The 288,358-nt window shown below is 42.9% G+C and overlaps 1 pseudogene; it reads left to right on the top strand.

The window, feature by feature from the left end:
• The first annotated feature begins 281,054 nt into the window (after positions 1-281,054).
• LOC126425927 (5S ribosomal RNA) lies at positions 281,055-281,172 on the top strand (annotated as a pseudogene).
• Positions 281,173-288,358: the final 7,186 nt, after the last annotated feature.

The raw sequence follows: 288,358 nt of genomic DNA, 5'->3' as shown, positions 1-288,358 counted from the left end.
ACACCCCCCTTTAAGTATGAGGTGTGTGTTGAAGCAGGCGACGTTAGAACAGATACAAGAAAGTTCCTGAAGCTTTTCTAACACACTCACGACTTGTGAAACTCTGAAAGATCCCTTATCTGCATTTCTTCGTTCGAATACCGTGACCTGTAAACAGTAACTGCCGCTAGCCCTGATGTAGCCTCTTGCAGTTTTTTTCTCAGACAGCCCTGCGGGTACCAAAAGCTGTGGAAAAAGCTCCTCGCCGGCCGCGGTGGTCTAGCGGTTCTAGGCGCTCAGTCCGGAACCGCGCGGCTGCTACGGTCGCAGGTTCGAATCCTGCCTCGGGCATGGATGTGTGTGATGTCCTTAGGTTAGTTAGGTTTAACTAGTTCTAGGGGACTAATGGCCTCAGAAGTTGAGTCTCATAGTGCTCAGAGCCATTTGAACCATTTTTTGAAAAGCTCCTCACCGGTGGTATCCAACAGGCAAGGGTTGCATCCTCAAAGTCTCCCCTACTTACACAATGAATGGATATCATTTAGTTCAAATATGATGGACGTAATTATGATAAAAGTTTAAACTGATTGCAAGTCAGACATGACATCACTGACGCTCTTTTTTTACACAAAAAATGTTCAAATGTGTGAGAGTTTCTAAAGGAGCAAATTGCTGAGGTGCTCGGTCCATTGACGTACACATTACTTAAAGTAGCTTAAACTAACTTACTCTAGGAACGACACACACACACACCCATGCCGGAGAGAGGGCTTCGGTCCGGAAACTCGCGGCTGCTACGGTCGCAGGTTCGGAAGCTGCCACGGGCATGGGTGTGTGTTATATCCTTAGGTTAGTTAGGTTTAAGTAGTTCTAAGTCTAGGGGAGTGATGACCTCAGATGGTTCAAAAAATGGCTCTGAGCACTATGGAACTTAACATCTGTGGTCATCAGTCCCCTAGAACTTAGAACTACTTAAACCTAACTAACCTAAGGACATCACACACATCCATGCCCAAGGCAGGATTCGAACCTGCGACCGTAGCGTCACGCGGTTCTTGACTGAAGCGCCTAGAACCGCACGGCCACACCGGCCGGCCGACCTCAGATGTTAAGTCCCATAGTGCTTAGAGCTATTTGAATCATTTAGACGGTGAGAGGACTCTAACCTGCGGCGGGAGGGGCCGCGCAACCCGTGACATGGCGCCAGAAACCAAGCGGCCATTCCGCACGGCTTCTTCACGCAGCCACGTCGCTAGATACTAGGCATAACGTTGCAAAGGTGCATGAAATGGATCGAGCACGTAAGATCGGTAGTCGGGAAGCGAGTGGTCGACATCGCGTTCTTGGGAGAATTCTAGGAGAGTGTGGGTCACACTCGAGATGGTACCTCACTGTTGTCTGGGGCATCTCCAGACACTTATTCGTGTGTCATCGAGGTTGTTTGAAGCGGGACTCATCACTGAAAGTTCTACTCCACTGAATGACTCTCCATGCCGATGGCGTGTCTAGAAACGCTCCGGGGGCGGTGGGATACCAAATTCATATCGCCCTCCATACGGACCTGGAACTAGGAACGATGGTCCGGAGTGCCATTTCATTTCATAGCAGGGTCCCTTTGGTTGTTGTCCGCGGCACCCTTACAGCAGAGTGGTCTGTCGACGATATTATACGCCGCGTTTTCTTGCCCTTCATGGCAAGCCACCCAGGGCTTACATTTCAGAGACATTGTGCTCGCACGCACACTGCGACAGCTTCTACCGTTTGTCTTTTTTACTTGTCAAACCCCACTCGGCCGGCAAGGTCGAAGGATCGCTGCCCAACTGAGAACATTTGGAGCATTATGAGCAGGATTCTCCAAGCAGCTCGGGATTGGACAGAATTTGGCACGATATCTCTCAGAAGAGCATCCAACAGCTCTTTCAATCAACGCCAAGCCCAGCAACTGCGTGCATACGGGCATGATGTGGACCAACCCGCTATTAGCTTGCTCAATCCGAGAAGCCCTTTGTTTTGAATAAATCACCCAGTTTTCTGAAATAGTAATCTTTTTTCTTTGTACATGTGCATCACATCTACTGATTTCCTTTCCATTGGGATAATTCCTTCGTGGTATATCGCTTTATTCTTTTTCTTTTCTTATTTTACTTGGACTGTATATAAATGTCTGATTTCTTTTACAGTTTTGACATGTGTTGAAGCACAATTTTTGCAGAATTCTACTTGATAAAGGCCACACGGACGAAACTGAAGCATCGGATGTTATGAATAATCTAAAAAGGATAAATTGTTATTGACTATGTAGAGGAGACGTTGAGTTGCAGACAGACACAACGAAGAGACTCGCACACATTTTAGCTTTTGACCAAAACATGTGCATTCACACAAGCACAACTCACGCACACGTCACCACTCTCTTTAGTCACAGACAGTAGAACACCCTTTGGCCAGAAGCTGATATGTGGGGCCTATAGCAAACTTTTCGTAATGCCTGTCTGCGACTCAGCGTCTGTTGTGTATGGTAAGCAGCAGTCTATCCTTTTCATTATATTGTCCTTATTCCAACCCGGAATTTCCATTGTTACCCTCACGAATAAACAGTTTCATAGTAAAGCGAACATGACGTCCTTCAGAAAAATTATATGCGGCTTTGGAACATGTTCACGAAATTTTAATTCTGTTCTTAGGTCTTTATGAGCCAGTAAGCCCCTGATTCTTTAAAGAGTCGAACTCCTATGTACAAAACACTACTTAATAAAAAAAGGTGATGTGTTAAATATTTGAGTTTAACCACGTAATCGAATAGCTTCAGGAGAGAATTGAAATCATGATTAGAGTTTGTTGGAAGCTGCTAAATGCTCTCATTATGACTCACTGAATGAAAACAGTCTGGGTAATTTGCGCTCTATTCCAGGCCAAATCTAGTTTCTGGGCACTCCAACATTTATGACGTCATATCTCCTGAGCTATGTGCCACACAACGATATAATTTTGCAGGTGCATTCCGTGGTCTACCTGGGTGCTGTCTGCACGTGAACTGCGAACAGCGTTACTAGTAGGGTAGTAATAAACTAAGATATCAGTTTGAATGCGTGAGCAGCGAAAATTTAGTAAACGATAAACTTTTCCCTTCTCGTCATTTTGTGGTGAGGCATCGGCGAGAAAACGTTTCGTATGTGTTTGAAATTATATTTAAAGTTTCTTGGAAGACGCCAAGCACTCTCTTCCTCAAATACTGGATCAATGAAGTACGGTATTTGTGCGCTGTCACTTATGCCGCCTCAAGACACACAGTTTTCTAATTGTAATATTGTTCCTATTGTGATAAACTGTTAACATAGGATTTATACCTCTTGTCAAGTAGACTATGACAGTACCTTAGGTTTTTAAATTTGGTCAACAGTTACTGAAAATGAAATCATTGTTGTCCCTGGAAGCCGATATCAACTTCCTGGAAGTAACTTGTAAAGTATTACTAAATCTCTTCAGTAATTAGAGTACAATGTCAGCCACGTCATTCGAGCCGGTCGCATCCGCGCTGAGCGCTCTCCGCGTTAGTAACCTTGACTCCGTAAGCAGTTAGCGATCTCATCCGCACCGCTTTAATTTATTTAGTGAATTGCGTACTGTGTGCAAATTTCAGGCACGCGCGATCTCACGAATACTCCGAGGCAAAGTTCACGTGGTTCTGTCTGAAGTTCCGCATACGTAACAGGTCGTCAGGGACTTTCTCGTTAGCATCTCTGCTCGCGAATAGGACGGAACTAACGCTGGGGCCTTGAACGCACGCTCTGCGACCACATATCTGCCGTCACACAGCGAAGCGGATGGCGCTGTACCGGTTGATCCCGGAACAGCGGCTTTGATCTCACAACACAGTTTCGACAGACGTAAGCGATGCGGATATATTTCAGTTCGAGGCAGAGCATATGAAGCATGGAGGAAATAAACTGGCCACATACAAATGTTTTAACAAGTTTGCGGGGCACTGTCGATGACTAGCTATTGCAGTACACTGGCCTGTCGTACGAAATTATTTCTGCCTCTAACCGGCCTCTAGTGACGCTGTTTCCGGGCACGCAGTTATTCTACTCTGCCCGGGAAAACTAAAGCAAGCGCAGTGTTTCGGAACAATTCCACATACGTACCGGGTGAGCAAAAAGTCAGTAAAAATTTGAAAACTTAATAAACCACGGAATAATGTAAATAGAGAGGTAAAAATTGAGACACATGCTTGGAATGACATGGGGTTTTATTAGAACCAACCATATTGCTAGACGCGTGAAATATCTCTTGCGCGCGTCGTTTGGTGATGATCGTGTGCTCAGCCACCGCTTTCGTCATGCTTGGCCTCCCAGGTCCCCATACCTCAGTCCGTGCGATTATTGGCTTTGGGGTTACCTGAAGTCGCAAGTGTATCGTGATCGACCGACATCTCTAGGGATGGTGAAAGACAACATCCGACGCCAATGCTTCACCATAACTCCCGACATGCTTTACAGTGCTGTTCACAACATTATTCTTCGACTACAGCTATTTTTGCGGAACGATGCTGGACATATTGAGCATTTCCTGTAAAGAACATCATCTTTGCTTTGTCTTACTTTGTTATGCTAATTATTGCTATTCTGATCAGATGAAGCGCCATTTGTAGAACATTATTTGAACTTTTGTATTTTTTTGGTTCTAATAAAACCCCATGTCATTCCAAGCATGTGTGTCCATTTGTACCTCTCTATCTACATTATTCAGTGATTTATTCAGTTTTCAAATTTATACTGACTTTTTGTTCACCTGTATCTGTTTAAAAAAAACACCGAGTTACACGCGCCGAACTCATATAACGAGAAAAAGTATTTCTCCATTCGTAAGCACGTCATTCTGTGACTTGTTTTCTTTATTGCTGAGCGCTGAAAGTCAAACTTCAAGTATTTCAGTTTTCGATGTAGGTTAAGTCGTGGTACGATGATTATTAATATATAAAATTGTCCACAGAGCACTTTGGTGGACTTTTACTACAAACAGTGCAGTAAGGAGAAGTCGGCATATAATTTTCTGCTTTTGCACAACTTTGGTTCTGCAGCTGAACGAACAATGATTGGTTTAGTTGGCTAGTTGATTTGCGGTAGGGGACCAAACAGCGAGGTCATCGATCCCATCGGATTATGGAAGAATGGGGAAGGAAGTCGGCCGTGCCCTTTCAAAGGAACCATCCCGGAATTTGCCTCAAGCGGTTTAGGGAAATTAAGGAGAACCTAAATCAGGATGGCCGGCCGCTGGTTTGAACCTTCGTCCTCCATAATGCGAGTCCAGTGTGCTAACCAATGCGCCTCCTTGCTCGGTAATATTTGGTTTGGAACAAACTTTGCCAACTCCTTTTGTATCTTTCGCGGTTTCCGTATTTCTACCAGCATGACTTAACCTCTATAATAGGAATTTTGTAGTTCTGTGTATAGTCTGTTATTAATCAACAAACATATTGTTTTGCGGGTAGTATATGATGACTATCAGTAATAGTAACACTTTATTTACGTGGTAGCTGCCACTTACAAACTTTGATATCTTCAGATTATCTCTTTGCGATGTATTTTAACGCACGAAATTTACTTTAGGTACTACGTAAAACTACTATTTAGAGTTGTTCGAACTAGAACTCGCTATGACGGCAGCAGAACGTATAACTTATAAATAGCACTTCTTGTCACTGATAACAGGAATAAGGGTAAAAATAACTTGTTTCGTCGTGTAAACGGCTCGTTAATTCCATTTCAAGGCGAACATTGCAAACGAGAGAGCGTAAGATGACATGACATATCATATATGTTTTCTAATTTGATCTAATTCAGCTCGATTAGAGTTTCTGTGGCGCTCGCGTATCGGCTTCACAATGCTATGACGCACACAGAATTTCTTTGCTGACTCTCTCCAGTATCTTTGGTCTGCTAAAGAACCAGGACAGATTAAGAATTGAAAATAATTTTACGTAGTTCTCTCTCTCTCTCTTTTATCTATTTAGTCGGTTCCGACGCTCCGTGACCTCATGAACCAAGCCACACGAATTTCTTCTGCTCTTTCTCCCGTAGTCTTTCTAGGTTGGAACACATCAATTCTGTGATGCCATCGAACCACTCATCTTGTGAAGTCCCCCTCTTCTAGTTCCTTCGATCTTCCACAGCATTTGTGTTTTTCCAGTAAAACATCTTCTGATAATGTATCCGAAGTAGATCAGACTTTCCAGGGTGCATTCTGGTTTTATTTGCTCTGATAGTGATCTGTTCGTTCTCCTTGCAATCCATGAGATTTTAAGACGTTTCCTCCAACACCACAATTAAGAGGAGTCCATTCTTCGCCGTTCCGCCTTTCTACCGGTCCAGATCCCACATCCATACAACACAACCGGAAAGACCATAGCCCTTACAATACGGACCTATGTTGCTAACATTACATCGCTACTCCTTGTCAAAGATTGATATTGCCTTTCTACTGAGCAGCAAGCGTCTCCTGATTACGTGGCTGCAGTCACCATGAGCAGAAATCTGGGAACCGAGATAATTGAACGTAGACACTACCTCCACTGTTTCTTACCCTATATGCCATGAAATGATAGGTGTAGTTGCCATAATTTTCGACTTTTAGCAGTCAGCCGAAGACCAGGTTTTTCATTTTCTTCCCTTAAATTCAGCAAGAGAGTCTTTAACTCTTCTTAACTTTTTGCGAAGAGTATAGTATCATTTGCGTATCTACGTTGTTTATATTTATCCCAGCTACCTTAATTCCGGTTTCTTCTTCACCTAGCCCAGCATTCCTCATAACTTGCTCTGTATACAGATTGAATAAGTAAGGTGAATCATGATCCATTTACTAGATGTCCATACATTATTCTCGCCGTGGCTTCTTGGTCAAACTCCGTATGAGGTGAATGAGGTGAATTAGGTGATTTGGTGCTCCCATAGTCTTGAGTACTTCCCACGATTTATTGTGATCGAGCAGTAGAAGGCTTGTTCAAAATGTTCAAATGTGTGTGAAATCTTATGGGACTTAACTGCAAGGTCATCAGTACCTAAGCTTACACACTACTTCACCTAAATAATCCTAAGGACAAACACACACACCCATGCGCGAGGGAGGACTCGAACCTCCGCCGGGACCAGCCTCACAGTCCATGACTGCAGCGCCTTAGACCCGTCGAAGGCTTTGGCATAATTAATAGAGCAGAAATACACGTCTTTCTGGAATTCTCATGCCTTTTCCATAATCTGCCGCATGTTGGCAATTTGATCTCTGGTTCCTCTTCCCTTACGATGTGCCGGCCGATGTGGCCGAGCGGTTCTAGGCGCTACAGTCTGGAACCGCCCGACCACTGCGGTCGCAGGTTCGAATCCTGCCTTGGGCATGGATGTGTGTGATGTCCTTAGGTTAGTTAGGTTTAAGTAGTTCTAAGTTCTGGGGGACTGATGGCCTTAGACGTTACGTCCCATAGTGCTCAGAGCCATTTGAACCATTTGAACCTTACATGGCCAGCTCGTTCTTCCGTAGTTCTCGCTTTACGGAAGAACAAACTGGATTTAGTAAAGGAAGAGGAACCACAGATGAAGTTGCCACCATTCGGTGGATTATGGAAAAGACAAGAGAATTCCAGAAAGAAGTGTATCTCTGTTCTGATTATACCAAAGCCTTTGACTACATCGACGACAGTAAATTGTGGGATGTACTTATTTCTACTACCTGTAAAGCAGGTAGAAGAAATAGGAGGATGCCAGTATCACTTCTTACACATCGGCGGATATGTAAATGTTCAAATCTGCACTTTTCTGTGACAGGTAGAACAGCCACCAGAGTGCGTTAGTGGTGTTCACGTTTATTGTTGTTACCAGGACTGGCAGAGAGTTAAGGGACGTGAACGGCGTAAGATGTTGAGTGATCACTGTGAAGGACACGGAGTTGCGGCGTACTCGTAAGAGTAGGAAATAACGTCATCACCACCTTCGAAAGAAGACTCTTGGAGACCAGCTTGTAGAACCGTTCAGTATCGAGTTTTGTGGCGCATTCAGATTTAACAGTGGCCCGATGTTGGACAGTATGGGAAGTTGAGAGCAGGCATACTCGTCGCCATGATTCCAGTCAACAACGCCTGACGACCACAAGAGAGGATACATAAAATATATTCGCAACTGCGACTTTGGACAACCATTAGTTATTGAACGGAATGAAATTTTCGCTCTGCAGCGGAGTGTGCGCTGATATGAAACTTCCTGGAAGATTAAAACTATGTGCTCGACCGAGTCTCTCAGACTGAATTAAAGCAATGAGGACGGGGCATGAGTCGTGCTTGGGTAGATCAGTTGGTAGAGCACTTTCTCGCAAATGGCAAAGGTCCCGAGTACGAGTCTCGGTCCGGCACACAGTTTTAATCTGCCAGGAAGTTTAATATCAGCTCACACTCCGCTGCAGAGTGAAAATTTCACTCTGGAAACGTCTCCTAGGCTGTGGCTAAGCAATGGCTCCACAATATCCTTTCTTCCAGGAGTGCTAGATCTGCAAGGTATGGAGGAGAGCTTCTGCGAAGTTTGGAATGTAGGAGGCGAGGCACTGGCGGAATTAAAGCTGTCAGGACGTGGCGTGAGTCGTGCTTGGGTAGCTCAGTTGGTAGAGCACTTGCCCGAAAAAGGCAATGGTCCCGAGTTCGAGTCTCGGTCCGGCACACAGTTTTAATCTGCCAGGAAGTTTCAGTTTTAAAACGGTTTGTTAACGAAAATTTCTGCCGGACCGGAATTCGAACTCTTATGGCGAGCTGTCGCCTTACCATTTGGATATCCATGCACGACAGACCATTAGACCAAAAATTTCGTATGTCGTCAACCATGCGTCTACGGTCTACACCCATACATCTATGACGTATATTCCCGTACCGGTGAGTCATTTTACTTGAAAGTCGTCTACCCGGTGTCGGCGGATCGCATAGTAATTCGGAATAACGCAGGTGCTGCAATACAGTATTTATCAGCCGACCCAGGGCAAGCTACTTTCAAGTAAAATGCCTTCTCACCCCCCGCCGTGACTCGTGCATGGATACCAAGATGGTGACGTGACCGCTTGCGACAAGCGAGTAATCCGGATTCAAGTTCCGTCCGTCAGAAATTTTCATTGTCTTCATTCCAGTCTACAACTAACGGTTTTCCATATTCGCAATTGCAAATACATTGAATGTATTTGTTACGGTTGTAGTCACCGCAGTTCTTCTTCCTTTGTACGTGCATGCACGTTTAAAGGAAGTTTGCATCATAATTCGGAATAACACAGGCACTAAAATAATTTTTTTTCGTATCGTACGTGGGAGGGTCGCCATATGGTGCTCCAGCTTTGTTATTCCGCACCATTGGTTGGAAACTAGCAGCAGCCAGACTATGGAATTACTGCCCCCTGTGTTAGCTGTACATTTGGAATAGTGCCGCGACCGGGAAGCATGCACTGCTGATGAATGGACTTGGGTTATGTTCACTGATGAATCGGGGTTCTGTACAAAAATTGCGAGTGATTAGCTAGCAGCTGGCTCCATAATGGTGTGAGCTATGTTTACATGGAATGAACTGGGTCTCCTGGTCCAGGTGAATCTATCATTGGTTGCAAATGGTTACGTTCGGTTAATTGGAGATTGTTTGCAGTCATTCATGGACGTTATTTTCCCAAACCGTTAGCGACTGGTTTGAAGAAAATTCTGGATATTTCGAGCGAATAATTTGGCTACCCACATCGTCCGATATGAACCCGTCGAACATCTGTGACAGATAATCGAGAGCTCAATTCGTACACAAAATCCTGCACCGGCACCAATTTCGCGGTTGTGGACGGCTATAGAGCCAACGTGGCTCAATATTTCTCCAGCGGGCTTCCAGCGACTTGTTGAGTTCACCCCACGTCGAGCTGCTGTACTACGCTGGACAAAAGGCGGTCCGACACGGTTGTAGGATTTATCCCACGACTGGTGTCACCACAGAGAAATAGGTTTTATTCACTTTCCATTCGCGCGTGGGTTACGGAAGAATAACTGATTAAATGACTCTGTACAGCTGTAATTAATGTAATCGTTTCTTTTTTGTCCAGCAATATGTATTTTAGTATCCTGTTATTAGTTTTAGAAATGTTGTAGTAGCTTTTCGCGGTGTAATTGCCATCAGTGCTCATACATATACCGGTTCAGTTGTTCAGTCTTTGTGTGAAGCTCTGCTTCTCCCTATAACGTTTCATTTGAGAATTAATAACCCAGTAATTTTCTCATTCTACGAATGACGATATTTCTATTCGGCTCTTGATATATCGTGTGTGGCTCCCATAACTTAATTATCTGTGTTTTGTTACGAGCCGAATTTGCTATTTTTTTACTTTCTGTGCTGCTGTGTTTCTTCTTTTTATAGATAGCAACCGTTATGTGTTTTATGTTGACTCGTTTTAGATCGAGCTAAGTGCAGTTCATGGAGAAATGTTACGTGTGCAATTCTCTGCTCCATGTGATCGCAACGGGTCGACTTTCTAGAACTTCAGATTCTCGTGAAATCACTGAAAGCCTCATGGTCGCAGGAACGAGTAAGTACTGTAAAGAGTGAACTGTAAGACACAGCTGCTGACTACCACGGCGGAGAAAGATTGCATGGACTTACACGCGCATTTAGATGCACTGAAGAATAAAGTTAATATGTGGCATCAAAAATTTTGTGTAATACTATTATGTGACTGGCGATCGTTGAATACTTCCCAGTGTAATCTCATACGATCGGGAGACTGGTATATGGAAGAAGTAGAAGAAAAGTAAATGATGGTGGTGGTGGTTATGATGCTCATGATGATAAGCCTGTGCTGAGAGCCAGCAGCTATACATGGTGGTACCTGGTAATTTGATGACATTTAAACACTTTTTCGTTTGATGCTACCTCGTCCTACTCAATATCAACTGTGCACGATCTCACACAGCTCTTTGCTGATGCAATGTGTAAAACTGTAGGCCTACCGGTAACTGTAACTCTACTGATGTCCAAAACTAAAGCAACAAACGGAAGTTATGCACCCTTTAGTTTATTTTGCCATCTTTAGTTTATTTTGCCAAAAAATAGTATAAATAGACGATAGTAAAGCAAAAACAGTGTAAAGTATATAAAAAGTAAATAACTGCAAGTTGCATAACGGTAGAAAAAAATAGTCTTGGTTTTTTCGAATTTAGCTGTTTTGAACACACATTCCGACAACTGGTTAATGTGCTCACTATTGGCTGTAACTACATCTGGCACCAATACAGGCCCGACAACGACGGGTTATGGTCTGAATGATGTCATCAATGTTATTTTGTGGCAATAACTCCCATTCTTCCTGCAGAGCTGCTGGCAAGTCTTGGAGAGTGGTTGGTGGATGCTGACGTGATGCAAGCCGTCTCCTTTGTGCATCCCAGATGTGTTTTATGGGATTCAAATCGGTAGAGCTAAGAGGCCACGCCATGCGTGCAATATCTTCCATTTGCAAGAAAACATCAACCACCTGTGCTCTGTGAGGTCGAGCATTACCATCCATCAATACGAAGTCTGTGCCCACAACACGCAACAACCGCACATGATGTCTCAAGACTTCGTCGCAATACCTGACAGCAGTTATACCTTGCATGTTCACCCGTACAATTTCATGATGAGGGATTCGAGTGGTCAACATAGTCCCAGGCTACACCATTAGATACCCCCTCGATATCGCTCCATTTAGACAATGTTTATGTCCCGAAATCGTGTTCCATGTTTCCTCCAGATGCGAATCTGTTGAAAATCACTCTCCGGACCAAATTGGGGCCCATTCGTGAAAGGAACATTGGCCCACTGTTCGGCCACTTACCGAGTGGCTGCCACATATGAACAGCATTTCAGGGCACGTTTTCCATCAGGATAACGCTCGCCCACATACCACTTTTGTAACCCAATACGCTCTACCACATCTATCTCCAATCGAGCACATACTCTTTAGACGCTCCCTCTGGTGAAGACACGTCAGATCTCCGATAGTAAAGGCCACTCCGCCGGAGCCTTCTGTACACAGCTTGCCTCGATACAACACGTCCAGTGAATGCTGAGAGATCAGATGCCAATTGCCATGTAGTACTATGGTGGTACCATCGTGCACTTACACCCAAATAATGAACTTCTCTTTCTGAAGTCACACGTAGTCAACCCTCCCCTCGGGATACAGTTTCTGCCTCTATGAACTGTCACCACATCCGAGATTCAACAGAACGATTCGTAGTAAGCGATGGGGCCACATCAGTTTGCAACTGTCCAGCTACCATTCTTCCTATGGCCCTCCTCTGCAAAGAGTATAGTAGGCGTCTTCTCTGTGCCATACTGCACCCTCTGTGACTGTATACACACCGCTTTTGGATGTGAGGCTAAGTGGCACACACAGTCCCGCTTGATAGATGCCCTAACGTCATTGTAGGCGTCTGTGTCCTTAGACTGGAATGCCAAATTTCATGCAGAACACGATCTTACGGACATATTTTGACAGTTTGTATCATTCTATTTTTATTTAGACACAGCACGGGCAAATAACGCTTTATTGGTTTAATTTTTGACACCAGAGCATTATGTCGCATCTATTTCACGCATACAACCCCTTATTAGCAGCAGTTGAGGATACCGGCATACTGGACGCCGTATTTTCAAGTGCAAGAATTGAAGATGGCAAAGAAACAGAAGTAGTAACTACCGAAACAATAACTGATTTATGGTAACATAATATGTGAAATACACTGACAGAAAAAGAATCACAACACCAAGCAGGAGCTATGCTACGTTAACGTAAGTTGGTAAGCATGTTTCTACATCTAAAGTTGTTGTTTGTTCAAATTTCACACCAATCGCATAACAGTGGCGATAGTAGCGTCCCTATGAGGATGCAAATCATATTTGCCTTAAACACATGCTGCAACAGTTGTAAGCGTTAGTTGCCTTTGAGATTGGACGTGGCGAGACAATAGTAGTCAAGAATGCCTTTAAGGTAACAAAGACGCCACTATCAACACTTCACTGACTATGAACGAGATCGTATAACAGGACTACTATAAGCTGGATGTTCCTTCTGCGGTATTGCTGAATGACTTGACAGGAATTTAGCCACTGTACGTTCTTGCTGGAAGCGGTGGTCACGACTGTCTACAGTCGCAAGAAGACCGGGCTCTGGAGGGTCAGGTGGCACTACCGAGAGAGAAGACCATCGTTTTCGGCGTATGGCTCTCGCGCCGGCCGGGGTGGCCGAGCGGTTCTAGGCGCTACAGTCTGGAACGGCGCGACCGCTACGGTCGCAGGTTCCAATCCTGCGTCGGGCATGGGTGTGTGTGATATCCTTAGGTTACTTAGGTTTAAGTAGTTCTAAGTGCTAGGGGACTGATGACCTCAGAAGTTAAGTCCTATAGTGCTCAGAGCCATTTGAACCATTTTTTATGGCTCTCGCGCATCATACTGCACCTGCAGCAGCAATATGAGCAGCATTTGTCGCCATAGTGTCACAACAAACAGCTAGAGATCTGTTATTTCAAGGACAGGTCCCATCCAGACGCCCTGTAGCGTGCATTCCACTGACCCCAAACCACCACCATTTTCGACTCCATTGGTGTCAAGCGAGAGCTCATTGGATGGCGGTGTGTACGTCTGTTGTATTTTCTGATGAAAGCTAGTTGTGCCTCGGTTAATGTGATAGCAGTGTGTTGGTCAGGAGCAGGCCACTTGAGGGCCAGCAAACAAGCCGTCTGGGTGCTAGACACACTGGACTTATTTCTGGAGTTATGGTCTGGGCAGCGGTTTTGTACAACAGCAGGAGCACTTTCGTGGTTATCCCACGCACCTTGACTGAAAAACTGAATGTCAATCTAGTGATTCGAACTGTCGTGCTGCCGCATATGAACAGCTTTCCAGGGCACGTTTTCCATCAGGATAACGCTCGCCCACATACCACTTTTGTAACCCAATACGCTCTACAAGGTATCGATATACTGCCTTGGACTGCTGTATCACCACCTCTATCTCCAATCGAGCACATACTGGACATCACTGGACGACAACTCCAGTGTTATCCAGAAACAGCATTTACCGTCCCTGTACTGACCGAGCAAGTGCGACAGGCTTGGGACTGCATCCCACAAACTGACGTCCGGCGCTGTACAACTGTGCAAGCATGATGGCAGACTTGAATTAGACAGTGTGGCAGTCACACTGGTTATTAATATACCAGCATTTCACATTTAGAATGGCGAACCCCGCGCTTATTTTACACTTTGATTTTGGAATTTTAATCACGTAAATATGTTAGACAAATACATTACAAAAATTCGTTGCTATACATTAGTTATTTTTTTGGTTTTGTGGTTTTCTGCGTCAGTGGATAATAGTAATAAAGTGACACATACAAATATAGACGATCTCGTGGATGAAATTTAAAAATGTTAGAAAGTAATAAAGTAAAGAGATATCAGAATGTGTTCAACGGAAAAGACGAATTACTAGCTTGAGAAATTTCGATACAGCCATAGAATAGACTAAGCAATAAACATTGCAGATAAGTGTCTTTTTTTCTAAATTACGTCGCCAGAACGTCGACCATTTTGATGCAGAGGCATGATTGTATCTCCGTTGTCCTAGTTTCACTTATTGGACACACATATTACAAACGAAAGATTCAGTTATCCGTTTTTATTATATCAGAATATGGCGAATAATTTGAAATGTGCTTCTAGATTCAATTTTCAACACCCAAACCACTTTAAATGCTTTCACCTTATTAAGCTTCGCTGTCAAATCAATATTGTGCACTTCATGCACCGAGATAAATGTACAACATTACTCGCACGCATACCTAAAATATTATAATGAGTAACTTACTTCTGAAGGAGGCGGTGTCCAGTAAATTATATTAGCAGAATTTTCTGATTGATAAAACAGAAGATAATCAGACAGAAAGCTAAATAAAGCAAAATCTCTCGGAATGAAAAGTAATCGATAGCATATTTCTCACAAGATCTTCATTTGTAAAAAGTAAGAGGCTTCAAAATAAGGAAAAAAAAATTAAACGACGTAGACAGGTGTTTTGTATTTCAAACATTTACTGTCAATATTCCCATGGAGTTCACTTCAGAATATGGGACTACGCCATACACATTACACGTGCCCACAGCGTATCAGATCCCGCGAAACGGTAATTATTCTGCATTCATGAATAACAGATGTCTGTATTATCCCTTCAAAGCAAGGCTTCAGATTGAAATAATGGTCATAGGTTCCATCCAATATTTAAATTGCCATCTCCTTTAAATGAAACATTTTCCGTTTATGGATCTCGAGTAATATCCTGCCTAGTGCTAATTAAGCGGGAATGAAAATAAACTGCCAAACGTTGACTCTGGCTTAATTGGCTGTGAAACCGTTTGCTCTGCGACGGAGGCAAAGAAAGAAACCATCAAGGTCCATAAACCGCTCCTGTCGATGTGCCATATGGATAGCGAAACCTCGTCCTCACCTATCTCCGTGTATCATATGTGTGCTTTTGTGTGAGACAACGTCTCTCCTAGCCCATATACATATTTTTAACCATTTTCTACTGATTGTAAAATCCGCGGTGTACTCATCGACTGGACATCAGTGACCGACCGAGAGCCGTTTTAAATTTTGCCTAAAGACGTACTGGACTATACTAGAGCAGCTGCACTCTGCCAGGGTACAGATCTGCCGCCCAATTTAAACAGATTAAGTACCTTGTCATTCCTCAGAAGAATAGTTACGTTCAGTTCACTTCGATTTCATAATTTTCCGTCATGTGAAGGAAAATTGCATGAAGATATCTCTGCTCATATAAATCACTATTTATACGGCATAAATTTCAACCACAAACGAATCATCGCAGATGCCCTAACTTCGAACGCAAATACTGCAGTTCTGAGAAATTTGGGAAGTTTAGAAAGAATTATTATTATTTCTTTTCATACAGCTGAATTTATTAATGTTATTTCTACACTGTTTGAAGGAGTATACTGGAGCACATTTGTATGTGGAACCGGAATATGATTTTATAAACGATGTATGTCTTTGATAGGCTTTATATCGCAGTGTTGGAGTAAGAGAGCGCTTGACACACAGTTGTAGGTAGCTATTTCTTGTTTAAAGGATTTAAAGGTCAGTGTCTGGACATCAACTTTCCTAAAGCACTACGATGCAATTTTTTAAAAATCGTCTCTCCATAACTGGAATATTTCCGAGAGCTGATCAGCAAGAAACATTTTAAACTTACTAATGTTACTGCAAGTAGCTGAAAGTATAATTTACTTGTCTAGCATTCATGACGTTAGTGGTTCGTTTCTCGTTAGCAGCAAAATGTTACTTACTTTTATTTAAATTCAACGTTTATTAATTAATCTATACTCAATCATATCTTTAATAAAAATAACATTTTCATATTTTTAATTACTATTCATATGGAAACAAATTTATGAGTAAAAAAGGCGAAACGCTATATTGAGAAATGACAGAATTATATGCGGATATAATATTGTAGATCAGAGACTTTTTATATTGTTGTCCTGAATATTAATCTTTGCTCCTGTGTTTATATAACATCACTGACTCTTTTATCGTTGTTCCTATGTTTATATAATATCATTGACTATTTTGTCGTTATAGTTACGTAAATAAACACTGTATTAATGATCAGCTTCCACTTCCTTACATTCTGAACGAGGTGGCGTCATTTTCTGGTACCGAAACAAGAAAACAGGAAGCTCGTCGGCTAACACTGGACGATACACTGCCGCATTTTTGCCAACGACTGAGGACGGAGCCGCTACAACATTAAAAAGATAAGATGCAATTGTGCTCTGCAGAGCAGGCGCACTACACGGAAGACTGACGCTGCCCACTGCTCTTGCAGTTGGGAAGAAAACAGTCACGATCCGTGGAGTCTGCTGTTGCCGTTAGAAAAACACTAGGGAGTGTCTTCCCTAGCGCATTTAATTTAATATTGTTCAAGTGTTACATGCTGTAGGCACTAGCATCTCTGGAAAGCACAGAGCTGCTTCACGTAGTCGACCTTTGCTTGCTCGAAACAATGAAATATTTTGACAGCGCTCGTAGCGTATTGTTTCGAAACTAACAACAATACCCCTTGAAGAGTAACAATGTTTCCAAAAAAAAAAAAATTATCTCGTCAGGAAAGTCTCACTACGCATCTAGTATTTGTGACTGAAGAGCTGTCAGATGAGACATCGTTAGAGGATATTAAATATCGCAAGGAACCCTTGGAAGATCAGTTATCATTTTCCTCGGAACTTGACGATACTTTACACATTCATCTCTCAGACTGGGAGTATAACACAGACTTGGTGCTCTGCGGCGAGTACCTCAAGGAGGCGAAACACACAATATTAAATGCCCAAGAGGGTATCAAGAGAAAGTTGTCTGCTTCTACCGTGACACTAGGCGAATTCTTCAGGCAAGATAAGGAGATCACAACCGCATTACAGAAAATATCCCACTTAGACTATTTATGAGTACTGCGATCCATTTGAGTTTAACGTCATGAAAGTCCTAAAATGCGACCTTCACAGAATGCAATAGACATTTCCGAGCTCTGAAGTCCTCGGCTGAGGGTGTAAATGTTTATCACAAGGTTCCCATGGCAAAAATTTTCTTTCCTCGCATGCATTTGCCGGCGTTGGATAATCAACGTCAAGAGGGAAAAACCATCCGAAGGAGACGTACTAAGTTCAATGGAATTTTTAGGAGAAGAAGTCTATGGTGCGCTCACTGCGCAAAAGGTACGTAAGAACACGCCATTCACAAGGACATCTGGTCCATCCGCTACATTAACTCTTGCCGCAGCCACTCTCATCGTCAGCTCCCAGCAAAGTCGCTCGAAACACCACACGTATTGTGAAGCCTTACTGCGATTAGTGCGAGCATAGCGTTCATTGGGTCCAAGACTGCAAGACGGTAAAGGATACTCTAGAGCGCCTCAAGATACTAAAATTGAGAAATTTGTGTTTTCTTTGTCTACTCGAGGCAACACTGTCAGATACTGTTCGAGCCGAAGTGGCCGTGCGGTTAAAGGCGCTGCAGTCTGGTACCGCAAGACCGCTACGGCCGCAGGTTCGAATCCTGCCTCGGGCATGGATGTTTGTGATGTCCTTAGGTTAGTTAGGTTTAACTAGTTCTAAGTTCTAGAGGACTAATGACCTCAGCAGTTGAGTCCCGTAGTGCTCAGAGCCATTTGGTACTATTCGAAGAAAGAAATAGATGCCTGCTCTTATTGCAAAGGGAGTTATCGCCGATCAATTTGTGATGATTAGAGTCAACCTAATCCATCCCACAAACGGTTTGATTCTCTCAGCGTCCCTGTTAATATTTCAATGGGCAATTTCGTCTCAATAAGTTCAAGTTTCACGCACCTTCAGACGGCATGCGTGTCTGTAGTAGGGCGCACAGGTGAAAGCCGATTCATAGGTTGTATTTTGGATGTAAGCAGCCAAACCACCTTCATTTGACGAAATCTGATCGATAATCTAAACCTACAGGTTACTGGTACTCGGCCTCCGTCAGCGGATGCGTTCGAATCGTGTTTGACGTTCATGCCTTGCAGATTCGTGCGTTCTAATGTAAGCAGCGCGTGCAAGAACGCTCATGCTAGTCACAATGCTTTGGAGGGCTTGCATAGCTTCTCGAAATATCCGGCTGTCGAGATAAGCTAAAATATCAAACCTTTATGGTTGGCGAATTCCATTGAAGGGAAAGACGGCGCGGATCACTACTGGGAAATTGTATAGGACGCAGCTCCATTATACATTTCTCCTTCTCTAGCACTGTTGCCCTCTAAACTCAGACGGATACTCAGTGGATGTCGCCCGTGTTGTTTGGCTAAACATACAGCCGTTAATCTAATTAATTTAACTGTTGAAGAATCGAATGATGACACTATATGTAACTTTCGGGAATTAGAATCTGTCGGACTCATCACGGCTTCCAACGTACAAGCTTGCAGACCAATGGGGAGCAGTTCGCCTTCCTTGAAAATCCGCTGTCGTTCTACATAAAAACTTTCACAGTGCTAAGAGGCGTTTCGTTACCTTACGGAAACGATTATGCACAAATTATGACCTAAGACGCTTTTACGACACACTAAAAACAACTACAAAGAGTTGTCTCCTACAGAAGACTCTGCAAAATCACTCATGTGCCTCATGGATTGGTCAAGCGAGAAAGACAGGGGAGCACAAAACGGTGAATAGTGTTTGATTGTTCCTCACACGAACAAGGTGCATCCTCTGTTATGAAATCGTGCCTAACTTGTTGCTTGGAGTGATTGAGGTCCTTCAAGATTCCACAGCGATGCCTCATAGACATTTCCGACATTGTTCAAGCTCTTTTAGATCTCTCTACACCCTGACGATAGAGATCTTACTATATCCCCCCTCCCCCTTACAAAGGATAATTTATCGTGTCACGTCTTCCTGCATGAATTGAGTCGGAAAGCAGCTTCGTCTCAGTATACTACAAGCTGTCTTCGCTAATGAAGAAAATGAAACTGACATTGTCGAAGTGGGCCACTCGTTTGCAACGATTCTCTATAGATTAGATTAGATTAGATTAATACTAGTTCCATGGATCATGAATACGATATTTCGTAATGATGTGGAACGAGTCGAATTTTCCAATACATGACATAATTAGGTTAATTTAACAACATACTTAAGTTAATATAACAACTCTATTTTTTTGTGTTTTTTTGTTTTTCTTTATTTTTTATTTTTATTTTTTATTTTTTTAATAGTTTTGTTTTTTTTCTTTTTTTTCTTAATTTATATCTAAAAATTCCTCTATGGAGTAGAAGGAGTTGTCATTCAGAAATTCTTTTAATTTCTTCTTAAATACTTGTTGGTTATCTGTCAGACTTTTGATACTATTTGGTGACCAAAGACTTTAGTGCCAGTATAATTCACCCCTTTCTGTGCCAAAGTTAGATTTAATCTTGAATAGTGAAGATCGTCCTTTCTCCTAGTATTGTAGTTATGCACACTGCTATTACTTTTGAATTGGGTTTGGTTGTTAATAACAAATTTCATAAGAGAGTATATATACTGAGAAGCTACTGTGAATATCCCTAGATCCTTAAATAAATGTCTGCAGGATGATCTTGGGTGGACTCCAGCTATTATTCTGATTACACGCTTTTGTGCAATAAATACTTTATTCCTCAGTGATGAATTACCCCAAAATATGATGCCATATGAAAGCAATGAGTGAAAGTAGGCGTAGTAAGCTAATTTACTAAGATGTTTATCACCAAAATTTGCAATGACCCTTATTGCATAAGTAGCTGAACTCAAACGTTTCAGCAGATCATCAATGTGTTTCTTCCAATTTAATCTCTCATCAATGGACATACCTAAAAATTTGGAATATTCTACCTTAGCTATATGCTTCTGGTTAAGGTCTATATTTATTAATGGCATCATACCATTCACTGTACGGAACTGTATGTACTGTGTCTTATCAAAATTCAGTGAGAGTCCGTTTACAAGGAACCACTTAGTAATTTTCTGAAAGACAGTATTGACAATTTCATCAGTTTGAAAGGTACAAGGAAGAGAGATCCTCACTAGAGTCACAATCCTAGGGATGACGTCCAACTCGGAAGAAGACACATTCTCAGTTAGTCAGCGACATCTCGCAAAGAAATATTCAGAAATAATTGCAACAAAAAGAAATTTCCTGTGGACAACAGGAGATCTTTGTGACTCTCTGAGATCAATAACTCCGGTATCCACTGTCGGAAAAATTCGTTTTCAAGACATACGGCTGCTCCGTTGTAACTCTTTGACAGATAGAGTGATGGCGGAACTTCGAAAACGTTTCTGTGCAGCAGATTTAAAACGTTTCATTTCTTTTTGCACGCTTCACAACTTATCGGTTAGAAGGAGCACATGGATGTCGAACCTTCCTGAGCCATCAGATATGACTATTCCAAGATGGATTCGAATGACAGAGAGCGATATTCACATTTCCTGTGATGCATCTGAGAGAGCATATTTCGCCGTCTTACTGATCTCTTCTACCGATAACATTTCCGAATTAATGTGTAATAAAAGTAGTTTAGCCCCATTGAAGAAAATAACACTGCCTCGGTTTGAACAGCTAGCAGCGCTGACAGGGGCCAAATTAATGGAGTATTACTGCAAGGTCACAACCTCTGACCTTGGCAGAGTCACACTTTGAAGTGACTTCGTTGTAATTTGGATGGCTGAAGAGTGATCGCGGCACTTGGAAAACGTTTGTGTGCAACAGAGTTAAAACGTTTCATTTCTTTTGCCCTAATTTTTGTGGTGTCACCGCCAGACACCACACTTGCTAGGTGGTAGCTTAAATCGGCCGCGGTCCATTTAGTACATGTCGGACCCGCGTGTCGCCACTGTGTAATCGCAGACCTAGCGCCACCACCAAGGCAGGTCTCGTGATACGAGAGAGCACTCGCCCCAGTTGTACGAGAACCTAGCTACCGACCAGATGTACGAAGCCTTTCTCTCTCATTAGCCGAGAGACAGAATAGCCATCAGCTAAGTTAATGGCTACGAACTAGCAAGGCGCCATTAGCCATACAGTGATTGTACTTAAAGTCTCCTGTGTATCGTCAAGATCGATGTACCACAATGATTGAGTAAAGTTAAGTATTAAACCTGCTCCGTACTTTTCTTCCTAACATTAATTACGTATCCTGTTCCAGTACTTCACGCCCGTCTGCGTTAGTCTAGCTTGCCTTTTCAGCCATCTCAACTTCACGGTGTCGGCCCAGCTACCGACACAACAATTTTTATTCTGATAATTCATAATGTAAAGATGTGTAAAAGAAGGAAACTGTATATTAATGACCGAGAAGCTACGATTTTGACACATGTACAAAGACTGCATTTAACATGCTGAAACATCCAGAAGCTGTAAAAGTGGTGAATGCCAAACCATTGAAAATAAATGAAATAGTGCTGTTCTTTTGTCTTCTTCTTGTACTACCACATTTTGACGTGTAGAGCTCGAACTGAGCGGAGGTAAGTGTCGTAATTTTAACTATATTCGTTCGAGAAAGGTCATTTAAATCAATCTCTTGTGTCGGCTCCGCTATTAATTCTAGCCGTTATCTTGTCTATTATTCATTTATGCTGCTGTCTCCTCATGTCAGAGGCAAAAATACACAAAGTTGGTGGCTGATTGTTCAGACACGGAGCATCGGATATAATTGTGTCCTTCCGTTAGTTACGTTTTAATTAAGCTCGCAAAACCACCTGAGAGATATATTCCGATAATTTTACGGCTGTATGTAATATTTTGCAATAAAAAATGCGCGGGCCTGATCTGTTTCCGTTTCCGAGCAATGGCGTCCGCCACCTTACTCAGGGGCCTAATACCACGCCGATCTGCAGATAAAAATAAAGACAATGGAGTTCAGTAACGCAAATTGTCGTATTAAAGTAGGGAACTTTTCTGTGAGGCACCACACTGGGCACATTTTAGTAATATTATCCATCACCACTATTAATTTGTAACCTACCCACAGATAAATAATATGTCTAATAACCTCCCAACAGTAAAAAATATAAATATATAATTCACATTCAGCGTAACCTTCCAACAGATACACTCCAAAACCTCCCAACAGTAAAATTTCGTAACCTACCAATAATACAATGTAACCAACCTCTCAATAAAATAGTCGCTCACCTACAACCCTTCAATAATGACTGCGAATTCCAACTGGTGAATTTTGGACGTCAGCAGCGCCGCGTCACGGCCCCGAAAGATCACTCCGAATAAATTGAAATCTCTTACCTCAATAAGGTCGCCGCATAACGCGTATATATCTGCTCCTATAAGAAACCTTTGTGGCACAGCCCAGTGCAATGCCAGCCAACAGATCCGTCATGCATCAAAAGAAACAACTGATTTTTCTTTACAATAATCAGGATGACCATGGATAGGAAAAATTAGTAAGTTCTTTAAATTGAGATGAATGGTTATCAAAAGTTAATTTTTTATAAGAAAGATTATTATTAAGAGATTTTTTATAAACATTTACATGGGGCGTGACATAACAAGGCTGCTTTTACCTTATATTATATCGATCACGCTCCGCCATCGCTCCCCACGACCGGCCCAGCCAACACATACACCAGACTGCTACCTACTACTTACTCCTACTGCTACACAGTTCCTACTGCATACAACACTACTCTTTGGTCTGAGATTCTCTTAAGTTCCTCCACGTCTCGGCAGTTCTATTGTTCTAAATTGCCTCAGGTGTAAACTGTTCAATTTTTGTCGCTCCTTTAGCTAACGCCTCATCTGGCTTTCATCCCGAGACTGGGGGGAAACGCTTCAGAGTGGCAGAAATACAAACATCATCATACCATACCGACACGGTAGAGTCAGTGTCAAAGTAAAGACAACCCAGAGGACTTCCACACCTCAGATTGTGCGGATACTAAACATCCGGTTACCAAAACATCCTCATTTAGCGGCGAATTATCATTATGCATCTGTTGCACCTAAAATTTTATTGATAAATTTCCTCAGACTTTACTCATTAAGGCTCAACAATCTCTGATAGACACAAACGAATTCAGCTCTTACTGGAAACTGTTAGGAGCCACAATTTACTTCCTTCGCTTCAAAAGATAGCCAATTCAGAAATGTACGCTATGTCTCAAATAACTGTAAGAGTAAGCGGCGCCGTGCTCTGTAGCGAGAGGGAGAAGCCGTGGAGAACATAGCCAGCGGACGGAGAGCAGGTAGCCGGCGTGGACTGAGGATCGCATGTGGGTCAGCGAGTGTACGACCCGGCTTTCCGGCTTACGCGAAAGAGAAGGCCACTTGCCGATGTTGGGCAACACGCGGCGAACGGCCTCGGCGATCCTGTCGGACGCGACGTGCGCGCCAGGTGGTCATCAGAGGGAAAGCGCTGCAGGCCACGCGTGTCTTACCACTCGCTAACCGCCGTTCACTTTGCCACACATCCGGCAGGTAGTGTAGCTGTTCACGGCCTCCCAGTATTTGTTGATAGCAATTCGAACCCGTGTACGAGGGGAAATAGGTTTCTCAACAATTTTGTAGACAAAACACTAGCTACACTCCAGTCACCGGAAGGAGATACGGTCTTTAAACATGTCAAGGCTTGTGACCACAGAGCTGCCGTCGAGAGCCGAGTGTGGCCGCGTTCATTGTCAGTATAAATCGTTAGTGTAAGGGATGAGCGGTATTGCTGAAGGAACCGGTTTTCGGTTACATTCTTTCTTTCTACGTCAGTTTAACCTGAATCTCAAAACCGTTCTAAATAACCGGTTTCTGAAATAACAGATTTTCAGCTTTTTATTCCTACTATTTCGTGTAGCAAACTTAGAAATCAAATAAGGATAGAAGAATTTTGACTCTCTCGGTTCCCAGATACGTAGAATCAAAATATTAACTTAAAAGTCAAATAAAAGAAAACTTAGTCCGTGTACTGTTCCCCGCTTTTCTTGGAAAGTGATAAGCAGTTGAACACTACAAAAAAATCACTAATATTCTCCTACTGTTTCTAATTTTTTGAAACTCTGCTCAAAAGTCCTGCTATAATCGAGGATCATGCTACTATCTAGGCATTACGAATAGGCACTGCTGAAGGATGAAAACTGAGGTTGAACAGCTCTGTTTCTCCTTTTAATTTGTCAGTTTTCAAGGGCTACAGGTAGATAAAGTCATATTATGTAGAAACAGGCAGCAGGTTAGCTACTTTCTATTTTTATCGTAAACTATGAATGACTTGTTATTTTCGTGTTATTACTGTTACCATAATTTCCTTCCTCTTTTATTACTTAATAGTAATGGTAGACCAATCTTCTAAGCAAATGAAGCAGTGCACTTTATTGCTACGTCTCTTTGTAAAAATGTTTCCACATTATGGTTGGTGCCACCCTGCAATACAAAGGATATCTGCCGATAATAACGAGAAACTGCAATATACACCACGTAGATGCAATTCTTGCACATCGCACGTACACGCGTTTTTGTGGTATCCGGTTGTTGGTTCACTGGTTAATTCAGTGAGAATATAGTCTTTAATCTATGTATTCCTTTTTGTCCCTGGTCACCATAACATTTCCTTTGCCTACTCTTGTTTTTATGGCATTGTTCCGTTCGTTATTGCTTTAGCATCTTAGATATTATGTTCTGTTATTGGAGATTATAGTGGATTCCTGTTCTCATTATCTGTGCTATTTCTGCAGCTACTAACTCTCTTGTAAAGGTTTCATTAAAATTTGGAGTTCTCAGACATACTTGTTCCTTTACAACGTGTTCAGATTCTGTTATGAGGTCCTCTGTTTTGAGTGATATGTGTGTGCTGCTGTTGTAGTTCAAATGGCTCCAAGCACTATGGGACTTAACATCTCAGGTTCAAATGGTTCAAATGGCTCTGAGCACTATGGGACATAACATCTGAGGTCATCAGTCCCCTAGACTTAGAACTACTAAAATCTAACTAACCTAAGGACATCACACACATCCATGCCCGAGACAGAATTCGAACCTGCGACCGTAGCAGCAGCACGGCTCCGGACAGAAGCGCCTAGAAACCGCTCGGGTCACAGCGGCCGGCACTGATGTTGTGTTTGGTTCTTTTTCCAGTAGGCGTTTTTCTTGTTTGGTGAAATTTATGGTAGTTAGGTTAGGCTATTGATTCTGCCTAGGAATTTATATTTTTGATTCTCATGCTTGCAGTGATTGCGCTTATGTTGTTTATGATTCTGTTGAGTTTTCTGTTTTGTTTCTGTTGTTTTTCTTGCATTACTTTCTGTGTGTGTGCATTTTCTCTCTTTATTTCCTCAAAGTGAGCTGATACTGCGAATTTATTGGCCTATTCTAAACGTGTTTCGTGAACAGTGCTAAGAGACTGTTTTGTAGCATACAATTCTTTAGTTTCATGTTTTAACCACATAACCTTTGCTTCTTTTTCACTTTACTTGGTGCAGATAATATGCTATACACCGTGCTTTTTATATGTTCTGAAGTTCCTTCATGAGCTACATAATTTTTATTAAATTGTATGCTGAGCGTTGTCTGCTGAGCTTTCATTAAGATGTTCTTGTATTTATTATAGAGCTTGCTCGGGATCCCTGGCTGAGCGACAAAATATTTGTCGTTTAGTCTTTCAGATATTATATTTGTCCTGTTTACAGTAAAAGTTATTAGATATAAGGTCTGCCTGTCATGCAAAACACATATCTCATGTATGCCAAACATGTTTCAGCACCTGTTGCAACGGCACGATTAAAGTGTTCCTCCTGGAGAAAACAGATCATTCACCTTCCTGTGAAATTCTTCTTCTGAAGCAGCTAACACGCGTATCCTTGTGAAGAATGAACAATAAATCTCGACTGGAAAAACTATAGTGGAACTAGTCACACTATCCGTGTTTAGAGGGTGCAACAAATGTTTTCTGTATCAGGTTAACTGAGCTATTTAACCATAGATAATCTGTGAGTGGGAACTTTAATGAACTGTTATTTGTTTGATACTTAAACTTGTTAATCCGATGTTAAAATTTCGACAGTTAAACACAATTATTCTGCTCATTATAGCCAATTTTTGGTAATTAACTGAACCCATTACCAAAATGATCACAAGTCAGGTTTGTCTGTGACAGGATGCTCACTCAAATATTACACAAATAGAACCCTTGGAGCGTTGAGTTCTCAGTACCGACTTGCACAACATTCCTCGCGGATTTTAGTCAGTTCCGAAGTCACAGCTACGGTCGCAGGTTCGAATCCTGCCTCGGGCATGGATGTTTGTGCTGTCCTTAGGTCAGTTAGGTTTAAGTAGTTCTAGGTTCTAGGGGACTGATGACCACAGATGTTAAGTCCCATAGTGCTCAGAGCCATTTGAACCAAACAGAAGTCACAATGTACACATAAAAATTGAAATTTCGCGTGTTCGTCTTTCTCACATGTTCGCGCTGACTTCGCACACTACGGTGAAGCTTTCCGCTATATTCCACAAAGTTATTACACTTATTCTGAGATCCTTATAGATTCATCCGAACAAGATAAAGGCTGAGCTCCGAACTTCGCTTAGACATCCCAAAACAGCTTTTCGCTCCCAAAACGCGAGAACGTACTGTCCTCTGAGTGGCTGATGTACATCATAGCCAATGCGGTGTCTTTTATATTTGACCAGCCACAACTATATAGTTGCTTTGAACAATTTATTGTGTAAACAAAATTAGAAAATCGTCAAGTACCAAAATAACTCCATTCTGTAAATAACTGAACTATCGTTAATGTTTCCTAGTTTTCCCAGTACCATAAAATGTCTAATTGCACTTTACAAATTTCCCCTGGGAGTACGTTCACTCTCTTTGCACAGCCACAGTTCTCACACTAACACGTGCTCAGTTAATGATCGTTAGTCATGTGTTATATTACTTCACATTCACAGTTTCATTCACGTTAATAACTAAACATATTAAATAAGAGATAATTAATGAAAGTAGTAGTACTCACAAAAGATAAAGTTCCGTTTTCAAAATACTTATTTAGAGATGCTGAAACCTTAGGACACTAGTGTACACCACTTGCAGCTACTACTGGACCAGTGTCCTCATCTGTCATGCAAGAAGCATGCATCTGTCTGCTCACTACCGTCCGACTTACCTTGCCTGTTATTATACTGAAGAAGCATCCTAGCTGAATGATCTGCGTGACGAACTGCCGTCCTAAGGGGCCCGGGTTCGATTCCCGGCTGGGTCGGGGATTTTCTTCGCTCAGGGACTGGGTGTTGTCTTGTCTTCATCATCATGTCATCCCCATCCGGTGCGCAGGTCGTCCAATGTGGCGTCGAACGTAATAAGACCTGCACCAAGGCGGCCGGACTTGCCCCGTAAGGGGAGTCTCGGCCAACGATGCCAAACGCTCATTTCATATTTTTTTTCAGGGGATGACTAGAGTAGCGCTGTCGAAACAGCCATTGTTGTTCCTTGCGCGTAGTTATGATGGTGGTGCAAGCAGAGCGCCAGAGAGCGGCGCTGGCTGAATCAATCATGTTTGTTCCAAAGAGCGACGGACCAGAGCTTTCGAGTAACTCCAGCTGCATTCGGATAACGCCGGCAGCATTTGGCTGTTGTTGCGGGTAGCAGAGTCAGTATTGTTGCTGGCGCCAAATGTTTCTTCCGTTTTACTGTCGAGAAAATGCTATCAGCGGGAGTTTTGACAGCAGCTTTTCTAATTCGGCGTCCTTAATGGGGCCAGTAAAGCAACCGTCATCACCACTGATTAATTTTGGACAAGTTACGTGATGAGGTTGCTGCAGAATTACAGATTGTAAGTACAGAATACATTTCATTAGACTCTAATTTGTTTCATTGTGTTTTAAAACGAGATACGATGATAAAGCTGAAGTAATAAAGCTGAGGATCACATGAAAATCATGTTTTATTATGTGAGAAGAAGTTTCCAAAACCATTTCATTTGGACAGCTTTATTCGAATGTCGGTTAAAGCTTCAGCCTGTCTCATAAGCGCCTTTCATAGAACGCTCGATGTCTACTGTATTTAGCCCATGGACATTCATGCATCTTTGAAGGTCGATGACAGTGTTGTGGAGAACATGTACATTTCACAGCATCGTCAACAAATTGTGGTGAGTTTCTACTGGCTTCCAAAGTATGTTCCCCTTAGCGATCGTTATTCCAAAGGCACTTTCCATTGCACCGTGGTGTGGAAAGCGTTTGTTGAAGTTTTCATCCCATGGACCTAAAACCCATCTACTGTAAGACTTGACAAAATGCCTGAACTGTGGATATCTCTCATCTTCAGAGAATACAAAATCAACAAAATGTTTACCTTGGTAGTGGAGAGTCTGGTGGTGCATGTAACCTCCCCACAAAAATTAATAAATAAATAATAATAATAATAATATGATTCTATTTTTTGTGTAACCTCCCTACAAAAAATTGTATATTTAATAATAATGATTATGATTCTAATTTTAGTATAACCTCAGAACAAAATTGGTTCCCATTTATAACCTCCCTACAGAAATTCATTCACATTTAACCTCCACACAAAATTTGTTTCTCATTTAACGCAAGCTCGAAACAGAAAAATTCCTAAACCTCGTAATAAAAAATAAATTCAGTAACCTGGTAAATTTTGGACGACAGCAGTGCTGCGACATGGCCCTGTAAGGTCATTCTGAATAAAAAATCAAAAATTCTTACCTCAATAAAGTCGCCAACTATCTGCTCTTGCAATAACCTATTTCTGGCACAGCTCTGTGCAATGCTGGCCGATAGATTTTTCATTTATGAAAGGAAGCAACTGATTTTTCTTTTGCAACGATCGGAATGATCATGGATTGGAGAAATTAGTAAGTTCTTTAAATTGAAATGAATGCTTGTTGGAAATTACTTTATATGACAAAGATTATTATTAGGACATTTTTATAAGATTTACATGGGAGTTCACATAACATCACTAGATATGCGCGAGGCTGCTTTTTACCTTATACAATAATACTCAGGCTCCGGCATCGCTGCACCACGACCGGCCCAGCCAACACGATACACCAGACCAGAGCAGAGCAGACTCCACACAAGCGCAGTCTAGCGCAGACTAGCACAGACTAGCGCAGACTAGCAACAACTTACCGCTACAGCTACACAGTTCGTACTGCAGTCAACACTGCTCTCTGGTCAGCGACTCTCTTATACCTTGCATATCGCAGGCAGCGCATGAGCAATACATCGAAATTACATCTGCTCGGACCTCTTACATAAAATTACATCCACTCAGACCTCTTACATAACATTACATCTGCTCAGACCTCTTACATAACCCTCCACTGAGGGGGCAAAAATTTGGCAGCGATGGTGAGTCAATTGGACTTGCCATGAGTAACAATTTTTTCTTAATTAACTAAGTTTACAGTCACAGAGTATATACATATATATAAGTGCAGATCATAAAATGAAATAGAGTGCACATGCACTGAGTACGGAACATATCAAGAAATCACAAAAGTATACGCAATGAGTACAAAACATATTAACAAATGACATAAAGTGCATACGCACTGTAGTACAGAACATATCTAGCAATGACAAAATGTATACGCAATGAGTACAAAACATATTAACAAATGATATAAAGTGCATATTCACTGTAGTACAAAACATATCTAGCAATGACAAAATGTATACGCAATGAGAACAAAACATATTAACAAATGACATAAAGTGCACACGCACTGTACATATTTTTACTATTTTACAAGAACTAGGATAGGAAAGGGAAGGATTGCATCATGGTTGTAGCACAGTAGGTTGCACGTAGCTGCACTGAAAGTCCATATCTTTCTACAGAAGCACAATATCAAGTGAGACAATCTGAAGTTCTCTTCCCTAAAGTATTAATCAGTGTAGCCAAGACACTGAAATGTCGTACTAATATTCAATGTTATCATTTTGGTAGTACATTAGGTACACCAAACAGTGGGACCATAATAACATCTCCATTGTTCAAGGTGGTGGACAGCATGATGTGTCAACACCACACTCTTTCACCAACGTAGAATTAGTGCAAAAACCAAATATAGTGCTCCATGGTCATAAGGATGGACAGGACAAACGGATATTGCAGTAATTTCTGGTAATTAGGTCAGAAGGTGAAGGACATTAAGTCTTATGCTAGTCATCATTGAGAATTACACTAGTCTATCAACCGATTTGAGTAATCGGTGGCACTCATTGCCTAGTTACTAAACATTTCTGTACTATGTATGAAGTATTACAGAATATTATTCATAAGTCATCTGATTACAGTGAACATTGGCACTCACTGGCCAGTTACTAAACATTTTTATGCATTGTTCAGAAGTCATCATTCATAACAAGAGTTAATTAATGGCATAGCATTAACATAATTCATCTAGTTATAGTAATCATTGGCACTCATTGGCCAGTTAAAAACCCTCAGAAGTCATCATTCAAAACATGAGTTAATTAATGGCATAGCATTAACATAATTATAGTAATCATTGGCACTCATTGGCCAGTTACAAAGCATTAGAAGTCATCATTCAAAACAGGAGCTAATGAGTGTAACATCAAGCTACTGGTATTCATATATAATAGCATGTAAGTTATATAAGACAAATTAAAAATATAAGAAACAGTGGCATTCATTGGCCAGTTACAAAGTATTCATATAGATTTATAAAACATTATTCAGTATTATTCAGAAGTCATCATTCAAAATGAGATTAAATTATTGGCATAGCATTTATAGAGTATAACAAAAATATTATTTACAGAAATTATTGGCATAGTATTTATACATTGTTACAAAACATCATTCAGTATTACTCAGATCTCATCATTCAAGTGACATAGGACATATTTAAAATGTAACACACTGTAACTATTACTCAAGGTCTGTGATTAGGAAACATCATTCAGTATTACTCAGAACTCTCTTAAACTGGTAGCATTATTTGGGACTGGTAATACATTTTTTTTTTTTTTTTGTGCTAGCAATGCATTGCGTTGGGATCGATAATTAATTGCTGGGGCATGAAAATATTTGCTTTTGACTTATTGCTGCAAATAAGCATTAGTAACGTCATTTGTCATAAGTCAGCTGTAGCAAGGTTATGAAACAAGTAGAGTATATGTGATCACATTCATGAATGACACACACAAATGGGTAAAAAAAATGCAAGTACTACAACAGGTTTAATAACTAACTGCTTATAGCACATTAATTTCATGAATAGCTTCTCCTGGAAAAAAAAATACAAAATGGATTATTAAGCTGAAAGAAGAAAAGCATATTATGCTGAAAAGTAGTGAACTTCGAACTAACAAGTAATGAAAGGTGTACTCAATATGTATGTACTCTAGCTGTCCTTTCCAAAATATTCAGTCATTATACCATGCGACATAAGACATACTGTCAAAACGAACTGCAACAAATACTTAAATAACTACATAGAATTTCTTAACTAACAGTAAATATATAAACTTTATCATTATTCTTATCTGCAAAGGAAAACCTAAAAGTGGTGCGTTAAGTGGCCATATAAAATTCATCACTATCATCACCTGCAAAGAAAAACTTTATTATTCATATTATCATAACTTCATTACTATCATCACCTGCAAAGAAAAACTTCATTATTCATATTAACATATTCTTCATATAACTATTCATCACCATTCGTTATCATCTGCAAAAAAGACACATCATTATTCATATCACCATTTACCTCGTACAACTATTCATAGTATAGAGTTTCTTATTTCTAGCATATTTCATCACTAAAACTAAGGTGTGTAGTTCTGTCTGACAGCCTGCATCAATCGCCTAATATTCTGAAAGAAAAATAATTAGTTAAGAGTGCTATCATACGATGTGTATAGTATATTCTTGTTAACGCTTGTTAATTCAGATCCATTTACTCTTCATGACGAGATATTGCATCTTCTTTCGTTCATTCCGAAGGTGAAATTCCCATTTCATAGTAATCCACTGTGGTTTGTTTAATTTATTTCTTTTACACGTTATTGCTTTCTGAAAATGATGAATAAGGATTAATATCTCGCATTTAAATCATATACCCATTAAATAAAAACTTGTTTCTAGTGATATAATTAAGCATACAGCATAGCATGACAGAAAACGTATTATGTCAAAAACATAGACAGTGTTCAGGTGCAAAAATGTACACAGAGTATCATAATGTAGTAGCAAAAAAAATGTAAAATAGTCACGATGTTGAGATATCATAAGGCAAAATGTCAAAGTCAACTGGTGTTTGTTATATCTTAAAGATTTCGTTGTGCATACAAACAAAACAGGAAAAACAATCATATATACACGAAAAATGGAAAATGTGCATGGTCTGATGTGTAACGACAAGAAAAGCGACCTGCTAACTTTACCTTGCCGGGCACTTGCCAAGAAAAAAATACGATAATCATCAGTAAGTAGTCAGATAAATATAATTGCATAAGTGGTCATATAAAAATCAGGAAATGGCATTACAGTGTGATAAATCATAAAGTATGTTCATTCAATAAAGGGTTTAATATTGGAGACATAGTGATTGCCTTTACGTTTTCTGGTTCTCAGAGTTTCGACGTGTACTACATTGGGGTGAGGAATGCTGCGAATTCGATATGAACCTGCGTATAGAAGCTCAAATTTACTACATCTACTCTTTCCTCTGTTGGATAAATAGTGTGTACGTACTAATATCTTCTGTCCAATGTGAAGGTCACGGCGTGTACAAACCTGTTTTTGTTGTATTCTCCGGCGCTCTGCGGCACGTTTGATGTTGTTGAGTGCAATGTCAATTATTTCATGGTGGCGTAGCCGACGAGATGTAGGAAAGGATACTAATTCTTTAATTTTGTTAGGTGGTTCAACATTTTTCAATATAACAGTCGGAGATAGCATAGTAGATTCATTTGGTATGGAATTAATTACATCCTGGAATGAGAGTATGTGTGTGTCCCAAACAATATGTCTTTTATGGCAGTATATTCTACACAGTTTACCAATTTCTTTCATTAGTCGTTCACAAGGGTTCGAAGAAACGTGATACTTGGATATATAAATCGGAGAAATATTTCTTGTTTGTAACATACGTGTCCATATATCAGATCGAAACTGTGATCCATTGTCGGAAATTACTTTCAATACATGCCCTACATGAAATAGAGAATGTTTTACAAATGCTTTCGAAACAGTAGTAGCTTTGCGTAACGGAGTGAAGGTAACAAATTTCGAAGTGAGTTCAACAGCGACAAAGATGTAGCAAAAACCTCTATTAGTTCTGGGAATCGGACCAAAAATGTCTACAGCGGCCATGTGTCTCAATTTAACAGGTACAATGGGCTGTAATGGAGGAATATGTGAAGTCGTATCTGACTTAGCTTTCTGGCAGATTTTACATGACGCTAAAACTCGTCGAATACGTTTCTCCATGTTGGCAAAATAACAGTTCTGCTTCAGTATAAGAAAACATTTTCTGGCTCCGTAATGTTCGCAACTTCAATGAGTATACCAAATTAATTTGTTAAAAAGCTCGTCAGGAGTGCATAGTAACCAGTTGTTGCTGTCAGGGTGAGAGCGGCGAAACAGAATGTTATTGCGTACAGTGTAATGGTTCCTGATGGTAACATTATTCCTATCTTGCCAAAGGTGTTTAATTTCTTTCCATACGTTATCTTTACTCTGCTCTTGTGCTATGTCTCGTAATGACGACGAAATGAAATTTTCAAATGCAACTTGTTGAATATACATGACGCTGAAATTTGCTTTGCAGAAGTTGGTTGCGATGTCTTGCTGATTGTTGCTGAGAGAACGGGATAGTGCGTCTGCTACAATATTTTGTGTGCCGGGAATGTGAACAATTGTAAAATTAAATTCCTGTAAATAAAGTTTCCATCTGCTCAACCTGTCATGTGTAAATTTTGCTGAAGTTAAAAACTGGATAGCTCTATGATCTGTGTAAACGGTAGTGTGTCTTCCATAAAGAATATGCCTAAATCTCGTAAATGCCCATACAACACATAATGTTTCAAGTTCTGTAACAGAATAATTGCATTCAGCAGGTGACAGAATGCGACTCGCAAAGGCGATGTTTTTAATTACTGTACAACAGTCTTCTTCAATTTCCTGAAAAATGTGTACGCCTAAAGCGGTGTTAGAACTGTTGGTGGCAATGGAAAAATTTCTAGTAAGATCTGGCTGTGATAAAAGTGGTGCATTCAACAAAGCTTGTTTTAGATTGACAAATTCAGAATGTGCTTGGCTATCCCAGGACCAAATAGTGTTTTTACCCGTCAATTGACATAATCTAGGGGTGTCTAAAGCAGAGTAATGAACAAATTTACGAAAAAAGTTAATTAAACCCAAAAAGCTGCGTAGTTGTTTCTTCGTCGTAGGAACAGTAATGTCACGTAAAGCTTGAAGTTTTTCCGGGTCAGGCGCAATGCCTTCTGCTGATATTACATGTCCAAGAAATTTTATAGAAGTCTTGCCAAAGTGCGATTTACTGAGATTAACTGTGAGTCTTTGTGCACGAAAAGTTCGTAACAGTTGTTCAAGGATCAGATTGTGTTCAGACCAGTTAGCTTCTGCAATAAGAAGTCGTCTACATACGTTGTGATTCTGTCCTTAAGTTCTGTCGGAAGTATACTATTCAAACCGCGAATAAAAGCTGCTGAAGAAATAGTTAAACCGAACGGTAATTTGCAAAATTGATAACAGTCACCAAAACAGAGAAAAGCCGTGTACTTTCTGCAGTTCGCATGGAGCTGAATTTGCCAAAATCCCGATTTCAAATCTAATGTGGAATAAATAGCAGTACCACGAAATTTCTGTAGAAGTTCTTCTAGTGTCTGTGGGCGATCTGTTTCATTAATAATAATGTCGTTGATGTGACGCGAATCAAGTACGAGACGAAGTGAACCATCCTTTTTCTTAACAATATGGAGTGGGTTTATGTACGGACTAACTGCCAGTTCAATAATTCCTTGCTCAAGCATAGCTTGCAATTCTTTCTTAACTTGTTCTCTGTGAATATACGGAATGGGATAATGTTTGGCTTTAAACGTGTCGTGCTGTTTAACTTGAAATTCATACATAAAACCGGACATAGTACCAGGGACGTTGTCAAAAACTGGAGCTTGCTGTAAAAGAATTTTGCGTAGTTGCGTGCGTTCGTCGTCTGTATTGGCACTGCTCTGTTTAACTTTATCAGAAATCATTTGCATAACGTCATAGTCGGCTTCGTCTGGAGTATTATAGTTGTGTACGTACGTATCTGTGAACAATGTGGAATGACAGTCGGTGTTACGTGATGCGGAAATGACCTCTATACGATTAATTGTTTGTTCTTCTGCAGATAAAGAGTGCTGAAATTCTAAAGCCAGTTGTACATTTTCATCCTTTAACATTAAATAGGAATTTTGAAAGTCAATAATTGTGTCGTGTTGTACCAGAAAATTCGTACCTAAAATAACGTCTGTTGTCAATAAAGGAACAATCCAAAAATTTGAGTGAAATGTATGACCTGCAATACAAAATGATAAATGTGTCTGTAATTTTACATTTACTCCTTTACCAGATACTGCTCCTTTTACTTTAGTTTTGCCTAATGGTAACGTAGGATAGGTATTCTTTTTGTTATATTCGTTGAATGTTTCCTCATTTACAACTGACATAGGTGATCCAGAATCGATTACTGCTGAAAATTTGGATGATCCAATCTTTACTTCAATGACAGGATGTGAAATGGTTTTTTGAATAACTGGTTTTTCCTGCAAAAGAGTGTCTCGGATGTCGTCAAAAGTAATAACATTTTCGTGAACAAGATTCTGCGTGTCAAAAGTATTGCTTGCGTTGCTGGAAGATGCAACCTGTACTGTACCTAGTCAAATTCTATCTGACGTGCTGTTATTTGCGGGAGGATGCTGTGGCATCTCGACTATTTGTACTGTTCTGCTATTTCGTCCTGACGTATTACGTTCGGGATGATACCGACTGTCTGGTTCATTCACGATAATCTGTTGTTGCGGATGATTTTGCTGCTGGTAAGACCGACTGATATTAAACGTACGCTGAAATATCTGTGCTCATTACTTTCACGACTGTCATGATAGTCATTTCTATACGGTGCATTGCGATATGAGTTGAAATGGTGTGTTTTCTGTACGTAGTTATTTCTTTGTTGCTGTGCGTTACTATTTGGGGAAGCCGATGCTATACGTGTAGGCGGCGAAACATTAAAGCTTGGTTGACCTTGCACATTACATTGTTGGTTTGGTAAGCTAACCGGTTGGTTTTGTTGCTGTTGTTGAGAAAAACCTCTATTGTTACCAAAATGTGGTAGCTGTTGCTGATGATTTTGACGATACTGATAATTAAAATTTTGTCTGTTATTAAAATTACGGCGGTAGTTGTAATTTCGGGAGTGTCTAAAGAAAACTGTCACTTTCGGTAAAACTTGTCATATCAGGTTTTCATTATTCATTCCTAATTCTAGATAGATCGATAGTTGAAGAGCTGTTTTGACAGATATAAAGGATAGTAGAAGAGAAGGCAACAGTGCAGAAAACTAAAGATGAAATAGCACTACTACGGCTCGGTGCCCTGTGCACGCTACGGCACATATTCATCGAACTGTAATGAATCCCCTGAGGTCACTCACGCGTTGCAAATAAATTTTACTTTCTGCGTTACAGCCAATACCGGTGAAAATTCAAAAGCAAATTGTTGTATCCAGTCCAATTCTAGTTTCTGCATTACAGGCCAAGCTGATGAAAATACAAAAGCAAATTGTCGTATCCAGTCCAAAGCGTGAATCTGTGGTCTGTCATTATTAAGCACTTTAAATTTCCTAACAGATAGAAAGTGTTTGTAATAAAAATTATCTTCTCTGTATGTCTGAGCAGGTTCAGGATTGCATGATAATCTATTTGTCTGTGACTGTTCTGAATCTAACTCACGTACTCTCTGTAAATTACCTAAATTATACATGCTGTGTGAGTGTGATAAATGTTCGGAATGTGGCGTATGCTGTCGCGTGTTAGAGGCTGAAAATTTTTCGTCTCTGACACTTCTTGCTGTAAAGTTGACAATTTTCTACGTAATGTATTATTGGACGAACCTATCTCACTGATCGTCTGCTGTAAATTTTGGAATTCGGATGTTTGATTAAACGAAACAGATGACGTATAGTCTGATTTGGTGTCATTATTACTTTCGATAACGTCAATACGACTGGCCAATTCATCATATTTTTCAGTCAGTGCTTTTACCTGATCATCGTTTTTATTATCACAAGCATTAATTTGTTTTTGTGCTTTACGTGTGGTTTCGTTCAATTTTTTAACGTCTGCTTTGATGGCATCGGGATCCTGTATTAGTTCCAACTTTTCAAGTCTGTTAGTCATTATCTGAAAGTCTAATGTGTGTGTGTCTGTTTTTAAGACGAAGATTTCATCATGCAATTCGGTGTTCAACTGTTTGACACTATTAATTTCGTCAGATACTGTAGCAATATTGTTGTCTATGTATGTTTTTGCTTTCGTAAACAATTTGCGCTTATCTTCCTGTCTCTGTGCAGTAATTGTTTCCATGACTTGTCGCTTTACTTTATTCTGTTCCTGTATAGATTTACGGGTACGCGTTTCAGTGGTTTGTAGGTGGTGATTAAAACGTCCGTCAATTTGGCTGTTCTGCTGGTCAAATTTCGCGTCTACTTTCGCATCCAGTGTGCGTGAAAGTTCTGCTGACATTAATTTAAACTCGTCCCGTAACTGTGTTCCGTTTTCAGAGCATTGTTTAGCGACTACACTAATTTCATCTCTAAGTAATTTCGTTGTAGCTGCTTGCGTATTCCTTAATTCTTGAGCCACAGATATAATTTCTTCACTACTGCTCCTTGCACAAACCTTAATTTCCTCGCGTAAATGTTCTTTAGTATCATGGCATTGCACGGCAAGAATAATAATCTTTGTCATATAAAGTAATTTCCAACAAGCATTCATTTCAATTTAAAGAACTTACTAATTTCTCCAATCCATGATCATTTCGATTGTTGCAAAGGAAAAATCAGTTGCTTCCTTTCATAAATGACAAATCTATCGGCCAGCATTGCACAGAGCTGTGCCGGAAAAAGTTATTGTAAGAGCAGATAGTTGGCGACTTTATTGAGGTAAGAATTTTTGCTTTTTTATTCAGAATGATCTTACAGGGCCAGTATCAGACAGCACCTGAAGAACACTGCGAGTCACGCAGTTGAAATATCGTGCAGGAAAGATGCGAATAACCGGCAGAAACCCGATAAATCAACATGTTTTAAAACTGTTTGAGGAGGATTGCAGATATGCCAGCTTCCACCATGTTCGCTGTTCACACAGTTAAGCGAGCCTGCCTCCTGACGCGCCGCCCCTTGGACGCGAAGTAGCGCTGGGGCAACTACTCGATGTTTTGCTCTGCTCTGTTCCGTTGCGCCTCTGCACTATATTGTGGGATACAAGGCGCCACGCCTCATTTTGCACCTTTACCAGTATCGTTTCTTTATTCAGAAGTGTAAAATGTGAACACATTTTCGTGTTAATAACTAATCTAAAACTAGGCCTGATGACAGTTTTTGTTCGTTTCTTGATATTACCTTGATTTTACATTATTTGGTTTTGCAGGACCATTTACGTCTTGTCCTGTACAGACAGCTTGTAACCTGCAACCAAACGACGTTAATGCAATATTTTTGGCGAGTTAATGCGTTTAATCGTAATTTTGTTGAGGCAAGACAAAAAAAAAAAAAAGAAATGGCTCTGAGCACTATGGGACTTAACATCTGAGGTCATCAGTCTCCGAGAACTTAGAAGTACTTAAACCTAACCAACCGAAGGACATCACACACATCCATGCCCGAGGCGACCGTAGCGGTCGCGCGGTTCCAGTCTGAAGCGCCTAGAACCGCTCGGCCACAATAGCCGGCGTGGCAAGACATTCCGCGCATATGCACTGTGCAACCAGAACATCACGACCACCTACCCAATCGCCGGTGTGCTCCACTTTGCCGCGTATAACAGCGCTGGCGCGTCGTGGCGTGGAAGTAATGAGGTCTTGGTAGGTTGCTCGAGGGAACAACCATCACATCTGTACACACAAGTCCCCTGATTCCCGTAAATTCCGGAAGGGGGGCGATGAGCTGTGAGTCACGTTCAGTCACATCCCAGATGTGTTAGACCGAGTTCAGATCTGGTGAGCTGAGGGGCAGCCCATCAATTGGAACTCGCCATTGCGTTCCTCGAACCACTCTGTCACACTTCTGGTCTCCTGACATGGCGCAATACCTTGTTAGAAATTCCAGTGCCATCGGTAAGCATGAAGGGCTGAACAGCCAGTGTCGATACTCCTTGCTCATCGTGGTGGCTTGCACGAGCTCCAGTGGACCCATGGATGAACAGAGCACAATGGAGCTGCCGCCAGCTTGTGTTCGTCCCGCAGTACAGGTGTCAACCAGCTGTTCCCCTGGAAGACAACGGATTCGCGCCCTCTCATCGGTATGATGAAGATGGTATCGGGATTCATCAGACCATGCAACGCTCCGCCACTGCGCCAACGTCCAGTGCCGATGGTCACGTGCCCATTGCAGTCGTAGCTGCTGACGTTGTGGTGTTAGGGAAGTTGCCACATGGCAGTCCTGACGCCGTCTACGAGAACTTTTCGCTTCCTGTGTTACGAGATAAATATTGTAGTTAGTAATTAATTGCTTTTGCTGTATATTATGTAGTATTTACGCGAATTAGTGTCAGACAGACTTGATAAATTGAAGGTTTCAGTTTTTATTTGCGTCTAGCTAGGAAAAGCGAAGTTTCTATTTAGGACAGTTTCGCGGGTACGCAAACGTTTGTTTACATTCTTAGCTGACGTTAAATACGAGAGATAATCAATTAAGTCAGTATACAACAGAGTCATTTAGACTCGATACATTGAAGGTAGCAAATTTTATTCGTTTTTGATTAGTGAAAGTGATACTGACATTGAATTCTAACCTCGCTTGTATACGTCTGACTAGCGCAACCTGCGAGGGTAAACATTTAAGCAAACGTAAAATACGTGGTAAATTAGTGTTACGATACAGTATCTGAGTAAGTCAGCGTTATAATACAACTTCCGAGCCTTTCTTACATACGGCTTAGTTAGCAGAAAGCTAAAACTCACTTCGCCGTTTGCTTAAATTCCTTAGCTTGTTGTGGGCTTCAGTGATCGAGTACTGTAAGCCCATCGGTTCCTATAGAGTAGAGTTCGTACTTGTGCTTTACAGTCTGAACTCTTATTGTTAGCTAAGGGTTTTGTTTTGTACCTGCATCCGTCAGTGTACATCACCCAGTATTACGTTTATTACTGTCATTTAGACTCGATACATTGAAAACAGCAGTTTTTATAGTTTTACTAGGTCATTTTCGCGTGTACGTAAACGTTTGTTTACATTATAAATACAAGGCATAATCAGTAGGTGTAGCTTACCGTAGGTTACTTTTTACTTCTTTAATAATATTCACTAGACAGCCCCTAGCAGTTTACCATAGGTGACTGTTTTTTTTCCCTTCAGTATTCACTAGAGAGACCCTAGCAGCAAAATAAGCACCACATCTAGCTTCTATCATACATTTTTATTGTTTTTCATTGTTGAATGTCCTTTCTGCCAACTGCAGTGTAGCTGTTAACCTTGTGTGGCAGTAGATTTCCTTAAGTTGCTTATAGTAAATCACGTATTAGCTAGATGGCTAGGGACTGTGTCTGTTGTGTGCAGATGCAGGAGGAGTTGGTCACAGTCCAAATGCAGCTGGAAGCTGTGTTGGCCACAGTCAACAGGCTCCAGAGTGCCACCTTGAGTTGCAGTGAGGATGGGGTGCCTGGGGCAGCTTCTGCTTTACTAGATGTGCAGGGGGGATGTCGCAGCTGTCATTGAGCCGACCTCAAGTGCGACTGAGCTGGCCGACTCACTCTCACTTCACTCTGTGTGGTGGACTGTGTCGAAGTCTCGAGCCTGTAGGCGAAGGCTGCATGGGGGACGCAGGCTCCTGTCAAATCCCATGCACTTTGGTAATATATTCAGTGCGCTATCTGATACTGTGGAGGAGTCTGAGTTGGGTCAGAATGCACTCTCTGCCATGATAGTGGCCGCAGCTTCAGCAAGGTCCGGACGGGCACGTGGGGAAAGAGGTTTGTTAGTTATGGGTAGCTCCAATGGCAGGTGGGTCATGAAGACCCTCAGGAACATAGCGGCTCGGGCGGGGAAGAAGTACATCGTTCACTCGGTGTGCTTGCCGGGGGTCCTAGACTGGGATGTGGAAGAGACTTTTCCGGCGGCTATCTAGCGTGCGGGATGCAGTCAGCTGCAAATTGTTGCACATGTCGACACCAACGATGCCAGTCGTCGGGGTTCCGAGGAAACCCTTGGGTCCTTTCGACAGATAGCTAAATTGGCGAAGGCGACCTCCGTCTCTCGAAGAGTAGAAGCCAAGCTGACGATTTGCAGCATCGTACTCAGGATAGACCGGGGTCCTCTACTTTGGAGTGGAGAATCTAAACCAGAGGCTACGTCAACTCTGTGACGAAAATGGTTGTAGATTCCTCGACCTACGCTATGGGGTGGAAGGCTGTAAGACGCCCCTCGATAGATCAGTACGCACAGGAAGCAGCTACATGGGTAGCACAGTACTTGTGGCGTGCACATAGGGTTTTTTTGGATTAGGTTCCTCGTCACGGGAAACAAACCGTTGGCCTGAAAACTTATCAGTTCATAACTCAATATCTTCTCTTGCTGACAGTACGGGTAATGTAACGGATAATGATAAACAGAGGGCGGAAATTCTAAACCTAACTTTCAAAAAATCGTTTACGGTAGAAGACTGCAGCACCATTCCCCCTTTCATTTATCGATCTCGGGCGCTAATGACCGTAGTAGTTTTGCGCCATAAAGCCATAAAAAAAATATCGATCAAACGCAAGGGTGGCTGACATCTGGGATTGTAAAACAGTTAAGATCCTAAGACGCCAAGAAGGCATCTGGCCCAGACGGTAACCCCTTAATTGTTCAAGTGCCTCTGAGCACTATGGGACTTAACATCTGAGGTCATCAGTCCCCCTAGAACTTACAACTACTTAAACCTCACTAATCCAAGGACATCACACACATCCATGTCCGAGGCAGGATTCAAACCTGCGACCGTAGCGGTCGCGCGGTTCCAGACTATTCCCTTAGAGCACTTGCCCGCGAAAGGCAAAGGTCCCGAGTTCGAGTCTCGGTCGGGCACACAGTTTTAATCTGCCAGGAAGTTTCATATCAGCGCACACTCCGCTGCAGAGTGAATATCTCATTGTGGAAACATCCCCCAGGCTGTGGCTAAGCCATGTCTCCGCTATATCCTTTCTTTCAGGAGTGCTAGTTCTGCAAGGTTCGCAGGAGAGCTTCTGTAAAGTTTGGAAGGTAGGAGACGAGATACTGGCAGAAGTAAAGCTGTGAGTACCGGGCGTGAGTCGTGCTTCGGTAGCTCAGATGGTAGAGCACTTGCCCGCGAAAGGCAAAGGTCCCGAGTTCGAGTCTCGGTCGGGCACACAGTTTTAATCTGCCAGGAAGTTTCTTATTCCCTTAATATTTTATGTTGACTGTGCTACAAATATAGCACCATAATTATCCATCATCTAGCAGAGATAATTGGAACAGCCTATTCACAGGGCTGGGAGAAGGCCCAGGTCATAGCAATCTATAAAAAGGGTAGAAATTCGGATGCACATTATGAGTAACTTAGCCTGTGGGGACAGTCGCCTCTCCCCCCCCCCCCCCCTCACCCCTCCCACAAGATGTGCATGCTGATACTCAGTAAGGGCGCTAATAGTCATGCTGTTCGATTTAGTGCCTAAAATCCAACATCATTAAGTGAATTCACAGATTACAATAAATACTACCGCAGCTCAAGTATACAGCGCAAATCGAAGAGCAGTTGCATAGTAACACGCCGCGTCAGATGGCTCCTGAATAATGCAAACTGCGTCGTTCCATTTGTGTTTGTTCATCAGTGTCTAAGCGCTGTATTTCGGTCTCCCTGGCACAACGGCTGATATTTTCCCCCGTGGGCTCAGCAAAACTGCTCAGGAGGTACCAGCCACCTCTCAGCCTAACGTCCTCCCACACCGACATTGTGGGCGCTACCGTTCTGTTTACTTTGCTGGGTCAACACGACAAAAATGTCAGCGTACTTTATACCGGATACGTGCAAAATACATTCTAGGCCAGCTCTGTTTAACATACCTTGTACAAACAGCCTCTTTAAATTCCATGTGTTTAAGTGGACAACGTTGACTGCAACCATCCGACGTACTTCTATTAAACAAGCATAAAATAAAATGTTTCATGTTTGCGGTTTAGTATGCGCCCACGCTGAGACATTTATCTGGGAGCTGAAAGCAGGGTACAGTTGCACAGATGAGGACAGATTGCTATAAATATCAATGAATTTTGTTTAGTGACATTAACGTAACAAACACTCTGAAACTAATTCTTTCTGCTGACAAAATGAAAAAAAAATTGAAATTAAGTCTATATTACTATTCACGTTTTGGCCATACTGGACCACGCGATGTACAAACTGAGGTATTTTCAGAGTTTCCTTTAAGCCTTTCTTAGTGCCCATATAACATTTTTTCTATCACGATGGGTTGGTTGGTTGGTTTGGGGAAGGAGACCAGACAGCGTGGTCATCGGTCTCATCGGAATAGGGAAGGATGGGGAAGGAAGTCCGCCGTGCCCTTTCAGAGGAACCATCCCGGCATTTGCCTGGAGTGATTTAGGGAAATCTCGGAAAACCTGAATCAGGATGGCAGGACGCGGGATTGAACCGTGTCCTTCCGAATGCGAGTCCAGTGTCTAACCACTGCGCCACCTCGCTCGGTATCACGATGGGTTCTTTTCCACTGGTTACATGAAGTTTTTCCAGTCTACTTCGGTCATCTCTCGAGTAGTGAATTTAGTCCCTCAATATTCTCTTACCTTGTGTATCAAAATGTTTTACTCTTCGTTTCTTCTGGTCTTCTTTTACTGAACTGATCAATTTTATTCAGTTCAATTGTGTGTGAAATCTGATGGGACTTAACTGCTAAGGTCATCAGTCCCTAAGCTTGCACACTACTTAACCTAAATTATCCTAAGGACAAACACACACACCCATACCCGAGGGAGGCCTCGAACCTCCGCCAGGACCAGCGGCACAGTCAATGACCGCAGCGCCTAAGACCGCTCGGCTAATCCCGCGCGGCACATTTTATTATTCAGCTTTTGCTTTACTGCGAGTTTCGTAGAATTACATGACCTGTCTAGTTAATCTGGTTGGCTCTATTCTTTTACTACGACCATAAAATTTTATCCTTTTTATCGTATTCGGTCCGCCCCGGTAGCTGAGTGGTCAGCGTGACAGACTGTCAATCCTAAGGGCCCGGGTTCGATTCCCGGCAGGGTCGGAAATTTTCTCCGCTCAGGGACTGGGTGTTGTGTTGTTCTAATCATCATCATTTCATCCCCATCGACACGCAAGTCGCCGAAGTGGCGTCAAATCGAAAGACCTGCACCAGGCGAACGGTCTACCCGACGGGAGGCCCTAGCCACACGACATTTCCATTTTTCCATCGTATTCGAATACTTACACTTTACAGTTTCATTACTTGCTCTTAGTCTCTGTGTTCCGCCTTTGGTATAATTTGGACTTAACATCTTTCTGATGACTTTTCGTTCACTCTTTTGCACTGTTGTTTCAAACGAGTCTCTCGATTTAGTGTATTTTGAGAAGCACAGTTTGTTATAAATGACTTGTGAGCCGGAAGGCTGTTCCAATTTACTGACAAAAAGTTTACAAACCATTCTTTTCGGGTTGAGAACGGAGAGAAACTTTCTCGATTTGTCCATATGCAGTTTTTAGAATTCAGGGTGCCATGTTGGACATGTTTTTTTGTTTTTTCAAACGACATTTGGGGAGAAAAATCTTTCTCCTGTTTCTTTAAAAAATTGTTTGGTTTTTTTGCTGTTTGAACGTCCTGAGATAGACTTCCTAGATCATCTACAAAATCTGAACATTCTCTCCAAATACTGCTTCTTCTAATTTGATTGGATCGTCAATTTCAAGCTCCGATTTTAGTTTCCGCCACTTTTGGAGCACCCTTTCTCAGTCGCTGTTGAAAATTAGAGGAGAAAGCCCGTCACCTTGTCGGACTTCAAAATGTGCCGAAATTTCTCCATGAAATTTTGCCTTAGAGTTTGTACCATTCAGTGTTTCATGAATAACTGCAGTGGTTTCGCGGTCCAGACTTCGTTATTTCAGAATTTGGAAGTGAAACTTAAGGTCAAATGAGCTGTAAGCATTTATAAAATATGAGAAGGTACAGACTACTGTCTTATTATAAATATTCTGAAGGCAGAGAATAAGTTTCAGAACTAAAAATCATTCAGGCCAAGCTCTATTTTGTGTGAAAATTACTCGATGCTCGCCAGATTTGCATTCAAGTCGTTGTTGTGCTATATTGAATGGTCTTTGAGGTAGAATTTTGTATGGACCAAGATGAAGGGACATCACTCCGTAATTATTACTGCCTGCCTTTCTGTCTGTGTATCCAACTCTTAAAATCCCTTTTTCGCAGGAACGGGTAGAGGTGTCAAGGTGAAATTTGTGTCGCTTACTGAGGTCTACGATCCCTTGGCGGTGTATAACATTTTACCAAGTAAGTCAATGCGTATTTCGATAAACGGAAACTCGCTTATCACAATCTTTAACGTTCTTTCCGTTGAACTAGAATCTTTAAATTTGGCAAGTAATAAGGTTTCACTGTTCAAGTATAGGAAAAATTTGGAATTTGTTATATTATGATTATATGACATAAAAAAAATTTTTTTTTTCATTACAAACTTATACTGCATTCGTGATGTGTCAAATATCTCAGGAACTACTGTTGGGATTTTGATATGGTTTTCAGTAATAGGTAACGTGATTCACAAGGAAAGTTTGGGTATATAATTGACATAATCGCTCTAGTAGGCTTAGCTACGATGAAGTGAAGTCTCCTGCCGCAGTGAAAACTATGCCTTTGTCATCTAGCTGTGATAGGCGGACGGCCACCCTACAGCCGCGCCTGCACCGGCGCTAGCATCGTAGATCCTACTTTCTCTGTACAAACATTCCCTGATTGTCTATGCCTGCAGCACGCACACCATCTGTAATGTTTCAAACCAAACTGGTAATTGCTCCACGACTGCACTTCCATTGTTTGGGAAAAGTTTCCGATATCCTTATAAAATATCCGTTGAAGCATTCCACACAACAATTCGACGTTTGCGTAACAATAGCCCTATGGCCAATTGTACAATTCTCTTCTCTGGCGACCGTCAAATATAACCAGTAACCGCAACAGGCATGGGTGCATTCGAAGTCACCGCATTTCCAATTGCCAGTTAGCATAGGATGTTAATATAACACCAAAGTTAATAAAATTAATAAAAATTACACTATCCAATCCGAAATTACACAAAAAATTTAAACCTAAAACATGGAATTAAAACTTTATGGAAAGTCTTGGAATTTCCGGGACCAGCATCTTGCCAGTATCGATACTCATAACAGGCAAAAATTGTCGAGATTTTCCAGTCCTCGGATGCATTAACTATACACAATTGGCAGGTGGGCCAACAACTACACCACCTGGGCACAGAGGTTTTGCAGGATTCCACGGATTATCCTAGCACGCCTCCCTCTTCAGTCAAAATTTCCATTCACGCCCCAGACCACATGGTATTCCCTCTCAACTCGGAAAGCAGCCTGGTGAGCCGGCTTCGAGATTTGGCACAAATTTACATTCCACTATTCAGTCGTCATATATACATAATGTCTGAGACTTGTAAAGCTCTTTGCGATACTATGGTTCCATTCGGTTATGAAGTTTGTACGGAACCATCAGAGTGTGAGTATTACTCGCACTTGGCTCCTTTTTTCTGTGTATCAGTGCAGCTGCATCAGTACTGTGTATCAATGCAGCCAAAATTTTCTCATTTTGATAAATTCTGTGCATGATCAAAGTGAATTCTGTTAAAGTTTTTGAGGCAGCTGAATTCAGGACTTCCTCAAAAATTCCGTCTGCGCCAGGTGCTTTGTTATTTTTTAACCTTTCAATTTGACTATCAGTTTCCTCTGCATTTAGTGCTTGTGAATTAGGATTGATTTTTATGGAAGTTTCTGGTGGAAATATTTCTGTGAGCTCTGGTCCATTTATAAGTTGTATAAAATACTCGAAAAGTGCATTGTAGCCTTCTTGGTTGTTAACTGCTAACTGTTCGTTTTCCTTCTTGAAACAGTGATTTTGATGCTGGTGCTCATTCGCCTTTGTCTTAAAGCTTTTGTAGAGAGTCTTAGTGTTGTTTTTTGGAAGTCTTCTTTGCTGTGTCGTCCGAACAAGACGCAGGCAGGACAAAAGCACCACAGGCGCAGAGATTCGAACTGGTGCCATTGCTACAGAGACTAGCAACTTGCACGAGTTCCACCAGCGCACCACCGGGCAGCGCTGAGGATGAAGATATGGACTTCGCCTTCGCCGACTGCCGCCTGAGTACAATCCGCCAAACACAGGACGACAACGGACAGAAGACTTCTCGGAAGATAGAAGAGCAGCTCTAGCACGTTTGGTTATAGGTCATCATCCAGGGCTGACTTAAACAGGCAACGTCGTCTAGTGAACTCTTAGAAGTAAACAGACAATTGTTGAAAATTGCATTTGCTATGTACTGCGAAGTTTGCCTACAATTATTTGCACTTAGCCATTAGGGGCCTTCTATGTGTTACATTACACGCAGTGTTGCCGACTTGATCATTCAACAGGTCACAAAGCTAAGTAAAACTTTTTAACTCATTTGTGTGACTTTATTACTGATTTGTTGGAGTGTTGCAGAACCTTCGTTCTCCTATCCTTGCACCTGACCCTGGAGCATAGCTGTGTAATGGTGGCAGGGAGAAATTGTCTTAGGGGTGTACTGCACCAGAAGCCGTTTCACGAACTCACACATTTCACCACTACAGCAGTAGCGACGAGGCGTCTACAAAACTGGCGACGTGGGCTTACCAAATTTTTCAATGTCACGGAGTTGACTGTTCTCATATTGTATTTTTGCTTGTTTAATTACTTTTAAGGCTTCTTTTTCAATTGCCAGGAACATATCATATTAAATTTTAAATTGTCACTACTTAATACACTACTGGCCATTAAAATTACTACACCAAGAAGGAATGCAGGCGATAAACGGGTATTCATTGGACAAATATATTATACTAGAACTGGCATGTGATAACATTTTCACGCTATTTGGGGGCACAGATCCTGAGAAACCAGCAACCCGAACAACCACCTCTGGCCGTAATAACGGCCTTGATACGCCTAGGCATTGAGTCACACAGAGCTTGAATGGCGTGTCAGGTACAGCTGCCCATACAGCTTCAACAAGGCACCACAGTTCATCAAGAGTAGTGACTAGCGTATGATGACGAGCCAGTTGCTTGGCCACCATTGACCAGACGTTTTTCAATTGGTGAGAGATCTGGAGAATGTGCTGGCCAGGGCAGCAGTCGAACATTTTCTGTATCCAGAAAGGCCCGTACAGGACCTGCAACATGCGGTCGTGCATTATCCTGCTGCAATGTAGGGTTTCTCAGGGATCGAATGAAGGGTAGAGCCACGGGTCGTAACACATCTGAAATGTATCGTCCACTGTACAAAGTGCCGTCAATGCGAACAAGAGGTGACCAAGACGTGTAACCAATGGCACTCCCTACCATCAAACCGGGTGACACGCTAGTATGGCGATGACGAATACACGCTTCCAATGTGCGTTCACCGCGATGTCGCCAAACACGGATGCGACCATCATGATGCTGTAAACAGAACCTGGATTCATACGAAAAAATGACGTTTTGCCATTCGTGCACCCAGGTTCGGCGTTGAGTACACCATCGCAGGCGCTCCTGTATGTGATGCAGCGTCAAGGGTAACCGCATCTATGGTCTCCGAGCTGATAGTCCATGCTGCTGCAAACGTCGTCGAACTGTTCATGCAGATGGTTGTTGTCCTGCTAACGTCCCCCATCTGTTGACTCAGGGATCGAGACGTGGCTGCACGATTCGTTACAGCCATTTAGTTAAGATGCCTGTCATCCTGACTGCTAGTGATACGAGGCCGTTGGGATTCAGCACAGCGTTCCATATTGTGCTAACAGTCATTGGATCTCGAACAACGCGAGCAGCAATGTCGCGATACGATAAACCGCAATCGCGATAGGCTACAATCCGACCTTTACCAAAGTCGGAAACGTGATGGTACGCATTTCTCTTCCTTACACGAGGCATCACAACAACGTTTCACCAGGCAACACCGGTCAACTGCTGTTTGTGTATGAGAAATCGGTTGGAAACTTTCCTCATGTCAGCACGTTGTAGATGTCGTCATCGGCGCCAACCTTGTGGGAATGCTCTTGAAAGCTAATCATTTGCATATCACAGGATCTTCTTCCTGTCGGTTAAATTTCGCGTCTGTAGCACGTCATCTTCGTGGTGTAGAAATTTTAATGGCTAGTGGTGTACTTTCAGTGCCTTGTGTCGAGACTTTCCTCTTGTTCACAATTATCATCCCATCAAGGTTGTTTTTTCTGCCTATCTAGAGTTTTGGTTTGGACGGTTCTGTCAGTTTGTTATCGAGTTGTTGCCAAATTTGTGCTTGCGTTTTGTCTAGTTCATTTGTTCATAGGAATGGTTGGTTTTTGCTATTATCAACTGTGGGTGGTACTGATATCCTTTTGATGAAATTTTGGTGCATGAAATTTAGTTTCATTAGGGTTAGGTCAATACTTGTTGCTTTGCTTACTTGAACATCTGAAATCTCCTTATGATCTGGCAGCAAAACTGCGATAGTATCGATCTGGAATTCGCTTATATTCATGGTGAATGATCACCACGGGCTTTTTTTAAACTTTTTCTGAAACTATATTGATTGAGATCGATACTTCTTCAAAGTTCTACCACCTTCTTTCCGTTTTGATTGGTCCATCTGTGTGCAGAAAAATCACCGATTGGCTTCCCGCATTAGCTCTCATACTTTAACGCGACAGGTTTCTTACTTGCCACTCTGAGACCAAGGCACAAATTTAGCAATGACTCACCTCATACCCAAGCCTTCTCTTTAACTTCGCTCCAGAATTTAATAAGTTAACGCAGATATGCATTCAGTCGTCCACTGTCTGTCTTCAGCCACAAACTAAAAGAGTTTTGGTGAGATTTTCGTCTGTCCCCGACAGTTAACGGACGTACAGAATAAGGTTCGCGACCACCCTACATGACGTATCTTTCTAAACAAGAAAAGCATTCGTAAATTTGATTTTTCCTGCATAGCGTCATCGTTGGAAACTTTTGAAAATCACAGAAGTTCCTGCAGCGTTTTTCCCGAGCAAGACGCAAAACTTCACAAGGAAAAAGCAAAGAGGAGACAGCAAAGCGATGAAAAAATAGGCTACTGGCAACGGCATAGCGGTACTGATACCTCATACAGTTGCTTGTCACACGCCAAGCGAGAAAATATGTACTCCAAAAGTGCCGCCCAGGACAGTACAGTACTGATCTGCAAACTTTTGGACACAAGTACCTGGAATACCGGATCCTGTGCTTCTGTAATTTGAATTAAAAGTAATGAAAGCCCGTCTAGTTGTCAGAGTGCTTCGGCTGTGCAGAACGAAAAATAATTGTGATGTATCTGTACGATGGGCAGCCGTCTGAGGAGGAGGAGGAGGAGGAAAGCACGGGGATTAGGCAGGCGAAAGCTACACATAGAGACCTACCTAAAAAAAATTACGTGGTGTAAGTGATTTCTGGCTTATGTCGTCTGCTGTTAAGGACTACGACGTATAATGGAGACTCAAGATTAATGACAGAAAATGAGGGTAGCGTATTCCAAGAGATAGTGAAAGTTATCTAAATGCATCTTCTTTACACGGAATAGGTTCTCGGATATGTGTGTGGCTCGAAGACTTTAAAAGCAATTGAACCCAGTACAATTTCTTGAATGGCAAGTGTTTATCGGAGACAAAGGTGTGGTCATGAGTGCTGAAACACGTACGCAGCGATGGCGAGCCATGACAATCTCTGACCAGAGAGTAGTAGCGCGTGCGAGTTGCGAGAGAGTAGTTGCATGTAGTCTGTCGGCAGTAGTAGTCTTGTACAGTTGCCGGTAGAGTCGCGAGTGGGACGCAGTCCGCGGGCGTCGACATGGGTCTCTGGTCAAGATGCTGAATTAGGTATATTGTTAAACAAAGTAATGAAGCTGCATTGCGCACATCAGATAATGTAATGTATATTTATTGTAATTAATTTTCAAGAAGTGCCCCAATAATAATTTTGTTTTCAAAGCATTTTTAACAAAAGAGCTATTTAATTGAAAAAATATTTCCCTTGTTTTTCCTCAAACAAAAGTTTCAGTTAAATTCAAAGAATATGTGCGATGCATTTCCTCCAAGCTATGGCGAAGAATAAGAGCAGAATTTAGACATGCAGTTTTACTGAGGTAAGAATTCGGATTATTGCACAGGGCCAAAAGATAGACTTTTCGGTCTAATTGAGTTTTCATTGTCACTCAGATTTCATTATCATTGAATTGTCTTACATTTTTGTGGGGAACTGACTTTGCAACATTTTTTATGTCTTTCATTATTTTTGTGGGGAGCTCACATTTGGGTCAGATTGCGATTCTCACATTTAATTGTCATTGTCAGTAGAATTCATTGTGGGGAGGTTACACTTGGCTCCCATTTATTATTTTTTATTTAAATGTTTCTGTGGGGACGATATTGCTTCGTGGCTCCATTTTTATTTAACTTTGCTATAAACAATTTTCGGTGGGGAGGTTACAGTGCCTCAGGGAAGAATGATAGGTCCGCTCTTATTCTCCAGGTACATAAATAATCTGGTGGGGAGGGTGAGCAGCAATCTGCGACTATTTGCTGACAACGCCGTAGTATGTGGTACACTTTCGTCTTCCACTGACTGGAGGAAGATAAAAGGATGATTTGGGTAGAATTTCTCTTTGGTGTAAGGAATAGCAGCTTGGTCTAAATGAGGCATAATGTAAATTAATGTAGATAATTAATAAAAATTATCGTGTAATTTTCGAGTACTGTATTACTTGTGTGCTGCCAATACCAGTCCTATCAGTTAAATACCTGTGCGTAACGATGCAAAGCGACATGACATACGAGGTGCGACAATGAAGTAATGAGACTGATTTTCTTTGCAAGATGTGACAATCCTTCAGGTTTGCGTAGGCACAATATCTTTGACCTTGGTCTATAAGCTGTTTCTAGCACATTGATGCAGCTGCTCAGTCATGAGTTCTGCTGTAATAGGTTAATACGTGTTTGTCTCTCTCGTCACGGAAGTGGATCCGCATAATATTGCGCAAGGGTATGCCATTTCTTTTTGCGTTAAATTGGCTAAAAACGCGACGAAAACTTACGGTAAGCTTCAGAAGGCTTCTGGAGAAGAGGTTATGTCCAGTTTTTCGTTGGCAGAAAATGTTTAGTGAAGGCAGAACGAATGTTGAAGATGAAGACTGCAGTGGACGACCATCAAGCTCACGGACGGATGTCAACTTGGCCAGGGTGCGTGAACTCACAAGATCTGATCAAAGATTATCCGTGAAAATGATTGCAGAAGAACTGAACATTAATCGAGAAACGGTTCGTCTAATAATAACTGAAGATCCTTGTATGAGAAAGGTTTGTGCAAAAATGGTCACCAAAAATCTCACGCCACAACAGCGAGAAACACGGAAAAATGTGGCAGCCCATCTGTTAGAGTATACGGAAATCAATTCAGAATTGTTGAGCCGATGAAACTTGTTTTTTTTTTTTTTTCAGTACGATCCAGAGACAAAACGCCAAAGTTAGCAATAGTGCTCAAAGGGATCACCCAGACAAAAAAAAAAAAATCTCGCATGTCAAAGTCAAAAGTGAAATGCATGCTTGTGAGCTTCTTTGGTTGCAAGGGAATTGTTCATAAAGAGTGGTTGCCTCCTGGACAAACTTACTACAAAGAAATTTTAGAAAGACTTCGTAAAAGAATTCTTCGTGCCCATGCCAACATTGCTGATAATTGGATTCTGCATCACGATAATGCGCCATCCCATACTGCTCTGTCAGTACAGCAATTTTTAACCTCAAAACAAATTTCAATACTACCACAGCCACCTTATTTACCAGATATCGCTCCGTGCGACTTTTTTCTATTTCCAAGAGTCAAAACGGCGGTCAAGTGACACCATTTTCAAACAACACAAGATGTCCAGAAATGTGTGACGAGGGTCTTGAAGAATATTACAGAAGATGAGTTCCAACATCAGTGGCAGAAGCGCTGGAAAAAGTGTGTGCAATCAGAAGGGAACTACTTTGAAGGAGACAATAATGAACTTGACTGAAACGGTAAGCAACTATTTTTTCACATCAATCTCATTACTTTATTGACGCACCTCGTATAAACAGCATGTGAGGTCCGTTGTAGCGTAGGTGAATGGTCGACTTTGCTTTCTATGGAGAACTGTATGAAAATGTAGGTCATATGTAAAAGAGGCCGCTTGCAGAACACTTGTACGACTTATTCTTGAGATTAGGTTAAAGGTAGATATCGGGACACTTCAGAGGAGAGCTGCTAGATTTGTTATCGGTAATGTTGCGGAAATGCCCCGCGGACCCAAACGGAAATGTCTGTAAGGAAGATGGCGTTCTTTTCGTGAAACGCTGTTGAGACAGTAGAAAAGAGCGGCTTTTGACAAACTGCAGAACGATCCTAATGCCACCGACGTACACTATTAGATCAAACGTAGACGGACAGTATTAGTGGACATTAATATGAAGTGTGTCAACACTTCGCCTTTGTAACGGCTTGAACTCATCTGAGGACACTTCTAACGAGTTGTGTGAATCTCTTTGGAGGAATATCTGGCGATTCTTCCTCAAGTGCCAAAACCAGAGAAGTTAGTGATGTTGGACGCTGAAGTCTGGAGCGTTGTCGACACAGTGTTTCACGCCAAATGTGTTCCATTGGGTTACGGTAGGGACTCTGGGCAGGCCAGCCGGTTTCAAGAATGTTACTGCCCACAGATCGTTGCCTCACAGATGCTGCTCTATTACAGAGTACAGTGTGGTGCTGATACAAGCCGTCATAATCTCCGAAATATTTCTTTAATTTACGGAGCACACGCTGCAGCAAAATGTGTTCAAAGCCGCCCGCAATTAGCATTTTCTTAAGCGCAATAAGCGCAGCACACTAAACACGAAAAACACTCTTGTACCGTAACACCACCTCCTGTATACTTCACTGTTGGCACTACAAATGATGGCAGGTAACGTTCTACAGTCATTTGCCGAACCCACCATTAACATTGGATTGCCACAAGATTTTGTAGCGTGATTCATCGCTCCAAATCACTCGTTTTCAGGCATCAACTGTCCAGTGACGTCATTCCTTACACCACCTCGAGAGTCTGTTCGTACTGACTTCAGAAACATGTGCTTGTAAAGAACTGCTCGACCATTTTACCCCATACTTTATAACGCCCTACGCACAATCATTGTGCTAGCTGGGCTGCTTGCAGCACGATAGATTCATTCTGATGATTTCATGCAATTTGTTACAGCTACTCCTGCGCAATGCTCAACGGTCCCTATCCGTCAGTGCAAGAGGTCTGCCTGATCTTGGCTTCATGTTCTCCACCTAACGAGGTGATTTAGTGGGTAGCACACCGGACTAGGATTTGAGAGGACGACGGTTCAAACCCGCGCCCGACCATCAAGATTCCGGTGATTCCTCTAAATCGACCTAGTCAAATGTCGGAATGGTTCCTTTAAAAATTGCACGCCAATTTCCTTCCACATCGTTAAATAAACAATCCGATCCTTTGGTCCGCTACTAAGGACAACGTTGTCGACGGTATGCTAAATCCTAATCTTAATTCCATTCTTCCTTTCTCGTTATCACATCCCATCGGCAGCAACCGATTTTGGTAGCTTTAGAAAGGTTGCAATGTTTAAGTTTGCTCATGTTGAGCACGAAGGGCGATCTGTAGTGATTACTTAGGAGGTGAGGAACTTCTTATGCAAGGTCATAATAAAAAGAAAAGAAAAAAAATCGATGTCGGCTAAGAAGTTCTTCTTCTCCTTCAGTATGAAACACGTATGTATTCATTACCAGCGATGGCGAGGCATGACAGAATCTCTGACCAGAGAGTTATTTATCGTTGCTAGTCTGCGCTTGACCGCGCGAGTCGACAGTCGGGTGCAGTTGCGTGTAGCGAGTCGGCAGGAACAGTAGTCGCACTCTGTCTGCAGTAGTAGTAGTCAGTCGGCAGCGAGTGGACGGTTGTACTGAGCGGGCGTCGGCATGCGTCCACGGCGTGCTGTTCTTCCGAATCTGGTCAGGATTGTAGTGGACGATGTGTATTATTGTAGAAGGTAATGAAGCAGCATTGCGCTCAGCTAATAACATATGTTAATTGTAATTTGTTCAAAAAATGCCCCAATAATAATTTTTCTATAAAGTAACTTTTTTAAAGAAAAAGATTCATTTCAAGTTAAATAATATTTCCTATGCATTCCCTCCAAGAATCAAAATTAAATATGGGCCAGCATTGCACGGAATTGTGCCGGAATCTTTTTTTAAATAAGAGCAGATATAGATGCAGTTTTACTGAGGTAAGAATTTTGGTTTTTCTATTCAGAGTACAGGGCCGAAGATCAGCGATGCTGCCTTAAAAAAATTTATCAGACATTATTATTTCTGTTAGGAAGTTACATTTCCTATATGGTTCATTATTTAATCAATAATATTGTGTGGTATTACGATCAATCTTCATTCCTTAATTTTGTGGGGAGTTTACATTTGGGCCTTTATTATTCTTTTTAATTTTGCAAGGAGGTTACGGTTGGCTCATTTTTATTATCCACTTTTGTGGGGAGACAACATTTGGCACATTTTTTTATAATCATTGACTTTTTAATTTCTTGCGGGGAAGTTACAAGTAACTGATGGATTTTTTCTGTTTAGGTGACAACCACTGACCCACTCCCAGAGTCAGTGACCCCTCCTGACGGACCCATTGTACTGTTACTGCTTTGCTACAGATTACACTACACTCCCCGACTCCTTTTACACTGGCAGGTTCACTTGTGACATGTAGTGGTGATTTCAGCATTACAGCATGTTCAGAAATTCCCGTTACAAACTTCTAGGACTTCTAGTGGTGAACGAGTACATAATACTTTGAATAGAAATCCTTGTCCGGAAACGTACCGTTTCCGTTCTACGACGGTTTCATTTCAGATGTTTGACTCATCCACTTCCGCTTGAGGGACTGAATTAGGCGTGAAACAGTTCAGTTATTAGGTAAAAATTACATAGGAAATGTAACTAAATATCCATTTATCACTTACTTACATTTTTTGGTAGTACCACGTAAATATTTCGTGTTGACATTATTTGAAAATAAAAAAGAACCAAGCGTACTGTACACACAGAACGTAATGTGTAAGTGATAATGCAAAAAAATGTCCTTATATGATAAATGGATGTTTCGTTATGTTTCCTTTCTAATTGTTACTTAATAATAGTACTGCACCACGCCTAATTCAATTCCTCAGACATAAGTCTAGGTGTTATACATGTGAACTGAAACCGTCACAGAACAGAAACGGTACGTTTCCGAACATGTGTTCCTACTCAAAATATTATTTACTCGCCCTCTTCTACAAGCCAAAGACGTTTATAACGAGAATTTGCGGGCACCATTTATTTAGAGTTGTCAAAGTACTTCTCAATGAAATAGTGTAAATGTCGCATACGGACAGCGAAGACAAGATAAGGGAATTCAGGGCTCGCATGGAACGGTATATAGGGTGAACACAAACTCTATCGACAAAGTTTCAGAGGTTTCTCACAGAAACTTTCTGAATATTTCACTATGAGGGACACACGATCTTCTGCGGCTCGTTGCAGCGTTATTTCATTTCTTTCGGTGTCGTGCTCCAGTTAGCTTTCTATATGCATTGCACCTTAAATAGTGCACAGAGCGACTGTATAAACTTTGTCTATAGCTTCGAAACAGAATTTGTTTCATTAAATCATAGTACTTCCTGTTGACAACAAGTAATGCTCATTTTACTCTACATACTCAGAATCACCTTCAGTAGTGCTTGGTTCCGTCTGGGATTAGCTTTTTCGCCAGTGTTAGTTGTCAACAAGCAGTAAGTACGGCTTCTGCTAGGAAAAGCTAGCTAGCTATGCTCCTCGTATGTGGATTTACTGAGCGCAGTGGAAGAACGGCGAGACGTTGCTTTGCTGAGCTAATTCCGCAGCGAGGGCAACCACATCACACTTGAAGACTGCTGCAGTGCTTTCTGTATTGTTTTGTACGTTCGGTTATTGTATGTTACGGGCTTATTCACTGTTTTGAAGCTATTTTCGAATGGATGACTCTGGTAACAAACCGAATAATGATAATTATTTGGTTGGTGCATAAGTTAGAAGCATTTATCCATAATTTTATTAAACCTGACAGTTACACTTAACAGAGACTTTAGTCATCAAAAAATAATCTCCTTCACTATTTACAACAGTCAGTCTAGTGGCTAGCGTTGCTGCTTTTGGATTATGGAATCCCGGGTTCGATTCCCTGCCGGGTTGGGGATTTTCTCTGCCCGGGCACTGGGTGCTTATATTGTTCTAATCATTTCATCATCATCATCATCATTTGTGGTTGTAGCTAGATTCGACTGTGAAACCAAACATCATCATCATCATCGTCGTCGAGCTATGTTCGGCGCTCATTTTCTTCTGGAAAGGTAGTTCCTTGAAGGCTGTTCGATAGCGAGCGGTGAAGGCAAAGACTGCGTCTGCAAGACGTCCCAGTTGTTGACAATAAATGTCAGCAGTGATGAAACTTCCGCCGGTAAGCTGTGAGGACGGGGCGTGAATTGTGCTTGGGTAGCTCAGATGATAGAGCACTTGCCCGCGAAAGGCAAAGGTCCCGAGGTCGAGTCTCGGTCCGATACACAGTTTTAATCTGCCAGGAAGTTTCATATCATCGCACACTCCGCTGCAGAGTGAAAATCTCATTCTGTCAGCAGTGATGGTTACATCTCAGGGAAGCGCTTCGTAGTACACCACACCGTCGCTGTCCCACTAAGGTTATCTTTTGTGGATGCGCGCAGGTCCTTGTACGGGGAGCTGCTGCTTTGTTTAGGCTCAGCTATCATTTCTTTTCCTGATGCTGGGATAAAGACACCATTTATTGTCACCAGAAACGAACCAGGATAGGAATGGTCGGTGTTATTCGCGAGCCAATTGATGATGTGCAAACAGAGATGCAATTGCGGATACCCGCTCATTACTGTGATCCGTTACCCAGACATCTGAATTCTGAACGTTCCCCATTGCACATAAATGTCACACAGCGCTGAAACGATCACAGTTCATAGCATTTGCCAGTTCTCGAGTACACTGGCGTGGATAATTGTGGATTAATGCCTGTAAACGACCTTGTCAAACCACAAGGGTCTTCATGAATGTGGAGAGCACTAACGTCAAAAGGATCCTCCTTAAAACGAGGAAACCATTTTCTTGCCGTGCGCTGTCCTATAGCATTATCCCCACACTCGGCGTAAATGTTTCTGGCTGCCTCCGCAGCTGTCATCCCTCTATTGAACTCAGACAGAAGAATATGTCGGAAATGTACCGATTTCTCCAATTGGCACTCCATTTTGTAACGCACACAGCTCCCATCACTATCTCCAAATGAAATAATGACAATCGGTTAAATCAAATAGCAACCGTGGACTGCAAATAACAAATAACAGTCGATAAATAATTCAGTAACAACCAGAGTACCATCAAGTTTGTCCAAGGGGGTCTGGTTCATCTTGTTCACAATCGTTTTACCGTCGCCCCATCTTCGAGAAACAGGAAAGAGAATGAGCAGCTCTGGTGCAAGATGCCGTCCGCCATGCACCATGTGGTGGACTGCAGAGTGTGTATGTAGATTTGGATGTAATTAAAGTTTTGTAAAACAGTTTTGTTTGGATGCAATGTTCTGTAAATTACATTGTAAAAATCTGAACTGAAATAACATGAAGAAATCTGAGTATTGAAATTTATCTTGTGAAAATCCTGAAATGTAATGTGAAATTAATATATGAGAGTTGGCAACAGAAAATTAAGAACTGATATAGCAACGGAATCTCTGCTCTGAAGCTCGTGGTCTCTTTCTGTGGTGGACTTACCGTTTCTAGTTGAAGGAAAAAGCATTCATATTGCTACTTGCAGTGGTCAGAGCGTAGTATGTTGGCACGGGGTATGACTTCGAGGGTTGGATCTATGGAGTGGATATGGTGAGAAGTTTTTTCTCGGGTTGAACTAATTCATGAACAGCCTTGTGTAGAGTATTATAAGGAAATTAAGTTCTCGACGCAGATGGCCAATTACTCAGAGCTCACGTATTTGCGACCACGTGACTCTTAAACTGAATCCATTCAGAATTGCTCGAGTTATTAAAGATTCCTGGGAAAACTGAAAAGGTAGCAGACACCTAGTAAACACAGGAAAGGCAAACGTGAAACAAGATCATCCATATGGCTCTGCGTTCAAACTGACTTACTGATCAACAATTCCTTAAAATTTGATGCAAGTTCATAGCCTGTGATTGTTAACAAGATACAGTGTCATTGTGGTGATATGGTGAAACTAGGGATGTAATTTCAGCCAGTGATTAACAAAAGAAAACAGGATCCGTACAACATGTGTTGCCGCTACCACAAATTATCATTGACATACACACCACGTATTCTCCGAGAAGCGACAAGGATCAAGATCCGATAACTATTACACCGCACAGGAAGTACTCGCACCATTTAATGATGTCTCCTCTGTTTGTGTGGCAGATAAGACGAAGGGCGTCTCGCAATAGACGTATTGGTTCCGAGAACTTTGTCACCAATGACAAAGCCTGCTGTGCAGCCAACAGCTTCGGGACGACGCCGCGGGTAGAACTTCATTCTCTAGTGTGAAAAAGAGTCACTGCTATTGGCAAAGACTTTTCCAGCCATTAATGTGTATTGTAACGTGCCGTGTCAATGATGGACGTCTCACGACCTAGCCACTCTAACGGCGATCGTAAATTTTGAATAAAACTGCAAGAATTGCCCACTTTGATATATTACAATTTTGGTTTTATATGTTGGCTTCGGTGGCTTCTTTACTGTGACATGATGGTCTGGAGTTCTCCCTGTACTAGGAAAGCTGTAATTTTTCAGGAAAGTAGAAGTTGGATGGATCTCTAACTAACAAACAAAAAAATATTGCCGCTTTTGATGAATCACTTCACTCGACTGGTTGAGGAAAATTAACGTCCATTCACTCCCATGAGCTACAAATTCTAACGAAACACAAGACACCTCTACTCTTTACGCTGACGGGAGGCCCACCGCTTTCTGCAAAAAGGAGAACAATAACTCAAACATGACTGCTTCTGACAACCCTTCCAGTCAATTATGAGAGAAAGATGAACGATTATACTTTTAGGTCAAAGAGTTTACACTCATTTATATCGCTGGCAAAGACATTATTTAAATTAACTCATAGATATTTAACACCATTTAGTGGAAAACATTTACATATTTATGTGTCAGTACTTCAGAATTATTTTAATCACATACTGTGTAAATGAGAATAGAAGCTTTCGAAATGTGGTGCTACAGAAGAATGCTGAAGATTAGATGGGTAGATCACATAACTAATGAGGAAGTATTGAATAGGATTGGGGAGAAGAGAAGTTTGTGGCACAACTTGACCAGAAGGAGGGATCGGTTGGTAGGACATGTTCTGAGGCATCAAGGGATCACCAATTTAGTATTGGAGGGCAGCGTGGAGGGTAAAAATCGTAGAGGGAGACCAAGAGATGAATACACTAAGCAGATTCAGAAGGATGTAGGTTGCAGTAGGTACTGGGAGATGAAAAAGCTTGCACAGGATAGAGTAGCATGGAGAGCTGCATCAAACCAGTCTCAGGACTGAAGACCACAACAACAACAACACAACTGTGTAAATACGCGAAATATTTAATTCTGGTACACATAGTTTTGTATGAACTTCTTATTTCACAAACGCAAATATCTATACTCATCAGCATCAGCGTATTCATATTGTGTATTAGGCTTGATTGCCTTACAGTGTACATCCACTTAAGAATATCATCAGACTAAACATTATTCTTGAGTGCTTTGAGACATGACATTTTTAGCAAGAAAGTGACGATTCCAGTACTGGAAAGCAACAGCAACTGAAACTGCTAATAGGCAATTTTCTTGTGGAGGTTAAAAGCCTGTTTAGCTAATCAAATGTAACAAAATGATATGACAAAATATTGCAAATAGCCAGTGAATAGAGATGGCAGAGTGATGCTCCTTACTGCTAGCTTGTATGGGAGATACTTCACCACTCACTGTAAGAATACTCATAGCTTTGGCGCTGAGTGTATTGACTCTCATTTAAGTCACTTCCAGTAGTGCTTAGTCCAGCTCTATACCACTTCTACAAAAGTTTCTTCCAGCTGCCCACCATCTTACAAGTTCATTCTTTAGTAAGCGTTATGTTAATAATTACGATAGGAAAAATATTAGCTACTATTGACTCACCATGTGGAAGGAGACAGAAAATTAGTGTCCGGGAGGTGCAGAATTTAACCTTCTATGGGACGTGTGTATTACACTTGACGAAACAGACATCGTCAGCATTCAAGAAATGTTACAAACAAAACATTAACTTGCACCATGAGCAATCACCAAGGTTCGCACCATCAATATTGAAGGCGAACTCCTTGGGAGCCACAAACCGTTCAAAAAGTTCAGCTGCGTCTCTACTCTTAAAGAATGCATTTAGAACCATATTAATGTAAAGGGATGATGAAAAATGGTGAAATGTGATGGCATGCAACAAAATGCGAAACAGTTTGTCGTGGAGCTTATCATGAAACTGCCTGTCTGTTAAGGTGTAGTTGCAGATAATGGGGTCATGTTTTAAAGGAACGGAAAAACAAACATCCAAAGTTTGAATTTGCTCAGTGGGTCCAGGTGGTATTAACTGCAATGTCACAAAATTTTCAGTAGAGGCAGTTCGCCCTAAAGATGTGTGGTGCTTTTACGCTGACCTGGAAACAAGCAAATGCAAGTTATTCTGACCAGCTGTAGGCCAAATACAATGCTCATGCCATAACCGTAGTTCTCTTACGCACATTTTACCACTCTTGCTTCCTGTGACGTAAATATTTCCTACAGCCCATGCAAGACCACGCAAACGGAAAAAATCGTAGGGGGCAGAGCACCTCCTACTTCTCACAGCACAATAACTAATTTTACAGCCACTTTACCATCCAAAATAACAGTCGCCATAATTGTATACGAATGTGTTAAGGCATTGATGCTAGTGGATCTTGATACAGCTCTTTCTTGATACCTCAAATTTTAAGGGTTCATTACATATTCCTCTTCAAATGCCGATAGCTCGAAGTTGAAAACAAACTCTTTACTCAATGATGGGATAAGTTTGTTTGTGTCATCTATGAATTTTCCGGCCGATACCGCAGTTTGATGTGCATTGTGAAGTTGGCGCTGTAGTTGTTTTTTTTTTAATTTCGGTACCTTACTTTTCCAATTCAGTAGCACTGTTCGAAATTATGCCACCATCCACTGCTTCCCTTGAAATCACTGCAATCTACGTTGCGCGTTATGTGATGCGTATAATGTTGTAGATCACTACCATGCACATCCTGTAAATTGTATCGAGCATTCCTGAAACTCGCGAACACAAGTTTGTGACAAGTGCGTCTTGTCCACCTTTGACCGTCCGAAGCTTTTATTATACAATACGCGGTCGTATTCCTGCGGGCTTATTCGAAATCTGTTGATAATTATATTTTTACTATGCGGCGTGCAATCTTCCGTGTCCTTCGCTATGTTTGGAACCCGCTCCTTGCCCAACGACTGTCCTTTACTACGTTTCACTGGAGACGGGATTTGCGGCCCCCTGTCCGACAGTATGATGAACTACATACCTCGACACCTGTTTCAGTATCACTTTCATTTTTTAAGCATCTCTTGTCATCATTGTACTTCTCATGTACATTCTCCGCACAGTCGAGCTTACACGACACCACACATTCCACTGAGACATGTTGCAGGAACGTAAACAATTCATCTCCCATTTCTTTGTCACTCTGCAAAGTTCCTTGGGGTCCCTTTCCGGACGAATGGTTGACAGTGTGAGGGGCGTCGAATCCTGTAAACATCATTGGTCTTTTGCGACCTCGCACCCAATTGGTTCCTTGTTAGTCTACGGTAGAAGGTCTCTGACTCAATATAGCCTGTATTGTCTAACAGATTACTCATCAGGTTGTTTTTAGTCATATTTAAGTGTTCATATTCAGCTCATTTTTTAAAGAGTGATGTACTCGATGTAATTATGAACTAAACACTCACAACACTGGTGTAGAATTCTACAGTACTTATTATTTGTGGCACGTACCGGTGTTCGACTGTTACGCCATGATCTGATACAAAGGTGAGTATGTGGTGCAGTGAAATTTTGTTGGATCAGGCATCTGCACAGTATCTCCATTGACAGACATGAAATTTTTTTATATTAGAATTAGGAATGAAACAGCAGGGATTGTTTAAGTGCATATGCTGTTTCAGACTACTTAACTTAGATAAAATATGTGACACATTAACTAATGAACTGCAGACCAATTTCGACATTTGTACATAGAAGATAATACTAAGCTTTGATGACAAACACTATGTCATCAAAAATGTCCTGACACCTGGCTGAAAATGACTTAAAAGTTTCTGGCACCCTCCATCTGTAACGCTGGAATTCACTACGCTGTTGGCTCACCTTTAGCCTTGATGGCAGCTTCCACTCTCGCAGGCATATGTTCAATCAAGTGCTGGAAGATTTCTTTGGGAACGGCAGCCCATTCTTCACGGAGTGCTGCGCTGAGGTGAGGTATCTATGTCGGTCGGTGAGAACAGGCACAAAGTCGGCGTTCCAAAACATCCCAGAGGTGTTATATAGTATTCAGGTCAGGGCTCTCTACAGGTCCGTACATTACTGGGATGATATTGTCGTGTAACCACTCCGCCACAGGCCGTGCATTATGATCAGGTGCTCGATCGTGTCCAAAGATGCAGTCACCATCCCCGAATTGCTCTTCAATAGTGGGAAGCAAAAAAGTGCTTAAAACATCAATGTAGGCCTTTGTTGTGATAGTGCCACGCAAAACCACAAGGGGTTGAAGCCCCCTCCATGAAAAATACGACCACACCATAACACCACCGCCTCCGAATTTTACTTTTAGCACTACACACGCTGGCAGATGACGTTCACCGGACATTACCATACCTACACCCTGCCATCGGACCGCCACAATTTGTACGGTGATTCGTCACTCCACACAACATTTTTGTGGTGTTCAATTGTCCAATTTTTACGCTCCTTACACCAAGCGAGGCGTCGTTTAGCATTTACCGGCGTGATGTGTGGTTTATGAGCAGCCGCTCGACCATGAAATCCAAGTTTTCTCACCTCGCGCCTAACTGTCATTGTACTTGCAGTGGATCCTGATGCGGTCTGGATACCCTGTGTAATGGTCTGGGTAGATGTCTGCTATTACACATTACGACCCTCTTCAACTGTCGACGGTCTCTGTCAGTCAGCAGACGAGGTCGGCCTTGAACGCTTTTGTGCTTTGCGTGTATCTTCACGTTTCCATTTCACTCTCACATCGGAAACAGTGTACTTAGGAATGTTTAGGAGTGTGGAGATCTCGCGTACAGACTTATTACACAAGGGACACCCAATCACCTGACCAAGTTCGAAGTCCGTGAGTTCCGCAGAGCGCCCCATTCTGCTCTCTCACGATGTATAATGACTACTGAGGTCGCTGATATGGAGTACCTGGCAGTGGTTGGCAGCACACTGCGCTTAATATGAAAAAAGTTGGTTTTTGGGTGTGTCCGGATACTTTTGATCACATAGTGTATTCTAAAGCTTTGGCTGAACAAAATAATCTTGCCTTCAATAGGTCCTAAATTGCAAACTGATAAGATACAATAGTGACATTAAGCAGTTGAGTGAAGCAGCTGTGATTATACAACGTAAACTTTTTTAACACAATAATAAAAATTATAGTAACTGAAACAAAGGAAAATGCGGCATGTGTGTGAAAGGGGTAATTTACAACACTGACTGGATGGGATTATGAGTTGTATCAGGAGTTAGAAGCAGCGAGAAAGGGAATTGTGTCTGGTCGTTCAGTACTAAACTTCGGTTGATGGACATGTGTTTATTAATTTCCATTATTTCAAGTTAGTTCATTTTCCTTGAAAGAACACCACGGAAGTTGCAAACTTTTACAGACCACCTTTTTAAATTAGGCCGCAGTTACAAGGTGAAACATGAAGAATTACACCACATCCATAAAGGGAGGAAGGCGAGCTTTCTTGAAGTAACAGATATTAACCCTAGCATTACCAACGGGGGGGGGCCTCGTAGGCCCACTGACTCAGTTTTTCTATGTTGTATCCACACCCTTTGATATATGAACTTGAAAGCAAAGGTAATTGTTCGTTATTGAATGTACTATTGAGTCATTACAGAATTTCGGAATAAAAATGTAATTAAAATTCATTTACTTGATTTAATTCTCTGTGGGCCTTAGAAGCCCACCCGTTGGTAATAGCAAGGAAAGATTTACGAGGTTGAGTCTCTCGTTTCAAATTCTTACCATGAAACGAATTTTGGCATTGTTGCCTTCAGACATATTATTATGAAGCGGACCATTGTTATTTTCAGTGTTTCTGCTGCTGTTGAACCAGCAACATGAGTAGACATCGTTTACGTGATAGTTCCATTGAAAGAGTGCTAGAAGAAGTTTTGAACGAATCAGATTTAGAGGAAAGTGAAGTGGATGATGATGTGGAAGAAATTAGAACTGATTCATCGTCTGAGAATGAAGATGAGGTTGAAGCCAATCCACCAGATGATAATGATACGGAATGTGATAAATTCATTGCAAAAAGTTGACGAGAGTATATTACGAAGCCATCTCTACAATATCGGCGTTCTGTACAAAATATAGTGCGAGAAAGAATGGGGCTAGGACAACAAGGAAGAATTGCGTCTCCTAAAGAGGCTATAGAGCTCTTTTTTACACCTCAAATTATGAATCTAATAAAACTACACTCAAATGAAGAGGCTTCTCGACTAGGTATTCAGCACACAGATGAAGATGAGTTATTTTGTTATATAGGACTCTTGCTAATCATGGGTTCAAATCATTACAATAAGATACCTGTCCAAGATTTATGGTCTTTGCTTCAGGGCCGACAAGTGTACTATGGATCAATGAGTCGGACCCGATTTTTCGAATTGACTAAAATATTGAGGTTTGATGATAAGAACACAAGAGAAATTCGTCGCCAGACTGACAAGTTTGCTCCAATGAGGGAAATTTTTGAAAGCTTCAATTCTTCACTTCCATTGTATTTCATTCCTGGTCTACATACAACAGTGGATGAGATGTTGTCTTTGTTCCGTGGTCGCTGTCCATTCAAGGTGTTTCTAAAAGAAAAACCTGGAAAATACGGCATTCTAATTCGAATGCTGTCTGATTCTGAGACTAGATATGTGATCAGCATGGACATCTATACAGGCAAGTCAGGAAATACACAGCATTCAAATGGACCGATGGAAATTGTAAAGAGACTAATAAAACCTATTGAAAAATCAGGCCGTAATGTTACCACAGATCGGTACTATACTTCAGTGGAGCTTGCTGAGACTCTATGGAATGATTTTCACCTCACACTTGTTGGCACCCTACAGTCTAACAGACGACACATACCTGAAGAGCTGAAGACTACAACTGGACGCAGTTTACACTCTTCCATCTTTGCTTATACTGACCCTCAGACACAGAGGCCACCAGTTACTCTTGCATCAACGCTAGTCCGCGAGAAGCCAAAACGACTGCTGTTGATGCTTTCAACTTATCACTCAGAAGGGGTGTTGAATGACGACTCAAAAAAGGCTAACATAAATCTTTTTTATAATTCTACAAAGGGAGGCGTGTACACCATAGACCAGATGGCAAGACACTACAGCACAAAGAGAGGAACAAGAAGATGGCCTTTGTCCCTCTTCTACACACTCATTGACATAGCAGCAATAAATGCATATTCACTCTTCCTCCTCAACTTTCCGAATTGGAAAAAGAATTTGCTAAACCGCAGAAGAGTTTTTATCACTAACTTAGGTCTCGAACTAATAAGATCTCAAGTAGATAAACGGGCACAAAATTTGTATGGACTTCAGAAGCCAGTAATAATGGCAATGGAAAGCATCACACAACGGAAGCTCAGCTGCTCTGTAGAACCATCATCCTCAACAGCAGAACCAGGAACACGTGGACGGTGCCACCTATGCTGCCAAGAAGCTGCATCTAAAAAGATCAAGTACAACAAGCTGGGAAAGTCAACTGTTACCTGCTCTCAGTGCCACAAACACGTCTGTGGGAAACACTGCAGGAAGACAGTGTTGTGTGAAAAATGCGTTGCAGAATGAGACAGTAAATTTTGTTTGCTTCATGTAGTGTATCGAATTAAAAAAAGTCGTTTTTATAAGAAAGCACTATTTTGAAACATTATTCCAAAAAATATATAAACTGAATCTCGTGATTTGTTCATTTTATTCCTATTATAATAACATCTTTTATTATTCAGTATACAAAAACGTCTAAGCATTTTGAATTGTTATTAGAGGTATCAGAAGTAAATAAACTTGATTTATGATAAAATAAATTGTGGTATTCCTTATGGGCCTTTGAGGCCCCCCCGTTGGTATTACATGTAACAAAAAATACGTTGGTAATGCTAGGGTTAATAAACATACGTCCATAAACCCTGGCTTGGCACTGAATGCACAGGTCCCTTACTCACCACTTCTTACTGCAGATTCTACTCATAATCCCATCCACGCCACGTATTAAATTACATTGCACCATTTTCCTATGTTTCAATTACTATAATTTCTGTTGTTGCGTTAAAAATTTTTACCTTATATAAAATTACAGCTCCTTTACTCACCTTCTTAATATCACAATTATATCTTATCTGTTTGAAATTTAGGACCTATTGAAAACAAGATAATTTTGTTCAGCAGCATGTGTAGCTGTTGTCACATATTTTACCTTAGTCAAATAATTTTACATCGTATTTGCACTGAAATAATTCCTGCTGTTTTATTTCTAACATTAACATTTTTCGTGTCTGGAAATGGAGCTACTGTATAGGTGCACCGGTTTAAAGTCTTTGATCCAACAAAATTTGGCTTCACAACGTACTTGTCTTTGTACGTGATGATAGCGTAACAGGCAAATACCGGTTCGCACAATAAATATTGTAGAATATTACACAAGTGTTGTGTGTGTTTTATTTATAATGTGCAAGATATTCTTCCAAGAATCGATGGAACAGTCAGTCACATCTCGAAATTACATTTTTTTTAATAGACAAGGCTCTTTCTCCGAAGAACTGTTCAAGATAATGTACTGCCATTGAGTGTGCATGTGGGCAACAATCATCTTCGACTATGCAACCTCAAATAATATGAAATTTGTATTATATTCATCCAAATAAAATTATAACTAAAGAGAAATGTGTCAAAATATTGGGCACTTTGGTTTTCTAGAAATTTTTAGGAAAAACAACTTAAAAGACAATTTTGGGTTCAGTATAGTGCATAGTAAGTACTTAATACCTGGTAGAAATTTCGTTCCTGTACGTCCAATAGCCTTCTCACACACAGGACAAAGGTTCGATGTAAAAATGGATCGGATGGGAAAATACGCTTGAAATATTGGTCCACTTAACTAATATCTGCCTTATTATGTAGCAGGAGCGTTGATCTCCTTAAGTCTCATACTGGTTGTCGCATGATTTTTCTAGGTCCAAAAATATTACGAACGTTTCGTGACCTTAAAATCGCAGCACTTCTTCAGCCTCGGGAACACAACTGGCTGTGAAGAGCCTCGCTTCCCGATCTCCACTCAACTCCCTGACGGTTCTGATAGTGTGAGTACTAACACACACATCGGCGGTAATCTCACCTTCGTCATCAGAGAGGCGCCCCACGTCTCCGCTGCGGGCACACGCTGTCCGTGAAGAGCTGCAGACACGTGCCTCGTGACTCATTGGGGGCTGGCCCCCTGTACAGTTAGTTATACGGCTGCGCAGCTCCAGTCACGTCGCGTTTCATCAGCAACGCGCATTCTGTATTCGTAGTAAGGACCGGCCCAGCCGCATAGTCTTTGCGCTAATGCATTGCGATGACAACGGCTGAACCCACGGGGAAACAGAGTTCAGTCACGCCATTGTTTAGCGCGATGAGTCGGTGGTCTGGCCGGGCGAAGTAGCGGAAAACCGTCGGTGTGCTTCGCATAACCAAATGTTCCGACCTGCGCCGGCCCAGGCTTGTGGTTTGTGGTAAACTTTCTTTGCCTCGTCGTTCGTGATGTGGCATCACGCTATGTCTCCCGTGTTACCTGGTCGAAATCACATTTCTGGTGGTCATTCTATTCAGAACCACCTCAGTAGCGATTTACCCATCACATTTCTCTGAAGTACTAAATTTCTAAAGGTCGTAGGTTCGAGTCCTCCGTCGGTCAAGGGGATGGGGATGGGGGTGGGGGTGTGTGTTGTCGTTAGCGTAAGTTAGTTTAAGTTAGATTAGGTAGTGTGTAAGCTTAGGAACCAATGACCTCAGCAATTTGGTCCCATAAGATCTTACCACATATTTCCAAAAATTTGAACTACTTTCTGTCCACGTAATTTAAAAACTATATCTTCATCAAACGAATCACACATTTTGTTTGATACCTCGTGTCATCATACTTCTGTCAATAAACGCTGTAGACGTACCATATAAAACGCTTTTCGGAAAGCAAGAAGTACTTCATCTGCTTAATTTTCTTGATCTGTATCCTATGAGAAAAGCGCGAGTCAGGTTTCGCACTTTCTACATTTTTGGAATCCATGCTGGATGCCATAGACGAGATCATTCTGTTCGGTGATATCTCATTATGTTTGAGGTCAGAATATATTCAATGAATCTAAAACAGTTTGACGTCAGTGATATTAAATTATATTTGAATTTCTTGTCACAAAAAAATGTGTGTGAAATCTTATGGGACTTAACTGCGAAGGTCATCAGTTCCTAAGCTTACACACTACTTAACCTAAATTATCCTAAGGACAAACACACACACCTATGCCCGAGGGAGGACTCGAACCTCCGCCGGGAACAGCCGCACAGTCCATGACTGCAAACATACGTAATACTATGGTTCTCTGTGTGGAAAATGGCGACTATGTGAGTTCAATACCTTTTTTTTCTTTCACACCTAATATATGCAATTCATAAAAACACATATTCATACATGAATTTAATTTCTAATAATGTTATGCCTCAGGGTGACACTGTTTTCTGGTGGCAGTCTTGCTGTACGTTCTGAATCTTTCTATAGGATGACCCTTGTTGGGTCGGCTGCTGTGGGAATCAGCACCGACACAAACAAGGAAGGAGGGAAACCGCGATGCCTGGTGGCAGGAATCCAACTTGCAGATTAATAGAATTCCTTATTTCTAAAAAGGAATGAAAGATAACTTTTCTTCATTGGATGGCTAGATGTGCTTCCTGACCCTCGTACATGCAGGTACTTTTAAACATTATTATTACTCGCAGAATGCAATCTAAGTATCGTCTTCCCATTACTCAGTACCGATATTCTCGAAGTCTTCGACCTAACCGGAACCGACCAGCGATGGGCGGATCATTAAATCAGCACTGACACGAGGACGCATAACTCTGTCCTGGAGGTGTAGTGCTTCTCGATGCAGGCCGGAGTGGCCGAGCGGTTCTAGGCGCTACAGTCTGGAGCCGCGCGAACGCTACGTTCGCAGGATAGAATCCTGCTTCGGGCAAGGAGGTGTATGTTGTCCTTAGGTTAGTTACGTTTAAGTAGTTCTAAGTCCTAGGGGACTGATGACCTCAGATGTTAAGTCCCATAGTGCTCAGAGCCATTTGAACCATTTTTGCTTCCCGATCTTTGTATTGGCGCACGGATCAGCGCCTTCTTGATGCTGTTTCGCGGCGCTGCCCTGATCGGTGTGCAGTCGATGCTTCGGGACTTCACAACCCAAAACTCAGTTAACGTTTGAAAATGCACCATTTCTCGGAATAACGTAGGTACAGAGGTAGAACTTGACATACCTGCCGGAAATGATATAGAGTTTCATTGAAATCAAACAAGAATACAAAATGGCTCTGAGCACTATGGGACTTCACATCTTAGGTCATCAGTCCCCTAGAACTTAGAACTACTTAAACCTAACTAACCTAAGGACAGCACACAACACCCAGTCATCACGAGGCAGAGAAAATCCCTGACCCCGCCGGGAATCTAACCCGGGAACCCGGGCGTGGGAAGCGAGAACGCTACCGCACGACCACGAGCTGCGGACAACAAGAGTACAAAAACCGGCCAACAGATGGCGCTGGACAGCAACACGTCAGTGAGGCCGTATGAGAATCGTGTATAAAATGATCTGTTGCGAGAGGGGTGTTATATACACCATCAGTCGCGGCATGTTGACTTTACCGGAAAAGGCATTGTCTGTGGAGCTTTGCTGTCAGAAAGGAGAATCCGCTTCTGCAACTTTACGATCCGTAAGAAGGTTATTCGAATGGGTAAATGTCCTGTGGTAAGTGTCGCTGTCAAGAAACTGATCACGAAGTTCGAATCCACGGATTTAGACTGTCAGCCCCGTAGTGGGCGACCATACACAAATGCTACTGTTGCTCAGAAATTTCAGGAAGAGATGGAGACATTAGCAGGTTCATCTCCACGTGGCGAAGTCACCGCTCACCGAGTCGCATTTCGCACCGGCATTTCACGTACTACTTACTATTTGGAGAAAACTGACGTGTACCCTTCAATACTATCCGAACAAAATCCAGCCTCATCGTGAACTGTTAACTACATATTTTGTGAGGCGTAAAGTATTTGCGATGTGGGCACTTCAAGAAATTGGTGAAGATGACGATAGGTTGTCTAACATGTAATGGACCGACGAAGCCCATTTCACACTTGGAGGTCTATCAACATCCACAACTGCAGAATTTTGGCTACCGTAAATCCTAGAGCTTTTGTGGAAACCCCACTGCATGACGAGAAAGTTACGGTGTAGAGTGTATTTACCACATCAATCGTGATCGGACCCTTCTTCTTCATCGAAATGCAGGACGACAGCTTTCAAAGTGTAAGCATGACGGATGTGAGGTACTCCGATATGTTGCGGACTCGCATCATCCCTAGCCTGGTTTTAAACATCTGCTGAAAGGTATGACATTTATGCTGGATGACACTGCCCCTCATGTTGCTATACGTGTGAAAGACAACTTGCGCACACCCTGGTGATGATCGCCTGTTGCGCGGCCACTTCCGTTATTCTTGGCCATCCACGCCAAACGCCTCAGTCCGTGCAATTATTGGCCGTGGGGCTACCTGGAGTCGCAAGTCTACCGTGACGCTAAAAGTTTACACCCGACGGCAATTTGTCACCACACGTACTGATACACTGTACAGTGCTGTCAACAACATTGTCCCTCGACTACATGTATTGCTGATGAATGATGGCCGACATGTTGAGCATCTGTTACAAAGAAATCGTCTTCGCTAAACGACAATTGTTACGCCAATTACTGCTTTTATATCATATGAAGCACCATGTGTTGGTCAATTTGTGCAATTTTTTGTTTCTGTAAAACGCCTTGTCATTTCAAGTATGTGAGTGTTTTTACCTCTCTACGCACATTATTCTGTGAAGTATTGGATTTTTAAACGTTAATGCACTTCTGGGTCATCCTGCACATACAGCCCCCACATAGCCCTTTTGCCTGGATCTAGGCCCTTCTTCTCATTTCCGCGATTGGTAATGTCGTAGTCCTTGTTGGAACTGTGTATGTCGCTCTCAGTAAGAACGGTTCAAACAGGCCTCCAAAGCCCAACAGTACCGGCCGACCGCCGTGTCATCCTTAGCCCTTAGGTGTCACCGGATGCAGCAGATACGGAGGGGCACGTAGCCAGCTCACTGCTCTTCCGAGTTTGTGACTCTCGCACAGAGAGAGAATGTATTAAAGCTATGCTGAACAGCTACACTTCTCAGTGCTCCTGTGCCTGAAGCAGGTTAGCCCGGCAAGGGCTCCAGGCTCAGTGCAAGTGTCACTCCGTGCAAAAGGCACTCCTTGCAAATGTTCCAACTCCGCCTTCCCTTTAGTTTGCTGAATAAGTGACACGCAGACTGGACGAGACTGTCGCTTCCCCTATGATTCCTATTTTACAGGTGAAAATAAACTTTTTGTGAAGGGGGAGGCAAATAAATAGAATCACAGATACTAGTCAAATGCATGAATCCACCAAAGGTACTTCAGAATAAAATTCAGTCATCATTTGCACATTTAGGGAATTTTCTCGTTTTACCTGTTTTTTAATGGGTTAATCTGTCATCTTCACAAGCCTGCAGATTTTGGGATATTACAAATCATTTGAACTTGGCCCTATACATGTGTATAGTATAAAAATCTGATAACAACCCTTACTTAACATTGATTTAGCAGATACCAATATCATCTTCACAGATGCATAAGGCCATGACATGTAGAAAAATGTAAATATTGTTGTTGTTGTTATTGTTGTTGTTGTGGTCTTCAGTCCTGAGACTGGTTTGATGCAGCTCTCCATGCTACTCTATCCTGTGCAAGCTGCTTCATCTCCCAGTACGTACTGCAGCCTACATCCTTTTGAATCTACTTAGTGTATTCATCTCTTGGTCTCCCTCTACGATTTTTACCCTCCACGCTGCCCTCCAGTACTAAACTGGTGATCCCTTGATGCCTCAGAACATGTCCTACCAACCGATGCCTTCTTCTAGTCAGGTTGTGCCACAACTCCTCTTCTCCCCAATTCTATTCAATACCTTCTCATTAGTTATGTGATCTACCCATCTAAAGCTTCTATTCTCTTCTTGTCCGAACTATTTATCGTCCACGTTTCACTTCCATACATGGCTACACTCCATACAAATACTTTCAGAAACGACTTCCTGACACTTAAATCTATACTCAATGTTAACAAATTTCTCTTCTTCTAAAACGCTTTCCTTGCCATTGCCAGTCTACATTTTATATCCTCTCTACTTCGTCTATCATCAGTTATTTTGCTCCCCAAATAGTAAAACTCCTTTAATACTTCAAGTGTCTCATTCCCTAATCTAATTCCCTCAGCATCACCCGAGTTAACTCGACTATATTCCATTATCCTCGTTTTGCTTATGTTGACGTTCATCTTTTAGCCTCCTTTCAAGACACTGTCCATTCCGTTCAACTGCTCTTCGAAGTCTCTGACAGAATTACAATGTCATCGGCGAACCTTAATGTTTTTATTTCTTCTCCATGGATTTTAATACCTACTCCGAATTTTTCTTTTGTTCCCTATTTTTCTTGTTCAATATACAGATTGAATAATATCCGGGAGAGGCTACAACCCTGTCTCATTCCCTTCCCAACCACTGCTTCCCTTTCATGTCCCTCGACTCTTATAACTGCCTTCTGGTTCCTGTAGAAATAGTAAATATCCTTTCGCTCCCTGTATTTTACCACTGCCACCTTCAGGGGTGATAAATACAAATAAAAAATTCATAATTTAGAGCAAATAAATAATATTTACGTACATAGGCACTTGTTGTGCCAGCAGTAAGGAGCATACGGGAGGGGCGTTCATAGTGAATTGCAACACATTGTTTTTTCTCTGCCAGTTTCGGTTGAAAAATACAAAGTATTTTATTGGACATCGTAGAATATTCCACCTTCAGCCCTATAGTTTCAGGAAGTTCCACTAGGTGGCGGCGCTATTCATAGCCATGAAAACGGCGTCTGTAATGGAGGTTCTTTCTAAGCAGAGAGTTGTCAAAGAGTTCCATCTGGCAGCAAACCAGAGCATCGCAGATATTCATAAGCACCTGTAGAATGTCTACAGAGATCTGTTAGTGAACAAAAGGACTGTGAATCTTTGGGTGAGACGTCTTTCGTTATCCCAGCAACGTTGCGCGAACTTCTGCTGACAACCAACGTGCCAGCAGGCCGCGCTCAACTCTGAACCATGCAGTGTTGGAATGTGCGGACACTCTCATTCGAGGTGACTGACGGATCACAATCAAACAGCTCGCTGCTCAGCTGGAAGTCTGTTGGCAGTGCTGACACACCCGTCCACCAGTGTGTGCTCGTGGAGTTCCTCGTCACCCAGCAGAGGACTAGTAGAGGCAGTGAAGGGCCATACGTACGGAGTTGTTTCCTAGTCAGCAGGCTGACTGTTATAATCTTTTGTCGGTCATTGTCATGAGCGATGAAACACTGGATGATCACATCGAACGCGAAACAAAACGACAATCCATGGAGTGATCCCAGGTCACCTCTCCTCCGACGAGAAAGTCAAAACCACACTGTCATCTGATAAAGTCATGGCGACGGTATTTTGAGACTGTAGGGGTTATTCTGCTTGATGACATCCTTCATGGTGGAACGATGTGAAATGTATTGTGCTACCATAAAAAAATTGGAGAAACGACTTCAGCGAGGTCGTCGCCACAAAAATGCAAACGAACTTATTCTCCTTCTTCATGACAACGCAAGGCCTAACACAAGTTTGCTCACGTGAGAAAGCCAACTGAACTTCATTGAACTGTTCTTTATCATCCACCCTACAGCCCTACAGCCCGTATCTCACACCTTCCGACTTTCATCCATTTGGCACAATGAAGGATTCACGCAGCGGGTAGCTGCACTTAAATGATAAGGTTATTGATACAGAAAGACGCTGGCTGCGACGTCGACAAGTAGAGTGGTACGATGCGGACATATAAGGCCCTCCCAGTAAGGTGGTGTAAGGCCGTCGCATTGAACAGAGTCAGAAGAATGGGAAATAACAAGCTGTATTGGAATCCTGAATAGAACCAACCTGTTTTCAGAAAAAAAATGCGTTGTGTTACTTAGTTTCACATAAGCTATCCTGTCACTCACGTCTAAAAGATGTGAAATAATTTTCACCGTTTTGTAACAGAGGCTATACAACGACTTTCAGTGCAAGCTCTTTGTTCAAGAAAACTTTGGAATTTAAGTAGAAACGTTTACACATTTTCAACTCTGCTAAGAGATTCTTTTTGTATCCCTTGCCCACTATATTTAAAATAACCATGTTAAGCGAAAATGGAGGAGTGTGTTTTACATTGAGATGTTCTGCGAATGTTGCCTAATATGTATCTTAACCGCCTTTGTTGAGCAAGTGCTAGCACAACAGCTTGAGTAAGTACATAAATGAGATTCATTTCCTATAAATTGTTAAGCTGTGCTTACATCATGTACAATACGTTCATCTTGCATGTCAGCAGATCGTGTCATTATGGTTATGTGAAGAAGATATTAACATGCTAATCCAGTAGCAAGTAAACTTTGTAATACATTTCTTATACGTTACGTGCCTCTACGGCCAAGTTCTAGTTATCTATAATGACGTTAAATTTTCTAGGCTTCTGAAGACGGCAGCTCAGTCTGTTGAAACTTGTAAAGGGAAAAAATTTACTAATTGCACAACTGACGATTGCGTTTTATTCTGAAATATACACCGTAGTTGTTGAGAATATAACAGCTATAAATATAATCATACCATAAAACTATTTGGCGCATCCAAAGTGATGAACTGGTGCGGAATACGAGGTTTTCTGTTATTGCCGAGCTCTACATCGGTCAGGTTACACTAACAGCAACTCGTTGTCTGCAGTTGTTAGACGAAGACTTGCTGCCATCGCTGCTGTCGTGAGGCTGGGACTTCCAAACTTTTTTTTCCGCATACGACGCCCCACCTCATTACGGATTAGCTGTCTGAGCATACCGGATATCCCACTTTCCCAGAGATGAAGGGGTCCAGAGGAGAAGCCGCCAAGTCTCCCGGGTTCAAGTCGGTTAGATTTCTATCTGTGGGGTTATGTGAAGGAAGCTGTGCTAGCGCCGAAGATCAGAAATCTTGCACACGACAGAGGCCAGACCGGTTATCCTCGTGCTCGTTTTGCGGTACGTCTGTTGGCTGAAGTCCATGAGGAATGTGCGAAGCCGATAACAATAATCTTACAATGTGATGGACAACACTTAGAGCACATGCATCTTTTGCCTTGTTCTGTACAAAATGCAACGCAAGTCAAAAATAAGCAATGATGTACTCGCATTAAAGACGTTATTGTTTTTATGATTTACTTCTCTGAGTGTTTAATTTGTTACATGTAAAATTTGAAACTTTCCCGTTGAATCAACTGTTCAAAAAGATTACCAATGAAGTTTACGACGACCGGCTGCAAGGCCGAAATCTTTTTGAACAATTTGGTACATGTCACTTCTTTCCAGCGTCCGGCCATCCTGATTTAGGGTTTCCGTGATTTCCCTAAATCACTCCAGGCAAATGCCGGGATGGTTCCTCTCAAAGGGCACGGCCGACTTCCCTCCCCATCCTTTCTTAATCCGATGAGACCGATGACCTCGCTGTCTGGTCTCCTTCCCCAAAAACAACAACAACAACTTCTTTCCATTTGAAAATTACGATTTGCATACCAGATGGCAGCTGCTAAAATGGTCACCACGTCGGTAACATAGCCTCACAGTTTTCACCCCTCTTCCATCTCATGCTACTTGTTTTTGAATTCCTGTCTGAATATCCGCTTTTGTTTAGGGAGGGTGGTTCGACACCTGTTGACCAATCTATAGATTGTTTATCCAAGGGATAACAGCAATTTATCCTGAAAGCAAAAGACTTTATATAGTTCTTGTCACATGTGAATAACAAGAGTCTTTCCGAAAGTAATGCCTCTTGTTTTTATTTATGGAAACTGCAGGAGACAGATATATCACAACAGCACAGCTAAACAGAGCAATATTTCAGCTACAGACTGTCATTTTTTCCACATAATCAACACCATTCGTTATGCACTTTTGCCAACGGTGAACCAGACCCTGCGCTTCGAAAAATCGGAACCAGCGGAGGCTAATCATTTTCTTACAGCTCTGACAACAGCATCCGAGTTCTTCAGAGGCTCAAAGATACAGAAGTCTGAAGGCGCTGAATCGGCACTGTACGGTGGGTGATGTAAGACAGTCCATCAGAACTTTGCAGTCAGTTGCGTGGTCGGAAGACTGGTGTATGTTGCAGCTGAAAGTTGGTCTTCTTCTCTGGCCTTACTCTGGAAATTCGGGATTTCAGCTTAGTCAGTGTCGTCTTGTAGAGTGCTGAACTGACAGTTTCTCGAGGCTCCAGGACATCCAAAAGAACCATACCCTGGCTATCCCGGAAGTGCAGGCGGCTGCGTCTTGAATTTCTTCTTTGACGGTGAAATCGCATGTCGCCATTCCATGGAAGTCTCGCGCCCGGCCATCCTGATTTAGGTTTTCCGTGATCTTCCTAAATCACTCCAGGCAAATACCGGGATGATTCCGTTGAAAGGGCACGACCGACTTCCTTCCCCGCCCTTCCCTAATCCGATGAGACCGATGACCCCGCTGTTTGGACTCTTCCCCCTGACAATCCAATCCATTCCATGGACGGTCTCAAAGTGGTGATACCATGTCTCGTCTCCAGTGATGATGTTATTGAAGAAATTGTCACCTTCAGCTTCATATTAGCCCAGCAGGTTTTGACTAATTTCCATTCGATGAGTTTTTTGTTCTTCTGTAAGCATCTGCAGTGGCCATCTTCCACAGAGTTCGCGATAACAAAGATGTTCCAAAATGTTTTCCAAGGCGTTATAGCCGACACTCAACTTTGCACACAATTCTCTGGTCCTTCTCCGACGATCAGCACGGATGAGTTGACCCCGACGCTATTCATTGCGATTGATGACACCTCTGCAGGGCCGACCGGGCCGTGGCTTGTCATCCACATCCTTTTCACCACCTTGAAAATGTCGTAACCATCGCTTGACATTGCTCACGTCTATTGTAGCGTCTCCATACACTTTTAGCAAGCGTCGATGGATTTCGATCGGAGCAATTTCTTCAGCGGTGAAGAATTCAGTCCCACGTCGCTGTTTTGTACGCACATCCATATCAGCCTCCATTATGGAGGACTCCTCTGCTGGCGCCAGCTCCCGCAGAACAACGGAATCAAATGCAAATGAAAGAGGAAGGATGAGGAATTAGTACTACACCAACGACATCTGAAGTGGATATCCAAAGTCACCTCAAAAAAAGAAGAGGCGTTACTTTCAGAACGACACTCGTACTTTCGTACAAACAACAGTGCCTTCCGGCATCCTATCCTATCTTTTCTGTATAATCCCTTGATCCTTAATAGCCCTGGATGAAAAATATAAAAACAATAGCGGGAGATAAGAATGCTTTTTTTCTGTCACTGTTGTTAAGAGAGTGGTGGTTGGCAGGGTGCTAGCGGATGTGTGGGCTGTGGGAAGGAAGCACTCAGCAGCGCATTGAGCGCCCAGCCATCCACTTGCCACTTGCCACTTTGCACGCCGCGCGCCAGACGTGGCCGGCGAGAGCCCAGTGTAAACCAAAGTTCTCCGCCCAGCCGAGCTGTTTGCCTTGGGCCCGAGCTAAAAGCCCCGCAACTTCGGCAGCGACAAACATAAACACCGAGTGCAGTTAGTATCACGTGACCTTCATCACCCGGCCTATATGCCAGCGAGAATATTAAGCCGCCTCGCTCAGGCAAAGTGTAACTCCAGGAAACAAGGGGCTTGCGCCCAGTGGCTGTCCGTAGGCTTAATATTCCGGTAGTCAGTAATGGTCGTTGCAGAACTGTTAGCAGGTAAAGTTGGGCATGATGCACAAAACTGAAGATGATTTAATGATTACTTCACTTTACTCGGTATTGCTTTAAAAGGAGTACATACATACTATACCTACAGTGTTAAATTTGCAATATTTGATTACCCATTATCGCAGAACCTTGACAGATGACTATCTGAAATTTTTGGGAAGTATAGTTTACCCCTTGTCTGATTACTGAAACAGAATCATAATACACAGAAAAATAATTAGTTAGTTATGATTTTTTAAATTTATGTTGTTTTTTAATTTACTTTTGCTTCTGTAAGTAACACCCATTATGGATGGAAATGTTTTCGTTGTTCAGCAGCAGCAGTATACGAAGAGGTAACATGGTGTAAAATTAGATACACATATCTGTAATAGTTCTTGAGATAATTGGTCAAATGTTTGAAAAGTGCTGCACAGGGTAGCCGCGCTGTTTGAGGCGTCTTGTTGCGGTCCGGGCTGCTCCCCCCGTCGGAGGTTCGAGTCCTCCCTCGGGCAAGGGTGTGTGTTGTCCTGAGCGTAAGTTAGTTTAAGTTAGATTAAGTAGTGCGTAAGCTTAGGGACCGATGACCTCAGCAACTTGGTCCCATAAGACCTTACATCAAATTTCCAAAAATTTTGAAAGCATCATTTTCAGTAAATCTAGTTTAAACGTTTCATTTGATACTAACTCACATATGGAGTCATGCCAGTCCCTGGAAACAGCCAGTCTCATAACCAGCATTATTTGGATCCTGTTCTTGATCTTCCTGCAAACCTAAAAGCTTCTTTCTTTTCCTGCCTCTTTGTTCTTTAGTCATTCCTCTGTTGCACGCTGGGCTTTCATGATCCCAAGTCGATCCATTCGTTGGAAGGCTTGCACTGTGTTGGATCCTGGAGTGATACCAAGTTACTATAGTACCATAATTTTTCCCTTATTAACTAATGTGCGTGTGAGTCGTTAAGGGTCGAAACAGCAGTAGCCTTCGGTCCCCAGACTTATACACAATTTAAACCAACTTAAACTTACTTATGCTAAGAACTACAGAAATACCCATGCCCGAGGGAGGACTCGAACCTCCGGCGGGAGGGGCCGCGCTGTCAGTGACAGGGCGCCTGTAACCTCGCTGCCACTCCGAAAGTGGTTCAAATGGCTCTGAGCACTATGGGACTTAACATCTGAGGTCATCAGTCCCCTAGACTTGGAACTACTTAAACCTAACTAACCTAAGGACAACACACACATCCATACCCGAAGCAGAATTCGAACCTGCGACCGTAGCAGCAGCAGCGTCCCGGACTGAATTGCCTAGAACCGCTCGACCACAGCGGCCGGCTGCGGCCACTCCGCGCGTCCATTATTACCACCAACAAACATTATCAAAGCGTCGCGAACACCCAAGGATAGAGTTTTAATTTCTACAATGACATTCTTTCGTAAGCAGGCTCAAATGCCATGACTGAAAGTTTTATTCGGGCTTTGCATTCGACCGTGGAGACGTTTGGAAGGAAGGTCAGGATGAGCTAACTCACTATATATTGGTTTAATAGCTCACATCACTGCAGATGGCATTGTATTTTTGTGCCTAAATTTTTTCTCTGTACCCGCTGCCTGAATTTGCGTTACTTGCACCATGAATCAGCATCAGGTGAGCAGAGATCATGTATATGTGTGTCATCAGTGGGTAACTTGTGGAAGCACAGGCACTCGGAGTGGCCGCGCGGTTTGAGAGGCCATGTCACGGATTGCACGCACCTCCCGGCTGAAGTTCGAGTCCCCCCTCGGGCATAGGTGTGTGTGTTGTTCTTAACATAAGTTAGTTTAACTAGTATGTAAGTCTAGGGACCGATGACCTCAACAGTTCGGCGCTTAAAAATTCCCACGCATTTGAAATTTTTGTGGAAGAACATAGCCCACAGTGCTCTTTTGGTCCCTTGTAGGTCATGTGTATTGTGTCTTATTGCCATTTCACAATACTGCTAGAGTTCATCGATGTTTTTGTCTGTAAGTTTTCCTTCACCATTTAGAGTCTCCACAAAATGCATAAGCAATACCGCCTTTTTTGTGTACAAAATGCGTCCAACCTCTTAATACGAACGTTAACACGAATTCAAGGAATAAATAGCTGAAGCCCGCAGCCTTCTAGACTGAGTAGTTCCGGAGAATGAGATATTTAAGGAAATCAGTGCAGAATGACTGTATTTTTTGCACTTCCACTATTAACTATAAAATAATAAAAACTATACTTCCAATTGGAATTAACCGATGAAGGATGCATCAAATTATTCAGGAGAGATCAAATATTATTAAGAGATAGTAATTGGAAAATTTCACTTTTTGACCAATTTCACCATACGTACACCCCTTCAATTCTGGCAAAAATAATGTTGCTGGTCTGCATTGTAGTAAATAAAACTAAACTAAACCAAACTCCACCCGAGCAGGCCGTGAAGATGCTACGGTACCAACCAGTCGCCGTATCATCCTCAGCCCACAGGAGTCTTAGATGCGGATATGGATGGCTATGTGGCCAGCACACCCCACCCCCGACCCTATGTTAGTTTACGAGATCGGAGCCTCTATTCCTCAGTCAATTGGCTCCTTAGTTGCCTCACAAGGGCTGAGTGCACCCCGCTTGCCAACAGCGCTCGGCAGACGGGTCACCCATCCAAGTGCTAGCCCAGCCCGACGGCGCTTAACTCTGGTGTCTGACGGGAATCGGTGTTACCTTTGCGGCAAAGCCATTGGCCACTTTAGTAAATAGTTTCCTAAATGTAATAAATTGATTTTCGTGTATTTTAAGAATGAAGGGGTCGGAGAGATATAGTCATAAGCCACATCGAACTAGTTTTGAGATACAGCGAGTTTAAAGTTCCACGGAGGTCTGAAAATGTTTAATACAAAATAGAAACTTTATTTCTACTGCAAACACTTGCTTAACACTTGCGAAGAATGTTGTTAAATAGTCAACTCTCTGCATGCTATAAAATATTAATTTTAGAATGATTCTAATTAAGATGTAGTCAATGGTGGCTTATGACTGTATCTCCCAAAAAATTGTTTAAAACATAAAGTATGAATTTGTAAGGATTTATTTTAACTACTCTTACACAGCAAGCAGAATATATAATTTTTACACATTAATATATACATATCAGGTATCTGAGATGTATAAATTACTTTTTCATTGATACAGTTCAATTACGGAAGTTCCTTTACCTCATCATTGTACACGTTATTTCCAGTACATTAACGAAAGAAATCTTGATTTGCTGCAGGTATGTATGGCATAAGAGACAGTACATCATCAATTTTTTCCTGGGTAATTGGTAGTGGCTTTCTGTACTTTATTGGCAGCTGATATGGATTTGGTTCGACTAGCCTTCCTTTCTTTTTGACACAAATATCCACTGACGTGAAAGCTCCTATGTCTGAATAAGAGTGCCTTACACTTAGCTTTAAGGGATCTTCAGACTCAAACTTAAACTGATTAGCTTCACTGAAATGGTGGGGATCTCCGGACGTGGACTCTGTACATTTTGAGATCAATGTCTTCAGGCTTTCCAAACTTTTGAAATCTTCTCTTTCCATTTTAGTTACAATGCAATGTTTTGGATTCGCAGATTTTATTACTTCTGCCCATTCATCTGGAGTGTACACTATTGGACGTCTGTTTCTTGCATACCATTCAATGCGACCAAAATCACGATCGCAAGGTAGCATGGTGTGACCTACCACAGGAAAGTAATGCTGGACAGAATCAAATCTTTTGGTAGCAACAAGGGACCTTTCCAAAGCAATAATAGTCCAATTCTTTGCCTGACCCTTGCAGTTGTCTGTGACTATGTAGAGATGTTTTGTCTGAGGGTTAGTTACCTCCAAGTACTTCAATAAGCAGCTCCCAACCTCATCTGAACCCCGTCCTCCATCTTTCTCGCTCCACAGAAACATATAACCCTTATTTGATCCACAGTCGTGGATACCATAGTTGTATGTCCATATTTTCCTCTTGTAAAATGCTGGACCAACTGTTAGTTTAGGTGTGGGGAACGTTTGCTGCATATCCATTGCTATTACATGATGCTCTTTCGAATTTTCTTAAGCCAGACCAGTTAAAGACGCAATCATATTTTGTTCTCTGTCAGCCTTTTTGAGATGCTGTTCATATTGTTGTTTCTTTTCTGTGACTTCTTCTGCACATAATTCTGGGTTATTTATTGCAATTATAAATCCATCACATTTTGAACAGGTGTCACTTTTTGGTAGTTTGAAGCCTATGTTAGATTCAGAATTTCTCTGAATCTACTTTCAGATACTGCAGGAACCTGCTTTTCCTTGCAGTATTCTGAGTATTTATCTCGAAATAAGGAAGCAGTTGTGAGATCACAATCCAAATACACTTTACTGGGGTTATGTTGCCTACTGTAATTCTCTAACACTTTGTACAGCTTCGCCTTGAAATTTATGTGGGTATTTTCCATGTTTTCCAGAAATAAAAAAAAAGATGAGCTTATATCCTGTTCCTAATAGAAATATTTGTATAGTACTCAGATTGAGTACATCTTTAACTTATAGCACACAGTAACATACAAACCACTTCCATCTTCTTTTGGCACTGCAAATCCCTGCTTCATTTGATGTTGCAAATTCCTCACTCTTCGTGCATCTATCTGTAAGCCATGAACCCTTAGGAAAGCTTCCTTGCAGATTATGACTTCTATTCTGCATACCCTCACATTATAAGAAAATGTAACATCCCTGGATGATACTTTCTTGGAAGTCTTTTTTGGAGAGCTTTGAAAGACATTATGACAAATATAACAAAATGAAATAAATATACAAAATATTAAACCATTTTTATTTCAATAGTGAACAAACCTCCGCTTTTTCGGTTCCATTTTCATACAGCTCATCAGGTAAGTATTCTGGGCATTAAAGTTTCCTATGTCCCAAAACGAATGAAGAATTTTTTCTTCCTCTCCACGCAGTTTTGTGAAGCATTTATTTAAACAAGTACAGGGACTTCCTATAGTAGCAGCCTGAACAGTCTTGTGGGTTTTTAAAGACTTATACTGCTGACCACCATTTCGTCGACGTTTTGCTTTATTTTTCTTCCACTGATCAATATTTCGCATTCTTTTCCGTGAAGGGTTTGGTTTTTCGGGTGATTTGTCGTTTATTCTACTTATTTCAAACTACAATATGAAGAGCAAAATATTCTAAGAATTTGCGTGAGATATAATCATAAGCCACACAAAACATTAAACTTCGTTAAAATCACATTAATGAGAAAATATTTTTTACACATCTTTTGCCTTTGAAACTACATTATTGCACCATTAAGCAGTAATATAAATGTGCCCATCAAGTTTCATTATTAACACACAGGATGGCTGTAAAATGCGTTGTCAATGTTGAGAGAAACAAAGTCACAAGCCACAGGAAATTAATCACCAGAAATAAACCGTTCTATATGCTTACCGAAACATCATCTGAGCTGGAACTGCTGGTCGATGGATGCCAAGATTCACCACTGTCAGAATCCAGAGGGTAAAGCTCTTCACTTCCACTACTATCTGTGTCAAATATGCGTTGAAGATCCGAAGACGCTTCAGACGTTCCTGACCCACCTGCCATTTTGCCGTGGCTTATGACTATGTATCTTCTGAAACTACCACCAGATGGCAGAGCATACAACTGCACTCCATCATAGCCTGTCATCTGTCGTCCGCAGCTCGTGGTCGTGCGGTAGCGTTCTCGCTTCCCGCGTCCGAGTTCCCGGGTTCGATTCCCGGCGGGGGCAGGGATTTTCTCTGCCTCGTGATGACGGGGTGTTGTGTGATGTCCTTAGGCTAGTTACGTTTAAGTAGTTCTAAGCTCTAGGGGACTGATGACCATAGATGTTAAGTCCCATAGTGCTCAGAGCCATTTGAACCATTTTTGTCATCTGTCACAGTAACATGGAACTTTTTCAACACATTATGAAGAAGATATCGTTAAGAATGCCACAACATGAAAAACTCAATTTCGTGGAAGTTGTGGCTTATGACTATATGGCTCCAAGCCCTTCATTATTACAGGATATAGCTCCCATTTAATTATGTCCTTCCAATGCAAAACTATTACACAATATTTAAGTAAAATTGTGTTATTTTTGTTGTATATGTTTCATATAAATGAACTTGGAAAACACTGTGTAAATGTTACCCTCACTTATGATAAACATAACAGAAAATAAGACACTCGTGCTGTTCCATCAGGCAGCTACGTGTCTTGGTGTAGCTCACTCCCATACGTAGCATCTGGCGACGGAATGCTGCGCAACTGAAGGCAGCACTGCCAAATTAAATGAGTTCCAACAGAAGTACCCCAAACTTGAATAGCTAAAACCGAATGAAATTGATTTGAAGATACGAAGACGTTGTAACGTCAAAATAGGTTTCGTTACATAGTTAAAATCAGTGTTATGTTGCTATATGCTGATAGACATTATCAGCGTAATTTCAATTACTTTACATAATTAATGAACAGTGAAATAATCTCAGCCCCAAATTACGTGCATGTAGAAACAATTATGGATGAAAGTCTTTTATTCTCAATACAATATGCACATCCTGTGTCCGTATTTACATTTCCCCACCTCTCCTTAAAGTACATGGTCAGGTGTGAATGTTTTGAGTGTGGTAGCAGACAAACCAGAGATGTAGTGGGTCTCAGAATCTCCTGCCAACTTTAACACAGTCAGTGGAAGGCAAAGAGCAGGAACAGGATGGTTCGACCAGAGGTGCGAAAGTCTAAAAAAGACGTTTTCTTACCAGAGGTTGGTCATGGGCCTCCTCCACCAACTCGCGCTGCTCGGGAGAAAGAGCCGCGCAACGGTTACGGGGATTTTTTTTTTTTTTTTTTTGGAAGACAGGTAAGCGACCAGACGTTCCTTCAGAACGCTGCGTCGAAATCAGGACAAAGGTATTTGAATGTTTAAATATGCTTAATGTTAACAATATTTTTATCAGAGGCTTTTCCGCGATTGATTAATTAAGAACCATTTATTGATTTTTGTTCAATTCATCCGATATAAGAATAATCTTTTCCGTTCGAGATTTCCGTTATGACCCGCCACGTGGTGCATAGTTTCAAACTGCAACCGCCGAGAAAGCTAATAGAGGGAGTTGTAGCCAGTTTTTGCGATTGATGAACATTTATGCTAGCGTGTGTCGATGTTTAACAACTTATTGAAAATTTAGTGACGAGTATAGCTTTTCTAAGATGAATCGTTTCGTATTCACGCACTTCGCGCTGGAGATATCAGCCACGAGTCCTGTTCGATGCCAGCCACTGTACATAGAAAATCTGCATAGAGAAATAGTTACGATATTTGCATTTCAGTGATAACTTAATGCATGTGCGTGTATCAGCATAGTAGTAGTGACCACGTCCTCTCCAAGATTTTCCTTCCTCCCACAGGACGATGCAAATCAAAGACTTGTAATTCAAAGGAGAAATAATCTATGGGCATAGTTAAATAATGTTTGTCCATAGTTAAATGAAAATTCAAAGCAGAATTAGTGAAATGTGTATTCAAAAGATTGTTAAGAAGTATGGCATTTAGACACAATTGTAATAACAATTGTGTCTAAATGCCATACGCTAAATAAATGTTAAGAAGTAACTTCTTAAATTTGTCTAATATTCGTTAAAATAAAATTAACTTTGTTTTTCGAAGTAATTTCCGTTCTCGGCTTGCTCATTTAAACCATACCTAAGAAAAGAGAATCATATCAGTCACGCTGCCCCTTTACTAAAATTATTGGCACAAGACTAAATTCGTGCAGGATGTAGTTTTCTCTGACAATCCCCAAAATTACAGTTGCGTTATCCGTTGCGACTTCAAATTCAATCGATAAGATTGTATTCGGAACTTTGATGGGCCTAAACATCAATTCCAAAGTGGCCAGAATGGTCAGGGAAAGTTACGCTGCGGAGAGAGAAAAAGTGTGCATACGATCCTTCCCCACAGCAGGCTTATATAAAAATGAATAAAAGTAATCCCTGCTGATAAAATTAAGCAAATTCCCTTCTCAGCCTGCCACAAACTGGGAGAATTAACGACATCTACGATCTAAATACCAGTCGTTGGGAGCTTGCAACGTTTACGTTTTACTCCCAGCCAGTCATTAATATGGGTAACTCTGCAGCTGTGTAGAACCGACGTTTGTGGGTTAACAGTTCTGAAGTTCACAAAAGCATACGTCGCAAAGAAACTATATTAGACATTCATGATCAATACAGATCACAAGACTGGCAAATGAGGTGTTATTCGACTAAAAGTTAAACGTTTGTTCGGGACAACATACGTTAACTCAGGCAATACTTAAAAAATGCCCGTTTTTGGATCCATTTTTTGGCAGAAAAAATGCTAAATATCACCATAAAGTAAAGGAAATTCAATTTGCTTCAAGCGAGAACGAAAATAATTCAAATCAGATGAAAATTGTAACGTGGCTCACGACAGCAATGCCGAGAAACATGGTTTTGAAAAAAAAAAACGCGTTTAAAGCTTGACAAGTACGTATTATATATAAAAAAAGGACTAAACTTGAAACTTACGGGATATAATCGATACTTGCTTCATAATAACTATCGCCCCGGCAAGTGGATGCGCGCTTTCTGCTACTCTGACCTGACAAACCCTCATTTTCTTCCTTAAAGCACTTCTCGTCGCTGAGCGCAACGCCACTGTCGTCTCTGTCTCCACAGAATCGGTGCATTTCATCGCCGAGTTTGATTTGAAGGGCATTTGCCACGTGCATTAATGCACGTGCATCGAATAACATACGGTCAAACTTGAAGCAATGTTGACAATTTCGCTTCGGCTGGAAGGTACTTTCGTAGCGTATCTCCAAATGAGACTATTGAAACTTTCGTTCACATTTGGAGTAAAACCGGCCAAATAACGCTCCAGCAAATCAGGTTTATTCCAACCGGTATAAATAGGGAACGTCAGCTCGGAACCGATTCTCTATCACCGAGGCGTGCAATGCATGCTCTGCTTCAAATGCTCACTGAATCGTTAGTTTTGGACTTAGCGCGTAATGTTTTCGGGACTAATTCTTCAATGTATATACATTCGAATTCCGTAATAAAAAAAAATCGAGCTTTTTCCAGGTCACCTTGTCGTTTTCCCTTAATCATTCAGACGTTATTTACGTCGGACTTGAGCTCTCTCTCTCTCTGAAGCAGTATCTCGGCTACGTGGAAACTGAGGCACCGGCTGTGGTTAGAGCTTGCCTGTGACCCGCGGCGACCTCTGGTGCGGCCTGAGCTCCCGCGGCAGTTCACGTCACACAGGCGGCACAAACCAGTCGCCAGCTACTGTTCTCAGAAGCACTTTCTGCGCTGCGAATTATTCAGCGCTTCTTAAAACGCTCTCCATTACCGTGGCGGGTAAAGCACCTCGGAGGCGTGCTGAACGTCCGGTGGAATGTGCGCTCCCCGGGTCTTTTCTCCAGGAAACAGGAAGCAGCTGAAATCTCGACGCGCACCGCCAAACACGCTGCTCAGGAACTGTTTCGTAGCTTCCAGCTCTAAATGTGAAAGATGGCCGGAATGGCTGCATAATGGACTTTGCACTACATTACTCCACGTTCAAGGTTTTAAGTGATGTTACCAAAGGTGATTTTATTTTAATTGAGTTTTCTCATTATGAGAGCGTTGGAGGGCGACCTGTTTTAACTGTCAAAAACTATTCAAAAGCCAAGATCTCACAAAACACTTTTTATTCAAGACAGCCGGTTTCAACAGTCCTAGCTGTCACCTTCAGGTCTTTAAGGAACTGAAAATTTTTTTAGTAAAACATGCACAAGATGACAACTGGATAAAACTCAGCACATTATCGCTAAAACATTTAAAAACACACAGTACCTTGTTCAAAAAGCCATGTCTTTATACAGATTGTTGACAGATGCTTCTTACATGCTACAAATACGGTACACAATAGCACATCCGTTAACATATCCTCGAAAGCTACGTGTTTTACCGACGCTGCTCCCAAATACCACCACATTGTAGATGTAGCACAGGTAATTCCGACATATTCATGGCGAGAGGCTCCGCAACTTTGTTGGTATCTAAACCTCCTATCGCTTTGCCATTCCAGTTGCACATTTGTTATGATATTGGTTTCAATCAACGTTGATCGTCTTCACATATGAAAATAAGCAAAGTCAATAGAAAGAAGTCAGAATTGTAGATGATCAAAATTGGCGCAATGAAGATTACAATCGATATAAATTTTAAGTTGTAGATCTATTCCTTGCCTCGAATTCATTTTACTACGTAGGGGCCTCAGAAAACAAATTACACACGGCGTCCCACAATAAGAACATTGCACAAGAAGACTGTTGCCTCTTCGGGAAAGACTACATGTTCAAGGTTTCTTCCTGCCACAGTTCTGCTGCGATACACATAACATGTATCTCGCATTGTGGGAGTGAAATGGAGCAGCAACTTGAAAAGGACTCCAAAATTGAAGCAGTCTGGGATGTTACGAGTCTTTTGATTACCTAAATTACACAGTAATTCATCGTGAAATTCTGGTTGTGTATGGACCAAATCGAGTGTCAGGCCAAGTGAAATGGTACCAACAATTTGATAAAGGCAACACAGACATGGGTGATGCTCATCGGTAATTCAACGGTTAGCACCAGTCTAAAATAAAATCTGAGAGGGATTCCGGTTGGAAGGGGGGGGGGGGGTTGAGAAATTTTCAAACGATTAGTAAATTTTACACAGCGGTTCTTGAATGCCTCCGTCATAAAAGTGCGATTTCTATCTTCCAGAAATTGGAGGATGGGAAGAAACTTTTTCTACACTATGAGATCAAAAGTATCCGGACACCTGGCTGAAAATGATTAAAAATTTCCTGGCGCCCTCCATCGGCAACGCTCGAATTCAATATGGTGTTGGCCTACCCTTAGTCTTAATGGCAGCTTCCACTCTCATAGGCATCAGTCAGGTGGTGGAAGGTTTCTTGGGAATGGCAGCTGCACTGAGGGGAGGTACCGATGTCGGTCGGTGAGGCCTAGCATGAAGTAGGCGTTCCAAAACATCCCAGAGGTGTTCTGTAGGATTCAGGTCAGAACTCTGTGCGGGACAGTCCATTACAGGTATGTTATTGTCGCGAAACCTCTCCGCCACAGGCTGTTCATTATGAACAGGTGCTCGGTCGTATTGAAATATGCTATCGCCCAAAGGTGTTCTGTAGGATTCAGGTCAGGACTCTGTGCGGGCCAGTCGATTAGAGGGATGTTATTGTCCGCAACCTCTCCGCTATTGGCTGTGCTTTATGAACAGGTGCTCAGTCGTGGTGAAATATGCTATCGCCATCCCCGAATTGCTCTTCAACAGTGGGAAACAAAAGGTGCATAAAACATCAATGTAGGCCTGTGCTGTGATAGTGCCACGCAAAACAACAAGGGGTGCAACCCCCCTCCATGGACAACGCGACCACACCATAACACCACCGCCTGCAAATTTTACTTTTGGTACAACACACACTGGCAGATGACGTTCACCGAGCATTCGCCATACCCACACCCTGCTTTCGGATAGCCACACTGTGTACCGTGATTCGTCATTCCACACAACATTTTTCCACTGTTAAATCGTCCAATGTTTACGCTTCTTACACCAATCGAGGCGTCATTTGAAATTTACCGTCGTGATGTGTGGCTTATGAGCAGGCGCTCGACCATGAAATCAACGTTTTCTCACCTCCCGCCCAACTGTCGTAGTACTTGCAGTGGATACTGATGCAGTCTTGAATTCCTGTGTGATGGTCTGGATAGATGTCTGCCTATTGCACATTACGAACATCTTGAACTGTCGGCGGTCTCTGTCAGTCAACAGACGAGGTCGGCCTGTACGCTTTTGTGCTGTACGTGTCCCTTCACGTTTCCACTTCACCATCACATCGGAAACAGTGGAGCTAGGGATGTTTAGGAGTGTGGAAATCTCGAGTACAGTGGTGTGACACAACTGACAGCCAATCACCTGACCAAGTTCGTGAGTTCCGCGGAGCGCCCGATTCTGCTCTCTCACGATGTCTGATGACTACTGAGGTCGCTGATATGGAGTACCTGTCAGTAGGTGGCAGCACAATGCACCAAATATGAAAAACGTATGTTTTTGGGTGTGTCCGGATACTTTTGATCACATAGTGTATATTCCAGAAACCGAACGATTGGTAGAAATTTCTGACCGTTGGTTGCAGTGACCTGGTAGGCGGTTGATTTGGGGGAGTGTACCAAACGGCGATGTCATCGGTCCCATCGGATGAGGGAAGGATAGGGTTCAGATGGTTCAAATGGCTCTGAGCACTATGCGACTTAACTTCTGAGGTCATCAGTCGCCTAGAACTCAGAACTAATTAAACCTAACTAACCTAAGGACATCACACACATCCATGCCCGAGGCAGGATTCGAACCTGCGACAGTAGCGGTCACTCGGCTCCAGACTGTAGCGCCTGGAACCGCACGGCCACCCCGGCTGGCCGGAAGGATAGGGAAGGAACGTGAGTCCAGTGTGCTAACCGCTGCGCCACCTCGCTCGATCACAAACCTGTTGAATGTGTTGCAAAGTAGTGTCGTTCATTTGCATCACTTGGAAGTGTAGTACAGTATTGTATAAAAGTTATTTAGCCTGCCACAATAATGTGTAACTTACTATGTGTAGTGCCTCGTATGCTCACTGGAGAAATTATTAAAAGCATCATTTGATACTATGTAATCCTCACCTGGATCTGATAACCGCCTGGATTCGGTCAGGAAGTGGGTCCACAAGATTGTGCAGTTACGTCGCATCCACGTTGAGCCACTCGTGCAATTCCACCAAATACTGATGTCGGTGTTTTACCCACTGTTCTGACACGTCCCAAAGATTTTCCATAGGGTTTAATTTTGGTGATTTTGCGGGCCAGTCAAGATATAGTATAGTGGGGGATTGTTCGGAAACTGACATATTTGTCAAGCCCGATGAACTTCGCTGATATCGTCTTGAAAAATGGGGGTATCACGCAGTTTTTAAATAAAAGGCAATGACTGGTGATATCGAGTGCTGAAATGAGCATGCTGGTTCAAGTTTTAGCAGACCCAAAAAATCACAGACTTGTGTTCGGCCTTAACCTGACCTTACACGCATTCTGGATGAAATATGTCATTTGTCTAAGTTGTACTCGACGACATGCATCGTTCTAATACAGGCAACACCATGATTCATCAGACGAAATTACGTTCGGCCAGTGAACTACTGTTAACGTTCAACAATTTACAGCCCACTGAAGGCACGAAACTTCAAGTGCCTGTGTGAACGATGGCCTCTTGCGTGGCGACCAAGTCCATACATTCATTGCATGCAGTTCCTGTCGCAATGTTCTTTCGGTGACAGGTTGAGTTTTACCCTCTGTCACTGTCTGCAGCAATTCTGCCAAGTTTGGAAGAGATTTTGATTCACGAGTCGGTCCCTCTCAGTCCCTTTTTCCGACGACAATTCTTACGTCGTGTTTCGTGGTCGCGTGTGTTACACCACTGCTTGTAGACACTTTCTTTTTGTATTCCCCGCTAGTCAGTTAACAGAATAAAAATTTCTTCTCTTGCAGACAGGGTTACATCAAATCAAATGTAATGCATCTCGTCTCATTTGCTGTGCAAGCAATGTGAAAACTGAAAATTAATATAAAATGTTTCCAAATATGGACTCTATCCCACGAGCCTAGGATTACCATTCCGTACTTTCTTTTCAAAAAATGCAACTTTAAACAAAAGTAAAAAAACAAAACATCGAAAAATTTGCTGTTAAGAAGATTCGATCTAGAGAACTAGAGACTCTCCTGCTACCAAAATATGGCGGTTTGCATTTTTTGTGACAGCAGTGTATTTTTTGAACAAACAATATAAAAAATACACTCCTGGAAATGGAAAAAAGAACACATTGACACCGGTGTGTCAGACCCACCATACTTGCTCCGGACACTGCGAGAGGGCTGTACAAGCAATGATCACACGCACGGCACAGCGGACACACCAGGAACCGCGGTGTTGGCCGTCGAATGGCGCTAGCTGCGCAGCATTTGTGCACCGCCGCCGTCAGTGTCAGCCAGTTTGCCGTGGCATACGGAGCTCCATCGCAGTCTTTAACACTGGTAGCATGCCGCGACAGCGTGGACGTGAATCGTATGTGCAGTTGACGGACTTTGAGCGAGGGCGTATAGTGGGCATGCGGGAGGCCGGGTGGACGTACCGCCGAATTGCTCAACATGTGGGGCGTGAGGTCTCCACAGTACATCGATGTTGTCGCCAGTGGCCGGCGGAAGGTGCACGTGCCCGTCGACCTGGGACCGGACCGCAGCGACGCACGGATGCACGCCAAGACCGTAGGATCCTACGCAGTGCCGTAGGGGACCGCACCGCTACTTCCCAGCGAATTAGGGACACTGTTGCTCCTGGGGTATCGGCGAGGACCATTGGCAACCGTCTCCATGAAGCTGGGCTACGGTCCCGCACACCGTTAGGCCGTCTTCCGCTCACGCCCCAACATCGTGCAGCCCGCCTCCAGTGGTGTCGCGACAGGCGTTAATGGAGGGACGAATGGAGACGTGTCGTCTTCAGCGATGAGAGTCGCTTCTGCCTTGGTGCCAATGATGGTCGTATGCGTGTTTGGCGCCGTGCAGGTGAGCGCCACAATTTGGACTGCATACGACCGAGGCACACAGGGCCAACACCCGGCATCATGGTGTGGGGAGCGATCTCCTACACTGGCCGTACACCACTGGTGATCGTCGAGGGGACACTGAATAGTGCACGGTACATCCAAACCGTCATCGAACCCATCGTTTTACCATTCCTAGACCGGCAAGGGAACTTGCTGTTCCAACAGGACAATGCACGTCCGCATGTATCCCGTGCCACCCAACGTGCTCTAGAAGGTGTAAGTCAACTACCCTGGCCAGCAAGATCTCCGGATCTGTCCCCCATTGAGCATGTTTGGGACTGGATGAAGCGTCGTCTCACGCGGTCTGAACGGCCAGCACGAACGCTGGTCCAACTGAGGCGCCAGGTGGAAATGGCATGGCAAGCCGTTCCACAGGACTACATCCAGCATCTCTACGATCGTCTCCATGGGAGAATAGCAGCCTGCATTGCTGCGAAAGGTGGATATACACTGTACTAGTGCCGACATTGTGCATGCTCTGTTGCCTGTGTCTATGTGCCTGTGGTTCTATCAGTGTGATCATGTGATGTATCTGACCCCAGGAATGTGTCAATAAAGTTTCCCCTTCCTGGGACAATGAATTCACGGTGTTCTTATTTCAATTTCCAGGAGTGTAATACAACAAACTGAGGCTAACCTTCCGGTAGTACAATATAAGAGCCAGGACCACTCGAAAATGTCAGAAAGTAAACATCGTCTGGTTCCGACTCTCCACAGTGAGGACATCGATATGTCCTCACAGAATACGGTCTTTTTCAGTTGTCCACATCGAGATTCAAATCAGGTGTCGTTCTTCTGAGAAAGTCCAAAAGTCAAGCACCTCTTTGAGACCGTCCCAAAAATGGTACTGCACAGAAAGTCCTTTGATCCAGTTAACTGCATGTGTCTTTGATTGGGAAAAGTTGGTCTTAACCAGGCGAATCATTCCAAGCTCGATCTTGTGGAACGGCGCTCGCAGGCAGAAGGCAAGCATGTTCTGAATTAGAAGCCACACATCCACGGACGGCCCACATTCAAGGTGATGTTCATCCATGTCTGTAGCGTGATACTGCATCATGCACACTGGGGAGTCAGCTAGAGCAATGTTGTCCACTCTTTGTCTTGTCAGAAACTTTTCGTTGAAGACTCCCCAGACTACGAGGTGGAGCGGATCTCCATCGTAAAGTATCGTTGGTGGATCGCTCGCCGCACTGCTGTCGAAGCCAATTCTGAGTGGCGTCTTTCAACCACATTTCGTGGGTGATTCGTCATCAGCTGGCCGTACACATCATATGCCATGGGAGTCCAGCTACAGGGAAGATTCACGTGCAAATAGGAATGTTTCGATGTGCGAAGAATGTTTTGATGTGACAAAGCGCAGACGCAATGTCAGCGAGTGCAACAGCAAGAAGGCAGGACGGAGGCACCAGTTCATCGATGTGGAGACCGGTGAATCTGTGTCGACGATGGGTCCACATCCTGATGTTGATGTAAAGGGCTGTCGCACTTGCTCGAACGTTGACAAATCCCAGTCCTCCGCTGCGAGCCAGGGTGGTGAGGGCATCGCATCGTGTCTTGACGAAAGTCCATTACTAACGAAGTAGCGATACGCCATCTGGATCTATTGCGACACCACTAGAGTCATAGGATCTGTGCAAAATGAGGTATCCGGGACGACATCTGGATGTTAATGAAGGCTGCCCGTGGACCATATGTAAAGCTCGTATGAGGTGGCCTTGGACGCCCAGGTGAAGAGCTTGAAAAGGCGTTTATAATTCACCGCCGTCGTACAGCGTAAATACGATTTCCAAACACCGAAATGTCTCCAACGTCTGTAGTGGTGCCAATATCTCCTCCCAAAGTCCTCTGTTGACGCAAGACTTGACCATAATCATGTTGCTGCCTGCCACATTCCCATATCGCTCGACTCATCCCAGAGCCATCCGCATCTCCTCCCCAGAATGGGCGAAAAAAACTAGATCATCTGCATAAGCGCGGCATCGGAATGTGTGTCTTCTAAGCGTGATCTAAAAGATTGTGTATCAGCCCACATAGAAGATATTCTGTCGCTATTGCATAGAGGATCATTAAGAGAGATGGTTCCGATGGCTCTGAATACTATGGGACTTAACATCTGAGGTCATCAGTCCCCTAGAACTTAGAACCACTTAAACCTAACTAACCTAAAGACATCACACACATCCATGCCCGAGACAGGATTCGAACCTGCAACTGTAGCAGTCGCATAGCTCCAAACTGAAGCGTCTAGAACTGCATGGCCACAGTAGCCTATTAAGAGAGGACAGCCCTGTTGATCCAAATGGAGATGTATCCTTCCACCTTCTCATTAATGACCATCGTCGACAAGGCACCATGAAGAATGCACATGACGACCTAGGTAAAGGAAATCTGATCCATCATGCAACCAGAAGATAATGACTCACTTTATGAAATAAGCAATTCACATCCACAGAGACCAGCGTACCATGCAACCTACAGGCCATCTCAACAGTGATCACATCCAGATAGTTGCTAAGGGCTGTTAGGATATTACTGTTTTCCCAAAAGACGTTTGTTCATTTGAAATTACTTGGTGCAGTACTTGCGTAAGATGCATTATCACAATTCTGGTGAAGATTTTGAAATCACAGTTGACAGTGTGATCTGGCAGTAATGTTCAATCTGTGCGTCTCCTTTTGGTTTGGGAGCGAGAACGACAAGAACTTCCACGAAAGCTGATGGAATGAGGACCAGTAATGACAGCATATCTCCTCAAACCACGGAGCCATCAGTTACTTAAAGTCCAGTAGAATTCCAGTGGAAAACCATCTGGTCTTGATGATTTATTAACTGCGTGCTTTGCAAGGAATTCTGCAAAATCATCACTCGTGATCAAAAGGGATGGCAACGCCCTATGGTCAAGTATGCGAGTGAGGGTCTGGGGGACTGCTGCCAAGCTGCATCATTTTGGTACACCTCCCGATGTAGTCGGTGATAGTGGTCGACAAATACACTGGCGGTACCTGCCTGGGTTGTCACCCTGCTACCATCTACGATATCCATAGCTTGCACCAATTTTCTTCGTCTTTGCTGTCGTCTGGCGATAAACGAGTGCATGGATGGGGGTCCATCAGCGATTCTGTACTGAAGTCTAGCTCAAGACTATGGCAGGTGAGGGTGAGAATCTTCGCTTTGGTGCGATGGATCTTCATCTGGCTCTCGGGGGGATTGTGAGAGCACTGTGTATTCTCGGAAAAGAGCATAGTAGAAGTCCGTCGTTTGTTGGTGCCAAAGCAATCGTTCTCTGCTGTAACCAGCCACAGCACATAGGAAAACTGGTTTGACACATTTGAGCCAACATTGAAACTGTGATAGAAAGCGCAGTAATCGACGTTCACATGAAGCCCATGTACTCGCTATGAGTTGACATTATCCTTGATCCTGTAGGAGTGCCAAATTCAGTTCCCATAATCCCCAAACTCCCCACAGCAACTGCCATTCGAAGTTAACTATGTAGATAAATGCACTGTGGTCTGGGAGAGCCGTGAGCCAGCGCTCTGCTGCTGTAATCGCCTTCAAAAGGTCGGAGGAGATGTAGATGCGATCGAGTCTGCTGGTAGTGACTGGTCATATAAGTAACGCCAGCGCAGTCACCATCCAGTACCTCCCAAGTATTGGCAAGATGCAGGTGGTTTACCAAGAGACACAGTTCAGGGCATGGAGTGTAGTTTGGTTGTTGGTCTTTCTGAGACAGCTCACTCTTTAAGTCTCTACCAATAATGGTATGGTTATAGTGGCCCGGGAAGAGAGGCATAAGTTCTTCTGCAGAACTCGTGTCCCTGCATGCTGAACGCCAGTCCCCGTGCGTATGGAAAGTATATGACACTGGTTACCTCAGTTCCTTGCAGCACAAGGGCAGCTGTTCCACTGCCTCCCGTAGCCGCAGGAGTGAAATAATTAATAAACCTTTGCAAGTCTGGGAAGGTCTCCATCGAACATTCTCCAGTAGAGCAACATCCAAATCCTCTACCCTGAGCACGTCGCACAGAAGTTTGACACGTATGCTGATCTTGTTGTGATTGATGGGGGCAATCTTGTAAGCTAGGAGCTGCTCTTTAGGCAGAGGTGCATTCATAAAAACAGAGGGATGAGGTTTAACTGCGGATCAACCACGCTGAGTCGCATCTTCACTGTACAATACATTCTATCGTTCCTGCGCCGCCGATGGAAAAGTCGCCTGTGCATCCTCGGCCAAAGATTCGGGGACAATACCATCCACCCACGCCAATGGATGAGAGTAAGGTCTTCAGAGGCCTCCCAGTGGGACGTGGTGGCTACTGGGATACTTCACATGACTCTGGCCGTCGTTTGTCGCGTTGGGCGGCAATCAGCAGCTGCACGTTCGACAAGACCGAATCGGATGCCGGCCTGATGGAAGGACACATACGTCAGAATCCGGCGTGGAGGCGTCCTTTGGTAGTTCGTCATGGTGGTGAGAGATCGCATTGGCTCGCGACTGGGGCGTGGGCTTACTGGTGGAGGTCTTCTGCGTCTTTGGGGATCACTGTCACCGAGATTGCGTCTCTTTATCGGATGAGTGGAGTGAGTTCCGACGTCCAGCGACAAAGGCGGCTGTGGGCACAACCATCGCAACAATTTCCAAACCGCCATGGGGCTTTCCTTGACCTCTTTCTAGAGGTGGCGGGGCGTGAGGGGTGACTCTGCGAGGCGTCGGCCACCCATCGTCGTTCCGTATTGACATCGTCAGTTGTGAAAGATTCTGCAAGCAGTCGGGCACATGCGTGTGACCGGTCCGTCCGTAGCGCCGCTACATGCGTGAGAGGTTTAGATGTCAATGTGGTAGAAGGCATCACATCCGTTGGTCGGAGCTGGGAAATCCGTCGCTGCAGATACTCTGAGTGAATGTGGCCCTCTTTTCGGCAACCTGAGTAGGTCTTTGGATCGTCCTGCATCCTCTGATGTATAGGTAAGACGGAACATGATTACTGAGTTGGATATGTACTTGTGGCCCTCCATTCAATACTGGGTAAGTGATAAATTGTGTCCAGTTCCCCGCGAGTGGGGTTGAATCATTCCAACGTCCGTCGCCACTTCCTGAGTCCGAAGCCCGCATGATCCAGTTACTCGGCCAATGTTGCCGTCTGAATGTCGCAATTTGAGCCCATCTCTTGTCTTCTCTAAAATCGCGTCGCATGCCTCATCAGTTACTAATTTAAAACAAGGCACGGTGCTCACAATGGGGAGATGGATTCCACAAAATTGGTTCGTGGTATCATTATATCGTTTCGAAGAAATCGTTCTATTTAAAGCGCCTTGGGACGTGCATATCCATTCGTGAAACTCTATTTCAGCATCGACCTCCAATATGAATGGACCATTCACTTACTTCGAAAGACACACATTCGCGCAAAAGCCGCGACGAGAACGTAAAAAGCCCCGACCGCAGTTCTCTGCCTACGAAGGCAGACCGACGAGTTGAACCGTCAATTAGGTACCTTTTTATTTTAAAAGAATTTCTCAATAATAAATTTTTAAGTCAGTCATTTTTTTAAAAAACAGTTTCAAAAACAATTTCCAATAGCTGACAAATTTTCTTTATGAAAAGGAGATCGCAAGGTATGACGTTAACATCTGCCCAATAATAGGTTTTTAAACTTGATATATATAAGACAACAGTTTAAAAAAACTCTTTTAAATAGCTGGAAAATTTTCTCTATGTAAAGGATATTGCAGGGTATGAAGCTATCAACTTGCCAATAATAAGATTTTAAACTTTTTTTTAAGGAATTGTTCCCCCTTATATATATATATATATATATATATAAGGGAACAATTCCTTAAAAAAAATTCCTTAGCTTGGTGAGGGAGTGACACGTCTAAAGGGGCCTAGTGATTGGTGATCTACAAGGCCACAGCAGATCAGCCACCATCTCCCCGAGTTACCCAAAACCAGAAGATGTAGCAAGGGCGGTGCCTGCACAGACTCCGAACCACAGAGACACGCGACACCGATCCTAAATCACCCAATCGAGGTGTGAATGAAACGGCCCGACCAAGAAGCAATTACCACATTCCCGCGGACAGGCAAACGAAAACTGTGGTGGGAAGACCCCAACTAAACCACTGGTGAAGAAACTCATACACTTAACTAGAACTTGAAATATAGTACTCAACTTCTCACACTCCATCACAGTGCCGGTAACACGTTGCACTTCCAAATGTTCGTCAGATCCAATTGCTGCCAGTGGTTTCAAAGGCCGATAAGAAGACATACGGTCCCACTCGCTGATCTCGTGCACCACGGCTTCTAAGCTTCATAAGCCATGTACATGCGTGTAACGCAGACTTAGTCCCTGACAGCCAAGACGTCGGCCAAAGCACGTGGCGAGCAGTTGACGACCCCCAACAACAGGGCCCCGCTCGTGCCACAACCTCTCTCGGTCACAGCCCAGTACGTACTCTCCTCGATCGTCACTCGACCATATACTTGCTCCACCTCCCGGCAGAAGGCGGTAGCGATCCAAACAGCGCGCCAAACCGAAAGCGCCCCAGCAAACACTAAACGCGAAGCGAAAGCACTCCGCCTGGCGCGCTTTTCGAAGAGCCGGACACAACTACGGCTGACCGTTCTCCATGAGACACCACCAAATCCAGTAACTTCTCACCTTGTATGACCATGGGCACAGCCAAACACGACTGTCCCTTTTTGCCGTTCTCTCATGCCTTTACATATGCTCATGTTTAAGTATAATGTTTGCTTGAAACATACATGTCTCACTGAGCGCTACTTTTTATTCTCATGTAGAGGTAGTGCGTGCGTGGACTAGCACGTGACTCGTTCACAGCGCAATGTATAAAGGCTTAATTATTCATCTGAGCGTGTGCATTCGGGTGACTATTTTTTTCCCCTGTGAGCTTAGATACATAGCACACATTAGCGGATATTTACATTGAATGTTACAATCTGTTAAAAGTTCATTACTTTGTAAAGCTTTGCATTTGCCAGTGCGAAGATAGGATTTACCAGTAAATTGTCAGTTTTCATCTAATTCACCATCTCGCCCGAATGAACTTGCCGGTCGCTATTACCTTTCCCATGAAAAACACCTGCTTTTTTTTATTAAAAAAAAGTCGCATCTCGCTTTGTGTAGAACGTACTATTTGGGAAGACCCTGTGGAAATGACTGAGGCCATTTGTTGATAGAACTCCATCCTGTTCTTTCACCTTAGTTAACGTGAAAGAAAGAAACGTGTGGCCGGGTGATGTCGAGGGGCTGTTCACACGTTTACTCGGAAAAAGGTGTCTTCCTCCATGTACAACGCCACATGTGTGTGAGAACTGGGTCTTGAATGTACCTGTATGGTATAGTGGACTGAGAAGCATTTACGTGTGACCTAAGAAAAAGGTAACTACGCGATGAGATAAGGACAAGCGTACCATGCGACTCTCGCCGTCTGCCGTGTGTCCTCCGCCACGTGGCAACATTTGGACGCAAGTGGAATGGGGATGGGGTCAACACAGCCATAGGCCAGTCGTTGGTAGCTTGAAGAACTAGGAGCTGCTGAATCTCACTCTAGTAGCTCCTTCATTTGCCGTCATCAGGCTTGTTCCCGTGCTTCCACCAAAGAAAATCTGCTGGTAGTGCCGGTAATTCAATTTGGGTTCCCCTTATGGCAGTCAGAGATGCTGGCCACTCAGTTACACTGGCGGTCAAGGGTATAGTGTAGCGTCATGTTTGTGTTACACGACGAGGAAAGAATAGGGAAGGTGGAGGGAGAGGGTAAGAACTGGTGTCGACACACAGTCTGCTCCGTAAAAAAACCATCACGGCGCCGCCGAGAATAACGTCACCATCAACAGCACCACATACTAGGTCAGACCCTCGGGAAGTTAGAAATGTAATACACTACACTGGCGTCCGTCCCCGGTAGCTGAGTGGTCGGCGCGACGGACTGTCAATCCTAAGAGCCTCTGCTCAGGGACTGGGTGTTGTGTTATCCTAATCCTCATCATCATTTCATCCCCATCGACGCTCAAGTCGCCGAATTGGTGTCAAATCGAAAGACTTGCGTCCGTCGAACAGGCTACCCGACGGGAGGCCCTAGTCACACCAAATTTTTTTACTACACTGGCGCAAAGTCTGCTACTCGAAAACTTCACATCACCACCTCCCCTTGCCGGCCAAGTACTGCTGATCTAAATACTAGACTCTTTCACCATGTGCTCTCTGGCCGTTTGCCTTAGAGTCGCGCGTCATTGCACAAGCTCCCGTTAGCGACAAGAAGGTATGGAAGAGGAGCTCTAGAGTAGGAGAGGAGGGGGGGGGGGGGGGGGGGAGAGGGATGCTTTGGTGGTGGCAGGTTTGTTTTTTATGGAGGGAGGGGGACTGGATAAGGCTGCGTGTCACAGTATTGGCAGCCACGCTGTTGCCATGTATCTTCCCCACACTCTCTTCATGTGTTGTTCAGCTATTTAGACGAGTGCACAGAAGAGATGGCGACTTGTGTGTTCATTGTATTCATGCTACGGAGAATCTGGTGATTTTTCTATCAAACAACAGCAGCTGAAAAGTGACTGGAGAACAATTGTCCAGATGTCAGCTGTTGCTGTTTTGAGGGATGAAGGCTTGGCTAAGAAAACGGCTATTACCTACAGATAAGTAACTAAAAATTTGAAGAAAAAAAATTGCTTTTGATTATTTAGGAGGACAGGGAGGTGTATCAGTTGTTTATTTTGAACAATAAAATCCCTGCTTAACTAATGAAATTTTCTTCCTATGGGATGCACTGAAGGGACAAAAGTCATGAAGTAGCGATGTACGGTAGTATCGCGTACACAAGGTATAAAAGGAGAATTCATTGCGGGATATGTCGTTTGTACTCAGGTGATCCTCGTCAAATTGTTTCCGACTTGACTACGGCCGCACGACGGGAAGTAAGAGACGTTGATCACGGAATGGTAGATGAAGCTAGACGCATGGGACATTCAATTTCGGAAATCGTTAGGGAATTCAGTATTCCGAGATCCATAGTGTCAGCAGTGTGGTTGTTGTTGTTGTGGTCTTCAGTCCTGAGACTGGTTTGATGCAGCTCTCCATGCTACTCTATCCTGTGCAAGCTTCTTCATCTCGCAGTACTTACTGCAACCTACATCCTTCTGAATCTGCTTAGTGTATTCATCTCTTAGTCTTCTTCTACCATTTTTACCCTCCACACTGGCCTCCAATGCTAAATTTGTGATCCCCTGATGCCTCAGCAAATGTCCTACCAACCGGCCCCTTCTTCTTGTCAAGTTGTGCCACAAACTCCTCTTCTCCTCAATTCTATTCAATACCTCCTCATTAGTTATGTGATCTACCCATCTAATCTTCAACATTCTTCTGTAGCGCCACATTTCGAAAGCTTCTATTCTCTTCTTGTCCAAACTATTTATCGTCCATGTTTCACTTTCATACATGGCTACACTCCATACAAATACTTTCAGAAACGACTTCCTGACACTTAAATCTATACTCGATTTTAACAAATTTCTCTTCTCCAGAAACGCCAGTCTACATTGTGGTAACAATGTGGTAAGAATAGTAAATTCAGGCATTAGCTCTCACCGCAGATAACGCAGTGGCCGGCGGCTTTCACTTAAAGACCGAGAGCAGCGGCGTTTGCGTAAAGTTGTCACTGCAACAGAGGAGCGACACTGGCTGAAATAACAGCAGAAATCAATGTTGCACGTCCGACTAACGTATCCATTACCATACTGCGGCGAAATCTGGTGTTAATGTGCGATGGCTGCAGACGACCGACGAGAGTGCCTTTGCTGTCAGTACGATATAGCAAGCAGTGCCTTTCCTGGGCTCGTGGCCTTATCGACTGGACCCTGGGCAACTGGAAAACCGTGACCTGGTCAGATGAATCCAGAATGGTAAGAGCTGACAGCAGAGTTCGAGTGTGGCGCACATCTCACGAACCCATTCACCCAAGTTGTCGACAAGGCAATGTGCAAGCTGGTGGTGGTTTCATAATGGTGTGGGCTCTGTTTAATTCGAATGGATTGGGTCCTCTGTTCCACGTGAACCAATCATTGACTGAATATGGTTATGTTCGCCTACTTGTAAACTAATTGTAGCCATTCATGGACTTCATGTTCCAAACAACCATGCCATGTCACCAGACTGGTCTGAAAGACAGTCTGTAACTTTCGTGCGAATGATTTGGGCACCACATCGCCCGATATGAACCCTATCGAACATTTCTGGGGCATAATCGAGAGTTTAGTTCGTGCACACATCCTGCACCGTGAACACTTTTGAAATTATATAAGGCTAGAGAGGTAGCATGGCTCAGGATTTCTGAAGGGGTTCCCAACGACTTGTTGAATCCACGCGACGTCGAGTTGGCGCACTACGCCGGGAAAAAGGAGGTTCAACACGATATTACGAGGTATCCCATGACGTTTGTCACCTCAGAGTAAACTGGCTGACAAAAAATAAAGAGAAAAATGGAGAACCGAAAAGGGGAGGAGTTAGCGAAATGAAACGTCAGGTCTTGAGATGGTGTGTGATGTTATTTCAATCGGTGCCGGCCGGAGTGGCCGAGCGGTTCTAGGCGCTACAGTCTGGAACCGCGCGACCGCTATGGTCGCAGGTTGGCATCCTGCCTCGGGCATGGATGTGTGTGATGTCCTTAGGTTAGTTAGGTGTAAGTAGTTCTAAGTTCTAGGGGACTGATGACCTTAGAAGTTAAGTCCCATAGTGCTCAGAACCATTTGAACCATTTCAATCGGTAGAAAACAGAGTGATAATTATTAAAAACTAGACAGTGGGAGCTTTCTTAAAACTACGACTTTGTACCTTCTCTGGCCTAGATACATAATGATTTGCGTGATATCCTGGGTAATGGCGAATAAGAAGGGGTACCTCAACATTGCGCCGAACGTTCATACGGACACACACCATGTATGAATAAGTATTGTCCTGTTGGAAACCGGCACCACGATACTGTCTTAAGACAGGTAACATATGAGGTCGCAGGGTGTCTGTGACATACCGTTGTACCATCTGAACGCTCAGTCACCTCCAGCCGTGACCTTATAGTCATTCCCCCGATGGCTTCCCATACCGTGACGCCAGGAGTAACACCGCTGTTCACTCCGAAACTTTGGAAGAATGGCACCTCTCCCCATTCTCACCGACGATGATCATCCAGGGTAGTACCGAACGGCGTGAGGCAGTTCAGCAGTGTCCCACGCCTACTGGTTAGGGCATCCCTGCTCCAGCTGCTGATTATCTCCTACCAGAGGTACGAGGTGACACATAATGTTCCAAGGCGCAGATGTGAAGGGGTTACGATGTGCTTGGTGCACAATACGGCGACCGTCCGTTGTGGTGGCCACACATGATCGGCCGAAAGCTTGGCAATAAGTATCCTACCTTCATATTCCCTTTCAGCCCGACATCAGTTTACTGTCACACCAGAGTTTCCAAAAAGTGTGGGTATTGCTCGAATCGGGGAACCGACCAAATGAAAGTCCCGAAGGAGCTCCGTTTCAAACTCTGTTACGTACTATGCTAGTAAACATCTACTTTACACACCAAAATATTAATGTACATCTGCACAAACCTTCATTACTATTGCGAATCTTTCTCATGTTTGTCATTATTATTTGATTTTTTTTACTGTTATTATTATTGCTTTCACCATAATCTGTATGTATAGCACCTGATGTAAAAATACTGCCAGCATTTACTTTATTAGGTCTTAGTCATGTTTATCATTATTATTTGATTCTTTGTTTTACTGTTATTATTATTGCTTTCATCATAATCTGTATGTATAGCAACTGTTGTAAAAATACTTCCGCATTTACTTTATTAGGTCTTAGTCACTAGTCTTTATTCATATTGTCATTAGAGTAAGCTAATTTTCTCATTTAAACTACACTCCTGGAAATGGAAAAAAGAACACATTGACACCGGTGTGTCAGACCCACCATACTTGCTCCGGACACTGCGAGAGGGCTGTACAAGCAATGATCACACGCACGGCACAGCGGACACACCAGGAACCGCGGTGTTGGCCGTCGAATGGCGCTAGCTGCACAGCATTTGTGCACCGCCGCCGTCAGTGTCAGCCAGTTTGCCGTGGCATACGGAGCTCCATCGCAGTCTTTAACACTGGTAGCATGCCGCGACAGCGTGGACGTGAACCGTATGTGCAGTTGACGGACTTTGAGCGAGGGCGTATAGTGGGCATGCGGGAGGCCGGGTGGACGTACCGCCGAATTGCTCAACACGTGGGGCGTGAGGTCTCCACAGTACATCGATGTTGTCGCCAGTGGTCGGCGGAAGGTGCACGTGCCCGTCGACCTGGGACTAGACCGCAGCGACGCACGGATGCACGCCAAGACCGTAGGAACCTACGCAGTGCCGTAGGGGACCGCACCGCCACTTCCCAGCAAATTAGGGACACTGTTGCTCCTGGGGTATCGGCGAGGACCATTCGCAACCGTCTCCATGAAGCTGGGCTACGGTCCCGCACACCGTTAGGCCGTCTTCCGATCACGCCCCAACATCGTGCAGCCCGCCTCCAGTGGTGTCGCGACAGGCGTGAATGGAGGGACGAATGGAGACGTGTCGTCTTCAGCGATGAGAGTCGCTTCTGCCTTGGTGCCAATGATGGTCGTATGCGTGTTTGGCGCCGTGCAGGTGAGTGCCACAATTTGGACTGCATACGACCGAGGCACACAGGGCCAACACCCGGCATCATGGTGTGGGGAGCGATCTCCTACACTGGCCGTACACCACTGGTGATCGTCGAGGGGACACTGAATAGTGCACGGTACATCCAAACCGTCATCGAACCCATCGTTCTACCATTCCTAGACCGGCAAGGGAACTTGCTGTTCCAACAGAACAATGCACGTCCGCATGTATCCCGTGCCACCCAACGTGCTCTAGAAGGTGTAAGTCAACTACCCTGGCCAGCAAGATCTCCGGATCTGTCCCCCATTGAGCATGTTTGGGACTGGATGAAGCGTCGTCTCACGCGGTCTGCACGTCCAGCACGAACGCTGGTCCAACTGAGGCGCCAGGTGGAAATGGCATGGCAAGCCGTTCCACAGGACTACATCCAGCATCTCTACGATCGTCTCCATGGGAGAATAGCAGCCTGCATTGCTGCGAAAGGTGGATATACACTGTACTAGTGCCGACATTGTGCATGCTCTGTTGCCTGTGTCTATGTGCCTGTGGTTCTGTCAGTGTGATCATGTGATGTATCTGACCCCAGGAATGTGTCAATAAAGTTTCCCCTTCCTGGGACAATGAATTCGCGGTGTTCTTATTTCAATTTCCAGGAGTGTATGTTCATGATGTTACTCTGATGTGTGAAATGCTGCATGTGTGGAACACTGGTCCGATGTAAGAGAGGGCCTGATGGCCCTAATCTGATCAGGTTAAATAAATAAATAAATAAATACTTATAACGCTGTCTCACACGAGTACGCGGCATCATCGTATGGTTCAGTGTTCACGTAACATCTGACACTGTTCACTTCCATTAGAAACCCTTCCGGGCCTGATAACAACACAAGCGACACTAATGCTCTATGGCAGGCGTTCTATCATTGCAGGAATTAGGAACTCTAATAACGTACATAACCGGTGCTTATGTGCACATGGGCGAAGTTCCATTGACGTCCGACCATATCTTCTGTTTGCATTATTTTTTTCCTTTATCTTTTATTAGGCAATGTATTCTGTATAATAAATACGAGCAGAAAATAGTCATATTGCGGCTAATCGAGAAGACCTTCAAGCTACTTAGTAAACTTTACCAAACAGTTTTTGAATAAGTCACACGTCGGGATGGTCAGGAATTAAAATATCTTTCCGTGTAATAGACAGATAAACATTCCTTCTTCTGATGCAGTCAGTCCATAAAATGCGCCACTGTGTTATACTTTACTATCAGGATGCAGGTATGTATGTATGAATGCAGCTACTCGAGATACGTAATACTGGCGAACTGTGCGTTTGCGGCCGTAGGTATAACCCTCTGCAGCTGACAGTAAAGAGTGTATTACTCGTAAAATTTTATGCAGTTCGTATGGAGTCGTGCATAAAACCAGCCGTTCCCCCGTATGGAATAACGACATATAGAAGAACGGTCTGTTGTTAAGCTATGCATGCGTCATGATCTCAGTAACCGTCATGCGGTATGAAGTTCGGCAACTGGAACAAGAGATGCCGCATTCGCTGCGACACGATTAACTACAGCGGTTCCCCGAAGTTCCTAAGCCCACGCAGGCAACACGCGACATTGAGTTTCAAGCCATCGATAAAGCGGGTATAATGTATTCCACAGCAACCAGTACGGTAGTTACGTTACTCGCCTAAAAACACGCGATACGTGGACAGATAAGACATGATAAACGTATCTTTCAGAGAAATAGCTCTTACTTGAAGGACGTTAGTATCAGTCTCTTCATTTTAGCGTCTTGGTTAGCATTCGACATTTGTTTGTTGTAGCAGGGCAGTAAAATATGAGAAAATGAATTACACTGTCTCACATACCTAAAGTGGCCCAATCGTACATTTACCTTGTCGCCGCCACTGAGTTGTTTTGCCGCCTATTGATTGCGCCCATATGTGTAGTTTAACATATAATGCTGTCGAACGCTTATGTAATTTGAGATAGAACAGGTCATGGCTCTTCAACATAGTCGAAACTTTCTGGAAAGATCCAGTATCTGAAGCTTTCATTTCATTAATAACTTCGTATTTCTCAGAACTGTTAATCGTAGCCTACAGAATTATTATTTGTAATTAGAAATAATGTGCTTATTAATCGTCCAGCTCCATTTCTTTATGACTTTGACGACGTATTCACTTTTAATCACTCATCATAGCGTGTAGGCAACGTTATATATCAGTGAACTCGGCCGTCTGTTGCGAAGCAAACTTGTGTTACAGTGGCCACGTGTTTTATTCGAGAATGTGTCTTACCGTTTCCAGTTTCCAAAATATCTAGTAATTGGGAAAGAGAATAAATGGCTTGTATAATTATAGCCTTGTTAGCTGTGAGACCCTATGCCCTCTAATTTTCTCCGCCCGCAGTGAAAGCGGAACAGGCAATCTATGAGTCGAATCCGGCTATGGAGGCTGCTGTTATAAGAGGAATATTAGCTAAAGGTAGAAAACTGAATCCAAATTCGCCTTGTTTTCTTTCTAGAAGCTTGGTGGTGACGATTTCACAATCGTCTCTTTTCTGAGTCATCGGTCTTCTGACTGGTTTGATCAGCTTCGCCACGAATTCTTCTCGTGCGCGAACCTCTTCATCTCAAAGTAGCAATCGCACGGTGTGTCCTCAGTTGTTTCCTGCATGTATTCCAATGTCTGGCTTTCCCTACAGTTTTCTCCATATACAGTTCCGTCTAAATACTGTGGAGGTTATTTCCTTGCACTTGACACATGTCCTATCATCCTGTCCCCTCTTCTTGCTTTCCACACATTCTTTTCTTCGCCGATTCTGCGGAAAACGTCTTCATTCCTTGTCTTTTCAGTCCATTTGATATCAAAAGTTCTTCTGTAGCACCGCACTTTAGACGCTTTGATTCACTTCCGTTCTGGTTTTCCCACTGTCCACGATTCATTACCATGCAATTCTGTGCTCCAGACGTAAATTGTCAGAAATGTCTTCCTCAAATTAAAACCATGTTTTTAATACTATTTATCGTTGGTATTCTACTTTCTATGTCTCCCATGTTTCGTCAGTTGTGTGTTATTTTGCTTCCAACATGGCAGAATTCCGTAAATTCGTCTACTAAGTTATCACCAATTCCAATGTTAAGTCCATCGCTGTTTTCATTTCTGCTACGTCACATTACTTTCGTTTTTCTTCGATTGACCCTCAAACCATACTACGTGCTCCTTAGACCTTCATTCCATTTAACAGATTCTGTCATTCATCTTCACTTTCACTGAAGATATCATTGTTATCAGCGAATCTCATCATTGATTTCAAATGGTTCTGAGCACTATGGGGAAGTCATCAGTCCCCTAGAACGTAGAACTACTTAAACCTAACTAACCTAAGGACATCACACACATCCATGCCCGAGACGGGATTCGAACCTGCGACCGTAGCGGTCACGCGCTTTATGATTGATTTCCTTCCAACCTGAAATTTGGTTTTACTTTTGCTAGTTTCTTTCATTTCTGTCTTTGCTTCTTCGATGTATAGATTAAACACTAGAGGCGAAACCCTCCATCCCTGTCTTGCACCCTTCGAATCCGACCAATTCTTTCTTGGTCTTCCAATCTTACTGTTCACTTTTGATTCTTGTACATCCGTCTTACCTGTCAGTTTTACGCATTTTCCTGAGAATTTCGAATATTTTGCACTATTTTAAATTATCAGACGCTTTTTTCTGGGTCGACGAATCCCATTAACGTGTCTTCACTTTTCTTCAGCTCAAGCTCAACGTCAGCTCTCTCTGGTTCCTTACCTTTCTTAAAGCCAAAATGATAATCAGCCTTCTTTTTCATTCTTACGTGCACTGAAGAGCCAAAGAAACTGGTACACCGGCCTAATATCGTGTAGGGTGCACGCAGGCAGGCAGAAGTGCCGCAACACGAAGTGCCGTGGACTCGACTAATGTCTGAAGTAGTGCCGGGGGCAACTGACACCGTGAATCCTGCAACGCTGTCCATAAATCCGTAAGAGTACGAGGTTTGGAGATCTCTTCTGAGCAGCACATTGCAAGGCATTCCAGATATGTTCAATAATTTTCATGTCTGGGAGCAGTAACCGATCTAACAACCGCACCACACACTTGTTGTCCAGACGTTGCCGACCGCAGCGCCGTATTCGACCTGTATCTCTGTATTTGAATAGGCATGCCCACACCAGTTTCTTTGGCGCTTCAGAGGGTAGTATTCTCGTCATCAGCTTGAATGCATATGATGTTAAACTGACTGAGAGATAGTTTTCGCACTTTTCAAGTCTTGCTATCTTTGGAATTTTGTGGATGATATTTTCCGAAAGTCTGATGGCACGTAGCCAGTCTCATAAATTCGATACACCGTCTTCAAAAGTTGTTTGGTTTCCATTTCCCGCAATGATCTTAGAAATTCCGATTGAATGTTATCTATCCCTTCTGCCTTATTTGATCACAAGTCCTTCGAAGCTCTCTGAAACTCTGATCCCCTGTGTCTTTCACATGAATTCCAGTTTCTTCACAACGTCATCTGGCAAGTCTTCTTCAGAGCACGCTTTCCACCTATCCACTCTCCCCTCTGCTTATAATGTGGAATATTACCATCCTTGCTTTTAATATCACCGTAGATTGTTTTGACTTTTCTCTACGGTGAGATAGTCTTTCCGACGTTGACTTCTTTTTCGATTTCTTCGCAATTTTCCTGCAGCTGTTTCACCATGGCTGCCCTGCGCTTTCTGTTTTTGCATTCCTAAGTGATTTATTTGCCATATTCCTGTCGTTCTCAGAACATTTTCGTAGTTCCTTCTTTTGTCGATCAGCTGAAGTATTTCTTGTGTGACCCAAGGTTTCTCCACATACACCTTCTTTGTACCTCTTTTTATCTCACCAACATCTGTGACTGACTCTTTTAGACGGCCATGAGACCCGATCTCTGAAATGTTCGCAGTACCTCACTCCCTGTCCAGCTTCCCTAACCCCAAAAAGTCCTACTCCAATTATAACATTTTCTGCTGCTGTTGGTATTATCTTACATTCATCTATCATAAGAACCTTATCTTCCTTTCATTACAATGCACTGATGCCCGACATTTTACGTTTCCTTTCCAGATTTTATAACTTTCCTATTCCGTTCAGACTCATGCAGTTCTTCGATCCGACTCGTCGGTCACTCCATCTTTTTCTCGTGTTACTTCCTCCTTGGCAGAACCCTTGCGAAGATCACTTCGAAATATTTTGCCAATGTAGAGATCAACATGGAATTTTTTTTCAATTAGAGGTCGCATGCCCTGTGGATACAAACGATGTACCTTTAATGCAGTGGTTACCATCGCCTTCTGCATTCTCATGCCGTTCATCATTGCTGAATCTACCACCTTTTGGGGGAAGTTTCCCACAGGAAGGACAAGTGAGTGTCCTGAACTTGTGTCTGATCCTGCACCCTCTTTGAGAAAGCTGTTGGCAAAACGACGGTGACTTCTGTTATGACCTGATGAAACTAAAATCGTCTGGCCATACCTATGGGGTCTTTCACTCTGAGAGATGCCTCATTGGAAATACAATATATGAAATATTAGTTCACCTACTTGTGAATGAATGGAAAGATTTACTTAACTTGATGAAATCCTTTACAACAGCAGTGCTCATTAATTTACATCTGCTATTGACAATGTAAGTACCACATGGGCACTAATTAACAAACTGTTCTCTAGAAGTACTATGCACAATATTAACAAAAGTATACTTCCATCTGAGTCTTGAGTAACTCGTTAGTCCTGCATGATGATGCTGATTGCTTCAGCTAAGCTCAGGAATTGGGGCAAGGGGCTTCCATATTCGATCGCATATTGACCTCCGTGTGAGGGCGCTGCTGTGCTGGAAGAGAGGCTGTGTCTCCTTTAGCCTCTCCTTTTTTTTTCTTTTTTCGTCGCTGCGGATTGCAGTGAGACATCGCTAATGCCTGTATTATCACTGTGCCTTGCCGACTTTGTGCAGAGATCTGTGAACGAAACTACAGCTTCTTGTGCCAAAAGTCTTCGGCCGCCATTGCAGATGATTTTCGTTCAGAATTTAAGCAGTGGCGAGGTTTGTACCTGGGACCTGTGATTTTCTTATTACTAGTAAAAGATGCTGCCCCTGGAATCCATACCTGAAGTGGAGTCCACGTCACTACATCCAGGGAATCTTTCAGAACAAAGACTGTTTACTAATATTGGGAACACACAGGCCTATGGAGACAGCATTACGCTGCGAGAAAATGTTTTCGTGACACTGTAAAAAATGTATCCGTGACGTTTCTTATTTCAGATATGAGTCACTTTTTAGCGATTTTTGTAACACATGCAACCTCGGCTTTCGTTTCCAGCAGTAGATGATATTGGTCCTGCCTATGGAGTAAGGGATATCCAATGAGGTTACACATAGATTGATAACGTTCAGAATACATACCCTACATTTTGTTGATCTAGAGGCATCGTTCGACAGTTTAAGCCGTCTTCACATGGGACGTGTTTTTCATCTCTATTCACAACAGATGTTGTTTTCATCCTGGTTGGTATATACTTAGAAACGAACTAGTGACTCACACTGTTCGTACTTCTCGGTATGATTTGCGATTGCAGCGCTCTCCAGCAGCAGTTGTGACCTGTATACGGTTCATAAATCATAGATTTTGCTTACAAAAATGGACGAGCGTAACACTCCTTTGTTAGCTCTGCTAAATCGAACGCATCCTTCCTTGTCAGCATGCTATGTCTATAGCAAACATTAAAAAAAACTTCAGTACCCTTGGAGAAGGTACCATGCCGAATCAGTACAGACATCAGTATTTAAAACTCCCATTACGAACAGCGCGGATCACATTTATAACAGTCTTCCACATAATGTAAAAATTATTTCATCATTATATTTTTTTCGTAAAAAGCTAAGGCTATTCTTATTAGATCACTGCTCGCATATAGGAGCGGAATTTTTCGAACTCATGAGATATAAGACTTCAAAACAGAAAGTTAAAAATCTCGTACTGCAACCAAACCAAAAAAATCGTACACAATATTTACGAAGATCACAATCTGGAAGGTTGTTTCGGTGAATAAATAACTACCGAATTGCTGTCGAATCAGGCAGTAGCTTGCCATTCGTTGGTCCATAGCCCGCTCTCTGTTCACAAAATCGAACAAACTGAGAGTTACCGACCGGACACTACTGTTAAACTGATAAAAATCTCAGTAAACATGAAAGCGAATAAAAAATTCTACGTCTCTGCCCACTACACCACGGTGAAGTTCTGCAAAGTAATGCACTTTTACGTTACGATCTCCCATAGGCTTTAACCGGCCATATACCATTTATTATTACGTATTGTACCAAGATCGACATGTTTCCGATAAAATTTGAATGTGCCATTACCCTGGGACGACGTCCATACATATTATACCAGGAAGAGCCAAAGAAACTGAAACACTTGCCTAATATAGCGTAGGGCAGCCGCGAGCACGCAGAAGTGCCGCAACACAACGTGAAATGGACTCAAATAATGTCTGAAGTAGTGCTAGAGGAAACTGACACAATGAATCTTGCAGGACCGTCCATATATCCGTAAGAGTACGAGGGGGTATACATCTCTCCTCAATAGCACGTTGCAAGGCATTCCAGATATGCTCAATAATGTTCATGTCTGGGCAGTTCGGTGGCCAGAAGAGTGTTCCTGGAGCCACTCTGTGGCAATTCTGGACGTGTAGGGTGTCACATTGTCCCGCTGGAATTGCCCAAGTCCGTCGGAATGCACAGTGGACATGAATGGATGCACGTGATCAGATATGATGCTTACGTACGTTTCACCGAGATGTATCAGGGGTCCCATATCACTCTTACTGCACACGCCTCACACCATTACAGAGCCTCCACGTGCTTGAACATGCCCCTGCTGACACGTAGGGTCCATGGGTTCATGAGGTCGTCTCCGTACCCGTACATGACAATCCGCTCGATACAGTTTCAAACGAGACTCGTCCGACCAGGCAACATGTTTCCACTTATCAAAAGTCCAATGCCGGTCTTGAGGGGCTTAGGCGAGGCGTGAAGCTTTGTGTCGTGCAGTCATCAATGGTACACGACTGGGCCTTCGGCTCCGGAAGCCCATATCGATGATGTTTCGTTGAATGGTTCGCACGTTGACGTTGATGTCCCACCATTAAAATATGCAGCAATCTGCGGAAGGGTTACACTTATATCGCGATCAACGATTCTTTTCAGTTGTCGTTGGCCCCGTTCTTGCAGGATCTTTTTCCGGACCCTGAGATGTCGGAGATTTATAGTTTACCGGATTCCTGATATTCTCGGTACACTCGTGAAATGGTCGGACGGGAAAATCCCCACTTCATCGCTACCTCGGAGATATTTTTCCCGTCACTCATAACATCACGTTCAAACTCACTTAAATCTTGATAACCTTCCACTGTGTAACAGTAACCGATCTAACAACTGCACCAGACACTTCTTGTGTTACATAGGCGTTGCCGACTGCAACGCCGTATTCTGACTGTTTGCATATCTCTGTGTTTTAATGCGCATGCCTATACCAGTTTTTTTGGCGCTTCAGTGAATATAATACAGAATATTGCACGAGGACACCCATCTCCATAGCCGAGATCCATAACGAAACGCCTTTGCGATGGTGTTCCTCTCATAGGTATGGTAGTTTGATTCCTGGTCGTCGAAAATTTCATTGCCAGTATGAGGCTGGCAAGGCGAGGAAAGGTAGCCGCGTGAAGTTCCTGATCGTCCGTATTGGAGCCACTCATGTAGACTGAATTCCGAACGCTCCTCATGACGTGAGTGCGTGACTCTGTTGAAGGTGACCCGAACGTCGGATAGGGACGTTAAACTCGGCGGCCCATAGGTGATTTCCGAGAGGAGAATGCTATGTGCCCCACAGATTTTTACCCTTTCCCTTCCTTTCAGCAATAACAACCATAATACTACTCTGTACAAACACTCATCGCCCGACACAGATATCTCTTGACACTTCACAACAAGTGAGAGGAAGGGAATGGGAAACCAGCTCCTGTAGGACCTAGCCATCAGCGGCGGTGTAGGACTCAAGCATCTGCTCCCCTACTGATATTCCTTGGGTATGGGACTACACTGACTTTTGTTGACCTTAGTATAAACAAATCAAAGACGAAAGTGGTGAAGAGTAGAAGGAACGAGAGTAACGATTAGCGTAACAGTTCTCTTATACAGGAAACGAAAATACATAGGTTGGTAGAAGTAGAATGGAACACACAAAGTAAGTTCTATTCTGTAGAGAGCTGTACAAGTCTTGTATATTGCTGTGGAAGTGGTTTCTGAAACTGCACAATCTGAGGAAACCGTTGGGTGGATGTGAAACATGTACCATCGGAAATCCGAAGCAGAAGAAATAAGAATATGGTATACTACTGAAGAGTGTTGGAAACTACGTGCATGCATGAAGTACGAAATGAAGTTCTAAGGCGAATACAAACGATGCAAGAAGTATTACGGGAACGAAGGACACGTTGTGGGGACGTGTGCTGCAGTATCAAGAAATGATTTACTTGGTGCTGGATGGAGCGGCAGAGAGAGAGAATATCAGGGACGGAAAGAGGAAAGAGACTGGCGTACCTACGAGCGGCATTAAATAAGTAATTCAACGCTTATTTTTTTCTGGAAGCAGCTTGGTTTTGTTCAGGCTTCTAATACGCCACATTGTTTCCCATTGTTTTCGCTAGAAAATTCTATTTTCAACATAATCACCGTTCAGTGCGACGGTCTTCCGCCACGTTATTGGGCGCTACAGTCTGGAACCGCGCGACTGCTACGGTCGCAGGTTCGAATCCTGCCTCGGGCATGGAAGTGTGTGATGTCCTTAGGTTAGTTAGGTTTAAGTAGTTCTAAGTTCTAGGGGATTGATGACCTTAGAAGTTAAGACACATAGTGCTCAGAACCATCTGAACCAACCACCTTATTGGGACGGTCTGTATGGCAGCATGGTACCACTGTACTGGTTGACGTCGGACTAACGTTTTTCTGGATCAATAACTTCCCCATCATCCACTTTGTCTTCCCGCGGAGTCTATCCTTCATTGGGCCAAACAGAAGGAAGTCGGAAGGTGCAAGTTTCAGGCTGTAGGATGGATTACTCTAACAAAGTTCTGTGAGCTGCTCTCGGGTGTGCGGACTTGTATGACTGCTTGCGTTGTCATGGAGAAGGAAAAGTTTGTTTACAGAAGTCACAGTTGTGTGCGGCCGACTGCCAAGCCGCAGATCTGACAGGTTTGCGTGACCTTGTTGAGACACCTACCACATCCACTCATCTTGCTTTTGTTCACTGCCAGGTCTCCGTACACATTCTCTAAGTGCCTATGAATATCTGCGATGTTCTGGTTTACCGCAAAAAGAAACGCAATAACAGCTATCTGCTTGCGGTGTCAAAGCGAGAATGTTCCACGATGTCCCACAAAAAAATTCTGCATTTTTTTCTACCGAAGCTTGTGGGGAAAAACGTGTTTATTGAGTGCTCCTCGTACTATAAAGTATTTATGGTGACGTAGTTATGTACAGCTGATCAGTGCGGTGAAGAAAAGATGGAGAACAGGTTCAAAACAGTCGAAAGATTAACCGCGCAAACCAAAGTTCACAATTCACTTGGAGAACACAATCAGGACTTGATTACACCCTCTTCAGTCCCACAGTGCCGCCACTATCTCAATCGTCGTGATCAGAGCTACGGCTGCTACTGATGACATTAATGAAACATTCCTTCACAGAGGATCTTAATTGGATCAGTGCTTCAGTGTTGTCTGTTACAGCGGTAATTCTCTGGATATAAACATAGTCGCCAAATAGTGAGATTATCTCGATCGTCGTGATTGCTGCGTTCATTCCATGACAGGAAGCTAGAGTGCTTGTTGAGGGTGTAGTCACAGATGGCATTATATTCCTCGACAATCTCTTGCAGTGGCACTTTGTGCTTCAAAAGGTGGTTATTCTGGATATTATTAGCTGCTACAACAACGTGAATCGGTACTGTGATATTTATGAGCTTACGAGCTTGTGACTGTCGCTCAATTTTATGCCAACGTAACATTTGAAGAGGAGTGGATATGTCCTATACAGGCACTGTTAGGGAAGCAACGCCCCTGACTCATTACTTCAAGAACTGTTGAACAGGGGCCTTTAAAATTTCTGCGTACCAGACAGCCAAGATTATTATATTTTGCGTTCTTCTGTTAAGGTGTTTTAGAAAATGATATATCAGTTTTCAAATGAGTTCCATTTTTCCTCATTTTATAGAAAGACCTACATCCAAACATATTTAATTGCTGTACACTATATGGTCAACAACCTTCTTTACAAACATTGCTTCTTGTTAAGAAAATATTAGTCGACCACGAAAATAGTTAACAGAATGGTACAGGAATGGTGCTTCTATATCTCAGAGTGTAGGCCATATGAACAAATCACTTCTCGAAAATTAACATAACTGATCATAACGAGCAAGCAATGCAGCGACAACATTACCTGAAAATATTCATAGTTCTCGAACCAGCCTTTATCAACTCATATTTCCAGAAAGCACTATCCTCTGCATTTGCATATATTCTGCTAGATTTCCAGACCGCACAACAGCATAGTCAACACCCCACTCCCTCACTTACTTCTCACTTAATGCTACTGACAACGCCAATGCTACTAACAACCAAAGATCACATTGCTTGTATCAAAACCTCGGTGGTGTAACATATTATGAACTACTGAAGACTCCTGTTTGAAAAATATCCATTGTACAAATACGAAGTATGACACGTCGAATAAAAGTAGCTCTCACATCACTTTCATTGAATACCACCCGCATAAAACACACCCATTCCGTAACAACACCTCCTCCGTACTTCAGTGTCGGCGCTGGAGATTATGGCATATAATTTCTCCAGGCAATCGCCAAACTCAAACCTTTCCATTGGATTGATGATGATGATGATGATGAGGTCCCATACTCCGAGTAGTGTAGGGGACGATGCTGGAGACCCGCACCGCTGTACTAGGCAAGGCCCTAGAGAAGGTGGTTTGCCATTACCATCCTCCGATCGTAATGGGGATAAAGGATGATGATGGCGACGCAACAACACCCAGTCATCTCGAAGGAGGAAAAATCCCTGACCCCGGCGGGAATCGAACCTGGGACCCCGTGCGCGGGAAGCGAGAGCGCTACCGCAAGACCACGAGCTACGGACCTGTATTGGATTGCCACAGAGTAAAGCGTGAGTTATCACTTCCTACGCACAGCCATTGTTTTAGCTGGACTGCTAGTAGCATTTTGAAGGTTACGAATGAGCCCTTCAGCTGATTTACCTCTCCCCTCCGCAATGGTCGACGGTCACTGTTCGTCAGTACATGAGATCTGTCTGTTCTTGGTTGAGCTGTGGATCTTCCATCAGTCTACCACTGAAATCTGGTTTCACAGAGCAGAGCGGATCAGGTTGTGGTTGTGGAAAAGGGCCAAAATCAGTTACTGATAGTTGCACAAAACACACAAACCTTAATTTTCTAAAGACACTTAATCACACACACCTTTAAAAGGATTCAAAAATAATACGGCTGAAAGTCCGAACACAAGTTATTAAAATTGCTTTAAGGAATATCTTACAATATTTCATGTAAAGTTTGGCTGAAGGCCACATACTAAACATAGAACAACTCAAGGCTTCTGACCTGAAATAACAAGGATTTGCAGTAGAGCAAAATTCCTTCCTTTTTTTGTTTTGTTTTGTTTTGAAAATGAGTTTTAAACAAATCAATCTCGAAACCTTAATCCAAGTCGCCTGAAGGCCTTATTTTAAATTTAAAACAAACTGAATTAATAGGCGGCTGAAGGCCTCGCACAGTACGTGAGACAAAAATCACAATCTAAAAACAACAGAATGATGGTGCTCAAAAGTATTCCAAGAGTCGGCCCGAGGAGGCAACTGTAACGTAAGGTTAGGTGAGATAGGCAGCCAGGAATAAGATTAAGTAATCAGATGGTAACCCTAACAGCCGTGTACCGCAAGTCTCTAGAGGAACGGAAGGTTCCGAACGATTGGAAAAGAGCACAGGTAGTCCCAGTCTTCAAGAAGGGTCGTCGAGCAGGTGCGCAAAACTATAGACCTATATCTCTGACGTCGATCTGTTGTAGAATATTAGAACATGTTTTTTGCACCCGTATCATGTCGTTTTTGGAAACCCAGAATCTACTCTGTAGGAATCAACATGGATTCCGGAAACAGCGATCGTGTGAGACCCAACTAGCTTTATTTGTTCATGAGACCCAGAAAATATTAGATACAGGCTCCCAGGTAGATGCTATTTTCCTTGACTTCCGGAAGGCGTTCGATACAGTTCCACAGTGTCGCCTGATAAACAAAGTAAGAGCCTACGGAATATCAGACCAGCTGTGTGGCTGGATTGAAGAGTTTTTAGCAAACAGAACACAGCATGTTGTTATCAATGGAGAGACGTCTACAGACGTTAAGGTAACCTCTGGCGTGCCACAGGGGAGTGTTATGGGACCATTGCTTTTCACAATATATATAAATGACCTAGTATAATGTGTCGGAAGTTCCATCCGGCTTTTCGCGGATGATGCTGTAGTGTACAGAGAAGTTGCAGCATTAGAAAATTGTAGCGAAATGCACGAAGATCTGCAGCGGATAGGCACTTGGTGCAGGGAGTGGCAACTGACCCTTAACATAGATAAATGTAATGTATTGCGAATACATAGAAAGAAGGATTCTTTATTGTATGATTATATGATAGCGGAACAAACACTGGTAGCAGTTACTTCTGTAAAATATCTGGGAGTATGCGTGAGGAACAATTTGAAGTGGAATGATCACATAAAATTAATTGTTGGTAAGGTGGGTACCAGGTTGACATTCATTGGAAGAGTCCTTAGAAAATGTAATCCATCAACAGAGGAGGTGGCTTACAAAACACTCGTTCGACCTATACTTGAGTATTGCTCATCAGTGTGGGATACATACCAGATCGGGTTGACGGAGGAGATAGAGAAGATCCAAAGAAGAGCGGCGCGTTTCGTGACAGGGTTATTTGGTAACCGTGATAGCGTTACGGAGATGCTCAGCAAACTCAAGTGGCAGACTCTGCAAGAGAGGCGCTCTGCATCGCGGTGTCGCTTGCTCGCCAGGTTTCGAGAGGGTGCGTTTCTGGATGAGGTATCGAATATATTGCTTCCCCCTACTTATATCTCCCGAGGAGATCACGAATGTAAAATTAGAGAGATTCGAGCGCACACAGCGGCTTTCAGACAGTCGTTCTTCCCGCGAACCATACGCGACTGGAACAGAAAATGGAGGTAATGACAGTGGCACGTAAAGTGCCCTCCGCCACACACCGTTGGGTGGCTTGCGGAGTATAAATGTACATGTAGATGTACACCCAGGGACGGCTGAAGGACCGACCAACAACCTAATCAATTCTCACAACGGAAAATAAGAGCCGAGGACGAACAAAATTGCCTACATACAGCCAAGGCACAACAATCATTCAAAAATATATGCAAACACCAAAGGCTGTCGAACTACACGCCGTGCCGGACAGCATCAACACGGCGAGGAAATATAGACTCGCTGCTCTGTCCGAACCGACCGACTGTCTACTCCAATACGCAGACAGCATTCATAATTGCTCAGTGGAAATCACAGAAACTACACACAGTTCCATGTAAACACTTGCACCAAGAACTCCGACAATCCTAAAACCAATCACTGTGGGACAACAAGGATGAATCACAAGTCGACAAACGCTGAATTTGGATAAGCGGTCGCCGGCCGTTGTGACAGAGCAGTTCTAGGCACTTCAGTCTGAAACCGCGCGACCGCTACGGTCGCAGGTTCGAAACCTGCCATGGGTGTGGTTGTGTGTGATGTCCTTAGGTTAGTTAGGTTTAAGTAGTACTAAGTTTTGATGACCTCAGATGTTAAGTCCCATAGTGCTGAGAGCCATTTGAACCAATTGATAAGCTGAGACGACTGAACGACCAACCAACAGTCGTTCCCACTCCAATCTCCTTCCGTCGGACAATTCATGTGTGTCGCCAGCGGTCGGCGAATACTGGCTGTGGGGATCTCATTGGCGCTCCATCGGGACTGAACTGCCGACAAACGACGACCCGGAAATACTAGCGGTCACTCCAGGGATAGTACGACAGTGCACATATCGATAAGCGCTGGTGCTGCCACTCACGGGCAGGCAAACCAGGATCTTAGCAGCGCCAGTAAATCGAAAAACAAACTAGGTGACGGTGTAAGTAGGCTGTTTATGTTTTCTTATTGGCAATGTTACGTAGCGCTCTGTATGAAAATCACTGGCTGTGCTAGTAGGCTGTTTATGATTTCTTATTGGCAACGTTACGTAGCGCTCTGTACGAAAATCACTGGTTGTGCTGTGTGCAGTCTGTGGCTAGTTTGCATTGTTGTCTGCCATTGCAGTGTTGGGCAGCTGGATGCGAACAGCGCGTAGCGTTGCGCAGTTGGAGATGAGCCGCCAGCAATGGTGGATGTGGGGAAGTGAGATGGTGGATTTTTGAGAATGGATAATCTGGAGGTGTGTCCATCAGAAACAGTACATTTGTAAGAATGGATGTCATGAACTGCTATATATATTATGACTATTAAGGTAAATACATTTTTTGTTCTCTTATTAAAATCTTTCATTTGCTAACGATTCCTATCAGTAGTTAGTGCCTTCTGTAGTTTGAATCTTTTATTAACTGGCAGTAGTGGCGCTTCCTGTTTTGCAGTAGTTCGAGAAACGAAGATTTTTGTGAGGTAAGTGATTTGTGAAACGTAGAGGTTAATGTTAGTCAGGGGCATTCTTTTGTAGGGATTACTGAAAGTCAGATTGCGTTGTGCCAAAAATATTGTGTGTCAGTTGAAGCACAGTCATGTATAATTTTTCTAAGGGGACGTTTCATATGGCGACCCTGCCTTTAAACCAGTTTTACTACTGATTTATTTTTATTGTTTGCTGCACGTTGCTTTATATTAGTTGTAATATTGCAATTGCTCTGTTAATTTATTTTAGTGCTGCTTGCTTTGCCAATTTCCATTTTTTTGTCATTGCTGTTTGTGTTAATTGTTTTGTGTTGCTGCATTGCCTCGTACCTTAGTTTAGCATCTGAGCTCAGTAGATTTAAGTTAGCTTAAGAGGGGGTAGACTATATAAGAGAATGAGTTGCGATGAATTGCAAGAAATGCATTGAGAAGTTATACGAAAAAAGTACAGAAAGCAGGTTTAGATAGGACTTTTTGAGAATAATGATGAACGAAGGGAGATCTCCAAGAAAAAAAAAGGTTTTTTTTGCAAAACACTGCAGTACCAAATGCTACACTGAAAACAAACCCTGTCCTTTCCCCCTGTGTTATTCTGCTATGTGTTTGTATACTCTTGTATATTTGTGTTTTTCCTGTCTTTATGTGTTTAGCTAATAAGATTTATGTTGTGGAATTTTTCAAATACTATGTTATTTTCTTCATAAAGATGTTTAGACATTATTAATTCTGTACTGTTTCACTGCTCAAGTGTGAAATTAATGTTTCGAAAACTATTCCCATTATTTTATATATTTACTTATGTCATAATTCCTGTAACACGGATGTATATGTTATTTCGATTCTTTTGTAAAGCCTGTACCACAAATGTTATCTGTATTGTTATGTTTTTAATGATGTATTTTGTACCTTTGTTATTGTATTCTTATGTTATAAAATTGTAATTGACGCCAGTTCATCATATTATTAACTTGTAAGTTCCATTTCACTGCACACGTTTCTGTTGGTCATAGTATATGGACAATATGTGAGAAGTAGGGACATAGTGTTTGCACGTGTGTTAATAATTCAGCAAGGGACTGGATAACAGCATTGCTGGTTCTAAGGACATTTCAAACAAATTTTTTGCGAGTGGACAAGTGGTGGTTTATGGACTTGCTATATTCTCCGCAAGACTCTTCGATGGTGATTGTGCACCTGCACAGTCGCAACAGATGGCTGCTAGCCGTCTCTACAAGGACTACAGTGGGTCTGCATCTTTGATGGCCCACCAATACCATTATCTCTACAAGGACTATAGTGGGTCTGCATCTTTGATGGCCCACCAATACCGTAATCTCTACCAGGACTACAGTGGGTCTACTCTGTGATGACCTACCTACCAGTATTCTTCAAAACTTCGACTGACTCTGCGGTGGGTTTGCTCTGTTGTGGCGCATTACCTGTCTGCATGTCAAGAGTCAGCACTGTCTTTCCGTTGGAAGGACAACACTACTTTTTCAAGACTGCATGGAAATCCACTACTTCCATGTGCATTTTCTTTTACTGCTCAGACTTTGAGAAAAACACTGCAATTTTACTGTGATGAATAATCAGGACTGTCTTTATGGACTGTGAGAAAATTTTAGCTTTTGACCAACATTGTATCAATAAGTGTGTGCATTTGATATCTTTGTTATTGTAATTGTGAAAAATTTTATCAAATCATTATTGGCCACTGCCCAAAACAATTTGTAAAAAATTTTTTGTGGGGAGCATGGGGGCTTTGTAAGTAGGCTGTTTATGTTTTCTTATTGGCAATGTTACGTAGCGCTCTGTATGAAAATCACTAGCTGTGCTAGTAGGCTGTTTATGTTTTCTTATTGGCAACGTTACGTAGCACTCTGTATGAAAATCACTGGTTGTGCTGTGTGCAGTCTGTGGCTAGTTTGCATTGTTGTCTGCCATTGTAGTGTTGGGCAGCTGGATGCGAACAGCGCGTAGCGTTGCGCAGTTGGAGATGAGCCGCCAGCAATGGTGGATGTGGGGAAGTGAGATGGTGGATTTTTGAGAATGGATAATCTGGAGGTGTGTCCATCAGAAACAGTACATTTGTAAGAATGGATGTCATGAACTGCTATATATATTATGACTATTAAGGTAAATACATTTTTTGTTCTCTATTAAAATCTTTCATTTGCTAACGATTCCTATCAGTAGTTAGTGCCTTCCGCTGTTTGAATCTTTTATTTAGCTGGCAGTAGTGGCGCTTCCTGTTTTGTAGTAGATCGAGTAACGAAGATTTTTGTGAGGTAAGTGATTTGTGAAACGTATAGGTTAATGTTAGTCAGGGCCATTCTTTTGTAGGGATTACTGAAAGTCGGATTGCGTTGCGCCAAAAATAATTTGTGTCAGTTTAAGCACAGTCATGTATAATTTTTCTAAGGGTACGTTTCAACGGTACCGTAAGGACAAGATGACAAGCAATACACGGCATGAACACGACCCGTGCACGGCTCAACCACTTCAGTATCACATCACGGAGAGTAGACATACGCAGCTTTGGAAGTGTTGAAATGTCTCTGATGCATTTATTAATCAGGTGACATCCATTTAAAGCCGATGAGCTCTCCTGACCGGCCCATTCTGCTTTTACTGCTTCTCCACAGACAACACGGTACCCCCCACCACCTTTTACATCGGCAGGTCCGCCTCTCGTGATATCTCTAGTGGCCAATACCTCAGGACATGTCCGGATACTTTTGATCAGGTGGTGTGTGTCTTGCGGGACTAGCGCTTCTGGAAGAAAGTAGCGCGAGTCCCGTTAGGTATGCAGGAGACTTTCCGTGAAGTGTGGAAGGTAGGAAGGAGATACTGGTGTAAGTGGAGCAACGAGGATGAGTTATGAGTAGCTCAGGCAGTAGAGCGGTTGCATACTGAAGGGAAAATTCCTAGGTTCAAATCCCAGTTGGCACGCAGTTTCGTTTATGACAATCATTACTCGGCTTACATGTTTCCTAAAGATTTTTTTACTTTTTTCCATGCTGAAAGATACGTCCCGTGGTCGCTCGGTCTAAAGAAGCCTTCGCAGCGACCATCAAGTCATAGCGCCGATAAAGTGTAAAATGTGCACGGCTTTAGGGAAATTACGTTGAGAAACGACACGTAATTCAAATGTTGTGTGCCCTTTGTTTGTAAAAATGGAATTCAGTAATTTGAACGCACCTAATGTGAGCTGTGGATAGAGCTCATTTCGCAGCACATTCGACGTAATAGGTGGTGGTGATGAGGTACCATACTCCGAGGAGCGTAGGGGACGATGCGGGAGACCCGCACCGCCGTACTGGGCAAGGTCCTAGAGCAGGTGGTTTGCCGTTGCCTTCCCTCGACCGTAATAAAGATAAATGATGAAGGCGACACAACTACACGCAGTCATCTCGAGGCAGGGAAAAACCCCTGGCCCTGCCAGGAATCGAACCAGGGACCCTGTGCGTGGGAAGCGAGAATGCTGCCGCAAGACCACGAGATGCGGACACGTGATAGGTAGCTGGAGTTTTGTCTGGTCCTGGACCCTTGTTCTCTATAGGTACGAGATGCGTTCAATAAGTAATACAACACAGTTTCTTCCTCGGTCAGTTTCGGCTTAAAAAATGCGGAATTTGTTCTGGTACACCGCGGAACATTCCCGCTTCAGCCGCTATAGTTTCATGACGTTCCGATAGGTGGCGGTGCTACACGTAGCCATCAAAGTGTCGTCTGTATCGGAGGTGCATTTCGAGCAGAGGGCTGTCATTGCGTTTCGCTTGTCGGAAAACCGGATCAGCGCAGATATTCACAGGCGCTTACCGAATGTCTACGTGGACCTCACGACGAACAAAAGCACGGTGAGTCGTTGGTCGAGGCGTCTGTCATCATCGCAACAAGGTCGCGCTAACCTGTCCGTTCTCGTGCGTACAGGTCTGCCGTTCTCAGCTGTGACTCCAGCAATGTCGGAACGTGCGGACACCTGGCTTCTCAACTGGACGTTTATGTTGCTAATGCTGACACATTAGTCCGACAGTTGGGATACTCCAAGGTGTGTCCCCGCTGGATTCCTCGCTTCCTAAGTCAAGACCATAAATACTAACGAAGGACGATCTGTGTGAAATTTCTTGCCCGCCACGAGGCTGATCGTGAAAATGTTTTGTCCAACATCGTCACAGGCAACGAAACATGGGCTCATCACTTCGAAACGGAAACAAAACTGCAATCCATGGAGTGGCGTCCACACCACGTATCCTCCGAAGAAAATGTTCAAAGCGGAACCCTCAACTGTAACGGCGGTGGTCTTCTCGGACTCCGAAGGACTTATTCTATTTGATGTCCTCCATTATGGTGCAACGATCAAATCTTAAGTGTATTGTGGTACCCTTAGGAAACTGAAGAAATGATTTAAGCGTGTTGGCCACCACAAAAATGAAAACGAACTACACTACTGGCCATTTAAATTGATACACCAAGAAAAAATGCAGATGATAAACGGGTATTCATTGGACAAATATATTACACTAGAACTGACATGTGATTACATTTTCACGCAATTTGGGTACATAGATCCTGAGAAATCAGCACTCAGAACAACCACCTCTGGCCATAATAACGGCCTTGACACGCCTGGGCAATGAGTCAAACAGAGCTTGCATGGCGTTTACAGGTGCAGCTGCCCATGCAGCTTCAACACAATAGCCACAGTTCATCAAGAGTAGTGACTGGCGTGTTGAGACAAGTCAGTTGCTCGGCCACCATTGAAAAGACGTTTTCAGTTGGTGAGAGATCTGGAAAATGTGCTGGCCAGGGCAGCAGTCGAACATTTTCTGTAACCAGAAAGGGCTGTACAGGTCCTGCAACATGCGGTCGTGCATTATCCTGGTGGAATGTAGGGCTTCGCAGGGATCGAATGAAGCGTAGAGCCACGGGTCGTAATACATCTAAAATGTAACGTTCACTGTTCAAAGTTCCGTCAATGCGAACAGGTCACTGAGAGGTGTAACCAATGGCATCCCATACCATCACTCCAGGTGATACGCCAGTATGGCGATGACGAATACACGCTTCCAATGTGCGTTCACCGTGATGTCGCCAAACACGGATGTGACCATCATGATGCTCTAAACAGATCCTGGAGTCTTCTGAAAAAATGTCGCTTTGCCATTCGTGCACCAACGTTGAGTACACTACCGCTGGCGCCCCTGTCTGTGATGCAGCGTCAAGGGTAACTGCAACCACGGTCTCCGAGCTGATAGTCCATGCTGATGCAAACGTCGTCGGACTGTTCGTGCAGATGGTTGTTGTCTTGCAAACGTCCCCCATCTGTTGACTCAGGGATCGAGACGTAACTGCACGATCCGTTACAGCCATGCGGATAAGATGCCTGTCATCTCGACTGCTAGTGATACGAGGCAGTTGGGATCCAGCACGTCGTTCCGTATTATCCTCCTGAACCCACCTATTCCATATTCTGCTAACAGTCACTGGATCTCGACCAACGCTAGCAGCAATGTCGCAATACGATAAACCGCAATCGCGACAGGCTACAATGCGACCCTTATCAAAGTCGGAAACGTGATGTTACGAATTTCTCCTCCTTAAAAGAGGCATCACAACAACGTTTCACCAGGCAAAGCCGGTCAACTGCTGTTTGTGTATGGGAAATCGGTTGGAAACTTACCTCATGTCAGCACGTTGTAGGTGTCGCCACCTGCGCCAACCTTGTGTGAATGCTGTGAAAAGCTAATCATTTGCATATCACAGAATCTTCTTCCTGTCGATTAAATTTCGAGTCTGTAGCACGTCATCCTCGTGGTGTAGCAATTTTAATGGCCAGTAGTGTACAAAGGGCATTCAATAAGTAATAGTTCACAGTTTCTGCCTCAGTCAAGTTCGGCTTAAAAATGCGGAATTTGTTCTGGTACATCGCGGAACATTACCGCTTCAGCCGCTATAGTTCCATGACGTTCCGATAGGTGGCGGTGCTACACGTAGCCATCAAAGTGTCGTCTGCATCGGAGGTGCAATTCGAGCAGACGGCTGTCATGGTGTTTCGTTTGTAGAAAAACCAGAACACCGCAGATATTCGCAGGCGCTTACCGAATGTCTGCGAGGAACAAAAACACGGTGAGTCGTTGGGCGAGGAGTCTGTCATCACCGCAACAAGGTCGCGCTAACCTGTTCTTCCTCGTGCGTACAGATCAGCCGTTCTCAGCTGTGACTCCACCAGTGTCGGAAGGTGCGGACACCATCATTCGAAGTGATCAGCAGATCAGAATCAAACAGCTGGCTTCTCAACTGGACGTTTGTGTTGCTAGTGCTGACACATTAGTCAGACGGGATACTCCAAGGGGTGTCCCCGCTGGTTTCCTCCATAAAGAGCAACGAAGGACCATCCATGCGAAATTTCTTGCACGTTACGATGCTGATCGTGAAATTTTTTTGTCGAACATAGTTACAGGCAGCGAAATATGGGTTTATGACTATGAAATGGAAACAAAACTGCAGTCCATGGAGTGGCGTCCACACCACGTATCCTCCGAAGAAAAGGTTCAAAGCGGAACCCTCAATTGTCATGGCGGCGGTCTTCTCGGACTCCGAAGGGGTTATTCTAAATGGTTTAAATGGCTCTAAGCACTATTGGACTTAACATCTAACGTCATCAGTCCCCTAGACCGTAGAACTACTTAAACCTAACTAACCTAGGGACATCACACACAACCATGCCCGAGGCAGGATTCGAACCTGCGACCGTAGCGGTCGCGCGGTTCCAGACTGAAGCACCTAGAACCGCTCGGCCACACTGGCCGGCCACCAGTAAAGTAGTGCTGTCTCCAGAATGAGATTTTCACTCTGCAGCGAAGTGTGCGCTGATATGAAACTTCCTGGCAGATTAAAACTGTGTGCCGGACCGAAACTCGAACTCGGGACCTTGCCTTTTGCGGGCAGGTGCTTCACCACCTCAAGTTTGGAAAGTTGGAGGCGAGATACTGGCAGAAGTAAAGCTGTGGGGACGGGGCTTGAGTCGTGCTTGGATAGCTCAGTTGGTAGAGGACTTGCCCGCGAAAGGCAAAGGTCCCGAGTTCGAGGCTCGGTCCGGCACACAGTTTTAATCTCCCAGGAAGTTTCAAAGTACTGCTGTGTTTGCATACAAACCCTCCCACTGAGATGGGGTAAAGGCCGCCGCGCTGATGGGAAATTATGTTTGAAAATGGGATTCTGTAGAAGAGAATATGACCGAGTTGTCTTTAGAACAAAAAAATTGTGTTGCATTTTTTATTGAACGCCCATCGTAGCGTTGATTGTTTTTTTAATCAGTCCCCTCCGTTGTTTCAAAGCATTGCCGGCTTTACAGGCCTCCCACGTTCATTAAATGATAAAGCGAGCGAACGGACAGCGCAAGGACAGCCAGCAGAAGGCGGCCGGCACTCGCCACTCGCTGATGGCTACACAGGGCCCCGGCGGAACAAGCAGTTGGCGCTGCTGGTGCCATGTCGGCCGTGTACCGCTGACACGGAGCGCAGTTGTTCCTGTCACCCGGGGGCCGCGGCGGTGGCGGCGGCGTCAGCATTCAACACCGGCGCTATCCCTACGCCCCCTCGCCCCCCCCCCCCCCACACACACACACACATGCGCTCATGTGACGCTGCCACACTCGGCGCGCGCTCGCCCTGTCGCCCTGTACCGCTGGCAGTCGCACCCACACGCGACACGCCCCCTCCCACTTCCCTGCCTGCCGAACCTGCCGCGCACTCTACACAAATTATCTTGCCAGCATTTGCGGATCTGCATTAATATTCATCATGACGATTAACATGACAACCCCGCGCTCGTTAGATTTACGGCACCCGCGGGGCGGCGCACGCATTTTGCGCGGCATTACGCGCCCCCTGTTTGCGTCTGTTTACATTTGACTGCCGGCGCGCCGCCCCGACGCGCCGAGCCCGTAATGGAAGCTGATTGCGGCGCGCCCAGATTAAACAACGTGTTTCCGCCACCCCGTCCCCCTCTTCCCCAGGCCCCTACCACCGTTCCTCCCCATCCTAGATCGCAAATGACGCCGGCTTTTATGTGTTTTCGCACACTTTTTTCCGATTAGTGCGTGCTGCGCCTGTGCAACAACAAATTGAGAACAGTAGTTCATCATCGGTCCCACGGGCGGTCCTATTAGCTACCGTCTGGTCCTAATTACACGACCGAAATGACCTCTTTTTCTATACAACAGATAAAAAAAATGTAAGCCTTACATTACCGGTGTCAGAATGCATCACCCATTAATATTTTAAAACACTATAATTAAATAAAACGAACGTAGGGAAACGCATTAACGCTCTGCTGCTGTCACTTGTAGTACCCCAATCTCGCCAGCAGGTCAGTATACTATTAACGGTGGCAGCAAACACACCTGAAAGCTTTCCCCCTAGTCTGTTTGCGAATAAGGAAGGAACGAACATTAATTATTCTTCTTCTCTTAGAGTAACCCTTAGCGCATTTAATCGAATGATCACAAATTTTCATCTGGCTTTAACCTAACTTTTACCTCTCAATGATGTTAGTAGCTTGCGAGGAGCGACATGGGATTCGGCGCCTTTGTTAAACAGTACAGGGTGGGGGAAAATCCCCGTACCCTCGTAACCTCTGTTTAATATCAAAAGTTTATGACCGGGTTGGAAGCTACGTCACTTCTTATCAGTTCTTGGAATTGTTATATGTTTTGGCAGTCGCAGTCGAGTTTTAATTTGTAGCCACGGCAAATGCGAAAGGCTACAGTTACACGGCTGAGGAGCGCTCAATGACAAGTACGCCGGTGTACAACACACAGAGCAGATAATGGGACAGATTATGGGAGCATAGCAGAAAACATTTAATAATGCTCCACCGCGACAGGCAACACGTCTCGACTGCGAAGGAGGTGCTTTTGCTTTTGGTAGTGTAAAAGACAGGCCGCGGAGTGGAAGGAAGAAGACTCGACTCCGGCACATGAGTCTGTTTCGGCTGAAAAATCTCCTACAAAGTCGACGCGAAAGTGTACTTCGCAGCTCCGTATACCGAGGACGACAATCCGGGCTCACACGAAAAAAAAAAAAAAAAAAAAGAAACCCTGCGGTCAGACCTTTTCGACAGACGTTCGTAAACGACTTATCAGATACAGACTGGAATGAGTGTGTTTCGCATGACGTGCTTTGTTAACTCACTTTCAAGTGTAGTGAACCGTGCCAAGGTCCTTTATCGCAGCTCAGGTTCTACAAATATTGTCGTTTAGACCAAAGAGAATCCTCGTTACATAGTCGATTTGGAAAGTAATGGAAGCTACCTCAAATAATGATATGGTCAGCGATCACATCCCAACATCTACTGGGACGGTAGTTCTTTGTGAATGGCGCAGATTATTTATACGTGTTACAAACATGGTCAATACCTCAGTTTAAGAAAAGGGCCCTCACATAATTCATACGGTTACAGCAAGATGGAGAATCTCCTCACTACGCCCTTGCAGTGAACGAGTCACTAAATGAACACTCCCCTGATAAGTCGTTACGGGTAGTCATTAAGGCGCATAAATCGTCAAGTAGTCATGCTACAAATGAAGAACTGTGCACTGCTGTTGAGGATGTACTTCGCACTGTAACACTAGACATGCTCAAAAATATGTCACGAAGAACATGGAGGAGTATGGAAAGGCGTTTACAGTATGGCGGGAAACATAGGGATACACTGGACACTACATACATAAGTACGTATTTGTGTTAAAATAAATCAAATCAACTATGGAGTACGGTGGCATCTCGACCACCCTAAACCTCACTTTCCCATGCCTCGCATTTCACCGACATTTGCAGTGTGTGCATGTAGATGTGTCCTTACAAATGTAGATTTGGGGCCCGTGGTCTAGGGGTAGCGTCTTTGATTCATAATCAAAACGTTTTCGGTCCCGGGTTCGATCCCCGACACTGCCTAAAATTGATAAATAATCAGCATTGGCGGCCGAAGACTTCCGGCATAAGAAGTCAGCCTCATTCTGCCAACGGCCTTGTCAAAGAGGGCGCAGGAGCGGATAGAGGTTCAGGGCACTCTCTTGTCCTACGGGTGGGAAATTGCCCCTAAAGGCGGAAGTATCAGCAATGATCAACGACATGAGGATGCAGAAGGCAATGGAAACCACTACATTAAAGACACTTAACTTGTATCCACAGGACATGTGGCCTGTAATTGAAGAAGTGTCATGATGATCTCTCCATTGGCAAAAGATTCCGGAATAGTCCCCCATTCGGATCTCCGGGAGACTGCCAAGGGGGAGGTTACCATGAGAAAAAGATTGAATAATCAGTGAAAGGATAACGTTCTACGTGTCGGGGCGTGGAATGTCAGAAGCTTGAACGTGGTAGGGAAACTAGAAAATCTGAAAAGGGAAATGCAAAGGCTCAATCTAGATATAGTAGGGGTCAGTGAAGTGAAGTGGAAGGAAGACAAGGATTTCTGGTCAGATGAGTATCGGGTAATATCAACAGCAGCAGAAAATGGTATAACAGGTGTAGGATTCGTTATGAGTAGGAAGGTAGGGCAGAAGGTGTGTAACTGTGAACAGTTCAGTGACCAGGTTGTTCTAATCAGAATCGACAGCAGACCAACACCGACAACGATAGTTCAGGTATACATGCCGACGTCGCAAGCTGAAGATGAACAGATAGAGAAAGTGTATGAGGATATTGAAGGGGTAATGCAGTATGTAAAGGGGGACGAAAATCTAATAGTCATGGGCGACTGGAATGCAGTTGTAGGGGAAGGAGTAGAAGAAAAGGTTACAGGAGAATATGGGCTTGGGACAAGGAATGAAAGAGGAGAAAGACTAATTGAGTTCTGTAACAAGTTTCAGCTAGTAATAGCGAATACCCTGTTCAAGAATCACAAGAGGAGGAGGTATACTTGGAAAAGGCCGGGAGATTTCAATTAGATTACATCATGGTCAGACAGAGATTCCGAAATCAGATACTGGATTGTAAGGCGTACCCAGGAGCAGATATAGACTCAGATCACAATATAGTAGTGATGAAGAGTAGGCTGAAGTTCAAGACATTAGTCAGGAAGAATCAATACGCAAATAAGTGGGATACGGAAGTACTAAGGAATGACGAGATACGTTTGAAGTTCTCTAACGCTATAGATACAGCAATAAGGAATAGCGCAGTAGGCAGTACAGTTGAAGAGGAATGGACATCTCTAAAAAGGGCCATTACAGAAGTTGGGAAGGAAAACATAGGTACAAAGAAGGTAGCTGCGAAGAAACCATGGGTAATAGAAGAAATACTTCAGTTGATTGATGAAAGGAGGAAGTACAAACATGTTCCAGGAAAATCAGGAATACAGAAATACAAGTTGCTGAGGAATGAAATAAATAGGAAGTGCAGGGAAGCTAAGACGAAATGGCTGCAGGAAAAATGTGAAGACATCGAAAAAGATATGATTGTCGGAAGGACAGACTCAGTATACAGGAAAGTCAAAACAACCTTTGGTGACATTAAAAGCAACGGTGGCAACATTAAGAGTGCAACGGGAATTCCACTGTTAAATGCAGAGGAGAGAGCAGATAGGTGGAAAGAATGCATTGAAAGCCTCTATGAGGCTGAAGATTTGTCTGATGTGATAGAAGAAGAAACAGGAGTCGATTTAGAAGAGATAGGGGATCCAGTATTAGAATTGGAATTTAAAAGAGCTTTGGAGGACTTACGGTCAAATAAGGCAGAAGGGATAGATAACATTCCATCAGAATTTCTAAAATCATTGGGGGAAGTGGCAACAAAACTATTCACGTTGGTGTGTAGAATATATGAGTCTCGCGATATACCATCTGACTTTCGGAAAAGCATCATCCATACAATTCCGAAGACGGCAAGAGCTGACAAGCGCGAAAATTATCGCACAATCAGCTTAACAGCTCATGCATCGAAGCTGCTTACAAGAATAATATACAGAAGAATGGAAAAGAAAATTGAGAATGCGCTAGGTGACGATCAGTTTGGCTTTAGGAAAACTAAAGGGACGAGAGAGGCAATTCTGACGTTACGGCTAATAATGGAAGCAAGGCTAAAGAAAAATCAAGACACCTTCATAGGATTTGTCGACCTGGAAAAAGCGTTCGACAATATAAAATGGTGCAAGCTGTTCGAGATTCTGAAAAAAGTAGGGGTAAGCTATAGGGAGAGACGGGTCATATACAATATGTACAACAACCAAGAGGGAATAATAAGTGTGGTGTCACCGCCAGACACCACACTTGCTAGGTGGTAGCCTTTAAATCCTCCGCGGTTCGGTACTATACGTCGGACCCGCGTGTCGCCACTATCAGTGATTGCAGACCGAGCGCCGCCACACGGCAGGTCTAGAGGGACTTCCTAGCACTCGCCCCAGTTGTACAGCCGACTTTGCTAGCGATGGTTCACTGACAAATTACGCTCTCATTTTCCGAGACGATAGTTAGCATAGCCTTCAGCTACGTCATTTGCTACGACCTAGCAAGGCGCCATTAGCAGTTACTATTGATGCTGTAAAACATGTACCGTCAAGAGCGATGTTCACCAATTGTGGATTAAAGTTAAGTATTCCAGCAGCTACGTACGTTCTTTGTTACTATAAAGTCCTTGTCCTGTTCCAGACCTCATGCCAGCCTGCGTGAGCTTAAACGTGTGCCTTTCGGCTTCCTCATAGTGGCTTGGCTGTCTTGCCAAACCACAACAATAAGAGTGGACGATCAAGAACGAAGTGCTCGTATTAAGAAGGGTGTAAGACAAGGCTGTAGCCTTTCGCCCCTACTCTTCAATCTGTACATCGAGGAAGCAATGATGGAAATAAAAGAAAGGTTCAGGAGTGGAATTAAAATACAAGGTGAAAGGATATCAATGATACGATTCGCTGATGACATTGCTATCCTAAGTGAAAGTGAAGAAGATTTAAATGATCTGATGAACGGAATGAACAGTCTAATGAGTACACAGTATGGTTCGAGAGTAAATCGGAGAAAGACGAAGGTAATGAGAAGTAGTAGAAATGAGAACAGCGAGAAACTTAACATCAGGATTGATGGTCACGAAGTCAATGAAGGTAAGGAATTCTGCTACTTAGGCAGTAAAATAACCAATGACGGACGGAGCAAGGAGGGCATCAAAAGCAGACTCGCTATGGCAAAAAAGGCATTTCTGGCCAAGAGAAGTCTACTAATATCAAATACCGGCCTTAATTTGAGGAAGAAATTTCTGAGGATGTACGTCTGGAATACAGCATTGTATGGTAGTGAAACATGGACTGTGGGAAAACCGGAACAGAAGAGAATCGAAGCATTTGAGATGTGGTGCTATAGACGAATGTTGAAAATTAGGTGGACTGAGAAGGTAAGGAATGAGGAGGTTCTACGCAGAATCGGAGAGAAAAGGAATATGTGGAAAACACTGATAAGGAGAAGGGACAGGATGATAGGACATCTGCTAAGACATGAGGGAATGACTTCCATGGTACCAGGAGGAGCTATAGAGGGCAAAAACTGTAGAGGAAGACAAATATTGGAATACGTCAAGCAAATAATTGAGGACGTAGGTAGCAAGTGCTACTCTGAAATGAAGAGGTTAGCGCAGGAAAGGAATTCGTGGCGGGCCGCATCAAACCAGTAAGTAGACTGATGACCAAAAAAATCGTCGAGATGGGGTCCAATTGAAAGACTTACTCCATGCCACTGAATCAGGGTAAATTATTAGTATTAGATCATGGTACAGTTCCAATACATATTTGTTTGCCCCTTGATTTCTCAATGTTACAGGGTGCTCTAAAACTATACGGGTGCAAATGCATGAGGCTGTGGGAAAGGGGGGGGGGGGGGGAGGGGAGGGTTGAAAGAGAAAAAGAAAGAAACACTACCGTCCCTGAAATTCAACTTGAGCAGAAGAAATTCTGACATTTTAGGTATGAACAGAGTGAAGAATAATACAGTAAGAGAGAGTTAGGTGGCAGCACGACAACAGCCAACGTAGTAGAAACCAAATAGCTGTGTTTGGTTGGCATTTAGAAAGAACGGATGGAAAGAACGGATGTCGACAGGTGGCAAAATCGAATTTGGAAGTGGATTCCACAGGAGCAGAAGGAAGAAATGACGCCCAGCAACAACAAAGAAGGCGGATGCGACGCTTACCTTTCTCCCAAAATTGATCACGCGAAAGTCGAGCGAAAACGTGTAGCAGTTTCCGCTTCCCTAAATTTTCTCTCACCATTTACAGCTGGCAAATCCAACTAACTAACACTCTAGAACAATTGAGCCGATTCTCCAGTCCTGAACTAGCAAGGTAGATGCACCTGCTAATGACCCAACAAAAAGTCTGCCACAGACCAAAACTATTAATGCAGTGCGATGAGGATTCCATCCCTCCATCATGCTCCTAATTTGACCAGTACTGTATCATACCATCCTGTTCCCTCAAAATACTCGAACACCATGCACGCCGCCTCGCCTTCCGTATCCATCTACCGTCCCCCACTAGAAGCTTGCTGAAACAATTTTCTAATCTCCCGTCTTCTTCGTGGAACACCTTCCGATTTAGGATATTTCTCGCAAAACTGATAGCCAACCACCTTACTGTTTCAGTCCTAATTTTTAACTCTGTGCTCTGCCGCGCTTGTAACAACTCATCTAAAGAACTTCACTATCCACAACATGTCCCAATTTTAACCATCTCTTCCTACCTGACCGCGAAATACATTCATCAAACTTCGCAAGGTAACAGAACACTGCATTTCTTCTCCATTTCAGACTTCCTCTCTTCCCTCCAACTTTCCTCCCTTCCTTCATAAAAGATTCCTTCGATGTTCTCCTTTCCAACTCTTCTATCTCACATAATTTCGAAAATATTCTAAATCCAACAAGATTCCTCTCTTACTCGTCATTTTCTCTGACCCTAGCTTAGGAAGGTATGCTGTGTTCATACTGACTCAGTTTTAGACAGACGACAATTTTTGTGTAACATCTGTAATGTACAAAGGCCAATTTAAATAATGCTAAAGCATGTATGTAATTTACATTTCACTCATTTTAAATACTATACTCGTACGATTTATAGATGCTCTCGGCTGTGTATCACTAACAGACTGTTATCGCCCGTGCTGGTGTGTAGTAAAAAGCGAAAAAGAAAGGAAACTTGTACAACAAATGAAATGCTCATTTCGTCCGCCCCCGGAGCTTCCAAATCATCGCTTGATATCTCACTCACGGTTTCGGCGGCCTGAACACTCGCACTCTTAGCGATTTGCGGCGACAAATTACACAATGTGCTACTTAACAGTTGTCATGGTAAACGTTTATGGCGGACATGGGTTAATCCTCACAAACGTTTTACTATTAAATCAGTCTAAAAAGAAGTCGCCAGCCTCAGACAAAGATAAAATTGTCACTATTCATGTGTCAGTAACAGACACCCTGCAGAAATCCAATTTCCTTGGGAACAGAGCGCTGTATGGGAAACCGAACAACACTAACAATCTGTGCACCATCTCCAACCGACTTCTAGCAGCTCCCACTGGTAATCTCGTCCATACACACAACAATATAACAGTTTAAAATAAAAAGGGGACGTATATTAATTTCGAGTATCCTCGACAAAAAGAGAATAAAAGCTTTCGAAATGTGGTACTACAGAAGAATGTTGAAGCTTAGATGGTAGATCAAGTAACTGGTGAGGAGGTACCGAATAGGGGAGACAAGAAATTTGTGACACAACTCGGCCAAAAGAAGGGATCGGTTGATAGGACACGTAATGAGACATGAAGGGGTCACCAACTTAGTATCGGAGGGAAGTGCTGGGGGTTAAAATCGTAGAGGGAGACAAAGGTATGAATACTGTAAGCAGATTCAGAAGGAGGTAAGTTGCACAGTCATTCGGAGATAAAGAAGCTTGCACAGGATTGAGTAGCATGGGGAGCTAAATCAAACCAGTCTTCGGACTGAATACCACAACAACAACAACATGCTACCGTACCAGCCAAATGACTCGATTGATCACTGAGTACCACTCATACCTGCCTTTATACACATAAAACTTAAAACTTCAACTCCACACCGTTGGACCAACGACTTGATTCCTTCGCCACCGAGGAATGCTAACCGATTAAAGGATTACATTTTGAAACACCATCTCGTCGCCACAGGGAACTAAACTTGCCTCCTATAACGTACAATGAATACCAGACGAGACTCCACTTCGTACGTCTCTAACCACTCCACGAAATTATTTCACATTCAGGCCTTCCTGCCAGTCATCTTCAGGAGCCAAAAGCAGGCCTTTCTGGTCAACATTCCCTTCTCCCCTACTGTGTAAAGTGCTACTTCCTGCCACAACTTTCAAAAGGCTTCTTCCAACGTGCGATTTTAAACCACTTTCCATCGTCGCTATGTAGAGTCGGGAAAACAAGATCCCTGACAATTCCAGTGGCTTTGTCACGACTACTTCCTGCGTCTGCCTCAAAAAATCACATAAACTCTTTTTGTATAGATCTCTATGGTAACGCCGCCTTGTTGACCCAGATTTATGAGGGGCTACTGGTTTCGTCTGCAGCCGCAGCCGTTTGCACGTCGCAGTTGAAAGGTAGCGACAGTGCTGCCAGCTATCAGCGATCTTCTTTCGTCGACTCAGCTATACCTATTAAGCAGTCCTAGTAGAAACTGACCGATCATCTCCAGGCTAAATTAACTGTCCCATATCCTTGACCCTGAAAATTGGCTCTAGAGTCCACAATAGTGAACATAACAAGCTCGCAGGACAGCAAAGACTGATATAAAATTTTAAGGCTTTCGTGGCCACTTGTTGACAAACTGCCTATTGGCTTCTGTCCCGGGTTCTTCGGCCGACGTTCATCTAATGATTTTTCTGACGTTTCGCCAGCACGAGTGGCTGGCATTGTCAAAGCTTCACCCTCCATTATCAGTGGTGAACTGGAGCCGAGCTCGCGGCAGCGGACTATATGTACCTGGCGCCCCAGGTATCGGTCTGTGTGTGTCGGTTTTCGATACACGCTGTGTCCCAGGTTTTCGCCGTCCCTTGTGACCAGCACACCTAGAAATGGCAGTTTCTTGTCCTTTTCTACTTCCATGGTAAATGTTATGTTGGCACACACGGACCGATACCTGCATAAACTGTCAAACCACCACCCGAGCCAGAAAAGAGGCATGATTAGTACGCTCGTAACGAGAGCAGGACGAATATGTGAGCCGCAGTACCTCAAACGAGAAATGCATCACCTGGAAACTGTTCTGAGGAGCAATGGGTACTACACAAATTACATTAGAAGTGTAACGGAGCCAAACACTCGGCGGAGTAAGGAACCAGAAAAGGAAATGTCGGGTACGGTCTTTCTGCCATACATTCCCAGAGTGACGGACAGAATCGGCCGTATATTGCGCAAACATGGCGTAAAGACGATTTTCAAACCGACAAGGAAGATCAAAGAGTGTCTAAGGAGAAAAGAGACCCACTTGCAATGTCGTGAATATAGCGTATACCATGCACATGCTGAAAAGTTTATGTCGGAATGATTGGACGATCAATGAACACCAGGATCAAAGAGCATAAGTACATTTCAGGTTGGGGCAGGTGGAAAAATCGGCCGTGGCAGAGCACGCACTGAATGAGACCGACCACGTAATAAAATTCGCCGACACGGAAGTTCTGGCTGTAGAGAAGCACTATCACACGCGCTTCTTCAGAGAAGCTGTAGAAATACAAAAACACGCGAACAGTTTCAACAAGAAAGAGGAAAGCCGTAAGGTAAACGGATCCTGGCTTCCCGTACTGCAGCGAACGACCGTCGCAGGTAGCAAGAGGATAACCGCACCGGAAATGACCACGGAGAAGCCCTCGGACGTTGGCGCGCCAGGTACATATAGTCTGCGGCCGCTAGCTCGGCTCCAGTACACCACCGGCAATGGGGGGGTGAAGCTTTGACAATGCCAGCCACTCGTGCTGGTGAAACGTCAGAAAAATCATTAGATGAAGTTCGGCCGAAGAACCCGAGACAGAATCCAATAGGCAGTTTGTCAAAGACTGATATGTCACACACTGACCGACTATACTCACACTGCCCATGTCAGATAAGTAATCGTCTTCACTTTCTTACACACAGTGGCAGATATTCAAACACCCTATAGACCTTCATGTTTTTGTCTGGGATGTATTGTCAAAAGTTGCTCCAACCCTCTCCCCAGATTTTACCGTGGTTTTCAGTGTGTTTACCTTGATTACAAAGCAAATGATAGGGACTTGAAAACCTTCAAAAATATTCGCCATTGGGAACTCTCTTCCCCACTACCAGTTCACCCCACTTTTTGGCTGAAAATATGTAGGGTGCTTCATGGTTAGGATCTCAGGCAGCTCTCTCTACGCTCTTCGGTAAAAATGAAATGTATTAGTATAATTATCTGAGAAAGGTAAGTAGTTACACAGTTTTCATATTACAGTAATGTAGTCGGTTTAGTTGCATAGACACTGTATATACTCTGTAGCACCCAGGTGGTGTGATGCTATGATACCTGCTGAATAGATGTGAGCTCGAGGTCAGGAAGCAAGAAACGTGGGTACACTGTCACATGGGGCAGATGCCAGTACGATTCCTGGAGGTACTGTTAAAACAGTATTAAAATATCAAACATTTATTGTCCACAAAATACAGCAGTTGATGTAGTGACATGCAGACAGCCTGCACTGGTGGGAGCCCAGTACAAGCTGACCATGGTGTGATCTGCAGCGAAACTGGAGGAGGCAGAGTTGGCAGCATCAGCGCCAATGTCATCACAAGACAGTTGCTCCACGGGGTTAGTACGTATCGTTCTCTGTGCTGCCAAGGGTAGCCAACAGCTTCCTGGAGGAGATGACCAGGGCACCCATGACCATCCCGTAGGCTGCCCAGAGTACATGAAGTCCTGCAGAGAAGTGCAATGTCCTCCTGCAAAGAGAGATACAGCCACCATTGAAGTCTTCCTCGAGAAAGGAGGTGACTGGCAGCAGTTGTAAGGTGACAGAATAAATGAAGGTCGCACCTTCGATAAGAGTTTTATACTCAGTAATGGGAAGGTGAATATGACACCTAACTTACTTCAGCAGTAATGAGCAAAATTACCTATAAGTATGTAATGAAAAAGGGATGACACTCAGTCAACGGTACTAACACACCATTCCTATATAATGCAAGTCAATAAGCAGAAGGTGAAACGAGCAGCGAGAGGAAACGTTTTGTGTGGAAGCCAGCACAGGCAACACAGAGGCCGCAGCCCATGAGGCACTACGGGAAGCTCTTAAGGGGGCGTCCCATGGCGGGAGCCTGTTACTGGACAGGTGACTCATGCTGCAGAGCGAGTAATGGGCCACCAGAAGTAGAAAGAAGCTTTAGAAAACTGCGTTTCGAATTTCCAAATGGATACAAACAAAACCAGTGATGCATTTGATCACGTGAACTGCAAGTGTTACACACGTGATAGACACAGGTAACTTTTTAGGCATCTGGAGCAGGCACCAAACGTCCGACTGGCAGAAACGCACCAGGAAGGAGTAAAGTGCCAAGATTGCGATTGGTAGAGAGAGTTTCCACAAAATAGGAGGAACACTGCTATTGGTCGAAAACAGGAAATTTCGTGACGTGGAGAACGAAAGGAGCGAGGTGGGGAGAGAGTTGGGCTACGAGAAAGACAAGAGCGAAATTTTCGTGGACTCTTCTCTGAACTGGGGACAAGTGCAGAATGGAATGCATAACGCTCTGAACGACGCAGAGGAGAATTTTGAGTGAACACTGTGTTCACTTCGGCTGACATTCAGCTAGATATTAGCTGTAGCGTCGTTGAGCTCCAACTGTGGAGAAACGAACCAGCCAGTTATTTAACTGTTCTTGCGAGAATTGAGAGGGCATTATAGCGAGAACTGAGGGGGCATTACAATATGCACGCTGTTCCAGCCAAGCATGTGTATATGGCCATAGTTTGAGACTAGGGATGAGTCCATGTTTTCTCACATATTGAGAAACATAGAGTTTCTGCTGGAAAATTGAACAAAGGTTTAATTAGTTTTATAGGAATTTCAGAGGGCATGAGCAGCTACGCAGATGACAACTCATTGCAGCTAAGGTAAATACCGCGTGCCGAGGCGAAAACTTGCTGGTTCACCAGCGTGCATCCACTGTAATCTCGAGCAACCTGGGGTGATCCTAAAGATAGTACCAAACTTTGAGCAGGAATCAGATGATTTATCCTACTACTGGCCAACATAATAAAGTAATCGTAAGAATAATTTTGTAAAGAAATTCCTAGTTAAAATTTAATATTGTTATGTTTAGGGTTATTTAACTTCCTGAGAGTTAAAATTTAATACTGTTATGTTTAGGATTAGTTCACTTTCAGAGGCCGAGGAGAGTCATTTTGACAACTGTATTAACATTGTCACATTGTAAACTGTGTAAATGCTTGTATAAGAAACCACCTAATCATAACCTTACACAGTGGCATGCCCAACTATGGTGGATGATGATCTGCTCCCAGGTCCTACAAGTTAGGGCTCCAGAAGGCCTGCCGATAGTGATTTCCACAGCTCTCCATCAGTCTTGACTCAGCAGTGGACACTGTAGCCCACTGTGACTCAGTGCTTCCAGACAGAACTTGCTACTCCATAGAACATCAAATGTGACTAACTGAGCAGAGGGTTGACCAACATAGTTCATCCATCTCAGCAGGACTGCTTTAACTGAATAGGACTCCACCAGAACCGAACTAGTATATATGCAAGACAACCTCGTGTGCTCCGTGAAGGTGAGGTAACAACAACATCATTTCCCCAACTCTTACATTTGGTCAACTCCCTTGGTCGCTTCAGGATTTCTCAACTTCACCTTTCAGGCATTCTTTCAACCATGTCTGTATACTGAATAGTTACTCACTCTTGCATCTGACTTCAGCTTTCTTGGGACACTTTGCACAGTCACAATTGCGGTCTAAGGCGCTGCAGTCACTGAGCGGCTGGTCCCGGCGGAGGTTCGAGTCCTCCCTCTGGCATGGGTGTGTGTGTTTGTCCTTAGGATAATTTAGGTTAAGTAGTGTGTAAGCTTAGGGACTGATGACCTTAGCAGTTAAGTCCCATAAGATTTCACACACTTTTTTTTTAACAGTCACAATTACGACAATATCCTTCTGTCACCATGATGTCATTCTACTACTTTCCTAGCTCAGGTGCTAATCTCTACATCTACATCTACATCCATACTCCGCAAGCCACCTGACGGTGTGTGGCGGAGGGTACCTTGAGTACCTCTATCGGTTCTCCCTTCTATTCCAGTCTCGTATTGTTCGTGGAAAGAAGGATTGTCGGTATGCTTCTGTGTGGGCTCTAATCTCTCTGATTATATCCTCATGGTCTCTTCGCGAGATATACGTAGTAGGGAGCAATATACTGCTTGACTCTTCGGCGAAGGTATGTTCTCGAAACTTTAACAAAAGCCCGTGCCGAGCTACTGAGCGTCTCTCCTGCAGAGTCTTCCACTGGAGTTGCAGTTGCAGTAGATTCTGTGTTCACTGCCGTATCATCAGTGGATCATTCACGCTGGAATTCTGCCAGGCTATTGACCTATTTTGCTCTGCCTCTGGCATTGCCGGGAAAGATCTTTGATATGTTCCTGGCTGTTCCAAGTATACTATTTTCTTATGCAAAATATTTTTAACTCAGTGGTATTTGAGTTTGTCGTTATGTTATAAATGCACTTGGTAATGAAACTAATGCTAAGCCCTGTAGAAGGGGCAGAATAAAATGATATCTAGGTTGTCTGAGCATCAATGCAGTTGGAGGGTGCAGAATTTTGTCTCCAAGTTTCCTGAGCATGTACTAAGCGAGGACATCAACTTAGCAAACAACTTAATCAGTACTGAGTGTTACAGTTAAATATGTTCTCTCCCCTAAACTTCATTTAAGCTTCACATTTCATCAACGCGGTTGTTTTACAGCATACAGGTCTGCTCTTGAGTTAAATGCACACACAACCACCACGCACACGCAGTTCTACTGATATTTAGTATTAATGGTATATTCTGGTTTGTTCGCTTTATGTGTAACTGAAACATTTTGAATTACCTTATTATATACAGTTAAATACTGTATATACTCTGTGTTTGCATATCGCCATGATGTGTATTACCATCTGTAGTGTTATTTACCAGCATTGTAAACTCTTTAACGACGGTAATCCGTGAAAGTCTGTGAATGGCCCTGTAAGCCGAAAACCCTAGGACAAAATAAAGCAGTACAGCAGCGCATCAATAGTTTTGTGCTTTTCATTTGTATTCATAATTAAATAAACTTTTTAATGAATTCATAAAGATTCCACTTGGCGTACAGAGACAGTGAAAAATATATAATTATTTTATGAATAAAAGCCCGTCGACTGCCTGCATTTGTGATTTTATTTCCCATACGTATTGCGGAGCTGAAGCTCTCAAAATAAACAAATATAAACTATTGCGGATAAATACGCAAAATGACCCGTTATTTTATGAAAGCAGAACAATCACTGGAAGCGCTGGCATCGGTAACATATCTAGGAGTATAACTAAGGAGCGCCTTAAAGCTGAATGACCGAGTATCCTCAGGTAAGGCATACGTCAGACCGAGATTCTTTGGAAGAATCCTCAGTGTGTGTACTTCAAAAAATAGCTCTGAGCACTATGGGACTGAGGTCATCAGTCCCCTAGAACTTAGAACTACTTAGACCTAACTAACCTAAGTACACATCCATGCCCGAGGCTGGATTCGAACCTGCGACCGTAGCGGTCACGCGGTTCCAGATTGAAGCACCTAGAACCGCTCGGCCACACCGGCTCGCGTGGGTACTTCACCCACATAGGAGGTAGCTTACAAAACTTTCCTTCAACCAGTGCTTGAATATTGGTCTTCAGTATGGTTGGTTGGTTGGTTTGGGGAAGGAGACCAGACAGCGTGGTCATCGGTGTCATCGGATTAGGGAAGGATTGGGAAGGAAGTCGGCCGTGCCCTTTCAGAGGAACCATCCCGGCATTTGCCTGGAGTGATTTAGGGAAATCACGGAAAACCTAAATCAGGATGGCCGGACGCGGGATTGAACCGTCGTCCTCCCGAATGCGAGTCAGTGTCTTCAGTATGGGATCAGTATTACATCGGAGGAAACAGAGAAGACCCAAAGAATGGCAATGCTCTTCGCAGTAGGTTCATTTAGTAAGAGCGGAAGCATCACACATATGCTCAACCAGCTCCAGTGGCAGTCACTGCAAGAGAGGCGTTCAGCACATCTACGTACTCTAATGGCCATTAAAATTGCTACACCAAGAAGAAATGCAGATGATAAATGAGTATTCATAGGGCAAATATATTACACCAGAACTGACATGTGATTACATGTTCACGCAATTTGGGTGCATAGATACTGAGAAATCAGTACCCAGAACAACCACCTCTGGCCGTAATAACGGCCTTGATACGCTTGGGCATTGAGTCAAACAGAGCTTGGATGCCGTGCACAGGTACAGCTGCCCATGCAGCTTCAACACGATACCACACTTCGTCAAGAGTAGTGACTGGCGTATTGTGGCGAGCCAGTTGCTCGGCCACCATTGACCAGACCTTTTTAAATGGTGAGAGATCTGGAGAATGTGCTGCCCAGTGCAGCAGTCGAACATTTTCTATATCCAGAAAGGCCCGTACACGACTTACACGATGCGGTCCTGCATTATCCTGCTGAAATGAAGGATTTTGCAGAGATCGAATGAAGGGTAGAGCCACGGGTCGTAACACATCTGAAATGTAACGTCGACTGTTCAGAGTGCCGTCAACGGGATCAAGAGGTGACCGAGACGTGTAACCAATGGTGCCCCATACCATCATGCCGGGTGATACGCCAGTATGTCGATGACGAATACACGCTTCCAATGTGCGTTCACCGCGATGTCGCCAATCACGGATGCGACCATCATGATGCTGTAAACAGAACCTGGAGTCATTCGAAAAAATGACGTTTTGCCATTCGTGCTCCCAGGTTCGTCGTTGAGTACACCATCGCAGGCGCTCCTGTCTGTGATGCAGCGTCAAGGGTAACCGCAGCCATGCTGCTGCAAACGTCGTCGAACTGTTCGTGCAAATGGTCGTTGCCTTGCAAACATCCCCATCTGTTGACTAACGGATCGAGACGTGGCTGCACGATCCGTTACAGCCATTTGGGTAAGATGCCTGTCATCCCGACTGCTAGTGATACGAGGACGTTGGGATCCAGCACGGCGTTCCGTATTACCCTCCTGAACGCACCGATTCCATACCCTATTAACAGTCATTGAATCTCGACCAACGCGACCAGCAATGTCGCGATACGATAAACCGCAACGCGATAGGCTACAATCCGACCTTTATCAAAGTCGGAAACCTGATGGTACGCATTTCTCCTTCTTACACGAGGCATCACAACAACGTTTCACCAGGCAACGCCGGTCAACTGTTGTTTGTGTATGAGAAATCGGTTGGAAACTTTCCTCATGTCAGCACGTTGTAGGTGCCGCCACCGGCGCCAACTTCGTGTGAATGTTCTGAAAAGCTGATCATTTGCGTATCACAGCATCTTCTTCCTGTCGGTTAAATTTCGCGTCTGTAGCACGTCATCTTCGTGGTGTAGCAAATTTTAATGGCCAGTAGTGTAGTTTACTGTTAAAGTTCCGAGAGGGCACATTCTTAGCGTTCTTAGGAAAATGAACCAATATACGGGGTGATTCAAACAAACGTTCACAAACTTCAACAAGAATGAGTAGTCACATAGGCACTGGCGGTCGCAAAGGTCATCGGGGGCTACAAAATACCGTTGCAGCTGCTTAATCACAGGATACAAATGGACGCCCATTGCCTAGAGGCCCCAAGTTTTGTCCAGATGCATTGAGCCACACCTGACATCGACGCTGTATTGCATGGCATACCCTCTCAAAGCTACCTGGTGCATCCCGAAGCTATCCTGCTGCCACAACTATCCTGCCCACTAGATCCTCCGGTGAAGTAACAGGTGTTTCATACAGGAGGACCTTCAGACACCCTCACAGGAAAAAATCAACTGAGAGCAGACCGAGTGATGATGTTGGCCATGCGACTGACCCGTTGCGACCAACCCAGCTGCCCGGAACGGTTGCCTGCGGATGTGCCATCACCTGTCTGCTGAATCGGCATGGGAACATCATTCAGCATGTCCGGCAGAAACTCTCGCAGGAATACGAGTCACGGACGACCAACAAGTCGGTCCGAGAGATTGTAGAGCCCAATTAAGCCTTGTCCGGCGATGCCAGTCCACATGTTAAGGGCAAATTCGAATTGTGAGGTATTCTTCCGTGTAGCATGTGGGTTCACATTCACCAACGTAAGCAGGTTGTGAACGCTTATCACACTCTCGAGTGAGAACCTAGCGTCATCGGTGAAGAGAACACTCACTGTAAGGCTTCGACCTGGTCCTCTCGTGGCGTTTCCGAACCTATGTTATTACTGATTCTTGTTGTACACCCAATGTGCAACGTCAGTTTGCTTTTTGAATCACTCTGTATCCCCCAAAAAAATGGTTCAAATGGTTCTAAGTACTATGGGACTTAACATCTAAGGTCAGCAGTCCCATAGACTTAGAACTACTTATACCTAACTAACCTAATTGGATATCACACATGCATGCCTGAGACAGGATTCGAACCTGCGACCGTAGCAGCCGCGTGGTTCCGTACTGAAGTCCCTGGAACCGCTCGACTACAGCGGCCTCACACTACACTCCTTCCTCATATGCATATGTCGCGAAAATGCAGCGAAGGTAAAATGAGAGATTACATCTCAGACAGCGCCTTACTACGAGAGCGTGCTGAAAAGCAGTGGCTTCGAATATTGTATGTGTAAACACTTAAGGCATTTTAAACAAGACAATGTCATTAACATTCTGAATCCTTATGTGCCATGTCTACGTGTTTATTTCCCAACATAGTCACATTTTTGCCAGCAAGAGACCCGTTTGTTGATACCGGCGCTGTAGAATGTTTGACTTGGTTGACGAAGCCACAGCCCTCAACTCTGGTTCAGCCGCTTCATCACTGTTAAATTGATGTCATGAAAGGTTTTGTTTCAGTTAAGGAAGCTGCTGAAAAGCGGATGGGGCCAGGTCAGGTCTGTATGAAGGATGAGTGATGAAAGTCAACGCATGACGTCGGATTGCTGCAGATGTACTAGCGGTTATGTGTGGTCTAGCATTGTCGTTCTGATGGAGACGGTGCTCCATGTGTGGACGATCTCCGAATTCAAAACACGATCACAGCATGCTGTCGGTCAAAAAATTTTCGAGATTTTGATAGCAATTTTTCCTTATATATTTAAGAAGGCAAAAGAAGTGCAGTAACGAAAAGAGAACATTCGCAATGGATTGCAGACTTGCATTTTAAGTAGACTTGATTGCACGCTGCGCACAGTAACACACTGCGAGATGTGAAACAACTTATTTCTGACAACTGGGATGCATTTAAAAGGAAAATCACATTGTAGAAGATATTTTAGAGGGGATAAATTCCGACATACACAGTCCAGTTCTCTAAGCTCAATGACTTTAAACATAAGATGAGGTTTGAAGAATTCATTGTTGCCTTAAAAGAATTTCGACAGTTTTCTAAACGATTTGGAGACACTGCCAATCTTACATTTGTTTTCGAACTGTCTTCGAGACCGTTCGCATTTTCATTTTAAAGCACCCGTGTGTACTGGCTGATGTGCAGTGGAATTCTCGTTATAAGGACAAATTTTTTTATGCTAAAACTGCCCATAATGTCTACATTGTTTTCCTCAGGTCGAGTTTCTACTTCTGCTGAAATATTGATCAACATATGTGTGTGAAAGACATCCCGGCGAATAGGAAACTAAATAATCCCCGATTACGTGGCAAACTGGGTGCCAAAATTTGTGCAATCGTCTGAGCGTGCCCCCATACTGGCAGATTGCATCAGATAAAAATTGTTTTGTCTTCATGGTACTGGAAATAATTAAGTAACACTAAAAAGATGTTTTGTTTATGAGCTATGCTGCTGAGAAATGTTAAATGCAAAAACGTGTCGTATGCAGCGCGACTGCAATGCCATTTAAATGCAGTGCGTTCGCTGTTTCCTTCTCCTTCTCCGACAGCGTGCCATGGCGGTGTAATTAGGCCGAGCTGTATGGCACTCGATTCGAGATCCGAATTCTTGGTCTTCCCTGCTCTACACTTTTTATACCCACACTTCCCTGCAGTACTAAACTGGTGATGTCTCTGAACAGGTCCTGACAACTGATCCTTGTTTTTGGTCGAGTGGTGTCACATATTTCTTTACGCCCCAATTCTACCCAGTACTATGTCATTTGTTACGCTATCGACCCATGTCTTCTTCACCATTCTTCTGTAGTACCACCTTCCAAAATCTTCTATTCTCTTGTCTGAACTGCTTGTCGTCCATATTTCACTTTCGTACAAGGTTACATTCCAGACAATATCTCTAGAAACGATTTGCTAACACTTATATATATATATATATATATATATATATATATATATATATATATATATATATATATATAAGAACCTTTTTTTTCCAGAACCTTTTTTTCCAATTGGCGGTCTTGCATTTCTTATCCTGCCTTCTTCGGTCATCATTAGTTATTTTACTGCTCAAATAGTGCAACTTGTATAAATTACTGCTTTAAGTGCCTCGTTTCCTTATCTAATTCCCTTGGCATCAGCTGATTTTATTCGAATAAATTACCCTTTTTTTGATTTTGTTGATGTTCACGTTACATTGCTCTTTTCACGACACTGTCCATTCGTTTCAGCTACCTTTCCAAGTCCACTGCTGTCTCTGATAGAATTAAAGTTCATCCGCAAACCCAAAAATTTTTATTTCTTCTCCCTGAACTTTAATTCATTCTGCAACTTTTTCTGTCGTTTCCCTTATTGCTTGCTCAATGTACAGATTGAATAACACTGGGAGCAAGCTACAACCCTTTCCAACTGCTGCTTGCCTCGCATGCCCTTTGACCAGTATAAATGTCGTCTGGTTTAAATAAAAATTGTATGTAATTTTTTGCTGTGTGTTTTTTATCTCTGGTACCTCCAGAATTTCAAAGAGATAATTCCAGACAACACTGTAAAAAGCTTTATTTAGGTCTAAAAATATATATAAACGCAGGTCTGATTTTCTTTAACCTGTCTTCTAGGATAACTTGTTGGGTGAGTATTGCCTCACATGTACCTAAATTTCTCCGGATGCCAAAGTGATCGCCTCCAAGATCGGCTTCTACCAGTTTTCCCACTCTTCAATAAATAATTCGCTTCAGTATTTTGCAGACTGACAGTTATGTAATTTTCAAATCTGCCACCAACTTTTTCTTTGGGATTGGAGTTATTACTTTCTTCTTGAAGTGCGATAATTGTTATTATTTGTGAATAAGCCCATTAGTACTACGCAAAGTACTTCCATATGTGCATTTGCCTTTCTTTGTACCCACATTTCTTTGATTCTCTCTCTGTGGGCATCTTTTCTCTCCTCAGACCATTTTATTCCGGCCTTCATATTTAGCTTTCTCCCTGCGTCAGTTTGCCAGTTTTGGATCCCAGACCTGAAGATTTCGCTGTTTTGGACGTCTTCTGCGGTAATTATCTCGCCAAACCATTTCGTCGGGTCCGTTTTGTCTTTGCTCCTGTTGTCGAAAATGTCGATTATTTGCTTTGTAAATCTGTCTGGGTTCATTCTTTTAGTGTGTTCACAGAGTCTTAACATTTATTTTCTAATGTCGCAGTTTCGAATCCTGCTTTGGACATGGATGTGTGTGATATCCTTAGATTAGTTAGGTTTAAGTAGTTCTAAGTTCTAGGGGACTGATGACCTCAGAAGTTAAGTGCCATAGTGCTTAGAGTCATTTGAACCATTTTTCTAATGTCGCTATAGACAACTCTCCTCTGCCTAAAGTGATGGGTTGGTCAGTTTTGAGCACTGATATCTGTTTTCGCTATTCTTACATCACTTTCTCAGGCACACTGCTGAAAAGCAATAGAGACAGCCCATCTTGTTGTCTTACTCCCATTTTTATTTCTACAGAATTTGAGAATTTCCAGATAAAATTAGCCTTGGACTTTGTATCTATCAGTGTCTGTTCTACAATTGCAAGTTTTTTTCAGATCTAGAGCTCGTTCTTTTAAAATCTGTGACAGTGAATCGCAGTCAACAGAGTCACATTTTTTTAAAATCAACATATAAGCGACCTTAATTTTTGCTACAAATTCTCTGTATCTGAGGACTGGCCTTAGATTCAAGATCTGCCATGAACATGAACAGCCTGGTCTGAATCCTGCTTCATACTCTCTAATTGGTTCAGGTTTTTTCGGTGACCTAGCGAGAGGACAGTGGGTTAGAATTTTGAATAAAACTAGTACTATTGGTACTGCAGTTATATCTGTTCTGCCTCCCTTATTGTTTAACGGGTAAATTAACGCATTTTTCCAATTTTGCGGAATTGGATAATATCAATAACTAGCTGAGTTCCCGGCGTTGCCCAGGAATATACCTGTATTTGTTCCATTCCCCTATTAGGCCATCTCCTTCCTCCCCCCCCCCCCCCCACCCCTTTCTGTCCATCTCCTCCTTCATCTCCTCTCTGTTCATCTTCTGCACCCCCTTTCTGTGTCCACATTCTCTCTCTTTATGCCATTCTCTCTGCCTATCTAGCCCTCCCCTACCTCTCTATTTATTTACTCCTTCTCATTCTGTCCATCTACTCCTTCCCCATTTTTCATCTCCTCCTCCCCTCTCTAACCTCATCTCCACCTCCCTTACTCTTTGTCTATCTTCTCCTCCCCCTCTCTCAGTGTATCTCTTCCTTCCCCCCCCCCCCCTCTCTTTCCATCTCCCCCTCCCTTAAAGAGCGAAGTGGCACAGTGCTTAGTACACTGGACACGCACTCAGGAGGGCGATGGTTCAGACCCACGTCCTGCCGCCAGATGTAAGTTTTCTGGATTTCCCTATATCGTCCCAGGTAAATTCCGGAATGGTTCGTCTGAAAGATGACAGCCGATTTCATTTCCCGTCCTTGACCACATCCGAGCATGTGCTCTGACTCTAATGACCTCCACGTCGACGCGACGCTAAACCCAGTCTTGCTTGCTTTCCTTTCTTCCTCCTCCCCTTTCTATGTCCACCTCCTCCTGTTCACTTTCTCTGGCCGTTTCTTCTCCTTCTCTGTCTGTTCATCTCCTCCTCCCCCCTCCCCAGCCTATTTCTTTCTTCTCCTTTCTCTGTCCATCTCCTCGTCATTCTTTTCTCTGTCCAGGTCGTCCTTTCCCGTCTCTCTGTCCATTAAACCCTCCCTTACCTCCTCTTCCTATTACATGTGTCCAACTCCTCCGTCCCCCTTGATGCAAGTCCACCACCACCACCTCCTCTCTCCACGTTATCATGTTCAGCCCAATAGGAGGCTGGTGGTTCCTACCCCCACAATATTTCTTTTCAGATTTTCACTAATCTTATGTGCCAAATTTGACTAAAATAGTACCAGGGGATAGAATGAGCTTTTTACCGCTGGCTTTGCTCGCATATGCACATTTCAAATATAATTCGCATATATTTAACATATTTACACGTATTTGTGCACATGTTTCACCAGTATATCTAGCGAATTCCACCCAGCAGTTTCATTTTCACGCAGTTCTATGTTTATCATGTCATATCTCTTGAAATATGTGCAATACAATGATACGGTTTTTAGGTGCGTTGAGCTGTATATTCGGTTACCGTCGCCAAAATGTGTTGCGAATACAATTAGTAGTAAGACTTAATAAATTGAAACGTCATACATAAAACGGGAGTTTTTCACGCATCTCAGTATTTAACGCCGTATCTCCTAGACTATGTGTGGTACAATCATATATTTTTGTATGTAGTTTCTGCAACATATACGGGTATTGTCTGTCAAACGTCTTGCAAGAGACATTAGTTTCTCACGCATCTAAGTGTTTATGACATATTTCCTTAACTAAATTTTGTAAGATGAGGTAGTTTTTGAAGTACATTCAGTGGTATATTTCTTTACCGTCTACAACATGTGTTATAAATACATTTATCAGTAAAAAAGTAATAAACTAAAAAGTCCTGCTTCATGTGGCAATTTTCCGGAATGAACAGTGAAAATGAAGCGAGCGATGAACTCTTTTCCTTTCATCATTATTTGAAGGTCGTAAAAGTTTCGCATAGTTTTGCAATTACGTGTAAAGTTCGTTGCAAGTCTCTAAGTGCTCTCATTCGGAAACACTGGCTGACAAACACTACCTTTTCACACCAGTTTGATACGTGGATGGTTCTTATTCCCACACCGATTCTTGCCAGACAGTAAATGATACGTGAACCAAATTTGGTTGAAATCTGGTCTCTGGTTTAGGAGCAGATGTGCGACATACTTTCACACATACACACTGTATATACAGGGTGACAGGTATTGTACTGCATGAAAAAAACGTAAATTAGCTACAAACTACGGCATGCATGTTATTCAACATGTAAACGTCACTACAGATATTCGGATTTAGGTTTTGAAAAGTTCGATATGCCTGCCATCATTTGCGATGATGTGTTGCAGACGAATAGGGAAATTCCGCATGACTCGCTGAAATGTCGGAACATCGATGCTGTTGATAACCTTCTAAATGGCTGTTTTCAGCTCAACAATGGTTTTGGTATTATTGCTGTACACCTTGTCTTTAATATAGCCCCACAAAAAGGAGTCGCATGTGCTCAGATCCGGAGAATATGGCGGCCGATCGAGGCCCACGCCAGTGGCCTCTGGGTACCCCGGAGCCAGAATGCTGTTCCCAAAGTACTTCCCCAGGACATCAAACACTCTCCTGCTTCGATGGGGTAGAGCTCCAGAACCCTCAAGTACGGTTCGGTAGTCACCTTTGTAATCTGCCGCTCCCTCCTTTGTTGACGCTACTGTCTACAATGGTGAAGTCTTTTCAAAAGATTCGAGAGGAGTAAGATTTAGAATAAACTTTCTACTTATCTTTTCTAGCATGTCTCTTCATGTCTAGTGGTCTGATTCTTGAAGCTGAAATTTTCACATTTCATAGTCCAGTTGATCTAAATAAATTTGAAGAATGTCTGTGCAGAAGTTTTGTTTCTACGATGATTTATTGCATCACATTTTACTATATCACACTGCATTTTTCCCCCGTCGAAGGTTCGAGTCCTCCTTCGGGCATGGGTCGGTGTGTTGTCCTCAGCGTAAGTTAGTTTAAGTTTGATTAAGTAGCGTTGAAGGCTAGGGACCGATGACCTCAGCAGTTTGGCCCTATAGGAACTTACTACCACCACCACCACCATCACACCGTGTTGGAATTTTCACATTAACAAAGCTGAAATTACAGTCCAGAATGAAATTTTCACTCTGCAGTGGAGTGTGCGCTGATATGAAACTTCCGGGAAGATTAAAACTGTGCGCCGGACCGAAACTCGAACTCGGGACCTTTGCCTTTCGCGGGCAAGTGCTCTACCAGCTGAGCTACATAAGCATGACTCACGCCACGTCCTCACAGCAGGAGAGCTTTTGTTAAGTTTGGAACGTAGGAGACGAGATACTGTCAGAAGTAAAGCTGTGAGAAAAGGGTTGTGTCGTGCTTGGGTAGCTCAGTTGGTAGAGCATTTGCCCGCGAAAGGCAAAGGTCCCTGTGAACCTTGGAGAACTAGCACTCCTGCAAGTTTATTGTTCGTCCATCTACAAAAATACGTCCGATCACATCACAGGCATACTTAGTACTACCTCACTCTGCGGGTAATAACAGTATTCTATTAGTTTAGATTGTTATTTCAGAAATAAATCCATAAATATACATAATAAAAATTACTAGGTTGCGTAATCAATAACAGAAATTTTAAGTGTGCCAAATATTTTGTAATTTCTAATATTTCTAAAAAAAAATTTTTAACTGTAATTCAGAGCTAGCACACATCGATTGTAACATCGAAAATAAAGTAATTCCTTTTTACCTTGAAATACAGGGTGATTCAAAAAGGATACCACAACTTTAGGAATTTAAAACTCTGCAACGACAAAAGGCAGAGCTAAGCACTATCTGTCGGCGAATTAAGGGAGCTATAAAGTTTCATTTAGTTGTACATTTGTTCGCTTGAGGCGCTGTTGACTAGGCGTCAGCGTCAGTTGATGCTAAGATGGCGACCGCTCAACAGAAAGCTTTTGTGTTATTGAGTACGGCAGAAGTGAATCGACGACAGTTGTTCAGCGTGCATTTCGAACGAAGTATGGCGTTAAACCTCCTGATAGGTGGTGTATTAAACGTTGGTATAAACAGTTTACAGAGAATGGGTGTTTGTGCAAAGGGAAAAGTTCTGGACGGCCGAGAACGAGTGATGAAAATGTAGCACGCATCCAGCAAGCATTTGTTCGCAGCCCAGGAAAATCGACTCGCAGAGCTAGCAGAGAGCTGCAAATTCCACAATCAACTGTATGGAGAGTCCTACGCAAAAGGTTAGTTATGAAACCTGAACGTCAACTACCCGTGGCGATGGATCGGCCGCCAGGCAGCCCGTGACAGAGCACTTCATCACTGGCCTCCAAGAAGCCCTGATCTTACCCCCTGCGATTTTTTCTTATGGGGGTATGTTAAATATGGTGTTTCGGCCACCTCTTCCCAGCCACCATTGATGATTTGAGACGAGAAATAACAGCAGCTATCCAAACTGTTACGCCTGATATGCTACAGAGAGTGTGGAACGAGTTGGAGTATCGGGTTGATACTGCTCGTTTGGAGGGGGCCATATTGAACATCTCTGAACTTGTTTTTGAGTGAAAAAAAAACCTTTTTAAATACTCTTTGTAATGATGTATAACAGAAGGTTATATTATGTTCCTTTCATTAAATACACATTTTTAAAGTTGTGGTATTCTTTTTGAATCACCCTGTATAACATCTTGAGTCTGGAACGGCGCGACCGCTACGACCGCAAGTTCGAATCCTGCTTCGGGCATGGATGTGTCTGATGTCCTTAGGTTGGTTAGGTTTACGTAGTTCTAAGTTCTAGCGGACTGATGACGTCAGAAGTTAAGTCCCATAGTGCTCAGAGCCATTTGCACCAGTTTTATAACATCTTGTGCATAAGACTATATGAAACTTTTAAGAAAAGCAGCTGAGATAATACTGACCTGTCCAAAATTCGAAAAATATTTCTGGTATCTACTACTACTGTTGAAGAAAATGTAACGCTGGAGGAGGATGTCACCTTACACCGTGCCGTCAAGGAATATCGCACTGTGACTGGACACTGCACACCACGCAGTCACCCACTGAGGGTGAAGAGACATCTCGATCGCGAAATGCGGAATCTCAGTTCCCCAAATGCACTAATTTTCCTTATTGACGAACCGATGCTAATGAAAGAGGGCTTCGTCACTAAACCACACCATGCGTGCGCATTCTAATTACAATCCTGCCCTGAGGCCAACCCGTCTAGTTTGAAAGTACTAACGCAAACCGTTCAGAAGCTACGACGATTTTACACTACTGGCCATTAAAATTTGCTACACCACGAAGATGACGTGCTACAGACGCGAAATTTAACCGACAGGAAGAAGATGCTGTGATATGCAAATTATTAGCTTTTCAGAGCATTCACACAAGGTTGTCGCCCGTGTCGACACCTACAACGTGCTGACATGAGGAGTTTCCAACCGATTTCTCATACACCGACAGTTGACCGGCGTTGCCTGGTGAAACGTTGTTGTGATGCCTCGTGTAAGGAAGCGAAATGCGTACTATCACGTTTCCGACTTTGGTAAAGGTCGTATTGTAGCCTATCGCGATTGCGGTTTATCGTATTGCGACATTGCTGTTCGCGTTGCTCGAGATCGAATGACTGTTAGCACAATATGGAATCGGTGGGTTCAGGAGGGTAATACGGAACGCCGTGCTGGATCCCAACGGCCTCGTATGACTAGTAGTCGGGATGACATGCATCTTATCCAAATGGCTGTAACGGATCGTGCAGCCACGTCTCGATCCGTCAGTCAACAGATGGGGACGTTTGCAAGACAACGACCATTTGCACGAACAGTTCGACGACGTTTGCAGCAGCATGGACTATCAGCTCGGAGACCATGGTTGCGGTTACCCTTGACGCTGCATCACAGACAGGAGCGCCTGCGATGATGTACTCATCGACGAACCTGGGTGCACGAATGGAAAAACGTCATTTTTTCGGATGAATCCAGGTTCTGTGCATCATGATGGTCGCATCCGTGTTTGGCGACATCGCGGTGAACGTACATTGGAAGCGTGTATTCGTCATCGCCATACTGGTGTATCACCCGGCGTGATGGTTTGGGGTGCCATTGGTTACACGTCTCGGTCACCTCTTGTTCTCATTGACGGCACTCTGAACAGTGGACGTTACATTTCAGATGTGTTACGACCCATGGCTGCTCTTCATTCGATCCCTGCGAAACCCCACATTTCAGCAGGATAATGCACGACTGCATGTTGCAGGTCCTGTACGGGCCTTTGTGGATACAGAAAATGTTCGACTGCTGCCGTGGCCAGCACATTCTCCAGATCTCTCACCAACTGATAACCTCTTGTCAATGGTGGCCGAGCAACTGGCTCGTCACAATGCGCCAGTCACTACTCTTGATGAACTGTGGTATCGTGTTGAAGCTGCATGGGCAGCTGTACCTGTACACGCCATCCAAGCTCTGTTTGTGTCAATGCCCAAGCGTATCAAGGCCGTTATTACGGCCAGAGGTTGTTGTTCTGGGTACTTATTCCTCAGGCTCTATGCACCCAAATTGCGTGAAAATGTAATCACATGTCAGGTCCAGTATAATATATTTGTCCAATGGATACCTGTTTATCATCTGCATTTCTTCTTGGTGTAGCAATTTTAATGGTTAGTAGTGTATTCCTTCAACGTTTTCATTCACAGTAGGGCGGACTTGGGAAATGTGTATGCCATCTGCCTCCCTCCTCGCCTCCCGCCCTGCAACGAAAGCGCCGGCGGCATCGGCTGCGGCGCGCCCGCAGCTCGCCATCCACTTGTTGTTGCTGCTGCTCCGGAGGTGTGCGCAGCCGCGACGCCTGCCCAGCTTTCTCACGGCGCGGCGCCAGCCCTGACGTAACCACCGGGGCACCGGCCCGCCCTGCTCTACCTTGCTGCTCCTCTGCCCGTGCTCATCAGAGCGCGAGCACCGAAAGTGCACAGCGCTGCGCCACGCAGCGAGCACGTGTAAAGAGGAAGGGAAGCCGCCTCGTCTTCCCCACGTGACGTAACACACCGGCAGAAACAGAGTTCCGGGAACCCTCCCAACGATCCTGGACTTTCTGCAAAGTGGTTTTCTTTCCTTTGTCTTACTTTCCATTCCAGCGCCTTTCAACACCTGTATTAACTTCTGAGCGTCTCGTTATTTATTTCTCCTAAATTTTAACAAAGTCTTCGTTTATTTTTCTGCTGTGGGCGTGAGACTGTGTCGTATACACTTATTTTTCTCTGTGTCCTCACCTCCTTTATTTATTTATTTATTTATTTATTTTGAGTCATCAGTCTTCTGACTCGTTTGACTCTGCCTGCCACGAATTCCTCTATTGTGCCAACCTCATCATCTCAGAGTAGCATTTGCTACCTAGTCCTCCATTATTTGCTGGATATATTCCAATCTATATCTTCCTCTACACTTTTTATTCTCTACAGCTCCTTCTAGTACCATGAAAGTTATTCCCTAATGTCTTAACAGATGCCCTATCATCCTGTCTGTTATTGTCAGTGTTTTCCATGCATTCTTTTCCTTGACGATTCTGCGGAGAACCTCTTCATTCCTAATCTTATCAGTTCAGCTGATTCTCAACATTCCTCTGTATCGCCACATCTTAGATGCTACGATTCTCTCCTGTTCCGCTTTTCCTACAGTTCCTTCTTTCACTATCATACAATGCTGTTCTCCAAACGTACATTCTCAGAAATTTATTCTCCAAATTATGGCCTATCTTTGATACTACGAAACTTCTCTTGTCCAGGAATGCCCTTCTTGCCAGTGCCTTTGATGTCCTCCTTGCTGCATCCGTCATTGGTTAATTTGCTCCATTGGTAGCAGAATTCCTTAACTTCATCTACTTCGGGACCATCAATCCCGATGTTGAGTTTCTCGCTGTTCTCATTTCTGCTACTTCTCATTACTTTCGTCTTCCTTCCATTTGCTCTCAATCTGCGTTCTGTACTCTGTTCATTCCATTCAGCAAATCATGTAATGCTTCTTCGCTTTCACTCAGGATAGCAATGTCATCAGCAAATCTTATCATTGATATCCTTTCGCCATGAATTCTAATTCCACTTCTGAACCTTTCTTTTGTTTCCATCATTGCTTGTTAGATAAACAGATTGAACAGTAGGGGTGAAAGACTACATCCCCGTCTTACATCCTTTTTAATCCGAGCACTTCGTTCTTGGCCGTCCTCTCTGTTTATTCTTGTGCGTACTGTCTATTACCCTTCGCTTCCTATAGCTTACCCCTATTTTTCTCATAATTTCGAACATCTTGTACCATTTCAAATTGTCGAACGCATTTTCCAGGTAGACAAATCCAATGACCATCTAGACTTTTTTAGTCTTGCTTCCATTATCAACGGCAACGCCAGATCTGCCGCCCTGGTGCCTTTACCTTTCCTAAAGTCAAACTGATCATCGTGTTAACAAATTCTCAGTTTACTTTACCTTCGTTCTGCATGTCCCACGCTGCATTAATTGAAGAGTTTCACCGTTCAGTGTGGCCTATTGTTGTGGTTTAGACAGAATTCGTTTGAAATATTTGTATGTCCATTTCCATTTTTCCTATTGTAAATAAAGTGTGAACCTATACGTCTCACGCTGAGGGGCTAGCCTCACTACGTGAGAGGCCATTTTCTAGGAACCTTTCGCTGTGTCAACTTTATCATAGAGGCATGTATTCATATTTTCTTTTAGCACAACTTCTGTGCTGATACCTACGTCCGTTCGGCACTGCCATAAAATACCTGTAGCAGAATCCAAACAAATTCAACAGTTCCACGCTCTTCGCTTAGTAATACAACAATTTCTGCAAAATAATAATAGTAGCAGAATTATTTATTTTTTTCATAGGATATAAGAGCAACATCTTGGATTTTCTCGTCATCAGGTGTGAGAAAAGCTGCCCTTAGAGACCCTGGGTCTGCGGTCATATCTGACAGCGTCAGATAGTCAGAATTCTGACTATCTGACGCTGTCAGGTATGACCGCAGCTTTCGTATTTTTTGGTACGTTATGCTGTAACATTTAGTTTTAATTTTGGACGAAGAAGGTGTCCCTTGAGACACCGAAACCTATGTTACAAATTACTTGTGGTCGCGACTGAGGGCTGTGCTTTTCAAAATTTTGTATTATACAACAGTCGCTGATTGACAGCCTTGTTAAAAACTTTAATTTCGATATTTATTACGTCTCTGGACCGTTATCATTTAGAACAATGGCGCTAACATCTGCACCAAAGTTCACCTATAAAATTTGAATAAAGACATTAATTTTGCAGCTTCATGAATATAGGAGCTGTAACATATAAAATTTTACAACACTTTTAAGTAATATTTGATTTTGTTTAGGCTAAATATTACAAGAAACTTACACGTTTTCGTGCCTCGTCGCAAAATGGCTTCTTACACTACGAAGAAACAGAAGGGTGAGCGATCTTTTGCAAAAGAACAGAGATTGCAATTACATTCGCAGACCATATTAATTGATTACAGAGTATTTGTTATTTTTCTGCGATAATTTTTCGTAACTACGTCATTTTTGGTATATTTGTGGGAAAGTTTCAAGAATGACTGCCAATCGAAGTCGCGGGCTCCAAACGGTACATATCGAACGTGCGATCCTAAATCGATCATGTGACTCTGGTGGCGGGCGTTATGTGTCTGTTTACGGTGGTCACTACAGCAACGACAAAATAAGAGCGTTACAAAAATACTTGTGTTTGCAGAGACGACGACTTACCTTACTCGTCTTCGGTGTTGTCGTCATGTGATGTGTACGCTACGGGAAGCATTCCCTTTTTGCTGTAACCTGGGTAAACTCTGCCAATATCATGCAAAAATATGAGTAGAGTATCACATGCGTTAACTTTTCCTTGCAAACGCAAGTGGTGGAAATAGAGGTACTGAAACCAGTATAGTCCGTCTCTTTGTCGTGGACTTCCTTCTCTTTTAATGGAAGACTTCACACATTTCCATAGCCGCCCGATTTTCTGCGTGTGCACACTGGGGTCGTCCAAGGACAGGAACTCTACAGAGTGGTTGACGAGCTCGTGGTCGAATCCTTCTGCTTTGAGTGTCTTGTAGGACTGAAACTTGTAATGAGTTTACTATCTGGCTGTATTAAGTGCTTTATCAGACGCACTAAAGTGACCTTGCCTGTGAACAACATTCTGTCAACGAAACACTTTCGAGATTCTCGTTCAGTTCCACCAAATACCCAACTATGATCGATTTGACTCTTTGAAGGTCGTCTTCTCTGCTTCTTCCTTCTTGCTGTGTGAAATTCGTCGCCGGCTGGGTTGGCCGAGCGGTTCTAGGCGCTACAGTCCGGAACCACGCGACCGCTACGGTCGCAGGTTCGTATCCTGCCTCGGGCATGGATGTGTGATGTCCTTACGTTAGTTAGGCTTAAGTAATTCTACGTTCTAGGGGACTGATGACCTCAGAGGTTAAGTCCCATAGCGCTCAGAGACATTTGAACCATTTTTTTGAAATTCGTCCACTTCCACAACTTTACTCGGTCCACTAATCGGTACACTGTCGTTCCTCACTACCACATAACACACTTCTCTGCAAAACCCGAAATACTCGCACGCTGTATTCGCAGATAAGTCAGTTTCCGATGGTGTAGTCTCGAATCCAGCAACATAGAAGAATTACGCTGGTCTGTTTGAATAATTTAGAAGAGTCGAACCATCTATTCTTCCTGCGCTGTCCGCAATGAAATTGTAACGGTATGTCAGCATCGAAACTTTTCTTACGAAATTTTACACAATTCGCATCACCATAGTCTACAAAGTCGCTCATTTCCTCGTCCGGTAGTACTCCACATTTTCGACACAAACTCAAACAATTTTCTACGCTGAATAAGCGTGGAATTAGATTTGTCCATGTGAGAGAATCCGCCGAAGGAATGCCAAGAACATCAGAGAAACCACTTACTACCGACATAAATAGTCTGGGTTTCGCTTGCAATTCACAAATAATTCTCGGATGTTTGTAATTTAGAGCAACTGAGGGAACGACGGAAAATAGATAAAAGTGACGGTCACAAATAACTGATCATAACGCCCGCCACCAGAGCCGCATTATCGATTATGTTCGCACCTTCGTTATGTATCGTTTGGAACCCGCAACTTCGATAGGCAATCATTCTTGGAAATTACCTATTTGCGAAGTTATTCAATATCATATTTATCACATTATGTGGCGTACCGTCACAGCATCTGCGTTTATATTCAAGCAAGCATTCTTTGCGGTGGTTTAATAATTTTTGCCGAGTCGCTGTAAGTGCATATGTTATCATATTAGGTTGCAAACAGAAAAGTTACAAAACATCTGTACGATGAAACTTTCTGGCAGATTAAAACTGTGTGCCGGACTGAGACTCGAACTCGGAACCTTTGCCTTTCGCGGGCAAGTGCTCTACGGTATTTTACAGGTGGCAAGTCCGGTGAATAGGGTAGACACTTTTGTTTATCGTGTGCTTTTCTGGGGAGACTTCGCGAACACGAGACCGAGTTTGACGCGACATTCCCCACGTAGGTTGATCTACGTGTAAAATCCAGTTCCAGGTCAAAGATTTGAAAATAAACTTGTGTACTGATAGTGGTTTCAGACAATAACGGCGTTGTTATTTGAGTAACAGAAACCGCAGAGCAGATTCAAGTTCTTTCTATGGTGAGGAGTAATTAAGACTCACGAGATGAGGCTTTTCAGTGAATCAGTAGCGGTTAGTCAGGCTGTTCAGATGGCCAGAATGTTTCGTCAGTTATACGAGGGCTGTCCAAAAAGTAAGTTCCGATTGATCGCCTGACGGAAACCGCATTGAAAATCAGATATGTTTTACTCGTAACTGTTAGCTACACCTTCCAGCTACTTCTCTACATAGTCGCCGTTCTGACTTAGACATTTTTCGTAGCGTTGTACCAGCTTCCCAATACCCTCATCATAGAAGGCAGCCGCCAGTGCTTTCCGCCGATTCTCTACGCTAGCCTACAGCTCGCTGCCTGTGCCAAAATGTTGTATTCACAGCCAGCGGTTCATGTGAGCAGAGATGAAACTCAGTGGGAGACATTACGGGCTGTATTGTGGGTAATCAAACATAGGCAATTGAAAACGATGCAGGAGCATCTTCATTGCCCCTGCACAATGTGGCTATGATTTGTCTCGAAGAAGAAACCGCACGACAGTTATGTAATGTTGGCTGCATAGCTTCAGGCGAAATTTATCACCAGGCCCTCGTACTCGGCGGGAGACAATATTGTTTTATGTATCTTTATGTGCTCCCTGTGATATCAGAAATGAGAAGAGCGACGTGATGCTATCTAGGGCTGTACTAGAGACACTGCCCAACACACCTGTGCAAAGCTTTATCGGATTTTCATAGTCGTTTCCATTTCGCGACCGATCGGAACTTACTTTCTGGACACCCCTCGTAAAATGCTGTCTTGCGCCGAGTTCTCCATCCACAGTCTCTTTAAATAACCACTGGCAACGCTTAAACCTCCTTTTTGTCAGCTGGAAGTTAGGCCTGAACGCATGGAACGCGTTGGTAGCCTACTGCACTGTGACGTCACGTCAGGTCTGCTCGCCGCTCTGTTGGCAGCGCTCTGGTCTGGCAGTACGAGACGCCAGGGGAAAGCCTTCAGCCTCCGCTCAGTAGAAGAGCTACAAGCTTTGTGTGTGAGTTCTAAATAATAAAAGGATTGCAGGAAAAGAAGTTCGGGGCACATCCCTTCATTGCTGATCGTGACACCTACGGGTTATTTGACCCGCTTCATAATGAAACACGGTTCAAATGGCTATAAGCACTATGGGACTTAACATCCGAGTCATCAGTCCCCTACATTTAGAACTACCTAAACCTAACTAACCTGAGGACATCACACACATCCATACCCCAGGCACGATTCGAACCTGCGACAGTACCAGCAGAGTGGTTCTGGACTGAAGTGCCTAGAACCGCTCGGTCAAAGCGGCCGGCCTTTACAATGATTTAAACAAATCACAGTGCTTAATTTTCCAGTACCTTGAGAATGTCATTCCGTTCATTTGGCGAGGTAGTGGAGGTCTTTCGAGATTAACTGACGAAGAAGGTCACTGTCTTAAACAAGAAGCCTGAAACCAGTCTCCCTTGTTTGGATTGCATTTTTCTTAAAACAATTCTAGTGTGTCTGATGTGTCTGACCCATTAGCATCCCTCGCTGCAGCAGGAGATGTAGCTGTCCTAGTTTGGTCTGAATGTAGCTTTCGAGGAAAACTTACACAGCCCTGATAGTAAACGTGCTTTGGCCGTGGTGTAAAGTTACTGCGGTTAGAGTGGAGCATCAGGAATAGGCTGTGAGTAAATTGAGGATCGATAATTTGCACGACCTCCAGCCAATCAAAGCCCAGAAAGTGAGTTATTGTAACTAGTTTCAACGTGACTGTAGTGTGGAGAGTCTTACTCTTCGAACAGAGCTTCATTTATAACCCTCCTAGTTCCCAACACTTACTTTTTCCACTTCGCGTTTTTAATACGGAGTGTCTCTAGTTGCTGATCTATCTGAATATCGCAGATAAAACATTCGATGGCAAAACTATCCATAGCGCTCACGTGGGCGGATAAAATACGCTATGAGACCAAAAGTATACGGACACCTGGATGAAAATGACTTAAAAGTTCGTGGAGCTCTCCATCGGTAATGCTGGAATTCAATATGGTGTTGGCCCATCCTTAGCCTTGCCACTCTCGCAGGCGTATGTTCAATCAGGTGCTGAAATGTTTCTTGGGGAATGGCTGCCCAATCTTCACGGAGTGCCGCACTGAGGAGAGGTATCGATGTCGGTCGGTGAGGCCAGGCACGAAGTCGGCGTTCCAAAACATCCCATGGGTGATGTAGAGGATTCAGATCAGGACTCTGTGCAGCCCAGTGCATTACAGGGATGTTATTGTTGTGTAACCACTCCGCCACAGGCCACGTACTATGAGCAGCTGCTCGGTCGTGATGAAAGATGCTATCGCCATTCCCGAATTGCTCTTCAACAGTGGGAAGCAAGGTGCTTAAAAGATCAATGCATTCCTGTCTCGCTTCCCGCGCCCGTGTTCCCGGGTTCGATTCCCGGTGGGGTTAGGAATTTTTTTCTGCCTCGTGATGACTGGGTGTTGTGTGATGTCCTTAGGTTAGTTAGGTTTAAGTAGTTCTAAGTTCTAGGGGACTGATGACCATAGATGTTAAGTCCCATAGTGCTCAGAGCCATTTTTTTTATTATTCCTGTCCTTTGATAGTGTCACGCAAAACAACAAGAGGTGCAAGCCCACTCCATGAAAAACACAACCTCACCATAACAGCACCGCCTCTGAATTTTACTGTTGGCACTACACATGCTGGCAGATAACGTTCACCGGGCATTCGCTATACCCACACTCTGCCATCGGATCGCCGCATTGCGTACCGTGATTAGTCACTCCACACAACGTTTTCACACTGTTCAATCGTCCAATGTTTACGCTCCTTACATCAAGCGAGGCGTCGTTTGGCATTTACCGGCGTGATGTGGGGCTTATGAGTAGTCGCTCGACCAAGGAATCCAAGTTTTCTCACCTCCCCCCCTAACCGTCATAGCACTTGCAGTGGATCCTGATGCAGTTTGGAATTCCTTTGTGATGGTCTGGACAGATGTCGGCCTATTACACATTACAACCCCCTTCAAGTGTCGGCGGTCTCTGTCAGTCGAGATCTGCCTGTACGCCTTTGTGATGTACGTGTCCCTTCACGTTTCCACTTCACCATCACATCGGAATCAGTGAAGCTAGGGATGTTCAGGAGTGTAGAAATCTCGCGTAGAGACGTATGACACAAGTGACACCTAATCACCTGACCACGTTCGAAGTCCGTGAGCTCCGCGGAACGCCCCATTCTGCTCTCTCACGGTATCTAATGACTATTGAAGTCGCTGATATGGAGTACCTGGCAGTAGGTGGCAGCACAATGCACCTATTATGATAAACGTACGCTTTTGGGGGTGTCCGGATACTTCTGATTACGTAGTGTTGGTACGAGTGAGCAGCAGGTAGCGATTGGCAGCTCTGCTGGCGCCCTGGTGCGGGAGCGACCACAAGCCGCCGTCCTTCACACTGGCAGCTCCGCGGGACTGGCAGGCCTGCCGGCAGAACCTCGCTGCTGCCACTCTGCCGGCAGAGCTGCCACACTCACGTAGGTGCCAGTTGCGGCAGGCTCCTTTGCGTCCCATCATGCTTCTGTATGGCGTCTCTGCCAGCAGAGCCGCCGTGGCATCCTAGTGCGGTAAGGCCCTGAAGGGTTCGTGATAAGAAGTACAGACGTTTAAAGCACCAACGACGGTCGTAGATGCTATCGCCAGATGCCTACCAATAACATCGGCCGACATCTTGGTCAAGGTGCGTCCCAATTCCACTGTCAGGTTTTGCGGGGTGAAGCAGGTTACTTTAGGTTAGGTTACAATCTCGAAGTAGGTTAGACGTAAAGCTCCATGTGTGGGATGGGTAACACGACACCTCCCTGCTTGCAGACGAGTGCTACAATGTGGCTTTTGTTATGAAAAAGACGCCGAATACATGTGAATGAGCTGTATCTGTCTGGAAAAGAAAATGGCGACTACTATACACTCTTTCCTCTGTTGCTGGAATTAACAGACGAGTGTTAGAAACAATGAGGTGAAAGATAAAGCGTCATACCGCAAATCTAAAAACTCTTTGACTTGTGTCGCCTCTTTCCTCCTCCCACCATCGGTTACCGCCAGAAGGGGCCGCTACCTTAGAATCTACGATTCCGTGTTTGATGTTTTTCATATTTATGCGTGTGTGTTAAGTGAATCTGTAGTTTCAATGATACACCGCTTTAAAGATCTCTCCAAAACACGTTGTTCAGAGCATGGTTAATTAAGATACAATGCTAGGAAGTGCCACTTCAGTGTATAAAAATGTTGCCAATAATGTTATGAGCACATAACGGTTAATTTAAGTGCTGAAAGTAGATGATGTTTCTATTATATGATGCACGGACAAAATTTGTGTGTTAGTAAGCAAATATTATTTAATTAATGAAAGGCAGATTTATGGTTTCACAGCAGCTCAGGTTATTCTAAAACCGGTGAAAATTAATGAAATACTAGCAGTATATTCAGATAACCAGATTCTGCTACTGGAAGCTTCAATACTCTTTAAACTCTTGCCCCGTGGATTTGAGGAAGGGAGTAACAAGGTTTCTGGAGGCAATGTTGTTACAGACTTAGTGTAGCTTCCAATAAAGGAAATCAACTGTTGTAATAACAGTGTCTTTTAGTGTAGTTTCACGAAGCATACCTCCAAAATTCGGTATAGAATTAATTTAATATTTCCTAGTACCTATTTGGGGTGCAAGAGTGAAAATGTTAGCCGGACGGTGTGGCCGAGCGGCTCTAGGCGCTACAGTCTGGAACCGCGCGACCGCTACGGTCGCAGGTTCGAATCCTGCTTCGGGCATGGATGTGTGTGATGTCCTTAGGTTAGTTAGGTTTAAGTAGTTCTAAGTTCTAGGGGACTGATGACCTCAGAAGTTAAGTCCCATAGTGCTCAGAGCCATTTTTTTTTTTAACAGAACTCGAGTCACACCTCTACACGTAACCGAAATTAGGTTTCGTTATCCGAAAGTTATCTGGGTTAAAGCCTTTACGTAGTCGAGATGATTCATGGTGACCTTGAAAAGTAAGATTACAAATAAACAGTTTTGCTGAACTTAGTTGAAGTTGTGCAGACATGCCGCAGTTAATCTTCAATGAGCGTCATTCAGCATACGTGTGAAAGACAAAGATAAAATTTAGAATAAGACACTATGATCATCTAAAGCACTGACAAGTGGAAACACACACACACACACACACACACACACACACACACACACACACACATTTGCAGACCAATTCATGTAAAAGAATCATCACCCCACTGGCATAATAACGCCAGTAACAATTTGTAGACAGCTAATATTCACCTGCCACAACAGGAAACAGGTCCGCTACAGTCACTTTAAGGATAAGATAAGCTATGATTCTCATATGAACAAATTAGTTTTTGAGGTCGTGATTGACACCTAAAAATTCCGATAGAGATTTTTCCTTCGTATCATCTCCAATAAAACATGTGCTTTCAGCCTTTAGATTCCGAACTGTAAGCCAAATATGATATTTTTCATCCTCAGGGCGCCACATACTCCTCCTTCGACTAAACGTATCAGCTTCTCGCAGTTCGTGTCGTGTCGACCGATGAATGTCGTTCGAAATCTGTACTTTCGGGTGGTGAGACCGACTACGTTCTAACCGCACGCATAGTGTTGTAGCGATTTGAAGAGATCGGCCGCCTTCGACCGATGTCGGTTGTCTGCGGAATTCACAGATATCGGATCCACTGTGAATGCAGCATATCATCTGTAAAGGATGTATTATTTTTCATTTTTTAAATTCTTACTATGAAATAATTAATCGTTAAGAGAACCATGTCATAAAATATGTATATAACGTCAAATGCTAGAGAATTCATATCGGCTGCAATTCAAAGACAGTGTATACGAGAAATCTTCAAGAAAATCTATAAATCTCATTCAGTTTTTTGTAAAACAAAAGACATGGAAGAGAGGCCTGCTACGTCTTGTGACACAGTTCGAATGTTTCTTAAGATCTATAGGACGTACGTGTGATTGAGCTCTGTAATTTATCTCATTTATTGAATAATCATTGTCATATTGACAGTAAATGTGTCTGCATTCGTTGTAGAAACCTTTTAGTAATGACTTATTAATTTTATTGCTCGAGCTTCACGTTGCAGTAGAATGTGTCCGGAATTGTGTACACACTGAAGGCAGAACGATCGATAGCTTATTGCGTCGAGTTGTTTTATACTAAATTCTTTAAAAGTTCCTTTCTACGAAGTCCGTACTACTACCTACTATCACTTTTACGAAGAAGTTAGTTTAACACTTTCACTGACAAGATTCTTTGTAACAATGATGATGTACAATAGCCACCAGGGGCCTGACAAGTCAAAAGAAAAATAATAAACGATGGTCTACAAAATACAGTTAAGGTGATACTATATAACAAGGTAACTGATTACTTATTGATGTATGTTATAATAGTGATTGTATCGTGGCATCGAAATTGTGACGTGTCTTTCCCCAGTCAAACATGTATTCATGCTTTGCATACTTTTTACTCTATTTGGTTATTTTTCTAACTTTATTATCTATCACAGAGCAAAGATACGTTGCGGTATTACATAAACTATTGTACCAGAGTTGCTGCTGTACATATTTAATTTTCGAAAAAATGGAATCATCAGTTTTTGTGAAGAACGTCTGTTCTCAGCAGCGAACTCCCGTCGTCTTCAGGGGCTGCTGGTAGTCGCCACATTTTGTTTCTTAACGTAGCGCTGTGCTAATTCTAATCGTTCCATCATTATGACTCATTTTGTTGGCATCAACATATTCCTTTTCCTCTTCATCACTAGACTCTTTCTTTCCTTGATTTACCATTTCTACAACAGCGTCGGCGATCACTTCATATGATCGTCTTAGTTCAACCACATTTGCATATCACTGTCGACTGCATTTTCACATCCAGACAGATGTCGAGCAATATACGCTTTTATTTACCTTTTCCACTATTGCACTGTCACTCACTTCATACTGATCCTCTTAATTCAAACGCATCTGCACTTCATTGTCGTCTGCATATCCACACCCACAAACATGTCGAAAAACAAAAGCTCTGCACCTCGGCCGCTGATCACACCCACCCCCTGCGTATTTAGGGTTTTATCTGTGACATTCTTCTGATTTTTTTACGTAATTTTTATCCTTCATCCACCTGGGATTCAACAGAAGTCCAGGTTGCCGGGGCTCGAATGACAGTTTTATTGTAGTTTCCAAGTATTCTTTTAGATACGATAGTGGCACTTCATGGACACCTCTTAGATTTTAAGAACACAAGAGTGCTAGCCAAAGAAAGTAATATTTGGAGGAATAAATCCCGAAAACGGTCGAAATCTCGCAGAATGAATGCAATTTCAACCGAGCTGACGTTTACGGGCTACCGGCTTCGTGCCTGCCAGCCATTGTAAACATGACGAACAATGACATTAGCAACTGACAGGAAAACACCGCGGCATTGCGACAACAGTAACATTATGGGAAACAGACTCCCTCTATTTCAGTGCGTGTTCTCGGTATTTAGCCAATGGCCATGAAACACCAGCTTAAAGATTCTTACCCAGTAATTCAGCACCTGAGGAAATGAGCTGTAAAAGTAGTCTTTTCTAACTAGACGTGACACTGTTTATCGAGAGTATTCAGCCACCCAGACACGGCGGAGGAATCCTGAAGATAATTGCGGCAGAGAGATCGAAACGTCGAACATCCCAAAAACTTAAAGAGGATTAAGACGCAGAGAAACGAATCAAAAGATTTCACCATCAATGACGATGACCAAGGAAGTCCGCAGCCTCAGATATTCACTTTGCTCACTTGGTTGTGGAACACATTATCGATAGCAAAAAATGGTGCGTGGTAAGAAATACACATTATGACGTTGCTATCCGATGGTTAAATCGTGTAAAATTCATTCTTTGGCGTTACTAAGTGTAAGTAGGCTGTTTAGGTTTTTATATTGGTAACGCCACGTAGCGCTCTGTATGAAAATCACTGGCTATGCTGTGTGCAGTCTGTGGCTGGTTTGCATTGTTGTTGGCCATTGTAGTGTTGGGCAGTTGGCTGTTAACAGAGCGTACCGTTGCCCAGTTGGAGGTGAGCCGCCAGCAGTGGTGGATATGGGGAGTGAGATGGCGGAGTTTTCACAGCGGATGATCTGGACAGAGACAGTAAATTTGTAATATTGGATATCATGAACTGCTATATATATCATGACTTCCGAACAATATTTAGGTAAATACATTGTTTGTTCTCTATCAAAATCTTTCATTTGCTAACTATGCCTATCAGCAGTTAGTGCCTTCAGTGGTTTGAATCTTTTATTTAGCTGGCAGCAGTGGCGCTCGCTGTATTGCAGTAGTTCGAGTAACGAAGATTTTTGTGAGGTAAGTGATTTGTGAAAGGTATAGGTTAATGTTAGTCAGGGCCATTCTTTTGTAGGGATTTTTTAAAGTCAGATTGCGTTGCGCTAAGAATATTGAGTGTCAGTTTAAGCACAGTCATGTACAATTTTTCTAAGGGGATGTTTCACAAGAAATATATTTGTACTTTTCAGATGATTAAAATGAAACACTAAACTAATGCGTATTTCCAAGTGTCCAAATTTCATCGGATAGTAGTGAGGAAAATAATTTCTTTGAAATATTTGGCTTCTGGTGCTGAAGTAATAGGTCCAGATTAGATAGACGTAAATAATCAGAAAACGTTTTGCACATTATCTTACTTTTATTCATTCCAGTAGCACCAGTTATATTCACAGTAATGTATATTCATCATTTTTGCTTTTGCTCTAAAAACTATGACAAACCTCATTAAAACCAGATAAAAAAACAACTGTGTTAACCTGAACGAGTGCTAGAACGAACTCTTACTGGAACTGAGTTGACAGGCGCAGCCGTCGTCGCATTGATAAATTTGCAATTCCTTTCCTATAAATGTCATGAAAACCGTCATCAGTTGTGCTGGAAAAAATATTTATCTATTGATGACCAGTTTCTATCTGTCCATTATCAAATCAGCCATAAATGTAAATATTGGGTTGTATCAGTCATACAGGGCGAATTGACCATGATATCAATAACTGCGATGACAGACGACGTGTCCTCCTCATGTGCTCATTGTCAACTGTCAAAAATGGTTCAAATGGCTCTGAGCACTATGGGACTTAACTTTGAGGTCATCAGTCCCCTAGAACTTAGGTATAAGTAATTCTAACTAACCTAAGGACATCCCACACATCCATGCCCGAGGCAGGACTCGAACCTGCGATCGCAGCGTTCAACTGTCAGTCTGAGTTTTCGTTCTGACAGCGATGAACACAGTATGATTTGTAAACAATTACTACTGCAACTGTTTACATTTCTTTTTAAGTACTAATTTATAGTCATTACTAACTTTTCGCAAGATGGCGTTTAGTAGTTGTATATTTTACTCTAGTCGGTTGTTGTTACGTTACGGAATATGCTGTTAAACAGAATTAACAGTATGTTATTTTTCTAGAGTTTTTGAAACATAATTTTTTCACTTTGACGGCATACTAGTACGATATTAAACATCTGATGACAAAATACGAACAATATTTATGACACAAGCACAGTATTCTCGCCCTTGTACCATATAACACAGTAAATGTGTTTATCGTATTCTGTACCACGTGCCTCTAGGTCTGTTACAACACAGAATTCCAACAGGAGGGTATTTGAATGTTTTCTGGAAATTGTCTTAAGTGATTAATTACCTCAGTTTGTGTTCCTAACATACTTTTTACCTCTTGCATTTCAGTATTCTATTGTAAAAACAGAAATGACATTCAAATAATTCGAACGCCCGTTAAAACGCTCCATTCGTGTCATGTGATGCCTATAACGTCACTGGCTAGCTCGCTGTTCCTGCTGCCATATTGTTAATTCATAGTGATGTCTTCTTTTGGAATTTACGTTTCGGAAAATGATTTACAAATGGTGTGTAGCACCATACTATACAAATACATATATAAAAACTCCTGATAGGTTGTTTTTGAATGTCCGAGAAAATGAGAAGATGAGTGAAGTGTGGTTGAACTCTACCAGCTAACGCCACCACGTCGATGCACAAGTTCAGTAACTTAATTAAAAATACGTTGTACTTTGAAGTTAACTCTAAATTACCTCCGAGATATGCTCTCCCACTGCCACAACGAAAAATACCATCATTCAACGAAATTAAACTCCTAGTGATAATTGTCGTTTTACCCAACCACGTCTTAATTGTTCAGTAGTTCGGCTGTTACAGCGATAGACCCTCGAATTTTGTAAGATGATGTCCATAAATCGCCCGTTCGAATCTACCCCGAAAGAACATCTTTACTTACTTGTAAAACGACTCGACAGTCCGGTCATGTGAAAACCAAATCACAGGTACAAAACTTCACCATATCGGTCAGAAGCAAAATATTACTGTGTTTCCTTGCTGTTTACATGCGCTTACATTTGGAATCTCTGTTCACACGTATCACGTTCAAAAGATATGTTCTCGTTAACGTGACCACACCGTTTTTACTTTATTAGAAACAACATTTTCATCTTCGTATTGGCATGTTACGATCCTTACTGTTCAAACTTGTGCAATTCCATCACCTCACATAAAGATGAAGTGAGTCAGGCGCTGGAGTCACGGACTGTGAGGCTGGTCCCGGCGGAGGTTCGAGTCCTCCCTCGGGCATGTGTGTGTGTGTGTGTTTGTCCTTAGGATAATTTAGGTATAACCTTAGCAGTTAAGCCCCATAAGATTTCACACACATCTGAACATTTGAAGTGAGTCTACTTCAGACGCTAACGTTATTTATTACTTGCAAACATCACTGCCCTTACGTATGTTGTGGACGGTTTTATATCTCTCCGTATAACGTCTTTGTCCTACACTCCGTTGTATGGTAGGTGTGTGGTGATATTTTCATTACTAGCAATGCTTTCCAAAAATAAAAAATTAAAAAAAAATGAATTGTTTGTTCGCAAAGTAATGTATTTATCCTCTGTTGTTCATTTCTCAGACTAAGACTAATGTGAAGTTATGTATAATACGTCCGACCATCGAAACAACTGCTACAATCAGTTCTTGCTTACGCAATTTTCGTATTTCGGGTAAAAACTTTTAAAAATACGTTGAGTCTTGTTGAATCCGAACATGTGATCTCTCAATTTGCAACCAGATGCGCTATCCGTTGTGCCACTGAACGTCGATTGAATGTAGCGTGCCCGCTGTGTGTCTTCTCGAAAGGAAAACAACATTAAGTTTTGCGTCATAGCTCACGACTGATATTCGACAATCTAGTTATAATATAAGGGCCCATTTGCAAAAATACTACAGTTCCTTAGTACTGAGCGAGTTTAGTGATGTTGAAGGGAGCAGAGAACAGAATGCCCGTCGTTGCACATATCGCCGCTCTAAATGAATGGAGGATAAGCGCATCAACTTTCGCAAGGCTTCCACTAGCACCTTTCAAAAAAATCCTATCTGTTGTTATACAGGGTGGCCCATTGATCGTGACCGGGCCAAATATCTCACGAAATAGTGAAACACGTATGTAACATAGTAGCGATGGTGAGGCACGTTAAAATCTTTGACCAGAGAGCCTATTATCGTGGTTAGTATGCGCTTGACCGCGCGAGTGTTACGAGCAGTCTGTTAGTAGTAGTCGTGCAGTGCAGTTCGCTAGTAGCCGTCATGTAGAGCAGTACGCGAGTTGCAGTACTCTGTCAGTAGTCGTTGCGAGCAGTAGCTCAGTTCAGTCGTCGTGGAGTTCGCTATTAGCCGTCATGTAGAGCAGTACGCGAGTTGCAGTACTCTGTCAGTAGTCGTTGCGAGCAGTAGCTCAGTTCAGTCGTCGTGGAGTTCGCTATTAGCCGTCATGTAGAGCAGTACGCGAGTTGCAGTACTCTGCCAGTAGTCGTTGCGAGCAGTAGCTCAGTTCAGTCGTCGTGGAGTTCGCTATTAGCCGTCATGTAGAGCAGTACGCGAGTTGCAGTACTCTGCCAGTAGTCGTTGCGAGCAGTAGCTCAGTTCAATCGTCGTGGAGTTCGCTATTAGCCGTCATGTAGAGCAGTACGCGAGTTGCAGTACTCTGTCAGTAGTCGTTGCGAGCAGTAGCTCAGTTCAGTCGTCGTGGAGTTCGCTATTAGCCGTCATGTAGAGCAGTACGCGAGTTGCAGTACTCTGTCAGTAGTCGTTGCGAGCAGTAGCTCAGTTCAGTCGTCGTGGAGTACGCTAGTAGTCGTCATGCAGAGCACTCGGTCAGTGGTAGCAGCGCAGTGCGGTTGTGTGATGTAGTCTGTCGGCAACACTGGTCAAGATGCTGAATGAGGTATACTGTTAATTAAGATAATCATCAGATAATGTAAAGTTTATTTATTGTAATTAATTTCCAACAAGTGCCCCAATAATAATTTTGATTTCAAAGCAATTTTTACAAAAACAAATTTATTTAATTTCGTTCCACTTCCCTTAAAGAAAAGTTTCAGTTTTCAATTAGATTACAAAAAAAAAAGGGAATATTATTATTTGCAATGCAGTTCCTCCAAGCCGTGCGCAAGAATAAGAGCAGAAATTTGACTAGCAGTTACAATGAGGTAAGAATTTAATTCTGATTTTTGCACAGTGCCAAAGACCGATATTTCGGTTTAATTGAATTATCATCATCACTGAGATTTCATTAGCACTGAGATTGCGAATTTCACATTTTTGTTGCCTTTGTCAGTACATTTGATTGCAGGGAGGTTATTCTTGGGTCCCATTTATTATTATATTTTGTATTTAAATATTTCTGTGGGGACGATATTGCTTCTTGGCTCCTTTTCTATTAAATATTGTCTTACAAAATTTTTGTGGGGAGGTTACACTTGGCTCCCATTTCTATTAAGTATTGTCATTCCTTTTAAATTTCGGTGGGGAGGTTACACTTGGCGACACCCAGTCCAGGATCGTATTTCGTTGAGAGTCTTTTGAACAACAGTCAGATATCTGCTCTTATTTGCTTAGATATAATTAGGATTTGGCGCAACGCTTTTATTAACTTGTGACTTTCTTTCTACAGGTCAACGGCAATTCGTTGCTCTGTTGTATTTGTGTGTTGCTTTTGCATTGTGCTTATTTGTTTTGTGAATAATTGTGACTATTCTAAAAATGCCGCGAAAGACTGTGAATAGTGTATCGCGAGGTATTACGAACGAAATTACCGGCTCAAACGACTTTACCGATAGGACTTGTGACGCGCAGTGTCATGATGACAATCGTGCGTTCACTGACAATCAGTGTATTCCAACCACTAATGATGACCTTTGTCTTAATGATGAACAAACGAACTCGATTATGTCCTCTGTTGATTTGACGACAATCGATGACGCGGGACGCTCGATTATAATGAGCGCTACCCAGCTTAACACAACCGGTTTGGAAAATTCAAGTAACATACAGACAAACTTTTCGAATGAAAATGGTCAGTGTAGTGAAGGTACGACGGATTTATTTAATTCCGAAATGGTGACTGACAATGTACACTCGAGTGACAAACGTTATTGTGAATTACAGAATGACCAAATGGTCGCACAAAGCGTGACAATTGTCGGTGCGCAATTGAACAGCACGGATAATAGAGTAGAGAATGGCTTGGGTCGGATTTTGGTAATATTACGACTAATGAATGAGGGACTGGATAACAATCTCAAACAAAGTAAACTGATTAATGAAAGGTATAGACAATCGAATGAGGAACAAGACAACATTGATAAAAAAATCAAACGGCTTAGTGAACGAAATGAATGGATTGGTGAACAGATTAAAGCGATTGCCGCGCAAAATTGTGATAATACAGGTCAATTACGTGAGGATACTGAGGCTTGTGCTAATAACAGTAATGAAGAAGTTGGCACTGTTGCACAAGAATTAAGTAGCACACGTGTAGGCACAACAGAGTCACATAAAGACGAAGTTAAAGCAGTCACTGAACAATGTTCAGCAAACGCAACACAGATACACGAAGTTAATGTAGTTACTGAACAATGCCGTAAAAACGCAGTACAGATAAGCGACGAGTTTAATTTAGAGCCACTGGAATTTTCACACACTCTGAATACGGAAATTGTTAATAAAAGTGAACGACACATCAACCAAATTGACGAAAGTATTAAAGTAACAGAATTAACAATTATTTCAGTCACCAATACGTCACAGAATCCGCCACGTTGCGAGCATTTATCAGAGTCACGCAGCGTGTATAATGTGAGCAATTTACAGCAACTACGCGACTTAAAATCCGAAAAGCCACGCGACTTAAAATCTGAAAAGCTACGCAACTTAAAATCCGAAATGACACAGACGAACAGATTCACACACAAACCTGAACGTGTTATCAAATTCAGTGACGAGAACGTTGGTTATAAGCAATTTGCATTTGTAAGAAAATGTAAGGAATGTAATAATGGCAGAACACAGATACACGATTTGCACTGTATACGACAATTTATTTTTGTACTTTCACCGCTATTACCTGTAACGGAGAAGCTAGCTTTGAACCAGATGCGACAATTTATTTTTGTATTTACAACAGCATTGCCTATAATGCAGAAACTAGAATTAACATGGATACAACTATTTACTTTTGGAATTTTACCGCTATTGCTTGCAACGCAAAAGCTAAAATTTATTTGCAGTGCGTAATTGACCTCAGGGGATTCATTACGCTTTAATGAATATGTGCCGTAGCGAGCATAGGGCCCCGAGCTGTAGTAGTGCTGTTTCATCTTTAGTTTTCTGCACTGCTGCCTTCTCTTCTACTATCCTTTATATCTATCAAAACTGCTCTTTAACTATTGCTCTACCTATAATTAAGAAAAATGACAAAGAAAACCCGATATGACAAATCTTTTACCGAATGTGACAATTTTCAGTAGGCACTCCCATAATGACAACTACTGCCGTAATTTTAATTACAGATTAAATCGTAATCATCAGTATATGTAAAATTAACAGCAAACGCATTTTTTGGTAACAATAGACGTTTTCCACCACAATAGCATGAAAGTCAACCGCTTAGCATACGTAACCAACAATGCAGTCTACAAGGTCAACCAAACTTTAATGTTTCGCCGCGTGCACGTATAGTCCCAGATCCAACAAATAGTAACGCATGTCAGCAAAGAAATAACTACGTACAGACAACACACTATTTCAACTCGTATCGCAATGCGCCGTATAGAAATTACTATCATGACAGACGTAAAAATAACGAGCACAATTTTCAGCGTACATTTAATAACAGTCGATCTTTTCAACAGCAAGAACATCAGCAACAACACATTATCATGAATGATCCAGACAATAGGTGTCATCCATAGCGTAATACGTCAGGAAGAGTTAACAGAACAGTTCAAATAGTCGAAATGCCACAGCATCCTCCCGTAAATAATAGCACGTGCTACAGAATTTGACCAGACACAGTACAGATTGCATATGCCAGTAACGTAAGCACTACCTTTGACACGCAAAATGTTATTCACGAAAATGTAATTACTTTTGACGACATACGAGACACTCTTTTGCAGGAAAGACCATGTGTTCAGAAAACTATTTCACATCCTGTCATCGAAATTAAAATTAGTTCATCGAAATTCTCAGCAGTAATTGATTCCGGATCGCCGATATCAGTAATAAATGAAGATACTGTCAACGAATGCAACAAAGCGAATACTTATCCCACATTACCTTTAGGCAAGACGAAAGTAAAAGGAGCAGTATCGAGTAAAGGAGTAGACGTTAAATTACAGACGCATTTATCATTTTGTATTGGAGGTCATACATTCCACTCAAATTTTTGGAATGTTCCTTTATTGACAACAGACGTTATTTTAGGTACGAATTTTCTGGTACAACACGACGCAGTTATCGATTTTCAAAATTCTTATTTAAGGTTAAAGGATGAAAATGTGCAATAGGCTTTAGAATTTCAGCACTCTTTATCTGCGGAAGAACAAACAATTAACCGCACAGAGGTCATTTCCGTATCACGTAACATAAACTGTAATCCCACATTGTTCACGGATACGTACGTACACAACTATAATACTCCAGACGAAGCTGACTACGACGTAATGCAATTGATTTCTGATAAAGTTAAACAAAGCAGTGCAAATACAGACGACGAACGCACGCAACTACACAAAATTCTTTTACAGCAAGCTCCAGTTTTTGACAATATTCCTGGTACTATGTCCGGATTTATATATGAGTTTCAAGTGAAACAGCACGACACATTTAAAGCAAAGCATTATCCCATTCCATACAGAGAACAGGTTAAAAAAGAATTGCAGGATATGCTTGACCAAGGAATTATAGAACCGGCAGTTAGTCCGTACATACACATACTCTCATTCTAAGATGTAATTAATTCCATTCCAAATGAATCCACTATGCTATCTCCATCTGTTATACTGAAAAATGTTGAACCACCAAACAAAATTAAAGAATTAGTAAACTTCCCTAAATGTCGTCGACTAAGACACCACGAAATAATTGACATTGCGCTGAACAACATCAAACGTGCCGCAGAGCGCCAGAGAAGACAGCAAAAACAGGTTTGTAGACGCCGAGACTTTCACATTGGACAGAAAATACTAGTGCGTACACACTATTTATCCAGAAAAATAAAAGGTAAGTGCAGTAAATTTGAACTTCTATACGCAGGTCCATATCGGATTCGCAGCATCCCTCACCCCAATGTTGTACACGTCGAAACTTTGAGAACTAGAAAATCGAAAAGCAACCACCATATCTCAAACATTAAACCGTTTATTGAGTGAAACCACTGTATGATTCAACACACTATGAAGCCATTTACTAATGCAATTATATTCACATGACTAATTACTGATGATTATCGTATTTTTTCTTGGCAAGTGCCCGACAAGGTAAGGTTAGCAGGTCGCTTTTCTTGTCGTTACACATCAGACCGTGCACATTTTCCATTTTTTTTGTGTGTATGATTGTATCCCAGTTTTGTTTATATGCACTGTGAAATAGTTAAGATATAACACACACCAGTTGACTTTGACATTTTTTTGCCTTATGACATCTCAAGATCGTGACTGTTTTACGTTTTTTTGCTGCTGCATTGTATTATTCTGTGTACATTTTTGCATCTGAACACTGTCAATGTTGTTGACATATTACGTTTTCTGTCATGTTATGCTGTATGGTTAATTATGTTACCATAAACCAGTCATTATCTAGTGGGTATATGATTTAAATGCAGGACATTAATCTTTGTTCATCAATTTCAGAAAGAAATGATGCGTGTAAGAAATAAATTCAACAGAAATGGGAATTTCACCTACGGAATAAACAAAAGAAGATGCAATAACTTTATGAGGAAGAGTAAATGGATCAGGATTAACAAGCATTAACAAGAATATGCTATACTCATCGTAGAATAGCAGTCTTAACTAATTTTTTCTTTCAGAATACAAGGTGATTGATGCAGGCTGTCAGACTGAACTACACATCTTAGTTTTAGTGATGAAATATGCTAGAGATAAGGAATAGTTGTATAATGAGTAATGAAGTGATTTTTTGCAGATGATAATGAATACTGATGAATAATGATGAAGAATATGCTATTATGAATAATGAAGTTTTTCTTTACAGGTGATGATAATAATGAAGTTTTGATGATATGGATAATGAAGCTTTCTTTACAGATGAGGATAATGTTGAAGTTATGTATTTAGGCTATGTAGTTATTTAAGTATTTGTTGCAGTTTGTTTTGACAGCAGGTGTTATATTGCATAGTAGGATGACAGAAAGTTTTGGAAAGGACAGCTATGGAACACATTTTTATACACATTTCACTACCTGTTAATTCGAAGTTCACTACTTTTCAGCATAGTGTGCGTTTCTTCTTTCAGGTCAATAATCCATTTTGTATTTTTTCCAGGAGATGCTTGCCATGATACTTACTAAAACTGTTACTTATTATACCTGTTCTAGTACTTGCATTTATATTTTTTACCCATTTTTGTTTATCATTTATAAATGTGATCACATATACTGCCTTGTTACATAACCTTGCTACAGCTGACTCATGACGAATGACGTTACCTATCCTCATTTGCAGCAATAGGTCAAAAGCAAATAGTGTTATGCCTCACCAATTAATTATCGATCCCAACGCAATGCATTGCTAAAAAAATGTATTACCAGTCCCACATAATGTCACTAGTTTATGATAATTCTGAATAATACTGATCAACTCTGAATAGTATGTCACTTGAGTAATGACTTCTTAATGAGACAAAAGTATATATATAAAATAATGCTTTGTAACTGGCTAAGAACTGCCACTGTTTATTGTAATGAGACTACTTATAATGACCATGATTATTAATGCTATGACTATAATTAACTGATTTTTAATAATGACTTCTTAATGATCTGAATAATACTGAATGAGGAACAATGTTTTATTCTATTCAATACTTGCTGGCCACTGAGTGCCAATAATTAATATCACTCAACGAATTATGTTATTCATTATGCCATTAATTAGCTCTTGTTTTCAATGTTGATACTTTGTAACTGGAAAAGAATGTGATTGTTTCATAATGCTTTGTAATTAGGAGAAGGCTAATGATTCTTACTATATTGGAATGACTAATGATTAATTAACTGAAATTAGAAGAAGGCTAATGATTCTTACTATATTGAAATGACAAATGGTTAATTAACTATGCTTTATAATTGGAAATGAATATGATTGTTTAATAATGCTTTGTAATTAGGAAAAAGCTAATGATTATTACTATTGAAATGACAAATGATTAATTAACTATGCCATACTTTGTAACTGGAAAAGAATGCGACTGTTTAATAATGCTTTGTAATTAGGAGAAGGCTAATGATTATTACTATATTGGAATGACAAATGATTAATTAACTATGGTATACTTTGTAACTAGGAAAAGAAGATTACTGATTCTATGTAAAACAATTAATGAACATTTTTCTGTAATACTACATACTTGGTACAGAAATGTTCAATAACTGGGCTATGAATGCCGCAAACTACTAATGAAGACTGTAATGGTCAATATTATGTGACTTAATGTCCTTCACCTTATGAGCTAACTACCCTGAATTACTGCAATGTCCATTTGTCCTGTTTATCCTAGTGATCATGGAGCACTATCTTTGGTTTTGCACTAATTCTACGTTGGTGTGCCTTGTAAGAGCGTGGTGTTGACACGACATGCTGTCCACCACCGTGAGCGATGAAGACGTTATTATGGTCCCACTGTTTGGTGTACCTAATGTACTGCCAAAATGAGAACATGGAACATTACTACGACAGTTCAGTGTCTTGGCTACACTGATAAATTCTGATGGGAAAAGAACTTCAAATTGTGTCACTTGGTGTTGTACGTCTGTGGAAAGATATGGACTTTCAGAACAGCTGTGTGCAACCTAAAGTGCTACTACCATGATGCAATCCTTCCCTTTCCTATCCTAATTCTTGTCACATAGTGAAAATCATTTTTTGCTAACATCATTTATGTTCATGGCTATACATTTTTTTTTTCTTTTCGATTTGCTGAACTCCAGTGCGAATACACTTATGTCACTGGTCGACATGATTTTTTGCTATTATGTTTATTTATTGCGAAAATGCCTCAGACATTTTTTCGATTTGTTCTCAAGTACAGTATGTGCACTCTTGTCTTTTATATTGTATATACATTTTTATGATATGTTCTGAACTACAGTGCATGTGCACTTATGTTAGGTGTTAATATGTTTTCTACTGAACTTCAGTGCCTGTGCACTTTTCTCATTTTTCAATATGATTTGTACTCATTCTGTATGTTCAATACTTCAGTGTATGATTTTTTGCCATTCTGTTTATGCTAAAGAATTTTTTCAGTGCCTGTGCACTTTGTTTTCTGTCAAATAATTTGTATATACAGTTTTCTGATTTGCCAATATGTTTTGTACTCATATTTTGTCTTTGTCTGATATATTTTGAACTCGGTGCATGTGCACAACATTTAATTTATGTACTAAATTTAAATATTCTGTAAATTGTAAAAATTTCTTGCGATGGCAAGTCCAAATGACTCACCATCGCTGCCAAATTTTTGCCCCCCCAGTGGAGGGTTATGAAACACGTATGTAACATAGCAGCGATGGTGAGGCACGTTAAAATCTTTGACCAGAGAGCCTATTATCGTGGATAGTATGCGCTTGACCGCGCGAGTGTTACGAGCAGTCTGTTAGTAGTAGTCGTGCAGTGCAGTTCGCTATTAGCCGTCATGTAGAGCAGTACGCGAGTTGCAGTACTCTGTCAGTAGTCGTTGCGAGCAGTAGCTCAGTTCAGTCGTCGTGGAGTACGCTAGTAGTCGTCATGCAGAGCACTCGGTCAGTGGTAGCAGCGCAGTGCGGTTGTGTGATGTAGTCTGTCGGCAACACTGGTCAAGATGCTGAATGAGGTATACTGTTAATTAAGATAATCATCGGATAATGTAAAGTTTATTTATTGTAATTAATTTCCAACAAGTGCCCCAATAATAATTTTGATTTAAAGCAATTTTTACAAAAACAAATTTATTTAATTTCGTTCCACTTCCCTTAAAGAAAAGTTTCAGTTTTCAATTAGATTACAAAAAAAAAAAAAGGGAATATTATTATTTGCAATACAGTTCCTCCAAGCCGTGCGCAAGAATAAGAGCAGAAATTTGACTAGCAGTTACAATGAGGTAAGAATTTAATTCTGATTTTTGCACAGGGCCAAAGACCGATATTTCGGTAAAATCGAATTATCATTATCACTGAGATTTTCTTATCACTGAGTATACTTTAATTTTTTTTGTGTGAAGAATTTATATTTGAGTCAGATCGCGATTCTCACTTGTATTGCCATTAAATTTAATTGCTAGGGAGGTTACACTTGGGTCCCATTTATTATTATATTTTGTATTTAAATATTTCTGTGGGGACGATATTGCTTCTTGGCTCCCATTTCTATTAAGTATTGTCTTTCCTTTTAAATTTCGGTGGGGAGGCTACAATAAGCGTTAAACGAGAAAACTACAAAAAACGAAACTTGTCTAGTTTGAAGGGGGAAACCAGATGGCGCTATGGTTGGCCCGCTAGATGGCGCTGCCATAGGTCAAACGGATATCAACTGCGTTTTTTAAGTAGGAACCCCTATTTTTTATTACATATTCGTGTAGTACGTAAAGAAATATTAATATTTTAATTGGACCACTTTTTTCGCTTTGTGATAGATGGCGCTGTAATAGTCACAAACATATGGCTCACAATTTTAGACGAACAGTTGGTAACAGGTAGGTTTTTTATATTAAAATACAGAGCGTAGGTAAATTTGAACATTTTATTTGGGTTGTTCCAATGTGATACACGTACCCTTGTGAATTTATCATTTCTGAGAACGCATGATGTTACAGCGCGATTACCTGTAAACACCACATTAATGCAATAAATGCTCAAAATGATTTCCGTCAGCTTCAATGCATTTGGCAATACGTGTAACGATATTCCTCTCAACAGCGAATAGTTCGCCTTCCGTAATGTTCGCACATCCATTGACAATGTGCTGACGCATGTTGTCAGGCGTTGTTGGTGGATCACGATTGCAAATATCCTTCAACTTTCCCCACAGAAAGAAATCCGAGGACTTCAGATCCGGTGAACGTGCGGGCCGTGGTACGGTGCTTCGACGACTAATCCCCCTGTCATGAAATATGCTATTCAATAACGCTTCAACCGCACGCGAACTATGTGCCGGACATCCATCATGTTAGAAGTGCATCGCCATTCTGTTATGTAGTGAAACATTTTGTAGTAACATCGGTAGAACATTACGTAAGAAATCAGCATACATTGCACCATTTAGATTGCCATCGATAAAATGGGGGCCAATTATCCTTCCTCCCATAATGCCGCACCATACATTAATCCGCCAAGGTCGCTGATGTTCCACTTGTCGCCATGCAGTTCCTGGTCCATTGAAGTATGGTACGGGTGCAATCGATGTTGATGTAGCATTCTCAACACCGTCGTTTTTGAGATTCCCAATTCTCGCACAATTTGTCTGCTACTGATGTGCGGATTAGCCGCGTCAGCAGCTAAAACACCTACTTGAGCATCACCATTTGTTGCAGGTCGTGGTTAACGTCCCACCTGTGGCTGAACACTTCCTGTTTCCTTAAATAACGTAACTCTCCTGCTAACGGTCCAGACACTTGGATGATGTCGTCCAGGATACCGAGCAGCATACATAGCACACGCTCGTTGGGCGTTTTGATCATAATAGCAATAAATCAACACGATATCGACCTTTTCCGCAATTGGTAAAAGGTCCATTTTAACACAGATAATGTGACACGAAGCAAATACCGTCCGCACTGGCGGAATGTTACGTGATACCACGTACTTATACGTTTGTGTCTATTACAGCGCCATCTATCACAAAGCGAAAAAAGTGGTCCAACTAAAACATTTATATTTCTTTAAGCACTACACGAATATGTAACGAGAAATGGGGGTTCCTGTTTTAAAATGACGCAGTTGATATCCGTTTGACCTATGGCAGCTCCATCTAGCGGGCCAACCATAGCGCCATCTGCTTTCCCGCTTCAAGCTAGACGAGTTTCGTTCTTTGTAGTTTTTTCGTTTGATGCTTATTTCGTAAGATATTTGGCCCGGTCACTATCAATGGACCACCCTTTATATGAGTTGTAACTGCGTTTTCCATCAATAAATAACTAAAGTGTTTGCAGAAGAAGTGCGTAAACACCTCCTAACTTCGCCTAACGCTAATATAACACAGGTATAGGTTCGTCTTACTCCAAGTCTGTGATGTCACGAAAGTATCAGCCAATAACAGATCGCTGTCGATCATGTGACCATATTTTGATACTTAATGATTTCTAAGTCTTAATTACACAAAAATAAGAGATATTTTGTGATAATATTGACCGTAAATCCTATTTTAATCTTATAATCAATCAGCATAACAACAATCCGAACCATATTTTTAACATAGGAAAATAGCCTATTTGAGTTCCAGGTTTTGAACGTAAAACGTTGTTACATTTCAATTTCTAGTGTTATTTCAGAAGAGTAGCGCGGTATGTTGAGGGCGGAGAAGCCTGCAGCCAGCTGGTACACTGGCGAGTCGCACCTGATCGACCTATCGGCTCCAGCCTCGCTGGCACCTGCTCCGTTCTCACGGTGTCGCTGGCCCCTGGCGCAGCGCCGCCCACAGGGACCTGTTGGGCTGCGGCCAGCTGATACACGCTGCACAGCGCCTCCCACCATCCCACACATCTCCCTGTCCAGGGCTCAGCTGTCGACCATCTGGAGTGCAGCAACCTCGGTCGCCGTAAGAGGAACTTCGGTTCATCTCTACGTATCGTAGGCCGGACGCGCCGAGCTTACTGATACAGATGTCTACTCTGGCTCCAAAGATTCCGATCCATTGACCATCAGCTCGTCATCAAGCGCCTACCCTGTTTTCGCTTTGGGTTGCTGCCTCAGGACTCTGTTCTGAGCAGTGCGGTTAAGCTGCCCTCACATGGGACGCTGCAGCTAACGCTGATGTGAACGTGGACGGGACATCCAGCCTCACGAGAGAGTGAGCCGCCTTCACACGGGACGAGCCGGTTAACGAGATTTGCGCTCTAAGCGCCCACTGGCAGCAGTTGTCAGCTTCAACTGACTCGCAAACCACACATTTTCTTTGCAAAAATGGACGTGCCATAAATAGATGTGTTAACTCTGCTAGCGACAACGAAGAACAGCGAAGAAAACTAAGAAGATAGCGACTCGTCAGTGGCTTGAACAGTGCATTTTCGCTAGAAGAACACTACATAATGTTACTCAACGATCTGAAATACAAACTAATAGAAGTTATTCCCTACATCAATTGAATTTTCATGCCATTTTCGGTTTTAAAGTCAATATAGTTACGATACAGTGTCTAACGTATTTTTGAACATGCATAATATCCGTATTCTCGATGTTGCATTGACTACCAATATCCTGAAATAACATACTCCATGTCACTGATTTCAAGATCGAGATTCGTTTCGTAATTTCATTTGAATGCAAGGAGATGTTTTTTTCGGAGCTTCTCACCATCCTCGAAAAAGTTATTTACCGGCGAGGTACATCTACATCTGTATCTACGTGATTACTCTGCTATTCACAATGAAGTGCCTGGCAGAGGGTTCATAGAACCACCTTCAAGCTGTCTCTCTACCGTTCCACTCTCTAACGGCACGCGGGAAAAACGAGCACTTAAATTTTTCCGTGCGATCCCTGATATCTCTTATTTTATCGTTATGATCATTTCTCCCTATGTAGGTGGGTGCCAACAGAATGTTTTCGCAATCGGAGGAGAAAACTGGTGATAGAAATTTCATGAGAAGATCCCGTCGCATCCAAAAACGCCTTTGTTTTAATGAATGCCACGCCAATTCACGTATCATGTCTGTTACACTATGTCCCTTATTTCGCGATAATACTAAACGATCTGCCCTTCTATGCACTTTTTCGATGTCATCCGTCAGTCCCAACTGATGCAGATCCCACAACGCACAGCAGTGCTCCAGAATAGGGCGGACATGCGTGGTGTAAGCATTCTCTTTAGTAGACCTGTTGCACCTTCTAAGTGTTCTGCCAATGTATCGCAGTCTTTGGTTTGCTCTACCCACAATATTATCTACGTGATCGTTCCAATTTAGGTCATTTGTAATTGTAATCCCTAAGTATTTAGTTGAATTTACAGCCTTCAGTTTTGTGTGACTTATCGCGTAATCGAAATTTAGCTGATTTTTTTAGTACTCATGTGAATAACTTCACACTTCTCCTTATTCAGGGTAATTGCCACTTTTCGCATCATACAGATATCTTATCTAAATCATTTTGCAAGTCATTTTGATCATCTGATGACTTTACAAGACGGTAAATGTCAGCATCATCTGCAAACAATCTAATAGGGCTGCTCACATTGTCTCCTATGTCGTTAATATAGATCAGAAGCCAGCCCATAAACCGTGAGATACGTATACACATTTTGCAGAAAGTTTCATAATAGCGACATCTTCCAGTGTATAACTCGAGTTTACCTTCACACACAGACCGGCACACACGTTACGATCTCTGGTCACTGGGGAAACATTCCAGTCCTGACCTTTACAAAAATAATTGCAGAAAATAGGTAATCCTAAGAAATAACAACGAATTTTGAGACAATCATTTCTATTATATTAACAAGAAAGTCGCAGAATGATTTAGAAAACAGAAAGTTAAAAAATAATTGCGAGAAGGGGGAACCTCCTATCTTTACCTTTACAGGTCGCGGTTCTGTCAACTGTCATACTGTTTCCACATACGTGCAGATCATCCTAATATTGCGTCTCTACAGACTCTTTCTACAAATGTCATTACTTGATATTTAATATGCCAATTCCACCAAACAGCCGCAGTTTTGATCGAGCACCGTTGTGCTGCAGCATTGAAACGGTGTGCTTCCGTAGCACCCAAGTTATAAAAGTAACAACATCAACTACAGGAAACAGAAAACTACCGGAATATCAATCCCTGTCATTTTATTATAGTGATTCGTAGCTAAAGCGACGCGTTTTCGAGAGAACCTCAATTTCCTGATGCTTATAGACAGCTTATATTTGTACCACGTACTATACGAGGAAGGAAACCCACCTAAAACGGTGTTAAACGCCATACTGTAGGGAGGCTCGTATGTTCTGCTTGTGACGTAAAACGACGTCTCATTTGACTGGCCACGTTCCTCTTCACGAGGCCAAAATATCACATGCCAGATTCTTTACTTCACACTCCAAACTGTAATGGAACGTGGAATTCCACGCTGTGACGTCACCAGCTTCTAGTCCCGTGCGTTTTTACGTCGCATGGCGTCTAGCCTATATAGATATTTTACGAAATCGATGATCACGTTCTGAGGATCAAGCGATAATGATGTCATTTGGATGAGGTATAGAGGGACAACTACATCTTCATCCGAGTACTTAGTCAGGAAATCACTGTAAAACGTATGACAGAAGGAAGTTACACGGGAGCGATAGATACGGAGATAAAGTATATCTCTTGATTCTTATCTTAATTGGGGTTCTTGAAACTCACTAACGAGCTGGACACGGCAAGTGCCACAACCCGAATTCCCAGAAACTTCGCTCAGTAGAACAGGCGTCAAAATAAGCGAACGAGTTTCTCGCCTTATCCAGAGACATTCTGCTGTTTCCAAAAGGAACCACGGGCGAAGTTTTCGACATACAAGGTGTCCATAAAGTCGCTTTACAACTTGAAAATTTTATTACAACGCCAGTTGTTGAAATATTTTAACAACATTTCTTTTATTGTAATCAGTGTCTATAAAAGATTTTTTGGCAGAGTTTAATAGAGCTCTATATGGGCGCCGTTAGTTGCACGAAGCTCATCAAGACTAGTCGATTTATTGCCACGTTCGCTGTAGCGTAGCGTCATCAATGGGGGAAATGGCGTTACCAATTCCTTGTTTCAAGTCCGCAATGTCCCGTATCTGTGTCTGATACACGACGTCTTTTACATACCCCCATAAAAAAAGTCCATGGGAGTGATATCTGGAGAACGCTGTGGCCCAGGAATTGGCCCATCCGTCTCAATCCATTTGCTGGAAATATTTCATTGAGGAACCGACGAACATGCAGTCCCCAATGTGGTTGTGCACCATCTTGCTGGAAAGTGATAGTTGGTTGTAAGTCAATCAATTGTAGGGCTACATATTCGGTCAGAAGGTCGAGGTACCCACCTGCAGTAATTGTTGACTTGTTGAAGAAAAATGGACCAATTATTCAGTTGCACATGATTCCACACCACACATTCACTTTTGGACTTCCCCAGTGAAGCTGCCTAGTAACATGGAGGTGTTCAGATCCCCAGATCCTAACATTGTGTCTGTTCAATGTCCCAAAAACATGGAAAGTTGCCTCGTCACTGAAACAAACTCGCTTGAGGAATGCTTCACGCTCCGAAATGCGTTCCAGCATGTTGAGTGCAAACTCTGTCCGTTTTGGCTTGTTATTTGGCTCAAGTGTCTCTAACAGTTGCACTTTGTAGACGTACAACCGTAAGTTCTTGTGGAAGATCTTATGCACAGCTGAACGTGGTAGTTGCAACTGTCTGGCAGCAGTGCGGATGGACTTCGTAGGTGAACGAGTGAAGACGTTTGAAACGCGATCATTGTTTTCCTCGGACTGCTTGGTCGCCCACTCCTCCCTTTATGCAACACCGTCCCTGTCTCCATAAATTTTTTGTGCCATGCATTTTGTTTGATTCCCAATGTTATCGTACTTTGGTTAATAATCGTCTGTTTCGTTCCTACCCCAATGCTTTCTGGGAGTAATGAAATACTGGTTCAAAATGGCTCTGAGCGCTATGGGACTTAACTTCTGAGGTCATCAGTCCCCTAGAACTTAGAACTATTTAAACCTAACTAACCTAAGGACATCACACACATCCATGCCCGAGGCAGGATTCGAACCTGCGACCGTAGCGGTTGCCCGGCTCCAGACTGTAGCGCCTAGAACCTCACGGCCACTCCGGCCGGCAATTAAATACTCGTTGGTTGGTTTGGGGGATTAAAGGGACCAGACTGCTATGGTCATCGGTCAGTGAAATACTGCATCTCCATCCTACTGATGTATGATTTTCAGTGTGTCGTGTGAGACGAGCGAGCGTTAGGTTTCGTATCATCGATGTTTTCGGAAGCCATACTCGTTGTATGGAGGTTATTCTTTCGAAAAAGATGTTGCGGGATTCTACAACAAGTCGTCGTCAACGAGATGTACCACTTCCCCAGCATCTGTTAGCTTTTCAGACACTGAAATCCTAATTTCTCACACAAGCAGTTCTCCATTCCAAGTTTGAGTGCATTTAATTCCGATTCTTCTTCTACGACCGTCAAGGCGAATAACGGGCTAGCACCCACGTCCCGCCTTAGTTACACGATTCGCAAACTTATCAAAAATTAACGTCCGACATCGACTGGCAAGTAAAACGGATCGCACGAAACCGGGGAAAACAACCAAATCCAAGTAAATAGACTCATGGCATGTTTACATAAAATACAATTAGATGCTCGTGCAGACACCGTGTCCGATTAGCGCCAAAACACTTCTTTCTTTTGTATATGAACAACAATCCACCTGGTTGGTCAGCTGAGTTTTTAGACTCGCGCTGTAGTACGGTGAATAAAGAAAGCAACCACTTTAGGGTTAGCCATTTCTTTTACCCGGCACCCTTTTCGCGGAACTCAAATTACAAGCCACGTATGTACTCAAGCTGTAACATATAAATTAATAGTTCAGAGATTAATAAAAAATTACAACACCCAAAGAAACTGGAGAAAAATTTGAAAGAGCAAGCAGTGCGCTGAAATCACGTAACGTAATTCTTTTTGCAGATAATGCCAGTTAGCGCGGCTGAACCCAGAGAAGAGCCTTCCAAACCGCCAGTCAAATAATCAAAACATAGAGAGTATAATGAATGAGCTCACATCAAAAGTTCACAAAAATTACTTTACAGACGACGATGGATAATCAGGACGACAAGTAAGAGAATAGCCTTTTCACACACAAACTATAAGGGTCGGGACTAAAATTGAATGCTCGCCATCATTCCCAGGGAGTAGCAACATACGTCAATAACCGACCAATCACTGGCTGCAATCGGCTGAGCATATCCAATAGTCGCCCTCGTGTGGAACCAGCGGACAGGAAACCAACCTCGCACCACAGAAGACACACACTTCTTCGGAATGATCCAAATCCAAATACGAGCAGGTGCCGTGCCGAAGTAATACATCGAAATAACTACTATATCGGGCAATCTCTACTGATCCGGCCGATATAAGACACCACGTAACCCGCTCTAACATTCCAAATGCAGCAGCAAGCCAAGGATCTTATCGGGCACGGCGTCACTGCACTTACCACCCGCCGTCGCCACACAAATCGCTTGACATCCGATCACTGAGAGAGTAACTGTCCGCGCGGTCGCCCTTAAATCGACCTAATCGTCAATGCGCTTCCCTCAGGCGGCGAAATATCGCTCTGACTCTGCCACCGCCAGTGATGCTGCCAACCAGGGAGATGTATCGGTATTGAAACGCGTCACAACGTACGCGCAGGGCACAGATATCTTGACTGGATTAGCTGACGTATTTTATGGACTGGTTTAGGAAGGCATGATAACCTAAGCACTTAATATCATTTATTAAAAGCAAATATCAAGAAACCAAGACCATAATAGAGTCGAGTTGGGGAAAGAGAGGAACCATAGTAGTTAATAGACGTATGAGACAAGGAGATCGCATCCGTAGCCCAATTGGTTAGCGTCATTGTCTTTGGTGCAGAAGAACCCGGGTTAGATTCCTGGTACCATTTCAGGGGTAGGAGTGTCTGGAACTGGGTGGATAAGTCTCATGAGGCCAAATGAGGATCTGCTTTAATAGAGAAACAGCATCATAAGCAGAATTTATCTACTCACAACGATTGTTGGAGGGATGAGCGACATGCTCTTCACATGTCCAACTATCGCAAATTGCTCCTCATACTCCCTTGCTGACAGCACTCGAGAAGTCGAGAAAGACTAAGACTAACCACTGAGTTTCATTTACGTTTACGTTATCGCTCACTCTTTTGGATAACTACAGGCGTCCCAAAAAAGTTGCGGTTGTAGATGGTGTCTCGAGGATTAAATGGAGGATGGGAACCAGTGTCCAGAAACGCCATCCGACGACGCTAGAGGGCGCCGAAGTAATAGTCGCCAGCGCCTGCCAATAGGCTACCCATTTGGCAGCAAACGTGACTTTGTACACTTATGGACCATAGGCGGAACGAATGATTCAAATGGCTCTGAGCACTATGGGACTTAACTTCTGAGGTCATCAGTCCCCTAGAACATAGAACTACTTAAACCTAACTAACCTAAGGACATCACAAACATCCATGACCGAGGCAGGATTCGAACCTGCGACCGTAGCGGTCGCGCAGTTCCAGACTGTAGCGCCCAGAACCGCTCGGCCACCCAGGCCGGCATAGGCAGAACGTTTCGCAATGTTATTCGCTACACCGAAAATCACTGGAGATTTTAGAAGGTTCCACATGAAAGACAAACTGTGAATAGAAACCCGTATCCAAAACCGTCATTCCCAGGAGCAACAGAGCATCGCCTTCTCAGGGAACAAAGCCTTTCTATGCAACAGATAGCTTCATCTTCTCCACTGGCGATCGTGGCAGTCAATAGCGATCACTGAATAATAGTTTAGTGAGATGTTCCGCTTTCAGTAATTCAGTGTAACAAGTCACGTTTGCTGACAGAAAGGTGTCCTAGTGGTGGGCGTCGGCGCCTATAACTTGGACGCTTTGTAGCGCTGTTGGACAAGAGTTTATTCCTCAAGAGACCCTCTATAACCCCTCGAAGTTTATGACAACATTTCTGGGACACCTGACGTAATTTTAGATCTTGGGATACCAAGTCCAACCGAGGCATTACAATTGGACTGCATATGCGGATAATTACTACGATTTTATGACAACCAAATAAATTTACAACGGAGTGAGGACGATCTGCAAAGGGAATATATTGCCTAGATCAGGTATACGAGAACTACTGTAGCAGTATCTCTCACTGAAAGAGTAACATTTTATCTATAAAGTGAAAAGACGCAGTACATTCCTAAATGCTGCTAAATAGTCGTATTTTAGAACAAGTTCCCATTTCCAGTTTTTGGGTTCTGATGTAAGATGCCAACTTGAAAACAACGTATGCAATAAATTAAAATGGTTGCCACGCTCGTCGGTGGAGAACGTGGAGCTACCTGCTGTGTAGGAAGGCCCTATCCCCTATGAATGCGATACTCTGTTGCCTCGATGAATGATGATGCTGAGATACAAGTGACACTAGAGAACAAAGGATAGAAAGAAAGAAAAATAAAACAGAATATCGTAATGGCTCCATCTCCTCACACAAACGGGGACAACAACATAGGAAGATACAATGCACATACATGCAACTGAAATGGAAGTTACGGAACGGAAGATGGGTAAAGTCTGAAATATTGTATAATATATGAAGGCTTTAGAAGTGATTTGGGAATTTGTTTAGTTCACAAAATAATAAAAAAGAATTTAAAGTGTCTAGAAAATATTGTTGCAAAAGTAAAAATGGGTAAGTTCTAGACGCTTTCCTGCCTACCACAAGAAGCGTGGGGAAGGAAGAGTGTTGAGCAATGTCATAGTCTGGGACGCTGAACTGTGTGACGTCATACGGAGGGATATGCCGTCATTGTGGTGATCATGTACTATGAAATAAGAAGACTCATTTAGAGAGCGAGAACACTCATTAAGGAAGCTTACAAGGCAGAAGAAGCTGGCCAGTACCTCTGCAAAGTGAAATTGGGCAGTACGTATTTCAGCCTTGGATAGCCTCCTTCAGGCACTGGACAAACAAGAAGATGAGACTGAATGAAGTCGTCGCCAGCAAAATGTCACATCCAACTGCACTGACTTTTTGGCTTTTTCTGGTTGAGGGTGTCACTGTTGGAGGGGTACTGGGCAACAGACTGTCTTAAATACCCCACAAACTAGATCCTCACCCTCAGAAGTTCTTACACACACACACTCAGATGTGCTCTGACTGTCTGCGTCCATCCACAAGAGGAGTCTCCGAAGGCCTGGCCTTTACAGTCTTCTACAGAACTCAAAGTCTCACCCTGTCAGCCGCAACAGCACTGTGAGTGCCAAGTCCAATGCGGCGAACTTCCGTCCAGAGTGTCTATTGGAAGATTAAAGTGCGAGCCTAAGAAGTACTGCCTCTCTTCCGCCGTCTAAACGGCGAACAGATGCTGCCCGCTTCTGCCCCTGTGGGTAGACTCCTTTATTGTGGGTAGTCTCTCCTGCTTTATGGGGCCACGGCATGATCTTGTGTGTCTCAGTGTGCCCTCTGCCAAAATGTTTCGCTGCCGATAGGTATCGCAGTAGGTGTGCAGAAGGAAAGACCTGCTGCCTCACAAGCCGTGAGCCACCTCTGACGTCAGTCACCACTACCACGCTGGCAACGCGCTCACGGCAGCATTCATCACTGGCGACTGCTGCTTTCGACATTCGAGCGCTGGCTGTCCGGAGCGGCGCCCTGACTACTGTTGTACGCTGAATGATAAATGTTTCCATTGTCAATACTGTTTCTCTGACGTCCCATCGAGCGTTATTCAGGCACCCACTCATTCGTCTCCGGACCTTGATCCACCCTTCATCGCCAACGGCTGACCAATCTGGTCGCTGCAAAATCAGTGGGACACCAGAAGGAACAAAACAAGAGTTCAGCTGCAAACCGCGAGGAAAACCATATACCTGAAGACCACGGAAGAGACGGCTTGACTGTAATCGGAACAGAGGAGGGGCCTACTTCTCGAAATGAAAGGTTTCCCTGATCTCGTAACTATTTCGACATAATTTTGACCCGATATTTTCAGAGATCACTACAGTAAAGTAAAACACCGACGAAGTGACTTGCAACAAACGTCAGACTGGCATGAAGTGTACTAGGTTCTTGGGTATGCAAATGATTAGCATTTCAGAGCAACAGCAAAAATGACGTATGAGTAATGCCATTTACATTGGTGTAGAAAACTTTCGGATAATGTGCTACTGGCAGGTAACATAGCTCGATGAAATTTTGAATATACGCAGAAAGTGCTTATATAGTGTAGTACAGAAGATAACTGACAGAAATATGTACTGAGATGAACAGAAATGTCACTTTATTCAACGACAATAACTACACTGAAGTCACCACAATTTATGGTGGCCTCCTGGACGTTACGGAAGGTTGTGTGATCACCACTGACGACAACGCATGCTCTGAAACGTGTTCCCATGCTGGCGACAAGGTTGGTAAGAACTTCCTGTGGTAGGGAGTTCCATTTCTCCGCCAGCGAGGCTGACAACTTCTGGATTTTCGTATGTGAATATGAACATGCTGTAATACGTCCCCCCAACGCATTCCATACGCTCGATGCGCCCTCTCATCTCAAGAACTCCTCCGCCAGTGCAGTTCGAAGCGAATGCGCCTGGCCATCCACAAAAATTAAACCTCCCTGAACAGAAGTGCAGGGTGTGATATTCCTGGCTATGACTGCCAGTATTATATTTTGCTAGAAGCTCGCCGTGATGCAGCTTGATACACGCGAAGTAGCATATGGTACAATGAAAGTGGAGTGACGTACAAGTGACAGATGGTACAGGATGTACCAGTCCCGTGGGATAGTCCGCCAATTGTACTGAACTTGCTTATGATTGCTACGTGCTAGGTGTCAAAACGCCTAACTTCTCTTATTAATTATTTATATACATTTCACTGTATTTTAGTATGACAATCTCTCATGGTTACCCTACAAGTCTATCGTTTTTGTTTATTAAATTCGACTAGTTTTAAGAAACGTAAGAGTAACGATATTACAACCGAAGTGCGTACACCTTCGGGTCACTTTGGCGCGCCTGGGAAACAAAGTACTTCGGATGCGCTAGTCACTCTGTTTTGAGGCGTTCTGGAGGGACAGACACGTATCTCTATTTTGAGGCGTTCTGGATGGTCGGACACACTATCGTGCGTTACTTGGGTGTAAATATGTAATAGTCACCCTGTTTCGAGTGTTCTGCAGAGCAGGACATGTTGTATTCTGTGTCGCACATAATTAGTTGTGAATATGTAATACTCACTCTGTCTCGTCCGTACTGGAGACCTGGATATGTGTATCATATTTCGGAAGATGAATGGAAAAGTTACCACACAATTAAGAAAGCTATGTCGAGTGTTGTAAAAAACAGTGTAAATGTGTGAATATTTGAATAATAACCAAACAGGATACATTAATGATAAGTGTCGCCTACCATCATTGTCAGTACTACAGATGTTGCCCTCTGTAGATACAGAGACTAACCTGGGCAAGTGGCATCCCGCAAAAAGCCCAATTAAAGGTTCGAATTGACAGCGTAGCAGCCTCCGCCGAAGAAGATCCCACCACCGACGAGCTGTCTTCTCCGCTAGGGACACAACATTAGAAGAAGACAGGTTGGTTGAAATAACGGTCAGAGACTCTTATTCAACCTCTCCAGCTTCCAGATCTGACTTCCAAAGGGACACATAATTTATAATAGGAAAGGAGGAGAGTCTCACTCTAGTGTTGACCAGTGGGTACGTTAGGTTCGAAAGTTTGGAGGTCAGCAGGCTCGTGTACAGTTATGCCTCTCCACATCATAACACCTGGACCACCAAACGATCGTGTTCGAAGTTTTTCCTGGCTGTGTTGCGTACCGTCATATGGCGAGAGGTGACACAGTGTAACGTTTCCAGGAACACTGCCAAACACGATCGAGTAGATGGTCCATATGCTACCGTGTGAGGAGGCATAATGTTGCAAGGCCGCACTGATATCGAAATCTTTGAACAATGTACACTGACCAGTCATCGTTATTGTGACACTGTACTCCCTCTCAGTTTACGTCTTTTCAGGAGCGCGTTCGGTCGGGACTTTATTTTTGTGGATGACAATGCGCTATCTCATTCAGCAGTTTTCAACCGTTCGGGTGGACGTTTGGAGCGGCCTTTTCACAACAACTCCCTACTAATCTTGTGCCCAGCATGGCAGCAGTTTGCAGAGCATGCCTTGCCGGCCATCACACACACTATTAACAACCGTGTATCGCGCTTTGTCATGTCGACAGGAACATCACAAATCGCGATGACCTCAGTATAATTATATGTATTTGAATAAAAGTACCATTTCTGTTTGTTTGATTGCGTGTTTCTTTCAGTTAACTTCTGTAATATGTTGTACAGAAGCTAACTGAAAGAAGTAAGCAATCAAACAAACAGAAATGGTACTATGTTGTAGCACTTATTTCTATGTATGGTCCAAGTTTCAGCGAGCTATGTTACTCAGAAGTGACGCATCATGCGAATGTTACTTTCGTCCTTAACGTTTTGCATACCACTGTACCTAGTGTACATGAATGGAGAAATACAATAATAAGGTCAAGACAGCGTAGAAGACATTAAACCCAGCAGCTTTTTACACATAACCATACCTAGAAAATGTGCCATTATAGCTGCAGCCATAAAGCACAGTCAGTCAACGACGAGTACGTTTGTCCAGTAAGCGATCGTGTTTAGGTGTGTTTAGGAGTTTGGATTCTATCCGAATAAGCTGCTGCTGTTGTATGCTGAGGATGTTATACTCCACAAGACTTCTTGGAGGCAGGAATTTCGAGTATTTGCCGTGTCAAACATGTGGCCTTTAGATTCCCTTATTAATGTCATCACCCATGACAGTATCATATGCGTAATATTAATGTATTGCTGCTTCTGCAGTACCGCTTGTTACCTCAAAAAATTAATGGCACTATGGTACTTTCACAGTACATACTAATCAAAGACACTTGGCACTTTCCAGTGAGTTAATGTAGGATGCGATATGAACGCTGAGTTTTGTGTGGTATTTGATAGCTCGTGTTACTCCACTCTAATGTCAATTTTACCTAATTCGTAAATATTATATCGTGAAGTGAGCAATATTTTGCAAGACGTTTAATGTTACTGGATAATATCCAGTTCTCAATCAATTTACCGAGTGAGGTGCCACAGTGGTTAGCATACTAGACTCGAGATGAGGAGAACGCCGTTCAGATTCGCGTCCTAGGTCTACATTTTGGTTTAACATGATTTCCCTAAATAGCTCCACGCAAATTTCTAGATGGCAACGCCGATTTCCCTTCTCATTCTTCAAACAATAAGAGGTTGTGCTCTGTCTCTAATGACCTCGTTATCCATGGGATATTAAACACTAAAGTTCTTCTTTGCAAAACTGATCTAGTACCGCCGCAGATTGTTGCAAAGTATCACAATATCGAAGTTTATTTCAGGGTTTCACAGTTTTTACGCAGAGAAATACTAGCAACAGTGAGCTACTATGAGCAAAAATTCACATATTATCGTACTGCAGACTAAGCTGTCAGCTGATAATTCTTGAATGTGCATTACGGGTTACAGAGCAGTTTCCGCGATTTTAATGTACGAGAGCCGACTGTAATATACATCATTCACAAACCTGTAGCCAACAGCTGTGGAAGACGACAATTTGACGTGTTCCCTTCTAACGGCGTAAGTATTCCCGCACTTCATTTTTCAAAGCTGTCAAATATTTATGGAGATGAGTAGCATTTCAATCATAAGAGCACGCTTGCGTAGAGAAAGGTTGCCACGTGTACTTTAAAAACTAAGTAATTACACAAAAATAAAAATGTAGTTAATCAGTTTCATTAAACAGCTACTAGCAACAGCTGTTACACGGCTGTTGTATGTTCGCTTTGACCGCGAATTTATTACCTGTTTTTAACGAGTCTCTGTCAGTGTAATTACATATCCTATCAATGGACAGAAAGATTAATTTTAAACTGGCCACAAAATCAAGCCTTTGATGTTAATTAACCGAGAAAGTCAATTTAAAAAGTAGTTACGCCGCTATGTACTCAGTGACCAGACGACACTATGAATAACAGTTGTACAGTAGCAGTTAATTCTGGACTATTTCTCTTGTTGATAAGTGTTGATAACTTCTCTTAGCAGTCTTGCTGCATACATTCTGAAAAAGCACGAACACAGGCATCAGAAAGTCTGGCGGTGTGCGGGCGAGGCGTTGTCTTTTTCAAATGTAAGCCCTGGATGGCTTGCAATGAAGAGCAACGAAACGGGGCGAAGAAAAAAAATGGCTCTGAGCACTATGGGACTCAACTGCCGGGGTCATTAGTCCCCTAGAACTTAGAACTAGTTAAACCTAACTAACCTAAGGACATCACAAACATCCATGCCCGAGGCAGGATTCGAACCTGCGACCGTAGCGGTCTTGCGGTTCCAGACTGCAGCGCCTTTAACCGCACGGCCACTTCGGCCGGCGGGGCGAAGATTATTGTCGACGTACCGCTATGCTGTATACGTGCCGATGATGACAACCAAATGAGTCCTGCTGTGGAAAAAAAAATTGGCACACCCCCTCCCCCCCCCCCTCCCCTCACCATAATAACAGCCGGTTATCGGGCGGAATGCCGGGCAACAGTCAGACTGGCATCCCACCCCTGTCTGGGGCGTTTCCAGAGACGTCTTCACTGGTCATCAGGGCTACATCTGCATCTACATCTACACGGATACTCTGCAAATCACATTTAAGTGCCTGGCAGAGGGTTCATCGAACCACGTTCCCAATTCTTTATTACTCCAATCTCGTATAGAGCGCGGTAAGAATGAACACCTATATCTTTCCGTACGAGCTCTGATTTTCCTTATTTTATCGTGGTGATCGTTCCTCCCTATGTAGGTCGTTGTCAACAAAATATTCTCGCATTCGGAGGAGAAAGTTGGTGATTCAAATTTCGTGAGAAGATTCCGTCGCAACGAAAAACGCCTTTGTTTTAATTATGTCCAGCCCAAATCCTGTATCATTTCTGTGACACTCTCTCACATATTTCGCGATAATACAAAACGTGCTGCATTTCTTTGATCTTTTTCGATGTACTCCGTCAGTCCTATCTGGTAAGGATCCCACACCGTGCAGCAGCATTGTAAAAAAGGACGGACAAACGTAGTGTTGGCAGTCTCCTTAGTAGGTCTGTTACGTTTTCTAAGTGTCCTGCCAATAAAACGCTGTCTTTGGTTAGCCTTCCTCACAACATTTTCTATGTGCTCCTTCCAATTTATGTTGTTCGTAATTCTAATACCTACGTATTTAGTTTAATTTACGGCTTTTAGATTAGACTGATTCATCGTGTAACCGAAGTTTAACGAGTTCCTTTTAGCACTCATGTGGATGACCTCACACTTTTCGTTGTTTAGAGTCAACTGCCACTTTTTGCTCCATTCATATATCTTTTCTAAATCGTTTTGCAATTTGTTTTGATCTTCTGATGACTGCTCAGATTGTCTCCCAAATCGTTTACATAGGTAAGGAACAGCAAAGGGCCTATAACACTACCTTGGGGAACGCCACAAATCACTTCTATTTTACTCGATTACTTTCCGTCAGTTACTACGAACTGTGACCACTCCGACAGGAAATCACAAATCCGGTCACATAACTTAGACGATATTCCATACGAGCCCCTTGTGTGGTACAGTGTCAAAAGCCTTCCGGAAATCCAGAAATAGGGAATCGATCTGAAATCCCTTGTCAATAGCACTCAACACTTCTTGTGAATAAAGAGTTAGTTGTGTTTCATAGGAACGTGTTTCCTAAACCCATGTTGACTCTGTGTCAAAAATGGTACAAATGGCTCTAATCACTAAGGGACTTAAATTCTAAGGTCATCAGTCCGCTAGAACTTAGAACTACTTAAACCTAACTAACCAAGGACATCACACACATCCATACCCGAGGCAGGATTCGAACCTGCCACCGTAGCGGTCTCGTGGTTCCAGATTGTAGCGCATAGAACCGCTCGGCCACGCCGGCCGGCCGACTGTGTGTCAATAGACCGTTTTCTTCGAGGTAATTCATAATGTTCGAACACATTACATGTTCCTAAATCCTGCTGCATATCGACGTAAACGATATGGGCCTGTAATTTAGTGGATTACTCCTCCTACTACCTTTCTTGAATACTGGTGTGATCTGTGCAACTTTCTAGTCTTAGGGTACGGATCTTTCGTCGAGCGAAGGGTTGTATATGATTAATAAGCATGGAGCTAATGCATCAGCATACTCCGAAAGTAACCTAGTTGGTACACGGTCTGGACCAGAAGACTCGTTTTTATTAAGTGATTTAAGTTGCTTCACTACTCCGAGGATATTTACTTCTACGCTACTCATGTTAGCAGCTGTTCTCGATTCGAATTCTGGAATATTTATCTTGTCTTTTTTTGTGAAGGCATCTCTTAAGGCTGTGTTTAATAACTCTGCTTTGGCAGCACTGTCTTCGATCGTATCTCCATTGCTATCGCGCAGAGAAGGCATTGATTGTTTCTTGCCGCTAACATACTTCGCATACGAGCAGAATCTCTTTCGATTTTCTGCCAGGTTTCGAGACAAAGTTTCGTTTTGGAAACTGTTATAAGCATCTCGCATTGAAATCCGCGCTAAATTTCGAGCTTCTGTAAAAGATCGCCCATCTTGGGGATTTTGCGTCTGTTTAAATTTGGCATGGTTTTTTCATTGTTTCTCAAACAATGTTCTAACCCGTTTTGTGTACCAAGGAGGATCAGCTCAGTCGTTTGTTAATTTATTTGGTATAACTCTCTCAATTGCTGCCGATACTATTTCTTTGTATTCAAGCCACATATGGTCTACACGTCTATTATTAATTTGGAATGAGTGGAGATTGTCTCTCAGGAAGGCGTCAAGTGAATTTTTATCTGCTTTTTTTAATAGGTATATTTTTCGCTTATTTTTCGAGGATTTGCGGATTACAAAATTCAATCTTGCTACTACAACCCTGTGTTAACTAATCCGTGAATCTGTTTTGATGCTCGTTATTAACTCCGGATTATTTGTTCCTCAGAGGTCAAGTGTGTTTTCACAACTGTTTACTATTGGCGTGGGCTCATGAACTAACTGCTCGAAATAATTTTCAGAGAATGCGTTTAGTACAATTTCCGATGATATTTTATGCGTACCTCCGGAATTAAACATTATCTTCGCCAACATATCGAGGGTAAATTAAAGTCACCACCAACTATTATCGTATGAGTCGGGTACGTGTTTGAAATCAAACTCAAGTTTATTCTGAACCTTTCAGTAACTGTATCATCTGAACTGGGAGGTCGGTGAAAGGATCTTATTAATATTTTATTCCTGTTGCCAACAATGACCTCTGCCCATACTAACTCACAGGAAGTACCTACTTCAATTTCGCGACAACTTAAACTACTTCTGACAACAACAAACACGCCACCGCCAACCGTGTTTAGCCTATCCTTTCGGAACACAGTTATGTTCTCCACAAAAATTTCGGCTGAGCTTATATCCGGTTTTACCCAGCTTTCAGTACCTATAACGATTTGCTCATCAGTGCTTTCTATTAGCGCTTGGAGCTCTGGTACTTTCCCAACACTGATACGACAATTTACAACTTTTATACCAGTGGTTCCTGTATCTACGTTCTTCCTGTGTTCAGCCTGTACCCTTTGCGACTGACACCCTTCTTGTGTTTTCCCGAGACCCTCTAACCCAAAAAACCGCCCAGTCTACGCCACATAGCCCCTGCTACCCGTGTAGCCACCTCCTGCGTATAGTGGACACCTGACCTATTCAGCAGAACACGAAACCCAACCACCCTTCGGCGCAAGTCGAGGCATCTGCTGCCTACACGGTCGCAGAACCGTCTGAGCCTCTGATTCAGACCCTGCACTCGGCTCTGTACCGGAGGTCCGCAATCGGTTCTGTTGACTATGCTGCAAATTGTCCGCTCTGCTTCCATCTTGCAAGCAAGACTGGCAGCCATTACTACTTCTGTTAGCCGCTCGAAACCAGAGAATCTCTTCTGATCCAAAGTGACACACATCATTGGTACCGACGTGAGCAACCACCTGCAGTTGGCTGCATCCTGCGCTCTTCATGGCATCTGGGAGGATCCTTTCCACATCTGGAATGACTCCGCCCGGTTTGCACACGGAGTACACATTGGTTTTCTTACCCTTCTTGTCAACCAAATCCCTGAGGGCCATAACGCACCTAACATTGGAGCTCCAAACTACCAGTAATCCCACCTTCTGTGAATGCCCGGATCTTGCAGGCTTTTCCTCTGAAACAGGATAGGCGACAGCATCTGGTTCAGTGACAGAGTCAGCCACAGACAGCACCTGGAACTTGTTTGTGAGACAAACCGGGGAGGTCTTACGTGCGGTCGCCTGGGAAGTCTACATTCGAAACGGAACTCAGCACTGAAGATAATTCTGTTCCAGTCGACGCGATTCCTGACCGAAGACGCTTATAAAACACTAATACGACCTATTCTTGAGTACTGCTCGAGCGTTTGGGATCCCTATCAGGTCGGATTGGGGGAGGACATAGAGGCAATTCAGAGGCGGGCTGCTAGATTTGTTACTGGTAGGTTTGATCATCACGCTTGTGTTACGGAAATGCCTCAGGAACTCGAGTGGGAGTCTCTAGAGGAAAGGAGGCGTTCTTTTCGTGAATCGCTAGTGAGGAAATGTAGAGAACCAGCATTTGAGGCTGACTGTAGTACAATTTTACTGCCGCCAACTTACATATCGCGGAAAGATAAGAGAGATTAGGGCTCGTACAGAGGCATATAGGCAGTAATTTTCCCTCGTTCTGTTTGGGAGTGGAACAGGGAGAGAAGATGCTAGTTGTGGTACGAGGTACCCTCCACGACGCACCGTATGGTGGATTGCGGAGTATGTATGTAGATGTAGATGTCTGGAGATGCGCCTGACAGCGGTTGGCTGCCAACACGCTTTTCACCACCCCCCCCCCCCCCCCCATACGGCGCAATAACCATAATTGATGGTCTGGGGCCATTTCATTTCATGGTACGGGCCCTCTGGTTGTCATCCGTGGCATCCTTTGGACACAAGAGTACGTTGACGAAGTTCTACGGCCCGTTTTGTTGCCCTTCATGGGAAGTCAGCCTGGACTTACATTTCAGTAACATAATGTCCGCCCGCACTCGGCGAGAGTTTCTGCTGGTAATCTTCGTGTTTGCCAAACCCTACCCTATCCATCAAGGTCGCCGGATCTCTCCCCAGTTGTGGATGCTTGGAGAATTATGGTCAGGGGCCTCCAAGAAGCTCGGGATTTGACGATATAACGCGCCATTTGGACAGAATTTGGCACGATATCCCTCAGTAGGACATCCAACAATTTTATCAATGAATGCCCAGCCGACTAACTGCTTGCATAAGGGCCAGAGATGGACCAATGTGTCACTGACTTCCTCAGTTTGTGAAGCTCTATCTCTTCAATAAATCATCCAATTTTGGTGAAATTACTATCACTTGTTTGTCTGTACATGTACATCACATCTGCTGATTTCCGTCCCATTTCGATAATTCTCTCGTGGTGCGTCATCAGTCTGGACGTGTCCTAGGTCACGTAATGTGTCAGTGTGTGATACTTTGTTTGGGGAGCCCTCAAGTCTAAAGTGCATCGCAGTAACCATAAGAACTGCAGCAGAACATTTCGGATGAGATTGCAGCTTGTTGACCAGGGGCCAAAAGTGCCAAGAGAGGAATGGTGGTCACTTTCAACGTCTGCTATAGTCAGATTAGTACCTTATTTCCCCTACTGTGTTTATTTGTACCCTGAAACTCCATTCTCTGGGTCAGTTTTATTTGCCCCACCCTGTAGCTCAACCATGGTCATCTCGCATCTTTGGTAAATTTCTACGCCCCGTCTCGTTGCCCTTGATGGCAAGCAATCCTGGGCTTACATTTCAGCAAGGTAATGCTGACCCGCACTTCTACTGCTTGTCTCCGTACTTACCAAACGCTAAATTTGTCATCAGGGTCTCTGAATCTATCCCGAGAACGTTAGGAGCGTTAGGGGCAGTTCCCTCCAACAAGCTCGGGAATATGATGATCTAACCCTCCAATTGGACAGGATAAGCCACGATATCCCTCTCGAGCACCCTCAACGACTCTATCAATGACAGGACGAATAACTGATTGCCTGAAGACCAGGGTTGCACCAACGGGTTATTGACTTGCTAAATTTCTGAAATTCTTACTCTTGAATAAATTATCCAGGTTTTTTGAAATTGTAATCATTTTCTTTGTGGAGAACGGTCATTCATCGAATAATGGCATAAGTCTACGGAGGCCACTGCAAGTCCGTTACATTTCCGACTCTCAGTCCGACCTCTGAGGCAATGGCTGTCACCGTAAGTCAACGGCCTTCAATAACGAGGACATACACCTGCTGGAAAGTCGTATCGCTAATGCGGCGTAGCGTTCCAGGTCTTGCGTCTTGTACCACGTTTTGGTGCATTTCCGTTCGTCGCACTCCTTCTGCTGCCAGGAAAGACCCGATATCCATTTGATCTTCTTTTAAAGTCTCCATTTCTCTTTTTCAACACGACTAATTACAGTGGACTATCGACGCGCTTGCTCTGTCGTCCAGTAGACGAGCGCCCACGTCCCTTTGGCGGCGTGTTTGGGTACTCATCGATCCCACATCTACCGCGTTTTCTTCAGCAGGCAGTAAGATGACAATCCCTTCAGCGGTTTTCATTCTACTGCCTCAATTTCGTTTCTTTTTGAATGACCCTAATACTCTGAAGTACTGTGTTAAGGTTACAATATACGAGAACATTTATAGCAGATCCTGACAGCACATCAGCCTTAGAGATATGATTCAGGTGTAACCGTAATAATATTTTTCCTGTAATGTTGTCTATGGCAACAATCACCTTAAACCATATGCTAGACCTTAGTGGAATTAATGCAGAATGCATCAAGAGAATTCTGAAGCCTGCCAAACAGGTACATGTAAAGGAAACAACCTTATTAATTTCATAAGGCCAGCCATTTTAATTAAATGAAAGTTAGAGCCTCCCCGTTTCATTTCGGTCGCGAAAATGAATCGCAGTACAGTACGCAGGTTGAAACTGAGAGATACGTAGGCACTATATTTTCTTTTGTCGTGTTATTTTACTTTTTCATATCATTACTGGTGCCATGTCTCCTGAGGCACAGTTAATGCGACTTTTTTCCCTTGTGTATCAGTATCGTGGAATCATTTGTCACAAGATAATTCAAATGTTGAAATACATCTCATTAGCTGATTCCATCAGAATCTCGTATTCGGTGTACGCTTTTGATTCAGCTTCGTTTCGTTTGATGTAATGACAAAGCGAATATGTAAATTAAATTAGCAGGAGACTCTCGCTCTTGCTACTGCAAAATATAACATTTAACAAAAAGAATCGATGTTCCATCGCCCGTGTACATGGGCTGCCGGAGGGTTTTTTTTTTTTTTTTTTTTGGTCATCCGTCTACCGACTGGTTTGATGCAGCCCGCCACGAATTCCTTTCCTGTGCTAACCTCTTCATCTCAGAGTAGCACTTGCAACCTACGTCCTCAATTATTTGCTTGACGTATTCCAATCTCTGTCTTCCTCTACAGTTTTTGCCTTCTACAGCTCCCTCTAGTACCATGGAAGTCATTCCCTCATGTCTTAGCAGATGTCCTATCATCGTGTCCCTTCTCCTTATCAGTGTTTTCCACATATTCCTTTCCTCTCCGATTCTGCACAGAACCCCGTCATTCCTTACCTTATCAGTCCACTTAATTTTCAACATTCGTCTATAGCACCACATCTCAAATGCTTCGATTCTCTTCTGTTCCGGTTTTCCCACAGTCCATGTTTCACTACCATACAATGCTGTACTCCAGACGTACATCCTCAGAAATTTCTTCCTCAAATTACGGCCGGTATTTGATATTAGTAGACTTCTCTTGGCCAGAAACGCCTTTTTGACATAGCGAGTCTGCTTTTGATGTCCTCCTTGCTCCGTCCGTCATTGGTTATTTTACTGCCTAGGTAGCAGAAGTCCTTAACTTCATTGACTTCGTGACCATCAATCCTGATGTTAAGTTTCTCGCTGTTCTTATTTCTACTACTTCTCATTACCTTCGTCTTTCTCCGATTTACTCTCAAACCATACTGTGTACTCATTAGACTGTTCATTCCGATCAGCAGATCATTTAATTCTTCTTCACTTTCACTCAGGATAGCAATGTCATCAGCGAATCGTATCATTGATATCCTTTCACCTTGTATTTTAATTCCACTCCTGAACCTTTCTTTAATTTCCATCATTGCTTCCTCGATGTACAGATTGAAGAGTAGAGGCGAAAGGCTACAGCCTTGTCTTACACCCTTCTTAATACGAGCATTTCGTTCTTGATCGTCCACTCTTATTATTCCCTCTTGATTGTTGTACATATTGTATATGACCCGTCTCTCCCTATAGCTTACCCCTACTTTTTTCAGAATCTCGAACAGCTCGCATCATTTTATATTGTCAAACGCTTTTTCCAGGTCGACAAATCCTATGAAAGTGTCTTGATTTTTCTTTAGCCTTGCTTCCATTATTAGCCGTAACGTCAGAATTGCCTCTCTTGTCCCTTTACTTTTCCTAAAGCCAAACTGATCGTCACCTGGCGCATTCTCAATTTTCTTTTCCATTCTTCTGTATGTTATTCTTGTAAGCAGCTTCGATGCATGAGCTGTTAAGCTGATTGTGCGATAATTCTCGCACTTGTCAGCTCTGGCCTCATAGAGGCTTTCAATGTATTCTTTCCACCTATCTGCTCTCTCCTCTGCATTTAACAGTGGAATTCCCGTTGCACTCTTAATGTTACCACCGTTGCTTTTAATGTCACCAAAGGTTGTTTTGACTTTCCTGTAAGCTGAGTCTGTCCTTCCGACAATCATATCTTTTTCGATGTCTTCACATTTTTCCTGACCATTCCGTCTTAGCTTCCCTGCACTTCCTGTTTATATCATTCCTCAGCGACTTGTATTTCTGTATTCCTGATTTTCCCGGAACATGTTTGTACTTCCTCCTTTCATCAATCAACTGAAGTATTTCTTCTGTTACCCATGGTTTCTTCGCAGCTACCTTCTTTGTACCTATGTTTTCCTTCCCAACTTCTGTGATGGCCCTTTTTAGAGATGTCCATTCCTCTTCAACTGTACTGCCTACTGCGCTATACCTTATTGCTGTATCTATAGCGTTAGAGAACTTCTAACCTATCTCGTCATTCCTTAGTACTTCCGTATCCCACTTCTTTGCGTATTGATTCTTCCTGACTAATGTCTTGAACTTCAGCCTACTCTTCATCACTACTATATTGTGATCTGAGTCTATATCTGCTCCTGGGTACGCCTTACAATCCAGTATCTGATTTCGGAATCTAATTGAAATCGTCCCGTATCTCCCGTCCTTTTCCAAGTATACCTCCTCCTCTTGTGATTCTTGAACAGGGCATTCGCTATTACTAGCTGAAACTTGTTACAGAACTCAATTAGTCTTTCTCCTCTTTCATTCCTTGTCCCAAGCCCATATTCTCCTGTAACCTTTTCTTCTACTCCTTCCCCTACAACTGCATTCCAGTCGCCCATGACTATTAGATTTTCGTCCCCCTTTACATACTGCATTACTCCTTCAATATCCTCATACACTTTCTCTATCTGTTCATCTTCAGCTTGCGACGTCGGCATGTATACCTGAACTATCGTTGTCGGTGTTGGTCTGCTCTCGATTCTGATTAGAACAACCCCGTCACTGAACTGTTCACAGTAACACACCCTCTGCCTTACCTTCCTATTCATAACGAATCCTACACCTGCTATACCATTTTCTGCTGCTGTTGATATTACCCGTTACTCATCTGACCAGAAATCCTTGTCTTCCTTCCACTTCACTTCACTGACCCCTACTATATCTAGATTGAGCCTTTGCATTTCCCTTTTCAGATTTTCTAGTTTCCCTACCACGTTCAAGCTTCTGACATTCCACGCCCCGACTCGTCGAACGTTATCCTTTCGTTGATTATTCAATCTTTTTCTCATGGTAACCTCCCCCTTGGCAGTCCCCTCCCGGACATCCGAATGGGGGACTATTTCGGAATCTTTTGCCAATGGAGAGATCATCATGACATTTGTTCAATTACAGGCCACATGTCCTGTGGATACACGTTACGTGTCTTTAATGCAGTGGTTTCCATTCCCTTCTGCATCCTCATATCGTTGATCATTGCTGATTCTTCCGCCTTTAGGGGCAATTTCCCACCCCTAGGACAAGAGAGTGCCCTGGACCTCTATCCGCTCCTGCGCCCTCTTTGACAAGGCCGTTGGCAGAATGAGGCTGATTTCTTATGCCGGAAGTCTTCGGCCGCCAATGCTGATTATTTATCAAAATTTGGGCAGTGGTGGGGTTCGAACCCGGGACCGAAGACGTTTTAATTATGAATCAAAGACGCTACCCCTATACCACGGGTATTTTGTTATCAGCCAGAACTGAGAAGGTATAATGACTTCCATCGTGATTCAGCACAATAGTTGGAATGTTTCTCCATGTTTCCAGCAACTGATGAAGATATTCTGCACACTATTAACTGTTTTCATTATTGGTGGTACATTTACTTATCTGGTAAATTTCAGCTTCATGTAGACGCAACGGTTTTGTTACGCGTGCAACATTTTACTTTTACTATTTCTATCCGCTGTCAGTACTACAGTACTGAAAGTCTTCGCGAGGAGACTGATATCTCTATGCGCCTTTAATACACCATTGTTACGGGAGTGTCTACTACCTGGATTATTTCAGTCTTCTCTCTACACTAGTAATCTCTCTTCCCTCCTGACGGGTTTGATGCTGCCAGCACTTACACCAGTGTCCTCTATAGTTTGTTGGATGTATTCCAGTCTCTACTAGATCCAGCCCCTACACCAGTGTCCTCTATAGTTTGTTGGATGTATTCCAGTCTCTACTAGATCCAGCACCTACACCAGTGTCCTCTATAGTTTGTTGGATGTATTCCAGTCTCTACTAGATCCAGCACCTACACCAGTGTCCTCTATAGTTTGTTGGATGTATTCCAGTCTCTACTAGACCCAGCACCTACACCAGTGTCCTCTATAGTTTGTTGGATGTATTCCAGTCCCTACTAGATCCAGCACCTACACCAGTGTCCTGTATAGTTTGTTGGATGTATTCCAATCTCTACTAGATCCAGCACCTACACCAGTGTCCTCTATAGTTTGTTGGATGTATTCCAGTCTCTACTAGATCCAGCACCTACACCAGAGTCCTCTATAGTTTGTTGGATGTATTCCAGTCTCTACTAGATCCAGTACCTACACCAGTGTCTTCTATAGTTTGTTGGATGTATTCCAGTCTCTGCTGGATCCCTCTAAGATCCCTCTAGTACCACAGAAGTCTTCGATTAACACAGCAGTGATATCTGACGTTCCTCAACGAAGTGTTATAGGCACTCTGCTATTGCCTGATCTGTATAAATGAATTGGGAGACAACCTGAGCAGCCCCCTTAGAATGTTTGCAGATGGTGCAGTCATTTGCCGTCTACTAAAGTCAACAGAAGATCAAAGCCAATTGCCTAATGATTTATATAAGAACCTATATGGTTTGAAAAGCGAGTATTCACCGTTAAAAAATCAAAAGGTTGAGGTCCTACACATAAGTACAACAGGGAATTCGTTAAATTTCTGTTACACGATAAATCACACAAATCGACTAAACACTTAGGGACAATAATTTCGAGCACCTTAAATTGGAACGATCGCGCAGATAATGTTGTGGGGAAGGTGAACCAAACACTTCGTTTTCTTTGCAGAACATCTCAAAAATATAACAAATCAACTAGAAGACAAAGGTTTACATTTACACACTATAAATGAAATATAGAAACAAAAGCGTCGGTTCTTAATTTAAAAAACAGGCACGCTGAGATCTGTCGATTACAGTGTCATCTACCACGAACTGGAAACAATAGTTTATGTTAACTGTATGTATTTTTGGCGTAGAATCTGATTACGCAATAAATATGAGGTTCCCTCACGTAGGAGAGGCGCTAATTGGGTGATCAGTTGTAGCAAAAACGGATATCCTCTTCTGCTAATATTAACTTTTCACCTATAACAGTTTTTTTTTTTCGTACGATGTGTCTTTTCGAGATATTTAGTTATCTCTAATTATAGAACACCCTGTTTATAGTCACTGTTTTAAATATTTCGTTCCTCGCAATCTTATTCCTATCTTATGGGCACACAGTCTATACCCTGATTCTGCATCTCTTTTAGCGAGTAATACCTTCATTGCCTCTGCTGGTCTGTCTCTTCTGTCATGGGTCATAAAAGTTTTAAGGTAGCAGAATTCCTTCTCTTCCTCTAGTACTTCAATTTCGATGTCTGTCTAATGAAGAAAGACAGACATTGTTTGCGTCAGATGTTATATTTACTCCGATTACAAGCTACGTATGATTTCATTCTTCATTAGACTGAGGTGACAAGAGTCATGGGATGCCCCCTAGTACCGAGTCGGACCTCCTTTCGCCTGGCGTGGTGCAGCAGCCCGACCTCACGTGAATCCAACAAGTCGTAGGAAGTCCTATGGAGAAATATTGAGCCATGCTGCCTCTATAGGCGTCCGTAACTCCAAAGTGTTGTCGGTGGAAGATTTTGTTCGAGCACTGACCTCTCGATTAAGTCCCACAAATGTTCGACGGGATTCATGTAGGGCGCTAAATTATTCGCTCGAATTCTCCAGAATGTTCTTCAAACCAATCGCGAACGACTGTGGCCCAGTGACATGGCCATTGTCATTCACAAAAATTCCATCGTTGTTTGGGAACATGAACTCCACGAATGACTGCAAATGGTATCAAAGTAGCCGAACATAACCATTTCCACTCAGCGATTGTTTCAGTTTGACCAGAGGACCTTGTCATTCCATGTAAACACAGCCCATACTAGCATGGAGCCATCGCCAGCTTGCACAGTGCCATGTTGACAAATTCGGTCCATGGCTTCATGGACTCTGCGCTACACTCGAACCTTACCATCAGGCTTACCAACTGAAATCGGAACTCACATGACCACGCCACGACTTTCCAGTCGTCTAGGGTCCAACCGATATGATCACGAGCTCTGGAGAGACGCTGCAGGCGATGTCGTGCTGTCGGCAAAGGCACTCACAGTGGCCACCTGCTTCCGTAGACCGTTAACGCCAACTGTCCTAACTGATACGTTTGTCGTGCTTCCCACACTGATTTATGCAGTTATGTCACGCGGTGTTGCTTGTCTGTTAGGACCGACAACTCCACGCAAACGTCGCTGCTCTCGGTCGTTAAGTGAAGGTCGTTGGGCACTGCGTTGTCCACGGTGAGAGGTAATGCCTGAAATTTGGTTCTCAGCCATTCTTGACATAGTGGGTCTTGAAATATAGCATTCCCTAACAATATCCGAAACGGAACATCCTATGCGTCTAGCTCTAACTACCATCGCTCGTTCAAAGTCGGATACTTCCCGTCGTGCGGCTATAATCACGATGAAAGGCTTTTCACGTGGATCACCGGAGTACAAATGACAGTTCTGCCAAAGCACTGCTCTTTTATATCTTGTGTACATAATACTTCCACCAATTCTATATGTGCGTATCACCATGCCATGACTTCTTTCACTGCAGTATATATCCAAGTGATCATGCTCCCTTCAGGAGCCTTGTATTGAATCGTGGAAGTTTATTTTACTGTTAATTCCACATTTGGTGCTCGAAATTTCTTTTTTATTTCTCTAGTTTCCTTTGAATCCATATTCTGCTCTAAGTAGACTGTCCCTTCGGTTCAACAGTTTCCACAGCTCTTCGTCACTTCCACTGGGTCATTAGTGAATCTTATCAGACAGTTTTAACAGTAGTGGAGAAAAACAACCTCCCTGCCTCACTCCCAGTTGAATCCGTTCATTACTATCTTGGCTTCCCACTCTAACTGTTCTCTCCCTGTTCTTGTAAATATTGTACATTGCAAATCATTCGCAATAGTTTATATCTGTTTTGTGAACATTTTTCACACACTGCAGCACTTTATATTGTCAGACACTTTCCTTACGACAAACAGCCTCTCAAAGCGTCTTGATTTGGATCCTTTATCAAGTGCAGCTTCAGAACTACCTCTCTACATTATTTGCTTTTCCTAAAGTCAAACTCGTTGTCAGTCTAACAGATTAAATTTTTCCATTCTCTTGTATTAATATACGGTAGTGAGCAATTTGGACACATGAGCTGTTAGGCTGATTCAACGGTTGTTCTTGTATTTATCTGCTTTAACCATGTTCAGGATTGTATGGATGATATACTTCCGAAAGGCTGACGGTACATCTAGATTCTCATAGATTCTACACACTAACATGAATAATCGCTTCGTTGAAACTTCACCCAATTTCATCCAGAGTTATCTACGACTTCCATGTTCCATAAATGCTATATCAAAACTCAAATTTTGACACTAATACGAGATCACCTATCTCTTCCGAATAGGTAGTTCCTCCCCCTAGTAAATGTCCTCATTATATTCTTTCCACATATCTGCTCTCTTCTCTTGGTTTAGCAGTGAAATTCCTTTTCTACTAATTTCATCGAAGGGTGTTTTTGATTTTTCCATATAATGAAGCTCTCGTGCCGATGACAATCTCTTTTCCTATTTCCTACACCCATTTCGCTTTAGCTTTCCTGCACTTCCTACTGCTTTAATCTCTGAATTAAATCGCTGTATTCTTTTATTTTTCTGAAAAATGTACTACTTCTTTCTTTCGACGAGGTTTTCAAGAATTTATTCTGTTACCCATGGTTTCTTCGCAGATACCTTCTTTGCACCTACACTTGTCTGTCCATCATCTGTGATTACTCCCTTTAAGATACCTCAATCCCTGTTCAACTGAACCGGTAATTGGGGTATTCATAATCGCAGTATCTACAGCTTCAGACAGATTAACAGAAATCCTTATTACTTTAGTATCTCACTTTTTTGCACATTTATTCTTCTTTACGGTTCCCTTCATCTTCAGCCTGCTCCTCAGCATTACTAAACTGTGATATCTGTCTATATTCGCTTCTGGGTACGCCTTAAAAAGAAGTATCTGATTTCGGAACCTCTCTATGAGTATGATGTAACTCTGCTTTTATCCTCCCCTGTTACCAGGCCGTTTCCAAGTCTACCTGTGTCTCCTCCACATGGCAGTTGAATAATGTATCCACTATTATTAGCTGGAATTCTAAAACTCAAGGGGTGTGTGTCCTTTCGCATTTACACACTTGACCCTGTGCTGTCCTGCTACTTAATATTCTGAAACTTCCTGGCAGATTAAAACTGTGTGCCGGACCGAGACTCGAACTCGGGACCTTTGCCTTTCGCGGGCAAGTGCTCTACCAACTGAGCTACCCAAGCACGACTCACGCCCCGTCCTCACAGCTTTACTTCTGCCAGTACCTCGTCTCCTACCTTGCAAACTTTACAGAAGCTCTCCTGCGAACCTCTCCCCCAGGCTGTGGCTAAGCCATGTCTCCGCAATATCCTTTCTTTCAGGAGTGCTAGTTCTGCAGGTTCGCAGGAGAGCTTCTGTAAAGTTTGGAAGGTAGGAGACGAGGTACAGGCAGAAGTAAAGCTGTGAGGACGGGGCGTGAGTCGTGCTTGGGTAACTCAGTTGGTAGAGCACTTGCCCGCGAAAGGCGTCCCGAGTTCGAGTCTCGGTCTGGCACACAGTTTTAATCTGCCAGGAAGTTTCATATCAGCACACACTCCGCCGCAGAGTGAAAATCTCATTCTACATAATATTCTGTTTTTCTCCTCCTACCTCACCAGAAAGTAATTTAATTTTTTTATACGCCGAATCTGCCCTTCCGAAGACAGTTTCCTTTTCCATTACTCCACCTCTTTTCTGTAGCCAATTCACTTCATCTACTGTGTACAGCCTGTTTATTTCATTCGCGTTATACGGATTTAAGTTTAAGGTGATTCACCCTGTATATGAATCACCTAAAACTTGCACCACAAATATTTTCGCTTCGTTCAGCTTTTGTTTGTCAGTTAGGTTTCGAATGCTGTTGAATATGAGCAGTTTTGTAACACGGCTGTTGTGGCACAGTGAGTCTATCCCATCTTAAGCGCTTGGTCGTAACTTACCTGTCTAAGACATTGTATTGTATTGTATGTTAACCGGGGACCTAGAAACGACTGAGAGGCTCCTTCCCCGCCGCAGCCGCAGTGGTCCACAACTCACGACGACTACCGCAGTTCACTTGACCCCTCCGCCGCCCCACACCGAACCCAGGGTTATTGTGCGGTTCGGCTCCCAGTGGACCCCCCCCCCCCCACCTTCCCCCAGCGAACGTCTCATACCAGGCGAGTCTAACCCCTATGTTTGCGTGGTAGCGTAATGGTGGTGTACACGTACGTGGAGAATTTGTTTGCGCATCTATCTCCGACATAGAGTAACTGAGGCGGAATAAGGGGAACAAGCGCGCATTCACCGAGGCAGATGGAAAACTGCCTAAAAACCATCCACAGACTGGACGGTTCACCGGATCTCGACACAAATTCGCCGGGTGGATTCGTGCCGGGGGCCAGGCGCTCTTTCCCGCCCAGAAAGCCGTGCGGTAGACCGCACGGCCAACCGGGCGGGCAGTCTAAGACATACTTAACGATGCTTTTAAACTTTTTTCCATTTGTGGTCCACATCTCCGTCCTCATCACACAATATTTGATGCTGGCTACTCAGGTACTCTGCAACTTGTATCCTGCAAGCAAAAATATCTTCCTAACTTTCTTAACATTCCTTGTAAAACCAGTAGTCATAGTTCCTATCGCAGCGTTCTTGTTACTGATACCTTCCTCTGTGCTAACTGACTCTTTAAGTTCAGGTCTGTTGGTTGCTAGGACGTCTAAGACGTTATCTTCACGAGTTGGTTCTCTATCCGTCTGCTCAAGGTAATTTTCGGGGAAGACTTCATTCCTTGGACCTATATTTTGCCGAGCGGTTCTAGGTGCTTCAGTCCGGAACCGAATCCTGCCCCGGTCATGGATGTGTGTGAAGTCCTTAGGTTAGTTAGGTTTAAGTAGTTCTCAGTCTAGGAGACTGATGATCTCAGATGTTAAATCCCACAGTGCTTTGAACCTATACTTTTCTGTCCAACTTGTGTAACTGCCCTTCTTAGGATTGTCAGTTCCATTTCAACTGAAATACCCAATACAGAGTTCATTACCTTCAAGGGCTACAGCCTCAGACTTACTCCTCAATTCTTCACTATCACATTTCCTTACTCACCGATTCTTCATAAAGGTTGTTTTACGCTGCAGCCCGCTGTTGTCGACGACAGTCGACGACATAGCTAGCGACTAACCTGTACGTTTTATGTGCACCAGAAAGTAATGGGAGTTACGGCTCTGGCTCGGAAGCCTTTCGAAGGCCGCAGGACCGGCAGGCACCAGACGCGGCCCGGCTGTGTTTAATTACGCCGACACGCGTGGACAGCTTTTTGCGCACCGCCGCACGCCTAACCGGCTGGTCCGACGCTTGGCGTTTTTCAGTTCCGTTAATGTCCCGCCAGCAAACTCCGGCTCAGAACAGACCAGCCTCTGTGTGGCTGCGGTGATAAATCCTGCTCGCTGACTTCCCGCTAATGGCGAGCGTAAAGACGCTTCTGCCGCTCACCGAGAAGGTAATTACCCGCACGGAACGCCAGCACATTCGTGGAAATCCGGCGTCAAAGTTTATTCCGTTACAGCGGCGCAGACGAGGTGTTTTACCGAGAATGAGGGACCGGCATTAGTGCGACCACATTCATAGGCCTTTTGTAGTGTCTCTCCATTGGATTAATGTTTGGCCAGGCTGTTCTGTTCTCGTTGTAACTGATGACACGTAATTTACATTCGCCTACGAGAGATTTGATTAGAAATAATACACGCGTATGTCATCAAGAGAAATATCACACCTCGAATGCCTAATTCCAAATAGAAATAATTTTTAAATAGAGGACGTATCCGCTCTTCTTTCTTTTCCCAGCGTTTATCCTGCCTAGTAAGGGATACGCTTTTTCCAGGATGTGGCAGCTTTTATTTTATTATTGAACTTCATAATCGGATAAGCTTCCTGACGCCGCAGTCGTCGTGGTGACCTAAGGGAGGGGAACACTGTGGGCCGCCTCTTGGTGCTTTGTGTGGACTTTGTTTTGCGTATTTTAACTTTTTGCGTACTGTATTCTACATCTACATCTAAATCTACATTTATAATCCGCAAGCCACCCAACGGTGTGTTGCTGAGGGCACTTCACGTGCGACGGTCATTACCTCCCTTTCCCGTTCCAGTCGCGTATGGTTCGCGGGAAGAACGACTGCCGGAAAGTCTCCGTGCGCGCTCGAATCTCTCTAATTTTACAATATATTCGAATCTCTCTAATTTTACAATATATTCGATACCTGATCCAGAAACGCACCCTCTCGAAACCTGGACAGCAAGCTACACCGCGATGCAGAGCGCCTCTCCTGCAGTGTCTGCCACTTGAGTTTGCTAAACATTTCCGTAACGCTATCACGCTTACCAAAGAGCCCTGTGAGAAAACGCACCGCTCTTCTTTGGATCTTCTCTATCTCCTCTGTCAACCCGACCTGGTACGGATCCCACACTGATGAGCAATACTCAAGTATAGATTGAACGAGGGTCTTGTAAGTCACCTTCTTTGTTGATAGACTACATTTTCTAAGGACTCTCCCGATGAATCTCAACCTGGCACCCGCCTTACCAACAATTAATTTTATATAATCACTCCACTTCAAATCGTTCCGTACGCATACTCCCAGATATTTTACAGAAGCAACTGCTACCAGTGTTTGTTCCGCTATCATATAATCATACAATAAAGGATCCTTCTTTCTATGTATTCGCAATACATTACATTTGTCTATGTTAAGGGTCAGTTGCCACTCCCTGCACCAAGTGCCTGTCCGCTGCAGATCTCCCTGCATTTCGCTGCAATTTTCTAATACTGCAACTTCTCTGTATACTACAGCATCATCCGCGAAAAGCCGCATGGAACTTCCGACACTATCTACTGGGTCATTTACATACATATTGTGAAAAGCAATGGTCCCATAACAGTCCCCTGTGGCACGCCAGATGTTATTTTAACGTCTGTAGACGTCTCTCCATTGAGTAAAACGTGCTGTGTTCTGTTTGCTAAAAACTCTTCAATCCAGCCACACAGCTGGTCTGATATTCCGAGGCGAAATTCAGGGACCAGAGCATTATTTGCCTAAACAAGTGATGGAAACCATCCAAAAACCGAACGCAGGCTGACCGATGTACCAGACGACTGTCGTTAATCCATCGTGAGCATTCGATGTTGGTGTGTCTCATCTCTCTGTCTCGCAAGCTAGCGCACTGCGAATTACGCTATATCAGCAGGTGGACGTGTCTCTCATATTACACACACATCTAATCTATCTGTAAGAGCTCTACATTTGTCTACACTTATCTTCGCGAATTTTAATTTTAGCGAATGTTAAGACTTTAGAACCACAAGTAACAGCCAATTGTAATTTTATACAGCACCAACTCCCTTTTTAATTTTGTCCCAATTGACAAACTGACGAAAATGTTCAATATTTCATCAACCGTGGCCAATCTGTTAGCTACATCCCATTTTCCGTTCCGTGATGTAGAGCTATGGTAACATATGGAAGACAAAGATCTAGTTATAAAGTTAATATTCTTATTGCGCCATTTGGAAATGTGATAACTCTGTTTTTTCGATATTGTTCGTCATCTTTCGTTGCTGAAGCACCGGGAGAGTAGCAAGATACGTATTTGGCTTTTTGCGTCAGTTTTGTAGTTCAGTTCTCAAGTTGGTACGATGGATAGTGTGTGCGTGCTTTGTGTGCGGACGCAGGAGGCTCTGGCCTCATTTCGAGAGCAGCTGAAGACGCTTACGCGCACGGTCAGCGTCTATAAGCTGCTGCCTCAGGATGTAAGTGGCGGAGCATTTGGCACGTCGAATGGGACATCTTACGTGTTTCTGGCCTTTCACGGTGCCTTGCACTCTACCCGTCACGGGGTATCCACAGTCACCGCATGCTGCGCGTGCTGGAGGGCGGATTCGCGTCGCTCGAGGTGAAAAGTCAATGTGGAGACTGACCGTCTGGCCACGCCCATTCACTCTGTGAGTGGACCGGTGGCCGATCCTTCAGCAGTGTCCCGTCAGGCAGGGGAGGCGGGGTTTATTGGTTATTGGGAACTTCAACGTTAGGCGCGTTATGGAGCCCTCTAGGGAAATAGCGTCCAGGATTGGAAAGCAAGCCAACATGAAATGTCTACCGGAAGGCCTCACTCGAGATAAGGAGGAGGCCCTAGATGCCGCTATAAAGCGTACAGGGTGCAGCCGTCTGGAAGTTGTGGCTCACGTTGGCACCAATGACGTCTGTCGCTTGGGTACTCAGGCCATCATCAGTTCGTGATGGTGGCTGGCGGGAGCGGTGAAGACTGCTGGTTCTGCCGGGGTTGCAGGCATCGTTCCGAGAACTGATCAGGGTCTTTTGGTCTGGAGTCACGCAGGGAGTCTCAACTTAAGTCTCAATCGATACTGTGACTGTGTTGGCTGCAGATTTCTTGACCAGCGTTGTGGGATGAGAAATTGCAGGAAGCCCCTTGATAGGTCAGGGGTCGACTACACAAAGGAAACAGCTACTCGGATAGCACTGTGCATGGGGGAGTCCACATGGGGGCTTGTAGCCTATCGCGATTGCGGTTTATCGTATCGCGACATTGCTGCTCGCATTGGTCGAGATCCAATGAATGTTAGCAGAATACGGAGTCGGTGGGTTCAGGAGGGTAACACGGAACGCCGTGCTGGATCCCAACGGCCTCGTATCACCAGCAGTCGAGATGACAGGCATCTTACCCGCATGGCTGTAACGGATCGTGCAGCCAAGTCTCGTTCCCTGAGTCAACAGATGGGGACGTTTGCAAGACAACAACCATTTGCACGAACAGTTCGATGACGTTTGCAGCAACATGGACTATCAGTTCGAAGACCATGGCTGCGGTTACCCTTGACGCTGCATCACAGACAGGAGCGCCTGCGGTGGTGTACTCAACGATGAACCGGGGTGCACGAATGGCAAAACGTCATTTTTTCGGATGAATCCAGGTTCTGTTCACAGCATCATGATGGTCGCATCCGTGACTGGCGACATCGCAGTGAACGCACGTTGGAAGCGTGTATTCGTCATCGCCATACTGGCGTATCACCCGGCGTAATGGTATGGGGTGCCATTGGTTACACATCTCGGTCTCCTCTTGTTCGCATTGACGGCACTTTGAACAGTGGACGTTACGTTTCAGGTGTGTTACGACCCGTGGCTCTACCCTTCATTCAATCCCTGCGAAACCCTACATTTCAGAAGGATAATGCACGACCGCATGTTGAAGGTCCTGTACGGCCCTTACTGGATACAGAAAATGTCCGACTGCTGCCCTGGGCAGCACATTCTCCAGATCTCTCACCCACTGAAAACGTCAGATCAATGCTGGCCAAGCAACTGACTTGTCACAACACGCCAGTCATACTCTTGATGAACTGTGGTATCGTTGGGCAGCTGTACCTGTACACTCCATCAAACCTCTGTTTGACTCAATGCACAGGATTATCAAGGCCGTTATTACGGCCAGAGATGGTTGTTCTGAGTACTGATTTCTCAGGAAATTGCGTGAAAATGTAATCACATGTCATTTCTATAATATATTTGTCCAATGAATACCCGTTTATCATCTGCATTTCTCCTCGGTGTAGCAATTTTAATGGCTGATAGTGTATTACTGGCCACCTCAGTGTCTAAGAAGTCGGACACAATGCTCGTAGTTTTCCCTTCAGAGTTTTTTTTTTCATTTTAAATAGATTGCATGTGTATTTAGTGACACAATAAGACGATAGAGAAATGATCGACAGCAGACAGAATCGACCGAAAGAAAATCTTGGGTCGACGGTGGAAGGCGGGTGAGAGTGTAAAAATGGTTCAAATGGCTCTGAGCACTATCGGACTCAACTGCTGAGGTCATTAGTCCCCTAGAACTTAGAACTAGTTAAACCTAACTAACCTAAGGACATCACAAACATCCATGCCCGGGGCAGGATTCGAACCTGCGACCGTAGCGGTCTTGCGGTTCCAGACTGCAGCGCCTTTAACCGCACGGCCACTTCGGCCGGCTGGGTGAGAGTGTACAACGACACATGGTTTTTTAGTGTTACTGGAGGAAAACATTTTCCGAGAGCTGTTTTCAAGTCCCCTCCTAACTTCTAACTACGTCCCGGCTAAAACCGACTCTCCGACCAACGGGTTGGGGTTGTGCTGTGCAGGGACGTGCGTGCTGGAGCCGTAAGTTCCCGCGCAATGCCGGAGAGGGAGCCTGTGTTGTACTCAGACGCCTTGTACTTAGCTTCAGAGTCGTCAGGCCTGTAAAGCCGCAGTTACCAGCTCACAAGTTCAAACACTCTCTTGTTAATAGCAAATCCGTCTGTCTACAGTCGGTGCGAATCCATTAACACCATTAGTGTTAGCTACACAGAGCACTCAGATCTCGTCACCTCCAGTCAGCGAGTGACCCCAAGCTGGGGTGAACCATTAAGCTTGCTGCGACAGCAACCGCCTCTTCTACGAAAAGTTACACGTTTAAAAAATTGGACATTAATATTTTAAAAGGTACTGCTGCGTGCGCATATACATTGTTCCTATACATACTGTAGTACAAAATGGTAAAACAGCCATCTCCAGAAAGAAGTTTCAACAAAGTAGTTGTACACACGAATTGAAAGGGCTTATTAATACGAATCTAGCTAATTCATTTCGAAAGTGATCTACACATTCTGAAACATAGCAACAGTTCGTATAGAAAACTAACAATAGGATAAAACTGTTACATACTATAGTGGAAGGAAAAAACGTAAAAACTAAAACACATCACTTTGCAACACACATTCTTTACCTCTCTAAGAGAACTTACGCATGGCACAGGACAGGAAAACACACACACACAAACCACTCCCCCATACACGCAGACATAAATAAGGAAAGAAATTTTCAGAACTCCCGCTGCAATATTTATAGCCTTCTCGCAATATGCTACATATTTCTCGCGACACATGCGAACAGCAAGATAGCGTAATGTTTTGATTACGAACAAGATGCGAAAGTGATGTTTTTCTGTATCTAAAAGTAGCTGCAAGCAGTCCAATGAACTTGAGTACATGACATACTACGTAACAACCTAGTACTAAACAAAACTGTATCCACAACACTACCGCAATCTACACTGCATAACGCTGACGTACGTAAGTTCACGTTTTTGTATTTGTTTACTAGCTGCCACTCATACAGTTGCATATGGCATGATGTATGCCGAGAGAAACAGCAACAAAAAAATAAATAAATAAAATAAACCACAGAAAATATGCCAGGAACAGTGGCATAAATCGTAATAACCATGCTGTGACGTATATAAAATAAGGTATGACGAAATTATTCACAGAAAACAATATTTGGAATGCAACAGTAATTTAATAACGTTATAAAATATTCATAAGTAAGCTATTTTCTCATGTTTTATAATTCAAGAACTTGTCACTGACACTAGCTTGGGAATAAATAACTCAGTAGACAGCACCTTACATGCTGTTTGTAGACTTTGAAAAGCCATTTGACAGTATCAGTAGAGCAAAAATTTGGAATTCACTGCGAACTTTTGGAATTCCCAAGAAATAATAGCTCCCGTCAAGTGTATGTATGAAAACTACACATGCCAGGTTCAACATCAAGGTCTGATTTCAGGTCAAATAGCAGTGAAAACAGGAGTTAAGCAAGGCTGCATGCTCTCACCGATACTTTTTCACATAGTACTTAATCTTGTAATGGCGCAAGCAATAGATAAAATGAGAGGAATAAAATGGAACAATGGGACACGTCTAGAAGGCCTAGATTTTGTAGATGCCCTTTGCCTTCTATCCCACAGCCTGAACTGCATGAGAGAAAAGCGAGAATATCTGAAATCTGCAGCGAGGGAAGTTGGTTTGAAAATTAACGCCCAAAAAACTAGTCATGCGGGCAAACGATAACAGCACTGCAGAGCTTAAGCTTGGGAGCCAGATAATTGAAACGGTGTATCTGGTGATACCACTGAGGACCAAATCGCGTATCTTTGAAAGTAATGTAAAATCTGTGCTCCTTTACGGATGTTAAACATGGAAAGTGAAAAAACAGTTAATCCATAAGCTGCAGACATTCAACAGATGCCTGAGGAACATCTTTGGGATACAGGGGCCAAATGTCATCTCTAACGAAACTCTTTGGGAATGAAACAAACCAGAAGCCAATTGAGCTGCAAATCAGAAGCAAGAAGTGGAGGTGGTTAGGACATAGTCTTAGAAGACCAAATGAACATATTGCGAGAGAAGCACGTGACTAGATCCCGCGATGGAGATGACATGGAGACGGTCAGTTGAAGCTGAAGGCCATCAGCAAAGAATAGGATGGGAAGAAATGAAGATACTAGCAGAGACAGAACAAGATGGCGATCCTTGGTTGCAGCCCTATGCTCCACATAAGGAGTTAAAGGAATTAATAATAAAATAAATAATAAATAACAAAAGTGTTTCGCATGAAGGGTGGCCCACAACCCTATATTATTGCTTCAGAAAGAGGCTGGATGTTATGATTTGGCAGCATGTGACTTAATTGACAATATTATTTAACTCGAGGTTTGCGTTTTAGAACATGTCGAAATCATGAGTATAATTTTCAACAGAAAAGATTTTCAGACTGCAGCTGATAAAATATGCTCAATGATACGCATATACAGTGGCAAGGTAAAACATTTTCGCAGCAGGTGCGACTTATCAGATTCCTCACGTCGAAAATCCACTTTCTTTCAGTATGGTCCAACTTTAATGCAACTAACCTTATCTTATGTAATTTTAGTGAATAGATTCCGCTTCTAGGTGATGCTCCAAAGGATCTCCACAGTAGTTAACTGTGAATACCATTAACTTTTCATTAGGCTGAGAAACTAGTTCCAAACTTACTTTTCTTTAGATATGGGAGCAAGCAGCAGTCAGAAGGACACAAGACTGGTGAGCAGACTCAGCGTTGTAACAATTCGTTTTTCAACAGCTTCTCTTTTTACGCAGCGAGAGTAGTGTTCATTGTTACGATTGGTGATGAGGAAATTCACGCCGTTTCTCCCATACGTTCACCATACATTTAGTTCAGCCTCCGTTCCCGGTAATTGTCGGCGGAGTGAAGAACGCACATGGGGAATGACTGAACATAAGTCGTCTGTAATAAATGACTTGATGATATGTCTTTTCGGCAGTGAATTTTACGTGTGGCATTTACACAGGTGTTATCTACAGTACGAAGGGCGTTCAATAAGCAACGCAACACATTTTTTCTGAAAGTAGGTTGTTTTTATTCGGGATTCCAATACGCCATATTATTTAGCGCTCTGCTGGCTACAATACATTTTTTAATATAAGCTCCGTTCAATGCGACGGCCTTACGCCACCTTACTGGTAGGGTCTGTATGCCAAGAAGATACCACTCTAATGGTCGACGTCGGAACCAAGGTGTGAGGCATCAGTAACCCCCGCATCATTCGCATACTGCGCCTCGCGCAATGTAATCTTCATAGGACCAAACAGATGGAAGTTGCAAGGTAGGCCTACAAGATCAGATCTGTAGGGTGGATGAGGAAGAACAGTCCAATGATGTTTTTTGAGCTCCTCTCGGGTTCACATACTTGTTTGAGGCCTTGCGTTCTCGTGGAGAAGGAGAAGGTTGTTGGCATTTTTGTGGCACGAACACACCGAAATAATTTTTTCTAATTTTCTGAGGGTAGCACAATAAATTTCAGAGTTGATCTACAACTACAAAAAAAAAAAAGGTTCAAATGGCTCTTAGCACTATGGGACTTAGTATCTGAGGTCATCAGTCCCCTAGAACTTAAAACTACTTAAACCTAACTAACCTAAAGACATCACACACATCCACGCCCGAGGCAGGATTCGAACTTGCGAACGTAGTGGTCGCATGATTCCAGACTGATGCGCCTAGAGCCGCTCGGACCATCCCGGCCGGCTCTACAGCTACATCTACATCTACATGGTTACTCGGCATTTCACACTTAAGTGCCTGGCAGATGTTTCATCGAACCGTTTTCAGACTACTTCTCTACCATTCCAATCTCGAATGGCGCATGAGAAAAAGGAACCCATAAATCTTTCCGTTCGAGATCTCTCTCATTTTATTATGATGATCTTTTCTGCCTACGTAGGTGGGTGTCAACAAAATATTTTCGTATTTGGGAGATAAAGTTGGTGATTGAAATTTCGCAAATAGATCTCGCCACAAAGAAAACCGCCTTCGTTTCAATGGCAGTCTCACCCCTATTGCGCGATAACGCGAAACGAGCTGCCCTTGTTTGCACTTTTTCGATGTCCTCCATTAATCCTACCTTGTAAGGATCCCATACCGCGCAGCAATATTCCAGCACAGGACGGACAAGTGTAATGTAGGCCGTCTCTTTAGTGGGTTTGTAGCATCTTCTAGGTCTTCTACCAACAAAGCGCAGTCTTTGTTTCGCCTTGCCCACAATATTTTCTATGTGGTCTTTCCAATTTAAGTTACTCGTAATTGTAATTCCTAGGTATTTAGTCGAATTGACAGCCCTTGGATTTGTCCGATTTATCGTTTACCCAAACTTTACTTTGTTTAGTGCCAATTGCCACTTTTCGCACCATACAGAAATTCTCTAGATCATTTTGTAATTGGAATTGATCGTCTGATATTACTAGACGGTAAATTATAGCGTCATCTGCAAACAATCTAAGGGGGCTGCTCGCTCAGATTATCACCTAGATCATTTACGTAAATCAGGAACAGCATAGGGCCTATGACACTACCTTGCGGAACGCCAGATATCTCTTCTGTTCTACTCGATGATTTACCGTCTATCACCATGAACTGTGGAGGGGAAAAACTACAAATGGTAGAGAACTTCAAGTACCTGGGAAGCATGATTGAAAGTAAGGGGGGAAACGCAATGGAAATAAATGAAAGGTGCAGAAAAGCAGGGCAGTTCTACAAATGCATTAGGAGGCTTATTTGGAGCAAGGAGGTGCCACAGAAATCCAAGGGAATTATATACCGAACCTACTTTGTCCCCATATTGGCATACGGAAGTGAGACATGGGTAATGCACAAAAGCGACAAAAGTAGAATACAGGCTAGTGAAATGAAGTTCCAGAGGAGCAGGTTGAGTGTAACAAGACGAGACAGATTGCGAAATGTGTATGTGAGGGAAAGACTAAAGGAGGAACCAGTACAGGACAGGATAGAAAAATCAAGACTGCATGGACACGTGAAGAGAATGGATGAGGGAAGAATTCCAAAGAGGATGTTTGATCTGCAACTGGAGGGGAAGAGGCCCAGAGGAAGACCAAGAGATAGATGGGTGAAGGGAGTTAAGGAATGTGTGACGAGAAGAGGAGAGAACTGGACGAAGGTGGAAGAGGGGGAATGGTGGAAAGACAGAACACGATGGAGAGGCTTGTGTTCCCGACAGACCCAGCCAGTGGCTGGAAACTGTCCAAGATGATGATGATGACTATGAACTGTGAACTCTCTCAAAGGAAATCACGAATCCAGTCACACAACTGACACGATACTCCATATGCACGCTATTTGATTAATAGTAGCTTTTGAGGAACGGTATGAAAAGTCTGGAAATCTAGGAATATGGAATCTATCTGAGATCCCTTGTCGACAGCACTCATTACTTCATGGGAATAAAGAGGTAGCTGTGTTGCACAAGAACTATCTTTTCTGAATCCGTGTTGGTTGTGTATCAATAAGTAATTTTCTTCAAGGTGATTCGTTATGTTCGAGTATAGTATATGCTCCAAAATCTCACTGCATATTAAGGTCATTGATATGGGTCTGTAATTCAATGAGTTACTCCTATTTCCTTTCTTGAATATTAGTGTGACCTGTGCGACTTTCCAGTCTTTAGGAACAGACCTCTCGTCAAGTGAGCGGTTGCATATGATGGCTAGGGAAAGGCGTTATCGTGTCTGCATACCACAAGGGATAGCATCAAACAAAACAACTCCATTACACTCTCAGATGGCCGTCGGCATGACTTTGAATCTATAGTATCACAAGCCTTGTGAGATTGTTTTGTGGAGCATGAAATGTAATAGCCTCGTTTTCTCGTATGAGTTAATAAGACGTAAATGAAATTGCTGTGGACTTTATGATGCAATGTGAGTTGAGTGATACAGAAAACTGTTCCGTTTTTAGTTAAAACTAAACGCAACTTTGGCTTATGGTAATTTTTGAGAGCCCCGATCCCAAAATCTCATTTGTATGGTGTTTCAGTTATGTAAAATTCATTCTGTTAGGCCACATATCTGGTAAAAGCACTTGGTTTGTGCATTCCAAAATTCCACCACATTCCAATGTACAGCACGGTTATATGAGGTACTATTAAACGTAGGACCTACAACATTTTTCAATTTAAAGTAATTCCAAAAATATTCCGTTCACCAATAAAACACCTAAGCCGATTTTTCGGTCTTAAATAAAGCGCAAATCATATACAGATCCAAATATTGGCTTGAGTATAATTTTTTAAAATGAAAATTAGCAGAAAGACAGATTGTCAAAACTTCGTAATTTCGCAGGCAACCACTGCATACTGAAGCTAGTTTCACTGAATGTCAGGTAAACACGAACCAAAAGTAAATATTTAATGCTACACACTCCTTCCAGTCAAACAAATCTTAGCGTTAGCCGTATTTATAAGATCTTAGATCAAGAATATTAAAGATACAAAGCGCAGACATTGTGACAGTCATGGAGAAATCTAGCTTCCGTTAAAGAATCAGAACAAATTAAAAAATAAAACATAATCGCTCATGACGATAATGGTGTTTGGTTTTGTGGGCGCTCAACTGCGCGGTAATCAGCGCCCATACAAATTCCCAACCTTTTCTCAGTCCGATCTGCCGCTTTCATGAATGATGATGAAATGATGGGGACAACACAAACACTCAGTCATCTCGAGGCAGGTCAAAATCCCTGACCTCGCCGGGAACACTCATGACGAGGACAGCTTGCTTTACTCATAAACTAAATCTTGCAAACAATGCCGCAGATGAGAAGAATAACTCCGTCTTTCTTGGGTAGTACATCGTGGAACTTCAACCAACGATACGTCGTACGGAGTATCTTCTAAAAAACTGGGGTTCGCCAGACAAATATATGAGAAACTCAACCAAATACGTTATGCTGGACGACAAATATTCTACAAAAATGAAAGCAACGTAGTGTTTCCCAAGTAAGCGTAAAATGACCCGTAACGTACTCAATATGCGTAAATGATTTTTATGTCATAGGGTTAGCAACAATATCGGACAGGTCACAGATGAAGCTTCTGCTGAAGCTTGACCTTAACCTCAGTGAGAGCAGTTCATGAATATTTAATTGATCAAAAATACATTTACTACAAAACTTAATACCATTAAAATAGAATTCCGAAACTAAAACATTGTTATTTTTCAGCATATGTTAGTCACTTAACGGCTGTTTGTTAACCAATGCACTCATATTGATAACTCTGCGGAACAACAAACCTTAATTCTTTTTTCTTTTTATGATTAAAGCAATCTCTAATATTCACAGTGATATAATATTTAGACTTCAGATCTGAAATGCTTGAGTAAGTTTTGTTATGAAAGTTTAAGATAACTTTATCAATAACTTGTTCATTAATGTCAATCACTAGCTGGCTCAGTAAAAGAACTTTAACTTTCTTTGAAACTGGATAATCCTGTAGCACTAGTTTGAACAGTTATTTATTTATATTGTAACAAATAAGCCCTCGGTCACAAATATTAAGTCAAAATTGACCTGGTTTCGACGCTACTATGAGCGTCGTCTTCAGAATTAGACTAACTGTACTAAAACATTAGGTATATAGTACATTAATAAAATTAAAATTTGTACTGACTCGAAACGATGCAGTACTTACAAGTCACATATTAAAAAAGATCTCGGCCGGAAAGGCGACGTCATGAACACTTGTCAGATGGCGAGCCGCTAAGGGCTGCTCGTACTGTGGACAGTGACTTGTAAGTATTCCATCGTTTCGGGTCAGTACAAATTCTAATTTTATTAATGTACTATATACCTAATGTTTTAGTACAGTTAGTCTAATTCTGAAGACGACGCTCATAGTAGCGTCGAAACCAGGTCAATTTTGACTTAATGTTTGTGACCGAGGGCTTATTTGTTACAAAATAAATCTGACACGGTCACTGAACCTTTGCAGCTATGTTCAAAGTTTTAAGTTATTTATTTGTCAGCGACCGACTAGCACTCCCTGGGTGGATAACACAACTCATAGTACCACTGAAATTTCAGACAGCAATTTATTGACTTATTTAAAACATGTTAATTTAGAACAATTTATTGAACAACTTTGGCACTTAACTGGCCTACTAATGCTTCCCCTTTCTGTTCCCAAGTCTCGTAGCCATGCAGACATCTCATAGCTTATTCCTGAATTCGGCAATTCACCTCCCTTTTCACGCATTCAGCGGAGCCCAGGACTGCTCCCAGGATTCTTGGCAAGCTGCTGTGGTAATAATCGTCCTGGATTCCACAAAGAGCGGGGCACTTTTGGATGCGCCTTGCAGCAATCTCCACACTCCGCAAACGGAAAACGCAGGGGCGAACGTTCCAGTCTTTGTTTCGGTGGCCACGCTGTAGCTACGGCATGCAGCCCGCAATATTGCCAGGTCGCAATTTCTTATCCGTTTCAGAGCACACACTTTAGCGGACTATCTCAGTCGACGTTGCTACTAGGCAGAGGCTTTCACCAACATCATACAGTTTACATACAAAATAGTGCCACAGTCGTATACAGGGTGGTCCATTGATAGTGACCGGGCCAAATATCTCACGAAATAACCGTCAACCGAAAAAACTACAAAGAACGAAACATGCCTAGCTTGAAGGGGGAAACTAGATGGCGCTATGGTTGGCCCTCTAGATGTCGCTGCCATGGATCAAACGGATATCAACTGCGTTTATTTAAATGGGTACCCCCATTTTTTGTACATATTCGTGTAGCACGCAAAGAAATATGAATGTTTTAGTTGGACCACTTTTTTCGCTTTGTGATAGATGGCGCTGTAGTAGTCACAAACATGTGGCTCACAATTATAGACGAACGGTTGGTAACAGGTAGGTTTCTTAAATTAAAATACAGAACGTAGGTACTTTTGAACATTTTATTTCGGTTGTTCCAGTGTGATACATGTACCTTTGTGAACTGATCATTTCTGAGAACACATGCTGTTACAGCGTGATTACCTGTAAATACCACATTAATGCAATAAATGCTCAAAATGATGTCCGTCAACCTCAATGCATTTGGCAATACGTGTAACAACATTCCTCTCAACAGCGAGTAGTTCGCCTTCCGTGATGTTCGCACATGCATTGAAAAAACGCTGACGCATGTTGTCAGGCGTTGTCGGTGGATCATGATAGCAAATATTCTTCAACTTTCCCCACAGAAAGAAATCCGGGGACGTCAGATCCGGTGAACGTGCGGGCTCACGGTATGGCTCTTCGACGACCAATCCACCTGTCATGAAATATGCTATTCAATACTGCTTCAACCGCACACGAGCTATGTGCCGGACATCCATCATGTTGGAATTACATGCAATGAAACATCTAGTAGGAACATCGTTAGAACATTACGTAGGAAATCAGCATACATTGCAGCATTTAGACTGCCATCGATAAAATGGGGGCCAATTATCCTTCCTCCCAAAGTTCCGCACCATACATTAACCCGCCAAGGTCGCTGATGTTCCACTTGTCGCAGCCATCGTAGATTTTCCGTTGCCTAATAGTGCATATTATGCCGGTTTACGTAATCGTTGTTGGTGAATGACGCTTCGTCGCTAAATAGAACGCGTGCAAAAAATCTGTCATCGTCCCGTAATTTCTCTTATGCCCAGTGCCAGAACTGTACACCACGTTAAAAGTCGTCGCCATGCAATTCATGGTGCATAGAAATAGGGTACGGGTGAAATCGATGTTGTAGCATTCTCAACACCGACGTTTTTGAGATTCCCGATTCTCCGCAGTTTGTCTGCTACTGATGTGCGGATCAGCAGCGACAGCAGCGAAAACACCCACTTGGACATCACCATTGGTTTCAGGTCGTGGTTGACGTTTCACACGTGGCTGAAGACCTCCTGTTTCCTCAAATAAGGTAACTATCCGGCGAACGGTCCGGAAACTTGGTTCAAATGGTTCAAATGGCTCTGAGCACTATGAGACTTAACATCTATGGTCATCATTCCCCTAGAACGTAGAACTACTTAAACCTAACTAACCTAAGGACATCACACAACACCCAGTCATCACGAGGCAGAGAAAATCCCTGACCGGACACTTAGATGATGTCGTCCAGGATACCGAGCAGCGTACATAGCATACGCCCGTTGGGCATTCTGATAACAATAGCCATACATCAACACGATATCGATCTTATCCGCAATTGGTAAGCGGTCCATTGTAACACGGGTAATGTACCACGAAGCAAATACAGGCCGCACTGGCGGAATGTAACGTGATACCACGTACTTATACGTTTGTGACTATTACAGCGCCATCTATCACAAAGCGAAAAAAGTGGTCCAACTAAAACATTCATATTTCTTTACGTACTACACGAATATGTAATAAAAATGGGGGTTCTTATTTTAAAAAAACGCAGTTGACATCCGTTTGACCTATGGCAGCGCCATCTAGCGGGCCAACCATAGCGTCATCCGGTTTCCCCCTTCAAGCCACACGAGTTTCGTTCTTTGTAGTTCTTTCGTTTGATGCTTATTTCGTGAGATATTTGTACAGTTCACATGGACCATCCTGTATATCTGACTAGATAAAAAGAGGAAGTGCCATAACACGATTTCCCAGAAAAATTATTCAGTGGAGGCGAGTCAAAATAAGTGAACACGTGGCCCTGATTACCCGTAGATAAGTCGTCCGTTTCTGAAGAAACGCTGCTCAAAGTTTTCGAGGTACTTCGTTGCATTTTTGCGCGTGGTATCATCAGAGGGAGTGGTGGTACAGTGAGTAGTGTCGTACCTTCGTAATTTTGGGTCTCTTGTTCGAAACCAGATAATTACTTTTATTTATGTATTTCAAAAATTGGTTCAAATGGCTCTGAGCACTATGGGACTTAACTCCTGAGGTCATCAGTCCCCCAGAACTTAGAAATGCTCAAACGTAACTAACCTAAGGACGTTACACACATCCATGCCCGAGGCAGGATTCGAACCTGCGACCGTAGCAGTCGCGCGGTTTCAGACTGTAGCGCCTAGAACCTCTCGGCCACTCCGATCGGCCTTTATGTATTTTATTTGTATATCCATATCTTTAGAAGATTACTACACGAGTGTTTTCCAGAGTATATTGATATAACGTAATCCTTTTTCCTGTACTAATTGTTCGTCAAATGATGAGTTAAAAAACAAAATTAGAAAATTATCTGAAACAGTTTTAGGTGAAATTCCTTTAGTATATATTGATTCATAATCAATGTAAACCGTAAGTTTTCGAAAAAGTGGTCCCTTATTCACGGTTTGCGCGAAATTATTACCAACTCGCGAAATCTTCAGCAGTACTAACGACGATTCTTTCTCGAGTGAGGTACATACGAATAAATGTCACTGCGGCAAGCCTACCTTTGCATGATGCACGTAGTGTTCGAATGTTTCTACGATCGGTATCATTCAAGGAAATACGTCAGATCTTTCGAAAGAGTGAACATCTGAATAAAATACAAACATTGATGTGAGAATGAAATACCAGGAGATGAGAATTTAAAAATATTGTAACCGCTCAACATACAATAACCACATATATTATAATACATGTATGACATTTACTGTGTAATTTTACAATTAACGTAACGTCCTTGTATCCCCTAATTTGATAAGGAACATTTGTGTAGTAACCTTCTACGAACACGAGTTGATAAATAAAAACAACAAAATAAAATAAAATAAAATAAATAAAAACAATAATCGAGTTTTAATTAAACACTGGTCCTAAAATTAATAAATCTCAACGCTAACCACTGCGCCACGACTTCAACTTAGGATTTTAGGTGCCAAAAGGCGCTTGAAGTATCTCGAAAACTCTGACCGTCTTTTTTTTTTCAGACACGGTCGGTTACCTACGGATAGGCCGAGAAACGTGTTCGCTCCTTCTCCACTGAACGAAGACTCTGGTCAATTGGGTGACGGCACTTGCAGTGGTTCAAAAAAAATGGCTCTGAGCACTATGGGACTTGACAGCTGTGGTCATCAGTCCCCTAGAACTTAGAACTACTTAAACCTAACTAACCTAAGGACATCACACACATCCATGCCCGAGGCAGGATTCGAACCTGCGACCGTAGCAGTCGCGCGATTCCGGACTGCGCGCCTAGAACCGCGAGACCACCGCGGCCGGCGGCACTTCCAGTGTTCAGCTCTTGAGTAATGTCTGTTCTTTAGGACGTGTCCGACAGACCAGACATTACTCGTGACGACGCAGCTGGTACATATATGTAAACATGGAATATAGGAAGGGGAAGGAAAGGATGGGTGGGAAATCGTGACGGTTAGCCGCAGTCGGCGTTCTAGTAATAGAATGGCGGAAGTTGAATATACACTGTATCGAAAGCGGACGGAATGGATTGCGGGATCACTAAGACAGCTGTCTGAAATTTTATTCAATTACTCTCTGGGCATGGCCGCAAGGATTAGAATAGGCTATTTATTATTTTAATATACTGGTTAGTCATTAGAAAAAAGATCAAAGACACATGACAAAGGCACATCTTTGTTTCAAACGTCCGCCATTTTTTTTCAAATTTCAAAAAACTATGCTATTACTCAGTGCGCAATTACTTGCAGATAAAGAAAATTGTTTGTTTTTTGATTTCAGATAAGATTTTTTGGACAGAGCAACTTTAACTCCTCGGATGAACGCTTAATGATGAGTGAATTTGTTAAAAAAATGTTGTTGGGGTCGTCAGTCCAGGGACTGGTTTGATGCAGCTCTCCATGCTACTCTATCCTCTGCAAGCTTCTTCATCTCCCAGTACTTACTGCTACCTACATCCTTCTGAATCTGTTTAGTGTTTTCATCTCTTGGTCTCCCTCTTCGATTTTTACCCTCCGTGCTGCCCTCCAATACCAAACTGGTGATCCCTTGATGCCTCAAAATATGCCCTACCAACCGATCTCTTCTTCTAGTCAAGTTATGCCACAAATTTCTCTTCTCCCCAATTCTATTCAATACCTCCTCATTAGTTATGTGATCTACCCATCTAATCTTCAGCATCCTTCTGTAGCACCATATTTCGAAAGCTTCTATTCTCTTTTTGTCTAAATTATTTATTGTCCACGTTTCACTTCATACATGGCTACACTCCAAACAAATACTTTCAGAAAAGACTTCCTGACACTAAAATCTGTACTCGATGTTAACAAATTTCTCTTCTTCAGAAACGCCTTCCTTGCCATTGCCAGTCTGTATTTGATATCCTCTCTACTTCGACCATCATCAGTTATTTTTCTCCCTAAATAGCAAAACTCATTTACTACTTTAAGCGTCTCATTTCCTAATCTAATTCCCGCAGCATCACCCGATTTATTTCGACTACATTCCATTATCCTCGTTTTGATTTTGTTGATGTTCATCTTATATCCTCCTTTCAAGGCACTGTCCATTCCGTTCAGCTGCTCTTCCAGGTCCTTTGCTGTGTCTTGTTAAAAAATATGAAAACATAATCCAATAGTCTGTAAATAACGACCAAAAGGATTTACGTTGATTACTTTGTTAGTTTGCCCAAAATAGTTTTGTCAAATCGTTTATTTTACAGGTTGACTGAAATGATAAGGTTTTCGGTATAGAGTTAACGTTTAAAGGCTGCGAACGGAAAAGGAGGAGAAGCTAACAAAGAAATCGTAGCTTGAGCCAGAGTGTCGCTGTTGCCGGGCGGCCGACCAGTGGCCGCAGCGTGTGCCGAACCACATTGCGGTCGGCTGGTCAAGTCACCCACCCGTAGACAGTCAGTTGAGGCGAGTCGATAGTAACAATTATTTCATGCAAATTGGCTAAACTACGAGGAATTCAAACCCCCACCGCGTTTATAAGTCTTCATGTAAGGAGGAATCTCGGAAACTATTGTAGAGATTTTGATCGGTTTTCGCTAACAGATGCACTAATCCACGAGGAAGGTATGTGTGTATAGTCCATTAAATTTCGGGCATGCAGGTGCAGAAATAAAATTTCCTCCACCCATATTTTGGCTTCGTATCGTCCGGCCGTCCTCAGAGTGAGTCACAAGACTGACAAGATGTCAAGCGCGGCCTTATATGCTCCACCGCGGCTGTACTGCGCATGCGGGTCACAGATGATGGTCGGCGGCAAAGAAATACGCTTACACATGCGCCACCTGTGGCGAAGGCGAACAGGCATTCGATTTGCTTATCGATGTATGATCGGCGGCTGTGACACCATGATGACTTCTCTGCAGTTTCGGAATCCATGCTTTGTCCAAATTAAAACCATTATCTCTATTTATTAAATTATTATCTAATCTAATTTCAATAGCTTCCTTGAAGACAGATTCCCAAAAGGAAGAGGTGGATGTTAAAATCTTCATACCACTGCAATACATGGAATGTCCTGTTTGCCCCTGGTAGCTGAGTGGTCAGCGCGACTGAATGTCATACTTAACGGCCCGGGTTCGATTCCCGGCTGGGTGGGAGATTTTCTCCGCTCAGGGACTGGGTGTTGTCTACATCTACATTTATACTCCGCAAGCCACCCAACAGTGTGTGGCGGAGGGCACTTTACGTGCCACTGTCATTACCTCCCTTTTCTGTTCCAGTCGCGTATGGTTCGCGGGAAGAACGACTGTCTGAAAGCCTCCGTGCGCGCTCGAATCTCTCTAATTTTACATTCGTGATCTCCTCGGGAGGTATAAGTAGGGGGAAGCGATATATTCGATACCTCATCCACAAACGTACACTCTCGAAACCTGTCGAGCAAGCTACACCGCGATGCAGAGCGCCTCTCTTGCAGAGTCTGCCACTTGAGTTTGCTAAACATCTCCGTAACGCTATCACGGTTACCAAATAACCCTGTGACGAAACGCACCGCTCCTTATCATCATCATTTCATCCTCATCGATACGCAAGTCGCCGAAGTGGCGTCAACTCGAAAGACTTGCACCAGGCGAACGGTCTACACGACGGGAGGCCCTAGCCACACGGCATTTCCATGGAATGTCCTGTATCAATACAATGTTCGGCCACAGCTGACTCGTCTGGCTGTAATAAGCGGGTGTATCTTCGATGCTCCACACATCTCTGCGTGTTGTTTGACCTACGTACGACTTCCCAGAATTTCCGCAAGGAATCTGATCCACACCCGCTTTACGAAGCTGTAATTCGTCCTTCACAGAGCCGAATAAACCTCCAATCTTCGTGGTGGGCCGGAAGATCACCTTAACACAGTGTTTCTCAAGAATACGGACTATCCTCGTGGAAAGAGCACCCACATACGGCAAAAACGCACTAGATCTGAAGGAATTACTATCTTTTTCCCCATCACGTACCTGCTTTCTAAGTTTTGCATTGAACGCTCTGCAAATTTGTTGCGAAGAAAATCCATTCGATGTGGAAATACTCTTGAGGTATGTGAACTCTTCTTGCTAATTATCTTTATCGGATATACAGTGCGCCCTATGCACTAAGGTCTTAAGGACACCTACAGTCTGTGAAGGGTAATGGCAGCTACTTGCATGTAGATATATATTTTTGTGTGTTGGTTTCCAATATAATGCATGTCCTAATGTTCCATCACCTTTACGACGAACGACAACATCCAAAAAGCGGAGGCAGCCGTCTTTTTCTATTTCCATAGCAAATTTGATGCTAGCATGAACAGAAATCAAATGCTGAAGAAATCGATGTCATTCATCCATCCCGTGCGGCCACACCACAAATTTGTCGTCCACGTACCTCCAGAAGACCATGGCAACGCCATCAATCTGCTCATAAAATTCACAATTAAACTGAAAATAAGATGGTAAAAGCACACGTTCAAATAAAGCCGAAATATTCTTATCAAAATGTAGCCCGATAAGAGAGAAAAAGTCGTTTAAAGATACCTTGGTGTATAATGATACCGCGTCAGAAATAACAAGCACATCTGTACTATAGAAATTTCAGTGGAGGAAATTTTATTTGCGCGGCTGCATATGTGTGTATAACTTATTCCTGCTAAGATGACTGTAGATTATTAGAAGTAAACATTACCAGCTTGAACTCGTATTTTAAAGAGCAAAAATCACACCTGTAAGATACCACGCCCAGCAATAGATCGAAAATTAACATGACAATTCTGCCAGCACACAGTTATGACCTGAATGTTCAGCTGTTAAACTCTGCTCACCCCTGATGTTTGTCGCTCGCTCGGTCCCATGCAGCCGCCCAATGCCCGAGTGCCAAATACCGTACAGCGGACTGGCAACCACCGCCCTTCTGTATGCGAGATGTTGAAAGCGAGGGAAGATTAGGGAAGGGAGGAAACAAAGACGGAAGGATGAAAGATTAAGGTTTAACATACCGTCGACGTCTTTAGAGACAGAGCACGAAATCGAAATAGTTCAAGGGTGGACAAGGAAATCGGTCGCGACCTTTCCAAGGAACCACCTCGGCACCCGGCTGGAAAGATTTAGGGAAATAGCGTGAAACCTAAATCTGGATTTCCGGTGGCAGATTTAAACAGTCGTTCTCCCGAAGATAAATTAGGGAGAGGCTGAAGACGTCCACCTGGAAGATTTTGAAACCTCGTTCGAGAACCCATTGTTCCGGTGTTTTACGCATAAAGTATGTGAAATATGTCAACCTCAGTGCTACGCCTCAAGATAAAAGCAAATACACCTAAGCAACTGAAGAATTATTATGAATTGTAGTTAATTATTTTCGATTAACAGTTTTGTTGCGCCAATAATTTTGATCAACAATGTCACTCCTTCAGTTTCAGTGTCAGCTTTTCAGTTCAAAGAAAATAACGAACAGTAACAATCTTAACAATTAAAAAGCACTACGCTCCTTCTTTAATGACATACTCTTTCATTTCATTAATTTGCACCGCCATTTGTGAATCGCAGCATAAAAGTATTCAAAACAAAGAGATCTCTGCCACCAGATCCTGGTTGGGAACCGCGCGCTTTGACACAGTTAACAAAACATTACGAACACGAATCTCTTACTCACTCTGAAATTTCTTTATTTAAATTAGTGTGTCCGTACTTAAATTGCTGAATGACTGAGAAAATGAAACTTCTGCGTTATTTGATTCTGAAACAGCTGAGTAAAACTGAACTTACTGAGCCTACTTTCTCTTTACTTTTTCTTATCATGTCAACACTGGCTCTAGCGCAACGCAATCTGACTGCTCAAAAAAATTAAACCCTGACTTCAAATAATTAATTCAGAGGAATGGACCCGACTAAAAAGAAATCTTAACAATAGCCTATACATTTCATTTAACACTTACCTCACAAAAATCTTCATTACGCGAACTATTGGAATACAACGAGTGTGAATACTGCCAGCTGAATAAAAGACTAACTACTATAGTCACTAACTACAAATAGGTATGTGGTTAGCAAAGGAAAGATCTTGTTGCAAACCAAATAATGTATTTTTTACCTTAATAATGTGACATCCAGTTCAAACACGAATATAACTCGTCATTGACATCAAGTACAAAGATATATAATCATTAATAATTTTCAATCCCCAAGTCGGATACTTCCAGATCGTTCGCCTACGCTAACACTTCACACCTCTACCCTCCATCAATGCTAATTTCTCATATTTAACATCCATCACTGCTGGCTGTTCACCTCCAACTGTCAACAGTACCTCTATCCCTGCTGTCGGCTAATTTCCAACTGCCCAACAGTACTGGCGATTAACTTCTAACAACGAGTCCGACCAGCCACAGAGTCTCTTAGAAAGAAACCACAGTCAGAGATCCAGTGCAAAGCGCTACACATCGCTGCCAACACAGAAGCAGCCCACTTACAACTCCACTAAATAATACTTCGCACTCGCTCATTAAGACGCTGCAGTGGCGCGGAACGAGTGACAACCACCGGCGCGCGCTAAGTTTAAAATCTGTACACTCAGAAGGTTATAGGTGTTTACTATGTTAATTATACCGCAAAATTTCACACATATTGATTTCTGAGGTTGATATCTTGGTAGAGCGCTTTTTTCTTTCTGTACTGTAAGGTGAAATCGACCATGTTCCTTTGTCAGCGCTACCTGTGTGAAGCAGGATAGAGTCGCCATTAAGGCACGAATGTAGGCATAAAGCCTTCTCTCAGCATCAAACTCAACAGAAACGGAAGATTGGAACAAAATACACTCTACCAGGAAGTTCTTTGTGACTCTTAGATCAAGTGGCTGGTGGTTGCAATTTGAGTACAGGTACTCACGGACGTCCATTTTGGCTTGTAACTACTGCATGGCAGCGAAACTTAGTAGGTATTCTAAAGCGTTAATATGAAACTGATTTACGATGAAAAATAAAGTTAGTTCCACTTTGGGCAACCAGGTACAAATCTGACGCCGTGAATACAAAAATAACGTATACAAATGTTTCCATATACAATAGGTTAGGAAAGGGATGTCAGGAAAGATAAAAAAAGTGAGAAAGGCATAATATTGACCGGGGCTTACACAGGTTGTCCAATATGAGCACCGTAACAAAAATGGTTCAAATGGCTCTGAGCACTATGGGACTCAACTGCTGTGGTCATAAGTCCCCTAGAACTTAGAACTACCTAAACCTAACTAACCTAAGGACAGCACACAACACCCAGCCATCACGAGGCAGAGAAAATCCCTGACCCCGCCGGGAATCGAACCCGGGAACCCGGGCGTGGGAAGCGAGAACGCTACCGCACGACCACGAGATGCGGGCAGCACCGTAACAGTTCTTGCAGCAGTTCCTGTGGAATCTGAGCAATTTGTTGCTGTAGACTGACCTTCAGGTCAGGGAGATAGCGAATATGTCCTAGGTAAGTGCGTTCTTTTAGATATATCCCCACAGCCAAAAGTCAGTTGGATTCAGATCGGGTCATGCATCTGGAAATCCTCTGGAGGTAACATGTTCGTGGAAGGTTGCATTAAGCAAATCTTTCACTGGGCGAGCGACATGAGGTGCTGACCCGTCTTACATGAGAACAGGGTATTCCACCCAGTTGCACTAATCCAAAGTAGGAATCACATGTTGTACAGGAAGATGTCAATAATGCGCAAACGTCACGGTAAACATAACAGGCCTTCTTGGTGTATTCTGTTCAAAGAATAACAGGCCCAGAATAAAGAAGCTTGTGAAGGGACACCACACGGTCACTTACAGCGAGTGTAATGGCTCATCATTCACAAAATGTGGTTTAACAGTACCATAAATTCGTCAGCTGTGTGTATTCATTGCACGATACAGTGTAAAGTGTGCCTCCTCGCTATACAGAACCCTGACTGGCCACACGTCATCAGTTTCGAGCCATGCGAGAAACTGAAAAGCAAATTCAGAAAGTTGCTGAGGATCATGAGATTTCAGTTCTTGCCCTTTCTAGATTTTGTACGGGCACCAGTGTAAAGTAGACAGCAAAATTTTCCGTACTGTTGAGCGTGGGATGGCCGATTCTCGTGACACCGCACTGGTACTGTCCGGGGCATGTGCTGCACCATCAATTACAGCAACAGCAACCCCGTCAGTAACTTCCACCACGATGGGAAGCCTCCCTCCTCCACGTGCCACACCATGCTTGCTCGTGTTTTCGAATTTCGTTATCTTATTTAAGCCATTTCCTGAGATCGGGACTCTCCTCAGACCTTTTAGTTGACGATATTGCCTCAACGCATCACCATAATTGCTGTCGTTCACATAAAACGTTTCACTAACAGCGCACGGTCTCTCTTCATAGCCATACTGCACCAGCCGCTGTGGACGAGCGGTTCTAGACACTTCAGTCCAGAACCGCACTGATGTTACGGTCGCACCGGCCGAGGTGGCCGAGCAGTTCTAGGCACTATAGTCTGGAACCGCGGAGATCGCTACGGTCGCAGGTTCGAATCCTGTCCCGGGCATGGATGTGTGTGATGTTAGGTTTAAGTAGTTCTGATGGACTGATTGTAACACCATAGCTTAGACACTACATACCTTTTGTTGATTCATTTAGCTTTCTATTTTGTTCAACATCCCATCGTTGAACTTCTGTAATTGGTGTACGATTAATTCGCTACTGTAGTGAAGTATAATATCGTTACTATGCACAATATTAGCAAATGATCATTTGTCTTCCTCATATAATCTCTCTGGTTATCCTTAAAATTAAATAATTTTTTAAAATAATTTTGTGTAGAACACCAATATATGCAAATGTTCTGTTTTATGTAAAATGTTTATTTGCTGTTATGTGAACTGCTGACCTTCACTTAGGGTTCTTAATTATTTTGTATGCAAAAGGTGTTCTTGTTCCCCTCGGGAACGGAACTGTGTAGCGCGCGCAAATTGTGGTTGGCCTAGGTAGAAAAGGTGGAACCATGAGTCAGTCGGGGACGAGCTACTAAACCATCAACTGCTCAAGTAAAAGTTGTGTATTGTGCTGGTTCCGAGAGAGACTTTTCCTGACGCTTTCCAATGGCTCGGATGGATGGACAAATAGCTGGAACTATTCTGGAATTGGTATCTATCATCGCCACCAAGAAATGACAGAGTCCAGCAGTTCTATCTGCAAATCCACCTACCAACATGCGATTGCCACCACATTGCGCAATCACTGTAATGGAACACTACAGTAATGTACAGTGAACGATCAGCTCATAGGATGTTATAGTGTACTCAGATATAAGGTAATGTATAAACGAATTTCTGTACCTACCTTGATTTTTTTCCTTATCATAACACTTCTCAGGTTCCTCTCCGTTTGAAATAAAGTGATTTCCGAGTGTTCTTTATTGAAAGCATATTAAAATTAATATGGCAATAGAGTGTGCTTAATTTAATATTGTTTGTTGAAAGGATCTTACAAATATCCCAATTTTGTGTTTCAATGCAGTAAAAGTCCAGAACTGTAACTGTTGAGAGTTATATGTTCATGCTTGCTAAGTGCTTGTTTCACTGATGCAATGAAAGTGTGTTTAATTTGCTCTGCTACAGTGGTCGAGATTAAGGCCCCCCTCCATTGAAAGTAGTTCAAATGCACAAAAATACTTAACTATAGAAAGTTTCAATTACTCTTGTTATTCAAGTCAAATTCTGCACAATATTGAGTTCCTCTTGTGTATTAAAAGTGCATATTAATGTCGTAACAGGATCCACAGTTTGTCTATTGTGCTCATGCTACATAACGATTAATAGAAAGACAACTATGAAAACAGTAACTTCTTTATTCAAAAGACAGTGAGAAGTAATCTGTTAGTGAATTCCATTTAATTTTCATTCGAAGTAGAAAGGTGTTTAGTAGTGAAAAATGTAATCCATGCACAGTAACTAAATTTCCTGTCGACCATATCCATATTTCATATCAGATGGGAATTTGTTTGAAGAGTAGTATTAAACCTATCTCCAATTTACGATTCTACAGTGACTATTAATAGTAATGTTATTGAGACCATTCAGTTTGACTAAGTCCTTAAGGTAATAGTGTGTTTTGTTATCTTTTATATTTATGCAAATAGTTTGTTCTGATCTGGTAGCTCCAACCTTAACGTGAACATACTGTATTCAGGTTCCAGAGTTCATTGCACTCGCGTGTGGCAAAGTATAGGTTGTGTTTGTTCCATTAAAGTTACTCATACTTATTTTCAGTTTCTTGAATGAGATTGTTACTCATTCTTATGCCTTATTAGGCTGGCGACCGTCGTTATTATCATTTGGATACTGTGGATATGCAAATTATTCTTTGTTACTGTTTAAATATTTACGTAATTCTGACTTTCACTTCCGATAAGCTACCTCCGTTAGGTATTTCGCGGTCAACACAAACAAAATTCCTCGGAGAGGGTAACACTGCTCTGTTGCTTTACACCATAATTGCTTTAACAAAACAGTTCCAGTTTACGATCTGATTCCCACTTTAAGGTTATGGTATAGCAGCAGCAGATGGAAGTTTTATGTGATGAGCTCAGCAGTTAAATCCCATGGTTCTCAGAGCCATTTGATTTTTTTCTTTTGTTACGGTCGCAGGTTCGAATCCTGCCTCGGGCATGGATGTGTTTGATGTACTTGGGTTAGTTATGTTTAAGTAGTCCTGAGTCTAGGGGACTGTTGACCTCAGATGTTAAGTCCCATAGTGCTTAGAGCCATAGCCATACTGTTCACTCGCGTTAAGGCTTGTCGTGGATGTCATACCGTCATACTAACAGTGTACAATGCCAGATTTCAATGTGGTGGTCACAATTGGAACTAATTTTTTCCTTTTTTCAAACTAAATCGATTCTCCATTAATGCATTAGCATATCTACCAAGTTTTGCTGCCATACGATAATTACAGTCCACAATGGACCATCGTAAGTAGCTGCACTTTAATTAAAAACACCCGGTATTTAGCTGTAGATGTCGAAGTGGGAGGTGCATTCAAGTTCTAAGGCCTCCGATTTTTTTTCTCCAGACTGGAAAGAGATAGAAACATGCGCATTGTTTTAAAATGAGGCCGCGTTCATTGTCAATACGTCCCAGAGATGGCAGCACCGTACGGTAGAAGGAATTTTACCACCAGCGGCGAGAATGAGAGCTGTTTTAAATACTTAAAATGGCGACATTTTCCTTACTTGAACAGCGTGCAATCATTCGTTTTCTGAATTTGTGTGGTGTGAAACCAATTGAAATTCATCGACAGTTGAAGGAGACATGTGGTGATGGAGTTATGGATGTGTCGAAAGTGCGTTTGTGGGTGCGACAGTTTAATGAAGGCAGAACACCGTGTGACAACAAACCGAAACAACCTCGGGCTCGCACAAGCCGGTCTGACGACATGATCGAGAAAGTGGAGAGAATTGTTTTGGGGGATCGCCAAATGACTGTTGAACAGATCGCCTCCAGAGTTGGCATTTCCGTGGGTTCTGTGCACACAATCCTGCATGACGACCTGAAAATGCGAAAAGTGTCATCCAGGTGGGTGCCACGAATGCTGACGGACGACCACATGGCTGTCCGTGTGGCATGTTGCCAAGCAATGTTGACGCGCAACGACAGTATGAATGGAATTTTCTTTTCGTCGGTTGTGACAATGGACGAGACGTGGATGCCATTTTTCAATCCAGAAACAAAGCGCCAGTCAGCTCAATGGAAGCACACAGATTCACCGCCACCAAAAAAATTTCGGGTAACCGCCAGTATTGAAAAAATGATGGTGTCTATGTTCTGGGACAGCGAGAGCGTAATCCTTACCCATTGCGTTCCAAAGGGCACTAAGATAACAAGTGCATCCTACGAAATTGTTTTGAAGAACAAATTCCTTCCTTTACTGCAACAAAAACGTCCGGGATGGGCTGCGCGTGTGCTGTTCCACCAAGCCAACGCACCCGCACATCGAGCTAACGTTACACAACAGTTTCTTCGTAATAACAACTTTGAAGTTATTCCTCATGCTCCCTACTCACCTGACCTGGCTCCTAGCGACTTTTGGCTTTTTCCAACAATGAAAGACACTCTCCGTGGTCGCACATTCACCAGCCGTGCTGCTATTACCTCAGCGATTTTCCAGTGGTCAAAACAGACTCCTAAAGAAGCCTTCGCCGCTGCCATGAAATCATGGCGTCAGCGTTGTGAAAAATGTGTACGTCTGCAGGGCAATTACGTCGAGAAGTAACGCCAGTTTCATCGATTTCGGGTGAGTAGTTAATTAGAAAAAAAATCGGAGGCCTTAGAACTTGAATGCACCTCGTACGTGAGGAGTGGATCCCCTTCCACATTTACTGAGATTTGTAATTTGTTTAGGCCTACATGCATCTTACTTGCCGTACCTTGCTACATATTTTAGGAACATATCGATCCTTTAATAGCACTCTGGCACGGCGAGTGTGTGCGCGCGCGTGTGTGTGTACGGGCATGTGTCTTTATTTGTGAAAGGGTGCGTGCACGAACTACACTAGAGTCAGTGCAGCGACCTCTGCCGCCCTCGCGGTTCGCTTAGGGTGCATAATCAGCCGGCAGTGACGGCGGGTATAATATTTCGCGAGAGCAGGAATATCTTTCCACGTGGCAGAGCACGGGCGCACACAACACTGGTATAACACGCGTCGTCGCTGCAGCGGCGGCGCCAGCCATTAAATAATGGCCGCACCCCAGGCCTAAAATCCAGGTGAGGGCATGCGCCCCTTGCATCCAGAATAACACGCAGGTTTATGGGGGCTCGCTCATCTGAATGTACAATGGTAATGCAAATGGGGTGTGGACACGGCGCCAGCGTGTAGGGGGCGGCAGCAAGCGTGAGTGGGATGGGGAGGGGGGGGGGGGGGGGGAGGCGTGGCCTTCTTTCCGCGCCGCGACCGCCGGCTGCCGTCACGGACACAGCTGGGACATCGCTGACTGTGGTCGCACCGGCGGAAAAAAGGATCACCCGCTCCAACCCTGCTGGCCGCACGATTTCATGAGACTTCCCGGGGCACCCAAAAACTGCACTTCTACATGTGCCAGGCCAGCCTCCTCTGCATGTGTCCGCGAATAGGAGCGCAGACATGGCACACAGTGTCCTCACGTAACTCTTTGAACCAGAGGTTTTACATTTGCTGAGAAGAGTACACAAGAACCTCGTTTACTCGGACCTCATTTACCTGGATTTCCAGTTTATCTAGATTCGTATTTCTGTGGCCTTTTGTATTTTTGTAGCGCGAAAATTTGCGCTGTACCGTTGGTATCGCGAGTATTAGAAAACACGGCAGGGATCACGAGGTTTATGCGCATTAACAAGCGGCGCCGCTGCCTTCAAATGAATCACTGTTCAGTAGCCTCTAATTGCCTTCAAGAGCAAAATCTAGGCAACGAGGTCTGTTGAAAAAATTCCAGAACTTCGGCAGCAACATTTTTATACGCTTATTTTTTGCTAGTTGTGCGTGGTGTCCTTTGAAATACTCTCCTCCGCAATTGAAACACCGCTGCCAATGCTGTTACCACTTCCGGAAGCGATCTTCGTACCTCTCTTGCTGAAGCGCCGTTTGCGAATTTCCCTTTACCTCGTCTATTGTTTCAAATTTTCTTCCTTTCAACGGAGTTTTCAACTTTGGGAATAAAAAAAAAAACTTTTTTATACTTTCAACATTGCATCCCAGTCATCAATCGTGATAATCTAATATATAAGAAACTATCTGCCTCGATTGCAGAACTGAAACCAACCTTTACCTAGGCTTCAGCCCAAATAATTGAGAAGATATACCTGAATCTATAATTTGTCTGAGAGGGCACGGTCTAGAAATAAAACTAAAACAGCCTGAATAGGCGTAGTCACATTTTAAAAATACGGTACATAAGTACTAAGTCAACACCAAGAATTGACTTAAACTCTGGCGCGCGCCTCGTCTCCATGGACGCCGTGCGGTGGGCCTCGGGAGCTCACGTGAAACTAAGTAGGACTAGATAATGCGCTGCAAAATAACATGTCGGAGAACATCGCGCATTTCTAACTGAGACCATGACAGTCAAAGATAAAAGACCAACGCAGTTATATCTTAAAACAAATAACTTACAGAAAGTTTGAAAATCTTAACAAAAAGCCTCTGCACCAGGTTTTGACTATATTCTAATAGTGTAAGTCGGGGTAGTGTGTTCGAACTTATATAAATCCATGCATAGTTTATTACATTTTAGTCATAATCTGGTGCAGAGGCTTTATGTTTCTTATTTATTATATATAAAAGAAACGTACGTATGGGCCAGGTCTGGAGTGTGCGAAGGATCAGACAGCACAAAGATTTCGTTTGTTGTGCAAATATGCGGGTGCGTTATCGTAATCCAACAGCCATGAACTGTCCCACCACATTCACGCCGGTTCCTTGTCATATTTTTTCGCAGGCGTCACTACACGCCTCGTTAGTACCATCGATTGAAAGTTTGTCCCTGTGGCACAAATTCACGATTAACTGTTCCTTCGATGTCGAAGAAAACTATCGGCACGGTGTTGACATTTGACCTAGGAGAAACTTTCCCGACCCGTTGTGAAGATTGGACCTTGGTCTCAACATCATACCAGTAGACCCACGTCTCATCACCAGTTACGATTCTCTTAACGAGCATCTCGTTCTCATTTGCGCGATGAAAAGGCTCTTCACAGATTGCGAGGTGAAGGTCTTTCTGGTCGTGACTCGTGATCCTTGGACCAAATTGGAAGCAACACGATGCATTCCAAGATGCTGTGTCAGGATTTCATCACATGACCCAACTGAAATGTCACATTCTTTTGCAACCTTTCGGACAGTGAGTCTTCGGTTGGCACACACAGTCTCATAGACGTTCCTGAAATCATCGTCGGCGATAGATGTCGAAGGGCGTCCACATCGAGTGTTATCTTTAACTTACGTCCGGCCATTTTTAATCCGTGTGAACCATTCGTAGTACCGAGTAGGACTTAAGCAATCATCGCCGTAGGCTTCCTACATCATTTTGTCTGTCTCTGTACAGGTTTCCTTGAGTTTCACACAAAACTGTATCTGTAAAGGTTTTCTTGAGTTTCACACAAAAAGTAATGCAGAATCGTTGCTCCTGTAATTCTGCCATCTCGAAATTCGCAAACTGTGCGACGCAACGTTCCACCCAAAACAGCACTGAGCAATAACTAACAGACAGACAACAATGAATCTCCCGGCAGCTATACATTAAACACAGGCTAGTGCAATGACGCCAAGCCAACCGCATTTCGCTCCAACACACCAGTGGAGCGAAATTGCGGATGTTCCGGAATTTTTTGAACAGACCTCGTATTTACGGCTGTGTAAATCTATATTACTGCCTAGTGATTGAGTACCAAAAACATGGCTCTGAGCACAATGGGACTTAACATCTGAGGTCATCCGTCCCCTAGAACTTAGAACTACTTAAACCTAACTAACCTAAGGACATCACACACATCCATGCCCGAGGAAGGATTCGAACCTGCGACCGTAGCAGTCGCGCGGTTCCGGACTGAAGTGCCTAGAACCGCTCGGCCAACAGCGGCCGGCCGATTGAATACAGAGTTACGCCGTAATTATCAGTGTGCTGAGGGATTTTATAATATATTTTTAAAATAATAATTTATTGCGTGATCGCCAATTGCTCTAACCATAGCAGACAAGTAAGTAAGTAAGTTAAAAGTTAAGTTTCACACATTTACTAGAAACAAACGGACGAAACGAAAATGGATAAATGCTTGTAAACCTGAAGATTCGTTTTCAGTTGAAAATGGTCATGTCTGCTCAATACATTTCAGTGTTTCGGATTATGAAAAGAATTTGACGAATGAAGCGTTGAACATTTCTTCAGAACGCAGGTTGAAGGCTGATGCTGTTCCAACTCTAAATCTACCACCCTCTGGTGCTGATTTAGGCCGCAGTAATAAGCCTATTAATGAGAAAAACATTCAGGCACGAAATATGGACACAAAAAGAAGGTCACAGCGAAGGAGTATTACAGGTAAATATGTCACCATCTAATGAAGAAATCACTACTGGACAGAATGTTAGCCATGAAAACAAGCACTGCTGTGACTGTGGCAATGCGTCCTTACGCCAACAATCTGAAATTATGGAAACAGAATAAAAGACCTTAGGCACAAGAATGCAGATTTACAGGGTCGTTTTTCTTTGTGTAAGGCTGAGTTACTGAAATTAAGACGTGTTCAAAAAGTGATTCAGGGCTCTTTTCCTGACAGTCAACAGCAAGAATTGTAGTTTTGAAAGGACGGTATACCTTCTGGTCACCTGAAGATATTGCGAAAGCTGAGACTTTACGTTCCCCACCTAATAAAGCGTTATTTTTTGTCAGTGACGTATTGAAATATACTCCTCCTATTGGAGTCAAAGTAAAAGAAGACTCATGCTATGTAGCTTTTTACACACTAGAACATGGTAAACATACCTTACACTGAAACCTCCGTACCAGTTAAACATGTGTGCGCCGTGTGCGAGTTAGCTTCAGTGCAGTGCGGCACAGTAACGTGACAGACGACAGCCCGGAGCCAGCGAGATATAAGAGCCCTGAAAAGTACTTGTGACGTCACACTAGTCGGCTTGAACGCCGCACTTCGCCATCATTCGGCTCCCTACATGGACCACGGGATATCAGTGTGTAATTGAAAAGGTACCCACTAAAGATATTAAATTTTTCGTGTGCTATCCTGTGCAAGCTTCTTCATCTCCCAGTACCTACTGCAGCCTACATCCTTCTGAATCTGCTTAGTGTATTCATCTCTTGGTCTCCCTCTACGATTTTTACCCTCCACGCTGCCCTCCAGTACTAATAATATAATAACTCCAACCCGAAGAAAGCAGGTGTCGACAGATGTGGATCTTACCGAACTATCAGTTTAATAAGTCACAGCTGCAAAATACTAACGTGAATTCTCTACAGATGAATGGAAAAACTGGTAGAAGCCGACCTCGCGGAAAATCAGTTTGGATTCCGTAGAAATGTTGGAACACGTGAGGCAATACTGACCCTATGACTTATCTTAGAAGAAACATTAAGGAAAGGCAAACCTACGTTTCTAGCAATTGTAGACTTAGAGAAAGCTTTTGACAATGTTGACTGGAATACTCTCTTTCTAATTCTGAAGGTGGCAGGGGTAAAATACAGGGAGCGAAAGGCTATTTACAATTTGTACAGAAAGCAGATGGCAGTTATAAGAGTCGAGGGACATGAAAGGGAAGCAGTGGTTGGGAAGGGAGTGAGACAGGGTTGTAGCCTCTCCCCGATGCTATTCAATCTGTATATTGAGCAAGCAGTAAAGGAAACAAAAGAAAAGTTAAGAGTACGTATTAAAATCCATGGAGAAGAAATAAAAACTTTGAGGTCCGCCGATGACAATGTAATTCCGTCAGAGACAGCAAAGGACCTGCAAGAGCAATTGAACGGAATGGGCAGTGTCTTGAAAGGAGGGTATAAGATGAACATCAACAAAAGCAAAACGAGGATAATGGAATGTAGTCAAATTAAGTCGGGTGGTGCTGAGGGAATTAGATTAGGAAATAACGCACTTAAAGTAGTAAAGGAGTTTTGCTATTTGGGGAGCAAAATAACTGATGATGTTCGAAGTAGAGAAGATGTAAAATGTAAACTATCAATGGCAAGGATAGCGTTTCTGAAGAAGAGAAATTTGTTAACATCGAGTATAGATTTAAGTGTCAGGAAGTCGTTTCTGAAAGTATTTTTATGGAGTGCAGCAATGTATGGAAGTGAAACGTGGACGATAAATAGTTTAGACAAGAAGAGAATAGAAGGTTTCGAAATGTGGTGCTACAGACGAATGCTGAAGATTAGATGGGTAGATCACATAACTAATGAGGAAGTATTGAATAGAATTGGGGAGAAGAGGAGTTTGTGACACAACGTGACTAGAAGAAGGGATCGGTTGGTAGGACATGTTCTGAGGCATCAAGGGATCACCAATTTAGTACTGGAGAGCAGCGTTGAGGGTAAAAATCGTAGAGGGAGACCAAGAGAGGAATACACTAAGCAGATTCAGAAGGAAGTAGGCTGCAGTAGGTACTGGGAGATGAAGAAGCTTGCACAGGATAGAGTAGCATGGAGAGCTGTATCAAACCAGTCTCAGGACTGAAGACTACAACAACAACAACAATAGAGAGCTTTTACGCATATAAACGAGCAGCCAAGAATTATTAAAATCGTCTGAATTGGTTACTGGCTCCCCACCAGAGACGGCTGCTGGCACTCGTAAGTCCTGCAGTGTCACGTGCTGTGACGCACCCGCCATGGTCTTTCTCGTAGGCCGCGTGGGCCTCGTGACAGCCCGCCTGCACCTGACCCCCTACTGTGTATACGATGCGGTATACGTAAAGTTGTTATGTTGGCACCGCAGGTAGCATAGATGGCGCTGGTCTCACGTTTCCAGCTACCATTACTACGGTGCATGTGGTTCTGTGATATCCGTATTTAAATCGGTAATCATATAAGATGTGATACTTGTCGTTGATGTTCTTGGGATCAGGTTACTGAACTATAGGCTATGAAATCATGGAAAACATTATGGCCTGGTGTTTGTGATTCCATCGCCTTATTTCGTGAATTGTCAGCACATCTGAATTGCTTTCAATGTCAGCAAACATTCGTGATTGTTCGGATGCAGACGAAAGTGACGCAGATACCTCATTGCAAACTGGCAGTGATACTGGTTATGGTACGATTACCGAAGGCGAAAACTGTATTGCAACCTGTTGTACTACAGAGAACGTTAGTGATGATGAAGCGGAAAGCAAAAGTGGCTTTTCAGGGGAATAAATAATGCCTCATGCAGAGGCAATAGCACAGCTGAAAAAACTAGTGGTTTAACTAGAACGTCAGCCGAAAACGACTCCAGCCTAACTGCGAGTTGGAAACAAATGAAAACTTACACACAATTTCTGTAAGTACATACGAGTGCGCTATAATAAACATAGAGTTTGAGTGCCAGTAATGTTTCTTGTTAGCGCCAGGATAAGAGGTTTGCACATTGTAGCACATTCGTTGGTTTTTTTGAACTGGGTGGAATATTTTGGGATTATCCGGGTTGTCGGTAATGCGGATTACATCCGGTCCCAACCAATCTGGAGAAACGTCGTTCTTGTGAACATTAGTTCTGGCGGGAGAATGGAAAAAAGTGAATTAATTTGACGCCAGGAATTATTTCAGTTTTATAGCTTAATACCGTGTGATACACAGGGTGTTTCTTGTGAGACACAACCCCACGTATTACGGCATAATATTCTGATGTAACTCCTCACTGAGCCAAATGTACTCAGAGTTGTATGTGGAGTTCACGTATGTATATCTTGGAAACATATGATCTATTAATTGCAGATATTAACTGCAGCACCGTAGTATATTTATTCAGTCACTAAATTGGCTGTCCACACTCCACTGCAGTGTGAGAATAATAGAGACTTTCACCAAAAGTCATGGAAATCTTACACACGGAGTGTAAACGAGAATTTTATAACAGGTACCACAATAGTGTTAGGGAATTCGAGACGAATAGTTTGATACGGCACGCTTGCGTACTATCAAAGCCTCGAACTACTCAACAAAAGCCACCTCAGCTACAGAACATCCATGTCACACTAAGTTTTCAATATCCTCTCGCTCTCTTACGAAGCCGGCTTAGTCAGCTATTTTGTCAGTACCATTAATTTAAACTTCCTCGTTTGGGTAGTGAAAGAAAAAATATTTTCGAAAAACTTTATTCAAAACCTAATCGCATATACCATTCGATCTAGAATTAACCCTTACATGCACAATATGTTCGTAGCAAGAAAGCCAGACAAAACGATTTAGTCCTTAACTTTATGCTCTTAAAATTCACTATATGTTGAGGTAAAGTTCACGCAGGCGTCAATTTCGCATTTTTTACAATAATGGCCAATAGTTCTCGATCACCCATGATAAAAACTGTATACCTAATTTCGATGTGCAGATACATCGTACTAAATAGCCCGACAAAATAAATATTTTCTCTTTCTATCATTAACTAAAATACAGTATTGTTTAGATTTTAGCCTCTTGAAGATATCTGCCCTTTGCCCTCAGAGCAGCTGCACCAACTCTTGGCTACCTGGACATAAGATTTTGTAATACTTTTGCAGATATTGCAGTCCAATAAACCTGTAAATTATTCCGTAGATCTTCAGCATTAGATGATCTCAGTTTTTTTATCTCCCTGTCACATTCATCCCATAAGAGTTCAAAGCGATTTCAGTCAGATGACAGCTAAATCATATTATTCAGACCCTCTGTACAATTTAGGGGCATATGTGGGATCATTGTGCTGCTGCAAAACAAACACACGATCAATAAATTTCTTGCCAGGCGGAATTGAACCGTTGATCAGTATCCTGCGATTGACTCTCTTTTCTAATGTTCCATTAATTTTCACTCGACCACCGACTTCATAACTCCCAAAACATGCTCACAGCAAGACCGACCCTGCACCATGCTTCACCATTGCATTATCACGGACTCATCAGATGTTCTCCATGAAGTTGGCGCGCAAAGAGTCGACGAACAAAGTCGACTATGGATTCCATTTGCAGGTGAACAGTCCTTAATGTAACCTCCTGGTGGGGAATTTATTTACCCTCCGGCCGGTGGTGGCGTTGGTGGGGAGCATATTTCCCTTCCGGTATGAGGCCTTTATTTATGTAGAAAGCTTCTTCAGGCAACAGTTGTATGGAGTGAAAGTGTTTCAAGCGAAGTGTCAAAATACAAGTAATGGAATTTTTCAGCTGCCGAAATGGTTCACGGATGAACATCCGGGTGTCAGTGTCCAACGGACATTTTGGCAAATGACCACACTGCCATCATATAGGTAAGATGACGGGCACCCATCAGTCAGTTCATCAGCGCTCCTGATGATTGCAACCTGGTCGTTCGCCGAACTGTGTCGAAATATAAATATTATATTTGCCGAAGAGTATTCATGCATGATTCATATGCGAATACAGTATCATGGGGGCAGTGAGAGGATTGTTTCTAGACGAATTTTCTCATGTTCAACTTCCTAATAGGAGTACAGTTCATGCATTCAAACTTAAATTTGGTGAAGCGGAAAGTGTTCTTGACATGGAACATGGACAACCACGTACAGTAATCAAAGAAGAAATTCTGGATAACATTGTGGACGCGCTGGGAATTTCTTATGGCTCTGTTCAAACGTATACAGCGTTAATGAAGTTGCAGCCCTATGAAGTAACTGCAGTGCATGAATTTAAATTGGATGACCCTGCAAAATGTTTGTTCTTTTGTGAAGGCTGCATGACAGAGAAATCGATACTCTCCTAACTTACTTTTCGGACTTATCATTGTTCCACTTAAGTGGATACGGCAATCCACAAAATAGGAGTCATTTCAGTTCTAAAAAGCCTAACGTAATATACGAGTAACCCCTGCATATTCAGATAATAGGACCGTAGTGCGCTATTAGCGGTGAGAGGAAAACAGATTCCATTTTTCCAGGAAACAATTAATAGGATACAATTAACAGTGAAAAATAAGTGGAAAATATTCTGCGGTTTTATTTTGGCCAATTAACTGAGAGAGAACGTCGTTTCGTTACCTCTCAATGAAACTCTATGATGCCGCATACAGCCAACTTGTCATTACAAGAAGTTCATAACATGATTCAAGCTAGAGTTATGAATAACAAAATGTGGCCTTCTCGTTCCCCCTATTTAACCCAATGCGATCTCAGGGCGTAGAGGGTGGGGGGCACTAAAAGAGAAAATGTATAACCAAATCCACATACGTCTTAAAACTAACATTCGTCAAGAAATTGCTGTCATTTCTCAGAAGGAAATGCTGAGTGTAATGAGCAGTTTTCTAAGCAAGTGTCGGAAATACCTGAACAACGAAGGGAGGCAGTTCCAGCATATCCATGTTTGATATAAGTGATTAATTTACTTCTCTTTTTAAGTGTTTGTGTTATGCGTGTTAGAAATAACTTAGGCGACAAACCATACTATATTTACTGTAGACTTCCTGTCATTCGCCTGACTGCCGCGTGAACGGTTGCATTAACGATTGATCACCCAGTACTTCAAAATTATATTCGTCCGATAATAACACCCTGGACCATTCCTACACGCTCCAGTTTTTATGTTGCCGTGCCCACTGCAATCTTTTCACATTATTTTGTTTGTGCAATAAAGGTTTTGGTCGCCATGCACTCCTTTAAACCTAGTTTAGGAAGATAGCTGTGCACTGTTGCGACAGAGACTGGAGCTAGTAGCAGTCCTCTGACGTTTATTCCGTACACATGTGAAATGATATAACCTCAATTATGTTACTCGGGGCCTTCCAGATCACTGGCGCCAGTTTGCTTGAACCTCTGCAATGTACACACCACTGTAGATTGGGCTGTGCACCCTTCTGTTGCTATTGCCCTACTAGAATAGCCTTCCTGATGCAGACCTAAAATTACAGGATGTTTTTCAACTCCATTCTCCTGCTTTCTGCTTTATGTGGTACCATTATAGGGTATGAACATGACCAGGTACACAAATACACTGCTAGATTTGATTACACAGGCTTTCCTATCGTTATGACAGATGATAGTCTTCATGGGTACGCAGCCAGATAATGTAGTCATCTTGACAAAAATATTTCCTTTCCGCCTAAGGGCAGCAGCCCGGCTGCTGGTATGCACACTGTGGCCCGGCTGTGGTGTACAGAGGAACCGCTGATTCTGTTGGAAACTCAGTTCCGGTGAGACTGCGCATCAGGATATCTCACCTGAAGAATGCGGCCAAATGCTCCGTTGAAATATTCTGTGAAGTCGACTACATTATCTCGCTGCATACCCCAGAAGAGTATCACCAAAATGCTAGTTGCACACCATGTACTGTAAACTAATGTCAACTGATTGCTACACTGACATCTGAAGGACTGAGGCCTGTTGGAATGTATCCGTCTTAGGTAAAGGCAGGCACATCAATGTTATACACACTCATCAGCGCCACTCTATGCAAACAATCAGTCAAATACACAACAGTGGCTCTTCGTCTTCACATGTTTATACTTGATTTATTATCAGAACAGGGATATGATAGGATCTTCAAATCGAAATCCCTGTCTTGAGCACATATCTATAGTTGTGATAGGTGATCGAAAATTTTGACCACTAGTGGAGGTGTAAGAATGAGTTTCTAATATTCAAGGAGATTTTATCAAAAAAAGGCTCACGCTGCGCACCTGCGGCCGTAGGTTGGATGGCATTTGTACTCCAATTTGAAGTTACATTTTCATGACTGTACCGTCGAAAATCACTGTTGTTCTTACACTACAGTGAGATGTTATGAACAAGCTTCATGACTAAATAAATGTACTACGATGCTGTGATAAATATTCCCAATCGTTTAAACATATCTGCCGGCCGCTGTGGCCGGTAGGTTCTAGGCACTTCAGTCCAGAACCGCGCTGCTACTACGGTCGCAGGTTCGAATTCTGCCTCGGCATGGATGTGTGTGATGTCCTTAGGATAGTTAGGTTTAAGTAGTTCTAAGTCTAGGGGACTGATGACCTCAGCTGTTAAGTCCCATAGTGCTCCGAGCCACTTGAACCTTTTTTTCAAGCGGACAGCCTGGTCTTCTGGACTGTCTGTTTGGTACACCAAACGCCTCATGTTCCCCGACAAAAGATAATCCACAGTAGGTCAGCATCACGTTTAAAAAAGTATTCTTTACACCAGTTTGAACCGTCTCCCAACATCACTACCTTCAGTACCTGAAGTGGACAAGTGCTTGAACGCGTCTAAAAGCAGAGAAGCTAGACCACGGGACCCAGGAACAATGATAAGCTGTAGAATTTGTTGTAGATTTGAGAGTACCAATATAAAAAAATGGTTCAAATGGCTTTAAGCACTATGTGACTTAACATGTGAGGTCATCAGTCCCACAGACTTAGAATTACTTAAACCTAACTGGCCTAAGGACATCACACACATCCAGGCCCGAGGCAGGTTTCGAACCTGCGACCGTAGCAGCAGCGCGGTTCCGGACTGAAGCGCCTAGAACCGCTCAGCCAAAGCGGCCGGCGTACCAACATAAATAACTGACACCGTCCTATGAAACAAAACAATAAATAAATCCCTGAAGATAGCACTGGAAGTATCGAAATGTGTAAAGAAAACCCAATCGAAAGGTATCTAGCGTTAGGCGGAACTTAGATAAGGCGGAACTTCTCTCCACTGTAGCCCGTGTTTACTACACTTAGAAGCACGTGGTTGGTACACAGGACATCTCCATATGTTAGGACTCGCCTTAGCACCAACATTCCAAGGCAACGATTGCTCCTTGTCACCGCATGTTTCACGACCTTCCTAAAATCAAGCCTGCTAGGTTCCATTCTACCCTAGTTTACCACTAACGACCCACCAGACCCACCACTGGGTATACAGAACGACTGTTAATGAATATTCAGGTAAACAGAGGTCCATCTCTATGAAGCAGCCCGCAGAAAACCGAAGAGATTGTATATAATCTCACACACTGATATAAAATTAAAACACTTTTACAATGTAATACCTTTGGTGTTAGCGCAGTAATTTCACGCGTGAGTTACGGGAAATCGTTTTTAACGCTTCGTACATTCTAATTTATTAACAGCTGCAACAAATTCAATATGGCCACGTTCCGATTGGGTTTATTACTTTTCAATGAAGTAGGATTTACGAGGCGATAAAATCAATTTCCTTTCAATCCTGCCGGATAGTGGACTGAAAGGTCAAACACTGATGTGTAATGGCTTTGCACTCGGCACTCGGTTTATATGGACCAAAACAACGCACTTCCTTTCAGATGCATCCTTTTAGTCAAATATCATCATTTGTCTCATTCTCACGTAGCTCTTACTGCCACCACCAAAACCGTCATCTGCTGCCACTGCTGGGTAATGGACTTCCACACTTTTCCATGCAGAGCAGTGTTCAGCTATACGTTTCAATATCGCTCCTCCAGATCTTCTAAGGCTGTCTACCTGTCTACCTGTGAACAACCGCCTAGGTATATTCCTCACTCTTGGAATCCAGCAGGAGGATTAACAATTACTTAATATATTTTACTTGTTTAGTTCGCCCCATTTTTATATCTTGATATTGCAAGATCTACGTCCCCCTTGTACTAAACATCCAGGAATGTCCCATTTTACCCAGTGAGTCCGTAGAGTATAAGAGGCGTGCAGTATGATTGGCCGTGACTTTCCATCGGAGATTTGCGGAGATTAAGACAATTCGTCCTTGGACTACGTCAGTGAGTCGTCGTGTAGGATTCTTTCTACCTGTCTTTCCGAGAACCTCTCGAAATTTACGTCCCCTCGGAGAAGCAGTACAAGAGAGTTTGTGACACTTGCACGGAGTGACACTTGTACGGAGAGGGAATGTGTTGACATTTGTACGGAACCCAGGACACAGTAAGTAGTGAACAGAGTGTTCCAGAACTAGGATACACCGGCCTGTCCGCCGATACCTGCGACGTATTCTGTGGAAGGTCAAAGCCGATTTCCTGCATAAAGTTCTCTGTCCCCGCACCAGTTCGTAGTGTCCGTGGTTTTCAAATTGGTTCAAATGGCTCTGAGCACTATGGGACTAAACATCTGAGGTCATCAGTGCCCTAGACTTAGTACTGCTTAAACCTAAGTAACCTAAGGACTTCACACACATCCATGCCCGAGGCAGGATTCGAACCTGCGACCGAAGCAGTAGCGTGGTTCCGGACTGAGGCTCCTCGAACCGCTCGGTCACAGCGGCCGGCTGCGTTGTTTTCTCCCATAGTTCAGTAGTGGAGTTGACCTTTGGCAAGTTGTGTTCCGTGTTTTAGTGCTTAGATAATGGAGTTCACTGAAACCACCAAACGGAAGCCGTTACCGATTTATATACTGTTTGTAGGCTGTTTAGGTTTTATGTTGGTAACGCCACGTAGTGTTCTGTATGAAAATCGTTGACTGCCCTGTGTGCAGTCTATGGCTGGTTGAACTCATTGTTGGAATATTCGCTTGTGTAGTGTTGGGCAGTTGGATGTGAACAGCGCGTAGCGTTGGGCAGTTGGAGATGAGCCGCCAGCAGTGGTGAATGTGGGGAGAGAGATGCCAGAGTTTTTAGATATTAATATGAGCGGACGATCTGGACGTGTGTCCGTCAGAAAAAGAAAATTTGGCAAACTGGATGTCATGAATTGATATGTATGTAATGACTTTTGAAAATTATTAAGGTAAATACATTGTTTGTTCTCTGTCAAAATCTTTCAGTTGCTAACTATGCCTATCAGTAGTTAGTGCCTTCAGTAGTTATAATCTTTTATTTATCTGGCAGTATTGGCGCTCGCTGTATTGCAGTACTTCAAGTAACAAAGATTTTTGTGAGGTAAGTGATTCATGAAAGGTATAGGTTATTGTTAGTCAGGTCCATTCTTTTGTAGGGATTATAGAAAGTTAGATTGCGTTGCGCTAAAATATTGTGCGTCAGTTTAGTGATGATCAGAATAAGTAAAGAGAAAACTCTCGGAGGACGTTGAGTTTTACTCAGCTGTTTCTGTATCAAATAAAGTAAGAGTGTTTCCAGCGCTGTCAATCATAATTTTTCAAAGGGGACGTCTCATAATACAGTATACAAACAAACAAGAAGTGGCAGAGGTTGAAAATACCGCTTCAATCGTAAATTATTTTATTTTCACACGACCGGTTTCTGACTGTTATAAGCCCATCCTCAGGTGTCGTAGCTGTGCTGTGGTCCCCGAGCGCCGCTCGTACCAGGCGCGGTGTGCTGCCTATGAGCGCAGAAGAGGAGTCTGTTCTGAGAGTGGGCCTATAACAGTCCGAAACCGGTCGTGTGAAAATAAAATAATTTACAACTGAAGCGATATTTTCAACATCTGCTATAATGCTCAGTTGCGGATGTTCTACCAACAGGATTGTTTGTAACCAAGAAGTGACTTACTGGCCTTGTGTAAACTTTAAAAAGAGTAAATACACAGGAATAACATCCGCAAAAAATAACACTGTTTTAGAGGAAGTTAGCCATGTTTGTATTCCAGATGAAGCAGTGAATGAAGTGCGAAAACATTTTGTGAGCGCAAACAAGCGGGCAAAACAAACATACGTTACAATTTCATCAGTATGCTTTGAAGAAGTGGGGTAGCTTTTCAGTCGAGGCTGCGACTTATTAACACCGTTACCATCACACGGAAGTGCGGAACAATCGTTACATTGCATTAGCCGAAAAAATCTGGGAACTACACAAGATCCCACAGATTCTGGAGGAGTGTTCTTTCAAGAAAATAATTTCTGATGACTGATGGTAGCAATTTTCTACTTGCAAATGACAAAAGGGGGCGGAATGATAGAGTTCTGGTGTTTGCCAGCGAAAAGAGAACATCGAGATTGTCAAACAGCGAATTAAGCAACCAGGTCGGACTGTTTTTTATACTCCACGCCGACCTTAGCAGTTCTTGGGAAAAAACGAACACCATTCAAGTTGTTTACGCTTTACTACCAAATAAAAAAAGAGAAACATACGAACGAGTTTTTTAAAGCTATTAAAACTAAGGTGCATGGATGGAGCCCTGTATATCCGATGATGGACATCGAAAGCGCCATCGTCCAAGCAGCGAACAGTTTGTTTTCTGGAACAGAGATTAATGCTTGCAATAAATGTGGAAACAAGTTCAGTGTTGCGACCTCGTTCCAACCTATAAGGAAAACGAGGAAATCATCTGTCACATAAGAATGTGTTCTGCTGCAGCACAGCTTCCCCTGGAAATGCTGATGATGGTTGGCTGTGTATTCAGGAGAGCACGCCTGAAAACCAAAAGCTTCAGGAATTTTGTGACTATTTTGTTGACCAGTAGCTCCATAACGAACATATGCCAAGAGAGCAGTGGAACTACAGTGGAACGCGCCATCACAGTAACAACGACTCAGAAAAATGCAACCGATGAATAAATACATTAATGTAAAAAGTTTATCAAAATGTTTGCTCATTACTGAAAAATCTTCGAGAAGATGCAGAGTACCTCGGCCACCAGTTTAAGTGACTAATTTTAAACTCTGATAAGGAAAGAAGAAAACAGTCGGCAGTGAAAACTGACGAAACGGTTACAAAGGCTTTAAAGAAACTTCAAACTGATGCGAACTTAAAATCATTTCCGGCTTGTGTGGCCTATGCACAGAAGTTACAATGACGAAGGAAACGTCAGAATCATAAAAAAATCATAAGTATGGGAAAACAGTTCAATGTAATCATTGACAATTTTGAAAATATCGTAAATATTGGAAACACATTTAATGGGGCCGAAAAGAGACCACTTCCTCGTGGTTTTCCGTGGAAATGACACAAAGTCGGCTAAATATGTCGTGAAATTTGAAAAATATTTGCTAATGAGGACTGACAAGACTATCTTAACGGCCAAGCCTTTTCTAGGGGATAATAAACAGCAGCATTCCCCTTGAGAGGTTCTTAGAATCAAAATTGGTGTGGGCGGGTCCCGAATACACGATCTTTGCAATGGAAACGTAGTCAAATGAAATGCTATTAAATCCATACTTTCTCCCTCCGTTAGAAGATGATCAAAACAGTATGAAATTTGTAAAGACAAAATGAATATCATACAAGCGTGACTTGTCGCACGTTTCCAACCTTTCAACTTATGTTAAAAATAATTCCTAATAACGATTGTCGTAGTTCACAGCAGGTCTGTAGAGGATACGGCTAGGCGAACAAGAGCCATCACGTTCGACCGCCACCTGCGTTGTGAGCGCTCGCGGTTAGATAGGACGGTCAGATGTCTTTACGCAGCGCATTATAGCAGGGAGTTAATGCAGGAACAAAGCAAAAAATGCGCTGCCCTCTGAGGAATTACGAAAATCACATGCGATATTACGGCGCAACGCTTAAGGGGAAACTCCACACAAGAATTTAACTTTTCTTCTACTTTGCCGCTAGGAATCAAATTTTAAAACCGTGACGTGTCCGTCAGAAAAAGGAAATTTTTCTTTTGAACACCATTAAGGCAAATACATTGCTTGTTCTCTGTCAAAATCTTTCATTCGCTAACTATATGTCTGCCAGTAGTTAGTGCCTTCAGTAGTTAGAATCTTTGATTTAGCTGGCAGTATTGGCGCTCGCTGTATTGCAGTAGTTCCAGTAACGAAGATTTTTGTGACGTAAGTGATTCATGAAAGGGTATAGGTTACTACTAGTCAGGGCTATTCTTTTGTAGGGATTATTAAAGGTCAGATTGCGTTGCGCTAATATATTGTGCGTCAGTTTAGAAGTGATCAGAATAAGTAAAGAGAAAACCTTCTGACTATGTTCAGTTTTACTCAGCTGTTTATGTATCAAATAACGTAGAAGTTTACCAGCACAGTCATTCTTTATATTGAAAGGGGAAGTTTCAAGATGTAGCAATACCCAACTTTTGAAGTCCATAATTTCACTGGTTTTCGAGTTTTGGATTATTAACATGATTTTAATGGTAATCTTGAAAACCAACTTTTGATACTGACACCACAATTTTCACATGCCAGATTTTGTAGGAATATTCACAAGACGTAGTTTAACGGTCCTGTGCATTCATTTTATAAGAGATATTAATAATTTGTTTTCAGTGCCTGTTTCAAAAAATGGCTCTGAGCATTATGGGACTTAACATCTATGGTCATCAGTCCCCTAGAACTTAGAACTACTTAAACCTAACTAACCTAAGGACATCACACAACACCCAGCCATCACGAGGCAGAGAAAATCCCTGACCCCGCCGGGAATCGAACCCGGGAACCCGGGTGTGGGAAGTGAGAACGCTACCGCACGACCAATAGCTGCGGGCTGCCTGTTTCAAATTTCAGCCTTAAATTTTCATTACTTTTGGTATACAGATGCTATTGGTTGGGTTGGATTATTTTGGGGGAAGAGACCAAACTGCGAGTTCATCGGTCTCATCGGTTTAGGGAAGGACGGGGAAGAAAGTCGGCCGTGCCCTTTCAAAGGAACCACCCCGGAATTTGCCTGGAGCGATTTAGGGAAATCACGGAAAACCTAAATCAGTAGGGCAGGACGCGGGATTGAACCGTCGACCTCCCGAATGCGAGTCCAGTGTGCTAACCACTGCACCACATCGCCCGCTAGATGCTATGGTAAAATGAATAAGTTACTTATACTAATCCACCAAAGAAAGCAAACACATCAAGATCTCTCCCTGCAAAAATTTCATTCAGATTAGTGAATATTTTTGATGTAAACAGTGACACATGCTTACAAAAACGAACTTAATGTAAAATGAATTTTAACATTTTATCTGAAAGAACAGACACCATGCAGAATCCGCAGCTGTGATACATAATACGTAAACTGAATGTGTTGGTGGGGAGAAAGGAAAGGAAAGGGAAGGAATTACCGAAGTCAGCTGCATCCGGACATTACGCGAATCAGGGGTGGCGAGAGTGGAAATATGTACTGTACTGGGATTTAAAGCCGGCCGGAGTGGCCGAGCGGTTCTAGGCGCTACAGCGCAGGTTCGAATCCTGCCTCGGGTATGGATGTGTGTGCTGTCTTTAGGTTAGTTACGTTTAAGTGGTTCTGAGTTCTAGGGGACTGATGACCTCAGCAGTTAAGTCCCATAGTGCACAGAGCCATTTGAATCATTTTTGGGATTCAAAACGGGGATCTCCAGCTTACTGGGCAAGTGCGTTGACCTATGCGCCGTCCTGGATACAGCGTTATCGCAATTGCTCGGACAATCTCGCCGCATCTCACGGCCGATCTACACTCCCACCGAGCGACGCCACCTATCCGCTGCCCCTGGCCATTGCCCTCTGGCCGCTACCCTGAGATTCCCACAGGAGGTCGGACGTCCTTGTGCACCCGCACTGAAGAAGGTGGATCCATAGTCCATCTAGGCGAATCGATTGCATGCTGTGTCCATTCACCAATTAATATTGAGTACTTCTCCAGCAACTGTTTACCGATATTCCTGCAGTTACTGTTGATCCTGATGATATTCCAGCAAGGTGTCGAGTATTTTGCACTCCATGTTTAAGGACGGAGATCCTCTGCAGTCTACAGTCTTTGAGAAAGTGAGGAGATAGTGTCCTCCACTTCCTTTAAATCGGACTCAGCCCGTCCCAGCCTGGTCACGTTCCTTTCTACTGCATTTGAAACCTCACTCAGCTTTTCGTCCACTGATTAAAACGACCGTCGAATTCTCCACGTAGCGGAGTCATCTCATTCCTAAATCGTTTTCTGTCCTCTCGCACTTCTCTCCCGCTTGTTTTCGTTTCTTCCTGTCTGTTTCACCCTTCCCGTCTCTCCTCTGCACTTCTTTTCTGTCTGCCTCTTCTTGTTTGCCATCCGTTTCTGTTTGTTTCCTACCTGCTTCTGCTTTCGTGCGTCTTTCCTGCATTTCTTTCCTGCCTGTGCATGCTTTCTCCTGGAGTTGTTTGACCCACAATGCAATATCTCCCAAGGCTCCGAAATTTTGTCTGGTCTGAGCCACGGCCGACTCCGTTTCGTAAGTCAAGCTAGTTTCACTGAGTTCGGTTACGTTGGTGCGGTTTTCTACATTCAGTGCACGTAACTTCTGCTGACGCCTCCCCGTCAGAGAATTCCGACACGACATCTTGTGATTTCATGCAATTCTCCTTGTTAAGCACTACCCTTCCCTCTCTAGATCGTGCTCAATCTACCTGTAACAACATTAACTCTGAAAGCTAGAAGAGATCTCCATACATGTGTTCAGTTATAAACGTGAGCACATCAGCTGCTCTTGGCTCACAGTTGTCTAGGAGGCTGGGTTTTGTTGCTTTCGCCACTGTCAGTGCTAGTAACATGGTAAATTCACAATAAATGAATGTGATAATTCATACTAGGTAATGGCTGAAAATTTACTCACTCACTCCACAAACTATTACTGTGTGAGGTGGCGCAGCGGCTAGCACAGTGGACTCTCATTCGGGAGGACGACCGTTAAACGCGCGTCCAGCCAAACCTGATTGGGGTTTCCGCTTTAGGAAATTGCGGGGAAGGTTCCTTTGAAAGGTCATGGCCGATTTCCTTCCCCGTCCTTCTCTAATCCGATGGGACCGATGACCTGACTGTTTGATTCCCTCCCGCAGATCAACCAATCAACCAACCACGAACTATTCACTGACACATGTATCCATCTGACGACTGCCAGCTACACCCAGACTCATTTAGTAATTGCAAAATCTTGCAAGAAGTGTGACCCTGATGATGTTAGTATTTAACAGTCTCATTCATAAGCTCTTTATAGCGCAGACGGTCGCCATAATTTTTCAAATGGCTCTGAGCACTATGGGACTTAACATCTGTGGCCATCAGTCCCCTAGAACTTAGAACTAATTAAACCTAACTAACCTAAGGACAGCACACACATCCATGCCCGAGGCAGGATTCGAACCTGCGACCGTAGCAGTCGCGCGGTTCCGGACTGAGCGCCTAGAACCGCTAGACCACTGCGGCCGGCGCCATAATTTTTTTTAACCCACGAGCGTTGATGGTCAGAATAAATCAGTTTTAAGCAAGCTACGATTATATCCAAGTTCCCTTTCTAAATCTTACTGAGTAGCAATAATTACTGAAATATTACAGGTTCATGTTAGGGATACTACTTAAATCGTCTGAGTGCCGAAAATTCACGAAACTCAATCTCGAATTGCAACTCACCAGTGAGAAATTTGCAACAGTTGAGGGCACAGCACACACAACATCCGCAGTTCAGCTGCACTGAAGCTTCGTGACGTTAAGGATATACACCACTCAAAAATTGCAGTTTTCCAGCTTCTTCAAGCTATTTTAAATATGAATTCAACCAATAGAAAGATGGAACGCTTTTGTGCTGATTAATTGGATATCAGACATTAAACTGCAAGTTAAATTTTTTTTTAAATTAGTAGAAATATAATGGGCTAGATTCCATAATTTTAGAGTATTGCGGACAGTACCGAAAAATCGTTAATGACACCTCATTCTTATGGGGATTATCCCTCCTCTCTGCTGGTGCGATAACGAGTTTTGTAACTTTAATATAATACGAATTATGGGGTATGTTAATTACAAAAAGTTAATTACTGCGAAATATTAATTAATACATGAAAATCACTTAATATAAAAGCACTTCGCAAGTGTGTTCGTATTCTAGCACAGTCTGAATTGCATGTGTGTCTGTCTTGCCTGCTTAATTAAACTGGCATAATTAATTTTTGGTGTAATTGCTTCCCCTTGGCGATACGTGATGCTGTTGACAAACGTTAAGTAACACAGCTGATACGTGTCCTTGCCATCTATAATTTGAAACATCTGTCATCTTTCTGTCTTACTTCATTATAGAGAAAGTAATCTTAGGTTTATCTGAACCGCTCTATTGATTTAGTTCGTATAGGTAAGGTTTCAAATTATTCAGAGCGCTCTGCTGTTCAAAACGGTGTGTAATGGGCTTTCCTGTGTCTAGTGTGGTTACAGCAGTCTGAATAAATAACCGCAAGTTGGTTTAGGTGTGAGATGAAGTATCTCTGCAGTATTGCACCGAAACCAGTTCCTCCGTAGATAGGCTGCGACCATCGCAACATTACAGAAGAATATCCATAACGTCAGAGTTGTTCTACGTATTTCGTATGGTTTTAATCTACGAACAGGTAGAATTATAAAGTCAGACATAAACACAGCTTTCCTGTTTTCTGTTAAAAATGACGGTGAAAAGGAAAACAAAACAGCACACTTTCAAAGCACAGCTTGGCAAGTTGTTTCTGGCAGCCAGTTTAACAGAAAGTTTTTATTGTACAACGTGCTGGTTTCTCCAGTGGTTTAGGCTGTGCGTTTTCGGTCAGTCAGTCAGTTGTTGGAGAAAGAATTCATCCACACGGATCTTTCATTTAATTGATTTGTATTAAAACAAAACAATTTCAGTAAGATCATGACTCTGTTGAAATGAATTAAACCGGAATACACACCTTTGACTATAATTTGTTGGTGTTTTAATGTGTCATCGCAACGCTTGGTGATGAACGATATTTTTTGTCATTCTGTCCGGATGAAACCAAATGACACCGATGGTTTACCATCTCTCGAGCACACCACGTACAGCCGCCCATGGAAAAACACTTCAGTTCAAGGTTCCACACTCTTCCAACGACTGGCCTCGCAATTTATTAATTGTCATTGCGAATGCAAGGCGGATTGAAAACTAGATACCCTAAAATTGTAACGGCAAGTCGGGTGGAACCAATGGTATTCTTGGAATCAGAACATCCTCGCCTTTCAACCATCCTACGATTATCATTGTTTCAATCACGTTGTTCATCAACTTCTTAACAGCGAGTCTTGTTCCATTGCATAGTTTCGGTTGGTTCAGACTGCGTAATGTGATTATCACCGATCCGACTACGAGCTGAAAATTGTGCGGTGGCATTCCTGACAAATCCAGTGGATTCAAGAATGCAATTGGATAATTGACGATTTCATCTGAATCGTCAATGGGATCGATCGAATTACGTGAATGCGATTTGACTTTGAATTTTTACGTTCAGATCACCTACATCCTTATTTTTCGCTGCCAAATGACTCTCTCGCCCAACGAAACACGGTTTTTGCAATTACAGAAGTATTCGGGAACACTTTCCTGATCAGTTCTTATTTCGATTTTGGGAACGACATGCGACTATTGGATGCGTCAACCGGACTTTTTCCATTGCGAATGTCTAATAACTGCTTGGAAAACACTTCCACCGATTCGTGATGTTGTAATGCGACTGGCATATTTGTTATTAACTTGAGACCTCTCGTATCTTCACAACATCGATGACTTAAAGCAAGCGTTTATTTCACCAGCAGCAATTGACCTTGGAATGACGGGCAGCGTTTGGAAAACATCGCCGGCCAGAAATATCAATAGTCAATGTGAAATTTTTTGTTGTTATGAAAACGTGCGACAGCTGAACTGTCAAACTGAATGTCATGTGACAGCAGAGCTGTCAAATCGACCGTCACATTTCTTTCACTGATATTTTCGTACAACAGTACGACCCAGATTTCCAACTTCCCCACTTGATTTAACAACAATTTTTTTTATATATGGTCAACTGTCTGCTTACAATAAACAGAACAGTCACTACTGCTACATGGCGTGCATGGGCAGCATTTCTGTACAAATTAGTCCGTGTTGTTGTAGTGCCTTTAACTGATTTTGTGTGGCTGTTTATTCCTTGTTATGACTGTTCCGGCTAACATTGTTTCGTGCAGTCCTTGCTATAGTACAGGGTGAAGCCAATTTGTATTGTGAATTTATGATGCACCTTCATATGGAAGACAAACATCCTTTGTGATAAATTGATCTGAATGTGATGGTTATGTTATTAATCCTGATTTTCATTTCCTTCTTCATTTTCAGCGCTGTGGGAAAGAGAAATTAGAACCCAATTATTCTGTGCATTGTGTTGTCGAATGTGTAAGTGTAATTTATTCTGCTTTTTCTATCGTTAATTTTGTCCTTTCCCTCATAAGGTTTTGTTTCGTTCTTAGTGGGTTATTCCATTGGAATTCTTTACACTTACTATCATTCAGAAGTTGAGTACTGCACATTGTCTATTCATTAAGAAAGATTACATTACTGTTATTTATTGAGATTTTATTAGTGAAGCTTTTAATGTTCTTTGAATCATAGGTGTAGTTTTCTCCCAATAAAGGTTGTTATTAAACCATTAACTTTTTGGCCGCAAGGTTCTATGATTACCACGTGTATTTTCATACACGTGGTTGCTTATAATTATTTGTAGTATTTATGGTGTCAACAAAATGTGTATTTTGATAAGAAATGTTTACGCCCCCACGAACCCTGTTACTTCCACTGCTCAGCGTATGCTGCTGCTAGAACTGTCCTATCAGTACTTATATCCTTACTTCGTGTATCTTCTAAATTTGTAACATTCGCCAGCGGCACGGCATTTTTAGTGTTCCTAATTTCATCCTTTCTGGATTTACAGTGGACACATTTTATAGCGCACAATGCTGTGCTCCAGACTTACAGTGTCAGAAGCGTCTTCCTCTTATATCTGATACGAATAGTCCACTTTTATAGAAGCAAATTTACTTCATTTATGCTAATCTACTTCTGATACCTTACCTGCTTCCACCATTCGATGTAATCTTACCTCTTAGACAGGAGTATTCTTTCACTTCTTCCAGTGATGTATCGTTTTTGAAATGAGCCATTATTCCCGTTTTTACAAATATTCGTCGTCTTTGTCGTTGTTTTATTTATCCTTAAACCATTTTCAGTGATAAGTACTTGGGGAAGGAAACCGGCAAGAGAATCGTCGCTCCTTTTCTCCCACTTGACTCAGGGAACGTGTGAGAAACACTGATCTGGGAATTTGAATAGCACCGCTTCAGTACGGCGTCTCTCTCGGTACAAGAAAATATTCGATGAAATAAGAACAGAATTAAAAACAGTTGCAATAACTGAAAGGAAAACAGTCAACCTTGGAAGTTACAGAAAGAACCAAATCATGTAGCCAAGTTGAAAAATAAAAGATTGTAAGACACAAAGACTAAGCACCATAGGACCACAGAATACAATATAGAAAGCTTTATGAGGGATTTACAGGTAACAGACAACAGTGCAATGGCTACGGAAGATGATGGTGATGATTCTAGAGCATTACCTGTGAAAAGCTAATTAGTTAGTTCTTAATTGTAATGTAAGGGTGTGTATAGTGACCACGTTCTTTCTCACTGTTGGTGCTACCCACAATGGCAGCCTTTCAGTACTGTGTTTCTGTCTTATGTACTTTAATGGACCATAACTTTAATACTGAGCAATGAAAGTATGTATGATTGTATTTTATTATTCTCATCATTATTTCCATTTTTCATTCCCTACTGCTGAGGAAAGGTGAGGAGGGTGGGATTGTTGTAGTACTTATTAATTTTCACTCCAGTCGTAACAATAACGAAATTCCCCAGTGTAAATATGTGGGGTAGGATTTCCATTCGACCATTTATTTTATGACAAAGGGAAATTTCCCGAAAACCTTGAATAGAAAGGGTATATTGGAATTGTTTTCAATTTATTTCTGGGACATTTATTCTAACAGTTTTCTAGCATGACTGTGTATTTCTCGTTTCTTCCTTATACTGTATCTCGTAACAGTAAGACAGTTGCCTGACGGTCTAATTCTTAATTAGTAAAAACCTCTAGTGCTGTTAAATCTCTGTCATTTTCAAATGATCAGTTTCTGTTACAGATTAATAAAAGAACTGAAATAAAATTCATCATACTTTGTGGATCACTTTTTCTCCAACCCTTTGGGTTGTATTCATTTGGTTTGTCCTGTCTCCATCATTTGCAGGTGTAATTTAGTTAAAAAGTGTAGCTCATTGCGGGAAGTTCTTGTGATGTGCTCATGTAGTAAGTTCTTGTGTAGAGCTCGTAGTAAAAATTACAAGTGTGAAGTTCTTCAGGCAGATGGACTTCCAACGATTTTTATACGAACGTGTATCAGTAAAGTGGAACGTGAAACAAACGGAAGATTTACGAAACTCTAAATTTGATCTGCACTACTGTAACGAAAAACTGATTTTTTCATTTCTTATATGTTTCATATTAATTGCTGGGACAATGATGAAATTTCAACGTTAACCTCAAGTAAGCAATTGATACGAGCACATCCATAAAACAGTTATGACTATATTGTTCTTGTTCATATTCGTACATTTTGTAGATGCAGTTAGCCCGTAAGCAATTGTAGAAGGAAAGTAATGTCTAGTTACACTATCTACCCATGTCGTACTAGTTCGATAGATTACCTTAAGATTCTTTCTTCAAAAATTTCCCGAAAAACTGCCTGGTAGCTGATTCTATCAATTCATTTGACCTTTTAAAGGTAACTCCAACACCATATATCAAAAAGTCCAAGTTTTTTGAACAGCTTTTTGCTTCTGGCATAAGTTTTGCATCCATGACGTGCGACGTTGCATATGTAGTTTATAATCAGCTTTTTTCTCAACTATTTAAGCTTTTCGAGCAAAGGATTTTCATTTTCTTCATAAACATAACTTTTGCTTCCAAATCTCAGTTTTACATATTCTCCGCAGCTTAAAGTTTCATATAACTGAATATTTGTATTTTAACATTCTGGAAGTTAATAAGTTACCACTATAGAGATAGAAGAATAGATAAAGGAAGCGATGATTAAGGAAAACAACACAGAAAAGAAGTTAGAATTCTTGAAGGGACATTCAAGCCTTTTGATCCGACATTCTTAGTGAGTCAGTATTACAGTATGAAGAGTACGTGAGCAATGTACTAATAATAATAATCTTCAAATTTTTTGAGTATTTTGCTTGGTCCTAAATGCGTGATGTTTCTTTATCTTCAGGCGTTGCTGATTGACCAATTCTTAACAGTATAACAGATGTTTACATACAGGTGTTAGAACGATGATAATATAAAACTAAAAGAATAGTCCAATGTGCGGCTGGTCCCGGCGGAGGTTCGAGTCCTCCCTCGGGTATGGGTGTGTGTGTTTGTCCTTAGGATAATTTAGGTTAAGTAGTGTATAAGCTTAGGGACTGACGACCTTAGCAGTTAAGTCCCATAAGATTTCACACACATTTGAACAATAATCCAGTAGTCCGTGTAGTTGTATTTAATTAAGTCGATTGGACTCCAACACAACCGGTTTCACAACTTTTAAGTTGCAGCTTATGGTGTATACATATGCTATGTCATATGGTATAGAGAGTTGTTACAGAAGGCCGCAGAGTGATAGTTAGCGTAGCTGGACAAAGCTCTCAGCCTTTTTATCAAACCATCATCAATGATGAATGTCCAGTTCGTATCAAAATCGCGGACAGTCATCACTTAACCGATTAAAATATGTTCCTGTGGGCCTATGGGAAGCAGCAGAGGATGCCCCTCGTAAATGTTATCCTGGAAAATATAACATAGTTTACAATGTGACTGTGATACTGCTTCTCTGCTGCACAGAGGGAGAACAGACGCGATATGCCGAAAGTGAATGTAATAGATAATGTTCTAATATCCTCTTGAATGCAGCAATATCTGCATGGTAGAGGTTGTAAATGAGAGTAAAGAGTCCTATAAAGCTATGGAAACAAATATACAGATGGTTAGGTTTTCAGATGACATAGCTGTAATACCTGCCCACCCCACCTGCCGCCCACAAAAAAAAAAAAAAAAAAAAAAAAAAAGTTACCTCTGAAGAGCGCTAGAAAACATGGATTTAATACCAAGCGGTAAATACAAAATGGAGGTTAAGACAAGAGAGAAGTACAGGGCTATTACAAATGATTGAAGCGATTTCATAAATTCACTGTAGCTCCATTCATTGACATATGGTCACGACACACTACAGATACGTAGAAAAACTCATAAAGTTTTGTTCGGCTGAAGCCGCACTTCAGGTTTCTGCCGCCAGAGCGCTCGAGAGCGCAGTGAGACAAAATGGCGACAGGAGCCGAGAAAGCGTATGTCGTGCTTGAAATGCACTCACATCAGTCAGTCATAACAGTGCAACGACACTTCAGGACGAAGTTCAACAAAGATCTACCAACTGCTAACGCCATTCGGCGATGGTATGAGCAGTTTAAAGCTTCTGGATGCCTCTGTAAGGGGAAATCAACGGGTCGGCCTGCAGTGAGCGAAGAAACGGTTGAACGCGTGCGGCCAAGTTTCACGCGTAGCCCGCGGAAGTCGACGAATAAAGCAAGCAGGAAGCTAAACGTACCACAGCCGACGGTTTGGAAAATCTTACGGAAAAGGCTAAAGCAGAAGCCTTACCGTTTACAATTGCTACAAGCCCTGACACCCGATGACAAAGTCAAACGCTTTGAATTTTCGGCGCGGTTGCTACAGCTCATGGAAGAGGATGCGTTCAGTGCGAAACTTGTTTTCAGTGATGAAGCAACATTTTTTCTTAATGGTGAAGTGAACAGACACAATGTGCGAATCTGGGCGGTAGAGAATCCTCACGCATTCGTGCAGCAAATTCGCAATTCACCAAAAGTTGACTTGTTTTGTGCAATCTCACGGTTTAAAGTTTACGGCCCCTTTTTCTTCTGCGAAAAAAACGTTATAGGACACGTGTATCTGGACATTCTGGAAAATTGGCGCATGCCACAACTGGAGACCGACAGCGCCGACTTCATCTTTCAACAGGATGGTGCTCCACCGCATTTCCATCATGATGTTCGGCATTTCTTAAACAGGAGATTGGACCGATGGATCGGTCGTGGTGGAGATCATGATCAGCAATTCATGCCATGACCTCCACGCTCTCCCGACTTAGCCCCATGCGATTTCTTTCTGTGGGGTTATGTGAAAGATTCAGTGTTTAAACCTCCTCTACCAAGGACTGCGAGCTCGCATCAACGATGCTTTCGAACTCATTGATGGGGACATGCTGCGCCGAGTGTGGGAGGAACTTGATTATCGGCTTGATGTCTGCCGAATCACTAAAGGGGCACATATCGAACATTTGTGAATGCCTAAAAAAACTTTTTTAGTTTTTGTATGTGTATGCAAAGCATTGTGAAAATTTCTCAAATAATAAAGTTATTGTAGAGCTGTGAAATCGCTTCAATCATTTGTAATAACCCTGTACTAGGGTGTTCCAGGGAATCAGAAAAAGTAAGCAATGAAATTAATGTAAATCAGATACAAACGTCTTAATGCAAATGTGGAGTGGAAAACCTAAATGATGCAACTGCCAAAAAGATTTCTCAAAGGTGGCGAAACCCCTGAGTAGTGCTAAGATTTTAAATAAATTCTTTCTGTTTCCTTTTTTCCATCTTTTTAAATAATGTTGAGACAAACATATCAAACGAACGTTAACATATTTATTCAGTCCAAAAACATCTCCGTCCATTTCAAGCTGTCCAACGTGATCTATGTTCGTTCTTAAGTAAGTTATTACGAGCTTAGAACGCGGTGATAAAACTCATTATTGTCTTCACTAAATAACTAAGGAATATCTTTTTTGTTTTTTTTGCACGGAGGTGCTACAGAAGGCAGGACGTAAATTGACGAACAGTGATTCCACGATCCGAAATAAACTACTTGTCGCACTGAAGGAAGACATTGTGGCTTTTCTAGTTATGAATTAATCCTGGGACTTCCTGATTTGTGGCCATGAAACTTGGTTAGCAGTAACTGTCGAGGTATCTGCATATTATATTAAGTCATTGTCAAAAACGAAGAATCTTTGTCCTGTAACAGCAAAAAGTTTGTATATGAAGATGATCAGGCAGTAGTAATCAGATCAGAGAGAAAAAGCGTAATCATCTGCTTTTTCAGTTTTCCAGCACAGATGTAATTGTGTAGACAAAGGTTAGATGTTGTCTGCTTGACCTTAAATTGGTGGAAAAAATTTTATCGATGTTCTAACAAGAAAATGATTCCGTTCTTACTGATTTCTCTCTAGACAATGAAACGCTGCTTTCAAGACGTCTCAAACAGTAAATTAATGTACAAGTTACGAAACTGTACCGGCTGTAAGCTCGTGTAGCACCTTCTTCTTTTGTTTCTTATTCTCATATATGATGAGCTGAAAGCTAAGACGCCCATTTCACGAAATACAAAAATTTAAGTGGATTGGTAAACTGACTTTAGTGACCATAACGGTGGCACCAACTCTTGGCGCATCAAAGATCTACGAGGGATACGAGTTTCAGCTTGAATCATACATTAATGATGAAGTCCGCCACAGTTGTAAGAATTATTTATTTCTGAAGAGGACAGCTGTAAAAATCATTTGTCTTTAAAAAGGTAAGCAAAACCCTGTTTCAGGACATATCCCCCATCTTCAGGTGCATATTTTATTAAAGTTAATACCAGCAGAAACCATCACTAATTTGCGTCGAAGATTATAGTATGTACTATATGTCTCATGTCCTTGCTAGGTGACATCTGACAGAAGTTTCTGCTGACGGGAATTCTTCACTCATGATAAAATCCGCTACAGCTGTAGAAATTATTTATTTCTAAAAAGGAAAAGACAATCCGATTTCATCACACTTATTCCATCTTCAGGTGCATATTAAAATGTGATGCATCCGAAGATGGGATAATTGTCGTGAAACCGGTTTGTGCTTTTCTTTTCAGAAATAAATAAATTTTACAACAACGGTGGATTTTGTTATTAATAATTAATACCAGTTGTGGAAGTCCAGTCAAGAGAAACGTGGTTTGAATCATACAGCTGTACATTGACGTTTGTGCTTTAACATGGAACAAAAGATAATTGCCCAATTTTGGCACTTGGATCAATTATCTTTCCTATTCTACCAGTGTCAAGTAGGGAGAAAACTGCCGTAGAGGTTAATATCAGCTAACTGTATTTGTGTTAACCCTTTCGTTAACATTATTACAGCGAAATACAGGAAAAAAGACATCACCTGATAAAATTTTCGTTTCCTGGATGTGTCTCTTCTGACAAAAATAAAAATCGGAAGTCCCTTTGTGATACCAGATGCTCCTGCGAGTCTGCGTGGCTCACGAGTCATGCGACCGGAGTCTGTGGACCTCAGGGGGTAAGATTTTGCTCATTACAGTGTTCCGGCGAAACATGCAAATTACTCGAGCAACTTGTGCTGGCGAACGGGACACCTGCCGCGTTATTTCAATGTAATAACAGCGGCCGTCGGCGCTGTTAAAGTTGAACGCCGCACCTCCCACCACCCCTCTCCCTACGGCTGCCTCCGCGGTCGCTGTCACCAACAACTTGGTCGGAAGAGCGTCTGACGGCCGCTGCGGCGTTATTGCGTCCTGTGCGCCCCCTCCCCCACACCGCCATCCTCCTCTCGTCCCCTCACCCCTCCACCCACGAGACGACCACAGTCACAGACATAGAGGACCACCAGAATCGGCTAAACACAGAGTACGCGTCAGGGGTGTTGCAGCAGTTCCCCTATACGTACAGGGCTGCCAACCTTTTTGTGTAAGGCATGTTTTTCTTTCTTTGTAGTATAAAGGTCGTGGTCCACGAAACTCTTCTGTTCCTAACGTTTCGTCCAGAGCTGCGCTGGACATCTTCAGAGGCGCTGCTTCGGCGTGGAGTCTCGCCGACTGACGGATCTGACGTCTGAGAGCGATATACATGCTGTCAGAAATGGGGCGTAGCCGGAGTTACACGTAATACGCAGAGATGATCCTTCTCAATGATAAAACTCAACTATCAATTGTCGTCTTGTCAAAGATAGGCCGTTTAGCGGATCTGCACAGCTACTGTCCACATGCCCCTAAGTTTCATGGCCTCTTCTTTCCAATTTAAATCTATGTTTATATAATTCATTGGGTTCCATACATAGCTGTGGACAATACTTCGTCGTCGTACATAAATGTTTTGATTCATAAGACTTAACTTCGTGACTTCCTGACTGAAGAGCATGCTCTGCTACTGCAGAGATGATCCTTCTCAATGATAAAACTCAACTATCAATTGTCGTCTTGTCAAAGATAGGCCGTTTAGCGGATCTGCACAGCTACTGTCCACATGCCCCTAAGTTTCATGGCCTCTTCTTTCCAATTTAAATCTATGTTTATATAATTCATTGGGTTCCATACATAGCTGTGGACAATACTTCGTCGTCGTACATAAATTTTTTGATTCATAAGACTTAACTTCGTGACTTCCTGACTGAAGAGCATGCTCTGCTGCAGCCGATTTTTCTGTTTTCCCTAGTCAGCAAAGACTTTTGTGTTTCTTTAGCCGTGTATTCACGCTTCTCTTGTTTGTTCCAGTATTAACTTTACTACACATAAACGGAATTTTATATACTCCACATCCTGACAGAGGAGGGCGTTTATCCTTCACAGATCGAAGTGCTTGGCCTATTTTCTTTGTTGGTCTAAAAACCGGTCTAATGTTCTGTTTCCTTAAAATCTTTCCCATCTAAACTGTTTCTTTTTTAATAAAATGGAGAGTGTATTTTTTCCACCATTGGTTTTCACGCTTGCCCGTCGGCATTCCGTTATTTGGTCATGGAATTCAATTCACTTCTTTCTCCGAGTAGCCATTTTGCTCGAAAGCCAGCGTTAGGACGTAAGGTTTTTCGAAAAGTAGCACGCAAGTACAGATGTTCATGTAATAACTCTAATCACTACGCACAACAAAAGAAAGGTATCATTAAATTTCTTGCAGATAGAGCCAAAAGAATTTGCACACCTGAATCCCTGGACGCTGAATTAAAACATTTGTTTCCCCAGCGTTTGCTTTGCTTGAGCACTTTATGTTCTACGTTCAGAGGCTGCTGCTTTTCACTTCTTTTTTTTTCTCAGCGGAGGAGCAACGCCTCTGAAGATTTCCAGCGCAGATTAGGAACGGAAGAGTTTCGTGGACCACGACCTTATACTCCGAAAAGTTTACCATCAATAATGTGTCACCTGGTCGTGAAACCCTTCATTCTATGATTTTCTCTATTTATACAACGGTAAGTCATAAATTATCTTCTTTATTGCTATACCTTTTATTGCAGTACAAATAGGATATATATGTTAACATCACTTTTCAATACAGTGACTTTGCTCTTCAGCACACTCGGTACATCGTTGTACAAATTTTCTGATGCCCACAGTAAAGCGAGCAGCGAGCCACGCTTGCACAACGTGCTTCAGTTCCTGTTCCAAACCAAATCGGCGTCGCCTCAATGTCTCTTTGAATGGACCAAGTAAGTGGTAGTCGGAAGCGGAAATATCAGGACTATACAGAGGATGATGTAAGTTTGCAGCATTACACTGTACGGTATAGTGAAACATGGACTGTGCAGAAAACCGGAAAAGAAGAGGAACGAAGCGTTTAAGACGTGGTGCTACAGAAAAATGTAGAAAATTATGTGGACTGGTAAGGTGAGGAATAAGAGGGTTCTACGGAGAACCGGCAAGGAAAGGAGTATGTGAACAACACTGACATGATGACAGGATGATAGGACGTCTGTTAAGACATCAGGGAACAACTTCCATGGTAGCAGAGGAGGCAATAGAGGATAAAAACTGTAGAGGAAGACAGAGAGTGGAATACATCCAGCAAATAATTGAGGACGTACTCTGAGATGAAGGGTTTGACACAGGAGAGGAATTCGTGGCGAGCTGTGTCAAAACACTCGGAAGACCTCTATTTAAAAAATGTGCTCTGTAGTGACAGAGAGAGGATTTTACTTCGTAGAGAATGGGTATTTCTGCTGTATTTTTCAGACAATAGTGAATATACTGACGGAAAAAATGGCAGTATTAAAAACTAAGTAATGAAAAGCAATGAAATTTCGGGAATATTTATGTCTAGCTAACATATTTCAGTGCGGCAACGGCCTTGCCGCAGTGGATACACCGGTTCCCGTCAGATCACCGAAGTTAAGCGCTGACGGGCGTGGCCGGTACTTGGATGGGTGACCATCCGGACCGTCAAGCGCTGTAGCAATATTTTGGGGTGCACTCAGCCTCGTGATGCCAATTGAGGAGCTACTCGACCGAGTAGTAGCGGCTCCGGCCAAAGAAAACAATCATAACGACTGGGAGAGCGTGTGCTGACCACACGCCTCTCCTATCCGCATCCTCAGCTGACGCTGACACGGCAGTCGGATGGTCCCGATGGGCCACTTGTGGTCTGACGACGGAGTGCTGTGCTCAACATATTTAAGTGATTAACATTTGCGAGACTACAGGTTAATGTAGAGGCGACATAAGCTACTGCATATGTGAAATGCCGGTACATTAATAACCGTTGTAACTGGCAGAATGTTGAATGCAAGTGTGCATGCATTGTGCTGTACAGGTGTTGGATGTTGTGGTGTCACCGCCGGACACCACACTTGCTAGGTGGTAGCTTTAAATCGGCCGCGGTCCATTTAGTACATGTCGGACCCGCGTGTCGCCACTGTGTGATCGCAGACCGAGCGCCACCACAAGGCAGGTCTCGAGATACGGAATAGCACTTGCCCCAGTTGTACGACGACTTTGCTACCGACTACACTGAAGAAGCCTTTCTCTCATTTGCCGAGAGACAGTTAGAATAGCCTTCAGCTAAGTCAATGGCTACGACCTAGCAAGGCGCCATTAACCATTTAAAGATAGAGTCTCACTTGTATCATCAAGGAATGCTGTAAACAAATGATGGATTAAAAGTTAAGTATTATAGCAGCTACGTACTTTTCTTGCTACCATTCATTACGTATCCTGTTTCAGACCTCTATCTAGCCTACGTGAGTAACGCGTGCCTTTCGGCTACTTCAGTGTGGCGTAGCTGTCTTGTTACGCCACAACAGATGTCAGTTTGTGGAACGGAGTTCCAAGCCTGTTGCATTTGATGTCCCATATGTGCTCGACTGGTGACAATCTGGAAACCGAGCAGGCCAAGGCAACATGTCGACACCCTGTCGGGCATGTTGGGTTGAAAAACACTCCCTGGAACGCCATTACCTCAAACGTGAGTTTGCAGAGGGTTCCAGCAGTGTGGGCAGCAGTACGTGGACGGGCACTGTCGAGCAATAACGCAACACTTTTCGACAACAGTCCTCGTCGTTTGCTTCGAACTGCAGACTTCAGGCTGTCTGAAAGCATCTCATTGTAAGGCGCACCGTTTATTATTATGACCTGCCACTCTCCTGATAATGTTCTCGTACCAGACCAGCTCAGTTTAAAAAAAAAAAAAGGTAAGCACGAATTTTCCTGTGGATGGTTGGGTTTTGAACTTTTTCCTGTTGGCCAGTTGTGGATCTTTCCATTCCACACTCTGCCGTTTACTTTCGGACTCGTAATAGGGGATCCATGTTTCGTCACCAGTGGTGATTCTGTCTAAGAATCCTTCATATTCGTTGCCATTCCGATCCGGATGTTTTTGGCAGATTCTAAGCGCGTTTGTTTATGCAGCACTGTGAGTTGTTTCGGGACACATCTTGCACAGACGTAATGAAACACAAGTGTGTTGTGTACGATTTCGTAGGCAGAGTAATGACTGATTTTGCGGACGATGTGCTCCTTTATCAACAGTCTCTCATTTGTCTACCAGTACCATGTCATGTGCTCGCTCGCCGCGCAGGATTAGCCGAGCGGTCTAAGGCGCTCCAATCATGGACTGTGCGGCTGATCCCGGCGGAGGTTCGAGTCCTCCCTCGGGCATGGGTGTGTGTGTTTGTCCTTAGGATAATTTAGGTTACGTAGTGTGTAAGCTTAGGGACTCATGACCTTAGCAGTTAAGTCCCATAAGATTTCACACGCATTTGAACATTTTTTGTGCACGCTCAATGCTTCCATCATTTATGACCGTGGATGGTCGTCCGGCTCCTTCTCATGCGTTAACAATCCATTCGTAGACACTTCGTTGCGGCAAGATATTGTTCCCGTATTGTTCAGAAACACTTTGAGTCTTCGATCGGTAGCACCCCCAGTACACATTTCGACCAAAAAAGCCGGTTCACTGCTACTTTTCTTGTTTCGTGCAAACTTGTAACGGAGCGGCCATGGTCTCTCTGCAACAAATGGAAGACACGGAGGAATTACGACCAAACTTTCATAGTAGGACCACAACAGCGTAACAATAAAATAAACTAGGACATAGGCCATTATGTCAGCAGTATAGATTGTTGTTGTCTTACCCTCGTAGTTTATGTGGTCTGACTATACAGGGTCTTTCCATAAGAGTTTGCAAAAATTTAACAGGACATAGGGGATGTTCCACTGAACAATTTGAGGCAGCGAACCTGGAGTCGGAGAAGTGAGCTTAAAGATATAATACGAATAAAATCACATTACTGTTTACTTTTTTATTTATGTTAGTTATAGTTAACTGCAAATACCATCACTGACACAATGAACGTACCATTTGTACTGTATCTTACAAAATGTGCTGAAACACGCCCATCAACCTCAATGCAAACATCACATGGGCGAACAAGTTTCTGACGCACCCTGACAAATATCCCTGGCGTGTTTAGAATCACATCACAGGCAGCTACAGTTCGGCAACTAATTTCATCTCCATATCCACTGGGGTCTCATACACAAGGGCTTTTAGGCATCCCCTTAGTAAATAATCAAGAAGATTCGGGTCACGTTACTTCGAGGTCATGGAATAGCACCTCCCCTTCATCCAGCGACCAGAAAATGCAGCCTTCAGATGGTCGCAGATACCCAGACTGAAGTGAGGCGGTGCACCGTCATGTATCCAAATTCTGTCATGAACAGAGAAGGATATTTTCTCGAACAACTCGGGTAGAACTCTTTGCACGAAACTCAAGTACAGGTGGCCATTCAGATGGCCAGGTAGAAGATATGGCCTTATGAGATTGTCGCCTACAATTCCGGCCCAGATACTGACAGCAAAACGTACTTGATGATTTGACTGCCACAGCGTGAGAGTTGTTCATTCCGCATATGGCTATTCCTGCTGTTCGAAATATCATCACGATCAAACTACGCCTCGTCAGCAAACAGCACAGTTTGGAGGAAATCTGGTCGATCAATCCAATGTTGGAGCAACCACTCACACATTGCGACCCTTGATGCAAAGTCAGTCACAAGCAATGCATGGAGTCACTGTCGGTGTTATGGGTGTAATTGTCGTTCGTGGAGTACTCATCACACTCTAGTATAAACAGAACCAATTTCACGTACGATACGACGAGTAGTTGTAATGGGGTCCGCTGCAACACGTTCTCACCTCCTTGTCAACTCAGGTGTACTCGTGGTCCTCATGTTGCCAGGTCCTTAGTTTCTTCTTTTCAATGAACCAGTATCCCACATTCGTCCATCGAAAGAAATAAACACTCGTCGTGACGGATGATGCCTGTCTGGCAATAGTTTCCTGTACAGCCTTTCATAGGTGAGAGCACTGGAACGCACTTCCCCACACACAAGGTAAATGTCAGTGAGTTCTGCGTAACTGTACCGGTAATGTTCCGTAGTGCTGTACTGTACGCCTCTGAACAGCACTATGTAATGAATGGGTCTGTCGTTGATTCACATCACGTTCTGTCATGGAACAACGTACCTACAATACAACACAGCCACCTTATGGACAAGTAAAGCAAACAAAACCTGTATCATGGCTTCCTAGTAATCAGGCTCGACTTCATAGTTTCCTTGCAGGAAACAAACATTGCACATGTAAATAAACAGCACAGTACGTATAAACTTGTGCGCATGTTAGTTGCAAATAAGCTGGAAAACAGTAATGCTGGACAAAGCGGTGGACACGTTTATTCCATATATCCTTGCGCTGGCTTCTCCGACCTCAGGTTCCTTACCTAAAATTGTTCAATGTAGCATTCTCTATCTCCTGTTACATTTTTCCACGCTCTTACGGGCGCACACTGTATATTAATTTTTTTTGTTGTTGTTGTTGTACGATCGTGAGTTCGGCCTTAGGCCATTTTCAAGCACAAAAACCTATTTATATGTCAAAAGACGTCAGACTGATATGAAACACAAGCCCCTGTCGGTAAAGTATATCTGCTCGTATACAGATTTGACCCATATGACCAGATACGCTTTCTAGACAAGCGTTTATTTCATACCAGTCTGATGTATTTTGACATACAAATCAGCCTAAGGTTGAAATCTCGCTCGTACAACAATAAAATAAAGATTATTACAGTCAAATGGCGGCAGCGTCACAATAAAAATGAACCTCCGCACCCCTAGCATCCTATATCCTCCATTATTACTTGTCAAAAGTCTTCTAATCTATGTATTCCTCTATAGATTTTACCCTCTACACATTCCTGTCCCCTCTTCTTGTCAGTATTTTCGATATGTTCCTTTCTTCGCGAATTCTGTGGAGAGCGTCCACATTCCTTGTCTTATCAGTCCACCTAATTTTCAACACCCTCCGCCGGTCGCGGTGGTCTAGCGGTTCTAGACGCTCAGTCCGGAACCGCGCGACTGCTACGGTCGCAGGTTCGAATCCTGCCTCGGGCATGGATGTGTGTGATGTCCTTAGGTTGGTTAGGTTTAAATAGTTGTAAGTTCTAGGGGACTGATGACCACAGATGTTAAGTCAAGTAGTGCTCAGAGCCATTTTCAACAGCCTCCTTCGCCCACAGCTTAAACGTTTCGATTCTCTTCTTTCTCAGTGTTTTCACACCACCATATTCCTCTACCATACAATGCTCTGCTCCAGACGTACTTTTCAGAAACTCCTTCCTCAATTTAAGGTGATTTGTAAACCCTCGTCGCCAGTTTTGTAAACCATCGTCGCCAGTTTTGTTAAGACCTCGTAGTTACTGCTGTGGAGGCCAAGTTGCCACTGTTGTTATGGTAGACCGAGTTTGTGAGTTCGTGAAACTGCTAAGAAAATTTCTCCCTGCACCTGTTACACAGCTGTACCCCAGGGTCAGGTGCCAGGATAGGAGAACGATGGTTCTACAACACTCCAACAAATTAGCTTTTTTTCCGAGATAGCAAGATTTCTTAACTTTGTATGTTTCGAGGACTCCAATTTACGTGGTAAACTTATGACAGTTCTCGTTTCTGCCACTCTTCATGACTTGCATCTATCTTTGGTTTATTCCCAATCCATACTCGTAAGTCAGTAGACCGTTTCACTTAACAGATTCTATAATTTTTCATCACTTTAACAGAGTATAAAAATATTATCAGCGAATGTTATATTGTACACCCTGTCACACATACAACAACACAGAAGAATAATTGGTAATAATAGTAACAATAATATGGCGCATTAAGATTAAGAGTAATATTTATTTCTTCAGGAGATTTAAAGCCGTGTTCTTATCATTCAAATCGGAAAAGTCGATGTAAGACGTAAAGACTGCAGTATCAGTGACAGTAGGTATTGAGAAAGAACTAAGTATCAGTTGAGGACTCTGTGAAACAAGGGAGAGGGAAGAGGCGAGGAAGCGGGTGTTCACAAGAGCTAAGTACAGAGAAGTGTATCTTCAAATGTGTGTGAAATGTTATGGGACTTAATTGCTAAGGTCATCAGTCCCTAAGCTAAAAAACCTAAATTATCCTAAGGACAAACACACACACCCATGCCCGAGGAAGATTCGAACCTCCGCCGGGACCAACCGCACAGTCCACGAGAAGGGTGTGATAAATATTGGAGTATAAGCTGTCTTTTGAAGTTTTAAATGGTATTGAGGCAGATCGTTCGATGGTCAGATGGCTGACTGTTATTTAGTGGGAGAGGGAGGATTTTACTTTGTTGAGAATGAGTATTTCTGTTCTGTTTTCAGACAGCAATGAAATACACTGACGGAAAAAAATCACAACACCAGAAAATTATTAATGTAGAGTAATGAAATTTCGGGAATACATCTGTGTAGCTAACATATTTAAGTGATAAACATTGAGAGATAACTCGTTAATGTAAGCGCGAGATAAGTCATTGCAAATGTGAAATGCCGGTACATTAATAACCAGTGTAATTCGCAGAATGTTGAATGTAAGTATGCGGACGTGCATGCATTGTGTTTTACAGGTGCTGGAATCAGTTTGTGGGGTGTAATTCCATGCCCGTTGCCCTTGCTCGGTCAACGGTTAATGCTGGAGTTATCACCGCGTGATGTCCCACATATGCCAGATTGGAGACAGATCTGGTGATCGAGCAGGCCAAGGTAACATATCGACACTCTGCAGAGCGTGCCGAGTTGCAACAGCGGTATGTGAACGAGCGTTATCCTGTTAGAAAGGACCTCCTGGAATGGTGTTCATGAATGACAGCACAACAGGTCGAATCACCAGATTGTGTACAGCTTTGCAGTCACGGTGCGTGTGATAACCAAGAGAGTGCTCCTGCTCTCATAGGTAAATCGCACCCAAGACGAGAACTCTAGGTGTAGCTCCAGTGCGTCTAGCAAGCAGACACCTTCGTTGCAGGCCCTTCAGTGACCTTCCTCTTATCAACACACAGGCATCAATGACACCGACGCAGAAAGAACTTTCATCAGAAAACACAACACACCTCCACCTAGCTGCCGCTTGACACCACTGAAGTCGCAAATGGTGTCGGTTTGGGGTTAGTGGAATGCGTGCTACAGGGCGTCTGGCTCTAAACTGTCCTTGAGGTAGCCGATTTGTAACAGTTGGTTGTGTCGCTGTGATGCTAACTGCTGCTCAGTTTGCCGCTACAGTTGCGTTACGATGCGCCAGAGGCGTACACCGAACACAATGGTCTTCCCTCTTCAGTAGTGCCACGTGGACATCCGGAGCCTGGCCTTCTTGTGACCGTACATTCGCCTGACCACTACCGCCTGCAGTCATGTACAGTCTCTGCATTCCTGCGAAGCGTTTCTGCATTATCGTGCAAGAAAAATTCAGATTCTCGTAGCCGTATTACACGATCTCGTTCAACCTCACTGAGGTGTTGATAACGGCGTTAAAGTCATTCTTGACTAACATCAACTCACCACGTTCAGTGTCAAAGATGACTAACGCTTACCATCGTTACAGCTTTTATTTAAAACAAACATGATTTGCAACCTCATAGTGGCGCAACTAGCGACACTCTTTGAAAGGGTACAGTACCGCCCGACATTGAAAATAGGTACAACTTACTTCATTATTTTTGTCAGAACAACACATTTTTTTGTAGAATAACTCAATTTCAATTAATACAGCGAAGCCAGATACCAGTGTGGGAAAGA

This window comes from Schistocerca serialis, chromosome 1 (genome assembly GCF_023864345.2).
Source record: "Schistocerca serialis cubense isolate TAMUIC-IGC-003099 chromosome 1, iqSchSeri2.2, whole genome shotgun sequence".
Classification (NCBI taxonomy): domain Eukaryota; kingdom Metazoa; phylum Arthropoda; class Insecta; order Orthoptera; family Acrididae; genus Schistocerca; species Schistocerca serialis.
The sequence above is the reverse complement of the archived record's forward strand: the minus strand, read 5'-3'. Positions and strand labels throughout refer to the sequence as shown.